General features: G+C 40.5%; 7 protein-coding genes across 13 annotated transcripts; 3 read left to right on the top strand and 4 right to left on the bottom strand.

Moving 5' to 3' along the window:
- Positions 1–5,416: 5,416 nt before the first annotated feature.
- WDR55 (WD repeat domain 55) lies at positions 5,417–18,418 on the bottom strand. 3 transcript variants are annotated; one of them, XM_058177616.1, is made up of 8 exons: positions 18,269–18,418; positions 16,946–17,094; positions 12,071–12,171; positions 10,860–10,947; positions 8,341–8,520; positions 7,692–7,791; positions 6,986–7,155; positions 5,417–6,296 (listed from the first exon to the last, which is right to left on the bottom strand). In XM_058177616.1, exons 1-8 carry the CDS (start codon positions 18,284–18,286, stop codon positions 5,975–5,977), a joined length of 1,128 nt encoding a protein of 375 aa, XP_058033599.1. In that variant the 5' UTR covers positions 18,287–18,418; the 3' UTR covers positions 5,417–5,974. The 3 variants fall into 3 exon arrangements, with proteins under 3 accessions (XP_058033599.1, XP_058033598.1, XP_058033600.1); XM_058177615.1 differs by lacking the exon at positions 18,269–18,418 and adding an exon at positions 17,881–18,213; XM_058177617.1 differs by lacking the exon at positions 18,269–18,418 and adding an exon at positions 17,859–18,211.
- Positions 18,419–25,728: 7,310 nt separating this feature from the next.
- On the bottom strand, positions 25,729–40,826 carry IK (IK cytokine). 2 transcript variants are annotated; one of them, XM_058177109.1, is made up of 20 exons: positions 40,682–40,826; positions 38,259–38,325; positions 37,209–37,301; positions 36,597–36,656; positions 36,129–36,296; positions 35,931–36,045; positions 35,165–35,235; positions 35,028–35,074; positions 34,390–34,553; positions 34,188–34,296; positions 33,740–33,779; positions 33,220–33,427; positions 32,015–32,033; positions 31,646–31,723; positions 30,037–30,118; positions 29,338–29,395; positions 28,469–28,557; positions 27,232–27,340; positions 26,731–26,765; positions 25,729–25,997 (listed from the first exon to the last, which is right to left on the bottom strand). In XM_058177109.1, the coding sequence occupies exons 1-20, from the start codon at positions 40,695–40,697 to the stop codon at positions 25,970–25,972; spliced, it is 1,656 nt and encodes a 551-aa protein (XP_058033092.1). In that variant the 5' UTR covers positions 40,698–40,826; the 3' UTR covers positions 25,729–25,969. The 2 variants fall into 2 exon arrangements, with proteins under 2 accessions (XP_058033092.1, XP_058033093.1); XM_058177110.1 differs by lacking the exon at positions 40,682–40,826 and having other exon boundaries at positions 36,129–36,298; positions 36,598–36,656; positions 38,259–38,305.
- An 8,083-nt stretch (positions 40,827–48,909) lies between these two features.
- Positions 48,910–52,937, top strand: NDUFA2 (NADH:ubiquinone oxidoreductase subunit A2). The gene is made up of 3 exons (XM_058175571.1): positions 48,910–49,099; positions 50,225–50,331; positions 52,746–52,937. The coding sequence occupies exons 1-3, from the start codon at positions 48,993–48,995 to the stop codon at positions 52,835–52,837; spliced, it is 306 nt and encodes a 101-aa protein (XP_058031554.1). The 5' UTR covers positions 48,910–48,992; the 3' UTR covers positions 52,838–52,937.
- A 1,742-nt stretch (positions 52,938–54,679) lies between these two features.
- Positions 54,680–74,258, bottom strand: TMCO6 (transmembrane and coiled-coil domains 6). 3 transcript variants are annotated; one of them, XM_058175570.1, is made up of 12 exons: positions 73,720–74,258; positions 73,263–73,395; positions 71,646–71,755; positions 69,185–69,368; positions 68,908–69,012; positions 68,080–68,165; positions 67,207–67,323; positions 62,111–62,222; positions 61,838–62,018; positions 58,501–58,595; positions 56,651–56,818; positions 54,680–56,546 (listed from the first exon to the last, which is right to left on the bottom strand). In XM_058175570.1, exons 2-12 carry the CDS (start codon positions 73,299–73,301, stop codon positions 56,370–56,372), a joined length of 1,374 nt encoding a protein of 457 aa, XP_058031553.1. In that variant the 5' UTR covers positions 73,302–73,395; positions 73,720–74,258; the 3' UTR covers positions 54,680–56,369. The 3 variants fall into 3 exon arrangements, with proteins under 3 accessions (XP_058031553.1, XP_058031551.1, XP_058031552.1); XM_058175568.1 differs by having other exon boundaries at positions 73,263–73,384; XM_058175569.1 differs by having other exon boundaries at positions 67,207–67,269; positions 73,263–73,384.
- Positions 74,259–74,535: 277 nt separating this feature from the next.
- On the top strand, positions 74,536–90,340 carry CD14 (CD14 molecule). Of its 2 annotated transcripts, XM_058177017.1 has the most exons (4): positions 74,536–74,597; positions 82,932–83,169; positions 84,030–84,355; positions 84,832–90,340. In XM_058177017.1, exon 4 carries the CDS (start codon positions 84,839–84,841, stop codon positions 86,177–86,179), a length of 1,341 nt encoding a protein of 446 aa, XP_058033000.1. In that variant the 5' UTR covers positions 74,536–74,597; positions 82,932–83,169; positions 84,030–84,355; positions 84,832–84,838; the 3' UTR covers positions 86,180–90,340. The 2 variants fall into 2 exon arrangements, with proteins under 2 accessions (XP_058033000.1, XP_058032999.1); XM_058177016.1 differs by lacking the exons at positions 74,536–74,597; positions 82,932–83,169 and adding an exon at positions 83,284–83,406.
- Positions 90,341–97,530: 7,190 nt separating this feature from the next.
- Positions 97,531–103,837, bottom strand: SLC35A4 (solute carrier family 35 member A4). The gene is made up of 3 exons (XM_058177015.1): positions 103,782–103,837; positions 102,030–102,128; positions 97,531–100,928 (listed from the first exon to the last, which is right to left on the bottom strand). The coding sequence occupies exons 1-3, from the start codon at positions 103,830–103,832 to the stop codon at positions 100,731–100,733; spliced, it is 348 nt and encodes a 115-aa protein (XP_058032998.1). The 5' UTR covers positions 103,833–103,837; the 3' UTR covers positions 97,531–100,730.
- A 1,068-nt stretch (positions 103,838–104,905) lies between these two features.
- On the top strand, positions 104,906–193,428 carry APBB3 (amyloid beta precursor protein binding family B member 3). Its single transcript, XM_058178154.1, has 12 exons — positions 104,906–105,030; positions 122,970–123,148; positions 124,709–124,785; positions 126,698–126,758; positions 129,485–129,514; positions 139,760–139,887; positions 140,270–140,384; positions 159,360–159,447; positions 163,283–163,366; positions 187,845–187,960; positions 190,907–191,095; positions 192,022–193,428. Exons 1-12 carry the CDS (start codon positions 104,982–104,984, stop codon positions 192,247–192,249), a joined length of 1,344 nt encoding a protein of 447 aa, XP_058034137.1. The 5' UTR covers positions 104,906–104,981; the 3' UTR covers positions 192,250–193,428.
- The last annotated feature ends 43,910 nt before the right edge of the window (positions 193,429–237,338 follow it).

Here is a 237,338-nt window from a genome sequence, read left to right as displayed (position 1 = left end):
TGGCCACAGTTCGGCCAACTTCAGGGTTGACAGGCTGTCCCCTTCCATTGAAGAAAGTTTCCTGCAAAAGAGAGACAGGTTAGTTGGGTCCCTAACACTCTCTCCCTCCACCAGGAGAGCACTTATGGGGGTACTTATCATGGAATTGTTTAATCTATTTGCTATTTTCACCCAAGAAACTTCAGATAGCAGGTATTCCTTAGTGGTGAAATTCAAAAATTTTCCCTACCAGTTCTTTGGGCATGGCTTGGTGGGCATGGCTTGGTGGGGGTCATGAGACTGGGTGGGCATGGCCAACTTTTTTTACTTTTTAAAACATTTTTAACTAAAAAAAGTTTTTAAAAAAGTTCTGACGATCAGCTGTGACAATCAGCTGTGCCCATGATCATCAGATCCTTTTTTTTTTACTTTTTTAAAGCATTTTTTTACTACTGGCTTGCACCAATAGGAAGTAAAAATGCTTTTTGACACCTCTCTCAATGCACCCTTAATATTTTCCCACAATCCTTTTAGGGATTCCATCTATTCATTTAATGAAATAGATGAGGGGTGTTCTCTGGGTAATTTGGGCATGGGGCTGAATTCCAGTTTTGGTCATCTGGTTCGTGACCACGTGGTTGCTTGCGCTGCTGTTTAGGAGGAAGGGATCATTGTGTGGATTACAGCCCATGTCTATGATGACCTCTACCTCCCCTTGTCATCCCATTTCTGGCTCCACCAATTTTGACTTAACTGTGAAAGGACAGATGGCTTCACTTACCATCAGGTCGTCCTCACCATTGTAGCTGCTGTCACTGCTCATCAGTGGTGGGACCTCAGGGGCCAGAGTTCTCTCTTCCCCTTCTTGGGGGAGAGACCTCAGTGGCTTGCTGGATGAATTTCCATGGGTTTCAGCTGCAATCCTTTTGGCTTTGAGGAAGAGGTTTGCCCTCTTGTTTGCCACATGAGGGCTGGGGCCAGGCACGCAGGTGCTCAGTGGCCTTGATGTCCACACCGGAAGCATTTTTTTAAAAAAAAGTTTTTATTTTTTTACAACAAACATAAAAATCTCATCGATCCAATTACAATGTGTTGGTGGGGTGTTTACATATTTTCTTGTGCAATTTCAAAGTAAACATCTCTTTAATTCATCTGTCTTACATTGTCCAAATCTCTTACTCAATCAATTTTTAATTAAACAATGGTGTTTTATCTAATAACATTATTCATTCCATTCTCCTAAATTAGTTTAATTCAAATTACTTCTCTTAACCTCAACCTTTTTAAACTCTTTTCTAACATATCTTTCCTTCCAACCATTGATAAAATAAATCGCGTATTTTATAATATTGCTTATCTTCTTGTTCTCTAATTTCAAATGTCAATTTGCTCATTTCTGCACATTCCATCATCTTCCTAATAATTTCGTCTTGCAAAGGTAATTTCTCATTTTTCCAATTTTTAGCAAACACAATCCTAGCTGCTGTAATAATATTCACAATCAAATATTTTAAATCTCTACTATAGATTTCAGGTATAATCCCCAACAGAAAAACTTCTGGCTTAGTCTATATGTTTTTGAATCATTTTCTCCAACCATGTGTGTATTTTAGTCCAATATCTTTTCGCTTCAACGCATGTCCACCACATATGGTAATATGAATAGAAATCTGAATGCCATATGCGTAGAAAATGTTTACCCACTACCACTAATGAAAGACATGTTATCTCATTTGTCAAAAGGGAAGATTTTTACTAAATTGGACTTGCAGTAGGCTTACTATAGAGTATGCATTAAGGAAGGGGATGAGTGGAAAACAGCTTTCAACTGTCCCCTGGGGTGTTTCCAGTTTCGAGTGCTACCTTTCGGGTGGCAAGGGGCCCCGGCAGTTTTCATGCAATTGATCAACGAAGTTCTTCATGAGCACCTGTTCAAAGGGGTTCTAGTCTACCTTAATGACATTCTCATGGATGAACACGTGAGGTTAGTGAAAGCAGTTCTCAAAAAACTATTGGCTGCTGAATTATATGCTAAATGAACCGCCCTGAGTCCTTCGGGAGAAGGGCGGTATAAAAATTTAAATAATAAATAAATAAATAAATAAATAAATTGTCCAAATGTGACTTCCATCAGACCAAAATTTACTATTTGGGGTACCACATGTCACCAGACTAGAAATGGATCCAGAAAAGGTCCGGGCAGTACTGGAATGGGCTTCTCTGCGCATGCGCAGACAGTTACAGAGTTTTTTGGGGTTTGCAAATTTCTACCGGCAATTCATTCCATCGTTTGCAAAGATTGCCTTACCGATTACAAATCTTTTGAAAACGAAAGGGGAAGCTAAACCAAAACTGTCCCGGCCTCTTGAATGGTCTATGGAATGTCAAGCAGCTTTTGAAAAGTTGAAGAGACTGTTTGCTGCCGAACCGATTCTTAAACACTGGCCCCTTTGTTCTTTAGGCAGATGCCAGTGATGTTGCTCTCAGGGTGGTCCTGCTCCAGGCAAATGCTGAAGGGAAGTTTCAACCTTGTGCATATACTTCTCGGAAATTGTCGGACACGGAAAGATGGTGGGCTATATGGGAAAAGGAGGCGTTTGCTGTTTGATGGGCCCTCTTAATGTGGAGGCAATTTCTGGAAGGGGCTAAGCACCCTTTTGAGGTGTGGACTGACCACAAAAATTTGGAAGTTCTGAAGACACCTCGGAAACTGTCACCAAAACAAGCCTGATGGGCCCAATACTTTAACCGATTTAATTTTTCCCTACATTACATTCCGGGAGGGAAGAATTTTCTGGCAGATGCTCTTTCGAGATTACCCCAATACAATAGTACTTGCACGGAGGTGATTTGCCCTATTGTTCCTGCGCAGCAGATAGCGGCCCCTGCGGTCACTCGAGGCCAGTTGAAAACAGACATGGGTCTACCCGGTGATTTAACTGAACTGTTAAAAGAAGTGCTGAAAACTGATGCTTGGTTTTTGGCTCATTCAAATGAATGCACCGTCCAAGACGGCCTCTCATGGGTGGAGGCCAAGTTATATGTTCCTGCCAACTTAAGGGGGACAATTTTGAAACATTGCCATGATGCCAAGCTGGCTAGACATTTCGGATTTGTGAAAACACTACATCTGCTAAAGAGACAATTCTGGTGGCCAGCTCTGAAGAAGGACATAGAATCTTACATAGCAAGGTGTCCTGTGTGTGCGGCATCAAAGAAACCACCAGGGAAGGCCCCGGGATTGTTGCAAAGTGTCACCAGACCCGGGGCTCCATGGCGGGAAATATCCATGGATTTCAAAGTACAATTACCCGAGAGTGGGGGGAACACTGTGGTTTGGGTGGTTACTGATTTGTTCTCCAAATAAGTTCATTTTATTCCCTGCCCCAAAATTCCTTCAGCTAAAACATTAGCTAAACTATTTGTCCAACGTGTCTATAAATTACACGGGGCCCCTGAAAGGATAATCTCTGACCAGGGTGTCCAGTTCACCTCCCAATTCTGGAAGGAGTTTCTTAAGTTACTAGGCTCCACCCAAGAATTAAACTCCTCCCATCATCCTCACACTAATAGGGCTTGTGAAAGAACTAATTCGGTTCTGGAACAATATCTTAGATGTTACATAAATTATCAACAAGACAACTGGGCGGACCTATTGCCTTTTACAGAGGTCACTTGTAACAACTCTATTCATAGCAGTAGTGGGTTCACTCCTTTCAAAGTCGCTACTTTGTGCCCATCCCGGAGTTGCCCGGAGAGAAACCATCAAGGATCCAATCCTTGGCTGATTGGATCGATCAAGTACAAAGTACTTGGGAAGTTACCCACAAGGCTTTAGATGAGGCACACAAATCACATAAGAAATATGCGGATATAAGAAATGAGTTCCTGATAAGGAGTACCGAGTAAGGGATAAAGTGTTTTTATCTACCGAGTACTTACAAACCACCCAGAAGTCTAAGAAACTTGGTCCTAAGTATGTGGGACCTTTCCCCATTGTACGAGTAATTAATCCAGTAACCGTACAATTAGAATTGCCAAAGTCCTTGCAGAGGCTCCACCCTGTATTTCATGTGAGCTTATTAAAACCCGAACATATTTCCTCTTTCCACCTAGAACCTTCCTCTCTGCCTGTGTCAATCCTTATTGAGGGAGAGCAACATTTTGAAGTTAAAGAAATCTTGGATTCTAGGAAACAGAGGGATAAAGTGAAGTACCTTGTGGCTTGGAAGCATTTCCCATTAGCACAGGCTGAATGGATGAATAAGCAGGACGTAAGGGCTCCGAAGAAACTAAGATTGTTCTAGGAAAAGTATCCTGATAAACCCTAATTAATCTGTGCTTCCTGTGTCGGCCCTGAAGCAGTGAGAAGAGAAACCTCCCTACAGAAAAGCTACTAAAAGAAAATGGCCACAGTTCGGCCAACTTCAGGGTTGATAATATATCAAACAGAACCAAGGTTTATCCTGTACTGGCTATTTCTGACTTCTTCTGGAATAATGGTTGGCAGCTCTAAGCTCCCTAGCCTCCTATTGAAAAACTCAAAATAGCTGAAGATCATACTTCACATCATTCACAGCGAAATGATGAGGTTTCAGTGGCAGCATTTTCAGCTAAAATAAAATGTGTGAATATGAGCACAAGATCTCTGGATATGAAATGCTCTGAAAGGGTACCCACAAATACAACAAACCAAGGAAAAAAGGACAAGCAAAATTAACCATTCGAATAACTACATAACCAAAGGGTCTCTTACAGTATCTTCACCTATTCTCTACTGGAATTGATTGAGTGCCAATTCATGGGAGGGAACAGTGGACCATCTCCTGCTTTTTGGGGGGGTTGTACTGAAGGATCTTTGGGGCCCCTTCCAACTCTATTATTCTGTTTCGTTATTCTGTTATTCTTTCTATGATCACATTATAACCATTCCATCAAGCAAAGAAAGTCCAGAACGGTATAGAATATCTTGCAATGGGCAGGGGGTTGGACTAGAAGACTTCTAAGGTCCCTTCAACCCTATTATTCTATATTCTATCTCCTCCTTCACCAATACATCCCCTGCATAAATCCTGTAAGAAAGGCTAGCATTTCAACTTTTGTTTTACTTCTTCCTTTTAAACTAAGTCTTATTTTATAGGGCTTAAAGCAATATTGTGTGTATTTAACTGTTTTTTTTTATTTATATCTCACCTGTATTATTTTTATAATACATAACATAAGACAGAGAACACATACAATACTCCCTCCTATTTTCCCCATAACTCCTCTGTGATGTGTGTTGAACTGTGAGTGAGCGACTGGCCAAAGTCTTTGACTTTCATGCTTAAGATGAGACTCTAGACTCCTGATTTCTAGCCTGCCTTAACTACTAGACCAAACAGGCTGTTGACTATAATCCACTTGAGGTAGTTCACAAACAAAATATGAATCTTCATACGTGAAATTATCCTGTTTTTATTCTTTAAATAAAACTCCAGAAAAACAATAATTTAGAAACTCCCCAAGTTCCATTATGAAAATTAATCCATTATTTAAATATCTTTTCTTCTGAATTTAAGATATATCCCTGTTTCACTACCATAGCAATGAAATGGAATCCACTTGTTAGGTGGAGCAATAACCAGATTCCTAAATATTTGAGGTGGCAAAATAAAAGAATCACTCCATGGAGGAAACAGACGTTTGGCCTTTGCAAGGAACTCTTCTGATACATAAAAAAAATTTTCTTAATATTCCGTCTACATATGATGACATTTCATTTCCCTTTCTGTAGCAACCATGTTCTCCCATTTCTCTCAGAGCTAGGAAAATTCTTGCAATCTTAGCTCTCTTCTGTACTATTTGTTCTATTAGGCCACCAAGGCTTTGCCCACAGAGCACAAGTTTAACTATCCTGAAGCTTATTCTTCAGTATGAAAAATTCAGCATAGCTGATTTTTTCCAAAATGTCCTTTCGAGGGAATGAGCCTCTAATTGGATCAATGTGAATCTTTCAGTTGCTGTCAGTCTCAGAAAGTCCACCATTCTCCTCTTTCTCCAAGTCTGCTTCCACCTGTTTCAAGTCTGCAAAGAAATCTTCCCCATTGCCAAATGCTTTGTGACTTAAAGGCTTCAGTTGCTTATTTTTCTTCTTTTTTCTATAATCATCCACAATCATTGAACTAAGTGAAGAGATGTCCCAGAATTTCACTTTTTGGTCATGGCCACAGCTGGCCAGGTATTGGCCCATATGACACTTAGCCAGCTGTTCAATAGGCTCACCCACATGTTGTCCGACACTTCCTATTACTCGATTGGGCAAGATATTTACTGCCCTGAAATAAAGAAAAGCTTAATTACCAAACAGAATGCCAGTTCCTTTGTGGAGAGAGGTATACAGCCATATCCCAAGTTCTTTTTTAGAAAAATTTAATTCCTTATATAAAGTCATAGGTTCCCCCTACCAGTGTTCAACTCAGTTCTCATCTCTGTTTTTTAGCCGAGCTTTGTCGAAAAATGCTCCCATGGTCATGTGGCTGGCATGATTATACACCAAGGAGCATGCAACACTGTTGCATACCTTCCCACCAAAGTGGTACTTACTTATCTACTTGCATTTGCATGCTTTCAAACTGCTGGGTGGCAGGAGCTGGGCCAAGAATGGAAGCTTATCCTATTGCGTGGCACTCAGATCTTGAACCCAAGCCATCAACTTTCCAGCCAACAAGCCCAGCATCTTTAACCACTGAGTCATCACGCCTCTCTTATGTAGCTAGTTTCTATATATATAATTGCCATATATTGGCCCAGGAAACCAGGCAGAATTTTTCAAGGATCATCTTCTTAATCTCTTAATACTGAGTTTTGTCATACCCTATTTGAAATTATAGTTTGCTTTTGGACATCTACTAAGAAAAGCTTATCTATATTTTACCTAGTTTCATTTGTAGCCAGTCTGTGTTTTCATGTACCTCTCCAGTATTAGCATCTCTCACGAGAACTTCTTGTCTCATGACAGTCTCACCTAATGATTCCATCGGTGGAACCTGTGCACACAATGCTCTCAGTTATGGCAACCATGCAGTCTATGGATTCTGCTTTCAGTGCAAAACGGTCACTGGTGGCACCAAAACCATCCCAGTTGAAGAGGTAAATCGTTCCCTCACTGGAGCCACAGGCTACTTTCCTTCCCCTCTGAGCAGGAGAAAAATAATACATAGTTTAGCCAGAAAAAAAGCAGCATATTTTTTGTTGTTATTAAGAACTAGGTCTTGAAAGCTATTTAAAATAGAAAAACCCTATTTATCAAAAGCTTAAAGCATATTACCTTGAATAGAGATATCACACATTAGACTAATGCAGGAAAATATTTTAAATTCTTTTTTTTTTGTCCTTTTAAATCCTGTTGTTTCTTGTTGACTTCCTGCACTAATCATTCTTCTTTAAAAATGATTAAACTACACATTTTTCTTTAAAAATTTTCAGAAGTGGTTTGCCATTGCCTGCTTCCTAGGGCCGAAAGAAACTGACTGGTCCAAGGTCACCCAGCTGGCTTTGTATCCAAGGTAGACTTTGAACTCATGGCCTTCTGGCTTCCAGCCCGATACCTTAACCACTATGCCAAACTGGCTCTCATAAAGGATATCATCCATCTCAGAAATAGTGTAACTCATTGATTCATATCATCAAACAGCCTTTTTTCCAAGGTGCAGCTAGATAATAGAACTTACTTTCATCAGAGATATAGCCATTAAGTCTCCATTCTGAGGTTCTGAGAGAAGTTCAAAGCGCCTTCTCCTAATGTTGAAGACTCCCATTGTTCCATCTCCACTGCAAGAAATAGGATGGTACATAATATTTATTTATAAAGCGAACTTTATTTGGAATATGACAGTTCAGGAACGGAGCATTCTGGAGAATTCTAAAAATGTTCTATTCTCTTGTGTTCTTCTCATGTAAAATCTTCTGTTTTCAAAAGTAAATTCCGTGATCTAGTAGTAGTTAGATGCCTTGAGTATGATGTCCTGAGTGACTTCCAGTTTTTGAGACACTTCAAACTGTTTCAGGAATTTGCTGGTCTGCTCCAGAATGGCATGTTCCAAAAGGGGAATGGAATGTTTTGGAGCTTTCCAGAACATTCCGTTCCTAAATGACTAAAACTTATACATACCTATTTGCTTTCTGACAAATTCTAATAAAAACTTTATTTATAATCACTAGCAGTTCAGAACTGACTATAGATAACACTGTATTGAAATGGTGATAGTTTTTATCTAAAAGCCTTTAATCTTTCCCGTAGGAACAACTGCTGTAAAACATCTGCATTCTACATACAAATGTAACCTATTGATCCACTGAATTAACAGGAGAATGTAGTACCTGGTTGTGAGAAGCAGCTTCTTGTTTCTACCTAAGATCATATCACTGATGTAGTCCTCATGCTGCTTCATTTCCATGATGGATGTGCCCTTGCGCAGGTCCCATATTTTCAACATTCCACTGTCATCTCCTGTGGCAAACAAATGCTCATCTATCACCAATAGGCTGTTCAAAGCTGAGCTGTGGAAATTTCAGAGTAGAAAAGCCAACATTATAACTTATTTAGAGCTGTTCCCATTTTTGAACCTTTATTCATATAACTCTTCTACTCAAAGGGCATAGGTATCATTAACTAATTCTAAAGAGTAAAACGAGGGGGGAGGGGGCTTAAATGGGCAGTAAGAAAATCTGACTCTATTATCTTTTCTCTACACAATGAAAGGTCTATGTCCAAGAGAACAATATTAAAAAGAGGTATTTCCTCTTTTTAATATTGTTCTCTTGACATAGACCTTTCCTAAAGATGTCAAAACCTTCAGCCACTATAATTATTAACAAGAATCCCATATTAATATTAAAGAGAATAGGTACCTGTTTGAGTGAGTGTAATTCCTCACTCTCAATAAGTTTATGCTTCAAACTGCTAGCCTGAATTACTAGAAGTTGAATTCCTACTGAGGAAAAATACATTCATGTGGGATAAGGCTGAATCTTTCCTTTCCTCACTTTCCCATAATTTAGAACATTTTGAAGGCTGATGTTTCTTATTGTAAGAAATAATAACAGACTTCTTTGAGCCTAGGAGTTCTAATTGAAGACTCTGATGGACTCATAATAATCTAGTTTCATTGCAGACCTCAAAGAAATTCTTAAATATAGATACCTATCCTACAAATTAAAGCCAGTTTGGTCTAGTGTAGGGGTCTGCAACCTTAAACACTCAAAGAGCCATTTGGACTCATTTCCCACAGAAAACATCGGGAGCCACAAAACCTGGGTGGGCGTGGCCAACTCAACATTACTCACTCCCAGTCACATGACAGCCACCCAGCCACACCTACCCAGGTTTTGTGGCTCCCAGTATTTTCTTTTCTCTGGGAAACAGGTATCTCTCTCTCTCTATCTCTCATCTCTCTTTCTCTTTCTCTTTCTCCCTCTCATCTCTCCCTCTCTTTCTCTCATGTCTCTCCCTCTCAAGTTTTGTGTGTGTGTGTGTGTGTGTGTGTGTGTGTGTGTGTGTGTTCCCTCTTGAACTATTTCTAAAAACAGATGAGGATTGGGATTTTTTTTTGCTGATGTTGTTCTTTCTTCTTCTTTGGGTGCTTTTTTACCATATGATTTAAATCAAGAGTCATTTCAGATAAATGAAGTTCTTTTGTCCACCTTCTATGGCTTCCTGTCGGCTGAACCCACCACAGACTGGCCCTGCCCCTCACCGTCCCCTCCCAATCACTCCTCACCTGAGACTCACTCCATATTCCAGAGTGGGAGAGAAGCACCCCTGTACTTGCCTCTTCTTCCAGCCCTTGTTGGTGATGTGCGCACCTCGGTCGCTGCTCTTGCCTCCTCCATGGCCTGCTTGCTGCTCTTGCAGTGCCTTGCGCAGCAGACTCAAATTTAGCGCGCTTTACAATGGGAGAGATGGCGTCCCTTCCTCCTCCTGGAGCCCATTACGACACAGAGCATCGGCTGCAGCCAGGCTAGGCCAGTGTCTCAAGGCGGAGAGAATGTCGCGCATCTCCACTAGCGACTGAAGTGCGCTCAACACCAAGGGCCGGAAGAAGAGGAGGGGAGGGCGAGGGGCAGGGCCAGCCATTGGTGGGATCACCCAAAAAGGAGCCACAGCAAAGGGCCCAAAGAACCGCATGCGGCTCCAGAGCTGCGGGTTGCCAACACCCGGTCTAGAATAGAATAGAATAGAATTTTTTATTGGCCAAGTGTGATTGGACATACAAGGAATTTGTCTTGGTGCATATGCTCTCAGTGTACATAAAAGAAAAGATACCTTCATCAAGGTAAAACATTTACAACACAAATGATGGTCAATATATCAATATAAATCATAAGGATTACCAGCAACAAAGTTACAGTCATACAGTCATAAGTGGAAGGAGATGGGTGATGGGAACGATGAGAAGATTAATAGTAGTGCAGGTTTAGTAAATAGTTTGACAGTGTTGAGGGAATTATTTGTTTAGTAGAGTGATGGCCTTCAGGAAAAAGTCTAGTCTAGTCTTAGTCTAGTGATTAAGGTACCAGGATGGGTAGCAGGAAACCATGTTCTAGTCCCACATTAGCCATGAAAGACCTTGCGCCAGTCACTTTTTCTCAAACCCAACGTACCTCATACAGTTGTTGTTGTGGGGAAAATAGGAGAACAAAGCTGTGTTGGACATGTTCACTACTTTGAATGTTTTGCAAAAATAATTAAAGCATGATATAAATAAATAAATAAATAATGCATGCTCAAGAATCTTAACACAAGGAAAATAAAGAACTGTAAGTAGAAAATACAGCTCCCCAGTAAATGCTTCATTACCAAGGCTACAGAATAGCTAGTAAATAATTCAGATACCTACTTGTGAGCCTTGGAGAATCGTGTCACAAGACGGCCTTCCTCCACATTCAGGATATGAACAGATTTATCCTTGGATACTGTGAAAAGCCCTGGAATGCAGAGGGGGAAAGCCCATACCATGACATGACCAAATTCCAAAGGGCTTTTTCTAACAGTTTTGTACTTCAGTGCTTCACCCTGAGTGAGAGTTATGGGGTTTGCATGTATGCAATATCCTTTATAAAAAATTTTTTTTAGCTATTCTGAAGGCATTAGCCTTTACCAATCTATAATCCAGAAAGAAAGGCAGTTTGTGTCATTCTAGCTGGCCTTTTCTGGATTCAAAAAGATTCCTATATTATCAGCTACATAACCAAAAAACACCTGGCATGTTCTAACTACTGCAAAGTAGATGATAAGCTATACTTGCTATATTTCTCCTAGTTGGATTTTTCATGACTATGCAAGATATCCAAACAGAATGTAACTATCAGCTTTCCACTGCAAGTGTAGTATCCTACTTGGATCCTCGAAGCAATTTAAAGTGTATTCTATTTCTGAAAAAGAGTGCCCATTACTGCTTGCCCCAATAGGCATATAAACAACACTGTGCGCTTGTTTTCCTACTGTGACAATTTTATATTTATTTTATAAATAAAATTCATTTTATATTTAGATTTATAAAATGTATTTCATATCATATCTTTATAGATATGATAAAACAAAAATATTGGTGTTTATAGAAAGATCAAAGATAGAACTAAATGGGCACTGTTTAGAGCAAGTAAATTGTTTTAAATACTTAGAATAATCTTTCATGATTCAGGGATCAAGCATGCCTATAGAAATTACAGGACACAAAATGTATCTAAATACACATCTGCTGTCCAGGCATTTTACCTTTCTTGGACTGCCTCATTTGTTCCTGCTGCAGAAAACTCCTTTCAGCAAAGAGTTGTGGCATCTGCTTCATGGAGTATATTTATGCCAACTTTTCAAAGACAAGTTGAATTTGTTCAACTCATCTTTGAGAAATACTGTACATGTGCCCTTGACAACTTTCGGGTGCAGTTCCGTCATACGGAAGCATTATTACTTAAAGCTGAAATCAGCATATGGACTATCTTTGTTGAATTTAATTTAAAGCTTGCCATTCTCCTTGTGGGCTTAGCACCATCTGTATTCCAAAGAACATTATAAAAACCATAAAAGCATCAAACAAAGGGCACTCACCTTGTCCATCTTGCGAAAAGGATACTTTACGGCAGGATTTTAAATGATGACCTGAGGACCAAAGTTCTTTGTTTCCACCTTCCAAACAGGAGTATGAGTATCTGTAATTATGATTTTAAAATGGAAAGAGAAGCATCAGGCACCTGTTCAAATAATTCCTGCATCCAATAGTGCCTACCTTTAACCAATACAGATATACCCAACCATCTTCTCTTGCTAATATTCATGCACACATACCTCATTTATACTGCATACATCTCTCTCTCCATAAATATACATAGCTACACACACACACACACACACACACACACACACACACAACCTTCCCTAATCTGCCAATCATATCCTACTCTGCTAAGCATTTGTTTCTCCAGCAGATACAGAACCTCCCTCTTCCTATCAGTCTTCGATCTCTCCACCACCAAAGAGTCTGTTTTATCAACATCACACACTTTTTTCCATTACACAAAAGCACTTTCTCTTTTAAGACAGAGATCCCCAATCCCCAGGCCATAGTCTACTAGTGGCCCATAGCCTGTTTGAAACTGGGCTGCGTGAATGGTGGCCAAGTATGCACATGTGTGTGCAGCTCTACTTGCATGAGTGGTGGGCACTCGTACTCTATTTGTGCAAGCAGTGGGCACCTACAACTGACCCCATCCCATTGGGTTCACAACCCCTAGTGAGCACAGAAAAGAAAGTGCAGGACCTATTTCACAGACAAAAGCCAGAAGCTCCAGGCCCAGACAAGATAACTCCTTCTTGCTTAAAAGTCTGTGCTGACCAGTTGGCCCCCATCTTCACCCATATTTTCAATAAATCACTAGAGATGTGCTATATTCCTTCTTGCTTCAAACGCTCTACCATCATCCCAGTGCCGAAGAAGCCCACCATCACGGAACTGAATGACTACAGACCAGTTGCTTTAACATCTGTAGTCATGAAAACCTTTGAAAGGCTATTGCTTTCCTACTTGAAAACCATCACAGATCCACTGTTAGACCCTTTGCAATTTGCATATCGAGCAAATAGATCAACAGATGATGCTGTTAATATGGCTTTGCATTACATTCTACAACATCCTGAATCTCCAAAGACCTATGTAAGGGTCCTCTTTGTAGACTTCAGTTCAGCATTCAATATCATCATTCCAGACACTCTGCTAACTAAGCTAAACCAGCTAAGGTACCGGAACAGACTTGTAAGTGGATCACAAGCTTCCTAACAAACAGGAAGCAGCAGGTGAATCTAAACAAGATCACATCAGATACCTGTACAATTAGCACAGGGCCCCCCCAAGGCTGTGTGCTCTCCCCACTTCTCTTCTCTCTGTATACCAATGACTGTATCTCCAACGATCCATCTGTTAAACTACTGAAGTTCGCAGATGACACAACAGTGATTGGTCTCATTCGAGACAATGACGAATCCGCATATAGACAAGAGGTCGAACAACTAGCCTTGTGGTGCGACCGAAACAATCTAGAACTGAACTGTCGTGTCCCACTCCTCCGCTGACGGCCGGGTCAGGGAAATCCGAATCAGGTGTGCCTCTGCAGCTCTGCCAAAGTCCTAGCAAAGTCCTCAGGGCAGGCAGGAGACCAGAAAGTGACTTCAGCAAGATATGTTTAGACTTTGCCTGACTCAGAGAATGCCAGAAAGCAGATCCTTTATATAGGCCATGGGGTGTGGCTCCATGACTCAGCACTTATCCAGGCCTGCCCCTCCCTTCCTTCTGTTGCCTCCGCCTATCAAGTCTTCTGACGCGAGGGTCACTCCAATCGGCAGCTGTTGGTAATTGACCTTCCTCAGGCTCACATGCTGTGGAGGAGGGGGAGGGGTCTAGTTGCTCCGTTTGCCTGGGCATGGAGCCAGAGCTGGGGGCTGGAGATACTTGCTCTTCTTCAGCCTGTCTGGACATGGAGCCAGGGCTGGGGCCGGGAGATGCCCCCTCCTCAGCCTGTCTGGGCATGGAGCCAGGGCTGGGGCCGGGAGGCATGCTAGGACATTCTTCAGCGTTCGGAAGCAGATAAGCAGACCCCGGCTGCGGTGAGAGCGGGCAAGACACAACATGAACACACTCAAAACTGTAGAAATGGTGGTAGACTTTAGGAGAAACCCTTCCACACGTCCACCTCTCACAATACTAGGCAACACAGTATCAACAATAGAAACCTTTAAATTTCTAGGTTCTATCATATCGCAAGATCTAAAATGGACGGCTAACATCAAAAACATCATCAAAAAAGGACAACAAAGAATGTTCTTTCTGCGCCAACTCAGTAAATTCAAACTGCCCAAGGAGCTGCTGATTCAGTTCTACAGAGGAATTATTGAATCTGTCATTTGCACCTCTGTAACTGTCTGGTTTGATTCTGCAACCCAACAAGAAAGACACAGACTTCAGAGGATAATTAGAACTGCAGAAAAAATAATTGCTACCATCCTGCCTTCCATTAAGGACCTGTATACTGCACAAATCAAGAAGAGAGCCGTGAAAATATTTACAGATCTCTCTCATCCTGGACATAAACTGTTTCAACTCCTACCCTCAAAACGACGCTATAGAGCACTGCACACCAGAACAACTAGACACAAGAACAGTTTTTTCCTCAAGGCCATCACTCTGCTAAACAAATAATTCCCTCAACACTGTTAAACTATTTACTAAATCTGTACTACTATTAATCTTCTCATCGTTCCCATCACCAATCTCTTTCCACTTATGACTGTTCTGTCCCCCCCACCTCAGTCCGGGAGACACGTGAACTGACTCAATTAGCCAGCAATTTAGTCCACGGCAGCTATCAGCTCTGGCAGCAAACCAGCGATCGTCTGCCAAGGTTTTCTTTATCTTCCCTGATGCCGGCGTCATAGAAGCTCGTTACCAGAGCAACCAGGAAGTCAGGAACAAACAGCAATCCAGGCCAAATGCTCAGTCAAATAGTTCAGCTCAAGTTTTCTCCAGTCAGTTTGCTTTGTCTGTCATGAAGTAGTAGAGCAGCCCCTCCTGCTTTTATACCCTGTGGGGTGTGGTTCCGTGACTCAGCACTCTCTAGGCCTGCCCCACCCCTTCTTTTGTTGTTCCCGCCTCTCTTGTCTACGAAACCTGGGATCTAACCAGGACTGATTGTCCACAGCTGGGTCTGGAAGCGTTGCCTGGGCGGGGGGAGATACAGGAGACAGAGGCCTTGTCACCTCCTCCACCTGGCCTGCCTCTGGCTCCTGGAGCTGAGCCAGAGAGGCCGGCCCTGCAGAGGGGAGCCCTGACGGCCCTTCCCCCTCACTCTCTGAGTCACTTTCTGGCAGGGGGCCAGGCCCGGGGGGTGGGGCTAGAGCCACAACACTGACTGTAACTTTGTTGCTGGTAATCCTTATGATTTATATTGATATATTGACCATCATTTGTGTTGTAAATGTTGTATCTTGATGAAGGTATCTTTTCTTTTATGTACACTGAGAGCATATGCACCAAGACAAATTCCTTGTGTGTCCAATCACACTTGGCCAATAAAAATTTCTATTCTGTTGCTTGTGCAAATGGAGCTGCACACATGCATGACTCACATGGAACCATCCTGTCTCCTTGTCAGACCAAGCTGGAAAAGTTGGAGTCTGTTGCTTTAAGAGACATACAGATGTGCACCTAACTTCTCTTTCTACTCACACAATCCCTATTGTATAATACATAATACCATGTGGATAGTCCTAATACAAATAGATCTCCCTTTTTCAACCAAGTTGTGAAAAGTTCTGATACATCACGTGACACTGCCATGACGACGCAAGTTTGACACCCCTGCTTTAGTCAGTCATACAGATGCCCTTCCTATGCTTCCTTCCTTCTACAGGCAATTGCCTTTGTCAGCTACAGATAAACACATGCCCTCAGACTTTTAATTGTACACAAAGCTTCTCTTCCTCTCTCAATTATGCACAGAACTCCTCTATCAATGACAGACCCTGTTTCTTAAGCAGGGTTCATCATCCTACACAGAGATTCCCACCCACACATACATAGCACTCTTTTACCCTCAGCTATTCTTCTTTAGCAACATACCGTCTCTATCTCATATCTACTCTCCAAAACTCTCCTTAAGGTCTCTCTGGTTCCTCTTTGTATAAGAGGGCATGGCTCTCAGCCACAAAGAGCCACTCTCCTGTAAGGAACAGGTACTTTTTCAACATACAGGTATCTTCTTTCTCTCTTAAATCACTCCGCAGAACACCCTTCCCCCCCCCAAAAGTAGAATGGTCTCCCTTCTCCAAATGACCAGTCTGTCCTCTTTCTTAACTACTTGTATACAATTACAACACCTTGCTTAAACAAAAACATACACAAGCACACACACATCAACAACTACATATTCTCTTTCTCCAACACATCTTATTTGTTTTTTTGGTATGATTTTTACTAGTGACTACAGGATCTTCTAAAGTCAGCCCATCATAACAGTAAATAGGACAGATTCTGTACTAGCTGCGGAATGTCTGGAAGAAGGTTCTCTAGATCTCAAGTGAGGAAATTGTTTTAGCTTTAGAAACATTTCCTGTTATTACCCATCACAGAAATACTCTTAAACAGATACTTCCCCTCAAACATGTTTTTTCTATACAGAGAGATGGATATTCATTCTCTCTTAGACATATACAGATAGCCTCTCTCAATCTGTAACTATACATGCATAAATCCTCTTTTTCTCTTAGTCAACTGCATAAAATCTAACAATGGAAACACATTTCTTGTCTTTCTTAAACACTTACACAGATCCATCTCATTGAACTACTGATGCACCAGGGAGGTTTTACTACAATCTCCATATATCTGACCCAAGAAGGCTCAACCAGTAAATTTCTCTGAGAAATTGAACTCACACATAGACATCACCATCAACATCTCCAATAGCTATGATGTCCCGGGAGGGGTGAAAGTCAATGGTATTTGCTGCTGCCTCAAAGAAAATGTCTTCAGGAGTATCATGAAGTCTAGGCTCCAGTCCAAGTTCTTTCTCATCTGAATGTTCCTGGATGGAGTAGACAATAAGGCATATTAATCAAATCTTCATAGTAACTTTATAGTCCTTTACTAATGTAATTAACATAATCCATATACTATATATACTATATATACTATATATATATATATATATATATATATTAATAGTTTTTTCCCGAAGGCCATCACTCTGCTAAACAAATAATTCCCTCAACACTGTCAAACTATTTACTAAATCTGCACTACTATTAATCTTCTCATAGTTCCCATCACCAATCTCTTTCCACTTATGACTGTATGACTGTAACTTTGTTGCTGGCAATCCTTATGATTTATATTGATATATTGACCATCAATTGTGTTGTAAATGTTGTACCTTGATGAAGGTATCTTTTCTTTTATGTACACTGAGAGCATATGCACCAAGACAAATTCCTTGTGTGTCCAATCACACTTGGCCAATAAAATTCTATTCTATTCTGTTCTATTCTATTTATTTATTCAGTTCATATCCAGCTTTCTTCAGAAGTTAAATTGCTTTCCACTGAGCCCCCCCCTAGATTTTTCTCCCACAAGAGGAATTCTGTCAACCTAAGTCACTACAGTACATACAATCATATCATCCTACATAAATACACACTGAGAGAATAGAGGCAGCTCAATAGGTGAGAACAGTTCAGCTGATTTACCTGTTTCTGTAATTTTTACCAATTTTTTATCAAATGCTCCTACAACTATGCAACGTTTGAGTTCTTTATACAAATAAAGGCTATTCAATAAATTTATACGTACACACATGCATATACGTACACACCAGGGAGGAGGGGACAGGACAGCTGGAACAGGGAAACCTGGAGAGGGAGTCAGTTTCAGTTTGCCTGGCGCAACCTCTTTGGTGCCGGGAGCTCCCCATCTTCACTACCCATAAAACTGTATTTAGATTTGGCTCAGGAGAAAGGGTAATCTACGTCCCATAAAACGCGGCGAAATACTGAAATAATTAATGACTTTCAATAACTCTTAAGGTAGTCCCGTGATAGCCTCTAGCACTACATTCCTACCGCCCCAAAGCTCCCGCACAGACTACTCCTCGATCGCCTAAGCCTAGATTCCCAGACCGCTGCTTCATGACACAGGAAGCCGCGCAGGCCTCTTTCCCCGGCACAGGGAAGTCCACGTGACGACAAGGGTGGTATACTCACAGCGACAGGCTCAGCCATTTTCACTACAGCAGTCAGCTTGGGTGCACAAGCGTGTTGGGAACTGCGGACGCCTGCGCAGCAAAAGGCGGGGCGGAGCGAGCACTTTTCCTCCAGAAGCCGAGGAAATTGAAGAGGAAGTAACGTGCTTATTTTTATTTATTTATTTATTTGTCACAATAGTATATGTAAGCATAAGCATGAAATAACTATACGATATATAAGCATATATATAAAAGCATAAGTATAAAAAAAGAAAAACTATACGAATTGGATACAATCAAAGGGAATTTTAGGACAGGAACGGTAGGCACGTTTGTGCTCTTATGCACGCCCCTTACGCCCCCCATTCTTAGGAATGGGATGAGGTCAATAGTAGATAGTTTTTGTTAAAGTTTTGGGGATTTTGGGAAGAGACCACAGAGTCAGGTAGTGAATTCCAGGCATTAACAACTCTATTACTGAAGTTTAACACACAAAATCATTTATTGCAATATCCTTCCTATTTGATTTCCTGGAGGATGACATACACGTTCTCAGCCAGAGTGGGGTGGGGAGAGATCAAATGATGGACTATCCTGACAATTGCCAGAGATGAGGTCTTAATAACAATTCAGGAATTTACTCTGTGACTAGGACACCAGCATGTTTGTCTTACAGCTTCAAAGGCACAATACATATATCAGTGTGGCATGTTTGTTCTATGTCAGTGCCACAGGAAACATATATTTACATCATGCAGGTATATCTCTTCCCTTACAGTCCTAATTCTAGTATTTCAGTATATATGCTCCCTTCACTATAAAAGACTACTTCAGCTTCAATAGCAATATTACAAGAGCAAAAAATAGATTCAAGCTAAATGTCAATCGCTTCAAACTTGATTGCAGAAAATATGACTTCTGTAACAGAGTTGTTAATGCTTGGAACTCATTACCTGACTCCATAGTCTCTACTCAAAATCCCAAAATCTTCAACCAAAAGCTGTCTACTATTGACCTCACCCCATTCCTGAGAGGACTATAAGGGGCGTGCATAAGAGCACAAATGTGCCTACCGTTCCTGTCCTATTGTTCCCTTCATTATATCCAATTAATATAGTTGATGCATAATTTTAATTATATATACCTATACCTATACCTATACCTATACCTATACCTATACCTATACCTATACCTATACCTATACCTATACCTATACCTATATATATATATATATATATATATATATATATATATATATATATATATAGGTCTTTGGTTGTTCGGGTTTTCTCCCATGTAAAATTGGAAATGTCTTGGCAACGTTTCGACGAAGTCTTATTCGTCATCTTGAGGCTTCAGCTTTGTGCTTCTGGGAGCAATGTGTGATCGCAGCTGTTTCTTCCTTTTAACTGCTAGTGGGGGTTTGAACTGATTGGGTGGGAGCTTGGCTGTGCTCTGATTGGCTGGAGGTTTTTTTGTGCTCTGGTTGGCTGGGGGTGTGTCCTGTTTGGGTGGGGGCTTGGTTGTGCTCAATTTAGTCTGTGTTGCAGGGGGATTTGAGCTGGTGAGCTGCATAGCTGTTGTTTGGCTTTGTGGTGGTGCTACATCTTCATAGTGGGTGTCAGTCTGCTGCATGTATGGATTGGAGGGGTTTGAAATGGCTAATGTTGCAGCTGCGGTCTGGCTTCTGGTCCTTGGTCGTGCTTCTTGATCAGTGTGGGTTTGGGTCTGGTTTCTGGGTGGATGTGGGGTGGTGACATCCTGTGGACCTCGTGAGTGTGGGTCTGGTGTCATTCCTCGTGTTAGGGACTCGTTTGTCAATAAGGGCGGGTTTCCAAATGGCTGGTAGGCGGGAGGTATCATCTCGTTTGTTCATGCTGTGTGGGCGTTTTTCTATCTCAATGGCTTCTCTGATTATTCTGTTGTTAAAGTGTTCAGTTTTGGCGATAGTTCTGGTCTTTTTAAAGTCAATATCATGTCCTGTGACTTTAAAGTGTTGGACCAGGGAAGAAGTTGGTTCCTCTTTTTTGACTGAGTTCTTGTGTTCTTCAATGCGTGCACTTATTCTTCTGTTGGTTTGTCCGATGTATGTGGTGGGGCAGGCGGTGCATGGGATTTCATATACTCCTTGATTTTCTAACTCAATTTTGTCTTTGGGGTTTCTTAGGATGGTGGATATTGGGAAACCAACACTAGGATTTGGACAGTTGTTGGAACAGTTGCATAGCTATAGGTCTTTTTTATAGATTAACCTATTGAGAAAGAGGCTTTCTACAGGGTAGACAATGTGGTGATGCTTCTTTGCTTATGCTGAAGAATTCATCTTCATATATATATAGAAGCACGAAGCTGAAGCCTGAAGATGACGAATGAGACTTCGTCGAAACGTCGCCAAGACACGTCGCCAAGACACTTCCAATTTTACACGGGAGAAAACCCGAACAACCAAAGACCTATATATATATATATATATATATATATATATATATATATATATATATATATATATATATATATATAATTATTTCCATTTTCCAACATCATATTTATATACAATCTGTTATCCATCATTAATCATTAATTTTTATTTATTGGTGATTCGGGCCTGCCCGACTGCCACTTCCTTTCTTCACAACTTCCCTTTACCCTCTACTACTTTCCCCTTCCTTCATCTCCTTCACTTTACTACTTCCTCTCCTCCTTCTCCACTCCTCCCTTCTTCTACCCTTTCTAAGCTTCTTATTCCCCTCCTCCTTCTCAACACTTTCTTACCTACTTTCTTCCCTCCTTCTACTCCTCTCTCCCTTTCTTTCTGAAATGGCAGTCGGGTAGCCCCAATATCATTTCAAATTTTAATTTCAAATCTTCAATCATTGCTGTACATTAATAACCAATCCATGTATCATTTAACCATAATCATCATATTCACATCTTAAACATTCCTCCCCTCTCCTATTCTATTTTCCATCATCTCCAAACCAGTTAACTTAGCATCTAACAACAAAGGATTCCCACTCTTTAAAACATTAATATAGAAATGTCTTGCTTTCATAACTGTACTAAGAAAATACTTTCTACCTCTAAAATTCACTGACAAACCCATTGGAACTTCCCATCTAAAATATATCTGATGTTTCTTAAACTCATCCACTAAAAAAGCAAATTCTCTTCTCTTTCTTAACATTTTAGGAGGAATTTCCTTCATTATTTTTATATCTTGTCCCAATATTTGAAATTTATTTTTATAAAAGGCTTGCAAGATTTCATACCTAACCTTTTTAGTTGTAAAATAAATAACCGCATCCCTCGGTAATCTATTTTGTCTTGCCCACCAAGAATTAACACAATAAATTCTTTCAATATTAGTCTCAAAGTCTTCTGGCTCCACACCCTTTATCTGAGCAAAAGCTTGCGTAAAAATCTCTTTTAAATTTTCCTTCCCACTTTCCTGCAACCCCCTCACCCTTATGGCATATTCCATTAATCTATATTGTAATATTACTCTTTCTTCATCTGCCCTATCTACCTTTGCCTGTATACCTTCCATCTTATTATCTAAGTTCCAATTGTTTTGATTCTTTTGAATTTCGTCTATTTTCCTTTGCAACTCTAAATTAGCTTTATTAAGTTCTTCCAAACTATCCTCCATCTGAATACAAGACCTTAATATTTGCGAAATTGCATCCTTTACCATTTTCATTTCCCTCTTCTGCTCTTCCACTACTTCCTTAAAATCCAACATCTCTTTCTCTCTTTCATCAAATTTTTGATCTATTTCTGAAAAACGAGTCGCCAGAAACTCCTGTAAAAAATTTCTTAATTCCTCTTTGATGTCTTCTTTTAATTTTCGTATCTGAACTGAAGAAATTTCAAAGTTTTTAGTGGCTTTTGGTACTATTTGCTTAAAAGCCATTTTTTAAAATATATACTTACCCAGTAACAGAGGACAAAAAGGGGTTAAAAAGGAAAGATTCAAAAAACTTTTCTTCTAAATCACTATAATCCCAAAGAAGAAAAAATATAAATCATAAAATTCTCATTTCTTCCATTTAGTTAGTATCTTCTTGTATATCTCCTAGTTCCAGACTAACTGTTAATAAGCATTTCCTTAACTTTCGTTTCCAATACACAAATCGCCATTTGCTTGCATTCCACAAAACACCATTTGCTTTCTTCTCTCCTATCTTCGCAACAAATGTATCCTCTATTAAGGGCTTGCAGGCTTCTTGCAAACAAATGCTAGAACTCCAGTTTCTGCTCTGTCCACGATACAATCCATCACAAATCCATTTCTGCCGCGGAGATTGGATGCTACGTTTTTTTCTGCCAAAAGGCAGTTGCCCTCCGAGTTCGGAGCTTCTTTCAGGCTTTAGAAGGAGCACTCCCCTCAAGCCTCCAGAAACTTTTCTGGGGATTCTCTGGGTGGCTCAACTTCAGCCCGAATGCTCATCTCTCCCTCTTTGCCCGAGGGGGAGATTTTCAAGCTGCCGGACAGCTGATTGACGCTGTCCTGGCAGCTCTACAGACTATGGGGTTAGTGGTCTAAAAAAGACCGCCATCAACGAAGTGGAGCCAAACCGGAAGCCAAGAATTCATCGTCTTTAAGAAGCTCCACTTGCTTGCCTGATCTTTTACTGCATAAGTAATATAGTAATGGCTGCTGTCCAAACAAGGAAACAAATGGTTCTATTAATGAGAAATTTAAAAAAATATTGCTTAGACTAATTCTCAGAACACAACTGATTAATAGATTGGAATCTGTACAAATTTTCCATCTATATCCCAAATAGCAATAGCACTTACTTATATACTGTTTCACAGTACTTTACAGCCCTCTCCAAGTGGTTTACAGAGTCAACATATTGCCCCCAAAAATCTTGTTTTACTGACCTCGGAAGGATGGAAGGCTGAGTCAACCTTGAGCCTGGTGAGATTTAAACTGCCAAATTGCAGGCAACTGGCAGGCAGCAGAAGTAGTTCTAACTTCAGAAGTAGTTCAGAATGCGTTCTAACCACTGCACCACCTGGTTCTTTTTAGATAATAGATGGTACATAGATGCTGTTAATATGTTTAAATCTTTCTGTGTTTTCATTCCCTTTATTTGGTACCATATAATAAAATTTCTGCTCTGAAAATATAAAGCTGGTTAAATTCCTATTTAGCAATGAACAAATTTTTAGATGGCTCATGAGGTAGTATGGATATACGGAGTTCATAATTCTATTCCTCCTGTAAATATTTAGCCAACCATTGCTTCTTTTTATGTGAGGCACAATGATAATTAGATTTTGAATAAATGCTTCAGTACTGTCCCATTATAGATGATGTAACCGAGTCAGAACACTCTATAGGTAGTCTTTGACTTACAACAGTTCATTAATGACTGTTCAAAGTTACAATGGCACTGAAAAAAGTGACTTATGACCATTTTTCACAATTATGACCATTGCAGCATTCCCACGGTCCATGTGATTTGTATTTGCATGCTTGACAGACTCACATTTATGACAGTTACAGTGTGCCGGGGTCATGTGATCACCTTTCTCAACCTTCTGACAAGCAGTGTGGAAACCAGATTCACTTAACCACCGTGTTACTAATTTAACAACTGATTCACTTAATATGGCAAGAAAAGTCATAAAATGGGGCAAAACGCATTTATCATTAAGCAACATAGATTTTGGGCTCAATTGTGGTCATAAGTTGAGGACTATCTGCATTTCATTTAATAATCTAATCTAGTCAATATACATTCAAAAATGACTTAATATTTCCAAATGTTCAACCAATAAAATCCACTAAATTGTAATAGCCTTTGTAACAGCTTCAACTTTAGACATCAAGGAATAAAAAGATTGCCAAATTCTGTTTTAATTCATATATATTATGAACATATTATGAATTTAAAAGATATACCGGTAAATTGGGTGATAGTGCTATGAACTACAAAAAAATCCAAAATTTTATTTAACTACCTGTATACTTATTATATAGTTCACGTAAAGATCATGTATTTGTTTTGAAGAATCTGTGGTTAGACTATAAGAATTCATGGATGCTGATTGGCAATTACCTGTCTGTAAATATTAAAAAGCAACCTTTTCATCATATAATAAATTCTGCAATTAGCCTAGAAAACATTATCAGAATTTGCATTAACCCCAACCTGGTTTCTCTAAAAGTCATTTGTCTTTAGAGAGATGACAGTAAGGAACTGCATATCTATTTTCATAGATAGTTTTTATTTAATTGATACTTTTTGTTAGACTGGGTACATCACTACTTATTTTTTAAAAAAACATGTGAAAAAATTTTTTTCTTCACACTTTGGACATTGTGTAAATGAAGAAGAAAATAGGCAATCCAGAGAGCTAGGTTCTTACAAAAATTTTTTAGAGTGGTTCTTATGAATGACTGGGCTTCAATATTAGGGAGACAAAAACTGAACTGTTTCACATAAAGGTAATTATCTCACACATTTATCATTCAATGACTGCAATTTATTAAATATATAGAGAATAGCAACACTGACAAAAAATTAATCTTTAACTATTAGACTCCAACAACAAATAGGAAAACTTGCAGAGACATTTTCAGAAAGCTTAAGAATGGAAAGCTATAAAACTAATCTTTAAAAATTATTAGTGGGGATTAAATACCTGATATTTTCAGAGCTAATGCTGTAAATCCTTCAGTGGAAAGTATTATTGCCTCTTCATTCGTGATCATTAAGCAAATATTTGCATTGTTTACTCCTATTTATATTGCATTAATATTTCTATTATTAGCTTTAAAGACTTAATTTTGGCAATTTTAGTTCTTCATTTAATTAAAATATTTGAATCTTATTATTTCTTTACTATTGCTGCTAACTCTGGGAATCCAAATATATAGTTTAAAAAGTTTAAAAAATATGAAGTATGACATTGCAATCCAGACTAAAAATCACCTTACTAATAAAATCTCTAGCAGGGATGTCAAACTGGCGGCCCACGGCTGGATGCATCACATGCAGGCCAGGTCCATTCCGGCTCTGCAAAAAAATCGCGATATGTCACGTGACATAATTGAGTTTGACACCTGTGCTCTAGAGGAAAGCTGTCTCCAGGCTTGGAACAGAGCCAGGTCTTAAGGGCATTCTGAAACCCAAGGGGTTTCTATTGGTGTCTGGGAGGATGCTGTTCCAGAGGGCAGTGGCAGAGAAGGCATACTTCCTTGGTCCCACAAGATGACAATGTTTGAGGGAGTGCAAGACAGGCAGAAACTTTCAGAAATAGTAAGTAACAATGGAAACAAAGGATTTTTCCTAATAGGCAGAATATGCTATGTAAATTCATATCAAGCTGTATTTCTTCTACAAAGCAACACTATTAACAAACATTCATATTGCATTCTGTATAAAGAACCCCACTCCCAAATTGTACCTGCCCCATACTGCCATGCATTCAAGGAGCACAATAAGAATTCTGTAACATAAACATTATTAACAATTTTTTTATTGCAATACAAATCCAAAGTGCAAGCCCCTGGGGAACATGTGCTGTAGACAAGGAAAAAAGCATCTAAAAAGTTTCACTGCAATCAGGTGCTGCTCTTCGTATTCACATGTAAGCAGGAAGCAAGGTGGGCTTGTTCCAGTGACTATTCCATCAGAATCAAATCTCCACTAGAGCTGAGCTTTCAGAATACAACTGAAGGAATCAAAGCCTCCTGGCAGCTTCAGTATTTTGGTCTCTTCACCTCAACCCTGAAATTACAGACATTTATATGAAATGCTGTAAGATGGGTCACTTTAGCAGAAACCACACACACACAAAATACAGTACTAAAAACAAAGCATATCTAAGAACAAAAAATGCAGAAGGTAAAGTAATTAATATTTTTCAGACCACCCATGTACAGTATGTCAACAAAGTGAGTACACCCCCTCACATTTTGTAAATATTTAAGTATATTTTTTCATGTGACAACACTTTATTTATTTATTTATTTACATTTATATCCCGCCCTTCTCCGAAGACTCGGGGCGGCTTACATTGTGTAAGGCAATAGTCTCATCCTATTTGTATATTTATATACAAAGTCAACTTATTGCCCCCAACAATTTGGGTCCTCATTTTACCTACCTTATAAAGGATGGAAGGCTGAGTCAACCTTGGGCCTGGTGGGACTCGAGCCTGCAGTAATTGCAAGCAGCTGTGTTTAATAACAGGCTATCTTACAGCCTGAGCCACCCACGGCCCTGAAGGCTGAGTGACTCCCTCTTCCATGTGAAATGAAATGACACATGAAAAAATATACTTAAATATTTACAAAATGTGAGGGGGTGTACTCTCTTCTGTGACATATTTTATCTCCTGCCACAAATGAGTAGTTGGACTTTGCTGAATACATACAAGATAACATATATGACATAAGGATGGTTCCATGAGTACTTTTCACATCGCATTAACTTTTCAAGTGAAAGCAATTATACTAACCCATCAGCCTCCATTTTCTTTCTTTTTTCAATGATCTGCAAAGAGAATACAATCACTGTACTGTGGATATGACATTAAAGCATTTATTTATTTATTTATTTATTTTTGGAATGCCTAACTTTCAAGCAAAAGATCATGTGAATAGTAAGAAAATCAAATAGAGCAGCTGCTTTCTGGTAGAATGAATACTGATTCTACTGTACACATGAACAAGTTTAGCTTGCTCCCACAATATAAAGACAACTTTTAGGCATCAGAATTTTGATCATAAACAAGCTATTAGGTGTCACATTCTGATTGAAAGCTCTGACTGAAAACTGTATTCATTGCGCGGACCTAAAAATATATCCTATTTCTATGCATGAAACTGAATGAAAGAGCAGAACACAATCCTTTCCAAATCTTATAATTTGCAAATGTGTGTGTAAAACCTTAAAGAAAAGTACAATCTATGGTGGACAAAACAAATGTTTCTAAATAAATATTGCTTAAGATGCTTACTGCACTAATCTTTTTCCACTGCCGATCTAGTTCAGCTTTGTCATTGGTCTCTTTGAAACGACGTGTCTTACGGCCTTCAGACATCTTGATTCCATACTGGAACGCTGCTCTAAAATAAGAGGAACAAGTCAAGTACAGATGGGGAATTTGTGATTCAGCCTAGTTTGATGCAAAAAACTAAGATCTACTTTCTCAGCTCTGTTACATGAGGCATCTTGTGAGGCATTCTACAAAATGTAGTACAAATTTAATTGTAATAATTTTAATTTAATTACCTTAATATGGGTACCCATTTCAGAAAACTCTGGGTGGGTTATAAAATCCATAAAAATAGTAAAATTGTTAAAAACCACATAACAGGAAGCCCAGACTGAAACAACTAGAACAACAAACAGTGCAATACAAATAATATGACGGGGGTACAACTAATATATCACACCATGTTAACCCTCGGCCTGGGGACAGACAGGTCTTAAGGGTTTTCTGGAATCCTATTACTTATAAGTAATATATCCTATAATACTGCCTATTTTCTTACTCTATTGCAATGCTCTCTACATGGGGCTGCCCTTGAAGTGCACCCGGAGGCTGCAGCTAGTCCAGAATGCAGCTGCGTGGGTAATAGTGGGAGCCACTCGTTGCTCCCATGTAACACCACTCCTGCGCAGTCTGCACTGGCTTCCTGTGGTCTTTCGGGTGTGCTTTAAGATCTTGGTTACCACCTTTAAAACGCTCCATGGCTTAGGGCCCGGGTACTTATGGGACCGCCTGCTGTTACCTTATGCCTCCCACCGACCCGTACGCTCACACAGAGAGGGTCTTCTCAGGGTGCCGTCCGCCAAACAATGTCGGCTGGCGGCCCCCAGGGGTAGGGCCTTCTCTGTTGGAGCCCCTACGCTTTGGAACGAACTTCCCCCTGGTTTACGCCAAGTGCCTGATCTTCGGACTTTTCGCCGTGAGCTGAAAACGTATTTATTTATTCAAGCGGGACTGGCTTAAAAGTTTTATTAAATTTTAATTGGGGTTATTTTTGAATTTTAGGGTTTTAAATTTTTTAAATTTCGGCCATCTTTGTAATATGCTTGGTTTTAAGTTTCTGTTTTAATGTGTATATCGTGGGTTTTTATTATCTGGCTGTACACCGCCCTGAGTCCTTTGGGAGAAGGGCGGTATAAAAATCTAATAAAATAAAATAAATAAATAAATAAATACTCTTAAAAACAACTTGCAAACTCACTTGGGTAAAGCCTCTTTGTTATTCATGTACTCGCTATATTCTTCTTGTGTGTCAAAGTCCCAGCGACCCAGAGGTCCTTTTTTGTTTCCCTTAGGGAAGGAGAAACAGACAAATGTAGTAGAATTATGTAGTGAAAAGAATTGTACCACTTAAGGCTGAAAGTAAACTGTTTTTGAATGCTCCATATTTTAGAATACTCAATCACTAATTTTGCTGCAGAAAAGTAAACAAAAATGTTAGCTTCCAAGAATAAAGTATCTAGACTATAGACTTTTTGCAATGGATATGCATACACACATATACAGACAAAAGCATTAAAATATTTTATCTCACATGGTAAAATCCATTGTGGCACCTTATTCAACTGCAAGTGAAGCTAGAAAGTTAAAGTTGTCAGGTTCCCATGAAAAAATTCAATATAAATATATACTAGACAAACTCTGATCCATTGGGTCAGCTTTTCAAATCTATTTCCTTATCAGATTCCTCAATGCTTTAAGCAATGGCAGAGCTTCTAATGTTCTGCCTTCACTACAAAAAAATCTTAAATATTCAGAGAGATATTCAGAGATGTATCTGCCTTGAAAATAGCCCACGTTGAACTGTATAGCACAACAGACCACAGGAAGTGGTTTATGACATTTTGTATTATGTCATAAAATGTTTTATAAAATTTGCCAAATTTCAATTGCATGAGAGTAATGGATTCTGAATTTTGACAGCAATAATTAAGTTAGTCCATTTGAGGTACCTTGGTTCAAAAATTGTCCTATGATGCACCATTTTGCCCAGTTAAAGGTTCCAAATGACTCATTATGGAAATATTATACCATAGAAAAATACTTATTTTAAAATTATCGATGGTATACCTGATCCATTTTACTATAATCTACTTCTTCATCACTATCCACAGCCATGGCATCCATTCTAGGAAAAACACAAAATTGGCATTAACTATATTTACAATTCTAGTCAAAGTTATATTTTGAGATATAGCAGTAACAAATAAGTAGATAACAAATAAGTAGATTCTATATACCATAGAATCTAAGTAGAATTCTCTACTTAGTTTATAGATTCTATATACATGGTAAAATATAATACTGAAAAATTGGTCTTCAGTCAGCATCTATAGAAGTAGACTATTTCAAAAAAGTTATATTCTCCTAGCCCACTACTGTGCTCATTTATAACACAGTGTGTGTATGCGCGCATGAAAGAAAACTTTAATTGCAGGGCTGTTTTGAATATCTACAAACTATTTAACTTCATTATCTAGATTTTACTAATGCTTCAGTATAAGGCGAAATATTTTCCAAGCATGTGCATATGATAATGAATTAGCCCTATCAATCTCTGGCCCTGACATTTTAAATAAATAAATGCTTTTTATTTTGTCAAAATTATTTGCCAAGGAAATGTGCATGGCCCTTGAGCCAAAAAGATTCCTGGTCTGAATGTTTTTAATTTGAAATTTATGTTCCACTATTCCAAAATTTCGAGAACTTGCTGATGGTACTTCTGTTCCTATATCAGTCCTCTGAATATTGAATACATAATATTCTTACGTTGCAGGGTAGCATTCAGCATAGCTGTTTAGCATTCCAAAGAAATCACCCAGTTGCTTTTTATCTTCAGGTTTTTTTAATGTATTAAAGGATAAGGAACAAAAGTCTTGAAAAGGACAAGATTGTCTCTATCTAATAAGCAGCACCATGAATGCATATGGGGAGAACAAGCAGAATATTAAAAAGCTCTTAAGCTGTTCAGTCAACATTTTCTTTCACACAGGCTTTACTACCAAGCACATCAGTTTCACTGGAGCCAAGTAGCTCTTCCAGTCACTACACTGGAAACAATAGGTAACCCTCAACATACAGCTATAATGGAGCCCAGAATTTCTATCTTAAATTGTAACAGTTGTAAGTCATGGTACCCATATGACTGGCCCAATTTTATAACTTTTTTGCAGCAATTATTAAGTGAATACTGTGGTTTTTAAGCGAATCACTATGTACCTATGGGTGTTTTCTACTGGAAACTGGACAAAAAGGCCAGAAAACTTACAACCATTCATATAATGATCATTCAAAATTATGACAGTGCCAAATGGACTTGCAATTGTGCCCAAAGTTATGGCCGCTGCAGCACCCCTGCAGTCATGTGATCAAAATTTGGATGCTTGGCAACCCAACTGCATTTACAACCATATGGGCACTGCAACTCTGCCCCTCTAATCTCCCCAATCCCCGTGGTACAATCCTACATAAAGGCCAGGGGCTTCAGCAGTTTTAGCCAGCTGTCCCCACTCTTAGACCTCAATTTCAATCCCAATGCTGCCTCTACCGTAGAGAATTGCTATCTCGAGCCCCATACTGCAGCCAGCCACACCAGCACCAATCGAGCCTATATGTGGGAAATGAAAAGAAAGAAAGAAAGAAAATTCAGGGAAACGTCTGAAGTATTACGAGAATGGCTCCTCTCTTTTCTATGCTGGCATTTTGGCAATCAGCAGCAGGGAAAAAACAACTGAAACGGAGTAGCATGCAGAATGGCTGGCCGCAGTGTGGCGCTTGAGACAGTATTTCTCAACAGCAGTGGCAGCATGAGGGCTGAACTTGAAATTTGGGAGCGGCAGCATCTGGCCAAAGTTGCTGAAGACCCCAGACCTCTACTCCAGAACCAACCCTGGTGGCATTCAATGTCATTGAATGCCGCATTGGAAGGTTGGCCTGGGCTGGCTGAGGCTTCCTGAAGTGGTTGTGTACTGTACTGCAGCACCTAGCCAAACTCACATATGGCCTACCCTGGGCTCCTAGAACCTCCCCCACTCCTGAGGCAACCTTGCATTCCTTACCTGAGACTCCTCCATTTAACAACTTGCAAGATTGCTTAATGACTGCAACCTAGAGTGCCAGGATTGCAGTCATTGAGCAAAGCAGTCATGTAAGGTCTCTCTGAACACTATTTCAATGGACCACCAAGATTCTGGTTTCAAATGTCATCTTAAGTCTTGGACTACATGTATGGTGTTCTTTTGGAGCTTTCCCAAGATACAAAAGCAAAGTATTTTTTAAATAAAGGTTGGAATTTATATAGAAGACATCTGTTTTATCAAAAACCCTATAGCAGCTGCTAAATCTAGAATCCCATCCCTACACAGATGTAAAGGATATGGTTCTGTCCCTTCCCAGCCAGTAGCACCAGCAAACTTTTCATTGATTGATTTAATCAACTCTTTGGCTGAGCCAGGTCCTGAAAAAAAGGAGAAAGAAGAAAGAAATTATTGATCAGTCTGACAGAAATAGTAGTTCCAGCTGACTCTTATTGAAAACTAAGAGGAGATAAGAAAACATAAAAAAGGATTCCAGTCATACTGTATTAGATTTTCTAAATATTCAGTGGAGATAAATCTCTAGTGCTATTGAATGACTAGGATAAAACTTGTTTCTTATTAAATGTGCAATTGCAGAGATACTTTGTTTAGCAATCATATTTTTCCTGCTTGCATTCAGTTTTTAAATCAAGGTTAATGTAAGAACTTACCTTTGTCTATATCATTAGGCTAAATGAAAAAAAGAAAACAAACATTACTTTCAAAATAAACAATCAAGATGAAGGCTAGTTACTTAACATAAGACAAGCTACCGTATTTTTCGAAGTATAAGACACTCCGGACTATAAGACGCACCTACCATTTTTGGTGAGGAAAACAAGAAAAAGAAATCTGCCTCTGCCTCCCAGCAATTTTGCCTCGTTGCAGTAAACAGCAGCCTGCTTTACTTTCATTTTTGTTTTCAACATAGCTTGATTAGCACAAGAAAAAAAAATCTGCTCCCAGCAATTTACCTCCTTGTAGCAAGCAGCAGAGGCCCACGCAGCAATAGGCAATGGCAGCCTGAAACAGCTGAGAGTTGGGAGGCCGATCCAATGGACAATCAACTTGTGCTAATTAGGCTGTGCTGAAGCTGAAATGGGCTGTTTCTTCTTGCTGCAAGGAGGTAAATTGCTAGGAGGCAGAGGCCATAGGGTGAGGGCCAGTGGATGGGCAGGGCTACATTCAGAGTGTAAGATGCACCCAAATTTTCACCCCTTTAGTGGGGAAAAAGGTGTGCCTTATACTCTGAAAAATATGGTATGTTCTATGAATTCAAAAGTGCAGAATTTTGTGCCCACGTGCCAGATCTGATAAGAATCCAAAAGTTCCTATACCTCTGCAACTAGCATCTGACAATTACTTGAAAATAGAGTAAAATACTACAAGACCATTATTTCTACAATTTTACTGACAATTTTGTACAAATAATATTCAATTTAATTCACTGTTTCTGTTTAATTATTGTAACCTCATTAAGGTTACAAAAGATTTCAAAATTGTTTTATAATGGTAATACATAGCCCTGACCAAAGAGCCACAAAAAATATAATATCTGTGATGGAATGTCACCTGCAGGAGCAGTGGGGGAGAGTTTTGGCAATAGAGCATTTTCTGAGATAGAGGCCTAGACACTATCTCCCACTCCCACACTGAGAGTGGGGAGAAAGAAGCTCAGGGTAACCACACCCTAGAATCTCTTAGGATACATCTAGTAAGTTAGAATGTTACAGTTTTAGTTTGGCAAGATCCTGTCCATTAGGTGTAAGCAAGTAAAGAATTAAGCTTAATTGAATTTTGGGCCTGACAAAGTCTCAATTTTATGCGATAGATAGATGATAGACAGACAGACAGACAGATATAGATGTGTGCTTACCTCATCATCAGCTTTAGGTTTCTCAAAGTAGCTGTGCCTCTTCTTCTCCTCTTCACGTTCCCTTTCTCTCTCCCGTTCCCTATCTCGCTCATGTTCCCTATCTCTCTCTCTCTCCCGTTCTCGGTCCCGTTCCCTGTATCTTTCTCGTTCCTTTTCTCGTGGCACTTTTGCTGCCGACGGTACATAATCACCAATATCTTCAAAAATACTTTTCATCAGACAAGCACATATTAAAAAGGCAAAAGATAAATCAAATAAACATAAGTCTCAGAAAATGGCATAAGAATCACTGATCATAAATTATTCCTTTCTATTAAACATTTTTGCTTCCAAGGTGGTGATATCTTCTTTTTTAAACAATTCAGCTCCTGCACCTGAAGGGGAAGCCAAATTAGTTCACTTGTCTGTTCCTTCCAAACTGAGGACCATGCAAGAATACAGCATCTTCCTGAAAATAGTTCCAAATACAACGAGAAGCATCCAACCCCGAAGGATAAGCACTTGAGGTACTTATACTTACTTCATGTCTGCCTCTGGGGGTTTCTTCTCATCCAGTTTCCCTACAAATAGAGAACAATCAGACTACACTTACTTCTGTACCTATGGTACGTATTTCTTTTAGGTGATAAAAATACGTTTTTCCAAATGTCTTGTAGCATTTCATCAATGGTGCATTTTTATATGATATGATACCCAACTTATATGATATGATTACCCAACTGATATGATAACCTTTTCATTCTTCCATCATGCAAGTGTCTATTCCTCAGATTCAAAAAGAAATAATCCCCATCTTAAACAAATTTTCCACCCTAATGTGAAACATCAACCTATAGGGCAATGTAGAATCTAAGTTTTGTACTCCGTTTTCATTCTGGCATTAATCAAATGTTAATAGAACGTTAATTTTTAATGTTTATCATGTAAAACGAGATATGCAAGTCTGAATTCTAAAAACATATGCTTACCTTTATCCTTTTTCTTGAGCTTTTTATTACGAGTGCCTTGCCTCAGATAGGAAAGAATCTGAGTCAGTTTACTAATTACAATATCATTTGTAGTCAATGTGGTCTGGGCCTAGAAGGATAAATCACAGGAATCATTACTCTGATAGCTCATATACGACAAATAATGCTCATAAAGCATTACCACAGCAATTATGTCAATTACCTCCATGGTTGGACAATCAGCCTTACTTCTAATCAAAGTTGTGGGAATATCTGTGTCAGCATACTCATCATCAAGATCCACCACATAAGCCATTCGCCCTGGCAGGAAAAGCTCATTCCGCTCATATGCCTTGTTCCTAAATAGCATCCGATAGATGTTACGGCCTAGCAAAAAAGAGGATTCATGAATTATTCACACAATACATTAAGCTAAACAATACACAGTATGTTTTTATGATATTGTCAGAACTAAAACCAAGACATTGCAGCCATTGCTCCAATAAGCCATTCTTCAAAGCACATAAACCCAAGCCTAGAAAAATATATATATTTTCACCCTCAGGTTATTTAAGAACTCATAGAAACAGAATAAACTTGCTCACAGTACATGTTTATAACATCTTATTCTAGGTAAAAAAAATATATAACTGTTGGACTAAGATCAAAATGATCCAAGTTCATTCTAAAACACAGTTCATTGGGTGACTCTGCATGAGTCACTCTCTCAGCCAGACCTACATCACAGGGTTGTTGTTGGACAGGAAAAAAATGGAAGGAAGGCATTATATATGTTACCACAAGCATCTGGAGAAAAAATAGAATGTAAATATAATAAATAAAATGTTTGAACAACCTTACCCAAGCGAGTCTTGAATTCAATTTTATTTTCTGGATCTTCATCCTTCCTAGAAAGCAATGAAATACACGTGAGTAGCTGGACTACTATTTTTTCAGCCTAAAATCTCATAGGTTAGAACTCTTTTATCCCTACTTACTTAGTTTCTTTTTGGGGCTTTTCCATTAGTTCTTCCTCCTCTTTTTCTTTGCTGGCAATCTCTGCCCGTACCTAAATAGAAATACATTTTCTTTAAAATTGTATGATTTTATGAATATAGATTCCCAATAGATTAAATAGGAACAGGCTGCTGGCTCCCAACAGGTCTTCACCACTGTCTGCAGATCTGAATCCACCATTTTCCACTACCACCCAGCTGGTCAGCCACCATTGTTTTTCCACTGTTATGAGCAGCAGGGGAAAAAAACTTTATAACTTACCAGGAAGTTTAAAATATCTCCCTGCATAATAGCCTTGTTCAAAAGTACTATTTACTTACTGTTATTAGCAACCAAGAAAAAGCATTCTACCATGCTCTCAAGATTGCTGAGGCAGGGAAGGTTAAGGAGAGAGGGAGAAGTAAGTAGTGGCAAATGGAAAAAAAGGTTATTTAGATGTTTAATGCAGGTATTTTATACATGAAAGGTATGTATTCTATGCAAAATATTTAATTGACATAATATACTTTAGTAGCAACCACTGAAAAAAAGCCCCGAACAAATTCTCAGATTCTTCTTGATTTCAACCAATTTCTGCAATTATATAATTGGGAAAAAGAAGCATTACAATCCAAGATAGGAAAAATCACAACCCCCCCCAACCCATTAGATATATGGAATATTTTTAGGTAGAGCAGTAAGCACAAATAAGGGCAAGAACCTCCTTAAGATGTGAATGGTTATGCACTGTTGCATTTTCTGGCTCACCTTTTGTAACAAAGCAAAATCAAGACCCTTCACCAAGTGAGTGTGTTCCATGTCACCACCCAAGAATTTGGACTCCTGAATCAATTGCCGCCTCTTTTCTGCTGCTGATTTATCCCTAGTACAATAAAAATAAATGGTTTAAGGTAAGCACTATATTGTACTCCCAGCCAGAATGGCAGCAACTGTGACTGTACTCACGCCTCTGCAGTGGGTCCTACTGCCCTGTAATTGGCAGTTGTACTGATTAGTTCTGTTTCTTCATAATCTTTGTTGACACCATCACGTCTTTCCTTTGCACGGTCTCTGTATTTCTCAGCCAATTCCCTCTCTCGCTCAATCTCTTGCTGGCGTAGTTTTGCATAATAGCTGACATTTTAAAAAAGAAGAAAAGGCCAAAATAAATTAAACAAACAAAACATGGTATTCTAAGAATACATTTTTAATACCAGTAATACTAATTGCCACTTTCCTTTGTTAACCTAAACCTACATTAGTCATTCAGAGAAATAACATATATACAGTATTATTATTTGATTCATGCTTATATTAAGAGAAGCAAAAAAGAGAAGCAAAACTATTAGCTCCAATTATCCAGCAATATGATTCTTCCTCCAGTTCAAAAATGCATCAGCTCTTTTGGAAACTTCAGGAATCAGTCTCTATTACCTTTTTTTCTTTCTCCTGCGAGCAGCTGGATCTTCATCTTCATTGTACTCTCTGGGCATTCTAAAAAGAACAAAAATAGAAATGTTCATAATACTCTATGAGTAAACTGCAATTTATTATTTATTTATTTACATTTATATCCCGCCCTTCTCCGAAGACTTGGGGCGGCTTACAGTGTGTAAGGCAATAAAATGTAAATTCTAATTTCAAAATAATATTAGCAATAATGAAGGTTTACTCTTTATTCACATCAGAGGAAACCATAAATACCTTCAGGAAAAATGCTTTCAAAATAATATCATCATGTAGCCCGTTTATAGAAAGTAATAAATCTTACTTTTCAGGATACCTACATGAATAAAATGTACATGACATTCTCTGAAAAACATTACTATTTATTTTTTTTGCAAATTCTATTTATTTAAGTAGCCTAGCCTTGATTTTAGCATTTATTGTGTGTGCATTTCAATTATTTTGATATATAAGTTATGCATGTATTTATTTTATAAATAACATGAAATTAAATTAGACTAGTATAAGAAAGTTATGAATCAGCTAAAATGTATTTAGTAAATACATTTTTGATAAAAAGGACAAAAATTGCATGCTTACTCATGATGGCGAGATTTTGAAGGTGGTGCAGATGTTGGTGCTGCCCGCGGAGTCATAAGAAGCTTACGAAAATCTTCATTTGTCAGTTTAGATCTATCACAAAAATAATTACTTATAAAAGTGCATAAAAACAGAATAAGTAACTACTTACTATAATTATTCATTAAATTTGTATGCCACCTGACTCCAAATTACTCTGAAAAGGTTAGAGAAATTAAAGCATGTGAAATACTGCAAAAATGGTACAACTCATAGTACATAATTTATTAAGAAAGAAAAACTAAATGCCCCTATACAATATTCACTTACTATACCTATACACTGTATATAGATTTGCCATAATCCCTGCTAGTGAGAAAATTACTTTGTGATTTCTCTTGATTTGCCCACTGATTATACCATGAAAATTGGTCAGAAAAACTAGAAAGATATAGAAAAAATCAAAATGTTACAGTTCCAAAGCATAATACATTATTGCACCCTTATTGTTTGCTTGATCAGGTGGTATTTTATTTCATTATCGAAAGTACACTGAATAAAATGCATCCATCTATCTATCTATCTATCTATCTATCTATCTATCTATCTATCTATCTATCTATCAATCAATCATTTATTTATTTATTACATTTGTTTGCCATCGTGCTGCAAGGCAATTCTAGGCAGTTTACAACATTAAACACTATTTTTGGCCCTTTGTAATCTCATTAGCTAATATGCCCAAGTTTTTGCTGGCCAATGTATTCCAATCAGCACTGACAAAGATCCTTTCCCTTACCTCCCGCTGCACCATTGTTTAATAACAAGGCTTGCTTTTCCTCCAAGTATAAATTGGAGATAGAAGCAGGGATTAATAAAGTGGTACTGCTAAGATTTTGCATTCCACAGAAGTGTGAGAACAATTGGCAATCTTCAAAGTTCTATGTATAGGATATGGAAACCCTACTGTTGGAGGAAATGTGCTCGGTTCCTTTAGCAATGTATATGAAAAAAAAATGGACTGTAATACTGAAAGCTGTACCTTAAAATACAATTAAAAGCTCTACTCACTGATGAAAAGAATGAGACTCATCCACATCATGGCCATCTGGGGCTAAAGGGTTAGAGAATGGCTCACCTAGAAACAGAATTATAAGTAAACATAACATATCTGAAAGATAAGTATGCATTTCAGTCAAATAATCTACTGTAACATTTTTCATACAGAAAATATCTGCAAAGAAATAATACTAAGAAATACCTTATATGCAACTGATTTTCAGCCAGTTCCAAAGGGTAACAGTGTGGAAAAATTGAGATTCAAGAAAGTACTTGCCCAGAACAGTATTAGCTTTCTTGCAGTTTACAGACCATTGTGTGAAACCCAGCAGGAAGGTACAATGATAACAGAAACTATTTTTTTCCTTATCTTAATTTTTCCAAATTTAAACCTTCACAAATATAAAGTTCTCTTCTCAATTAAATTTTTTGTCACAGCACCTTGGTCTTTTTATTTTCTACATAATAATATATTAGCTGTAGGAATATTAACATTTGTGTCTTAACATTTCTACCGGAATTTTTTCAAATTTCTCCCTAAGAAATTGCAACCAAAGATATACCATTATTTTCTATGCAAGTAAAATCAAGGGAATAGCACAAAGTAATACGATTGTTTGCAATACCTATAGTTATTTGGAATTACTTCAGGATTCCTTGAAGACAGAAGAAACAATGAGAAATTCCCTAAAAGTCATGTGTGTAAATCCCACAGAAGCATTATAATACGTAAGTGCTTACGAATATGACCATGTTTAGAAAAATCAAGAGGTAAAGTAAAATACAAAAGGGTGAAAAAAAATTCCCAGTATACACAAAACTTTGGTTTTCACCAGGCCATAAAAATGTAAAACAATAAGAATTAGAAACTGATGATAGTGATCATATTCAACTATGAAATTGTAATTGAACAGGTAAATACTTCATTAAGTAACCCTTGCTTTTCCTTTTTTTCCTCAGGTTTCCCCACTGAAAATTCACCTTCTTTATATCCAGTGTAGTACCATACAGAGCAAAGTACAGAATATATAATTTAGGAAAAAGTGTGACATATTTTGCAAGAATTTAGCAAACAAATCACAAGCCATCAATTTCTGGTAGAAATTTTAAGGCACAAATGTTAATATTCCAACAGATAATACATTATTATGTAGAAAATAAAAAGACCAAGGTGTTGTGATGAAAAAGACAACTGAGAAGACTTTTGAGACTATATTTGTGAAGGAAAAATTAAGATAAGGAAAAAAACCTGCTTGTTATCGCTGTACCTTCCTGCTGGGTTTCACACAATGGTCTTTTGCCCATCTGATTCTATAAAGCTCCCCACCACCACCAAAGCTGTAATTAGAATCAAAAAGCCCCCTGCTGTATGGCCGTCCATTCTTTTCAGAGAGAGGGTCCCCCGTTCATTACAATAGGAGATATTTTTTTATTGGCCAAGTGTGATTGGATACACAAGGAATTTTTTTTTTTTGTTTTTTGTTTACATTTATACCCCGCCCTTCTCCGAAGACTCAGGGCGGCTTACAATGTATAGGGCAATAGTCTCATTCTATTTTGTATATATTTACAAAGTCAACTTATTGCCCCCCCAACAATCTGGGTCCTCATTTTACCTACCTTATAAAGGATGGAAGGCTGAGTCAACCTTGGGCCGGGCTCGAACCTGCAGTAATTGCAGTCTTTGTGTTCTTAATAACAGGCCTTACCAGGCAGAGCTAAACCGACCAATTTATCTTGGTGCATATGCTCTCAGTGTACATAAAAGAAAAGATACCTTCATCAAGGTACAATACTTACAACACTTAATGATAGTCATAGGGTACAAATAAGCAATCAGGAATCAATCAATATCAGTATAAATCGTAAGGATACAAGCAACAAAGTTACAGTCCTAAGTGGAAGGAGATGAGTGATGGGAACTATGAGAAGATTAATTGTAGTGCAGATTTAGTAAATAGTCTGACAGTGTTGATGGAATTATTTGTTTAGCAGAGTGATGGCCTTTGGGAAAAAACTGTTCTTGTGTCTAGTTGTTCTGATGTGCAGTGCTCTATAGCGTCGTTTTGAGGGTAGGAGTTGAAACAGTTTATGTCCTGGATGCGAGGGATCTGCAAATATTTTCACGGCCCTCTTTTTGACTCGTGCAGTCTACAGGTCCTCCATGGAAGGCAGGTTGGTAGCAATTAGGGATTGCTTTGTTGTACCCATCACATGGGAGACAAGACTCCCTCCCAGCCCCCTTTGTATGGATTCAGGCCATCGGCCACTCAATAATAAAACAAAGAAGGGACGGCAAGCTGCCTCAGATCCCTCAGAATATATGCGCTGGCCCTTTATTTGAAAAGGAAGGACAGCAACAAAAAGTCCGAGGGCAGCTCGCCGACTCCCTCTCACCCCCACCCACCCCACGCAGGCTTTAAGGTGACACTCACTGTCTCGTTCCGGCATTGTCGCTTCTCTTGAGATATAAACGGCTCCGGCTGAGGTGACGAACAAGCTTCACGGCGTTCTCTCACTTACCCACAAGGCACCGCGCAGGGAAGGCACCTTAACCCGCAGTGCACTGCGCGGAAACTCCCCGGGAGCTTAGAGATATGTTATAGTTCACCCATAGTCTCGTCGAGATAGGCTATTTCCGGGTTCCGTGTCCGAATCGAGTTTAACCTTTCTTTCAATGATCTCTCGTTAAAAATAACAGGCAAATCTAAGACTTCAGTATACCTATTCAACAGATTGCAGCAAAAAACCCATTTTCATTCAATATTTATCAAGTCTTAATTTTAACACTGAAAAATATAATCATTTTTTGCAAGTTGAGGGAACTCTAAATGAACTCTATTTTGTAGTTTGATTTCAACGGCTTTTCGGGTTCTTTGCCTAAATGTTTAAAAACTTAAATGCATCACTTTTTAAAACAATTTATAGTTTATAGAGGACTCTGAGATATAGACTGCAAAGATACAATCTAATCGATCTTTCGGATTTTGGATGATCTGGGCCTATCAAACCCTATTTGGTTGCTTACAAAAACGTTGATCTCGCTTTGCAGCCGCATTTCTTCCTACATAAATCGGCCGTTCCATCGCTGCTCTTCTAATTTTTCGCTGATTTCTACGCGTAGTAAAAACCGCTAGATCCCAGTACCGTAGAAAGTGCAGAGAAGAGCAACAAAGATGTTAAGGGGTCTGGAGGCTAAACCCAACGAGGAACGATTAAGGTATAGGGAAGGGAAGCAATAGAGGCACATGAGAGCTGTCTTCAAGTATTTGAGGAGCTGTCACAAAAAAGAGGGGGTCAACTTATTCTCCAAAGCACCAAAGCAATCCAGAGCAGAACGAAGCAATATTAAAAAAATACTTTAAAAAAAACCTTTCAATTAATATAGCTGAACCCCTAAGCATAATCTTCAATAAAGCCTTCAAAACTAGTTCCCTTCCAAAACTCTGGTCTCTAGCCACAGTCATCCCTATCTTCAAAAAAGGAGATCCAAGCCTTGTTGAAATTACAGACCTATCTCTCTATGTTGTGTCTCATGCAAAGTAATGGAATCTGTTATGTATTAACAGTTGTGCCTTTAAATATTTGAGCGGGAAATCAGCACGTTGCTGATTGGACGAAGCCTCCAGCAGAACTGTATAAAAGGAGAGGTTTTTCCCCCAGCCTGTCGCTGGGTTCACCCTATATTAAAGAGCTGTTGTCACTACCCTGGTCTCCAGCCTCGTTACTTCCCGGACTTAACATTGGCGACGAAGGTGGGATCTCGAGGCTAAGGGGAACCAGAACCGAGCTGAAGCACGCTAGTGTTTCCGAACCCAGCAAACTCAGGGCAGAAACGCGGAAATGGCAAACACGCCACCCGCACCGTACAACCCGGGCAAGGAGAAATGGGGAACATATATGACCCGTTTCGAAAGCTTTCTAGAAGCCAACGAACTACAGGGGATCCCTGATAACCGCAAACGGGCTTACTTCCTAAGCCATTGCGGGCCGGAGGTAATCGAGATTGCGGAAGCCCTGGCAGAGCCAACGCCGATACAATCGGTATCGTGGCCGACTCTGCAGACCTTGCTGAAGAACCATTTCGCACCGACGCCGTCCAAATACGTGCAGCGGTTTGAATTCGGAGAACGTAGACAGATGGAGGGCGAGTCCATCGGTGACTACATGGCCGCTTTAAGAAGAGCGCCCAAGGACTGCGGATACCGAGACTTAGACGAAGTGCTACTCGAGCAACTCATCCGAGGGGTCAAGGACATCCGCCTACGGCGACGACTGCTAGCCAGGAGCAACCTGACACTAGCCACCGCTCTGGACGAGGCCAGAGCACACGAAATGTCTACTAAAGCAGCAGAGACCCTGCAAAAGCCTCTTCAATCCAAGGCGAGCGCAAAGCCAACGCCAGTACACCAGGAGGAGATTCAGTCCGAATCCGAAGGTGAGGGCGAGGATGAGGAAGGGGTCTGCCGGACCGAGAAACGCGACACTGAGGACCGTGACGAGTGCGGAAGCTGCGGAGGGCAGCATCAGCGCCAACGCTGCAGGTTTAAAGACGCGACATGCCGGCGGTGTGGGAAGAAAGGACACTTAGCTCAAGTTTGCAGAGCGGCCCAACCTTCCCGCCGAAAATTCAAATCGGCCAATCAAAACGCGGAACCGGAAAGGCGGCCCGCGATTGGTTCAAACAAGAAAGGCGCGAAGTCTAACCAAACGACTGTCATTATAGGCCGCGCCTCAACCAAAGTGGAAAAGAAGATTTTCACAAAGCCCAAGATCGAGGGAGTACGGTGCAGGCTTGAAGTAGACACGGGATCAGCGATCACCATCATGTCCTGGGACACTCTGGCGAAGTCGCTGCCGTCCGTCGCGAAGCGCCATCTGCAAGCACAGCGGCTACGAGTGCACGACTACCAGGGGAATCGCATCCCTGTTCGAGGGACCACCTCCGTCCGAGTCGAGTACGGCCCTCACAAAAAGACCCTGCCCATCACGATCGTCGAAGGAACTCTGCCCAGTCTGTTGGGACTAGACTGGTTTCGTGCCCTGGGCATGGGAGTGACTGGCATCTACAGAAGTGACTGCAATTTGAAAGACATTCTCTTTAACGAGTTCGAAGATGTCTTCAAGGACTGCCTGGGCAAGTATAAGGGGACCCCTATTTCCTTCAACTTAGACCCCCAGGTAGCCCCCATTAGGCTTAAGGCGAGGAGAGTCCCTTTTGCCCTTAAACCAAAAATCGATAAGGAGCTGGACAAGCTCATAAACCAGGGGATTTTGGTGCCAGTCGATCACGCAAAGTGGGAGACGCCAATCGTCACCCCCATCAAATCGGACGGGTCAATTAGAATTTGCGCTGACTACAAGGCGACGCTTAACAAAGCCTTACAGAAAAGCGTACCGGTTCCCGTGGTGCAACACTTATTGCACTCTTTGGGGCAAGGGCAAGTCTTTGCAAAGTTAGACTTGGCCCAAGCCTACCAACAACTGCCAGTAGACGCCCGCACAGCCAAGCCCAAACGATTGTGACGCACAGGGGGCATTCAAGTGCACCCGATTGCAATTTGGGGTTAGTGTGGCACCAGGGCTGTTCCAAAACCTGATGGAACGACTACTGCAAGGGCTCCCAGGGTAGTTCCTACTTGATGATGTCCTAATTTCAGGGAAAACATGGAGGAATTGGGGAGCGGTTAAGAAAGGTCTTGAGCATTTTCCGGACAGCGGATTAAAAGTCAAGACAAATAAATGTCAGATAGGGGTCGAATCGGTCGATTTCTTGGGCTACGGATAGACAAGAAAGGAATTCACCCTACTGAGAGCAAAGTTAAGGCAATTAGGAAGGCTCCAGCGCCCAAAAACAAAGCAGAGCTGCAGGCATTCCTGGGATTGGTTAATTTTACGGTCTTTTAAAGAACAAAGCAACTGCTATGGAACCGCTGCATAGGCTCTTAGGAAAAATACTGTTTGGTCTTGGGGAAAGTCAGAAAATAGGGCTTTTGAAGCAGTAAAGAACCTGCTCTCAAGTGATAGCCTGCTCATCCAATATCACGACTCACTACCCCTAGTGCTGGTTTGCGATCGTCCCCTTATGGGGTGGGGCTGTACTCAGCCATAGACTTCAAACGGCACAGAAGCCCCTATAGCGTTCTACTCTAGAACGATGTCCTCCCAGAGAGGAACTACAGCCAATTAGACAAAGAAGCATTAGCCATTGTATCAGGGGTCAAAAATTCCATGAGTATGTCTTTGGGCGGAATTTTGAAATCGTGACTGACCACAGACCGTTACTGGGATTACTGGCTGGCGATCGCCAACGCCTGTGGCACTTTCGCCACGCTTGACCCGATGGACTATATTTTAGCCGCTTACTCATACAAGCTGCAGCATCGACCGGGAAAAGAAGTGGGGCATGCAGACGCATTGAGCCGATGCCCACTGCCAGGGGCGATCAAGACCCCACTCCGGGACACCCATCCTCCTTATTGACTCGTTGGACTCTGGCCCAGTCACATCAAAGGAAGTGGCTCGGCATCATACCGACATTGTGTTAAGGACTGTACCGGTTGGGTACAGAGAGGGTGGCCGCTGCGCCGGGCGAACGGTTCAAAGAATTTGTTAAGAAACGTGATGAGCTCTCGGCTCAAGGGGTGCCTGTTATGGGGTGATCGTGTAATAATTCCTGTTAAGTTAAGGGGCAAGGTATTGGACCTCCTCCACGAGGGTCACCCAGGCATCGTAAGGATGAAGGGTTAGCTAGAAGCTATGTATGGTGGCCACTCATGGACGCAGAGATTGCTGAGAGGGTAGGGAAATGCCAAGCTTGCCAAGAGTCCAGACCGCTACCCCAACAGCCCCAGTCAGAGAATGGGAAAAGCCCCAAGGGCCTTGGTCAAGAATCCACATTGACTTTGCTGGCCCTTTCACGGCCAAACGTTCCTAGTGGTGGTGGACGATTTTCCAAATGGTTAGAGATCATACTTATGAAGTCCACCACAGCCGAAGCAGTAATCGCAACCCTGCGCCACCTATTCGCAACTCACGGGTTGCCGGACACTCTGGTGTCCGACAATGGGCCCCACCACGGCAGCCCAGTTTGAAGAGTACCTGGCAGAGGAAGGCATCCGACATGCCCTCTCTGCACCTTTCCACCCTGCGCCGAATGGCCTTGCAGAGCGTTCCGTCCGGAGCGCTAAGGAGGCATTGTCCAGGCTCAAGCCAGGTGACTGGCAAACAAAATAGACTTTTCCTAGCCGTCCAGCACAGAACCCCAAGCACAGCCACTGGAAAAGTCCAGCCGAATTGCTAATGGGACGAAAACTCCGTGCCCACTTGATCGCTTGAACCCCATTACACACCCGAGGGTTACAAGGGGGAGCTAGAAAAAACAAGGGAAATGAGCATAGGCGACCGGGTGTGGGCCCGAAACTATGGGGACGGCCCGAGTTGGGTCGCCGGACAAGTAACAAAAATAACAGGGCCAAAATCGTACGTGGTAGAGCTACCAGACAACCGAGTGTGGCGGCGCCACATAGATCAGTTAAGGAAACGAATAACTGACCAAACCAAACCAACAGAGACAGGTAATGACCAATACCACTTTGAATCCACAGCTGACAATGACCCGGGGGAGGCGCAAGACTTAGCTGAGGTCCCAGAGTTCCAGCGACGCCATCAGGTCCCCGAGGGAAACAGCAAGGAAAATTCCAAAATTAATCCAAGGCCGGATAGCCAAGAAAAAGAGTCGGCCAATAATCCAGAGCCCGATGGCCTAGAGAAAGAGCTGGGAGGAGAAAACAGCCCCTCCGACCAGCTCAAAACACCACCCAGAACTGAACCGCGCAGGTCAGAAAGAACTAGGAGACGCCCAGGTTATTTGCGTGACTACGTCGAAAAATAGCATGTAAATAAATATGTAAATAAGACCAAGTGTTTTCTGGGAGGGGAGGAGTGTTATGTATTAACAGTTGTGCCTTTAAATATTTGAGCGGGAAATCAGCACGTTGCTGATTGGACGAAGCCTCCAGCAGAACTGTATAAAAGGAGAGGTTTTTCCCCCAGCCTGTCGCTGGGTTCACCCTATATTAAAGAGCTGTTGTCACTACCCTGGTCTCCAGCCTCGTTACTTCCCGGACTTAACAGAATCCATCATAAACCAATCCATTACACTCCATCTCGAAACAAACAACCTTCTCTCTAATAAACAATTTGGTTTCAGAAAAAAATTGTCTTGTAACCTACAACTCCTCCACTGCAAAAACATATGGACTACCAACCTTGATCAAGGAAAAACAATAGATACAATCTACATAGACTTCTGCAAAGCTTTTGATTCAGTAGTACATGATAAACTAATCCTCAAACTAAAATCCTAAGGCATTTCGGGACCTCTTCACAATTGGATAAGTGCCTTCCTGTCAAATAGACAACAAGTGGTCAAAATTGGCCAACACTATATCAAATCCTGTTCCTGTCAAAAGTGGCATTCCCCAAGGTAGTGTACTTGGACCAACACTCTTCATACTATACATAAATGATCTCTGTGACCTCATCTCAAGTTATTGTGTTCTCTTTGCTGATGATGTTAAACTATTTAATACCACTAATAATACTTCTATCCTTCAAGAAGATCTCGACTTAATTTCCGATTGGTCTAAAACTTGGCAACTCCAAATCTCAACCAGCAAATGCTCAGTCTTACATATTGGAAAAAAGAACCCTAACATAGAATAGAATAGAATAGAATTTTATTGGCCAAGTGTGATTGGACACACAAGGAATTTGTCTTGGTGCATATGCTCTCAGTGTACATAAAAGAAAAGATATGTTCATAAAGGTACAACATTTACAACACAATTGATGATCAATATATCAATATAAATCATAAGGATTGCCAGCAACAAGTTATAGTCATACAGTCATAAGTGGAAAGAGATTGGTGATGGGAACTATGAAACGATTAATAGTAGTGCAGATTCAGTAAATAGTCTGACAGTGTTGAGGGAATTATTTGTTTAGCAGAGTGATGGCCTTCGGGAAAAAACTGTTCTTGTGTCTAGTTGTTCTGGTGTGCAGTGCTCTATAGCGTCGTTTTGAGGGTAGGAGTTGAAACAGTTTATGTCCAGGATGCGAGGGATCTGCAAATATTTTCACGGCTCTCTTCTTGATTCGTGCAGTATACAGGTCCTCAATGGAAGGCAAGTTGGTAGCAATTATTTTTGCTACCAAACATCAAGTACAAATTTAATGGACATTACCTAACTGACGACCCCCACCCTGTCAAAGATCTTGGAGTTCTCATATCAAATGACCTTAATGCCAAAGCCCACTGCAACTACATAGCAAAAAAGGCCCTAAGAGTTGTAACCCTAATTTTACGCAGCTTCTTTTCTAAAAACTCTACACTACTAACTAGAGCATACAAAACATTTGCCAGACCTATTCTTGAATACAGCTCATCCGTCTGGAACCCATACCACATCTCTGACATAAATATAATAGAACGAGTCCAGAAATATTTCACTAGAAGAGTTCTTCACTCCTCCGAAAACAACAAAATACCTTATACCAACAGACTTGAAATCCTGGGATTAGAAAATTTACAACTCCGTCGACTTTGACATGACCTGTGTTTAACACACAAAATCATCTATTGCAATATCCTTCCTATAAAAGACTACTTCAGCTTCAATCACAATATTACAAGAGCAAAAAATAGATTCAAGCTAAACGCTTCAAACTTGATTGCAGAAAATATGACTTCTGTAACAGAGTTGTTAATGCTTGGAACTCATTACCTGACTCCATAGTCTCTACTCAAAATCCCAAAATCTTCAACCAAAAACTGTCTACTATTGACCTCACCCCATTCCTAAGAGGACTATAAGGGGCGTGCATAAGAGCACAATAGTGCCTACCGTTCCTGCCTTATTGTTCCCTTCATTATACCAAATTAATATAGTTGATGCATATTTTTTACTCATATATATATATATATTTTCTTCAAGACATGTTGTTTTATCTATGACAATTGTTTGTGTATACTGTTGTGACAAAAGAAATAAAAAAAAATCAGTGGAAGCTAGTAAGAGAGAGATCCAAACTGGAACTAAAGGAGAAATTTCCTGACAGTGAGACCAATTAATCAGTGTAATGGCTTGCCTCCTAGGGTTGTGGGTGCGCCAGTCTTCAACAAAAGATTGGACAGCATTTGTTCGATTTGAAATAAGGTTTCCTGCCTTGGGCAGGGATTTCGACTAGAACAGGGGTCTCCAAACTTGTCAACTTTAAGACTTGTGGACTTCAACTCCCATAATTCCTCATTCTGGAGTTGAAGTCCACAAGTCTTAAAAGTTGACAAGGTTGGAGACCCCTGGACTAGTCCAACCCCTTGCTCAAGCAGGAGACCCTACACCATTTCAGATAGGCGGTTGTCCAATCTTTTCTTCCAAACCTCCAGGGATGAAGACCTCGAAGGTCCCTTCCAGTCCTATGATTCTAGTTTTCAGTTTTCAGTCCAGAACTTGGGCAGCCATATACAGCATTAATTTAAGAAAAAAAATTGAGTTTCGTATCTCTTCAAACTGTTATAGATTTATAAGCAGCGGCAGCAGAGAACTATGAGTTCATTACCCATAACATCTCGCGCGCTTCTTATCCTGGTCGCGTCATTAAGTGTCGGTCTTCTGCTAAACGCCGGATTGGCTACAGCAGCGCCCACTGTCCGCGGGACCTTTGGGGCTGGCGGTCACCATGGCGGCCGCCGCAATCGTCCGAGCTGTTGGGGGCAGCCTTGCCCAGAATCTCAAGGAAATTCGGATCCACCTTTGCCAGCACTCGGCGGCTAGTCAGGGAGTCCGGTAGGTGAGAGACGAGCAGGGATTTTATCCGACTCCATTGTGGAGAGGCATGGAAGCTGTCCCGCTTATCCCTTCGCTGCTTGGCTTTGCGCATCACCGGTATGGTGAACACCGGTAGTATCGACCAGCTTGGCGTTGGGTGCATTGTGGGCATTTAGTACTTTTCAGTCTGTTTGGCTGCACGAAGTAGCCGTCTCAGTAAATGACTGGAAGCATTGGAGATAATGGTATACAAGGTATCAAGGAAACAAAAGTTCCTTTGAGAAGTGGGTCCTGGCGTGGCTGCTTCCTTAGGAGTTGCTCAGTGGATAGACTGGCAGGGAGAAAATCGCGAGGTGCCACCTGGACTGCTATTAAGCCTTGTAGGAGGTAGCCCGGGGTGGGGGTTAATCCTAATCCTTATTTTCATTTCAAGGCAGACGGGATTTTTTAAAAATCTTGATTTCCTTACAGACAATAAAAGCAAGCAGAGGACCTTTAAAAAATGGATTTAAGGATGAATCATAAGAACAGCCAGCCTTTTTTTTACTGGGAGGGGAGTGTTTCCTAAACATATTTCTAAGTCTGAAGAGTGATCTAATATTCCTCCACCCCTTACAGAAAAGTCATTGTTTTTTTCAGTTATTCTAATATCCGTTTGCATGATACAGTGAATTAAAATATATGAGCTGGATTCACACTGTACTAGACAAAAATGTGATTTGGCTTCTGTATGAATGTGTGTAGTATTCAGGTACTGACTTTGGATCAGTTGCTGTGCTCTCTCTCAGTACAGCCTACCTCAAGAGTTCTGTTGTGTTCCTGTACAGAAGGTAGGCTATAAATCAAATAAATATATGTAAATTTTGAAATACTACTTTGAAGTAAAGTGGAGGATATTCTGTGATTAATATGTATTTGTTAAATTTATTTACTAAGCATCTCACTATTGAGAGACTCTGGCAGCTTACAATATCATAAAAACAGCAATATAAAACATCAAAGTATTAAAATATTGAACATTAAAAGTGAATCAAAACTGAGTCAGATAGGAATCAATACACATCTTTTTGGAGTTTTGGTAATTGAATGGAATAAAATCCTTGAACTGATTGTATTCTATTCTACTTGTTGAATTCTTTGCAGAGATTTCATTGAACAGCACTATGTCACATTGAAGAAGGCAAACCCAAACTTCCCCATCTTGATCAGAGAGTGCTCCAATGTTCATCCTATGCTTTGGGCTAGATACGGTGAGTTAAGAAGGGCTTTTCTGTAAAATATTCTTTTGCAAGAACAATAGAAACAATTTGTTCAATTGTTTGTTCACTAGGGTTTGTTATTTATCTCTAAAACATTTTACTTGAAATATATTGTTGTTAAAAAGAAAAATCAGAAGGTTTTCTGCAGATATGCAGTTGTTTGTAAACCAAGACCATTTTCACATATAGTTGATATCAACAGAATATATGCACGTTGGCTTAATCTATTAAAAGAAATATACAGTATTAGAAACAGAAGGTAGAGATTCAATAAAGACTTTTGTGTTAATTCTATTACATAATACTGTTGACAAACTTAAGTTGAATTCTACATTCTTGCAACAGGGAAAGAAGTTAGCAGGTGCCAATATTGTGCAGAATAACTGGCAGAAAGGATTCTATGTTAGAATCACAGACAAAAATAGATGCTACTGTTAGTTTCTTTTTACTTATCTTCTAATAAACCATTATTTTAAAATTGAACAATTGATGAAGCAAAATGACTAGGGATATATGTGAATTTCAGCTGTGGCTGTGTTCATATAACATGCTTAACAAGCCAGCTAAAAATCCTAGAGGTTGCACTCATGCCACATGTACTGTGGCATCTTGAGTTTTGGTGGCATAGCAGGACATGCCAGTTTTTGTTGGTTGATATTCTGGGTATTGTATGCACCAAGAAGATAGGCAATAGAGCATGGGTGTCAAACTATTTCACTGAGGGCCGCATCAGAGTTTGACCTCAGGGGGCCCAGCTCAATGTCACTCGTGTCGGGGGCACTTGTGGCGGCCTGAGCATTCTGCCAGCAAAAACGGGCTCCAGAGCTGTTTTCAGCTACAATGGCTTCCTATAACCATCTGCCAACAAAAATGGAGTTTAGGAGGGCTGTCTGCAGCACTCGCAAGTTTCATTTTTGGCTGTGAAAAAGCTACATATGGCACTGTTTCAAACCTACAGCAGCTGCAGCACTCTGATCACAAGGATGCTGCAACACCCCCCACCTCTTTCCCCCCGTCCCATTTTGCTGGGACCTCATAGTATTTACGCCGCTACTCCCGATGCCTCCTGGAAGATGCAGCTGTCAACTTCAGTACTCTGACAATTACTTGTGGAAATGGTGACTCCTTTGGAATTTTTCTGCCCCATCAGCTGGTTATCAGGAGATAGTAAACCTCTCCTTAATGTCTTAGGCTGTATCAACAGAGGAATGGTATCAAGATAATGCAAAGTGATAGTACCACTTGAAATTGCATTAAGACACACTTGGGATATTCTGGTCACCCCAAGGGTGAAATGCTCCTGGTTTGGACCGGATCAGCCAAGTAAGGTAAAAAAAAAAAGGTCTGACGATCCCAGCTTAGCTGCCTGATCATCAGGTTTTTGTTTTTTTTTTACTTTTAAAAGCATTTTTTGGCCAAATAGGTTGTAAAAAAATACTTTTAAAAGTAAAAAAAAATAAAAAGATCGCACACCACAGCTGATCATGCACAACCCTACACACACTGTTCTACTTACCACATGCCTCCTTTTGGCATGCACTGTGCCACATGCACCTCCCATTTGGTGCGTGGTGCGCACTGTGCATGTGTGTGCATGCGCAGCCAGCGAACCGGTAATAAACCGGTTCAGATTTCACCAATGGGTCACCCCAATACAAAAAAGATGTTGAGACTAGAAAGAGTGAGAACAATGACAAGGATTAGTGATCTGGGACTAAACTGTATGATGAATGGTTGTGGGAACTAGATATATTTAGTCTGGTGAAGAGGATTAGTGATGACATGATAGCAGTCTTCCAATACTTAAGGAACTGTCACAGATAAGTGGGGCTGATCTATTCTCCAAAGCACCTGAGGGCAGGACAAGTGAAGGATGGAAGATTATTAAAGAGAGTTCCAACCTAGAATTAAGGAGAAATGAGAACAATCAATCAGTTGAATGGCTTGCCTCCAAAGGTTGTAGGTGCTCCATCAATGGAGGTTTTCAGCAAGTGATTGGACAACTATTTCTCAGGAATGGTATAGAGTCCCTTCCAATTCTGTTGTTCTGATTCTATCCTTGTGACCGTAATAGGCAGACTCCATTATGGTTGTAGTTCAAGGACTATATGTATTACAGAAAGTGCTCCTGGCACATCACAAAGAAAATATATCTTCATCAATGTATCCTTTGGCGCAGCCTTTTTTTTAAAACCAGTGGCAGCTGAAAACATTTTAGAAAAACAGTATTGTACATATAAATTTTATCCCCATAGGCTTTTCTCTTAATTGGATTAGCAAATCTTTAGGTAAGCAATTCACTTGTAAAAGACTTATAGATTAAAAACACAACTGTGTTTTGAAACCTTAGAATTGTCTTTGAATGAAGTCTATGTTTTTTTAAAATCAAATTTGCTTTTTTACAGCCTTTGGTCTAGAAAAGAACGTGTCACTGAATAACCTAAATGTGGACCAAGTTGCCAAAGCCTTGGAGAATGCTGTTAATAGCAAAATATGAAGATAATCCTGTATTCTTATTTGATTTTAAAATAATATATAGTTTTGTTTGTAATTTTCATGTAATTAATTGTGATCTACAAATAAAGTCATATACAATGTGTCTTGTTTTGATCAACATACGTACCAGGCAATCTAAGCAATATAATGAAAACATGCAGAGCAAGGCTTCTAGAATTCTTTCCCATTCATTCATTCATTCATTTATTTATTTATTTAAATTTTTATACCGCCCTTCTCCCGAAGGACTCAGGGCAGTATACAGCCAAAGTTAAAACAATTAAATATACAAAATTAAAATATCAATTTAAAATACATATTCAATAATGGCCAAATTAAAACCATCAATTGACCCAACCTAAAATACCCCATATAAAATTACAAAAAATTAAAATTTGGAAATTTAAAAATCAAGCCAGTCCTGCTTGGATAAATAAATAAGTTTTTAATTCCCAGCGAAAGGTCCGAAGGTCAGATAATTGGCACAAACCGGGGGGAAGTTCGTTCCAGAGGGTAGGTGCTCCAACAGAGAAGGCCCTTCCCCTGGGGGCCGCCAGCCGGCATTGCTTGGCGGACGGCACCCTGAGAAGACCTCTGTGAGAGCGTACGGGTCGGTGGGAGGCATAAGGTAACAGCAGGCGGTCCCGTAAGTACCCGGGCCCTAAGCCATGGAGCGCTTTAAAGGTGGTAACCAGAACCTTGAAGCGCACCCGAAAGACCACAGATAGCCAGTGCAGACTGTGCAGGAGTGGTGTTACCTGGGAGCAACGTGGAGCTCCCTCAATCACCCGCGCAGCTGCATTCTGGACTAACTGGAGTCTCCGAGTGCACTTCAGGGGTAGCCCCATGTAGAGAGCATTGCAATAATCCAGACGAGAAGTGACGAGAGCATGAGTGACCGTGCATAAGGCATCCCGGTCCAGAAAGGGGCGCAACTGGCGAACCTGGTAAAAGGCTCTCCTGGAGACGGCCGCCAGATGATCTTCAAACGACAGCCGTCCATCCAGGAGAACGCCCAAGTTGCGTACCCTCTCTGTTGGGGCCAGTGACTCGCCCCCAACAGACAGCCGCGGTTGCAGCTGACTGTACCGGGGTGCCGGCATCCACAGCCACTCCGTCTTGGATGGATTGAGTCTGAGTCTGTTTCTCCCCATCCAGACCCGTACGGCCTCCAGGCAACGGGACAACACTTCGACAGCTTCGTTGGGGTGGCCCGGGGTGGAAAAGTACAGCTGAGTGTCATCAGCGTACAGCTGATAACTCAAGCCGAAGCCACTGATGACCTCGCACAACGGCTTCATATAGATGTTGAACAGGAGAGGCGAGACAATCGACCCGAGGCACCCCACAAGTAAGGCGCCTCGCGGTCGATCTCTGCCCTCCTGTCAACACCATCTGCGACCGGTCAGAGAGATAGGAGGAGAACCACCGATAAACAGTGCCTCCCACTCCCAAACTCCCCAACCGGCGCAGCAGGATACCATGGTCGATGGTATCAAAAGCCGATGAAAGATCTAACAGGACCAGGGCAGAGGAGCAACCCCTATCCCTGGCCCTCCAGAGGTCATCCACCAACGCGATCAAAGCTGTCTCCGTGCTATACCTGGACCAGAAGCCGGACTGGAACGGGTCTAGATAGACAGCTTCATCCAGGTACTGGGGAAGCTGCCATGCCACCACACTCTCTACAACCTTCACCACAAAGCGAAGGTTGGAGACTGGACGGTAATTACCCAAAATAGCTGGGTCCAGGGAAGGCTTCTTAAGGAGGGATCTCACCACCGCCTCTTTCAAGGCGGCGGGAAAGACCCCCTCCAACAAAGAAGCATTTATAATTCCCCGGAGCCAGCCTCTGTCACCTCCTGAGTGGCCAGCACCAGCCAAGAGGGACACGGGTCCAGTAAACATGTAGTGGCATGTAACCTCCCCAGCAGCCTGTCCATGTCCTCGGGAGCCACAGAATCAAACTCATCCAAACAACATCAACAAGACGTGTCTCAGTCATCTCATCCGGATCATCACAATCTTGGTCCAAACTATCCCGAAGCTGAGCGATTTTATCGTATAGATAACCACTAAACTCCTCAGCACGTCCCTGCAAGAGGTTATCCCGTCCCCCCTGGTGTAGAAGGGAACAGGTCACCCGAAACAGGGCGGCCAGGCGGTTATCTGCCGACGCAATGAGGGTGGAAACGTAGGAACGTTTCGCAACCCTCAGTGCCACTAGGTAGGCTTTCGAAAAAGACCTAACTAGTGTCCGATCAGCTTCAGAACAGCTGGACCTCCAGGTACTCTCTAGGCGTCTTCTCCGGTGTTTCATCTCTCTCAGCTCCTCAGAGAACCAAGGAGCCAATTGAGATCTACGCCGGGTCAGAGGCCGCAAAGGCACGACACGGTCCAAAGCCCCAGCCGCAGCCTGTTCCCAGGCCGCGACTAGTTCTTCAGTCATGCCGTGGGCAAGATCCTCAGGAAACGGCCCAAGCTCCGTCAGGAACCTCTCTGGGTCCATCAGGCGCCTGGGACGGAACCAACGCATTGGTTCCGTCTCCCTGCGGTGGTGAGGGGCGGTCTGAAAGTCTAGGCGGAGGGGAAAATGATCTGTCCATGACACCGGTATCGTCACTAAATCCCCTAATACCAGATCATTAAACCACTGTAACAGCAGTGTCCATAAGAATTTGTGTTCATTCTTCTGATTTTACATTTCCCTTCATGTGTGTGCGTATGCACGTGCACGCGCACTAGGAAGCACATGGTGAATAACTTTCACTCCAGTTTGGATCACATCATGGAAAGAAGGGGAGTTTAGTTCAGCAGCTTTTGAATTTATTTATTAAATTGCTGTCCAATTGACTCTCCCAAAATGATGTATTGGTGGATTTTTTTTTCCCTGGGAAGTTTTTTTCCACATTCACCAGATATATCCAGTCTATTTTAAACTTGGTCCATTTTTGCTGTCTTCTATCACTCAACCAAATAAATATTAGAAGCACATATATAATAACCGATTTAAAGAAAAATATATATTACATTTGCAAATTAGAATGCATGACTTTGGCAAAATATTAATGACATATTTAAAACTACATTCATTATGCTTAAAGTTTAAATCCAAATGGAAATCTTGTTCTTACAAATAACTACAAATGAGTATCTTGCTTATTTAAAACATTTCTATTAATTGTGCTAATTGTTACAGAATTCCTGGAATGCCTTAATACATATACTTTTTTAACAATGCTTTATCATTTTTCAGCTGAAGGGAAAAGAAATGAAAGATGCACGTGAGCACAAACAGAAAGGAAAGGTGCTGGTGGATATGTGTGTGAGAGAGAAAGAGAACACAAGCATAGGGATGCATTCTGTAAGTTAACCCATTTGAGGTAAATTGATTCTAAATATGTTCTATGATCAACATTTTGCTTAACTGAAGGTTACAAACAAACATAAGACTTGAGAGATTTAGTAGTACACTGGTATTCAAAAGGTATTCTTTAAAATTTGTTGGCAACAAATTAATATATGTCATTGCTTCAAGTTTGTAAGGAAGTAGAATCAAGATTTTCAATTTCAAGAGGATTATTTTGAGGGACAGCAGTTATCTGGCTAGCAGTTTGAATTAGCACTTTGATTTGTTCTTGCAAATGTAGGTTATTTTGATGCTGCTGTAAGGCATGTAGTCCAGAATGATTTACAAAGTCAATGGCAGCCTGGCAGAGTGAAAGAATATACACATTAGTATTGAAACTGCTAGTACATCTTGGACTTTTAGAATATATAATAATGCTGGGATACACAATGCATTAAAGTCTACCTTTGGCCAGTAAAGGAAGATCAGATGCAATAGTTCTAGAACTTCGCCTACTACTTGGACATCAGAAACAATAAGGATATTTACAAGAGAAGGAAGCACAGCTTTTTGATGCAGCATTTCACAGTAGGCAGCACCCTTGGCAGCTATATTGCATAACACTGTTAGAACCTAAAGGGGAAGATGGAACAAGAAACTAAGATGAGTAACTTCAGTTACCAATATCAATTTATACTGATATTAAAAACTTTCCTCAAATATTGTAACATTGTTTACAAAGATTTCTTGCCTTTCCACTAAGATTAAGGACACAGTATCAATGTATCTGGATCATCACACATGAAAAACTGTTTAAAGTTAAGATGGTGGTTACGACCAGTCCTTGGGAGTTCTGACTATCCCAGCACTGCCGTAGTCATGTGATTGCAACTTGTGCATTGGCAACTGATTTGCACTTAGAGTGGGTTGCAGTATCTTGCAATCACTTGATTGCCATTTTCAACCATTTGGAAAAAAGTTTGCAAGTTTCTGGGGTAAGTCCCACACACTTGCACCCTTCCCCAGCCCTTCTGCACTTGCACCATACTGGCCTGTGTACATCCTCCCTAATCTATTGCATACTCATGCACAACCCTGACCTGTATTATGCCTCCTGTGCACCCACCCCAACCTGTGCCTCTTGCATACAATCTTGTGCCCTACATGATTCATGCATCTCATGCACCCTCTCCTCCTCCCTGATCCATAGTTTTTGTGCAGGCACAGCATCACACACTCCCTGATCCATAATGCACCTCTCATGCCATTCTTGCACCTTCCCCAACCCACACTACTTGCGCTTCCCCTTGCGCCCTCCTGACCCATGTTAAACCTCTCACACACTCTTGCCAACCTTCCCCAATACCCATACTCCTTTTGCACTGTCCCTGTATATTGTGTAAAGATCAGCTGTCTGAAGTAGCTATTTTGCTTTGATTAATGGCATGCCTTATGCACGGTCACTCATGCTCTCGTCACTTCCCGCCTGGATTATTGCAATGCTCTCTACATGGGGCTACCCCTGAAGTGCACTCGGAGACTCCAGTTAGTCCAGAATGCAGCTGCGCGGGTGATTGAGGGAGCTCCTCGTTGCTCCCGGGTAACACCACTCCTGCGCAGTTTGCACTGGCTACCTGTGGTCTTTCGGGTGCGCTTCAAGGTTTTGGTTACCACTTTTAAAGCGCTCCATGGCTTAGGGCCCGGGTACTTATGGGACCGCCTGCTGTTACCTTATGCCTCCCATCGACCCGTACGCTCTCACAGAGAGGGTCTCCTCAGGGTGCCGTCCGCCAAGCAATGCCGGCTGGCGGCCCCCAGGGGGAGGGCCTTCTCTGTTGGAGCACCTACGCTCTGGAACGACCTTCCCCCCAGTTTGGGCCAAATATCTGACCTTCGGACCTTTCGCCGGGAATTAAAAACTCACTTATTTATTCAGGCGGGATTGGACTGATTTTTTAAATTCTAAATTTTAAAGTTTTAATCCTTTGTAATTTTATATGGGGTATTTTAGGTTAGGTCAATCTGACGGTTTTAATTCGGCCATTATGGAATAGGTATTTTAAATTGATATTTTAACTTTGTATATTTGCTGTTTTTATTTTTGGCTGTACACCGCCCTGAGTCCTTCGGGAGAAGGGCGGTATAAAAATTTAAATAAATAAATAAATAAATAAATAAATGACAGGGCAAGGAATTTCAGGTATGTCTTTAGCTTAATCTTGCCAAAAATGTCACTGAAACATATTTGCATTGAATTGAATACGCAGTTCCAGTTTTTTCACAGTGACAATATTTTAGAAAATATTTTTACCTACCAGCAAGCTGATCACCTGATAAGAACGTAACAGCTTCAACAGATCAGAAAAGACTTCAAGGCTTAGCAGAACAGAACAAGATGTGGTGCTGTGGACTGAAAAAGTACAGAAAAATCAGCCATTCATTTACCAGTACTCCTTGACCTAGGCCGGGGGTCCTCCAACTATGGCCTGTGGGCTGGAAACGGCTTGCCGAAGCCATTAATCTGGCCTGCGCGGGACCACCAGGCTGCCCCGCCCACATTGCCCTGCCTACTCACCAGCCCCCACCCACCTTCTGGAGGTCGGGGAGGCCAAAAACAGGATGCGTGGAGGCCTCAGGAGGCCAAAACCATTTTTGGGCGGCAAAATGCTACTGGAGACTGGGGAGGCCAAAAATGGGACACGCAGAGACCTCAGGAGGCCAAAAACGGGCCTGTTTTTTAGCAAGGTACTGGAGGCCGGGGAGGCCAAAAATGGTACATGCAGAGGCCTCCGGAGGCCAAAAAGAGGCCCATCTTTGGCCTTCCCGGCCTCCAGAGAGAGAGAGAGAGGGAGAGATAGAGACAGACACACACACAAGTCACAAACACACCCCAAGGCAGCTTCACTAATCTGCTTTCCACCCCCAGGAGCATAACAAATTAAAGTTTAATGTGTGTGTATTATTTGGACTGCTAAATTGGCCACGCCCATCCAGTCACATGACCAGCTAGCCACGCCCATCCAGTCACATGACCAGCTAGCCATGTCCACCCAGCCGGTCTGGCTCCCCAACAGTCTGAGGGACCATGAATTGGCCGGTTGTTTAAAAAGTTTGAGGAACCCTGACCTAGGCCATTTGTTTAATGATAGTTTAAAGTTATAATCATGCTAAAAAGTGACTTATGACCTGTCCTTGAAATTATGACCATTACCCCACCCACCCCCAGTCACATGATCAGAATTCAGATTCTTGGCAACCAACTCCCATTTAGAACAGTCGCAGCATCCTGCAGTCATGTGATTGGAATTTGTGGCCTTCCTAGCCATCTTCCAATAAGCAAAGACAATGGGGAAGCCAGCAGGAAAGATGGAAAATCATGGTCATGTGGTGTCTTGCTTAATAACCATACTGATTCAATTAATGACATGGCAAAAAAAGTCATAAAAGTGGATGCCGTCCCATGATGCCTCATTTAACAAGCGCACCATTTAACAATACATTTTCCAGTCCCAATTTTGGTAAATTGAGGACTACTTGTCTGGAAGTTGAGTCATGTCAACTGACTTCATTTTTTTGTTGGTTTGAAACATTTCATTGCTTATGCAAGTAACTTCTTCAGTCAGAGCAAGTTATTCCAACTCCTAAAATTCTTAGGCATCATTACTTGAACTTGTGAATTGCTCTTAATCTTCCTGGGGACTGATAAGAGAACAGCACAAAATATGGGGGCCAGATTGTGTCTGAGGTCTCCATTTCTATTGAGGGAAGGCTTTTTGACTTTGGCATAACTGGACACCTTTATTCCTCTCTCAAACCATTAATCTTCTCTGTCCAAAATGTGAACCTTATTGTCCTCAAAAGAGTTCCTTTTTATTTTTAAATGAAGGAATGCTACCGATTCTGGTCCTGTGGTGCTGTTTCTCCTGTGCTGGGCCATATATGTAGAGCTCTGAACATTCCCCACTGCACTGAACTGCATACACTACATTGCTCTTATTTTTTGGTGTCCAATCTTTGAAGTGGACAAGCCTCTGTGTCAGTGTGTTGGTAAAACACAGGTATGTGGTTTTTCAAATATCGGTTTTAGCTTCTCCAATATACCAGCCATGTAAGGAAGGACCAGTTCTTCCACAGACTCTGACTGTCAGCTTACCTGTGGTTTTGTTGGATCCAGATGCTGATTTAATAAACACCCAATTTCAATACCCACAAGCTTTAGAGAGCTGCCCTCAGATGCCAGAATTCTTCCTTTAGGCATTCCTGGAGGTGAAATGTTTTCTGCCTGTGATGTAATGTCCAGATGACTCTTAGTTTATGTTGAGGTGAGTAGTGGGAGTCAAACAGCAGTTACTGGGCTCTGTGTGGTGGTTTCCTGTAGCTCTCCATTTCTATAGTGCCATAGGGCTGCGGTGTGGCTCAGGCTGTAAGAAGCCTGTTATTAAACACAGCTGCCTGCAATTACTGCAGGTTCAAGTCCCACCAGGCCCAAGGTTGACTCAGCCACCATCCTTTATAAGGTAGGTAAAATGAGGACCCAGATTGTTGGGGGGGCAATAAGTTGACTTTGTATATAAATATACAAATAGGATGAGACTATTGCCTTACACAATGTAAGCCGCCCTGAGTCTTCGGAGAAGGGCGGGATATAAATGTAAAAAAAAAAGAAAAAAGAAATGGACTTCAGACACAATCTGTTCCGTATTTTTTATGCTGCTCTTTCATTAGTCCCAGCAAGATTAAGACTACAGATTCTCCAGGGAGGCCCCACTTAATGACCCCCTACGTATTTTAAGAGTTGGTACTGTCAGGTCCACCATCGTGTCCTGCCATTCTGTTGAAAGTGGGGAGGGGAAGGGGGCTTGTTGGCATTTTTCGCATGCTGTTGCTTTTGCTGTAACTGCTTGGGAATTAGGGAGGCGATCTCCAAAGATGGAGCAGACTCCCTCCCAGCCTGTTACAGCCTGATATGTGCCCTGAGGGTGAACTGTTATCTGCCTAGTACCTCAGAGTTCCCATAACAACCTTGCGGCCTCACATTGGCTGCTGGTGAACTGGTCACGGGGGTTGGATTTGGGGAAAGGAAAGAATTGCTGTGTAGTTTGCACAGGACTTTTTAGATTCCACCTTGCTTTCCTGCAATCACTTTCTCTCAAGTAAAAGTTCTTTTGATTCAACTTAATGGATTCAAGAGATTTACGTTCCTGAGGACCAGCTGGGGCATGTCCTCTGCCTCATCAGATTCCCGCTAACCAACTTGCTCAGACTGAAGAAGCTACTCGGATAAGCAATAAAATGTTTCAAACCAACAAGAAAATAAGTTCAGTTGCCATGCCTCAACTTCAAGACAGTTGTACCTGGATGACTGAGAATCTTCATCGATATATTGAAGATTACCTGTATTTGCTTGCCATTTCTCAAAAGCAGATTTTGCTCTGAACAAAAATGCTCTATCATTCTACAATATGCACTGTTTTTATTAATCTGTAATGTTCTAAAATTAGGCAGTTAATATTCTAACTAATTCTTTTAACTGAGTTCTTAGTATTATCAAAGCTTTTACTCTTTGGAAGAGTCTAAATGACAACAAAAGAAAGACTACCAATCCTGTTGTTCTCTCAACCAGAATATCCGAGACGTGTTCAAGGGACCTACCAGTGAGGTTGTTCAAGAGCCACAAACATTCGCTTACAACAAAGGAGTGTTTGGGCAGGAAATACTGCATAAAGACAAACAAGGCCTTCAGAAGGCACTCTTCCTTTATTAGCAGTTCATCATTATTTGCTTTATCTTCCGCAAGAAGATTGCCAACACACCGTACAACAGGGCATATCAACTGAAGGTAAAATAAAATGAGATATATTCAGAAAAAAGTTTCAGAGTCTTAGTCTGGTAAATCCAATATATAGTATTTGCCTTTCACTTTACCAATTCTAGACCCTCAACAGAAGTTGTTGCTATCAGGCAGGACAATTCCAGCAATAGTTGCACTAGGGATGGCACCGTCCTTTGGGAAATCAGCAATGAATTATTCACTTGGCTACAAATCGAAGGAAACAAAAAGATAAGTATTTTATTCCAGCAATGTGGATACAGCCCAACGTTTCTCCTTTCCATTACTGTAATCCTCCCCATGTTCATTTTTCAGGAGCACCAGATTTTGAATCTTCACAATCTGAGTGGAACCCATGGAATCTAAGTGGAACCCATGGAATCTAAGAAACACAGTGTTAGATAAAGACAAATCCTGATTTAGCTACAGTAGAAGCTTCTTAGCAACTTTGATCTATTATCTAGAACCTTACCTCTTTGGGTTTACATTACCTTATAGGAAAACAAATTAGAATATACCTTCTATTTATTCCAGATCTGTAAACTAATGGATTTGTTTCATAATACTCTAAACAGAAATTTAGGTATGTGGAAATATTAATTCTGGTATTCATAATATGCATTGACCTCAATACACAAACATCTATCATTCCCTTCTAAATGACAAATTCTGCAGTGAGTGGAAGATGAAACGATTCCAAACCAACCTCACTGACAACTTTGTCATCCAAAAGGTAGAGGAGGAAACTAGAAGTAAAGCTATACTGGACCTAATTCTTACTAATAGAGAAGAAGTGATAGAGGGAGTTGAAGTTGCCGGAACCTTGGATGAAAGTGACAACATCATACAGGAACTCAATATAGTGCAAACACAAGCAATAGAAAATAATCCAACCAGCATCTTAAACTTTAAAAGAGCTGATTTTAACAAATTCAGAGAGAGCCTAGGAAAGATTCCATAGATGAAAACCCTAAAGGGCAAAACAACTCAAGAAGCGTGGGAAACTCTGAAAAACGTGATCATAAAAGCCCAGTCCAGCACAATACCACTGAAAAAGAAAAACAAGAAATTCAAGAAGAAACCAGAATGACTGCACAAAGATCTCTCTGACAAACTGAAAGACAAAAAAGGACAAATACGAAAAATGGAAAGAAGGACACATAAATAAGGCTGATTATCAGCAGATAGCCAGAACATGCAAAGATAAAATCAGGAAAGCAAAGGCTCAGAATGAACAAAGACTTGCAACAAAAGTCAAAGATGATTTTAAAAAAGTTTCTTTCAACATATTAATAACAAGAAAAAAAGTCAAGGAAACAGTAGATCCACTAAAGAGAGAAGATGGCAAGGAAATAACAGGGAGTAGAGAGAAAGGAGAGCTGCTTAACTCATTCTTTGCATCAGTCTTCGCGCAAAAAGAAATTATAGCCAAACGTACCAAAAAAACCACTGTAAAAGACAAACTAGAAATAAAAATTAAAATAAGCAAGAAAATAGTTAGAGAACACCTATCTAACCTTGACAAACATAAATCATTGGGATCTGACAGATTAGATCCCAGAGTTCTGAAGGAGCTGGCAGATGTTATCTCAGAACCATTGTATCATATCTTTCAAAAAATCTGGAGCACTGTGGAAGTACCCGAGGATTGGAAAAGGGCTGGTATGATTCCCATCTTCAAGAAATGAAAAAAACAGATCCAGGAAACTACAGACCAATTAGCCTAACCTCAATATCTGGAAAAGATCCTGGAAAAGATAATCAAAAAACAGATCTACGAACAACTAGAAGCAAATAAAGTTATAACTAGTGACCAGCACAGGTGTGTCTGCGCCCCCCAAGCTGGGCCCCCTGCCAGAAAGTGACTCGGAAAGTGAGGGGGAAGGGCCATCAGGAGTTACCTCTGGAACACCGGCTCCTCTGACTCAGCTCCAGGAGCCAGAGGCAGGCCAGGTGGAGGAGATAACTAGGCCTCCGTCCCCTGACTCTCCCCCCCAGGCCACGTCTCCAGACCCGACTGATGGCAATCAGGCCTGGCTGGATCCCAGGTTTCGGAGATACAAGAGGCGGCTACAACAAAGGAAGGGATGGGGCAGGCCTAGAGATTGCTGAGTCACGGAGCCACACCCCACAGAGTATAAAAGCAGCCCCAGCTGCTCTTCTGCTCCGTGACGAGCAAAAATTGAGCTGAACTCTTTGACTCGTGGAGAATTGAGCTGAACATTCAGCCTGGATTGCTGACTTCCTGGTTGCCCGCAACCCCAAGATAAGGGAGACTTTGGCAGGCTCGCAGATTCCCTGCCAGGACTGATAGCAGCCGTGAACTCAATTAGCCAGCTCGCGTGGCTGAGGCCGGGAGGGGACAGAACAACAGGTTTGTTAAAAACAGATCATGCCAAACCAATCTTATTTCATTCTTTGATAAAGTAACTAAATTAGTAGACCAGCAAAATGCTGTGGACATAGTATGCTTAGATTTCAGTAAGGCATTTGACAAAGTAGACCACAACCTACTTCTTGATAAGCTAGAAAAATGTGGAATAGACAACATCGCCACCAGATGGATTTGTACCTGGCTGACAAACTGTACTCAATGAGTAGTTTTTAATGGTATTACATCCACATGGAGAGAAATAAGCAGTGGAGTACCAGAAGACTCCGTCTTAGGCCCAGTACTCTTCAATAGTTTCTTTTCTTTTTTTAAATAATTTTTATTTCCATTTTCCAACATCATATTTATGTACAAACTATTATCCATCATTAATCATTAATTTTTATTTATTACTGATTCAGGCCTGCCCGATTGCCACTTCCTTTCTTCACAACCTCCCTCTCTACCCTCTACTACTTTCACATCCTTCATCTCCTTCACTTTACTACTTCCTCTCCTCCTTCTCCACTCCTCCCTTCTTCCACCCTATCTAACCTTCTTATTCCCCTCCTCCTTCTCTACTCTTTCCTACCTACTTTCTTCCCTCCTTCTATCCTCTCTCCTTTTCTTTCTGAAATGGCAGTCGAGCATCCCCAATATCATTTTAAATTTTAATTTCATATCTTCAAAAATTACTGTACATTAATAATCAATGCATGTATCATTTCCCCTTCCCCCTCCTCCCCTTCCCCCAGACTTCCCAGAGCAAATACCGGGTATTACGACCAACAATCAAAAGCTAAAGTATACAAAATATACATAACCTCCCACCTTTAAAAATTTTAAACTTTAGATCCCCTCACAATAAAAATAAAGAGATAGGAAAGAGTAATAAAAAGAAAAAAAGAAAAGAAGCAATACCAACTTCACATATTATTTCTTCTTACAGTCCATTTTTAAAATTAATCCATCTTCTCAAATTCAATTTTTTTTTCCACTTGTATATTCCTTCAAATTTCATAAGTCCATTTCTCAAATTACAGTCCATCTTCTCGAACTCAAATTTTCATCACTTATATATTTCTTCAATTGCCATAACATTTAATGTCCATTCTCCTTACAGTCATTTTCATAAATGACTGAGATGAGGGAATAGAAGGGGAACCTATCGAATTTGCAGATGAAATTAAACTGGCAGGAATAGCCAACACCCCAGAAGACAAGCTCAGGATCCAAAAAGATCTTGACAAACTTAAACAATGGGCCCTATCCAACAAAATGAATTTTAATGTGGAGAAAAGCAAAGTTTTACATTTAGGCAGGAAAAATCAAATTTATATGTACAGATTAAGCAAGACCTGGCTAAAAAACAATAACTGTGAGAGGGACCTTGGAGTCCTAGTGAATGATCACTTCAATATGAACCAGCAGTATGCAGCAGCAGCTAAAAAAGCTAATACAATCCTGGTTTGTATACACAGTGACATCGAATCAAGATCACATGAAGTATTAGTACTGCTTTATAAAACCCTAGTAAGACCACATCTGGAATACTGCAACCAATTTTGGTCACCAAAGTACAAAAAAGATGTTGAGACTTTGGAAAAAATTCAGAGAAAAGCAACTAAGATGATTAAAGGCCTGGAGACTAAAACATATGAAGAATGGCTGCAGGATCTGGGTTTGGATAGTCTAAAGAAAAGAAGAATTAGGGGTGACATGATAGCAGTATTCCAATATTTGAGGGGCTGCTACAATGAAGAGGGGGGGTCAAATTATTCTCCAAAGTACGAGAGGGCAGGACAAGAGACAATGTTTGGAACCTAATCAAAGAGAGAAGCAACCTGGAATTAAGGTGAAACTTACTAACAGTGTGGACAATTAAACAGTGGAACAACTTGTCATCAGAAATTATGGGCAGTCACTAGACTAGACAGTCACTTATGTGAAATAGTATAGGTTCTCCTGATTAAGCAGGGGGCTGGACTAGAAGACCTCCAAGATCCATCCCAGCTCTATTCTAATCTTATTCCAGAATGCAGGACATAGAATATGGTCTAAAGTTAGAGTAAGACAGATGAACTGGCTATAATAGGATGAATCCTGCTCATATTTCAGCATATCCACAGGGATTCCATCAAACAGGCATGCCCTCATCACCTACCAAATGGACTATCTATTCAAAGTGGTTAGTGGGTAGAAGATACCTTCATGTCAGCGGAGAAGTCTTTGCAGTTTTCTTGGCAACATTTTTGGAAAAGTGTTTGCCATTGCCTCCTTCCTAGGGCTGGCAAGTTTGATTGGCCCACCCAGCTGGGTTTGTGACTACGGCAGGATTAGAACCGATTGAAAATTCCTCTTTTTTTCCTGATTTTCTGACATAATTATATCACCTTAAAAATCCAGTGATATGATGCCAAAGGATTAACCGTCTATATTATTTTTATGTAAATTAATGTGTACAATTACCCAATGTAGTTTCAGAACTATAAATAGAATCCTATCAAAGGGATTGTTTTGTTGTTTTCTATTTACTGACATACCCTGTCCCCTTCTAAAAAAGCAACAGAAGAGTAGCAATCTAGGACATGAACTAACCTAATTTCCTATTTAAAATAACAATTTTTTTTTTCTTTAGGGAAAGCCTTTAACTAAATTTTGTCTAAAAAGTAGTCCTGCTACCAACTGTCTTTTGCTCAACATTTTCCCCATCCTTGGTTGTTAAGGAGATTAATTAATTCTTTAATGGCCACTCTTCCCACAATGACACCATGTTTTTTTTCACTATTATTTGAGACATTGTGCATAAAATATATTTACCTGCAAATAATGTAGTGAAGACCCCATGCACATTCCACTGCAGTTCCTATTCCATCTTCCAGCCTGGAACAAACCAAGTGAAGCATGCATTGAGGCAGGGTGGTTTCTAAGAGCAACCTGCAGACAAAATAAAAATCTTATGTAATTACTAAGCAGAGAACTAAGCAATCAGATAAGCACTATCATCACAGAAGCTTATATCCTGTGGAAGAAAACACTGTACTATTGAGGCCTTGATAAATGCAGCAATAATTTATATACAATTTTACAAGGCTACTACATGTAGATTCTCCACATTAAAATGTATGTAGGTACTGGTTAAGAAATAAGGCTAGAAACAGGGAGACTCTAGTCCTGCCTTAGACACAAAGACAGTTTGGTAACCTTAGACCAGGCACTGTTTCTCAGTTGAAGGAAGGAGGCAATGGCAAACAGCTTCTGAAAAATTTGCCAAGAAAACTGCAGGGACTTATCTAAGCAATCTCCAAGAACCAAGCATGATTAAGAATAAATTTTAAAAATGTACTTTTTACCTTAATACCAGGGAATATATAAATGAAAAGGTGAAAACAGATTTCTTTTTTATAGGGAGGTTGTGCGAGTGACCAGCAAGAGACAGCTTACATATGAGAAGCACCCTACTAGAGGCTAAGCCTAGTGAAAAGCACCCCACATCATTTGCCCCACATCACCCAGGACACTGTTGCTGCAGGAACAGTTTCCAAGATATATACTTCCTTGAGCAGCCCTCATGCCCCAGCTTGACACTGCCAATGTCCAATCAGGGCAGGAGGAACTAAAAATGGTATTTGGATCCAAATGGGCATCACATAATCACATAAGCATGTAATTCCTAATTGGAATTTCACTTACGGTATGATTTCAGTTGCAGCTTCCTTGGATTGCAAGAGTTGTGACAGAACATAGCCAACACCTTCTTGTATCGTCACATGAGGAGACTGAAATCAAGCAATCCAACTTATCATCCAATAGTTTAGGGTCAAAGAGGCAGTTGGTGAAGGAAGCAGAGAATAGCAATGCATGTACAAGAAAACAGATTGTTCTAAATATCCGACAAATTGTATGGAAATACCCCACAAATATTCTCTTGTTTGGTAAATTGGGCCAAGGCAGTGAAGAAAAAGCTGTAATGCTGACAATTCAGTTGCCTATATTCAGTAGCATTTCTAACAGTTTCGTGCAAAAAATAATATATTGGACCTGTGGACAAGGTTACTATGCAAGAATTATCTCAGAAAATATACTCTTTTAGAAATACTCAGAAGTTTTTCAATAAGTTAAACAACTCTTAGTAATACAGTAACAAGCTATATTTTAAAAAAAGGAAGATATCTTCTTTGAAAATTATTTAAATGTCTTGAGCAACTGAAAGAAATAGCACATGCTACAGAAAAAGGAGACTTCACTTTTTTTAGTCATGGAGAATGAAAAATGAGTGCATTGTAGTAGCTGAGGCATTCAATCAAGACTAGGAATACCCATTTAGTCTTGGACTTCATTGGAAGGCCTTGGGCCAGTCATTATTTCTCAGTGTAACTTAAATCACACAATTTTTGTAGTAAAGATTAAAGAAGGAAAATTTCACATTTGCATCAGGAATAATATGTAATAAATAAAAGTAATTCATGAACCAAAACTGATATTCAAAATGGCTGGACAAGAATTATATTTGATACTCACCTGGATACAGGATGCCAACACTGGGATGATGCCCTGAGGTAGAAGGTGTTTCTTCACAGTTTTCATCTCAACTACTAAATTCCCTAATGTGTATAAACACAGCTCCTGAAATACATTAGGAAAGAGTATGTTCCTCCCCTATGTTCACTCTAATCTAACTGCAACTTTAAACAAGAGTAAGAGTAAACAAGAGTAAGATTAGTAAATATTTGGAAAATTAAATTTCACTTCTGGCTTAACAGAAGTAAGAGCTATAAAGCACAAGAATCCATCTTACCATGAGAGCTACACTGTGTCCAGAGAGGTAAGTCAGGAGATAAGAGGTTGCTGGCAAGCATGCTTCGACCACAGCAGGATCAGTAGATAGTGAAAGTTCGTGTAAACAGCAAGCTGCATCCATCTGCAGATTGGCTAGTTTGCTGGTAAATAGGCCAATCAGCACAGACATATTTCCCTCTAACCTATCAATTAAAACATATATATTCTCCTGCTACATTGCATCATTGTTGGATATGTCTAAGCAAAGGAAAGCAATGCCCAGTTGAAAGTATCCTATGGTAGTAGAACAGTTACAGGTAACCTAACTCTTGTCACCCTTTATACTAGTCCAGACAAGAAGCACAAACTATGACTATTAATAATAGCTATATTATAAGGATACAATAACAAATATGAAATAATAACAAGTCTGAAAGTATTTCTCATCTCCTTTACTTTCACTTTCCAGAAAACTAGCAAGGATCTAGTACCTTCTGACTTTCAAGATTATTCCTACATACCATTACAATCCAAGAAGCCAGGATAAGCAAAATGAATTGCATTTATGGAACCAGAACAACAACAAAAAAATCTGATTGCATTTATTCTCCTCCCCAGAACTGGAATAGTTTGTGTACATTTTTGAACACAGATCATAAAAGTTTAAAGTTTTGGTTTGTGTTTCCTTTTACAAATTTGAGTTATTTGTTGCAGGCTTGAAGTATATCACCCAGGTGGAACAAAGGGGAAAAACAGTACTGCTAGGGCTGCAAAGTGCCTCCCCATTCATAACATTTATTTCTAAAGCTGCTGATTTTTTTTCCTATGAAAGAAAAGGCAAAGGAACAAAATTATCTACATTCAAAACACTGAACAGTAGTAGGTGTAGTAGTTCAACTTCTTTACCCTTGTATAAATCAGAATTGAATTCCTAATTTTGACCTGCTAAAACAAAATTAATATCTAACCTCTTAGTGAGGACTGAAAGTTAATTATAATTAACCAAGAAAATGGTGCTCCTCTACATATTAAACGTGAATGTTTTGTAATTAAGTGTTTATATACAAACTTTAAAATTTTCTCTTTCTCTGCCAAGCAAAATAGTGTTTCCACATTGCAAGTTATTAGGAAAGGGGAAAATTTATTTTCAAATATTATAAGATTGTACACACTCATCCATGTATGTACAAAATATCCTGGTGAAATTAAAAAAAATCCTCCAGTGTGGCAACAGAAAGTTACAAAAAATATTAAAAAGGAAAATTTTTAAATGCTACTATATTGTTTGCCCAGTAAATGTTATTTTGGCAATCATCTATAGAATCAAAATGAAAAAGTAATGAATCTTTTGAAAAGAAAAACAAAATCAATCAAGTATTATGTCTTGCAGGAATGGCAGAGACAGACGTAAATATTTAGGAAGAACGAACCAAAGCAAAGTCTTTCTTGCCAAGTGACCAAGAAAAGCAGACTCCGGTTGGTATATCTTTTTCTTTTTAGGAAGATTTTTACCAATATTGCTTTTTATTCCAGACTGTTATACAGATCAAATGCAAACACTAGATTTAGAGAGAAAATTAAAATTAATCTCAAGTTCCAACAAATTCCTTTAAACTCTATTTGCTGACTCAATGACGAAATTATAATACACCAACACTCTGGAACGAACTCCCCCCTGGCTTACGTCAAGTGCCTGATCTTCGGACCTTTCGTCGTGAGCTTAAAACATATTTATTCATTCAAGCAGGACTGGCATAAATACTTGTTTTTAAATTGGGGTTTTAATAATATTTTAAATTTTTAAATGTTTTAATTATCGGCCACATAGTAATAGTTCATTTTAAATTCTTTTAATTGTATATATTCTGTGTTTTATTTTGGCTGTACACCGCCCTGAGTCCTTCGGGAGAAGGGCGGTATAGAAATTTAATAAAATAAATAAATAAATAAATAAAATAAAATAAATAAATAAAAATTTAATGCAGACTTGAAGTCTTGAAGACTAACAAATTTACTAACAAATGAAGACTTGAAGACTAAATGCATAAAAAAGGCTGTAGTATTTTCAATGATATGCTCTGCTTTAAAAGACACACATTAAAGATGCCTTCTAGATTCAACAGGAAAATTTCCTGAAAGCTCTAAAACTATTAAACTAGTAATTCTCTTAAATCTAGACACTGAAACAAATAAGCTAAATGCTCCTGAATCTAGACATTGAAATAATGAGCCATATCTTACCAAATAACCAAATCAGCCACTTCCCAATCATTATATGCAAGCTATTCACTAACATATATGATAGGTCAAGATCAAAGCCTTTGGGGCACCATATTAAAACAATCCAGCTGGGGAAAAAGGCAGTGGGAAAGGCCTCTTACCCAGATAAATGTGACAGCATAAAGTCTAGTTGATTCTACTGAACCAAAGAAGCAATTTATACTAGTATCGTTCTATAATGGACATGTACACCAGCTAACCTGATAAATTTCTGCTGGATTTCTCTATATTGTAGGCCTTGTCGAAGAAGTTGCATAGAGGTTGTTCTGTCTTCTGTTCCTCTCTGGATTTTTTTTAAAAGCTGTGAAACCTGCCAGTGAGCAATACCGAATCAACACAAAACTTTACAAAGAAACCAAATCTGAGATGGAAGCTTGTTTTTATTCCACTTGATATGGAACACAAAAATAAACCACATTTGCAACAGGAGAGAGACTTTTTTTGTCAAGAAAACAAATGGATCATAAAACAAATCAATCCAGAATTTTCACTTACGGAATAAATGGCCACTTAAATGATAATAGGGGGTTGTGAAAATCAAGATTGCTATAGCTAAAGCATGAATGGCTGTCTAAAATGGATCAACTCATTAACAACTGCAGCTGGCATACCAGAAATATTGATAAAACCTTTGCTCACTATCATTTGTAAACCTAAAGACACCCTCTGTTCAGAAGTGAATACAGGTAGCCCTCAACTTACAATTCATTTAGTGATTGTTCAAAGTTACAACTGCACGGAAAAAAGTCACTTATGACTGTTTTTCATAGTTATGACCATTGCAGCATCCCTACGGTCATGTAATCAAAATTCAGATGCTTGGCAACTGACTTGTATTTATGACAATTGCAGTATCCCAGGGTCATGTGATCCCTTTTGCAACCTTTTGAGCAGCAAAATCAATGGACAAGCCAGATTCACTTAACAACTGTGTTACTAATTTAACAACTGCAGTGATTCACTTAACAACTGTGGCAAAAAAGGTTATAAAATGGGCCAAAACTCACTTAACAAACACAATAATGCCGGGAATCAGGGGTGAAATGTAAATTTTTTTACTACTGGTTCTGTGGGTGTAGTTTGGTGGGGGTAATGTGACTGGGTGGACATGGCCAACTCTTTTTTTTTTTTTTACTTTTAAAAGCATTTTTTCTACCACCTCTTCGGCCGAAGAGCTTGTAGAAAAAATGCTTTGAAAGGGTTCTGACAATCCCAGCTGAGCCACACGATCATCAGAGGCATTTTTACTTTTAAAAGCATTTTTTCAGCCAAAAAAAAATGCTTTTAAAAGTAAAAAAAAAAATCTTGATGATCACACGTCTCAGCTGGGCATGCGGAGGGGGGGGGAGGGCAGGGATTTTTGCTACCGGTTCTCCGAACCACCCGCTGCCATTGCTACCGGATCAGGCGATCCGGTCAAACCGGGAGCATTTCACCCCTGCTGGGAATGGTGAAAAGAAAGAGAGAAGCAAGGTGAGACGACTTGATTGTAGCAATGATGTGTGCACTATTGACAGAACTAAAGGACCAGGTTGAGGACACATCACTCTGGAGAAGGTCTATCTATGTAGTCATTAATTTTATTTTTATTTTATTTTAGAAAATTTCGGCTTACACAGATATTGACACTGACTCATGATAGTATCTGACAGCATGTAATCAATCACTCCTTAAGAATGCTGAAGGGAGGGCATTAAAGCAATCTCTGGAGAATGGCCATCAGTAGTTTAGGTAAATTTCCAGAAAGTTCATAATCCAAAGACTGGGGTTGAATATACTGCAGTGAATTCCAATTCATTTAGTGACGTATAACTTACCTCTTCCTCTGATAAAAGAGCTGCTGTCTGACCATCCATTTCAACTTCTCCATCTGATGACTTGTCTTCACATAAACGCCGCTTACTGAACAACTGTTTTAGCCTCCGAGCACTTCTCAGAGCTGTAATAAAACTGTAAAATTATCAAAGCCCTTATATAAAATAAAGAGTGAAAAGAATAGCTTAATGCTATTATATAATATTACACAGCGGTTCAATTATATAAAAATGCATTTGACAAGGGGAAAGCATAATGAAAGCTAAAAGAAGTTTATATAAATGAATCAAAAAATGAATATCTTTTTGAGACATTTAGTAAGTTTGACTTTTTTAATATATTGTCTAAGTTAAAAGTTTGGATGGAATCATGCTAAAATGATAACGTATATTAAGTAGGATAAAAAGTAATGAATTGCTTCAGTTCAAAACTTAATAAGGAAATTAGAAACACAGTTACCTGCTTCTTTCTCTCTCCGCCAAGTTCTCAGGTGCTCAACATTGCATCCATGCCAGCGGTAACAACTTCTCTTCCAGCTTTTCGGACCAGCCGTTCCTGGTACCGGAGCAGCCATCACGAAAACCCGAGAACGGACGAATAGAAACGATAGCTAAAATCAGATACAGCACTATGGCACGAGATGGAGCTCTCTCTTTAAAGTCCAGTTTAGTCAGCTCCGGTTCTGATTTGGGCTCTGTGTTTATATATTCGTTTTCTATACTAGGACTCCTAACGTCGCATTCACACGAGTAAGAGGCGCTCTATCAAGGCCAGTCCACCTTTCCTCAGCGCTTTCGAAGAGAGCCAAAAGGAAAATGGGGCATGACGGAGCAGTTGTCTCCAGTAATCTTTTCCTTCCGGAAAAGGGCTACTACTGTACGCCGTTCCTAGGACAGAACCAGGACGAGCACCCTCCCTTCTCCGGCTCACGTCGGCTCTCCGTAGCCTTTTTTGTGAGGACACAGGCCTCACACAGCGGTGGAACGTCTGCGCAGCAGAAAGGGGTGGAGCCGTATTGTTCGGCTTGGTTGATATAGCCACGCCCGGAGAAAGGAACTGAAGGTGGAGAAAGTGCAGATCGGAGGGTTAGAATGTGCCGAGCGACTGTTTTTCAGGAGAGGGGGGGGGGGCGGACGGGCGGGACTAACGTGATATTTTTGTGAAAGTACAGAACTAGAATGAAAGGTGGGACACCCAGGCTTTAATTTGACAATTTAATCTGACAATGTAATTTGACAAAGTGACTAAATTAGCGAATAGGGGAACGCTGAGGACATAGTTCACTGTACTCGGACTTCAGTAAGGCATTTGACAAAAAAGACCACAGTCTACTTCTGGTAAGATAGAACAGATGGAACTCCTTCTACATGGAGGGAGGCATGCAGTGGGGTACCACAAGGTTCTTTCTTGGATCCAGCATTCTTTAACATCTTCAGAAGTATATCACAAGAAGAGTACTCCACTCCTCTGCTTGCAACAAAATGCCTTATGCCACCAGACTTGAAATTCTGGGTTTAGAATAGTTCGGTATGACGTAAGCATAGCTGATAAACTTATCTGCTATAGTGTCCTACCTGTCAATGACTACTTCAGCTTCAACCACAACAACACACGAGCACACAATAGATACAAACTTAAAGTGAACTGCTCCAAACTCAATTGCAGAAAAGATGACTTCAGCAAGAGTGGTCAATGCCTGGAATGCACTACCTGACACTGTGGTTTCATCCCAAAACCCCCAAAATTTTAACCTACTGTTGACCTCACCCCATTCCTAAGAGGTCTGTAAGGAGCACCAGTGTGCCTACCGTCCCTGTCCTAATGTTTTCTCTATTTGTATCTAATTTTTGTATCCAATGCATGTTTATACTTGTTGTGTTTGGGCAATGACGAGGCAGGAGACGATACAAGTGACAACAGCTCTTTGGTTTATTGTGATCCCAGCGAAAACCAACAGGCAAAACCCTTCTTTAAATAGTATTTTGGCTGAGGCATCAGCCAATCAGCAACGTGCATGTTCCTGCCCAAATTTCCCTCCTAAAATTCAAATACATTACACTCCTCCCCTCCCAGAATGCATTGTACCACTATTTACATAGAATTTGCATGTTATTTTTCCACATAGTCACGCAGGTAGACGGCGTCTCCTAACCCTTTCGGACCTGCGCAATTCATTCTCTGGGAGTGAGTTGAGCTGGTCGGAGGGACTGTTTGTTCCTCCCAGCTCCACCTCCGGGCCATCCGGCCCTGAATTATTGGCAGAGTTCCTGCTGTTCTCTGGAGGATCCGGTTGGCGTCGCTGGACTTCTTCATCCTCAGCTAAGTCTTCCGATCGCCTCGGGGTTGAGCTAGCTGTTGGTTCAAATATTGGGTAGTCAGGGTCTGGCTGTTTGGTTTCTGGGTTACTGTGTACTCTTTTTCGTAACTGATCTATGTGGCGTCTCCACACTTGGCCATCCCCCATGTCCACTACATAGGATTTTGGACCTGTTACTCCTATAATTGTTCCCTTTAGCCACGCTGGGCCTTCACTATAGTTATGTGCCCATACTGGGTCACCTGTTGTCATTGCTCTGGTTTTTTCCTTTGTACCTTGGTACCCATCAGGGGAGTATGTTGGGTGGAAAGGTGCCGAGAGGACATGTTGGATGCCCTCTTCAGCTAAGTACCCCTCAAACTGGGTGGCCATGAATTGTGGGCCGTTGTCGGACACTAGAGTGTCGGGCAACCCGTGTGTTACAAATAGATGCCTCAATACTGTGATTACGGCTTCCACTGTTGTTGTTTTCATGAGCAAAATTTCTAACCACTTCGAGTAGGCATCTACCACAATTAAAAAGGTCTGCCCATGGAACGGCCCGGCAAAATCTATATCCTATATATTGAATCCTGGACCAAGGGCCCTGGGGTTTTTCCCAATCTCTTATGGGAGCTGTTGGGGGTAGTGGCTTTGACTCCTGGCATGCTTGGCATTTCCCCACCCGGTCGCTAATGTCTTTATCCATTAGTGGCCACCACACGTAACTTCTCACTAGGCTTTTCATTCTTACGATTCCCGGGTGGCCCACATGCAACAATTCCAACACATGCCCTCGTAATTTCTCCGGAATAACCACTCTATCCCCCCCATAATAGACAACCCCCTTGTACCGACAGTTCCGAACGTTTCTTTGCAAAGTCTTTGAACCGATCCCCCGGTGCAGTGGGCCATCCCCGCTGCACCCAACCGATCACAGTTCGTATGATAACGTCTTTGTAAGATGCCCTGGTCACTTCCTTAGATGTGACTGGGCCAGAGTCCAAAGAGTCAATTAGTAAGACGGGCGTCCCTGGAGTCGGGTCTTCTACAGTCTCTTGTAAGGGGCATCTACTTAGAGCGTCCGCATGCCCCAACTCCTTTCCCGGGCGGTAGAACAGTTTGTACGAGTATGCTGCCAGGAAAATAGTCCAACGGGTCAGCCTGGGTGATAGTACAACCGGTGTCGGACGGTCTCCCGCCAAGAGTCCCAACAATGGTCTGTGGTCTGTGACTATTTCGAATTGTCGCCCAAATAGGTACTCGTGGAATTTTTTAACCCCAGAAACTATTGCCAGGGCCTCCCTGTCTAGTTGGCTGTAGTTCCTTTCCGCTGCGGACATTGTGCGGGAAAAATATGCTTTGGGGGCTTCTGAGCCGTTCGGTAACCTATGGCTGAGAACAGCCCCTACCCCATAGGGCGAGGCATCACAAACTAGCACTAGTGGCAGTATCCCATTGTACTGGATTAGGAGGCTATCGCTGGACAAGAGATTCTTAACGCTCTCAAATGCCCTAGCCTCAACCCTGCCCCAAGTCCAGACAGTTTTTTTCGCTAGCAGTTTATGTAGCGGTTTGGCTACTGTAGCCTTATTTTTTAGAAATACCGCATAGAAGTTTACAAGCCCCAAAAATGCTTGTAATTCTGTCTTGTTTTTTGGAGCAGGAGCCTTTTTAATGGCTTGCACTTTGCTCTCAGTTGGGTGGATTCCTTCTCTGTCTATCCAGTATCCCAGGAATTCTACAGATTCAACTCCTATCTGGCATTTGTTGAGTTTAACCCTAAGTCCCGCAGACCTGAAAATGCTCAAAACCTTCCGTAGTTTGACCCCTAACTCTTCTAAGGTTTTGGCTGACAACAGTACATCGTTGAAATATGGGACTACCCCTGGTAGACCCTGTAGGAGTCGTTCCATCAGGTATTGAAATAACCCGGGGGCTACGCTAACTCCAAACTGAAGTTGAGTGCATTTAAAAGCGCCTCGATGTGTGACAATCGTCTGCGCTTCGGCTGTGTCGTTGTCTACTGGTAATTGTTGGTAGGCTTGAGCCAGATCGAGTTTGGCGAAAGCCTGTCCTTGGCCTAACGAGTGCAACAAATGTTGCACTACTGGAACGGGGTATGCACTCTTTTGCAAGGCTTTGTTAAGCGTTGCCTTATAGTCAGCGCAAATCCGGACTGATCCGTCCGGTTTGACTGGGGTCACTATTGGTGTCTCCCATTTTGCATGGTCGACGGGGACTAGTATTCCTTGGCTTACTAGTCTGTCTAGTTCCCTGTCAATCTTTGGCTTTAGGGCAAACGGGACCCTCCTAGCTTTTAACCTAATAGGGGCTACCTGGGGTTCCAAATTGAAAGAGATGGGGGTTCCCCTGTACTTGCCCAGGCAGTCTTGGAAGACGTCCTCGAATTCATTCAGCAATTCATCCTTCAGGTTGACTCCGTTTCTGTAAACCCCGGTTACTTCCATGCCCAAGGCTCTGAACCAGTCCAGACCTACCAAACTGGGTAGGCTTCCATCTATGATGGTGATCAGCAGAGTTTTCTTGAAATGTCCATATTTCACTCTGACGGACGTGACTCCTCGACAGGGATTCGGTTTCCCTGGTAGTCTTGCACTCTCAGCTTTTGGGTTTGCAGCTGGCGTTTCGTGACGTTGGGCAGGTCCCTCACGATGGTGTCCCAAGACATAATCGTAATTGATGAGCCGGTATCCACCTCCATCTTACACGGCACTCCTTCGATGTAAGTCTTGGTGAATATCTTCTTTTCCAGCCGTGTCGATGCGTGGCCCACTCTTACAGTGGTCTGATTCAATTTCGTGCCTTTTTTGAACGGACCAATCCCTGGCCGTCTCACTGATCCGGCGCCCTGCTGATTGTCCGGTTTGAATTTTTGGCGGGAAGGTTGAGGGGCTCGGCAGGCCTGAGCTATGTGTCCTTTCTTTTCACACCGCCGACAAATTGCATCTTTGAACCTGCAATTCTGTCGTTGGTGTTGGCCTCCGCAGCTCACGCACTTGTCCCGGTCGCTTCTCTCCAGCTTCCCGGTATGCAAGACCTCTTCCTCTTCTTCACCCTCCGATTCGGCCCGGATTTCCTCGCTGTGGACTGGCATTGTTGTCACCGCGACATTTGGTGTGTTCGGCTTTTGTAAGGTTTCCACCGCTTTGGTGGACATCTCGTGTGCCCTGGCCTCATCCAGAGCTATCGTCAGGGTTAGGTTGCTTTTCGACAGCAACCGCCTCTGTAGTCGGATGTCCCTGACCCCACAAATGAGTTGTTCTAACAAAGAGTCCTCCAAATCTCTGTACTCACAGTGGTTTGCGGCTTTCCTTAGCGCAGCCATGTACACGCTTATCGATTCGCCCTCTCGCTGAACCCTTTGCCTCAACTCGAACCGTTGTACAAACTTTGATGGCACTGGCACGTAGTGTGCTCGTAGTGTCGTCTGTAATGTTTGCCATGGCACCGACTGTACCGGCGTTGGTTCCGACAGCGATTCGGCGGTATCGAAAACTTCTGGTCCGCAGTGGCTCAGGAAGTAAGCGCGTTTTTGATTATCCGAGACTCCTTGCAGTTCATTTGCTTCGAGAAAGCACTCGAAACGAGCCATGTATGACCCCCATTTCTCCTTGGCTGGGTCAAATGGCGCTGGCGGCGTATAGCTTGGCATCGCTATGTTTCCGCCCTTAATACTGGCTGGGTTTTAAAGTCCGTTACTCCTTCAGCTCTTTTCCTAATCTCGCTGCCTCAATATCCCATCCTCGTCGCCAATGTTGTGTTTGGGCAATGATGAGGCAGGAGACGATACAAGTGACAACAGCTCTTTGGTTTATTGTGATCCCAGCGAAAACCAACAGGCAAAACCCTTCTTTAAATAGTATTTTGGCTGAGGCATCAGCCAATCAGCAACGTGCATGTTCCCGCCCAAATTTCCCTCCTAAAGTTCAAATACATTACAATACTTATTACCTAATATGTTATTGACAAATAAAAAAATAAAAAATGATCTAGAGGAGGGGATGGAAGGAGAACTCATTAAATTTGCATATAACACCAAGCTGGGAGAAATAGCTAACACTAGAACAGAGATCCCTAATACCTGGGCCGTGGTACTGGTCTGTGGCCTCTTAGGAACTAGGCCACACAAGTGACAGGTGAGTGAGCAAATTTTCATCTGTGCATACACGGGTTATATGCTGCACTATTCATCCTTTCCCCATCTGTAGAAGATAATTTTTCTTCTGAAACCGGTCTTGGTGCTAGAAAGGTTGGGGACTGCTGCTTTGGAAGATAGACTCAAGATTCAGAACTATCTTAACAGACTTGAACACAAGACCCTATCTAACAAAATACAGTTCAATGGTAAGAAGAGTAAGATCCTACATATAGGCAAGAAAAGCCAAATGCATATATATAAAATAAATGCTACCAGGCTCAATAACAATAACTGTAAGAGCGATCTCACAGCATCCAAAAAAGCTAAGGTAGTCCTCAGTTGTATAAACAGATAGTTTCAAGTTCATGTGAAATTCTAATACTACTTTATAGTGCACTTTATAGGTGAAACTACAGTTGGAATACTGCATCCAATTCTGGTCACCACAATACAAAGATGTTGAGGCATTAGAAAGAGTGCAGAGAAGAATAACATAGATTAAGGGATTGAAAGCGAAATCATAGGATGAATGATTGACGAGACTGTCTAGGACTAGAAAAGGACTAGGAGTAATAGGATAGCAGTCTTTCAATACTTTATGGGCTCTCACAGAGAAAAGGGAGTTGGCCTCTTCTTCAAAAAACCTAAGGGCAGGACAGGAAGTAATGCGTAGAAGATCATTAAAGAGATATCCAACCTAGAACTAAGGAGAAATTTCCTGTCATCCACATGGAGGGAAGTATGCAGTGGAGTACCCCAAGGCTCTATTTTAGGCCCAGTACTCTTCAACATCTTCATCAATGACTTGGACAAGGGGATAGATGGGGAACTCATCAAATTTGCAGATGACACCAAGCTGGCAGGAATAGCCAACACTCCAGAAGATAGGCTCAAGATACAGAAGGATCTTGACAGACTTGAACATTGGGCGCTATTTAACAAATGAAATTCAACAGTGAAAAAAGTAAGGTTCTACATTTAGGCAAAAAACCCAAAATGCACAGGTATCATATATGTGGTACCTTGCTCAGTAGTAGTAACTGTGAGAAGGATCTTGGAGTCGTAGTGGACAACTATTTAGATATGAGCCAGCAGTGTGCAGCAGCTGCCAAAAAAGCCAACGCAGTTCTGGGCTGCATAAACAGAGGGATAGAATCAAGATCAGATGAAGTGTTAATACCACTTTATAATGCCTTGGTAAGGCCACACTTGGAATATTGATTCAATTTTGATCGCCACAATGTAAAAAAGATGTTGAGACTCTAGAAAGAGTGCAGAGAAGAGCAACAAAGATGATTAGGGGACTGGAGGCTAACACATATGAAGAACTGTTACAGGAACTGGATATGTCTGATTTAATGAAAAGAAGGATTAGGGAAGACATGATAGCAGTGTTCCAATATCTCAGGGGTTGCCACAAAGAAGAGGGAATCAAACTATTATCCAAAGCACCTGAGGGTAGAACAAGAAGCAATGGGTTGAAACTAATCAAAGAAAGAAGCAACTTAGAACTAAGGAGAAATTTCCTGAAAGTTAGAACAATTAATAAGTGGAACAACTTGCCTGCAGAAGTTGTAAATGCTCCAACACTGCAAATTTTAAAGAAAATGTTGGATAACCATTTGTCTGAAATGGTGTAGGGTTTCCTGCCTGGGCAGTGGGTTGGACTAGAAGACCTCCAAGGTCTCTTCCAACTCTGTTATTATGAAATTATGAAATACAGATTAAGTGAAACCTGTAACTGTGAGAGGGACCTTGGAGTCCTAGTGGACGATTATTTAAATATGAGCCAGTAATGTGCAGCAGCAACCCAAAAAGCTAATACAATCCTTGGTTGTATAAACAGAGGCATAGAATCAAAATCACATGAAGTATGGGCAGGGGGTTGGACTAGAAGGCCTCCAAGGTCCCTTCCAACTCTGTTGTTATGTTATGTTATTATCACTTTATAAAGCCTTAATAAGGCCACACCTGGAGTACTGCATCCAGTTTTAGTCACTACATTACAAAAAAGATGTTCTTTGGTTAAAGTGAATAGAAGTTCAACTAAGGCCTGGAGACTAAAACATATGAAGAACAGTTACAGGATTTGAGTTTGGCTAGTCTGGAGACAAGAAGGACTAGGGATGACATGCTAGCAGTATTCCAGTATTTGAGAGGTTGTCACAAAGAGGAGGAGGTCAACTTTTTTACCAAAACACCTGTAGACAGGACAAGAAACAATGGATGGAAACTAACCAAGGAGAAAAGCAACCTGGAATTAAGGAGAAACTTCCTAACAGTGAGAACCAGTGGAACAGCTTGCCATCAGAAGCTGTTGGTGCTTCATCACTGGAGGTTTTTAAGAAGTGACTGGACAGTCACTTGTCTGAAGTGGTATAGGGTCTCCTGCTTGAGCAGGGGGTTGGACTAGAAAACCTCCAAGGTCCCTTCCAGCTCTATTCTGATTGATTGATACTGCTAACCTGAAATTGGCCACAAAAATGCTGGACATCTTTATAAGAACATTCAAAGGAAAGTCCTGTGGAGAGAATAGCAAGTCCATTTCTGTTCCTGTTCCTGATTAATCTCAGAGTTTGTCACATAAGGTAGAACCAGAGGAATTCTAGCTGATCCATTATCTATCTTACTATTGTATTAAAAGACTCTCAGGCAATAATTTTCAAGGGAGGAATAAAGTTAAGTTAATACTTCCACTGAGATCCTTATGGTTAAGTGAGACATTCTAGCCACTACCAATTGATTAGAAATTTTTTTTAATTCAGTGCATAAGTAAGAAAACAGCAATGGAAATGGCACATGGAATAGCACGTTCATAGATTGAGCAACAATAAAGAGGATTTGACTTGCACTTCATCACAGGCTAGTTGGGTTATTTTCTTCTAGGACACAATGTTTTTCATGAGATCATGCAGTCCATTTATAGATCTGCCAAGCCCTAATTGAAGTAACCAAGGGCAAGAGGTGCTGGCAATTGGCCAGCAAATACATTTAATGAATGATTTTGAGGAATAAAAATGGGATTCTAGCAATGTGCTTCCTTCCTTGGGCAACTGGGTTCTGCTACTGGATTGTTATACTTGCTTAGGGAAAAGTTAGCCACCACTGCTTTCAAAAAATCCATCAATCAACAACTCCACTGAAGTCCCCAAGTCTGTTTTTTTTCTTGACCTTCTACTTCTCTGGATTTAATTTCAGTTTTTTCTTCCTCAGATAGCCCATCAAGAAACTGATTGGAATAAGAAGATGGGGAGAAGATTTTTCACTCCAAAAGCTCTGAATCTTCTCATTCAGCAGTTCCATTTCAGTACCATATTAAATCGCACAGAGGATGCCAGGATCTTGTGGGACATTATTTTCTGGACATGTCCCAACTGGAAGAGCTACTGCAAAATGATGACATTCAAGGCTTAGGCCGTAGAGCCTTCAGAGGGCCCTAACAAATACCATGGTATTGAAAGCCATCAGGAGGTCCAAAAGATCTAGCAGGGTCATACACCATCTATTTTCCAGGAGCATAGGTCATCCATCAGGGAATCCAATGTAGAGGACATAGGGAATGGCCCTGAAAGAGAGGAGAAAGTTGTTACCAACTCTTCAGTCTCATAAGCAGGATCTGAGCCTGGGCCAAGAAAATAACTTGGAAAAACACCTCAGATTAGCCCCTCTCTCCTTTACCAAAAATAAAGTAAGAAAGGGGAGAGTTGTTACTATTCTATAGCTGTTACAATAAAAGTAGTTTATGGAACACACTACCTGACTCTGTGGTCTCTTCTCAAAATCCCCAAAGCTTTAACCAAAAACTGTCTACTATTGACTTCACCCCATTCCTAAGAGGTCCGTAAGGGGCGTGCATAAGAGCACAAACGTGCCTACCGTTCCTGTCCTATTGTTTTCTTTCATTATATCCAATTAATATAGTTATTACATGCTTATGCTTATATATATATATATATGCTTATATATTATATAGTTACTTTCATGCTTATGCTTATATATACTATTATGACAAAATAAATAAATAAATAAATAAATAAATAAATAGTTCTGACCTATATGACATTGGTTTCTTCCACCTTGTGGAAGTGAGACCCAAGTAGTCTCAGTATTATGGTATATCCCAGTGAAATCCCAATTAAAATGGATTTAAATAAAATGACAGCTAAGCTGTGGAAATTCTGTCTTCTGTCCATGTCTATGATTGACAGGAGGGCTCCTGTAAAAAATCTGAGATAGTGTGATTTGAATGCAGAAATCCCAATTATATATTGCTTCTAATTGCTAACTTTCTTTTTCTTTCTTACACAATAGTGCTGCTTACACCATATCCTGCAGTAGGAGTTTCTCAAACAGCTAGTGAAGGAACATCAAGTACTTATAAACACGTTCATAATTTCTGAAGCGCAATTCAAACAAAAGAAGTTATGTTGAGGTGGGCTGTTAAGAAAAATCTACAGTTGGTAAAGTAAAAGCAATTCCATCTTTATTATACTTGGAAAAAAGGAAACAGCGTTGTTAGTAATGAAGAGCGTTGCATATAAAAAGGATTAATTTTGTTTCTCCAACAAACTGGACATCCTGGTAGCAAGAGAACTTATAGATTGTGCAGAAACAGATTTTAAAATCCATATCACACGGTAAGTAGTTTGTTTTATTGTTGCAGTTTATTTTTTTCTCTTACCAGTTTTTCTCCTATCAGAACTGCATGCTTGTACATATTCTCTAAACTATTGTAATCTCTTTTTTTCTAAGGCTACATAATATGAAACCATACCCCAGCAACAGTTATGTTTCCAATGTTGTGAAATGTTGTGAAGCATTTATGTTAATCACATTTGCTAAGAAAGTTTATTTTATCTCTTGAGAGAAACCCCAGGGAAAGTTAAATATCCTATCCTGGGTGTTTCTAGAGATATGTTTTAAATTTTATATTACTTCTTTCACCATTGTCAGGAAAATAATTCAGGAAAGACAAAATATAAAACTTGAAATGTTTATTAATACATGTTGTTCCCATGTTTACGGACCTTTTTTTTCTATCCACGCAGATAAGGATGGAAAGATAATCATCCATTGATTAGAAAATCATGCAGAGGCTTTTCTCTCTTTATAGGTTTTATATGATGTGCCAATTTCAGCCCTTCATGTTCCTGCTTCTTATGCAACTGAAGCTTCTCAAAGCAGAAGGCAGATGTATTTTTGTAGAGGTCCAGCAGCGCTGCATTTGTTCACTTTTAAATCAGTCGGAATTAAAAAATATTGCTGTATGCCTTCTAGCTGCTGAGTATGAACTCAAAGGAGGAAATCTGGAACAATTTGCAGGCTTTTCTGGAATGAAGCCAAGTTCAAATATAATTGACATCCTGCAAGCTCTACAGGTAAGAAAGCTCATCTTTACTGACCTCTTTGTACCGGAAATTCTGTTACCAAGTGCCCTGGAATTTATTTCCCATACACGTCTTGTTTCAGAACTTGAATTTGTTAATTGCACTTTCCTTAGACCTGTACACTGGCAATATACAAGGTCTTTGAATCTAAAAGTTACCTCTCTGCGTTTCCACAAAGTGATTGCTGCCCCTCTGGATGAAAGATTTGATATATACAACCTGAAGAGGTGGCTGGAGACCCTGGAAAATCTGACACTGACAGAGTCACAAGTTGCATCTATTCCTTGTAAGATTGGCAGACTATTCAGAGCATTACAATTTTTGGATATTTCAGGAAATAATTTTCAGGATCAAAGTATAAACTCAACATTCTGCAAAGGTGTTTTTCCACAGCTCCAAGTATTAAAACTAAATCACAATAATTTGACTTCTTATGAGACTTTGTGCAAGACTCTTAGTAATTTTGATACGCTTACTCACTTGGATTTGAGTCAGAATTACTTCCTGCCTGGAGTCCTCCCTTTCCGCTGTATGTGGCCACAATCACTTCAGATTTTTAATTTGTCTGACACAGGATTAGAACGTATGGATCGATTACTGCCTCCCAACATTAAAGTATTAGATCTGAGTGCTAATAACATCTTTACTCTAGATTTCTCACATTCTGCTTTGAAAGAGCTCTACTTGTCCAATAATAGGCTACAGACATTCCCATCAGTCCATCAGCTTCCTAATCTGGAGATCCTGAATTTAGATGGAAACTGCATGTCAAGGTTACAGAGCAAGAATTTATTGTATCTGAAACATTTACAGAGCTTAAAGGCTGGCCACAACCCGTATAACTGTTCTTGTACTTACTATATCAAGGAAATCCAAGACTTAGCAGTCAAAGAATCATTGCTGCTTGATTGGCCTCAGAATTATGTATGTGAGTCCCCTCCTATTTATCAGGGCTATCTAGTAAAAGATGTGCCTCTATCACTATTATATTGCAACAAGACTCTGATCAGTCAAGGCTCAGTAGTCAATCTATTAATGTGTCTTTCTCTTGTTCTTCATTTGCTTCTAGCATAGCTACGAGAATACTAATTGCAGTGCTTGTACTCAGAACACAGTTTAATCTCATGTAAGTTAAAGAGCTAGATTTGTTCAGTATTTTTCAGAAATTATAACAATAGAGAATGAAAAAAGCATGGGTTTTTTTGAAAATATTACATGTTGACATTTGTTTGTCATCAAGACTCCCCAGCTGGCAGAACAATCACTACTAATCATTCTCCTCAAAGTCATGAAGGATGTTTGAATGGATGGTTGGAACTCACAACTCTTTTGTCAAAGAATGAAAGAGTATTTTACACTTCAATATGTATAAAGAACATGTGAAATATAAAAGTGAAATATAAAAGTTTGTGTATGGGGAAAAACACACAAAGAATAAAGTGGGATGGAATTCTCACACTGAACCTCCCCATGCTTCTGGTGAGTTGCTGCCTGTCAGTCCGGTAATTTTTAACACAGGAAAATATTCAAAGGATTGGAGGGCATATTATTAAGAACATTTTTACTTTTTTATGTTAATAGCGATTTTTAAAAACACATTTTGCAAATAGAATCGAAGCATATTCTATGAAGAAATTTAGGAAAGTTGGTGTATACAAGCTGAAAAGATGCATCTTATGTACAATATTATTTTATAGTTGACATATAAGCAGTTGGTAATGTGGAAGTAACTTGATTAATATATTTAAAAAATCAAATAAAAAGGCCCCATATTCCAATTAATACCCTGAAGTTACTAATGCAGATGTTTCATGAGACACTGTTCAGTAGAAATGTGACATAAAGAATCTGTTATCTAGAGAATAGTTGAAATTTGTACAGTCAAATCAATCTTCTGGTTCTTTCCCATGTATGTTATATAGCTTTTGATAATCTATTTAATCAATTGTATCATACTTGGAAATATTTGTCTCTGAACCACCTCCTGAAGAGTTATTGTGATTTGTGATTATTTCTAAAACATAGGTGTCCTTGACCTAAAACAATATGTCCACCTGAATTAGGAAAGGTGGTTTCTCATAGGTCATGTAAATAATAGGTTGATGGGAAAGATACTTGCCTATGGGCACATCCAATTGCAAAGTGAAGCATTACTTCTGACAATATATTCATTGTGAATATGAGCAGCAGATAGTCTGCTTTCACTTCACCCATTCTTCATACCTTAGCCTCTCCTTTTGAAATATGCATTTATCTGGTAATCTTTTGTTGCATACATTTGGAGAAGAATCGGTAATGGTAATAGTAAACTAATAGTAAATTTGGAAGTGTTCTTCTGATAATTTTAAGATGGTCTTTGGAAGGAGTTATGGGAGAGGGAGATTATTTTTCCAAAACACTGAAATTATATTTTGCAGCTTAATATGATGATTTAACTTTATGAAGGATAAAATAAGGTTGAAAAAGTAAAGGTGAAAGATCAGGAAAAGTATGGACTTATTAGAACTCACATAAGAGAGGAACCATAATCTAACAAACTGTTCACTTATAATAATAATAATAATAATGTTTTAATTTGTATACCGCCCTTCTCCCGAAGGACTCAGGGCGGTGAACAGGCCAATAAAATACAAACAGAAACATACACCATAATTAAAACAACCCTTAAAAAACTGATTCGATATGCCAGAGAATTTAAAATACCATTACACCCCATAAAAATGACAGGAATTTAAAACCCACAATTAAAATATTTAAAATTTAAAATCAGGCCAGTCCAGCCATATGAAATAAATAAGTTTTAAGTTCGCGGCGAAAGGTCGTAAGGTCAGGTAGTTGTCGAAGCCCGGGGGGAAGCTCGTTCCACAGGGTAGGAGAAGCTATGAGAAGCTAATTTTTTCCAAGTATAGGAAGAAATTCAATAGAGAAGATTTAACCAGTCTCAAATATAAAATATATATTTCTGTAATATCTCCCTCTTTAGTAGCCATTTTTTTAAAAAGTATTACATTTTATTATAAGATAAAAATGCAAAACAAAATAAAAATGCAAAACAAAATAAAAATTAGAAAACTAAGAAAGATAGAGAAGGATGCAGAGAGAAAGAAAAAAAAAGATAGTGATTTCCAATTTTTTTCAGGGCAATAAAGTACAAAAAAGACATTGCAACCTCAACCTTTACAACATTTCAGGCCATTTCTATGGCAACAAAATCATTCTAATCATCAAAACCTAAAATCAAAGTTTCATTTTTTTTCAGTTTCAAGCAAAAAGTCCATAGTTTCCAAATAGAAACAAAGCTAGATAAATTGTTCTCTTTAATTAAAACAGTAAGTTTTATTATCTCTGCCAACTCTATTGTTGTGCCTCATCCTCCCTCCCCTCCTCCGCCGGGCCCCTCCCGTCTTCATCCGGGCCTGCTATCAGAGTCCGAGTCTGATAATGAAGATGAACGGCCTGCATGCCTCCAGCCCCGGGCCCTGGCCTCATGCCCGGACAGGATGTCAGGAATGAACAAACAAACCTCACTCATACGGCGTGTGTTCCTTTGGCTCAGCCATCAGAGGAAGTCAGCCACGGATTGGAATTGCTCGGGCCTACTCCTTCTGACCCCTCCCTTTCTCAAACAGCAGAAGACAATTCAAAGTGGGAGGATCCTCGCTTCCGGAGATCTGAGAGGCGACGCCAGCAGAAGGAAGGGAGGGGCAGGCCTGGATAAATGCTAAGTCATGGAGCCACACCCCACAGCCTATATAAAGGACCTGCTTTTGGCATTCCAACATTGAGTCAAGCAAAGTCTCATCTAGTTTGCTGAAGTCACAACTTGGACTCCTGCTTGCCCTGAGAAACCTGGAAGGAATTTGGCAAAGCTGCAGAGGCTTCATTGCCACGCTTGATACGGACTTCCTAGACCCGGTCGTCGGAGGGGGAGGGGGACATGACATCTATCATGTTTATCATTCTTTCTTCTTTTGTGGGAATTAGTGTTTCTTTCTATCTTTGCACATATAAAATTCTGGCCATTGTCAACATATATAATAACAAAGTTCCAAATTTTCTTTCAAGCTCTTTGTCCATTTCTTTGTAAAAAAAATGTATGGTTTAAATTTTGTATTTATTTTAAGAATTCTCTGAATTAAGATAAAAATCTGGTTCCCCCTTTTTTTTTGCTTTATCACAAGTCCACCAGAGTATTAAAAAGTACCCTCTTTGTAATTACATTTCCAATATACATTCATTCATTGTTTGTCTCTGGGATTGTGAAAGTTTTTATAATAGTTGTTTTTGTAGATATTCTGCTACCTTTTCCAAATGCATGTCCTCTTTTTATATAAGTTGGAATAAAAATTGTTACTACTGTAAGTGCTGTTTGAGAACAAGCTTCAGTGAAGCTTGTACTGTACAGGGGCGTGTTTCAAAACCCATCGCTACCAGTTAGCTATGGGTGTGTGCCTGCTTGCACGTGCGCACAACACTTCTGCGCATACACAGAAGCATCTGGGCGGGTGGGCAGAGCCTCCCACTCAGTGGTGGGTTGCTACCAGTTCTGACCGGTTCTTAAGAACCGTTGGCAAAAATCTGGCCAAGTTCACAGAACTGATGGCGATACCCATCTGGCCACGTCTCCGAACCGGTTTCCTTGGCCGAAGAGGTTGTAAAAACAAAAGGTTTTAAACGGCTCCTCTGGCGATCCCAGCTGTATTGCTGATCACCAGAACCTTTAAAAAATATGTTTTCTACAAGCTCTTCAGCCGAAGAGCTTGTAGAAAAAATCTTTTTAAGAGGTTGCGATCATCTGGGCTGCGATGAGGCAACTTCAGCTGGGATCGTCAGAGGAGCCTTTTAAAATCTTTTTTTCCTCTGGTGATCCCAGTTGAGTTTCCTGATCATCACAGGCTTTTAAAACCATTTTTTACAGCCTCTTACAACAGTCCCCACCCATGCCCACCCAATCCCCACTCCTCACTTACCTAATTACTGCTCCTTTTGGGCTCGCAAAACCATGGCTTCTGCAATCAGTTGCATCAGCTAGCAACTGAATCTGCCTGCCTGCAATCCATCTCCTCGGTGAGCAACTCAATCTGCCTGCCTCAATTGGGTAAGTAAACTATTAAAAAATAGTTAATTGGGGTTTTTTTAAGGAGTTGGGTTTTTAGACAGCAATTAAAAGTTAAGAAAGTTTTAAATTTAGCTCCTTTATCTAAAACAGGGGTCTCCAACCTTAGTAACTTTAAGGCTTGTGGACTTAAACTCCCAGAGTTTCCTCAGTCAGTTTTCCTGGCTGAGGAACTCTGGGAGTTGAAGTCCACAAACCTTAAAGTCACTAAGGTTGGAGACCTCTGATCTAAAAAATATAAATAAAATAAAATAATAAAATAAAATATTTGTGCAGCTTTCTGAGATTTGGTGTGTTTCTGTAGTGTTTCACTCTAACTACACAAACACACGAAATCTCACAAAGGTGTATGTGGCATTTTATGTGTGTGTATGTGTGTGTGAGTCAATTGTATTGTATTGTGTTGTGTGTATGTAAAGTGTGAAAGGGCTTCTGGTGGCTCAACAGATTAATGCAGTCTGTTATTAACAGCAGCTGCTTGCAAATACTGCAGGTTCTAGTCCCACCAGGCCCAAGGTTGACTCAGCCTTCCATCCTTTATAAGGTAGGTAAAATGAGGACTCAGATTGTTGTGGGCAATAAGTTGACTTTGTATATAAATATACAAATAGGATGAAGACTATTGCTAACATAGTGTAAGCCGCCCTGAGTCTTCGGAGAAGGGCAGGATATAAATGCAAATTTTTTTTAAAAAGTTGATTTTTGAGCTTTTTGTGGCTGTGTGAAATTCCTGCTTGTTGCAGGGGCCATTTTGGGTGAGGTGCAGTTGCTTTTACATTGTGTGTGAATCAGTTGTGTTGTGTTGTGTAAAGTGTGAAAGTTGGTTTTTGGTACCTCTTGTTTTGTATACTTTGTTTATTATTTTTATTATTTATTGTTATTGGCCACACCCACCCAGTCACTTGACCGCCAAGCCACACTCAATGTCACATGACCATCAAGCCATGCCCACAGAACCGGTAGTAAAAAATTTTAGAACCCACCCCTGCTCCCACCACTGCCGCTACTGGTTCGCCCAAGCTGGGGTGAACCCGTAGCAACCCACCACTGGTACTGTCGCTGTACCTGAAAACAGCTTCTTCTAAGTAGCCTTTGAAAGGTAGTTTGGTGAAAGATTAACAGTTTACTGTTTTATTTATTTATTTTATTTATTTATTTGTCACAACAGTATATGTAAGCATAAGCACGAAATAACTATACGATGTATAAGCATATATATAAGCATAAGTATAAAAAAACTATACAAATTGGATCCAATCAAAGGGGGAGAGGAACGGTAGGCACGTTGGTGCTCTTATGCACACCCCTTACAGACCTCTTAGGAATAGGGTGAGGTCAATAGTAGATAGTTTTTGGTTAAAGCTTTGGGGATTTTGGTAAGAGACCACAGAGTCAGGTAATGCATTCCAGGCATTAACAACTCTGTTATTGAAATCATATTTTCTACAATCAAGATTGGAGCGGTTCACATTAAGCTTAAATCTATTGTGTGCTCGTGTAATGTTGCGATTGAAGCTGAAGTAGTCTTCAACAGGAAGGACATTGTAACAGTTTATTCTATGAGTTAAACTCAGGTCATATCGAACGCGGCGGAGTTCTAAATTTTCTAAACCCAGGATTTCAAGTCTGGTGGCATAAGGTATTTTGGTGTACTCAAGAGGAGTGGAGAACTCTTCTTGTAAAATATTATACAATATACTATAGTATTTTATACTATATACTAGACAGATGGAAGAAGAGATGGCTTAAAATAAGTTTTATGGATGTTCCAAAAGGAATGGTTTGAAATTATTTTATTGCATACACTTCGTATGAAGAACTACTCTAGCTAACACTGAATATTTTAATTGTAAGTGAAAAAAATATATTAAGCCATCGTAGTTAATGAATCAGTCTAAAAAACCAGGAGACTGTGAGTTCTAATCACAGCTTAGGTATAAAAGCTAGCTGAGTGACTTTGAGCCATTCATTGTCTCAGTCCAATTCACCTCATAGGGTTGCTGTTTTAAGTAAAATTAGAAGACAAGGGAATATTAGGTAATGCTTGCTGCCTAGAGTTATTCATAAAAATAATAAAAATGGTTTTTTAAAAAAAATCTTTTAAAAGAACTTGAAATGCATCCTATCCTTTTGGTTGTTTTCTGTTTTCTGTTAAATATAATATCCTACTGAGGAACACTTAAGAAACTTAGTAAATTATTAGCTTTTAAATAAAGGAATTAAGCAATATACTATATTTGCTCAACCCCACATAGGAAAATGTACTGCATACTGGTTCTGGATCTACTACTCAACAATGTTTTTTATATCATATGTATTGCTGTAATTCTTTGTCATATATAGATTCTTTTTAAGAATGAGAAACATTCGCAACTAAGAAAGACCAGGTCACATTACACTTTTTTCCAAAAACAACAAGATTATAGCTCTGACTTGAGTAGCTTGCCAATAGACTATAAAGGTAAAAGTAAAGGTTCCCCTCGCACATACGTGCTAATTGTTGCCGACTCTAGGGGACTCTAGGGGGCGGTGCTCATCTCCGTTTTAAAGCTGAAGAGCCAGCGCTGTCCGAAGACGTCTCCATGGTCATGTGGCCGGCATGACTCAACGCCAAAGGTGCACGGAACGCTGTTACCTTCCCACCAAAGGTGGTCCCTATTTTTTCTACTTGCATTTTTACGTGCTTTCGAAACTGCTAGGTTGGCAGAAGCTGGGACAAGTACCTCAATAGACTATAGCAGTATAAAATCTTTTATTAGATATTTTTAAATCTCTTCTTTTACTAGGGATATATGATAAACCTTTTAAATATTTCCTTTTATCATCAACTTTTAATTGTGCTGAGAACAACAATCCTTTCCAATTTTAGAAAGGTCATGACGTGCATTTCAACTTGTTTGATAAAATCTTAGTATTCATGCAATGCCCATATGATGAAACTTGAACGTTCTTCTATTATTCAAACACCTTATATTGAATTTATATGGGGTTATCAAAAATTGGAAAGTTATATAATAGTTTAAACATTATAATTCAACAATAACTATATTTTTGAGTATTGATAATATTCCAAATTCAGGGATATTGTAGATTCTTTATGTTGTCTGTAGCAGGCTTTGAGTGAGTACAAGTTTCCATATGTTTTGACCTACAGTAAACTTGCTCATTCAGCTCTTAAACCACAAATGGCATGTTGTCTCCTTTTTAAACATTTGTGATGGCAGATATCAACAGAGTTTCTATCACCTTTCCCTTCTAATTTGATCTTACAGATCTGGAGAATGATAAACCAAAGACGTTATTCCCCCCCCCCCTCTTTTGTTACAGGAAAGCTTGTATTGTGCACAAATATTTACTTTTCAAAAAACATGAGGATATATACATTTATTTCTAGAGTTTATTTCTAGTTGCTTTTTTATTCTTGTATTTTTTCTGCCTTATCTCTACTGTGCCTTATTTCTATAAAAGATAGATATGTTTCTATATCTTGTTCAACATTATTATTAGATTTTTGTCCTGTCTTCTTTTTTTGGCTAACTTTGGGTAACAAATATGCCTAATTCTCCTGCTGCCTATTTTTCTCCACAACAAACCTTCCAGTCTTCCAGGACTGACTCACTGTGAGGTGGGTTGGGCTGGGCTGAGAGAAGTGGTGACTGGCCTAAAGTCACTCATCCAGTTTGTCACCCCTTAAGCCATTTTTGGAGCATCTTCACAGCTGCCACAGCGAGGCCAGGTGGAGCTGTTGGAACATAAGTGGGGAGATATAGATAGTTGGGGGATGTGTAGCCAAAATAACCTGATTGGACCATGTGATGGACATGTGACCTGGGGGGCAAGAACTTTGGGTTTTGATTTGGGTGGGGAAAACCCTGGGTCCTTTAGAGTCGGGTTTTCACCAGCTGTGCCAATATGATTGCCAAATAAAATTATGCTTTGAGGAAACTCTAGGCCTCAGAGTTTTGATTGCTTTGGGGTTATTACTCGAAACCCTGACAATTTTCATGTCTCAGAAAACCTTAGAAAGTGCCTGATTTCTAGGTTACCATCTTAATCACTACACCAAACTGGCTCTCATGTTTATACTATATTTCCATCCTCTTCTTTTCCCTTCACATATGGGTTAATGATTAGGGCTTCACCTTCACTTCTCCCAAGTGTAAAAAGCAGAGAAAATGAAGTCCTTTTCTGATCAGCCTGTCTTTTCTCATCTTTTCACGTTCCAAATTTGGGCTGCCTAGGGGACTGCCTTGTTGGCATTTTCCAGGATCTGGGCCTCAGTTGCCTCTAGTTTGCTATTGATCTGCTGGGCTCTGCTGCTCTATTTAAGTTTAACTGTGCTTCTGAAGTCACTTTCACTGGGATTTCCTGCTACTGTACAATGTACTGCCATTCTTTTTCAACATGGCTCACTTGATAACTGAATGCCACAGGATATAATGGAAGGGGTGCTAAGTGCAGACATTTTCTTTATAGGTAGGGAATTGGAGGCCCACTGCAGTAAGAGTTTGGAGTCCAACTTAAGCCCCAGGTCCAGCCAGATGGATTACTGTACGACATCCAAACTGTACTCAAAACAGAATGCCAGAACTGAAACCAATGCAGAGAATAAAAAGGTAATGGTTCCCCTCACACATGTGCTAGTCGTTGCCGACTCTAGGGAGCGGTGCTCATCTCCGTTTCAAAGCCGAAGAGCCAACGCTGTCCGAAGACATCTCCGTGGTCATGTGGCCGGCATGATTCAACACCAAAGGCGCACGGAACGCTGTTACCTTCCCACCAAAGGTGGTCCCTATTTTTTTTACTTGCATTTTTACATGCTTTCGAAACTGCTAGGTTGGCAGAAGCTGGGACAAATAAAAGGAGCTCACCCTGTTACACGGCAGCACTAGGGATTCGAACCACCAAGGGGCCAACAGTTCTAATTTGCAGAATGAAAGTACTGCAAAGAACTTTCACAATTTAGATTACTAAAACTCTAGTTTTCATTACTTTTAACTGGGCAAAATGGTGCAACATAGGATTGCCCATATTGCCCATAGTCATTGTTCTGAGATGGGAAGCTATTATAGGATGATTTTTGAACCAAGGTTCCTCAAATGGTTTAACTTAAAAGGTGCATCCAAAAGCTGGGCTCCAGGACTCGAGTTGGAGAAGTTGTGAATATTCAATATTACTGGCTGCTGCTATTGATCTTCATTTCCAAAGTTCTGTGACAGTTCCCAGCCAGCTTTGCAATTCCTTGCACCCTCCTCCACCCAGCAGCAGCCACTTGCCTGTTTGCTGGGAAGGGAAGAAGAAACAGGGAGGAAGGAACCTCCACACACCCTTCCTGGCCAGTGGTGGGTTTCAGATTTTTTACTACTGGTTCTGTGGGTGTGGCTTGGTGGGCATGGCATGACTTGTTGGGTGTGGCAGGGGAAGGACACTGTAAAATCTCCATCCCCACCCCACCCCACTCCAGGGGAAGGATACTGCAAAATCGCCATTTCTGTTGTGACCCAGGCCCAAGTAGGTAATAGGAAACTCAGTTTAAAAACAAACTTTATTAGAACAGCTGAGAATTAACTCATTCTCAACGTAGTCCAAACTAAATCAAAGCAAATTCTTCCCAACACAATTCCTCAGTTTTATCACCAACCTTGGTCTAATTACGCAAACTGCCAAAGGCCTTTCTTGGCAAAAGTTCAGAAGACACCGATAAAAAACAAATGCAGCAAGACAAAGCTATCAACTTTGTTTTCCGGCAAAGAGCCCAAACGCCGTTGGTGGTGTTTTAAGCCTTACGGGAGGGGCCAATCACTTCTTGACCCTATTCCCGAGTCATCCTCTTTGCTTTAGCTGCTTTTGCCTTCTGGCAGCTCTTCTCATGCGTGCATTAGGAACAGGCTCCTCCTGTTCCTCTGCCTCACTACTGTCAGCCTCTGGAGGCTCTGGATTCCGCACATCACTCCCCGATGGCCCTGGCCCCACCTCTGCTTCCAATGCAGAGCCCTTATCTGGGCCTTCCCTAGCCTCCAGGACTGGCCCATGTTCTTCCTCAGCTTCATCGCTGACTCCATTGCCAGCTCCGCAGGCTGCTGGCGGACCACAACAATTTCCTCCAGATCAGCTGGGACTTAGGAAGCAGAGAATAGATGTGGGTGGGGCCAGTCAGAATTTTTATTACCGGTTCTCCAAACTACTCAAAGTTTCCACTACTGGTTCTCCAGAACTGGTCAGAACCTGCTGAAACCCACCTCTGTTCCTGGCCCATGCCATTCCCCATGCACTCTACCAACCTGTGCCATCTTCCTGCATGCCTTCACTGACCCATACACCTCTTGAGCACCTACACACAGCCTTCCTGACCTGCACTGCCTATTTCCACCTGCATTCGTATCTATCTTCCCTGACCCATGCTGCAATTCTTGGGCATCCACACACTCTTCCTAACCCATGTCACCACCCATTCATTAATTTATATAGCTTTTCATCTCAGAACAATGACTATGGGCAATATACGAAGATTAGACAATGAAAAAAATAATCCATGCACCTGGACAATAATATCTTCCTCTTAAAAAGCATACCAACAAGGTTAGTCTAACCTACTGGCCTGAACCCCTGGGGTAACAGCCAGGTCTGCAGAGGCTTATAAAAGGCAAATAGCATGATCTGTTGGCTACATGGAGTAATATTAATGGGTAGTTACAGAAATGAAAACGTTATTGGCTTGCAGTGAACAAAAGATGCTTTCCCAGGGTGGAGCGATGGAAGCAGGTGTGGCCTCTTTGCTTTTATGCCGTTGCATGCCCTTTGCTTACTTCAGTCTGCCACTCTCCTTAAAGGACCTCCACTGTGTATTATGTCAAGGGGGAAAAGCATTTCAAGCAACATAGCATTTAACTGGTAAAAGGGATAATTATAACATAGTGGGATTATTATGCTTCATCATTCCAAATTTTTAGATAACATGTGAAGCTAAGCAAATAGTACTGGGTGATAAAAGAACCCCACTGTTATTAATCATTCATTGATAAACTTCACATCATTATTATTTTTAAAAAAGCTTAAAAGTTTCCCTTATAACAAATGAACAAAAATACAATTCAAACAGTAAACATTTTCATATTACAGTTTAGATATTGTTTGGGGACATTAAACTTTGACACTGAACCAAACCACGTTCAATCCTATCAAGTTTTTAAAAATTCCTAGAAGTGACAATTCCACACATATGAAAATACTGTTGTAAAAAAATATCCTTTTTGATAAGTTTATCAGAAATCAAGAATGCTCTAGATAAATCAAGTACTTACCAAAGAAAGAAACATAATACTTTATTTTGGAAATCTACACAAGGCATCTGGTGAGTATAAATGGAAATACTGTATAGCCTTATTTCTAATTATTGTTTGCAATTATTAATTTGGCTACAGGATAATAAAAATGCTAATGATATCAGAATTACATAATATACTCAAAATAATAAAAAACAACTTAAAGAAGTTCAAAACTACTTGGCCAAAAAAAAAAAGAATATAAAATATGACTACATTCTACGAGGCAACAATAAGGAATTTAATTTAAATAAAAACATTTCTGAACATCATTTGGAAAAGCAAGCACTTAAACCTGTGGTCTTAAACTTGCTAACTATTTAGCAAATCCAGGAAAGAAAAATTAGGCAAACCTTATGGAACAGAAAATAACTGTGTTTGGTTGTTGCTTGTGTTGTATCTATTCTTGGAAAGTATCTGGGAGCAATACATTCTTTATAAAAGTAAAAAATACAGAATAACAAAACCAGTTTGCAAAAGGCACTTAATCACCTTAATGTTTATAAGACATTTGTGTTAGTAAATCTTTAGAAAAGTACATCATTCAAATACTCTGGTCAGAGTGTGATTAACTGGCATTTGGGTGAGCCTACAGTCTTCCAACACAACTCTGAGTATGATAAAAAAGTTGCAGGGATAGAGATGGGCATCTTGGAGACAATATTCTAGTGCTACTTATAAAATAACATAAATCTTTCCCTTCTGAAGATTCAGAAATCTGGCCATTAGGTAGCCAGAAATTGCTTTCTAAGGTCCTACTTTCTTACTATCATAAGAGATTCTTAAAAATCATGACCACCCATTAAAACAAAACAATCTCTTAATGTCTTCTGGAATGAAGATCTAGCAGACAAAAGTAAAGTTTCAGGCACTTTTACCCCATATGGAAAAAAAAATAGGCTTCGATACAAGAATGTGCTTTTATCATCAGGGATTAAGGAGATTAAAGATTGAAACAGAATTTAAACAGAACTAAGGTAAAACTGTTATTTTCGAGAGGGATTATACTTTATGATAAACCATTCCATTCATAATCATTTTTATACATTGAATATAAATATCAATAATTTTTATTTATAGCCAAAAGCCATGCATGCGTGTATTTATATAAACCTTCCAACTCACACATACACACTAGAAAGTGAAGGTACATAACCCTCAGGGCCACACTATATATTTTTTTTAATTTGCATTTATATCCCGCCCTTCTCCGAAGACTCAGGGCGGCTTACACTATGTCAAGCAATAGTCTTCATCCATTTGTATATTATATATAAAGTCAACTTATTGCCCCCAACAATCTGGGTCCTCATTTTACCTACCTTATAAAGGATGGAAGGCTGTCAACCTTGGGCCTGGTGGGACTTGAGCCTGCAGTAATTGCAAGCAGCTGCTGTTAATAATAGACTGCATTAGTCTGTTGAGCCACCAGAGGCCCCTATGTCCATTTCCCTAGGACATTATAGTTTACAAGAGAATCTGCAGTGTGTAATTCAGTGCTTGTTGAGGTATAAGAGCTTTGTGAAGGTGTGGATCAATATCAACAGGCAAGTGTCAAAGTATACAGGAAAGAGGGCATATATTCCTATGCCATTTTGGACCACCACGAATCATGTACCCTGTATCTGGCAGAGGGTCTTGTACAAAACATAACTGAATTACATAAAATCTGATACTTTATTGTGGCCTTTTCCTCCCATATGCTTTGAACTATCTTTGATTTAACTATGATTCATTATCTTGCACAAAATTTGCTGCCATCCAGGGTTCATCCATATTTTGCAATTTAAGATACAGTAACTCTATGTATCTACAGCTATATTTCAGAGAGAAACCAGTGCAAGAAGTCATCACATCTTTGTTGTCATCTATTGACTATGTGTGTTACAACCCAGTTACGACAGCCCTTTTATGTGCATACACACAAGCATGTGCATGCATACACACACATTATTTCGTGGACAGATTTAGTATATAATAAAATATACTCAAATGAGACACCTTCTAGGAATCCAGTTGCTTAGCTTTTTGACAGATGAATTACCACATTTAGCAAAACAAAAAAGGAAAAGTCTGTTTTAGTATATAGTGTAATAGTGGAAAATTGATTAAAGCAGCTTATCAGAAGACTTTGGGGCACTCATTCTCATGTAGCACATAGAATTGTTAGGGGGGGAATGGGGGGGCACTGTCTACTGCCTTAAGCTCTTAAGTAAATGGTAGTTTAACAAGTAAATAAATACATGAAGAAAGAAAGTGATTCTGGAGATTCATTAAGATCTTGTGTCTTCAGCAGTTTCACTAGAGATAACTGAAATATCCAAAAGCATGGGACCTAGAAAGATTAACTGAAGTTAAGAAAGGTTAAACTGAGTGGTATGTAGCCATCTGTCAAAGGAAGGTCATACAGAGGGCACCGAGAGCTTCCAGCTGCATATAAAGCTCCTAAGTACCAAACCGGCAGATTGCCTATGTTGAGCCAGTCTTTGATGCAGGAAGAATTATTTCTTTAAAGCAATTAAAAGTAAAATAGCAGTAGCAAAGACTTTAGCCATTAAAATAAAATAAAAAAAGTAGTATAAAGCAACTATAATAAGTCAGGATCAGCAATACCCACTTAATACAATACCAAAAATATAACAAGAAGTCAGTTAATATTTAGCGATAATTTTCAGGATGTATAGAGAAAAGGGAAGAAGCACCTTTTGTTTTTTAAAGAGGAAATCTACACTATATTTGTGGCAAGCAGATGCTTGCACAAATAAGGACTCAAATCAGCAGGAAAGAAATCAAATGCATATGTCAGTATAATATATATACATGATTAGGAGAAAGTTGGTATCTCACACCGTGTTTCCTGGCATGGGCACATTTATAGCAGGCATGCCGTATCAGTTGCTTTTTGCTCCCTTAGAGAGAGACTGCTTTGCTATCCAAACCCAGGCTCGCATCTAATCTAAATCCCAGGACAGTTGAATCAAGCAGCATCAGTTTCATTCTAAAACTGGGAACCTTAAAAAGCAGACCTGCTGAAATGTTATTTGTTCATTATAAAACACTTTTCCAGTTAATAAGAACATCTAAAGTGGAGCTAAATGTTTTGACCTATGTAGAACTGAAAGAGATGAGAAGCTGAAAGGTTATTTTTCCCCCTGGAGTATACTGTTGCATTAATATTGTTGCATTTCTAGTTTGATCTTTTCCTGGATGAATTGAAATAGTCTTTGACTGTCTTTTCAACATCAGGAATTGCATAGGTCTGAGCAGCAAATACTCCAGTACAACTCCCCACCAAAAAGCCTATGATTGCAGAAGATCTTAGTTTGGCTACAACAAATCCAGCAAGAAATCCTTTGACAAATGGAGAGGCCAACCAAGAACCATCCTGTTGAAAAAAGAAAAAGATAAGATTTTTCAGCTGAACTAAAATTATATATATTTAATTCAAAGCAAATATAATGTTACTAACTAAACATATACTGATTTCAGTTGCAGACAAGTACTAATTGAGGCATTAAACAACGAACACACTGTTCCCTAATGATAGGACTGTTTAAATTGCATGCAGTGGACTTAACTATTGACTTTTAGGAGACAGATATAGTTAAAAGATTTCCATATATAAGAATTTATAAACTTGGATTCATTTTCTTATTATTGAAACAAGACAATTTATCTGCTGTATAATTGGCCTTTAGACATACCCTTTGGATCACAAATATTTCCAGAACCTGAATTATTGATTATTAGTAGAAACTGGTATTCTCCTGTTTCTTCATTTGGTATTGTGCATATGGTATTGTGGAGAAATTGCAGAAACCTTTTATATGGCTTCACTAAGAGTTAGAACTTTCTAGTCCTAACCTATTTGCCTTGAATTTGAAAACAATTGGACAATTGATCTTATCTCATGATGTCCTTTTATTTCTTTCTATATTTCAAAACCTTAATTAAATTTTAATAAGCAAATACTTAATTGGGATATTTCTAACAGAGATCAAGAAGAATTTTCTATTTATATTTGAATCAAACATAATCCACTGCATTTATAATCTATTAATGGATAAATCATAATATATGTTCTTTATATAGCCCTAAAACCATGAAAACTATCTGGGTGACCTTGGACCAGTCAGCCCAGCTCACCTCATAGGGATGTTGTTGTGGGGAAAATAGGAGGAGGAAGTTATATTGGATACATTAAACAAATAAATATTGTGGTGCATTAACAGATAATCTATACAGTAAACTCTCAATTTACAGGAAATGAAGGGCTGTACAGTACAGCTGAATCTCCATCTTTATTTTGGGGGTGAATAGATGGGTGGTGTTAGTATGTTTACTATGGTTTACAAATTATGATGTTTGTTTTTGATGGAATATTAACAGGATGTTAATCAGCAAATACTTTGTTGACATTTATAATTAAGCATCCTGTACCAAATAAAAGGCATTTACTGGGAAAACAAAGCAACTCCATTCTTACCTGCCCCACTCCAGCCTGTACTTCATTTTCAACTTTTCGTTTCAAACTTTCCAACTGATCCTTCAAAAAAGCAAGATCTTTCAATTTTGGCAGAGAATCCTACATATTGGAAACAAAAAAGAATATTCCAGATTGCAAGCACAATCTATTTCAGTATCTCTGTTCCAGAAAGCAAAGAACCGAGGACCAAAGCAGTCCAGCAATTCCAAGAATTTTGCTAAAGTCTAAATCTGTGTGAATCTATCACTATTACTACATCAGGAAGATACTGGGTCTTTTTGTAAATGTGTCTGACTTTTCTCTAAGAGCAAAAACAATACTGTACATTCATGTAACACAATTTAACTGTATGCTTTTCAGAGGAAATAGGAATTCATTCGTGGACTATTTTTCAAATATTAGTTACTACCAGCAGCAGACCACTTTTGTTTACCAAGGTTTGCATCACGTATTCGACCAAGTCTTAGGGGTAAGACCTATATTCAGACATATAGCTTAACACAGGCACTCCCATTAACCACTTTCCCTTATGTCTCAATTCTCAACTAACATCCTACCTATTCATAGTTCAAAGACAGAGGTTTGAAGTACTTAGAGAAATGGAAATATGCTGCTTCCATCAAAGTATGCCTAGAACTATGGGGGAGAGCCAATCATCTTACTATTCTATTCTACAAGATTGATCCCTTCATCAAAATGATGAATACTAATCACATTGTAAACTCTATCCCTTTTGTACAGGAGTACAGACATAGGTACATACAACAGAAATAGAGCTTGTATTGGCATGATGCAATACTGCTTTTGAAATTTATCACCCCTTGAATCCCATGCACATCTGCTGGGAGAGCGGGAGAGAATCTGTATTAGGCTACATAGACAACTACTGATTCTGTACTTTATGGAACTATGACACAAAATATGGATTCTCGGGACAAATCCTAATGAATTCCTTAGATTTATTGTGGAAGTTCCACAAAATCCATTCTCAAATCCATATGCAAAATCAAAGCTAAAGGAGTAACAGATTCCAACCTTTTTAAAACATGCTTTTTGTTGTATTCTTCTGTATCTTGTTTCTATCTGTTTATTGTGTTCACTATATTGTGAGCTGCCCAGAGATTTTTTTTCGGCAGTGAAGGACCACTAAATTTAAGGAATGAATAAAATTTTAGGTGGTGCAAAAATAAAGTTTGGGCATGATTCTCACGAATCATATGAATTAATTGTAGAGAATGGCTGCCTTCTGGAGCTTACCATTAAACTACAAATCAGCTCTATCTGTGTGGCCCTTGGGGGATACCTTTCGTTAACTAAGGTGAAACATTATGAAAATGTTACGAGTATCCATGCTTAAGCCAAAAACAAAAAAAGCCAGTTCGGTGACTATGATTATGAAGATCGACGAATTTCAAGTCCACGAGTTTCTAAACGGGGCAGCAAAAATCGTAGTGTCTCTGGCTTTAGGCGGCCAAAAACATGAAAGTTGGAGTTCGATAGATAGATTTGGGAAAGTGTCTAAATAATGCGAATCTCCAAAGTTGATTTCTTGGGATTCGATTTTTCACGGACTACCCGATTCGGGTCCAAAGCCAGCTTGCAAAAACAAGACGTCTAACAAAATACGACAAGTTGTAGGTTGGCCAATGCAGCTGCTCATCTCCGCCGATGCCACTTTGGGGGACGAGGGAAGAAAGATCGAGCGCGAGTGAAAACCCGGAGCCAACAAGACGCTTCCACGCGCTTGCCTACCTTATCATCCGCCATTTTTAGCCGGAAATTGCTCGGCTTCTTTCTGCACATGCGCAGAAGAGAGTGCCGCTCTTGTGGTTTTGGCATCTGAAGACTTAGTTTGGGGTTTTTTTTTATGAAAATCACGATTTTTATATAGTTGTCAATGTCCATACAAACGCAAAAGCCGACAAACGATGCTGCGTTGAAATCACACTATCTTAATTGATAGGGCATGTTGGAATTCAGTGTAATAAAGCGGTTTAAAGATGAATCCAGTACGCATGGGGCTGAAATAGGTACTTTCGTAATTGAAATAAACATGTGTCCTAAGTAAACAAGAATACGATTGAAGGTTTGTAACTCTTTTAGCATTATTCGTTTACCGACTCTTTAATAATCCCAAAATCATTCGGAATAAGCCAGACTATCAATTTTCAAGTTAATCAAGCTAATCGATTTCACTAAGTCATAGAAAACTTAAAGACTGACTGACGCTATAAGATGCAAATCTTCCACGGTTGTTCTTGCATTTAAATCCCCATCTTCCTCTCGAGAACTCAGGAAAGTGGAGGACCCCACCCCCCCTCATGACGACTCCTTATATTCTGTCTTACTCTCTCCCCAAAGCATCATCAACATTCTTCTATTAACGTATTTTTTCACTTCCGCTTTTTCATTCGGGTGCTCAAGGCGGCGCACCTAGCGCTTCCCTGTTATTTTTTCCCACCACAACCCCGCGATTGAGGTGGGGCCAAGAGAGAGCGAATTCCCCAGATATATCCAGTGAGCGTCGGTGGACTGGAATTACTCTGAATTCAACACCTTCACTGTTTCACCAGACCGTAAACATCAAATGACAACAGGAAGATCAGCGTTTGGTTCAGCAGATCGGCCTTTTACTTTCTTTTCCCACCTCAGATTGTTGCAATCCGCAGGGAGAGGGCGCATTGATGTCGGAAGACATCAATGCGCCCTCTCGCCTATAGGTGGTGCTGCTAGCTTGGGCTTCCTTCACGGAACAGAAGTCCCACTGAATTCGGCCTGCCTCGAGCATCATTACCCTCAGCCCCCTCCGCCCCTCCTTCTCTCCTTGGCTCGGCTTGGCTCGGCTCCGCCCACCGAGACCAAACTCAGCGTCACCCTCTGCTGCACCATCGCTGCTACCTTCCTCCCCGCCGGGTTGCACAACATCTTGCCTCCGGAGCGAGCGAAGTAGCTATGCTGGGCAAGGACTACATGCTGGCCATCATCCTAGTCAACTGCGATGGTGAGAGTAGCAGCCGCAGGACGGGCGCGGCGGAACAGAAGGGAGGCGAGAGCACCTATTTGGGAGGAGGGACGCGGCGGCCTCAGGTGGGATAGGGTGGGAGCAACTTCGAACTCTCCAGCCACGCGGCCGGCCAAGACCTAAGAAAGCAGTGGCTTTGGGTGCGTTTCGATTGACTTCCCTACTAGGACATGGGTGTGCGCGTCTGGGTTTTGGAAAGTACGTCAGGACTGCCTTTCCTCATTGGAGAGTAGGCAGGGGGTCTGATGGGACCATTCCTATCTGGCTACCCTCATGCACTCGTCCTGGGCCGGGGCGTCAGCCTCTGGGCTCATGTCGGCGTCCAGATGGGAATGGCATGGCATGAAAAGGACGGGGCTTATAGCCTTCCGCTTTTAGCAGATGATGTCGTTGCCTCAATGTGCCAATGTACCTTGCCATTATTATTATTATTATTATTATTATTATTATTATTATTATTATTATTATTATTATTATTATTATCATCATCATCATCATTATCATCATCATCATCATCATTATCATCATTATTAAACGCAAGTGCCTGCTGGTCGGGGAGAAAGATGCTTAGGTCTTGTCCCACATCAACACTCATTGGTTTCCATGGTGAAAGAAAGCGGGGACAACGGGGGAGGCGAGATGGCAGCTTTGCAAAATCCATTTCCTGTAATGTTCAGTTTTAACGGGCTCGTCTTTTTCTGGGCCAACCTTTTTGACGACCTATTTTTAGACAGCTTTCCATGGTGCTGAAAAAAGAGGGTAGGAAAGTAGGTTCAGTTCATCCATTTCCTCTGGTTCCTCAGCAGTGTAACCTTTTACCCTTAATGTTTTTCCCCATTTGAAATTTTTTTTGCATATTCAGAATAGAAATAAATATGAAAATGCTGCATCTTCAGTAAAGGTCTTAAAATCCTGACTAACTATGAAAACCTCATCGATATCAATACATCAAATATGCTCTTACTGTTGCATTAGAATTTAGATATATTTAATATCTCAGTCTTTTTATCTGAAAAACAACTTTCCTGGGTTGATTTTTCATATTGTGGTTTGTCCCAGATTGTTATGAGTTAAACAGTATCAATAGCTGATAACTTTATGACTTCATAAAAGTGAAGCTTTTGCCCCATATGTGAATGAAGATGTAGTGTGTGTATGCGTGTGGTGTATAACATTACAACGTTTTTAAATTATAGGTAGGGTCCTATATATGCTAGCTATTTCTGGCTTAAGCTTCACTTTTCAGAGAGTCCCTCGTTGTCACAGTTGTTCTGGATAATGTTTCCTTTTTCTGGAAAGCCAGAATTCAAAATGTTTTACACAAGAGCAGTTAGTCATATAAAGCCCTTCTAGCCATTGGGTTACCAAGAGCTAGACTGACAATCTAGCAGCAGGTATTTGACACAGTTTTCTAGGTAGAACAGGGTAAATCAGGTGATCAATACTGGCAGAATATACACAGGAAACTGTTCATGCAGTAAATTAGTTATTCAATACTGAATAACTAGGAAGGAACTGAATGACTACAGACCAGTTGCTTTAACATCTGTAGTCATGAAAACCTTTGAAAGGCTAGTGCTTTCCTACCTGAAAACCATCACGGATCCGCTGTTAGACCCCTTGCAATTTGCATACCGAGCAAATAGATCAACAGATGATGCTGTTAATATGGCTCTGCACTACATCCTACAACATCTTGAGTCTCCAAAGACCTATGCAAGGGTCCTTTTTGTAGACTTTAGTTCAGCATTCAATACCATCATTCCAGACATTCTCCTAACTAAGCTAAACCAGCTACAGGTACCGGAACAGACTTGTAAGTGGATCACAAGCTTCCTAACAAACAGGAAGCAGCAGGTGAAGCTAAGCAAGATCACATCAAATACCTGTACAATTAGCACAGGGGCCCCCGAAGGCTGTGTGCTCTCCCCACTTCTCTCTGTATACCAATGACTGCATCTCCAATGATCCATCTGTTAAGCTACTGAAGTTCGCAGATGACACAACAGTGATTGGTCTCATTCGAGACAATGACGAATCCGCATATAGACGAGAGGTCAAACGACTAGCCTTGTGGTGCAACCAAAACAATCTGGAACTGAACACACTCAAAACCGTAGAAATGGTGGTAGACTTTAGGAAAAACCTTCCATACTTCCACCTCTCACAATACTTGACAACACAGTATCAACAGTAGAAACCTTCAAATTTCTGGGTTCTATCATATCGCAAGATCTCAAATGGACAGCTAACATCAAAACATCATTAAAAAGGACAACAAAGAATGTTCTTTCTGCGCCAACTCAGTAAGCTCAAACTGCCCAAGGAGCTGCTGATCCAATTCTACAGAGGAATTATTGAGTCTGTCATTTGCACCTCTATAACTGTCTGGTTCGGTTCTGCAACCCAACAAGAAAAACACAGACTTCAGAGGATAATTAGAACTGCAGAAAAATAATTGCTACCAACCTGCCTTCCATTGAGGACCTGTATACTGCACGAATCAAGAAGAGGGCCGTGAAAATATTTGCAGATCCCTCGCATCCTGGACATAAACTGTTTCAACTCCTACCCTCAAAACGACGCTATAGAGCACTGCACACCAGAACAACTAGACACAAGAACAGTTTTTTCCCGAAGGCCATCACTCTGCTAAACAAATAATTCCCTCAACACTGTCAGACTATTTACTGAATCTGCACTACTATTAATCGTTTCATAGTTCCCATCGCCAATCTCTTTCCACTTATGACTGTATGACTATAACTTGTTGCTGGCAATCCTTATGATTTACATTGATATATTGATCATCAATTGTGTTGTAAATGTTGTACCTTGATGAACGTATCTTTTCTTTTATGTACACTGAGAGCATCTGCACCAAGACAAATTCCTTGTGTGTCCAATCACACTTGGCCAATAAAAAATTCTATTCTATTCTATTCTAATACTAACTGCCCAATACACTATGTAGAGCTTTTTCCATAGTCCACTTTAATATCTTGCCCTCTGCAGTACTGGGGGAAGGTATAATTATGCCCCTTTGACAAAATGAGCCTGCCCGTGTTCCCCAGAGGAACATGAGACTCTAGTCCATATGTTTCCTTAGTGGGCTTTCTTCAGCAATTTGCAACCTAGAGTCATAATTCCACTTGCTAATAAAAGTTCCACCTGATCAGAGAATAATCTTGTTTGCTTTTTATAGTTGGACCAGAACCTAAGAATTCAGGAAAGAAACAGAATTTATTTACCATCCGTTGCTTTATGCAACAATTTAGTCCTCTAATTTTAGGATTTCATAAATATCAATATTTTAGTTCCTATCTTGTTTTATGCTTTATATCTTCTGTTATTGCTCATATTTCATGGATCATGATAAGGTTCACACACTTAGTAGCATGCTTAGTATATGTAGCATGTAAGTATTTTATTCATAAAATAACATTATAATTTAATTAACTAGCTTTACATATTTATATTTAAAGTATTTTACTGTTTGTATTTATAGTGTTTCATTCTCTGAACCACTTTATATAATTTAACTTCTAGAAAACATTTGTATTGTACTCTGAGCCTTGCAATTTCTTACATTTGTATAAAATGCTGGCCAGTAACTGTAATAATGATACTCTTATTTGGCTAATCTTGATAAATTATAGAGGGCTGGACCTGGTGGTTGGATGGGAGACTATTAGGAAATTTCAGAACTCTGGGCTACACTGGGAAGTTGAAAAAGGCATCCTGAAAAAAGACTTTGTTAAAAGCACTCCCCTATGAATGAAAATCACTTTGATATGTTCATGCAGGCAACTGAGCTTAGCTTGGAGAAGACTGTACTTCTAAGTTATTGACAACATGAAATTTTGTCCCCTCCCTTATTTTGCATGTAAAAATATAAAATTGTTACAGGACTGAAGTCAACTCAGAGACTTCCAGTTGGCTATTGATTATTCTTTATTAAAATAGGTATTTTTTGAATACTAAGAATATAAAACATAAAATAACAGGGTTGAAAGGACCTTGGAGGTCTTCTAGTCCAACCTCTTCCTCAAGCAGGAGACTCTATGCCATTCCAGACAAATGGTTGTCCAATTTCTCCTTGAAAATCTCCGGTGATGGAGCACCCACAACTTCTGGGAGCAAATTTCTGTTCTCATTGTCAGAAAATTTCTCCTTAGTTCTAGGTTGGTTCTCTCTTTAACGATCTTCCAGTTTATGTCCTGCCCTCATGTGCTTTGGAGCATAATTCAATAGTTCAATCCCCTCTTGACAGCCCTTCAAGTACTCGAAGACAGCTACCGGTATTATATCATCTCTATTCCTTCTCTTTGATAAGCTAGACGATCTTATTAGCAAATCCATCTGGACTTCTTATTAGCAAATCCATCTTATTAGCAAGTGAACGTATGTAAATTTTCCTAACCAACGTATGTTCACTTGCTAATAAGATGGATGAAATAGTCCTTTTAAACAGATACAATTCTGATTTTTACAATTCAGCAGCCCTATGCTTCTCTGAAACCTGGCTAAATGAATCAATTGATGATAGCAGCCTGCATATCCCAGGGTTTCAGATTCAACAACCAGACAGAATTACAGAAACATCTGGTAAAAAGAAGGTAGGAGGCTTATGCTTATATATCAACAATAGCTGGTCTCAGGATATAACTATAATATATAAATTCTGTGACGAAAACCTAGAGACATTAATTATCAATTGCAAACCATACTGTTCGCCTCATGAATTTTCCTCATTTCTTCTAATTGCTGTTTATGTCCCACCACAAGCCTGTGTAAACAAGGCATTACAAACACTAGCTGACCAAATTATGGAGGCTGAAGCCAAATACCCCAATTCACTGGCCATTATTTTGGGAAATCTAAACAAGGTAAACTTAAATTCTCTGCTTGTGTAAACTTAAGATTTCTAACCCAGATTTTCTCCCATGTTTCCAACATTATTGGTTCCTGAATATTCTGTGCCCATTTTATCATACAGTCCTTTACCAAATCCTTTTCCGAATCTATTTCAAGCAACACATTATACAATCTCTTTATATGCTCCTGGGTCTAATTTCTAATTTGCTTTATTAAATTTTCCTCCCTTTGCATTATATCAATTTTTTGATCTTCTTTCCATCTAGCACTTAGTTGCCCATATTGAAACCAAGTATAATTCCTCCCTTCTTCATTTAATACCTGTAATGATTTTAATTGCAATCTACCTCCTTCAGCATACAAAAGTTCTTTATAAGTAATCATTTCCTGTTTCTGTTCTATATTTATATTCTCTATTGCATGTCTGGGGCTCGCCCATATAGGAATCTTATAGTCTAGTTTATAAGAATATTTTTTCCAGACCCGCAAAAGAGCACTTCTCAACACATGATTCTTAAAAGCCCTATCCACTTTTTTTTCATAAAATAAATACGCATGCCATCCATATAACAAGTCATAACCTTCTATATTCAAAATTCTTTCCTCCGTTAAATTAAACCAGTCACTTATTAATGAGAGGGCTACTGCTTCATAATATAGTTTAAAGTTAGGCATTTTTAGGCCACCTCTTTCCCGTGAGTCCTGAATTATTTTCATTTTAACCCTCGCCTTTTTACCTTGCCATATAAATTTATTAATCCCAATCTGCCAATCCTCCAAATTTTTATCTTTCTTAATTATTGGTATCATCTGGAACAGAAACAAAAATCTAGGTAACACATTTATTTTGATAGCCGCAATCCTCCCCAATAGCGATAGCTGCAATTTTTTCCAGACACTCATATCATTCTGAACTTTTTGCCATAGCAAGTCATAATTATTCTTATAAAGTTTCTTGTTCGATGAGCTAATATAAACCCGTAAGTATTTAACCTTTTTTACCACCTCAAATCCTGTTATTTCCTCTAGTTAAACAAGGTAAACTTAAGGAAAGAGCTACCAAAATATTTTCAGCATGTCAATTGTCTCACTAGAGGCAAGAATACTTTAGACCATTACTACACAACACTAAAAAATGCTTATCGGTCTTTACCACCAGCAGCTGTAGGACACTGATCATTGGATGATTCACCTTGTACCTGCTTACAGGCATAGACTTAAAACCACAAAACCAACAATTAAATCAATGAAGACCTTGACTGAGGAGGCAAAGTTAAAGCTACAGGCTTGCTTTGACTGCACTGACTGGAATATTTTTTGAAGATACCTCTGCAGACTTGGATGAACTCACAGATACTGTAACATCATATGTCAGCTTCTGTGAAGACCTATGTGTACCCACCAGGAACTTGCAAATATACAGTAACAACAAACTTTGGTTCACAGCTAAACTTAAGCAGCTACGTCATTCCAAAGAGGAAGCCTACATAAAAGGTGATAAAATGCTGTACAATCAGGCCAGAAATGTATTAACAAGGGACATCAGAGCAGCAAAAAGAAGCTACTCTGAAAAGCTAAAGAATCAGTTCTCAACAAATGAACCAGCAAACATGTGGAAAACTCTTAAAAATATCACTGGCTCCGGCAAACCTCCTTCCCAGGCTGAAGGAAATCAACAACTGGCAGATGACCTGAACGTGTTTTACTGCAGGATTGAAAGGAAACTACAACCACCTATCTCCACAACCCCCATCTCAGACACACTAATAACAGCCAAGCCTCTTACAACTGACCCCATCCCATTGGGTTCACAACCCCTAGTGAGCACAGAAAAGGAAAATTTCACAGACAAAATCCAGGAAAAGCTCCAGGCCCAGACAAGATAACTCCTTCTTGCTTAAAAGTCTGTGCTGACCAATTGGCCCCCATCTTCACCCATATCTTCAATAAATCACTAGAGATGTGCTATGTTCCTTCTTGGTTCAAATGCACTACTATCATCCCAGTGCCGAAGAAGCCCACCATCAAGGAACTGAATGACTTTAGACCAGTTTCTCTAATATCTGTAGTCATGAAAACCTTTGAAAGGTTAGTGCTGTCCCACTTGAAAACCATCATGGATCCGCTGTTAGACCCCTTGCAATTTGCATACCGAGCAAATAGATCAACAGATGATTTTGTTAATATGGCTCTGCACTACATCCTACAACATCTTGAATCTCCAAAAACCTACACAAGGGTCCTCTTTGAAGACTCCAGTTCAGCATTCAATACCATCATTCCAGACACTCTTCTAACTAAGCTAAACCAGTTACAGGTACCTGAACACACTTGTAAGTTGATCATAAGCTTCCTAACAAACAGGAAGCAGCAGATGAACCTAAGCAGAATCACATCAGATACCTGTACTAATTGTACAGGCTCCCCCCAAGGCTGTGTGCTCTCCCCACTTCTCTTCTCTCTGTATACCAATGACTGCATCTCTAACGATCCATCTGTTAAACTACTGAAGTTTGCAGATGACACAACAGTGATCAGTCCCATTCAAGACAATGATGAATCCGCATATAGACAGAAAGTTGAACAACTAGCCTCATGGTGTGATCAGAACAACCTGGAATTGAACATACTTAAAACCATAGAAATGGTGGTAGACTTTAGGAGAACCCTTCCATACTTCCATCTCTCACAATACTAGACAACACAGTATTAACAGTAGAGACCTTCAAATTTCTAGGTTCTACCATATCGCAAGATCTAAAATGGTTAGCTAACATCAAAAATGTCATCAAAAAACCACAACAAAGAATGTTCTTTCTGTGCCAACTCAGAAAGCTCAAACTGCCCAAGGAGCTGCTGATACAGTTCTACAGAGGAATTATTGAGTCTGCACCTCTATAACTGTCTGGTTTGGTTCTGCAACCCAACAAGACAGACACAAACTTCAGAGGATAATTAGAACTGGCTTTAGCATAGTCAATGAAGCAGAAGTAGATGTTTTTCTGGAACTCCCTAGCTTTCTCCATGATCCAGCGTATGTTGGCAATTTGATCTCTTGTTCCTCTGCCCCTCCGAAATCCTGCCTGTACTTCTGGTAGTTCTCAATCCACATACTGCTGGAGCCTAACTTGTAGGATTTTAAGCATAACCTTACTAGCACGTGAAATGAGTGCAATGGTGCGATAGTTTGAACATTCTTTGGCATTGCCTTTCTTTGGAATTGGAATGTAAACTGACCTTTTCCACTCCTGTGGTCACTGCTGAGTTTTCCAAATTTGCTGACAAATTGAGTGTAGCACTTTTACTGCACTATCTTTTAAGATTTTGAATAGCTCAGCTGGAATACTGTCACCTCCACTAGCTTTCTTGTGGCTCAGATTTCCTAAGGCCCATTTGACTTCACATTCTAGGATGTCTGACTCAAGGTCGGTGACCACCCCATCATGGTTATCAGGGATGTTAAGCTCGTTCTTGTATAGTTCTTCTGTGTAATTTTGCTATCTCTTCTTAATCTTTTCTGCCTCTGTTAGGTCCCTGCCATTTTGGTCCTTTATCATGCCCATCTTTGCATGAAACGTTCCCTTCATATCTCCAATTTTCTTGAAGAGATCTTTGGTCATCCCTATTCTATTGTTTTCTTCTATTTCTTTGCACTGTTCATTTAAGAATGTATTCTTATCTCTTCTAGCTATTCTCTGGAATTCTGCATTCAGCTGGGTGTATCTTTCTCCTCCCTTGCCTTTCACTTCCCTTCTTTCCTCAGCTATTTGCAAAGCTTCCTCAGACAGCCATTTTGCTTTGTTGCATTTCTTTTTCTTTGGGATGGTTTTAGTTGCTACCTCTTGTACAATGTCGTGAACCTCTATCCATAATTCTTCAGGCACTCTGTCTAGCAGATCTAATTCCTTAAATCTATTTGTCACCTCTACTGTATATTCATCAGGGATATGATTTAGTTCATACCTGAGTGGCCTGGGGCTTTCCCCTACTTTCTTCAGTTTAAGCCTAAATTTTGCAAGGAGAAGCTCGTGATCTGAGCCACAGTCAGCTCCTGGTCTTGTTTTTACTGATTCTATAGAGCTTCTCCATCTTTGGCTGCAGAACACATAGTCAATCTGATTTCTGTGTTGACCGTCTGGTGATGTCCATGTGTAGAGTTACCTCTTGGGTTGTTGGAAGAGAGTGTTTGCTATGACCATCGTATTATCTTGACAAAATTCGATCAGCCTGTGCCCTGCTTCATTTTGTACTCCAAGGCCAAACTTGCCTATTATTCCAGTTATCTTTTGGTTTCCTACTTTAGCATTCCAATCCCCCATGATGATAAGGACATCATTTTTTGGTCTTAATTCTATAAGGTGCTGTAGGGCTTCATAGAACCGGTCAATTTCAATCTCTTCAGCACCAGTAGTTGAGGCATAGACTTGGACTTCTGTGATATTGAATGGTTTGCCTTGGATTTGAACTGAGTTCATTCTGTCATTTTGGAGATTGTATCCCAGTATTGCTTTCCTATCTTCTATTGACTATGAAGGCTACTCCATTTCTTCTGAGGGGATTCTTGCCTGCAGTAGTATACCTGATGGTCATCTGAATTAAATTCACCTATTCCTGTCCATTTTAGTTCGCTGATTCCTAAGATGTCGATGTTCAGTTTTGTCATCTCTTGTTTGACTATGTCCAGCTTACCTTGATTCGTGGATCTTACATTCCAGGTTCCTATGGAGAAAAAATCTTTACAGCATCGGACTTTCCTTTCACCACCAGATATATTCACAGCTGAGAGTCCTTTTGGCTTTAGCCCCGTCACTTCATTCTTTCTGGCACTACTAGTACTAGCCCTTTGCTCTTCCCCAGTAGCATATTGGACACCTTCCAACCTAAGGGGCTCATCTTCCGGCGTCATATCTTTTTTCCTTTTTGTACTGTTCATGGGGTTTTCGTGGCAAAGTTAGTGGAGTGGGTTGCCATTTCCTTCTCCAGTGGATCACATTTTGTCAGAACTCTCTGCTATGACCTGTCCATCTTAGGTGTCCCTGTATGGCATAGCTCATAGCTTCATTGAGGTATGCAAGCCCCTTTGCCACGACAAGGCAGTAATCCATGAAGGGGTTAGTACAGGTAGTCCTCAATTTACCACCACAATCAAGCCCAAAATTTTTGTTGCTAAGCCATGGTGGCACAGTGGTTAGAGTGCATTACTGCAGATTACTTCTGCTGACTGCCCGCTGCCTGCAATTTGGCAAATCGAATCTCACCAGGCTCAAGGTGGACTCAGACTTCCATCCATCCAAGATCGGTAAAATGAGGACCCAAATTGTTGGGGGCAATATGCTGACTCCGTAAACTGCTTAGAGAGGACTATAAAAGCACTGTGAAGTGATATATAAGTTTAAGTGCTATTGCTAAACGAGACATTTGTTAAGTGATTTTCCCCCATTTTACAACCTTTCTGGCTACATCTATCAAGTGAATCACTGCCGTTGTTAAGTTAGTAACACAGTTGTTAAGTGAATCTGGCTTCCCCATTGACTTTGGTTGTCAGAGGGTTGCAAAGGACACAGCAAACATCATAAATATGGGTCAATTGCCAAGCATCACATGACTAAGGATTTCAAGGGACGCGGTGACTCAGTGACTAAGACGCTGAGCTTGTCAATTGAAAGGTCGGCAGTTCAAATTCCTAGTGCTGCATAACAGGGTGAGCTCCCGTTACTTGTCCCAGCTTCTGCCAACCTAGCAGTTTGAAAGCACGTAAAGAATGCAAGTAGAAAAATAGGGATCACCTTTGGTGGGAAGGTAACAGCATTCCATGCGCCTTTGGTGTTTAGTCATGCCAGCCACATGACCACGGAGATGTCTTTGGACAGCACTGGCTCTTCGGCTTTGAAACAGAGATGAGCACCGTCCCCTAGAGTCGGGAACAACTAGCATATATGTGTGAGGAGAACCTTTACCTTTATGGATATACTGCAACTGTCATAACTATGAAAAACAGTCCTAAATCACATTTTTCAGTGCTGTTGAACATTGAACAGACGCTCTACAAACTGTTGTAAGTTGAAGACTACCCATAATTGCTTTGCTGGTTTCTAGGTACTTGAGGATCTCCTCCTTGATTATCTTTCCCAGGACTTTTCCAGGTATTGATATCAGGCTGATTGGTCTGTAATTTCCTTAATCATTTTCCCTTTTTTGAAGATGGAATTAACATCAGCTTTTTTCCAGTTCTCTGGTAGTCTCCATGATGTTTGAAAGATAGGGGTCAGTGGTTCCGATATCATATCTGCCAGCTCCTTCAGAACCATGTGATATAATTCATCTGATCCTGATGATTTGAATTCATCTTGATTTGATAGGTTTGCTCTTACCATTTTCTTGCATATTTTGACTTGCATTCATATTCTGTCTTCTACTGTACTTAAATTAATTATTTCATTTAAGTACAAATAAATGTATTTAAAATTACAATCTATGCATGTGTTTATGCAGGTATATCTTAATGAAGTTTTGTTGTGTGAAATAAACTTTGTATCAAGAAATAAGGCTGAGGTGTAGTAGCACATAGTTTTATAATAATTTTTTTCCTAGGCACTCAATGCCTTTATTTCTTTTCTTTTTGTTGTACAAAATTTTCTATTTGCAGCTAAATAAGATGTAAAAGCCAGAATGAGTCATTTTCCCTTTTCCCCATTTTAGGCACCTCCCTTTTTCCCCCCTGTATTTAAATAATTAAAATAAGAAATCCAAAGCCAAATTTAAAAAAGAAACCCAAGCCAAATCCAAAATTGGTAGGGAATTCCTGGAGGATATGGTTTATCTCTAATTGTCTGTTGATGACATTTTTATTGAATGCCATCAATAGACATGTAGAGATAAACTATATTTCCATAACCCATTAAACTCCCAATTACAAGAACAACTGATTCTCTATAAACACAAACTCAATTTAGTTGAGCAGGAAGAACTGGTCAGAAATCTGAAAGCAACCAAATAAATACACTTTGAACAAGCAAATAAACCAGGAAGATGGCTCTCTTATAAACTCAAAAAAGAGAGAGAGAAAAGAACCATCTACCAATTACAAGATGAAAATGGAGAAAACCAATATACAATAGAAAAGAAAAAAGAGATTGCACATAAATATTTTGAAGATCTCTATAAGAAAGAAAAAATAGATGAAGATCAGATTAGGAACTATCTAAGGGAAAAAAGAACTCGAGAAATAAAAGATGAATTGAAAGAAATGCTGACTAAGGATATAACTACAATGGAACTAAATCAAGCAATTAGATCCCAGAAAAGTAATAAAACACCAGGCCCTGATGTTTTTCCAGCAGAATTCTATAAGACAATAGAAGAACAAATAGGACCAATAATGGTTGATTTATTTAATGAGGTATTAACATCAGCTAATACCGGATACATGGAGGGAAACACTAATTTCGCTAGTCCCGAAGGAGGATACGGATCCTAGGCTGATACAAAATTATAGACCAATCTCTCTGTTAAATGTAGATTATAAAATATTTGTTATATTATCGCCAACAGACTAAAGAAAATTTTGAATGATTATATACACTCAGACCAAAATGGATTCCTCCCAGATAGACAAATTAGAAACAATTTAAGAATAATAAATTCTGGTGGCTCAGACTGCTAAGACAGTCTGTTATTAACAGCAGCTGCTTGCAATTACTGCAGGTTCAAGTCCCACCAGGCCCAAGGTTGTGACTCAGCCTTCCATCCTTTATAAGGTAGGTAAAATGAGGACCCAGATTGTTGGGGGCAATAAGTTGACTTTGTATATAATATACAAATGGATGAAGACTATTGCTTGACATAGTGTAAGCCGCTCCAGCCTCGTGTCACCTCCTGTGTAGCCAGTACTAACCAGCCGGGCAGTTATCTGCCGACGCAATGAGGGAGGAAACGTAGGAACGTTTCGCATCCCTCAGTGCCACTAGGTAGGTCCTGCTATAGGACCTAACTAGTGTCCGGTCAGCCTCAGAACAGCTGGATCTCCAGACACTCTCTAGGCGTCTTCTCCGGCGTTTCATCTCTCTCAGCTCCTCGGAGAACCAAGGAGCTGGTTGAGACCGACGCCGGGTCAGAGGCTGCAAAGGCACGACATGGTCCAAAGCTCCAGCCGCGGCCTGTTCCCAGGCCGCGACCAGCTCTTCAGTCGTGCCGTGGGCCAGATTCTCGGGAAGCGGCCCAAGCTCCGTCAGGAACCTCTCAGGGTCCATCAGGCGCCTGGGACGGAACCAACGCATTGGTTCCATCTCCCTGCGGCGGTGGGTAGCGGTCTGAAAGTCCAGACGAAGGAGATAATGATCTGACCATGACAAAGGGTCGATAACTAAATCTTTTAAAATCAAATCATTCAACCACTGGCCAGAGATAAAAACCAAGTCTAGGGTGCCTCCCCCAATGTGAGTAGCGCCATCAATTAATTGAGTCAGGTCCATGGCCGTCATGGAAGCCATGAACACCCGAGCGGTCGAGGATGCCGTGCCAGTTGATGGCAAGTTGAAATCCCCCATGACCAACAGTCTAGGGGTTTCAACTGCCAACCCAGCTAGCAACTCCAACAGCTCGGGCAGGGCTGTTGTCACGCAGCAAGGAGCCAGGTACGTGATCAACAAGCCCACCTGAGTCCTATGACCCCACTTCACATAGAGGGTTTCACACCCAGCTATCTGAGGCACAGTGGTCTCCCTCAGTTCCAGACTCTCCCTAATAATAACTGCCACCCCGCCACCCCTACCTTGGGCCCTCGACTGATGGAATGCTCGGAAACCTGGTGGGCACATCTCTATTAGGGGAACCCCCCCTTCCGTGCCCAACCAGGTTTCCGTAATGCCCATAACGTCCGTGGTCCCTTCCTGAATTAGATCAAAAATCAGGGGAGCTTTATTAACCACGGATCTTGCATTACATAACATCAGCTGAAGGCCCAAGTCCCGGGTATTCTGGCCACTTGGGGAACGGGAGAATTCTGGGGGGCCGGAGCACGCGATCGCTCTTAAATAGCGAGGGCGTGCCCCCAAAACCTGATATGGCCCCCCCTTCCGCCATATCTGCCTCTCCCACATACCGTATTGATCGCAAAACCCTGACGAACTGGAATGAGACCCTCCCCCACCACTTTCGGACCTATTAAATTACCGCCGCGAACACTTGCTGGACTCGTCACCCCCCCTGATGGGTTTTCCCCCCTCCCCACCCTCCCCCCATCCCCCGCAACCCAGACCCGTCAGTTCCCACCCTCCCCTTAAAATTCCCATTAAAACTCCCCTTAAAAAGCCGATTAAAACAATTAGTTAAAAATCCCCTGAGTCTCCTATTTTTGGCATGCCACCTCTTGGGGTTCCAAAACCCATCCTCAAGATGGACCCTCGATAATGTGGGGGGCCAAACCCGTAAGAGAGGGGAATCTCGCAGGGCAAGAAGGTCAGCCGCTGTAAATGTCCGCATGATAAGAGTCCGGCAAGCAGACCCATCCTGGACCTGTCAAGATGATAACTGACACACCAGTAGTTCCGGGTGAAAGATAGATGAGAAATAGTTCTTAGGCGGTGGATGGACAAAACCGCCATGATTCAGTCAGTACTCCAACCCCTCGTATCCGATCCCGAGGGGTGGTCTGTGGATGAAGGGGGGGGAGAAAGGATGGAGTCCTACAGTAGTCTAGCTAGGGTTGTCCAGTACCATCCTCAATTCCCCCAACTGGGGACCAAAGATCTCAAAAGGGTCCCCCTGCAGCCAGCCCATGGGCGTCCTCCTGGATGGTAAAAGGTGCCACATGGCCCGTGGTCGTCCTTCAAGTTGACAAAGAAGGCGTCCACCGGGCCTGTTGACGACCACTAGGCCGAACCGCCAGGCCATCAAACCGCCAGGCCAAACATGCACCCAATGGGCCAAGCCGCTCCACCGACGAGCCATCTCTCTCCCAAAGTCCGGGGGGGGCGAGGTCTTGAAAAAGCCCCCACAGACGGCCCATAGACGTCCTCTAGTTGATAGAGAGGGCGTCCGCTAGGCCCGTGGACAACCTTCAATGTGGCAAAGAAGGCGACCATCGGACCTCTTTGTGGCCACTAAGCCAGGCCGCCAGCAGGAGTAGGCCACTCACCCGCCGGGCTTGCTGGGTCATGCCACCAGCCCCAACCACTGAGCCAGTTCACCAGACCCAGCCACCCACAGACAGGCTAGGCCATCGCCAGACCGGTCCAGCCAAGCCGCCGCCACTGCCGCCACCGCCGCCGACAGCACCACCGCTGGGGGGAGAGAGCTCCGAGGTTCCTCCCAAAGCAACGCCAAGCCAGGCCGCCGCTGCCGCCGAAAAGCTCAGCCGCCACCGCCGCTGGAAGAGGCCAGGCTGCCCGCACCGCCGACAACACCGCCACCGAGGGGAGAAGACTCTGAGGCCCCTCCTGAAGCAGTGCCAAGCCAGGCCGCTGGCGCTGCTGGCGGAAAAAACCGGCCACCACCGCCGCTGCTGGAAAAGGCCGGGCTGCTGCCGCCGTCGGCCACACCACTGCCGGAGGGAGAGCGCTCCGGGACTCCTCCTGAGGCAACCCGGAGCCGCCCAGCCTCAATCCACCCATCCTCTGATCGCCCGAACTGTCCTCTACCCGGGTGGGGGGTCCAAGCTGTCAAAAAGACCCCCCTCAGCCCGGTCAGGTCCAAAATAGGCCCGCACCGCAGTTCCTGTTCAGCAGCGCGGCGCCATCTTGGACATGCGCAAATCACATGACAAAATCCAGAAATAAAGGATTGAAAATCAGAAGTGAAGAATATAAACTTCAAGCATTTGCAGATGATTTGGCTTTTATCATTGAAGAACCACTAGGGAGAGGACAAGCACTAATTAAGGAATTAGAAAGATATGGAACTGTAGCAGGACTGAAAATTAATAGACAGAAAATAAAACTTCTACCGAAAAATTTAACAGAACCATGAATAATAGAACTGGAAAGATCACTTGGATTTCAAACAACAAGAAAAATCAAATGCTTAGGGATATGGTTGACAGCGCGTTGCAAAGCAATAAAGAGAATAATTACAACAAATTATTACAAGAAACAAAAAAAGATTTAGAATTTGTGGCTAAAGATGCAGCTGTCACTATCAGGAAGAATAGCAGCCTTTGCTGATGAATAACATGGTTTTTGAAAATCCAGTTTTACAATGTTAATTGGGCCACCTCCAAACAAATTCTCACCTAAAAAATTGTTGTGACCCAAGTTCCTGGACCCGGACTCCTGGACTCGGATGATTCAGAAAGTGAGGGAGAAGACCTGGCCAGCCCTGCTTCTCGTGAGCCCTTTCCCTCCCTGGCACCCACTCAAAGGGAGGAGGAGGGGCCGGCAAAGCCTGATTCCCTGGAGCCTCCTTCTGATTTGGCAACGCCCCAAGAACAGTTTTGGAGTGATGCAAGATTACGAAGACGTGACCGGCGTGCGCAGCAGCGGAAGAGTTGGGACAAAGCCAAGTCATAATTGTCATGCAGTGACATCTGCAGAGACTATAAATAGGAGGCGGGACTTCCTGGTTTTTTGTCTTGGACAAAGTAATGAATTTGCGCGGGCAATCTGTATCAACGGAGGGAAGAATATATTTGTGAGTAATTCTGGCCTTATCTGTAATTTCCTTGTTATCTCCAGAAACTTGGCAGGCCCGTGGGTAGACGTAGCCAGGACATTTATATATATGTAAATAAATCAGAAAAGAGGCCTCTGACTGACTCTTTGCTGGGAGTATTGGGGGAAGGGAAACAGAACACAAATTCTCATTGAACACAGACATCCAATCACCCAACATTTTTGAATTCATCATTGGGATTCATTTGGGAGTCAGTCACTAAATTATTAATTAAGTTTTGTTGATCACCCTAGAACAAGGCTGTCAAACTCCTGGCCTGTGGGCCGGATGCGTCAGGTGCTGGCCATGCTCACATCCATTTTAGTGATGGGGGGAAAAGTCCCGATATGTCATGTAACGACGACAACGTGATAGCGTGAGTTTGACATTCCTGCCGTAGAAGTTCGATCTCTCTGTGCTCGCATAACTGATTCATTGAAAGACTGTGCTTAAACTCTGGCTTTTCCAGAACTTCTTCTAATCTTTCTTATCTTCTCAACTTTCCTACTACCTTCTCCTATTGATATCTATGATTATCACTTACTGTTGTATCTTATGATTAATTATTGCAACTATGATTAATGATAGATGACCTATCACTTTGTTGTTTGTATGAACATTGAGAGCTTATGCACCAGAGACAAATTCCTTGTGGGTCCAATCACACTTGGCCAATAAAGAATTCTATTTATCTACTCTATCTATCTTTTCCAGAACAGCATATTGTACATACAGGTCCATTTTCATCCAGTCTATTCTGGGGCTGATGCAAATAAAACAGTTGCTATATGGAGGCTGCTTTATTTTATTCTAAGAACAATCATCTCCATCCCCAAAACTGACCTTGAACGTTCTCTTCTGGAATCCTGCAAGTGAGTGGAGTTGTCCACATGTAGTCATATCAATAATTGCATATACGATAATTTAAAATGCAATCACAGATGGGAAATCTGATTGTCACCTGCTGTGCTTCCTTGGCAGTGTGAACTGTACTTGCAGGCATGTCAGAGCATTTTAAAAGATTAATCATGGATGTCTTGATATAAAAACAGCTGTATGTTTTGGATGATCTTTTGGTAGGTCTGGGATGATTGGAGATAAGGATAAATAACATGTCTGGTTTGGGTATTGTATCATTTAAAGTGGCTTCCAACTGCTTTTCAGTTTCTGTGATATAATCATGAGTAGTAATTTTTAGCTTTAGCTTGTTAGGGGAAGAAACTATAGACATTTATTCAGCTGAAATGATAAACTAACCGCAGAATTAATTTCCACAGCTCTAAAATAAAAAAAAGATAAACTGAATAACATTTTGATTTACTTTTCTTTTTAATATTATTCTAATGGTTCTAAATTAAACTTCTATTTTTAGAATCAGCATCTTTTCTTTTTAGATAACCTGTGGAATGACCAAAACATGGAAGGAGAGCTTGACCTTCCTTCGGGATGGAGGAAAATCCATGACTCTTCCGGTACCTATTACTGGCATGTGCCCACAGGAACCACTCAGTGGCAATACCCTTCTCGTACTTCTGGTCTTGGTCATGCTGAGGAAGCTACATTTCCAGAAACGGTACTCTTTGACATACTATCAGTCCTATTACTATTTACTAGTTCTATTATTATCAGTCCTATTACTATAAACTGGTTATGGCATAAGACACACATGTCACAAAAAATGTGCCATCTCATTTTTGATGACATGCCTGGGGCTGCATGAGAAGGTGGTGTACAGAGGTGGTGACCTCTGGAGCCTCCAAAAAGTGTGCAAGAATGGGGAGTGCTTTCCTCCTTTTTGGAGGCTGCAGGGCAATCACCATCACTATTATAAACCATATCATCAATACACTCTGGGTTCACAGCAGCATGTGATTTACTTGAGTTGGGACTAGTTATATATATATTGGAGCTTTGTTGTTTTACATGTTCATAGTAGTGATAATGCTTTAGATGCAAAAATGGAAATATATATTAATTCCCACAATGGAAGATTGGTTAGAGAAACTGATGGAACTAGTGGAGATGACCAAATTACAGTAACTGTTTTAATCAAAGAAAAGAATACATTTATCTTTGTTTCTATCTGGAAACTGCTTCTAGATTTTGTACTTGAAATAGAAAAAATGAAACATTGACTCTGGAATTTACTGATTAGACACGTTTTTTTGTTATAGAAATGGCTAGTATATACTAAGTGTGCAAAGTAAAAGTTGAGGCTGTAACATTATTATGTTCATTCTACTCCACTGTTGGAAGTTATTGCTTTTTTTGTTTTTTCCCCCCCTTCATCCTACACTTCTCTCCCTTTTCCCCTTTTCCCACTATTTTCATTTTCATTTGTATTTTACACTGATAAATTTAATAAAATTATATATAAATTATATATCAAACATAAAGATTATATATAAAATACACCTGAAGCAATAAAAGAGGAAGTAAAGAAGAAAAAAAAAGAAGAAAAAGAAGACTATATAAAATATGAAGGAAAACCATTGCTTATTCCTTTGGTCTTTGATTTTCTGGAAAGGATAGACTAAGTCAGTGATGGCAAACCTTTTCAGCACCGAGTGCCCAAACCAGAACTTGTGTCCATGTGCATGCGCCAGAGTGCCGGAAACCCGAAGACCAGCTGGCCAGAGCACCAAAACCAGCCTGAAAATAGCCCAAAAAACATCCTGAAAATGGCCTGTTTTGGGGCCATTTTTCAGGCCATTTTCTGACACTCTGGTGCCCGCAAAGACCAGCACAGTGGAAACCAGAAGAACTGCTCGCAACGGCATGCGTGGCCACAGAGAGGGCTCTGTGTGCCACCTCTGGCACGTTCGCCATCACGGGACTAAGTCATGACTTAGAATAATTCCCACATAACATTCTGCTCAGATGATTCCTGAAATAGTATCCTCATATTTTTCCTGATGAACAAATTATCAGGAGAACCAGTATAATATAGGAATCCCGATCTTGAACTGGGCAACTGTAGGGCAGCCATTCTCTCTCAGTCCAACCTACTTCACAGGATAACTGAGAAGAAAATTGGGGGAGAACCGTCTTGAATAATGGGACCTTAATCTCACAAATGGGACCTTAATCTCACAAATAAACAAGCTTGAATTTACTTTCTGTTCTTTTGCAGGACCTTCAATCTGCTGTGGTTAGATGTGTGCCAACAGAGACACTTATCCCAAGTCCAGTGACTTCATTCTCCAAGAGGTAGGCTTATTAATGCAAGCCCCTTAATGTGAGGTGCTAGGTACAGGTAGTCCTTGACTTACAACCACAATTGAGCCCCACATTTCCATTGCTAAGCAAGACAGTCATTAAGTGAGTTTTGCCCCATTTTACGCCCTTTTTTGCCACAGTTGTTAAGTAAATCACTGCAGCTGTTAAGTTAATAATATGCTTGTTAAATGAATCTGGCTTCCCCACTGACTTTGCTTGTCAGAAGGTTGCAAGAATGATCACATGACCCCAGAACATTTCAACTGTCATAAATACATTCAGTTACTGAAGCAACTGAATTTCGCTCACATGACTGTGGGGATGCTGCAATAGTATATGTGAAAAACAGTCATAAGTCACTTTTTTCAATTCCACTTTAACTTCAAACAGTTCAAACTAAAAGAATGGTTGTAAGTCTAGAACTACATCTCAGTGAAAGAGATGGTGTGCCTGCACATAATAATTTTTTTCTATGATGTTTTCACAAGTAACATTTGTATAATTTGTATAAGATGCCTAAGGAAGTATATGGTTCCTTTTCTTTGTTCAGTTTTTACCCTGAATAAAAATGATGTTCTTCTGCTCTTACAGGTAATCCTCGACTCACCCACAGTTGGTTAGCAGCTGTTCAAAGTTACGATAGACCTACCAAAACCTGATTTTGAAGTTACAACTGTTGGTTGACAATTCATCTGCCCTTATGACCAACTTCAGGAATGCTGCAGAAATTCCCCCACCTATGTTCCCCTCATTCCCCACCCCCCAACCACGGGTCCCCACAGGCCTTGGGCCTGCTTCCCACCTTGCTGGATCCCCCACCCTATGATCAGTCATAGTCACTTACCTTTTATTGCAGATTTCCTTCTGGAAGCAGCTGCTGCACAGTGGAAGCCTGGAGGCTCTATCCTAGAAGTGGCGCCAATTTGGGATTGGCTGCAATGAATTGTGGCCACTCCAAAATGGCATCCACTTCTGGGATGGCGTCATGCAGCCCAGGGAGGCTGAGGGGCAGAGCAGCCACAAACCCACAATGTAGGAAGGCCACATAGTGCAGTGGCTGCTTCCAGAAGGAGATCTACAATAAAAGGTAAGTGCCTAATCGTGTCTTGGGGTGGGAAGGAGGGTTTGGGGCTCAGTGGGATGGGAAAGCAGTCCCAAGGCTTGTGGGGACCTTGAGGGGTGAGAAGTGGTGCAAAGAGTGGGGGAGGCCTTGTGAGGACCAGGGCAGATCACGTGTGAGCTGGGGAGGTGCTGTAGTGAGGGCCCAGGTTTGTGCTAGATCTCCGAGGATCTCCTCCACTTTTGAGGCACCACATGCTCTGCTTAACGACCCATATGGTCACTTAACAGAGATTAGGAATGAGAATCATCATATGGCAATCATATGGGTGCCTCACTTAATGACATCACTATGTGGCTGTAATGGGCAGGCTCCATTTTGGTCGTAAGTAGAGGATTACCTGTGTTCATGTAGAACTGCTGTTCTAGATCAAAGAGAAAACATTTCAGTTACAAGATCTGTCTGTTCCCTGCAATAAATATTCAGCCACATCCGGTACCATTTCGAATCAAATAGAATGGTATGCTAAATACAGGTAGTCCTCGACATACAATAGTTGATTTAGTGACCATTTTAAGTTATGACGGCACTGAAAAAAGTGATGTGACCACTTATGACTGTTGCAGCATGGCCACATGATCAAAATTCATGATCAAAATTCAGATGCTTGGCAACTGATTCATATTTATGACAATTGCAGTGTCCTGGGGTCACCTTTTGAGACATTCTGACAAGTAAAGTCAACAGTAATTTGCCTCTCATTTGTTCTGAGAATAAACAGAAATTTATCTCATTTATCTGAGAATTCCTGTATTGCCACTTTGGTTGTTTCCCCTGTTGCAGGACATCACTGGCCTGGCACAAGGAGGATCTTCATCAGGGCAATCCAGAACCTGGCTCCAAGGTACAGGCTGGGGTAGTGGGTCATTCAGCTCAGCTGCTTGTCTGAGGAAAAACCTTTCTTTAGGATAAGTAGAATGAGTTTTGTATTGTCCTTTTAAAATGTCATGGATTTGCCCTTCTTTGAACTTGCCAAGGACAACCTAATCTTTATAAATGTCTATGGAGATTCTCAGTCATCCAGGTCATGGTTATCCCAAAGATGCTTTTTTCAAGAGACAACTGGACTTTCTGGTTTTTCTTTGAAGACTTTTCACTTCTCCTTCAAGAAGCTTCTTCAGCTGTGATTGGATGGTGGGAAATGGAAGGATTTATACTCTTTGCAGACAGCTGGATATTTGCATTCTTTTAGTGGATTGTTAAGATCACTGGAGGTTTATCTGTGTCATCAGGATCACCTGAGTGGTGCAAATTGGTGTGGAGCCTTCTTGGAACTGTTGAAAGGATTGTGTTGTAGATTGGAGATAGATGTCATATCCCTCCCCTCTGTTGAGAGAGGGCTGTTCAATTTTGACATAGATGGTCTCTTTAACCCCTCTTTCAAAGTGATCCTCTCTGTCCAAAATATGGACTTTGTTGTCTTCAAAAGAGTGCCCTGGGTCTTTTAAATGCAGATGGACTGCTGAATCTAGTCCTGATGGGTTTGTTCTCCTACGTTGTGCCATCCATTTATGAAGTGGCTGTTTCGTTTCCCCAGTGTACAGTTCTACACATGGCTCACTGCATTGAACTGCATATACCATGTTGTTCAATTTGTGTCTGGGTGTCCATCTTGGGGTGGACAAGCTTCTGCCTTAGTGTATTCTTGGCTTTGAAGTGTGCACATATGTTATGTTAGCCGAAGATCCTCCTGAGCTTTTCCGATATGCCTGCAATGTATGGAATGACAATGTTGTTTCATTTATTGTTCTCGTCATTGTCTGTTACAGAAGAGCTCCTGTAGAGTCTTTTTTGAGATTTGATGAAGGCCCACTTGGGATAGCCACATGTTCTGAGGGCTTCCTTGATGTGTTACATTCTGTTTCTTTCCCATCTTTGCTGGTAGGCAGACCTTCAGCTTGGTGATGTAAGGTTCTGATAACTCCCAATTTGTGCTCCAGTGAATGGTGGGATTCAAAATTTAAATATTGATCTGTGTGAGTGGGTTTTCTATAAACTTCAGTGTTAAGGCTTCTGTCTTCCTTGATGTGTCACCACTCAGGTGATTCTGATGACACAGTTAAACCTTAACAACCCGCTAAAAGAATGCAAATGTCCCGCTGTCTGCAAAGAATATAAATCCTTCCATTTCCCACCATCCAGCCACAGCTGGAGAAGCTTCTTGGGTAAGAAGCAAAACATCTTCAAAGAAAAACCAGACAGTCCAGTTGTCTCTTGAAAAAAAGCACCTGGGACTAAATTTTATAAGCACAAAGAACTCTCATTTTAGACAAGCAAGATTATATGGCATAACCATGGCATTGGGCCGGGTTATTTACGGGACCGCCTACTGCGACCGAATACCTCCCACCGTCCTGTGCGCTCTCACAGAGAGGGTCTCCTCAGGGTGCCGTCAGCGAGGCAATGTCGTCTGGCGACGCCCAGGGGAAGGGCCTTCTCTGTGGGGGCTCCCACCCTCTGGAACGATCTACCCCCCGGACTTCGTCAGCTTTCGGACCTTCGGACCTTCCGCCGCGGGCTTAAAACATACTTATTTAATTGTGCAGGACTGAGCTAGATTTTAAATTTTGGGTTTTAAATTGGCATAACCATGGCAATTTTATTTCTATTTTTAATTGGACGGGCTTTAGAATAAGTTTTTTAAATGTTTTATATTGTATTTATATTGTATTTATCTGTTTTTAGTGCCTGTAAACCGCCCTGAGTCCCTTGGGAGATAGGGCGGTATATAAATATGATTAAATAAATAAATAAATAAATAAATAAATATCACCCTTTTGTATTGCTCTGCTAATGGAATCTCAATTCTACACTTTCTGGTGCATCCTTAATATCCCTTACAGCATACTCAGGTCAGTACCGTACATGACCAATCATATGTAGGTCAGTGGGATATGTTTCTAGATAAGCTTAGAACTGCAATCTTCTTAACAAGTTTTGACAACTTTTTGTTCACATAAAAGACCATGTAAAGGAGAGAGAGCAGTGGTGGGATTCAGCCAGTTCGCACCACTTCGGGAGAACCGGTTGTTAACTTTCTGAGTAGTTTGGTAAACTGGTTGTTGGAAGAAGTCATTAGGGCAGAGAACCGGTTGTTAAATTACTTGAATCCCACCACTGAGAGAGAGTATAAAATAAACACTGTAATACAAGCTAACAAATTACTAAAAGATGAAAAAATGCTCAAAAGATGTGGCAGAAATCAACAGACTTTACTTTAAACTACGGGTGTCAAACTTGTTGCGTCACATTGCCTTCACGTGACGTTATGTGATGTTTTCCCCATTCACAGAGCTGGGGTAGGCATGACTTGCATGTGACATATCCGGCCCATGGGCCGCCAGTTTGACACCCCTGATATAAAGTATAGAAAAAGGTAAAGTACATAAAGAAGTTAGAAGAGGTATTTATTTTGTTTCACACATTAAAGAAATGCCTTTTCTAAAATGAAGATAGTTACAGTAAAGGTTGTCCTTGTTTAGCGACTGTTTAATGTAGCAATATTTTGCATTTATGATGATGATGAAATAGTAACTTTATGACCAAACTTCACATTTATGACCTTTGCAGGCCTGTAAAGCAAAGCAAAGCAAAGCTGAAGTAAGATCATAAGCACAGTTGCAGTGTCACTTAGTGACTACTTTACTAACATTAACAGACTGCTGAGATGCTCTATCTATCTATCTATCTATCATATTTCCTCCCCTCCCCCATCTATCACATTTCTGAACTGCCTATCTCATAACATAACATAACATAACATAACATCAGAGTTGGAAGGGACCTTGGAGGCCTTCTAGTCCAACCCCCTGCCCAGGCAGGAAACCCTACACCATCTCAGTCAGATGGTTATCCAACATTTTCTTAAAAATTTCCAGTGTTGGAGCATTCACAACTTCTGAAGGCAAGTCGTTCCACTTATTAATTGTTCTAACTGTCAGGAAATTTCTCCTTAGTTCTAAGTTGCTTCTTTCTTTGATCAGTTTCCACCCATTGCTCCTTGTTCTACCCTCAGGTGCTTTGGAGAACAGCCCGACTCCCTCTTCTTTGTGGCAGCCCCTGAGATATTGGAACACAGCTATCATGTCTCCCCTAGTCCTTCTTTTTGTTAAACTAGACATGCCCAGTTCCTGCAACCGTTCTTCATATGTTTTATCCTCCAGTCCCCTAATCATCTTTGTTGCTCTTCTCTGCACTCTTTCTAGAGTCTCAACATCTTTTTTACATCGTGGAGACCAAAACTGGATGCAATATTCCAAGTGTGGCCTTACCAAGGCATTATAAAGTGGTACTAGCACTTCACGTGATCTTGATTCTATCCCTCTGTTTATGCAGCCCAGGACCTTAAATCTCCCTTAATCTCCCTTAAATCTCCCTTAAATCTCCCTTAAAGAGGAACTCTGGGCAATGTACAGTAGAATAGAAAAACAATATATAGCAATAGCAGACTTATATACTGCTTCACAGTGCTTTTCAGCCCTCTCTAAGCGATTTACAGAGTCAGCATATTGCCCCAACAATCTCGGTGCTCATTTTATTGACTTTGGAAGGCTGGAAGGCTGAGAGCTGGTCAGGATTGAATTCCTGACTGAGGACATAGTTAGCCTGCAATATTGCATTCTAACGTTGTGCCTTCATGGGTCCTGAAATTTTTTTGTATAAAAATTAAAATGTTAGAATTAAAATTTCAAAATTAAATTTTAGAGGGAGGCAAGAATAATTAAACCTTGTTAAAAATCAATTTAAAAAGCAATGGAAGGGCTCTCAGAGACCAACCAGCCCCACTGCTTCATGATCCTTTGGGCTCCTCATATAATAGGATACTGAATGAATAACAGAAAACATTAAGGCTTTTCCATTATTTCATTATTACTTAAATAGAGAGAAAAATTGTTTGCTGTTATAAAGACCGGAAATTGGATGGAGTTAGCAATGGATACATTGGGGGTCTCCAATTTTACACACAGTGGGCTGGAAATTGGATTGGGGGAGCAATTTTTTTCTATATATAGCTCAGGGGTCCAGTAACACATAAAATTTGTTAAATAGCTGAAAGAGGGTTGGAGAATCATTAGCTATGTTTGATGCCTATTGATGTTCTCTCTCTCCCTCTCCCTCTCCCTCTCCCTCTCTCTCTCTCTCTCCCTCCCTCCCTCCCTCTCTCCCTCTCTCTCTCTCTGTTCCCAGTGTTTCGTTGTGCGCTCCTTAGGCTGGGTTGAGATTCCTGAGGAGGACTTGGCACCAGGCAAAAGCAGTATTGCAGTAAATAATTGCATCCAACAACTTTCCCAAAGCAATTGTGACAATTTTGGCCCTGCTGATAGATGGGGTGAGGTGAGTGCCTAAGGTATATAACCCCAGGGGAAAAGATCTGCTCCTAAGGTATCACCTGTTTTCTCTTGCCAAATTCCACTGTTTCCCATTTGGAATGTAGCCATTAATTTCTTGGACCCAACTATTCTGGGGTTTTCTTTTGTCCCTTGGCCTGGGTGAAGGTTGGCACCAGAGAGTGTTTCCACACTTGTTTTCAAACATGTTTCTTCTCTTCCATTGTAGGCTGACATTTGACTCTAGGGCATGTTGATTTTCCAAATTGAGCTTTATTTTCAGTTCTAGCAATACAAAAAGTGCAGCCTTGAGAACAGAAAATCAAACTAGCAAGTTAAACAAAATAGCTTATACCAAGAAGAATCACAGTGGAGTATAGCCAGGAAATAAAAACCTATTTGCTGTTTTATTATTTAATCAGCTGAGCAATAAAGTGTGGACTGGCACAGCCACTTCTTCAAAAGTATATATGGCAGCAGAGGACAATTTTATGAACGACTGGGCAGTGGGGGAATTTGACATGGCCAAGCCCGCCTCCCCTGAGACTGTCAATGCAGCCTGCTTCTTAACAGAAAGTTCACCCCAGCAGAAAGCCTAGAGTGCATGTATATGGCAGGCAGAGAAACAGTTGCATGTTTGTAGAGTTGGATATAGGGAAAGTTGGAGATGAAGAAAATATTGGAAGCCATTGGAGTGGCTCAGTTGAAAGAAAAAATAAGCAAGAGTTTCCCACTGATCAAAGCCAATTAAAGTGTCTGCAACAGAAGCAAGCAACTGCAGCTATCTGAAGCAGACTCAGAAAGGACATCAAGTGATAAAGCCCAGGTCCCAAATGAATCTCAAGGCAGGAGGCAAGTAAACAAATGGTCAGGTCATGCATTGCTCCAAACCCTTGAAAATCCTGAACTAAACCCCAAAGTCCTGGTAAACAGGCTACTTGCAGGGAAATGTGGAAGAAGGCCAAAAAAGGGACCAAACTCAGCAGACCACTAGTTCCCAAGATGCCCTAACCCAACTTTCCATAGAATGAACTAAGACTGTGGAGGAACAGGAATTTAGGGGGGAAAGCACCATAATAAAAGTCCCTGCTCAGAAATTAGCTCCTTCTGCTTTTATGTGTCTATCTGAAAAAGTTATGCAAAAAGGAATTTGCAGCACATGTACAGCTTAAAATGAGATCCAGTTCCATATACCTATATACTATTAAATCCTTCTGTTTCATTCCAAACTCCTCCCCTTGCCCCCAGACCTTCCCAACTGGTCTAGGCCAATCCCAACAGGGAAGTGACTGGTTTTGAAGGCAAAGCAACACTGCAATGACAACTGCTGGAATAGGACAAAACACTTGAATCAGCTTGAATAAAAAATGAATGCATTTGTTCCCTCCCCCCTTCCATTCAGCTTATCCAATTTTCAGAAATTGCCTGGACAAGTCCCTGCAGTTTTGTCGGCAAGCTTTTCAGAAGTGATTTGCCATTGCCTGCTTCCTAGGACTGAACCAAGTGACTAACCCAAGACGACACAGCCCACTTTGTGCCCAAGGCAGGATTTGCAGTCTCCCTGTTTCTAGCCTGGTTACCTTAACCACTACACTAAATTTTCTCTCATTTGTGCCTTCTTCAAAACAAAACAAAAACAAAATAGTGAAAACACAGGTGCTCTATTTTGTCCAAGAGTAAATTACAGTATTGCATTTATATTAGAACTGTTTGGTGATATAATTCTAAATCTAAAGACTCTGTAAATAAATTTAGATAAATTTATGCTGAGAGCTGAGATGTATAAACAGTGTGTTGTCTGGGTATAGTTAGTTTGAGCAATAATCATCGTAATAACAATAGCATTCATACATAGTAATAATCATATAGTATCTCATCATAACATTGATAATAAATATATAATGACAATAGTGCTTACTTATCCATTTGATAAACTATTTTTACAAAATAGGTCATTCTCTTATATTTTTTCAAATTAACTTCTGTTTCTGCTTGTTAACCATTGATAGAATGAATCCCATATTAAGAAATATTCAGTGTCTTCCTTGTCTTTAATTTTAAGTGTTAAACTATCCATTTCTGCACATTCTGGTATTTTTTTTTTATTACATTCTCTTCTGTAGGGATCTCTATGCTCTTCCAGTGTTGTGCAAATAAAATTCTAGCCGCTGTTAACAAATTTAGTATTAAGTACATATTCCCTTTATTATATTTTTCTGGTATGATACCCAACAGAAGTATTTCCAGTTTTAAGTCTATGTGAAGGCATGCCACCCCAGTTGCAAGTCATGTCCTCCAAAATTAATAGTTATCTATGTCTCAGATTTAGAATAGAATAGAATAGAATAGAATTTTTATTGGCCAAGTGTGATTGGACACACAAGGAATTTGTCTTGGTGCATATGCTCTCAGTGTACATAAAAGAAAAGATAGGTTCATCAAGGTACAACATTTACAACACAATTGATGGTCAATATATCAATATAAATCATAAGGATTGCCAGCAACAAGTTATAGTCATACAGTCATAAATGGAAAGAGATTGGTGATGGGAGGCTCCAGTGACGTCACCCTCCTGCTGGGTGCTCTAACAGAGCACTCCGTGTTAGAAGATTGTAAAAGTCAGTGAAACAGAAAATAAATCACTGTTCACTGAGCTTAGCATAATCTCTGGGTGAAAGAGGTTATCAGAGTTGTGGAAGAGTGGCAGGTCTGACAGGGGGTTTGCTCTCAAGAGCGAATTTTCCTGGATTTATGACCCCACCGAATTCCACTCCCTCCAACTTCAGCACGCTCCTGTTTTTATCAGGAAAAAGGAGAGGAATGTCGCTTCTGCTCTAGAGGACTTATTAAATTGATTGATATTCCAAGCAGACGGGAATTTCACAAGCGTTCGATCTTTGATGCAGAATCAGCACGGCAAGTACCGACTCCCTTTTTGAAACTTGAAACCTTTCTTTGTCTTTGATTAATTGACTTTTAAAATGGCGTCTAAAAGTGAAAGTAAAAATTTTTTAGTACGATGAAGCAGCGTTACTTGTGGATTGTTACAAACGGAGTTTTTTTATACTGAAAGGAGGGAAGGAGAGTTATTAAGTTTGAATTCCTGATTCTTTTGAAGACAGAATGGCAGCTAAACCTTTAAAGCCTTCTGGAAGAAGGGGATCTGAACCAAGTCTTGAGGAAATATTGAAAGAACAATTAAAACTTTCTGAAGATAGGCAAAAAGAGATGATGGAGAATTTTAATGCAAAAATAAGAGAAGATATTCTTATGGCAGTTCAAGGACTGAGTAAAAAAATTGAAGGATTGGAAGTGGAAATGCAACAGATCTCTCAGTCAAATAAGCATTTAGAAGACGAAATGAAAGGTGTTCAGAAAAAAGTGGATCAAAATGAAGATCAGGTTGTGATATTACAATATAAACTTATGGAAGGAGCTCTTAGAATTCGTGGTATGCAAGAAGAGCGTGGAGAAGACTTAAGAAAAATTATATCAGAAGCATTGGCTGAATTTATTGAAGTGGACCCCAAGAGGTAGCTTACCAAATTGATAAAATATATAGAGTTAATTCTTGGATTGCAAGACAGAGAAAGCTTCCTCGGGACATTGTGGTTTATTTTGTGAAAAGGACTATGAGAAATCAAATTCTGCAAGTTTCATATCAGACAACTTTAAAAATTGGAGAACAGGAGTTGAAGGTGTTGAAAGAGATTCCTTCAAAGATGTTAAGAGACAGGAAGGAATTTGCTTTTTTTACACAAGAACTTAAAAAACATCAGATTCAATTCAGATGGGAGGTGCCAGTTGGACTGACACTATTCTATCAAGGAAGGAGATATAGAATTGACACTGTTTTAAAGGCAAAGGATTTTCTTTCTACAGTTTTGAAAGTCGAAATAGAAGTGATAGAAAAACTTCAAGAGACTCAAGAAGGCGTGGTGATCCAAGAGCCTTTATTGCTGCCAGTATTAGAGGAACCACAAGAGCAAAGGGTGACAAGAGGAGCCCTTAAGCGTAAAGAAGAGCAACAGTCTCAAAGTAAAAGTCAGGATCCCATTATGGAAGCTGTGGGAGGAGCTAGACGGAAGATACCGGAGGAGGAGCTTCCGTTGTCTGCTTCAAAGCTTCAGGAGGCCAGTAATGGCAAATAGAATCTTGTCATGGAATGTTAATGGCTTGAATTCAGCTCAGAAAAGAAGGAAAATATTTCACTACTTGAAACAATTAAAATGATGTGATTTGTTTGCAAGAGACACATATAAAATTATCAGACCAAAAATATTTAATTAATTCAAAATTGGGTAACCATTTTGTTGCATCAGCTTTGGAAAAGAAGCATGGAATTGTTGTATATATCAGGAAGGATATACCAGCTAAGCTAATTGAGGCAGATATTCAAGGAAGATTTATTGCTATTGAACTGGTGATAGATGCAAAAAAGACTTTGTTGATAGGTATTTATGCACCTAATCAGCAACAAGAAAAGTTTTACAAAATGTTACATGAGAGGTTGACCCTCTGGGATTATAGTTCGTTTATTTTATTAGGAGACTGGAATGGAGTAATTGATACAAGAAGGATAAGAGAACCTCCTCCAAGAAGATACCTATACATGCAAAATTACCAAAATCCTTTTTGAAATGATGGAAGACTTTGAGTTTAGAGATATATGGAGGTTACGGAATCCAGATGAGAGAGATTTTACTTTTTTCTGATAGGCATCAATCTTTTTCACGCATTGATTTTATTTTAATTTCTAATGACTTGCTTTCTAGGGTGAAGAAAACGAAGATATTTCCGAGGTGTTTAACTGACCATAGCCCAGTATGGATGGAATTATTACAAGGGAAAAAAGGTGGTAGAACATGGAGGTTGAATGAAAATCTGTTTAGATATGAGGATAATGTAACTTATTGTAAGAAACAGTTAAAAGAATTTTTTGATTTTAATATGTACAAAGGGACACCTATAGGAACTGTGTGGGAAGCGAGCAAAGCGTTTATTAGAGGGATATTGATTTACTTGGACAACAGGCAAAGGAATAATAAACAAAGGCAGCGTAGATATTTGGAAGAAGAAATTCAAAGGAAGCAACAGTTATTAATTCAAAACCCACAAGATCATAAACTTAAAGAGGCTATAAAAATATTACAGAGTCAATTTAATATGTTAATGGCAGACCAGGTGGCAACGAATATACAATATGCTAAACATAATACCTTTTGTAATGCAAATAAACCTGGGAGATGGTTGGCATATAATTTAAGGAAGAAACAGAAAGCACGTGTCATACAAAAAATAGAATATAAAGGTAAAGAGATATACCAACAGGATAAAATTAAAAGGCATTCCCAGAATTTTATACTGCACTTTATGCAAAAGACAAAATATTGGATAGGGACATTTATGATTACTTGAAAGATTATAAGGTTAATATTCTAACATTAGAACAGAGGGAGGAGCTGAATCGGCCGATAGCTACTAGAGAAATAGTGGAGGCAATTATACAATTAAAATGGGAAAACCCTGGTACAGATGGTCTTACAGCAACTTATTATAAAAACACAGGATGAAATATTAGGCCCACTTAAAGAATTATTTAATCAGATACAATTAGGGTGGGAATACCCCGTCATGGAAAACATCTTTTATTTCACTGATACCGAAGAGGAGCAAGACTGCTCTAAACCTGGTAACTACAGGCCGATTTCACTTTTAAATAATGATTATAAGATTTTTGTAAAAATAATAGCAAATAGATTAATGTTAGTTTTACAACAAAGAATTCATACTGATCAATCTGGTTTTATAAAAGGGAGGCAGATGAGGAATAATGTTAGACAGATTATTAATATATTGGAATATTTGGAAAAGAAGAATACTTCAGCGGCACTTATTTTTTTGGATGCAGAGAAAGCCTTTGATCGATTGCATTGGGATTTTTTATTTAAATTAATAGAGAAAATGCAATTTGGAGACTGTTTTATTAGAATAATTAAAGCGATTTATGGAGAGCAAACAGCACAGATTATAGTAAATGGTAGTTTGACAGAAGTTATTAAGATTGCGAAAGGAACAAGACAGGGATGTCCCTTATCACCATTATTGTTTGTTTTGACTCTGGAACCATTATTAGATAAAATACGAGAATTAATGAAAATAGAGGAATTAAGATTAGACAATATGAGTACAAAGTTAGAGCTTTTGCAGATGATGTAGTGGTTACGTTAACGAATCCTATAAATTCAAGTAGATTTTGTTGGAAGTAATTGATAAATATGGAAAGGTATCAGGATTTAAAATAAATCAGAATAAAACAAAAGTGATAATTAAAAATATGTCTATACAACAGAAACAAAAACTAGAGGAAATGACAGGATTTGAGGTAGTAAAAAAGGTTAAATATTTAGGGGTCTATATTAGCTCATCGAACAAGAAACTTTATAAGAATAATTATGACTTGCTATGGCAAAAAGTTCAGAATGATATGAGTGGCTGGAAGAAATTGCAGTTATCCCTATTGGGAAGGATTGCGGCTATTAAAATGAATGTGTTACCTAGATTTTGTTTCTGTTCCAGATGATACCTATAATTAAAAAGGATAAAAATTTGGAAGATTGGCAGAGTGGGATTAATAAATTTATATGGCAGGGTAAAAAGGCGAGGTTAAAATGAAAATAATACAGGACTCACGGGAAAGAGGTGGTTTAAGAATGCCTAACTTTAAACTATATTATGAAGCAGTAACCCTTTCAGTAATAAGTGACTGGTTTAACTTAACAGAGGAAAGAATTTTGAATATAGAAGGTTATGACTTGTTATATGGATGGCATGCGTACTTATTTTATGGAAAAAAGTGGATAGGGCTTTTAAGAATCATGTGTTGAGAAGTGCTCTTTATGGTCTGGAAAAATATTCCTATAAATTAGATTACAAGATTCCTATATGGGCGAGCCCTAGACATGCAATAGAGAATATAAATATAGAACAGAAACAGGAAATGATTACATATAAAGAACTTTTGTATGCTGAAGGAGGTAGATTGCAATTAAAATCATTACAAGTATTAAATGAAGAAGGAGGAATTATACTTGGTTTCAATATGGGCAAATAAGTGCTAGATGGAAAGAAGATCAAAAATTGGTATAATGCAAAGGAGGAAAATTTAATAAAGCAAATTAGAAATCAGACCCAGGAGCATATAAAGAGATTGTATAATGTGTTGCTTGAAATAGATTCGGAAAAGGATTTGGTAAAGGATTGTATGATAAAATGGGCACAGAATATTCAGGAACCAATAATGTTGGAAACATGGGAGAAAATCTGGGTTAGAAATGTTAAGTTTACACAAGCACAGAATTTAAGGAAAATTTTTATAAGATGTTTTATAGATGGCATTTAGATCCCAAAAAATTATCATGTATGTATCCTAATATCCAAGCGAAATGTTGGAGGTGTGATTGTGATGATGCTACATATTTTCATATTTGGTGGACTTGCAAGAAAATTAAGGTCTTTTGGATAAGAATTTGGTGGATTATTCAAAATGTACTGAAGAAGAAGATAAAGTTCCTGCCACAATTTTTCCTTTTGGGAATTATAACGGATTGTACAGGGATTGAGACTAAATTGATTCTGAACTTAATAACAGCAGCAAGACTGTTGATTGGACAATACTGGAAGAAAGAAGAGATACCTACAATAGAAGAATGGATATTGAAAGTTATTAATTTGGCTGAGATGGCTAAAATCTCAGCGTTTTTAAAAGACAATACGCAGGAAAGATATTTAATTGAATGGAAAAAATGGATTGATTATCTACAAAACAGATATCAGATTAAGAAATATCAGATTGCCTTTGAATAATTAGAAAGTTATTTTATGTAATGGGAAGGGGGTTGGGAGACGAAAAGCTTTGGATGTGGTTATTTGGATTGGAAGGGAAAATTTTATTCTATGTTTGGTTTATGTATAACTTTACCTTGTGATTGACCCGGGAAGCCGGGGGGTGGGGGAGGGAGGGGGGTGGGTTTTGGTTTTTTTTTGGGAGGGAGGGGGAAAAAAGGGGGAAAAATGTTTTTGTTTTTTTAAAACTCTTTCAATAAAAAAAAAAAAAAGAGATTGGTGATGGGAACTATTTATCCATTCTTTCAGCCATGCAAGTGAAGATGCCTGGTAATATAACTACCAATCTGGCAACCCAAATTCTAAAAACAATATTCTGTTTTTAGAATATTGTAGCAATTTCAATCTTATTCTTGCTTTTTCCCCTTGCCAATTGAATTTTGACATTAATCTATTCAGTTCCTCAAAATATTTTTGTCCAACTTTATTGGAATTGTTTGGAACAAGTATAGTAATCTCAGCAAAATGTTCATTTTAATGGTAGCTATTCTTCCTATCAGTGATTCCCAGTCACAATCTGTCCCCATTATTAACAGCTTTTGCTAAACATGCCTTAGACAGAGGGATTTTCATTCCTGCACCATTCACACTTCTCGGCCTTCCTTAACAGGGTCAAAACATGGTGATGATTCTCAAGGAGGACACAATGAATTTGGTGGATCCTTTGGACCACAGTCTCATCCACTGCCAGCCCATCATCAATATTCGTGTTTGGGGGGTGGGCTGCAACAAAGGCAGGTGAGTATTAATGGGTGGTTTGGAGAAAGGAGACCTTCTTACTGAAACCAAACTCCAAGGGCAACTTTTCAGTCTACATGTTGTATCTAGTGAGTTATTAAGCTATAGATGCTGTTGGGTGCAAAAATGTAGGATTACCCACCACCACCCTGACTTTCCCATGGGATCTCCTGCTACTTCTTTCTACCCGTATCACGTGGGATCACCATTTATTCCCAAGCTATTAAAAGGGTAGCTACTTCAGATACTTTTCATTAATCGTTCTTTTTCCCCCCTACATGCTATGCTTGATCAAGGGACAGGTAAGTTTCCCTCTTCCTCCTGAAGCAAAGCTAGTGCTTGGAGCCCTGCTCTTGCTCATTGGGCTCTCCTCTCCTTGCAGGGATTTTGCTTTCGTGGCCAGTGACAAGGACACGTGTGTGCTGAAGTGCCATGTCTTCCACTGCAATGTGCCTGGCAAGGCTATTGCCAAAGCTCTGCATGAAATGTGCTCCAAGGTATCCCTCCTGACTTGTAGCACAGTTCTTTACATTTATACGTAATCACACACACACAAACACAAATACATCATGTGCATGTGCACCCAGACACACATATGCTACAAATGGAAAGGTTGTGGTTCTGAAATGTACTTTTAGTGCAGCGTCAAGAGTTTTCAGTACTGTAACTAAGTAACAGACATCACTGATGTTTCATTCTGCAGGAATGGGAGACAAAATGAGCATTAAAATAATCTTAGTCTCTTTATATATTTTCCAAATCAATGGAAAATTATTTAAAGGGACCAAAGACTTTGCCAGTCTATCTCTGCATGATAATTCTCTGAAAATTGAAAGATGAAGTTGGGAGGGCAGAAACAAAAAAATACTGGAAAGATTTCCCTAAAGATCCCTCTGATGTGTTGTGGCTTGGACCACCTCCTCAGATTATATGAGTCGGATTATAGCATATACAGTCCACTCATGCTTCCTAGTGCATAAACACAGAAACAATGGGGAGTGGGGGGGGGGAAGCAGAAACACACACATACCAGTATGACACATTACTTCATTACATAGAAGAAGCTAGAGACCTCCCTGTGGCCATGGCTGGAAAAGAGGCCAGAAACAATTCCAGAATACTTGCTTCGCATCTTTTCCCTTCCTTCCTACTTTCCCCAAATTTTACCTGCTACTGTGTCTATTACAAGCTTTCTGTTGCTATACCTGGCAGCAGTGGGAGAGTTTATTCTTATTTATTTATTTATTTGTTTTATTTATTTGTCAAGCATGTATGAGAAAATAAGTATAACTGTAAACATAACATAAACTTATAAGTATAAACAGGTATAAGTATAAACATAAGAAATGAGTACAAATAAATGGGAACAGTAGAACAGGGATGGTAGGCATGCTGGTGCACTTATGCAAGCCCCCTTACAGAACTCTTAGGAATGGGGTGAGGTCCACAGTAAACTGTTTAAGGTTAAATTTATGGGGGTTTGAGGATGTAACCACAGAGTCAGGTAGTGCATTCCAGGCATTGACCATTCTGTTGCTGAAGTCGTATTTTCTGCAATCGAATTTGGAACGGTTTACAATGAGTTTGTATCTATTGTTTGCCCGTGTATTATTGTGGTTGAAGCTGAAGTATTCATTGACAGGTAGGACACTGTAGCAGACAATTTTGTGTACTAAGCTTAATCAGACTGCAGGTGGCATAATTCTAGGTTGTCCAGGCCTAAAATTTCAAGCTTGGTGGCATAAGGTATTCTATTGCAAGAAGAGGAGTGGAGTACTCTTCTCGTGAAATACCTCAGGACTCGTTCAATTGTATTAATGTCCGATATACAATGTGGATTCCAGGCAGACAAGCTGTATTCAAGTATTGGTCTGGCAAAGGTTTTGTATGCCCTGGTTTGCGGTACAATGTTATCGGAGAAGAAGCTTCGCAAAATTATGTTAACAACTCTTAATGTCTTTTTGGCAATGCTATTATAGTGAATTCTAGGGCTTAGATGTTTTGAAATTACTTCTAGGTCCTTGACAGAGTGAGGGTCGTCTATGAGATCGTATCCGCCCAGCTTGTATTTGGTGTTCTGGTTTTTCTTGCCAATGTGTAAAACAGAGCATTTGTTGGTTGAGATTTGAAGTTACCAATTGTTCAACCATTCTGACACATAGTTTAGGTCACTTTGTAGGGCAGCAATATTGTCGGTGGTATTAAATAGTTTTACGTCATCAGCGAAGAGGATGCAGTTGCTTATAATATGATTGCAAAGGTCATTTATGTATATTAGAAAGAGAGTGGGTCCTAGAACGCTGCCTTGGGGGACACCGCTGTTAACTGGTGTAGGGTTTGATAGGGCACTCTTTATTTTGAACTTGTTGCCTGTTTGACAGGAATGCAGCTATCCATTTGTGCAGTGATCCGGAAATGCCGGAGGAGCGTAGTTTTAACAGTAGTTTGTCGTGTGCCACTGAATGAAAGGCTTTGCTGAAGTCTATGTAAATTGTGTCGATTGCTTTACCCTGGTTGAGTCTTGTAGTCTAAATACAAAACAGTGTAGGAGTTGTAAATTACAGGTCAATTTTTTTCTGAAACCAAACTGCTTGTTAGAGAGTAGGTTGTTTGACTTTAAGTGTGGGGTAATGGATTGGTTTCTGATTGATTCCATGACTTCGCAGGTGACACAACATAATGAGATTGTTCTATAATTTTCAACTAGGCTGGGGTCTCCCTTTTTGAAGATAGGAATGATCGTGGCTAATGACCATAGGTTGGACAAGGAGCTGGTTCTGAAAGATATCTCATAGATTGTGGTTTGGCTATGGCAGTGGAAAGCTTTTTCAAGAAGTAGGCACATAATCCACAAGGGCCAATAGATAGAGATGGTTTTAGGTTGCATAATGCCTTTTCAATGTTATCTTCTGTAAAATCAATATGTAGCAGATTGTTGCAATTAGTTGTGATATGGCTAGGAAATGTAGGGCATGAGCCATTGCTGTTGACAAAGACTGAACTGAAGAACGTGTTGAAGAGATTGGCCTTAATGGCTTCATCATTAACAGTTTTCCCACTAGGCCCTTTTAGGGGTGGCATGGTTTTCAAGTCTTTAAGTTTGTTATTTACAAAATTATAGAAGGTGCGGGGTGGATTTTGTGTGTAACAGCTTTTCCTCTTGTTTGCAGTAGTAATTGGGGCATTCTGTCTTTATCTGATGGTTTTATAGCGGCTTTTAAAGTTAGCTACGTAGCCAGTTTTGTTTTTTTGCCAAAGAGATTTTTGGGGGGATTGGAGCTTCCTTATTGTTATGGGTAATTTGTTTTTTTCTGGCTTTGAGGGTTACTATCAGAGGTGGGTTTCAGCAGGTTCTGACCAGTTCTGAAGAACCGGTAGCAGAAATTTTGAGTAGTTCAGAGAACTGGTAGTAAAAATTCTGACTGGCTCCACCCCCATCTATTCTCTGCCTCCCAAGTTCAAGCTAATCAGGAGGAAATGGGGATTTTTCAGTAATCTTTCCCTGGATTGGGGAGGGAATGGAGTTTTTATAGTATTCTTCCCCTGCCATGCACACCAAGCCATACCCACAGAACTGATAGTAAAAAAATTTGAAACCCACCACTGGTTACTATTGATACATATAGTTTAATGGCTCTTTTGACTTTTGTTTTGATAAAACAAAAAAGTTTTATAATGGTCTTCAGCAGTATTACAGCCAGTGAACAGAATGTGCCAATCAAGAGATGAGAGGTCAACAACTATGAGATCATATTTTCTTTTTTAAAGTTATAATTTGGAATCCCGTCATTATGATCTTCTCTGCAAGGATGTATGGTTAGTACTGCTTTTTGCTAGTGAATTTATTGTGTAGATTAATTTGCGTTTGCTGGTTTCACTCTTGCAAATGATTCTGCAGAAGCATGGGGCCACCAAGCAGTCACTGTTCTTGAACTCAGGGCCATCGCAGGAAACATTGATGATTTCATCAGGAGAGATGGTCGATGTTTGAAAGTTGCTGATGATATTGTGGACCTTTGTGATATCATCTGATTCATTGGTGTCCTCTATACAGTTGAATACAAACAATAAAGTTTATATTCAACTGTACTTTTACTGTTTATTGTACAAATTTTTACAGCCTGCAACATTTTATTGTAGTTCTGAATGGTTGCAAACTTTGTGGGCTCCTTGGTGACTTCTGAGCTTAGTTGTTTGCTACAAAGTTTTCATTGCCCAACTACCATGTCTCTCCTAAAAATAAGACCTGGTCTTATTTTCTTTTGGGCTCCAAAATAAGCACTAGGACTTATTTTGGGAGGATGTTTTTTCCCCATGTACTTTAAGAGTACATGGGAGACCCACTTCTTCTGCTTGCTTGTGGTGGGGCAAGAGGCTACGTGGTGTCCTAGTGCCACTGCTGCAAGGCAGGGAAGGTGGAGCTGCCGCACGTGCCTTGCACTGGCTTACCTTCGGGCCCCTGCAGCCAGGCCATCCATGTCCCAACACCTGCCTTGCTTTGCAGCTCCAGCAGCCCTGTCCAGCAGTGTGGCCACCAGCCCACTTCTTCTGCTTTCTCACATGGCTGCAACAGAGCAGGAGGCTGAGTGATGTGCTGGTGCAGCAACCGCAAGGTGAGGCAAGGAGGGTGGAGCTGCCCCACATGTCCTGCACCAGCTTACTTCAGGGTCCACGCAGCCAGGCCATCCACGCCCTGACACCTGCCTTGCCTTTGGCCATGGCACCAATGCATCGCTTGGCCTCCTACTCCATTGCAGCCATGTGAGCAAGCAGAAGAAGTGGGCCAGCAGTCACACACAAGGTCCTGCTGGATGGGGCTGGTGGAGCTGTTGCCGCGAGGCAAGGAAGGTGTTGGGGTGTGGATGGCCTGGCCGTGGGGGCCTTGAGGTAAGCTGATGAGGGGTGCATGGGGCAGCTCCCCCCCACCTCACCTTGTGGCCGTGGCATCACAAGCAACCAGACGGAATGAGCAGATGGCCGGCTGCGCAGGGGCTTAAGTAGGGCTTGTTTTTGCGGTAGGGCTTATATTGAGTGCACACACACAAAACATGGAACGTCTTATTTTCAGGATAGGTCTTATTTTGGGGGAAATATGGTAGATAACATCACATTGATGTTACTTTGTTGGGTAATGAAACATCTGCCAGCTAATAACCAAGTTTAGAGAGCTCCAAGAATTCCACATTCCAAGTCTGAGCTGCAGATATTCATTTCTACAATTTATATTTGCAGACAAGAAACTGGATGAAACAGTAATGGAAATACTTCAAATCTCACACAGGAAATTGCATGAAAGAGCTACTATTGTTCTATCTGAGAATACAATAGCAGAGGAGAAGGACAAAAATACACAGGATATGCTTAGAGGTAGTGAAACTATACCAAAGGATTAGTGAAGAAAGAAAAAGCAACTTTTATAGTAGCTATATTTCTTGGAGGCTTATCTGAAATGTACAGTGCATTCATATTTGGATAAGAGACAAATCTGAAGGCATAGGTACTATTTCATTTTTTAAAATGAATGCTTGGAGATTAATTAGCATAGAAGGAATTAACATAATGATATAATATATAGATGAATACTGGTATGTGCTTGGACCTGGATAGCTTTAGATGTCATCTATAGTCATTAAAATGTGAAGGTCCAGGAGTGGGCTTCTTGAGAAAGGCTTTGAACCCTGTGGAATGACATCCGGCTATTCCTTTTTGTGGAGTTGTAATAAGAATAAAACCAGTTGCATGGGTGCTCCTGGTGGTCAGGGCAGCATTAAAAAAGGCAATTATATTCAGAATAAAAAACAGCAGATCACTACAAATAGCAAAGCATGAAAGAAAGAAAATTGTTTATTTGTTTTATTTCACCCAAGTTGCTCTGTTTTTGATATTCATACCAAAAACAGAGCAACTTGGGAGAAATAAACAAATACATAGAATCAGAACAAGTAAAAAGAAAAGAGGAAACACGAGGGTGGAATTTTTTAAACACCACAGGAAAAGTTAATGAATTAGTTTTGAAACATTCAAGCAGTGCGAGTTGTAGACTTGGTGGGGCCTAAGCCAATGTTTCTCAACCGTGGCAATTTTAAACTGTGTGAACTTCAATTACTAGAATTCAGTGCTGAATGACTCCATGTATACCCAGAGCTCAGTGCTGACTGAGGAATTCTGGGAGTTGAAGTGCACCAAGTTAAAGTTGCCAAGGTTGAGAAATATTGCCCTAAGCCCGTGATGGTGAACCTATGGCACAGGTGCCACAGGTGGCACACGGAGCCATATCGGTGGGCATGCGAGCATTGCCCTAGCTCAGCTCCGGCATGCATGCACGCACTGGCCAGCTGATTTTTGGGCCTTCCAGGCTCACCAGAAGTCGGGAAACGGGACGTTTCCAGCCTCTGGAGAGCCTCTGGGGGCGAGGCTATATTCGCCCTCCCCAGGCTCCTAGAAAAGCTCTGGAGTCTAGGGAGAACAAAAAACAGGCCTTCTGGTCCCACCGGAAGTCAGCATATGGGCCGTTTCTGGCTTCTGGGGGGCCTCCAGAGGGGTAGGAAAGGCCATTTTTGCCCTCCCCAGTCTCTAAGAAAGCCTCTGGAGCCTGGGGAGGGCGAAAAACAGGCCTACCCAGCCCACCGTGCCATCACATGCCAAAAGCGGGGGGAGTGCAGGGGAGTCAAGCGTGCATGAACTGGGGGGTGGGCGCATTGAATTATGGATGTTGGCACGTGTGTGCACGACCACCCCCACGCTCCCCACGCTTTTGGCCCACGATGGCAAAAAGGTTAGCCATTACTACCCTAAGCTATATAAAGCTTGGAGGCACCTTGTTAAGAAGTTTCATTAGGATGCCTCACTAAGCTGCTTACCAAAACAGGATGTTGGGTCACTAGAAAAAACAATGAAAACATATATAGGAAGTATTGTTTTAAATACTTTTTTTTTCAAATGAATGCATGTACTGATTAAATATTTATCATTTGGATGGCTTGATCTCTCTCATAGATTATAATATAGTACTCATTATTCTGGGAATAATACTAAATAATACTAAAGCCTACAAACTTGAAATTTGCCAGGTACCTTTCTCTTGGCTTCTAGGTGGTCACTAAGAAAGGATTTTTTGAAATGACCATCAGAGCATTAGTATTTCCTATATTATTATAACACACTCTGATGCTAATTAGTTAGATGATCTACTCCCTCTCGCAACTTGAAAATAACCCTGGAGAGAATGGGATAGCATAGGACAGGCTTCTGTGGGGCAAACCTAACGGAAAGAAGGGGCTAGAAAGCCTGAGGGAGAGAAGGGGATAGGATAGGAGATATTTCTGTGGGGCAAGGCTGAGGGAGAGAAGTGGAGATGAGAGGCTTCTGTGGGGTCAGCCTGAGAGAGAGAAGGGGAGAGGAACGGATCTATGGGGCCAGCCTAAGGGAGAGAAGGGGAGAGGGGAGGATCTATGGGGCCAGTGTGAGGGAGAGAAGGGGAGAGGAGAGGGTCTATGGGGCCAGCCTGAGATAGAGAAGGGGGTAAGATAAGAGAGGCTTCTGTGGAGCCAGCCTGAGGGAGAGGAGAGGCTTTTGTGGGGCCAACCTGAGGGAGAGAAGGGGGTAGGATAAGAGAGGCTTCTGTGGAGCCAGCCTGAGGGAGAAAAGGGGAGAGGAGAGGATCTATGGGAAAAGCCTGAGGGAGAGAAGGGGATAGAGAGGAGAGCCTTCTGTAGGGCAAGTCTGAGGGAGAGAAGGGAGAGGAGAGGCTTCTGTGGGGCTAGCCTGAGGGAGAGAAGGGGAGAGGAGAGGCTGATCGTAACTACTCATTAATTATCAAACTCTGTCGATTTAACAAGCCCAATCACATAGTTTCGTAGCTAGTATATATAAAATACTGACAAAATAAGTAATCATGATCAGTTTTATTAATATAAGTAATAATTAATTCATTTGCAAAATTAGAAAACTGATAACAGGAAGCGCACGGCCTCAGCTCTGCGCTCGGGGAAGCGAGGGGGAGTGGTGTGACAGTAGCTTCCCTGCTCAGCCCTGACAAGTGATGCATGGAGCCCGCACCAGCGTCCCGAGATAAGCAGAGAAGATCACCGCTTGTAAGCAGACAAGCAGAGGTAGCAAGCATACACTGCACTGTGGGAAAAATAAGATGCCCTTTTGTCCCACAGAGCCTGCCGCCACTTGAGGGGGGGGATGAGGAGAACGGTGAGACTCAGGGAGTAGGTCAGGTGGAGCTGGCTGACTGGGGAGGGATGCTCAGAAGCTGCCCCCACCGCTACCAGAAGTTTGGGTGCCTCGGCTGAAGCACAGATCCCTCTCTCCCTCTCCCTCTCTCTCTCTCTCTCTCACACACACACAGAAAAACAGAAATTGGAGAGCTCTCTTGCTCTCTCTCTCTAAGCACCCCATGTGCACAAAGACAGCTCATTTGAGGAAAGGGTTGGGCGTGCTTGGCTGTAGGAGGAGCTGTGGCAAATGGGGTTGTTTTGTTTGCCGCCGCCGGAGCTTTCCCCACCCACCACCACCCAGATGCTCTCGCTGCTCCCAAGCATTTCTTTACGTACCTGATTTCCAGCTCCATCACATTTCTCGCCATCATATGCAGGAAAAAAAAGTTTGTGGGACTAAGAAAAGAAATTCACTCAATCAATTCCAAGTGAGATCTTTTTCTTTCATGAGAAGTTGGAATTGATTGATTGAACTTTTTTTTTAGCCCTACACAAACTTTCATTTCCCTGCACACGATGGCGAGAAATGCAAAGGAGCTGGAAATCAGGTAGGCAAAGAAATCCTTGAGGAATTTATTTTCCTAGACAGCACAACCCTGCAGCTTCCTGGCCAGGGCAGGGGAGAGCATTTTCCCAGCCAGCACGGGCATGCAGCTTCCTGGCCAGGGCAGGGGAGAGTGGGAGGTCTACAACTCGAGGCTGAGGTCTACAACTCGAGGCACAGGTCTACAACTCGAGGCTGAGGCAATCAGAAGGGGGTAGGCCTTGTTGCCTGGATGGGAGGCAGGCGCAGGCCTATGAGGCCATGACGATCAGATGGAGTAGGCCATGGCCAGCGGCTGGGCAGGTGCAAGTTGACCACCCTTCCCAGCCCTGCTTCCCTGAGGGGGCACCTGGCTTACCTGTTCTGCTTCTGGAGCAGACGGGAGCAGGCTAAGTCAGACAAGTGAGAAGCCACTGCGCCATAGGCTGCCTCAAAGGCAGGCAAGTAGGCTGGGCTGCATGGCCACGTGGTCGAGGCAAGGGAGCCAAAGCGCAGCTGCAGCTATGCCACAGTGTGACTTTACGGCATCTGCCAAGATGTGCGAGGCCAATAAGTAGTGGGGAGGTGGGGAGGGGAGGGGCCAGCCAAAATTTTTACACACGAACCGGCCCGAACCAGCTGAATCCCACCACTGGTTCCAGAGTACAGGACAATGGATAATGGATTTGAACAACAGGAAGGCAGATTCCAACTGAATGTCAAGAACTGTTCACTGTAAAAAGGTGTTATAGCAGAACCAATATTCAAGAAAAGTGGTAGAGTCGTCAACACTGGATGCATCTGAGTAGAGTTAAGAAGCCTTGATTTGGCTTCGTCAACTGGGTAGGGGGCTGGACTTGATGGTCTAAAGGGCCCCTCTATATTTTTATGATTTTTTCATTTTGCACCAAACAGTACCAATTTGAACAAATTTCTTTTCAGGTGGGGAGGGGGAGTAGAACTCCTTAGCATCAGAGCATGCTAATCATAATATAGGAAATACTAATGCTCTGATGGTCATTTCAAAAAATCCTTTCTTAGTGATCACCTAGAAGCCAAGAGAAACATACATGGCAAATTTCAAGTTTGTTAGCTTTACGGTTCTAGAGATTTCATGATTACGGCCTGAGTGGTTCTCGCTTTTATATATATAGATTACCAGAGTCTAGGGAATTCGAGGGTTCTGCACAGCATCTTAGCTGTTTCTAGTACGGACAGCTCTTGTGTCATTCCTGGAAACTGTTGGAGCTAGTCTCCTAACTTAGAAGTCAGAGTCCCAAGAGCTAATACTACTATTAGGGCCACTTTTACCTTTACTTTATTTCCAGTTCCTCCTTCATTCTCTGGTAGTTCTTCAACTTCTATTCCTTCTTTCTGGAGTTGCTGTCACCTGGCACTGTTACATCTATCACTACTGCTGTCTTCCAGTCTTTGTTTACTACCATGATGTCCTGTTGATTAGCCAGTACCTGCCTATCTGCCTGGATCTGGAAATCCGAAAGTTCTTAGTCCTTTTATTTTCCACAATCTTCTGTGGGGTTGCCTATCTAGACTTCAAAAAGTCTAGCCCCATGATGGCGAATCTATGGCATGTATCAGTGGGCAAGCAGTGTGCTGATTTTCGGGCATTCTGGGCTCACTAGAGGTAGGAAAACAGGCTGTTTCCTGCCTCCAAAGGGCCGGGGGGGGGGGGGTTGGGGAAAGCCCGTTTTTCTCTCTCATCTGGCTCCAGAGCCTCTCTATGAGTCTGGGGAAAGCGAAAATGGCCTCTCCCCCCACCCCCTCCGGAGGCCAGAAACTGCCCATTTGCCAACAGGGAGTGACATTTTTTTGCTGTTCCCAGCCTCCAGAGTCTCTCTAGGAGTCTCTGGAGACAGCAAAAAAGCCACTTCCTGTCCAACTGGAAGTTGGCAAACAGGCAGTTTCTGGCCTCCAGAGGGCCTCAGGGAGGGTGGGAAAAGCTGTTTTCGCCCTCCCCAGACTCATAGTGAGGCTCTGGAGCCAGGTGAGAGAGAAAAATGGGCCATCACATGCCAGGAGCAGGGGGGAGGGGGGAGATCACACGTGCATCCCCGGAGGCATGGCGCATAGAATTATGAGTGTGGGCACATGCACACTTGACACCCCCTCTGTCCCCCCCGCCTACTGGCATGCAATGGCAAAAAGGTTAGCCATCACTGGTCTAGCCCATATTCTGTACAATAAATTTTATTTTATATGTATTGAGAGATATATGTGGTTGCTTAAATATTTTTGATAGTTGAAAAAAACTATCCTGAATAAAAAGTTTATTACCACAATTCAAAAATCTATTTAATAATAGGAATAATGGTTCTTTTACAATAGTGGTATGCATCTGTACCATTTACAAATATTACAGAACTATAATTTCCAATAACTTCAGTCACTTTGGCCAATAGTAAGAAACACTAGAAATTATACTATAGCAAATTTAGCATGCCACGTATCTCTATCTTAGTATATTATTATGAGTTTATGTGTACATATAATAAATGCATATATTTTTAATTCTAATTGAATTCGAGCTGATTGAGTTCTTACAGGCTTCACAATTATGTATCAGGTTTTTTGTGAAATAAAATGATCAAATCATTATCCAGTTTTTAATGAAAATCAGTCTGAAAAAGAATCTGAATTATTGCTGACCATCTCTTTATTCTAGAAGAGATTAAGGAAGGGCCTCTGGTGGCTCAACAGGCTAATGCAGCCTGTTATTAACAGCAACTGCCTGCAATATTGCAGGTTCAAGTCCCACCAGGCCCAAGGTTGACTCAGCCTTCCATCCTTTATAAGGTAGGTAAAATGAGGACCCAGATTGTTGTGGGGCAATAAGTTGACTTTGTATATAGTATACAAATGGATGAAGACTATTTTTTTTTTTTATTATTCAAAAAGTTTTACAAAATTTTTCCCCCCCTTTCCCCCCCTCCTCCCCCCTCCCTTCGCAACCCCCCTCCCCCGACTTCCCGGAACAAGCACAAGGTATAGTTAAAAGTAAAACAAACATATGCTAAAAATTTTCGTCCCAACTTAATTATACCCCTCAATCATCAATTCCTAACTTCCCCAAAGCAATCAAACATAATACATCATAATCATTCAAAAACAGTCTGATAACTCTTAGTCTGATATCTACGTTGAATATAGTCAATCCATTTTTTCCATTCCTTTAAGTATCTTTCTTGCGTATTGTCTTTCAAAAAGGCTGATATCTTCGCCATCTCAGCCAAATTGGCAACTTTCAATATCCATTCTTGTATTGTTGGTACTTCTTTTTTCTTCCAATATTGTCCTATTAGTAATCTTGCTGCAGTTATTAGATTTAAAATAAATTTAGTCTCAATTACTGTACAATCCGTAATAATTCCCAACAAGAAAAATTGCGGCAGGAACTTTATCTTCTTTTTCAGAACATTTTGTAAAATCCACCAAATTTTTATCCAAAAGGCCTTTATGTCCTTACAAGTCCACCAAATGTGAAAATATGTAGCGTCATCACAATTACATCTCCAACATTTTGCTTGCATTTCTGGATACATACACGATAATTTTTTAGGATCTAGATGCCATCTATAAAACATTTTATAAAAATTTTCCCTCAGATTCTGTGCCTGCGTGAATTTAACATTTCTAACCCAAAATTTTTCCCACGTTTCCAATAATATTGGCTCCTGAAAATTTTGTGCCCACTTTATCATACAGTCCTTTACCAAGTCCCTTTCAGAATCTATTTCAAGTAACACATTATACAATCTCTTTATGTGCTCCTGAGACTGATTTCTAATTTGCTTTACCAAATTTCCCTCGTTCTGCTCTATACCAATTTTCTGATCTCCCTTCCATCTAGCACGTAATTGCTCATATTGAAACCAAGTATAATTTTTCCCTTCCTCTCTTAATACTTGCAGAGATTTTAACTGCAAATTACCTCTTTCAGTATACAAAAGATCTTTATATGTAATCATTTCCTGCTTCTGTTCTATGTTTATATTTTCTACTGTATGTCTAGGACATGCCCATATAGGAACCTTATAATTTAGTTTATAAGAGTATTTTTTCCAAACACGCAGAAGGGCATTTCTTAGCACATGATTTTTAAAGGCCTTATCCACTTTTTTGTCATAAATTAAATATGCATGCCATCCATATAACAAATCATAACCTTCTATATTCAAAATTCTGTCCTCTGTTAAATTAAACCAATCACTTATTGCAGAGAGAGCAGCTGCTTCATAATATAATTTAAAATTAGGCATTTTAAACCTCCCTTTCCGAGAATCTTGAATTATTTTCATTTTAACCCTAGCTTTTTTACCTTCCCATATAAATTTGTTAATTCCCTTCTGCCATTCCTCAAGATTCTTATCTTTCTTAATTATTGGTATCATCTGAAAGAGGAATAAAAATCTAGGTAAAACATTCATTTTAATAGCAGCAATTCTCCCCAGCAAAGATAATTGCAATTTTTTCCAAACAATCAACTCCTTCTGAACTTTTTGCCATAAAACCTCATAGTTATTCTTATACAATTTCACATTTGATGGCGTAATATAAACCCCTAAGTACTTAACCTTCTTTACAATTTCAAATCCTGTTACTTCCTCTAGTTTTTCTTTCTGTTGTCTGGCCATATTTTTTATTATCACTTTTGTCTTTTTCTGATTTACCTTAAACCCTGAGACATTCCCATATTGATCAATTATTTCCAACAAAGATTTACTAGAATTTATAGGGTTTGTTAAAGTAATCACCAAATCATCTGCAAAAGCTCTTAACTTATATTCATACTGTCTAACTCTAATTCCCTCTATCTCCTTGACTTCTCGTATTTTATCCAATAATGGTTCTAGAGTTAAAATAAACAATAATGGTGATAAAGGACATCCCTGTCTTGTTCCTTTCGCAATCTTAAAAGGTTCTGTTAAGCTACCATTGATTATAATCTGTGCTGTTTGCTCTCCATAAATTGCCCTAATTATTCTTAAAAACCATCTCCAAATTGCATCTTTTCTATTAATTTAAATAAAAATCCCAATGCAATCGATCAAAAGCTTTCTCTGCATCGAGAAAATAAATGCTGCTGGAATAAAATTTTTCTTTTCTAAGTACTCCAGTAAATTAACAATCTGCCTAACATTATTCCTCATCTGTCTCCCTTTTATAAATCCAGATTGATCATTATGAATTCTTCGCTGCAGAATCAACATTAATCTATTAGCTATTATTTTAACAAAATCTTATAATCATTATTTAAAAGTGAGATTGGCCTATAATTCCCAGGTTTAGAACAATCCTGTTCCTCTTTGGTATCAATGAAATAAAAGAGGTTCTCCATGAGAATTCCCCTCCTAGTTGTATCTGATTAAATAATTCCTTAAGTGGACCTAACATCTCATCCTGTAAATTCCTATAATAACTAACTGTAAGCCCATCCGTACCAGGAGTTTTCCCATTTTAATTGTTTAATTACCAAAATAATTTCTTCCGAGGTTATAGGCCGATTCAATTCATCCGTTTGTTCTAAAGTTAAATTTTTAACCTTATATTCCTTCAAATATTTATCAATATCCCTATTCAATATATTATCTTTAAGATATAAATTTGTATAATATTCTAAAAAAGCTTTTTTAATTTTATCCTGTTGATATCTCTCTTTACCTTTGTATTCTATTTTTTCTATAGTACGTTGGATTTGTCTTTTCCTTAAAGTGTATGCTAACCACCTACCAGGTCTATTTGCGTTACAAAAGTATTATGTTTGGCATATTGTATATTTGTTGCCACCTGATCAGCCATTATCATATTAAATTGATTCTGTAGTAACTTTATTGCATCTTTAAGTTTTTGATCATGTGGGTTATGTATTAATAATTGTTGTTTCTTATAAATTTCCTCTTCTAAATACCTACGCTGTCTTTGTTGCTTATTTCTCTGTCTATTATTAAGATATATTAATACACCTCTCATAAAAGCTTTACTGCAGTCCCAAACCATTTCTATCGATGTTTCATTATTCAAATTATAATCAAAAAATTCTTTCATCTGCTTTTTACATTGATTTACATTATCCTGATATCTAAACAAATTTTCATTTAATCTCCAAGTTCTTCTACCCTCTTTTCCATATTGCAATTCCATCCAAACAGGACTATGATCAGACAAACATCTTGGAAATATCTTAGTTTTCTTCACCCTAAAAAGCAAATCATTAGAAATTAAAATAAAATCAATACGTGAGAAGGATTGATGCCTATCAGAGAAAAAAGTATAGTCTCTTTCCTCCAAATTCCGCAGTCTCCATACATCTCTTAACTCAAAATCTTCTATCATATCAAAAAAGGATTTAGGCAGCTTTGCATGTGCAGGTATCTTCTTGGAAGAAATTCTCTTGTCCTTTCGTGTATCTATTACTCCATTCCAATCTCCCAATATAATACACGATTTATAATCCCATAGAGTCAACTTATCATATAACATTCTATAAAATTTTTCTTGTTGCTGGTTGGGTGCATATATACCAAGCAAGAGAGTCCTTTTTGTTTCTATTGTAAGTTCAATAGCAATATATCTTCCATAAATATCTGCCTCTATTAACTTGGCTGGTATATCTTTTCTCAAATAAACCACTATGCCATGTTTTTTCTCCAAAGCTGAAGCAACAAAATGTTTACCTAACTTTGAGTTTATTAGGTACTTTTGATCTGATAATTTAATATGCGTTTCTTGTAAGCAAATAACATCATTTTAAATTGTTTCAAATAATGAAATATTTTTCTTCTCTTCTGAGCTGAGTTCAAACCATTGACATTCCAAGTCAAGATTTTATTTGCCATTACTGGGCTGCTGAAGCCTTTGGGCAATCAACTGAAGATCGTCCTCCGTATCTTGGCCGTGCTCCTCCACCGCTTCTGTAGCAGAGTCCTGAACTTTACTTTGAGTTTGTTGCTCCTTTTCTTTACGCTTAAGGGCTCCCCTCGTCAGTCTTTGTTCTTGTGGTTGTTCCTCTGATGGTAACATCACTGGAATCACCTCAGCTTCCACACCCATTTGAGTCTCTTGAATTCTTTTTCTATTATTTCTATTTCAAATTTCAGCACTGTAGAAAGAAAATCTTTGGCCTTAAGCACTGTGTCAATACGATATCTTCTTCCCTGATAATACACTGTCAAGCCAACTGGAACCTCCCATCTAAATTGAATCTGGTATTTCTTAAGTTCTTGTGTAAAAAATGTAAAGTCTTTTCTATCCCTTAACATCTTGCGAGGATCTCTTCAAAACCTTCAACTCCTGTTCCCCTATTTTCAAGTTTTTCTGAAAAGCAACTTGCAAAATTTGATTCCTCACTGTTCTTTTCAAAAAATAAACCACGATGTCTCTAGGAAGTTTCTTTTGCCTAGCAATCCAAGAATTAACTCTATAAATTTTGTCAATTTGATAAGCAACCTCTTGTGGATCAAGTTCAATAAATTCAGCCAGAGCTTCTGATAAAAAATTTTTTAAATCTTCCCCTTTTTCCTCATTCAAACCCCTAATTCTCAGAGCTCCTTCCATCATTCTATACTGCATCACCACCACTTGATCTTCATTTTTATCCAATTTGATTTGCATTCCCCCCATTCTATTTTCTATTTGTTGATTTGACTGAACAATTTCTTGCACCTCCTCCTCCACCACCTCCAATCTTTTTGCCAAACCTTGAAAAGCCATCAGGATATCTTCTCTTATTTTTTATTATTCTCTTTATTTCTTCTCTTATTTTCTCATTATTATCCATAATCTCCTTAAACCTTTCTTCAGACACTTTCCTTGCTCTTTAATCAGATCTTCTAAAGCTAGTTCAGAACCCTTCTGCCCCCAGTCTTAGGTGGTTTAGTAGCCATTTCAGTTTTAAAATTCACAAAATATAAGTCTAGAAACTTCTCTTTTCCCTTTAAGTATAGGAGAGCTCAGTTCACTTCATTAAAATCCACACATAACTTTTCTTATCTTCTTATTCGTCATTTTCACTCCCGTTCAGGCGCCATCTTTAAGAGTCAATTAAAACAAAGGAGAAAAAAAAAATTTCTCTTTTTTAAAAGGTAGAAGTCCGGAAATCAGAAATACTTGCAATCCAATAATCGTCCGCTTGCACTCATTCCGTCTGCTTAAAGAGATCCATAAAGATAAGACAATTAGCAGAGATGGACACCTTCTTCTTTTCCTGCTTTTGCAGACACGCACTGAAGTCGGAGATGGCAGGAATATTTATGGGACCCGTCGACCCTTCGAGGCTCTGCTTAATTAAAACAAAGCCTCTGGGGAGGTCTACCAACATTTCCTGCGCTCTTATCTTCCCCCTTTCATCCAGGGAAAAAGATTAAAGCCGGCTTTTCCTGGCTTTTACGATGTTCAGTGTGGAGCCCCTTTAATTAGGGCTCAGCGAAGAGGTGGAGCCACCCGGAAGTCCATGGATGAAGACTATTGCCTGACATAGTGTAAGCCGCCCTGAGTCTTCGGAGAAGGGCGGGATATAAATGCCAAAATAATAATAATAATAAAGGACCAAGTTGCACTGATAGCAGAATCATCTATAGTTCATTTGTTCCCTCGAAATCCTGGAAGCTGTATTTCTAACACTGCATTTGCCCTTTTTTGCAGTCATATTACATTGCTAAACTGGTTGTTTTAGGAATAAGTGATGCAATTCAGGACAGGCTGCTTTAAATCTTTGGTTATTATTGTGCTGTAGTTAAAAGCTATTAGGAAGGAGTGTTTTGGCCTTGGGAGTATAGCACTTATCTACTATTCTTTAACGCAGCAGCTTCTTTCATCTGTCTTGGTAATTAAAGTCGCCTTTTTTTTGCTGATGATTCTTATTTCTAGTATTTTCTATTCTCTGTATAAACTGTTCCATCTTATTTTCCATCTTAAGATCCTGCCCACCATGTATCTATGACTGTCTCATTTCTTCATGTTTGTCGCAATCACTGTGTAATTTAACAGAACTAAATGCCTTATTTCCTAAACTTGTAATTAGATGTGGTATTAAACTGAAAACAACACTTGTACGTTTTCTTGTTTCTGACTTTTTAAATTATAGTTTATGTGGTTGGTCACTTCTCCTAAAAGGTGGGGGGCTAGTAACATCTCAAACCTAGAGGACCATCAGTTGGTGTTAGAGGGTTACTTTTTATTATTGTAATATTTTATTCTTTATTGGAAGGAAAGTGTTCAAGTTGTGAGATTCCTACCTATTTCACAAACTGATGTAAAGGGGAAGAATGCTTGATAAAGGCATCCGCCAAGAGAGGAGGTAATAATAGCAGAAAATAAAGGCAAGAAGGCACGGCAGGGAATGTCAAACACAGAGGATTACTGGGAAAGGCAGGTTGGCGTCCCACTTTTCACCTTGGTTTCAGCCCTAAGTTAGGTTATCATGACATGACATTAATGAATGAATCTACTGGGTACAAACTGTAGAATGAAGAAAAAGAGTTAGCATGGAGCCCTTATACATAGCACCTACTAGTGACTCATGCTGTCCCAGGTAGAAAGCAAAATTGATTATTTTACCATATGGAACAATCTCAGCTATCTAGAGCTCCCTAGAAGTCAATCAGTATGTTGAGAAGACATCTCCATAGCAAGTTGACAAAAGTTGGAAGCAGCATGCAAGAAGGCATCCTGCTTCCAATTATGACATTGAGGGGAAGCATTGATGATACACCTTGATGCATTGCTATTATTTTGCTGTTATTCCCCTAAAGGATGAATGTCAATTTTAAATAATTGAGTTTTTGCTGTGTGTGAATATTCTTGTTATATGATAGGCAATATCACTCCAATCTTCTTGGACTTGGATTCTGATTAAGCTAGTTTAGTTGAGGTGTCTGGGGCATGCTCTCATGTTAGTTTGATGATGGCTTGGGTCTGTGACTCCTGATGTGGCAGCTAGGGAGTTCAAACTGAATTCAGCCACCTATTAGACCTAGTTCCCTCCTGCATTGTTAGAGTGGCCCAAGAAGTAGGCCATGGGTCCATTCGATGGTATCAGCTTCTTTGAGGGAATGGAGTGATTTCTTTGGTCTTGAAGGAAGTGCTGGTTTGCTTCCTGATCAAGAAGCCATCCTTGTACCCAACAATTTTGGGTAACTATTGATCTATTTACAGCCTCAGCCTTCTTTTGGGGGAGGGATAGAGTGTTGAGAAGGTGGTTGGACAGCAAATGATCTTAAAAGAATCTATTATCCAGACCTCTTTTAGTTGGGTTTCAGGCAAGGAGTCATTATGGAGATGGATTTTGTCATATAATTGAAGCTTTTTAAAACATACATAATATTTACTATACATTGTGAACATGCCTGGTAGTCATCGAAATGTAGATATTGTGCAGCTTGGTCTCATTTTGTGAACATTAATCAATAGAGGTCCCACTTGGTTGATGATTTGAAAAAAATCTTTTGAACCATGCTCTTCACAGGCTTCATCAGAACCAGACTTCTAGTGGTTGATAGTCAATCAGCAAAGTGCCAATTAACCTTGTGAACCTGTTAGTAAGCTCAACTAATAAGAGGATCAGATTGCATTTATTGAAGGGGGGGGCTTGTTATTTGAGTACTTATTTCTGCCTATATAGTTGGAGCCCTTGCACTTTGCTCCTCAGTTTTACTATAATAACATACTAACATAGGCTTAAGCTGTAATGGTCTTTTTCTATCTTATAGGTTATGGCTGAGCAAGCAGTGGCAAGTAGCAGCCTCTCTCGATCCATCACCCTTGAATCTATTTCTCCAAATGATATATCTCTGCAAGGTAACAACATTCTAGACCAAGTTTCTTTAATTACATGCATTTTATTTTTCCTCACAATTACAGAAATGTAGTGATTATTCCTTAGGCTCTTATATTAAGAACCACTACTCTTTATTACCTTACCCCAGAAAGAACCTCTACATTGGGATGAAAGATTGAATAACAAAGCAGCATTTTCACTATATAGATATGATTTGTTGAATTTCACCTTGGCATTTGTTGCTTGGTGTCTTTATTTTTGAATGGATTTTGTCTGATCTTCACAGACTCTTATGTGTGGTAAATCATTGCACTGAACAGGATCCGAGGTCTCTCATACCTTTCCTGATGCATCATGAACTACAGTACATTACCATATTGTCCAGTTTGAAAATACACAACTGCTATAATTGTAGAATACAATTAGCTGCTATAATTGTAGAAAAATGCAGGAAATGGGTGGGAAATCAGAGTGATGGTCAGTGAAGAACACATCTGCTGGCCACCTTTGCCACCAAAACACAGCTGAAAGAATTACTGCCAGACTGAAGTCTCTGGCAATCTGAAGAGGAGTTTCATTGGTATTCTTTGTTTTCAAACAGTGAAGGAACTGATGTGCTCTTGACTGCCCCCTTATTATAATCTGCAATGCAGCATTTGATACCTCCTATAAAAACTTCCATTCTTAGTGCTTCATTCAAAGAATGAAGAAAGGAATGGAGGCTTGACGGTAAGCAATAACTCTTTATTAATGACTCACTGACCAAAGGAACAAACGAACGGCAAGTAAAGGGGCAATATTACCAAGCAAGCGCACTTTCTCTCACAGCTGCTATTTCTATAGCAGCAGTCAACTATTGGCCAATGACGGCCGCTCATTTCTCCCGCCGGCTAAGGGGAAACGTCCCAGCTAATAGGCAACGATTCTCTGTTGCCAAGAAGAGGCGTGGTTGCATACGCTGCACTCCTCCCCCCTTGGATGGCACATGCATAATCCTGCAAATATGTGGGGCGCCTACGCAATCGTTCTGATCGATGCAGTTCAGGACTTCCACCAGATTGAGCAGAAGGAGGTAGCTCTAGAACCGCAGGAACAACCGGGACCAATGAGGGCGATACCTCAGGAGGGCTGGAGGGCGGCACCTCTGGAGGGCGGCACCTCTGGAGGCTGGCCGACGGAAGAGTTGAACTATTCGGTAAGTTAGCCATCAGGAAATTTGGTTGTAGTGGAACGTCGAAATTGCCGACCGGCTGAAGAGTAGGAACCGAAGGTAATCCATCAGGAGTCCTGCCCAGCAAATCTCAGGGTATTGCAGGGGCAGTGAATTTACATCCCCGAATCTGATCCACATGACGCCACCAAATCCGTCCATCCTTGAGCTCCAGCCTGTAAGAATGGGGCCCCGTTACTTGAACAATTCAGCTGGCAACCACAAGAGATCACCCCCATGGTTCTGGACAAAAAACCATTCCCCCTCAGTAAAGGTCCTGATACGGCTGGTCGAGTCCAATGGGGTATCAGAGACATAATTGGAATACAATCTGTCTAGGGCCATTCGCAGGTGCTGGCCCATAAGAAGCTCGGCTGGGCTGCGATTGGTCATCGGGCATGGGGTAGTATGTTGCGCCAGGAGGTATTTCGTTAGTTTCTCCTGCCATGTTCCCGACCCAAACCGGGTCAGGGCATCCTTAACAGACCGGGCAGCTTGTTCAGCCCGGCCATTACTGGCTGGATGGTAGGGCACAACCTGGGTATGCCTGATGCCCAAATTAGCCATGAACATCTGGAAAACGGCCGAGGTGAACTGTGGCCCGTTATCTGAAACTACCACATCAGGCAAACCGTGGGTGGCAAACAGTTTGCTCAGCGCCTTTTTGATAACCTCAGAAGTGGTTGATGCCATGAGAACTACCTCCACCCAGTTAGAGTATGCATCAACCACTATCAGGAAGTTGTGCCCATGGACCGGGCCAGCCAGGTCAATATGAACCTGGGACCAACGACTCCCGGGGACCTCCCACTTTGTAGGCGTGGCCGCAGGTGGCATTGCCCGGGACAGTTGGCAACTCTGGCAATTCTCTACCCATTTTGAGATGGTCTGATCCACTCTAGGCCACCAAACGTAACTGCGGCCTAAAGCTTTCATCCTGGCAATGCCCGGATGTCCTTCATGTAGGTATTGTAATACAGAGGTGCGTAAGGGATGAGGGACCACTACCCAACTGCCCCACAGTAAGCAGCCCCTCAAGATGGACAGCTCATGCTGTCTAGTCTTGTAGGGTTGAAACTCCCCTGGCAGGCAGTCCCGTGGCCAACCCCGTCGTATCCAATCCAGAACCTGTGCAAGAGTAGGGTCACGCTTGGAATGATATAAATAAATAAATAAATAGATAGATATGCAATATCAGCTGCAGTCATCAAGGCAGGAAGCTCATCCACCAAAAAAACGGATGAGGCAGGGGCCGGGTCCTCGACACCCAAAGGGAGCGGACAATGGCTAAGCCCATCTGCATTGGAAAGCTCTTTCCCTGGGCTTTCAACTGATAATTGTACGCTGCCAAGAAAATAGACCACTTAGATAGGCGAGGGGACATGATCTGAGGGGTCTGTTTGTCACTGGCTAACAACCCCAAGAGAGGCTTATGATCAGTGATCAATTGGAAAAAACGGCCATAAATGTAGTCATGAAACCGTTTAATGGCAGCTACAATGGCCAGAGCCTCCTTGTCTAGTTGACTATAATTCCACTCTGCCGACGACAGAGTCCGAGAAAAATAGGCAATTGGAGCCTCAGATCCATTTGGTAGTAGGTGGCTCAGAACAGCCCCTATACCATATGAAGAGGCATCATAAGCTAAAGTAAGGGGGACACTGTCGCTATATTGGACCAACACGGCATCCGAGGTGAGGAGAGCCTTGACAGCAGCGAAAGCAGAGACCTGGGCCTTGCCCCACGACCAAGAGTCCTACCATCAAGTAACCTATGAAAAGGCTCCGCCACAGAAGCCTTATGGGACAGGAACACGCTATAAAAGTTAAGGAGCCCCAAGAACGACTGCAAGTCCGCTTTGCAGGTAGGAGTAGGGGCATTTTTTATCGCCTCCACTTTCAACGGGGTTGGTTGCAACCCATCAGCATCAATTAGGAACCCCAGGAACTCAACCCTAGGCACCCCGAATTTACACTTAGACTTTTTAAGCTTAAGGCCCGTCTGTTGGAAACGGGTAAGAACCTGTCGCAGGCAGCTAATGAGGGCAGCCTGGCTGGTGGCAGAGACCAACACATCATCAAAATATGGAACGACTCCAGGTATGCCCTGCAAGAGCCGCTCCATAAGGCTATGAAACAACCTGGGGGCCACACTGATCCCAAACTGCAGGCGGTGGCATTTAAAAGCGTCCCTGTGAGTGACAATGGTTTGGGCAGCCACCGTGGCATCATCCACAGGAAGCTGCTGATATGCTTGTGCCATATCTAACTTAGCAAAGATAGACTCCTGGCCCAAAGAGTGGAGAAGGTGTTGGACTACAGGAACTGGATAAGGGTGTGCCTGCAAAGCACGGTTCAATGTGCATTTGAAATCACCGCAGATGGATACTGAACCATCCGGCTTAATGGGAGTGATGACAGGAGTCTCCCATTTAGAGTGGTCAGTGGGCTCCTTAACTTTTATAGCGTGTTGATGGCACTCTTAAGGACCAATGAATGAACTCAGTGAGACTTACTCTAGGATCATGAAGAAATACTTGATTACTCATTAAATGACATGTTTCAGTATCTCTTTATTTCCAATGCCTTAAGATTTATTTTCTGAACAACAGATTGGAACAAATCTGTTCTCTTTTGTTCCTGCAGCTAATATATTGGATGTTGTGAGAGAGTCTGTTCAGAAATACAAAGCTTTCTATATCGGCAGCTTACCAGTATCTAAATCTATGGGTACGTATTTCTTAATGATTTCTGCAACATGTTTATAGCTGCTTCATAAATATTGCGAGGTGTAAACTTTACTGAGTACATCATTTCAGCAATGATGAAGAAAGCAAAAATTGCTCTAACTTTTCCCATGCAATCCTGCATAGTTAAAAATAGATTTCTCTCCTCCTCCCACTGGACACATCACATTGTCCACTTATGGATTGTCCTTTTGTTTTGAGAACAGTTTATGTCTTGGCTGACACCTACAGAAGTGTCCTTGGTGGGTGTTTGGCTATCCCGTCTGAAGTCTGGAGCCTGTGCATTCCATCTTCCCCTTCCCTCCCCCCAGTTCTTTGGCAAATTGAGAAGCAATAATATTCATAGGAAGCATAAGCAAATTCAGTCTTGACATGCTGGCCCCCTGGAAAGAAGGGATACTTACCAAATATCAAACACATGTTACCATCATGGGTTCATACCATGTCAGAGTTTGTTGCAAAATACAAATCCAGAAGCACACACAGATAAACTGATGCAGCAAGATTCATTAACTTCTTTATATACACAATAATACATGAAGTAAGTTTATCATACCAACAGCAGATTCATAGTTTAATTTCAACTCAGATCAGCAGACAAGTTCACACAGACTGGTTTCAGTTTCTCTTCTCTGCACAGAATCAGAAGCTGCAGACTAAGACACGACCTGGCTCCTGCCTCAGTTCCCAGTTGGCTGACTTAGTTGCTATGCCTATTCATTGGCTGACCTTGTTACCATGTCTTCCCAGTCATGAATATTCTAATGTATCATTCCTCTTTACATCTTCCCCTGGTTTCTGAAGCTATTTCAAATGAAACCTGTTCATTAGCCAGTCTGCCTTAACATGTTGGCTTTAATTCATTCTGCTTCTATCCTTGGATATCCTTTCCATTGCACTAGATATTGCAATTTCCACTTGTAATAAGTAGAGTCTAGGATACTTTTTATCTCATAATGTTTTTCTCACCCCAGGGTTTCTTTCCTCACTGATCTTAGCTTAGACCCTTGTGCTGGTTTTAGCAAGCTACAATGGAATACCAGATGCACTTTTCCTATTATCTTGGGTAACCATAGCGCTACTGTGACTGGATTGATTATTTTCACAATAGGAAATGGACCAATATACATGGGGCCCAACATCCTACAAGGTTGCCTTAACTTTAGGTATTTTGTGGATAAGTACACTCTTTCCCCCACCTTGAACTCCTTTTGGGGAACTCTCCTTTTGTCTGCTTGTTGCCCTTTTCTTGCTTTCACTAAGGCTTTCTTTACATCTTCGCATGCTCTATTTAGGGAGTAACTCCTTGAGAGTTACTAGGAGGGAGGCTCCTTGGGATACTCTGGCATAGGCATGAACTCAATCCCCATGGTTACCTTAAATGGGGTGAAGCCTGTGCTGCTATGCATTTAATTATTGTATGCTACCTATGCAAATGGCAAGAGCTCAGTCCACTTGAACTATTGATAGTTAATATAACAATGTAGGCATTGATCTAGTTCATTCTGAGGCTCCATTTGTACTCGTATGGAACCCAGAGCTAAGATCCTGGGAAGACCCTATCAGCTTTACGAATTCACACCAGAACTCTGCCATAAACTCTACCCGGTCCAAAGTGATGTGTTTGGGCATTCCATGCAGTGAGTAGATGTGTTGTGCAAACGTCTGGGCCAATCTTTGGGTGGAGCTTGGGGCATGCCACAAAGTGGGCCTGCTTGAAGAACAGATCCATGATGGTCCAAATCACAGTGTTTATGATTGACCTTTTCCAATCCTGTGGCCACTGTTGAGTTTTCCAAATTTGCTGGCATATTGAGTGTAGCACTTTTACTGCATTGTCTTTTAAGATTTTGAATAGCTCAGCTGGAATACTGTCACCTCCACTAGCTTTGTTGTTGTTCAGACTTCCTAAGGCCCATTTGATTTCGCATTCCAGGATGTCTGGCTTGAGGTCAGTGGCCACCCCATCATTGTTATCAGGGACATTAAGCTCCTTGTATAGTTCTTCTTTGTATTTTTTCTACCTCTTCTTAATCTCTTCTGCCTCTGTTAGGTCCCTGCCATTTTGGTCCTTTATCATGCCTATCTTTGCATGAAACGTTCCCTTCATATCCCCGATTTTCATGAAGAGGTCTCTGGTCCTCCCTATTCTATTGTTTTCTTCTATTTCTTTTCACTGTTCATTTAAGAAGGCATTCTTATCTCTTCTAGCTATTCTATGAAATTCTGCATTTAATTGGGTGTATCTTTCTCTTTCTCCCTTGCCTTTCACTTCCCTTCCTTCCTCAGCTATTTGCAAAGCTTCCTCAGACAGCCATTTTGCTTTCTTGCATTTCTTTTTCTTAGGGATGGTTTTAGTTCCTACCTCTTGTACAATGTTGCGAACCTCCATCCATAATTCTTCAGGTACTCTGTCTATCAGATCTAATTCCTTAAATCTATTTGTCACCTCTACTGTATATTCATCAGGGATATGATTTAGTTCATACCTGAATGGCCTCGGGCTTTCCCCTACTTTCTTCAGTTTAAGCCTAAATTTTGCAACAAGAAGCTCATGATCTGAGCTATAGTCAGTTCCTGGTCTTGTGTTTACTGACTGTATAGAGCTTCTCCATCTTTGGCTGCAGAGCACATAGTCAGTCTGATTTCTGTGTGGACCGTCTGGTGATGTCCATGTGTAGAGTCATCTCTTGGGTTGTTGGAAAAGAGTGTTTGCTATGACCATAGTATTCTCTTGACAAAATTATACCAGCCTGTGCCCTGCTTCATTTTGTACTCCAAGCCCAAACTTGCCTGTTATTCTGGTTATCTTTTGGTTTCCTACTTTAGCATTCCAATTCCCCACGATGATAAGGACATCATTTTTTGGTGTTAATTCTATAAGGTTTTGTAGGTCTTCATAAAACCGGTCAACTTCATCCTCTTCAGCACCAGTGGTTGAGTCATAGACTTGAATGATTGATATTGAATGGTTTGCCTTGGATTTGAACTGAGATCATTCTGTTATTTTGGGGATTGTATCCCAGTACCGCTTTTCCTATTTTTCTATTGACTAGAATAGAATAGAATAGAATAGAATAGAATAGAATAGAATAGAATAGAATAGAATAGAATAGAATAGAATAGAATAGAATTTTTATTGGCCAAGTGTGATTGGACACACAAGGAATTTGTCTTGGTGCATATGCTCTCAGTGTACATAAAAGAAAAGATATGTTCATCAAGGTACAACATTTACAACACAATTGATGGTCAATATATCAATATAAATCATAAGGATTGCCAGCAACAAGTTATAGTCATACAGTCATAAATGGAAAGAGATTGGTGATGGGAACTATGAGAAGATTAATAGTAGTGCAGATTCAGTAAATAGTTTGACAGTGTTGAGGGAATTATTTATTTAGCAGAGTGATGGTCTTCGGGGAAAAAATGTTCTTGTGTCTAGTTGTTCTGGTGTGCAGTGCTCTATAGCATCGTTTTGAGGGTAGGAGTTGAAACAGTTTTTGTCCAGGATGCGAGAGGTCTGTAAATATTTTCACGGCCCTCTTCTTGATTCGTGCAGTATACAGGTCCTCAATAGAAGGCAGGTTGGTAGCAATTTTTTTTTAATTTTATTTATTTATTTATTTTAGACTATGAAGGCTACTGCATTTCTTCTGAGGGATTCTTGCCCATAGTAGTATACCTGATGTTCATCTGAATTAAATTCACCCATTCCTGTCCATTTTAGTTCGCTGATTAGAAGACGTCGATGTTCAGTCTTGGAATAGAATAGAATAGAATAGAACAGAACAGAACAGAACAGAACAGAATAGAATAGAATAGAAGAGTTAGAAGGGACCTTGAAGGTCTTCTAGTCCAACCTCCTGCTTAGGCATGAAACACTACACCACTTCAGACAAATGGTTGTCCAAAATCATCTTTAAAACCTCCAGTATTGGAGCATTCATAACCTCTGGAGGCAAGTTGTTCCACTGATTAATTGTTCTAACTCTCAGGAAATTTCTCCTTAGTTCTAAGTTGCTTCTCTCCGTGATTAGTTTCTAACCATTGCTTCTTGTTCTACCCTCAGGTGCTTTGGAGAACAGCCCGACTCCCTCTTCTTTGTGGCAACCCCTGAGATATTGGAACACTGCTATCATGTCTCCCTTAGTCCTTCTTTTTATTAAACTAGACATACCCAGTTCTTCATATATTTTAGCCTCCAGTCCCCTAATCATCTTTGTTGGTCTTCTCGGCCCTCTTTCTAGTCTCCACATCTTTTTTACATCATGGCGACCAAAACTGGATGCAGCATTCCAAGTGTGGTCTTACTAAGGCATTATAAAGTGGTATTAACTCTTCATTTGATCTTGATTCTATCCCTCTGTTTATGCAGCCTAGGACTGTGTTGGCTTTTTTGGCAGCTGCTGCACACTGCTGGCTTATATTTAAATGGTTGTCCACTAGGACTCCAAGATCTCTCTCACAGTTACTACTATTGAGTACATATTGTTTTTTGTGCCTAAATGTAGAACCTGACTTTTTTCACTATTGAATTTTATTTTGTTAGATAGCACCCAATGTTCAAGTCCGTCAAGATCCTTCTGTATCGTAAACCTATCTTCTAGAGTGTTGGCTATTCCTGCCAGCTTGGAGTCATCTGCAAATTTGATGAGTTCCCCATCTATCTCCTCGTCCAAGTCATTGATGAAGATGTTGAAGAGTACTGGGCCTAAAACAGAGCCTTGGGGTACTCCACTGCATACTTTCCTCCATGTAGATGCAGTTCCATTGAGGACTACACGTTGAGTGCGGTTGGTCAGCCAGTTACGAATCCATCTGGTGGTGATGCTATCTAACCCACATTTTTCTACTTTATCTAGTAGTTGGTTATGGTCTACTTTATCAAATTCCTTACTGAAGTCCAAGTAAATTATATATCAACAGTATTTTTCTGGCCCACTAATTTTATCACTTTCTCAAAGAATGCAATAAGATTAGTCTGGCATGATCTGTTTTTGACAAATGCATGTTGGCTTTTGGTTATTACTTTGTTTCCTTTTAGGTGTTCGGTGATTCATTGCTTGAATCATCTTGCTTGATTATCTTTTCCTATATTTTAAAATATATATATTTTAACAAAAAAGAACAACAATTACATAACATACATTGACATAACATACATTAACATAGAAGCTATGTTTCTTCTTTACATCAGCTTTGTTTCCTTATTCCTCTCATGTTTACATCCTTGTTCCCTCTTTCATTTCGTTTAATTAAACTTTTTTTTGTCCCATTCTCTCTTATTTCTTTTTATCTTCTATCCTATCTATCCTTCTGACTATTCATTTTCTTTCATATACATGCATATATAAGGTTTTCGCCTTTTTCCATCATCTAATATTTCTAGCCTCTAGTCACTTCCCTAATTTTGCTTGATTATCTTTTCCAGAATCTTCCCTGGTATTGAGGTCAGGCTGATAGATCTGTAGTTTCCTGGATCTATTTTTTTTCCTTTTTTGAAGATGGGAACTACATCAGCTCTTTTCCAGTCCTCTGGCAGTTCCCCGGTGTTTTTTATCTTTATCTTTATCTTTATCTTGTTCTTTATTTTTATATCTTTGAAAGATATAGTTCAGTGGTTCTGAGATCTCATCTGCCAGTTCCTTCAGAACCTTGGGGTATAATCCATCTGGTCCTGGTGATTTGAACTCGTCTAGGGTAGGGTTCTAGGGTTCACTTACCATTTTCTTCCCTATTTTAACTTATGTTCCTAATCTGTTTTTTGTAGTATTGTTTTTGATAGATTGGACTGTTTTTTCCCTTTGTGTAAAGACAGATGCAAAAAATGAGTTAAGTAGATCTGCTTTCTCCCTGTTGCTTGTCACCTTCTTGCCACTTTCTCCCAACAATGGATCAATTGTTTCCTTGACTTTTTTCTTGTTTTTAACATGTTGGAAGAAGCTTTTTTTGGTTATTTTTTACTTTTTTTTTAATTTGCATTTATATCCCGCCCTTCTCCGAAGACTCAGGGCGGCTTACACTATGTTAGCAATAGTCTTCATCCATTTGTATATTATATACAAAGTCAACTTATTGCCCCCAACAATCTGGGTCCTCATTTTACCTACCTTATAAAGGATGGAAGGCTGAGTCAACCTTGGGCCTGGTGGGACTTGAACCTGCAGTAATTGCAAGCAGCTGTGTTAATAACAGACTGTCTTAGCAGTCTGAGCCACCAGAGGCTTTTGTTGGAAGCCTTTGTTCATTGTGAGCCTTAACTTTCCTCACTTCATCTTTACAGGCTCGGGCTATTTGCTGATATTCTGCCTTTAGTTATTTGCCCCTCTTTCCACTTTTTATACTTGTCCTTTTTGTCTTTCAATTTGTCAGAGAGTTCTTTGTTCAGCCATGCTGGTTTCTTTTGAGAGCTGTTTTTTTTTTAATTGAAAAAGTTTTAAAAAACAAAAACATTTTTCCCCCTTTTCCCCCCCTCCCCCCCTCAAAACCCCCTTCACCCCTCCCTTCACCCTGCCCCCCCCCCGGCTTCCCGGGTCAATCACAAGGTATTGTTATACATAAACCAAACATAGAGTAAGTTTTTCCCTTCTAATCCAATTAGCCTCATCCGAGTCTTTTCATTTCCTAACCTCCCCCATTACATTCTAAAATAATACATCCTAATTATTCAAAGGCAATCTGATATCTCTTAATCTGATATCTATTTTGTAAATAATCAATCCATTTTTTCCATTCAATTAAATATCTTTCCTGCGTATTGTCTTTCAAAAAGGCTGAGATTTTTGCCATCTCAGCCAAGTTAGTAACTTTCAATATCCATTCTTCTATTGTAGGTAATTCTTTTTTCTTCCAATATTGTCCAATCAGCAGCCTTGCTGCTGTTATTAAGTTCAAGATCAATTTAGTCTCAGTCACTGTACAATCCGTTATAATTCCCAAAAGGAAAAATTGCGGCAGGAACTTTATCTTCTTCTTCAAGACATTTTGAATAATCCACCAAATTCTTATCCAAAAGGCCTTAATTTTCTTGCAAGTCCACCAAATATGAAAATATGTAGCATCATCACACTTACATCTCCAACATTTCGGTTGGATATCAGGATACATACATGATCATTTTTGGGGATCTAAATGACATCTATAAAACATCTTATAAAAATTTTCCCTTAGATTCTGTGCTTGTGTAAACTTAACATTTCTAACCCAGATTTTCTCCCATGTTGCCAACATTATTGGTTCCTGAATATTCTGTGCCCATTTTATCATTCAGTCCTTTACCAAATCTTTTCCCGAATCTATTTTAAGCAACACATTGTACAATCTCTTTATATGCTCGTGGGTCTGATTTCTAATTTGCTTTATTAAATTTTCCTCCCTTTGCATTATACCAGTTTTTTGATCTTCTTTCCATCTAGCGCTTAGTTGCCCATATTGAAACCAAGTATATTTCCTCCCTTCTTCATTTAATACCTGTAAAGATTTTAATTGCAAGTTACCTCTTTCAGCATACAAAAGTTCTTTATAAGTAATCATTTCCTGTTTCTGTTCTATATTTATATTCTCTATTGCATGTCTGGGGCTTGCCCATATAGGAATCTTATAGTCTAGTTTGTAGGAATATTTGTAGGAATATTTTTTCCAAAAGAGCACTTCTCAACACATGATTCTTAAAAAATAAAAAATAAAAATAATCTAAAAAGCCCTATCCACTTTTTTTTCATAAAATAAATACGCATGCCATCCATATAATAAGTCATAACCTTCTATATCCAAAATTCTTTCCTCCATTAAATTAAACCAGTCACTTATTACTGAAAGGGCTACTGCTTTATAATATAGTTTAAAATTAGGCATTTTTAGGCCTCCTCTTTCCCATGAGTCCTGAATTATTTTCATTTTAACCCTCGCCTTTTTACCTTGCCATATAAATTTATTAATCCCAATCTGCCATTCCTCCAAATTTTTATCTTTCTTGATTATTGGTATCATCTGGAACAGAAACAAAAATCTAGGTAACACATTCATTTTAATAGCTGCTATCCTCCCCAATAACAATAGCTGCAGTTTTTTCCAAGCATTCATGTCTTTCTGAACTTTTTGCCATAGCAACTCATAATTATTCTTATAGTTTCCTGTTCGATGAACTAATATAAACCCCTAAGTATTTAATCTTTTTTCCACCTCAAATCCTGTTATTTCCTCTAATTTTTGTTTCTTTTGTTTAGACATATTTTTAATTATCACTTTTGTTTTATTCTGATTTATTTTAAATTCTGATACCTTTCCATATTTATCAATTGTTTCCGACAGAGATATACTTGAATTTATAGGATTTGTTAAAGTAACCACTAAGTCGTCTGCAAAAGCTCTAACTTTATACTCATATTGTCTAATTTTAATTCCCTCTATCTTCTTTAACTCTCGTATTTTATCCAATAATGGTTCCAGAGTTAAAACAAACAGTAGTGGTGATAAAGGACATCCCTGTCTCGTTCCTTTCGCAATCTTAATAACTTCTGTCAAACTACCATTTATTATAATCTGAGCTGTTTGCTCTCCATAAATCGCTTTAATTATTCTAACAAAGCAGTCTCCAAATTGCATTTTCTCTATTAATTTAAATAAAAAATCCCAGTGCAATCGATCAAAGGCCTTCTCTGCATCCAAAAAAATAAGTGCTGCTAAAGTATTCTTCTTTTCCAAATATTCCAATATATTAATAATCTGTCTAACATTATTCCTCATCTGCCTCCCTTTTATAAATCCAGATTGATCAGTATGAATTCTTTGTTGTAAAACTAACATTAATCTATTCGCTATTATTTTAACAAAAATCTTATAGTCCGTTTGTAACAATCCACAAATAGCACTACTTTGTTAGACTGAGAACTTCACACTTTCGCTTTCAGATGCCATTTTAAAGAGTCAATTAAGCAGAGACAAAGAAGGGTTTCCAATTTCAAAAGGGGAAAAGTCAGGATACTTGCGTGCTGTTTCTACTTCAAAGATCGAATGCTTGTGTTTTTCCCCGTCTGCTTAAGAAGTCAGTCCATTTGACAAGTCCTTTTGAGCAGAAGTGGTCCCTACTCCCTTTTCCTGACAAAGCAGGAGCGTGTTTGAAGTCGGAGGACAGCGGGGCTCGGTGGGACCTCAAACCCAGGAATTTCGTTCCACAGAGCAAAGCCCCTGGGGAGATCTACCACTCCCCCGCAGCTCTGCAAAACCCTTTTCACCCAGGGGTATGCTGAGGCCTGCAAACAGCTGATTTCTGCTGTTTTGCTGGCTTTTACGATCTTCTAACGTGGAGCGCCCTGTTCGAGCGCCCAATAGGAGCGGTGACGTCACTGGAAGCCCGAGAGCTGTTTTTCTCCTTCATTGGTATTGTGCTAGACTGGGCTTTTATAATCTCACTTTTAAAATTTCCCAAGTTTTCCCCTTGAGGATTCTCAGAATAGAATAGAATAAATAGAATAGAATAGAATAGAATAGAATAGGATAGAATAGGATAGAATAGAATAGAATAGAATAGAATTTACTGGCCAAGTGTGATTGGACACAGAAGGAATTTGTCTTGGTGCATATGCTCTCAGTGTACATAAAAGAAAAAATAGGTTCATCAAGAATCATAAGGTACAACACTTAATGATAGTCATAGGGTACAATATCAATATAAAGCAATATAAAGCAACAAAGTTACAGTCATACAGTCATAAGTGGAAGGAGATGGGTGGTGGGAACAATGAGAAGATTAATAGTAGTGCAGACTTAGTAAATAGTTTGACAGTGTTGAGGGAATTATTTGTATGGCAGAGTGATGGCGTTTGGAAAAAAACTGTTCTTGTGTCTAGTTGTTCTGGTGTGCAGTGCTCTATAGTGTTGTTTTGAGGGTAGGAGTTGAAACAGTTTATGTCCAGGATGTGAGGGATCTGTAAATATTTTTACAGCCCTCTTTTTTGATTCGTGCAGTATACAGGTCCTCAATGGAAGGCAGGTTGGTAGCAATTGTTTTTTCTGCAGTTCTAATTATCCTTTGAAGTCTGTGTCTGTCTTGTTGGGTTGCAGAATCAAACCAGACAGTTATAGAGGTGCAGATGACAGACTCAATAATTCCTCTATAGAACTGTATTAGCAGCTCCTTGGGCAGTTTGAGCTTTCTGAGTTGGCGCAGAAAGAAATTCTTCGTTGTGCTTTTTTGATGACGTATTTGATGTTGGCTGTCTATTTTAGATCTTGCGATATGGTAGAACCTAGAAATTTGAAGGTCTCTACTGTCGATACTGTGTTGTCTAGTATTGTGAGAGATAGAAGTATGGAAGGGTTTCTCCTAAAGTCTACCACCATTTCTATGGTTTTGAGTGTGTTCAATTCCAGATTGTTCCGGTCGCACCACGAGGTTAGTTGTTCAACCTCCTGTCTGTATGCAGATTCATCATTTTCTCGAATGAGACCGATCACTATTGTGTCATCTGCGAACTTCAGTAGTTTAACAGATGGATCGTTAGAGATGCAGTCATTAGTATACAGAGAGAAGAGAAGTGGGGAGAGCACACAGCCTTGGGAGGGGGCTCTGTACAATTAGTACAGGTATCTGATGTGATTCTGCTTAGGTTCACCTGCTGCTTCCTGTTTGTTAGGAAGCTTATGATCCATTTACAAGTCTGTTCTGGTACCTGTAGCTGGTTTAGCTTAGTTAGAAGAATGTCTGGTATTGAATGCTGAACTAAAGTCTACAAAAAGGACCCTTGCATAGGTCTTTGGAGACTCAAGATGTTGTAGGATGTAGTGCAGAGCCATATTAACAGCATCATCTGTTGATCTATTTGCTCGGTATGCAAATTGCAAGGGGTCTAACAGCGGATCCGTGATGGTTTTCAAGTAGGAAAGCACTAGCCTTTCAAAGGTTTTCATGACTACAGATGTTAAAGCAACTGGTCTGTAGTCATTCAGTTCCTTGATGGTGGGCTTCTTCGGCACTGGGATGATGGTAGAGCATTTGAAGCAAGAAGGAACATAGCACATCTCTAGTGATTTATTGAAGATTCAGGTGAAGATGGGGGCCAATTGGTCAGCACAGATTTTTAAGCGAGAAGGAGTTATCTTGTCTGGGCTTGGAGTTTTTCTTGGCTTTTGTCTGTGAAATACGTCTTGCACTTCCTTTTCTGTGATCACTAGGGGTTGTGAACCCAATGCGATGGGGTCAGTTTTAAGAGACTTGGCTGCTGTTGGCATGTCTGAGATGGGGGTTGTGGAGATAGGTGGCCGTAGTTTCCTTTCAATCCTGCAGTAAAACACGTTCAGGTCATCTGCCAGTTGTTGATTTCTTTCAGCCTGGGAAGGAGGTTTGCCATAGCCGGTGATATTTTTAGGAATTTTCCACATGTTTGCTGGTTCATTTGTTGAGAACTGATTCTTTAGCTTTTCAGAGTAGCTTTTTTTGCTGCCCTGATGTCCCTTGTTAGTACATTTCTGGCCTGATTGTACAGCATTTTATCACCTTTTCTGTAGGCTTCCTCTTTGGAATGACATAGCTGCTTAAGTTTAGCTGTGAACCAAGGTTTGTTGTTACTGTATATTTGCAAGTTCCTGGTATGTACACTTAGATCTTCACAGAAGCTGACATATGATGTTACAGTATCTGTGAGTTCATCCAGGTCTGCAGAGGTATCTTTAAAAATATTCCAGTCAGTGCAGTCAAAGCAAGCTTGTAGCTTTTATTTATTTATTTATTTATTATTCGAATTTATATACCGCCCTATCTCCCAAAGGACTCAGGGCGGTTTACAGGCATATAAAACATCAATATCAATATACAAATTAAAATAATCCTTAAAAAACTTATTCTAGCGCCCGAATTATTAAAAATAGAAATATAAATATCAAATATAAATATTAAAATCAATTTAAAACCCCTCTAAATTTAAAAATCTAAGCCAGTCCTGCACAGATGAATAAATGTGTCTTGAGCTCGCGACGGAAGGTTCGAAGGTCAGGAAGTTGACGGAGTCCTGGGGAGTTCGTTCCAGAGGTGGGAGCCCCCACAGAGAAGGCCCTTCCCCTGGGCGTCGCCAACCGACACTGCCTAGCTGACGGCACCCTGAGGAGTCCCTCTCTGTGAGAGCGCACGGGTCGGTGAGAGGTATCTGGTCGCAGTAGGCGGTCCCGTAGATAACCCGGCCCTATGCCATGGAGCGCTTTAAAGGTGGTCACCAAAACCTTGAAGCGCACCCGGAAGGCCACAGGTAGCCAGTGCAGCCTGCGCAGGATGGGTGTTATGCGGGAGCCACGAGGGGCTCCCTCTATCACCCGCGCAGCCGCATTCTGAACTAACTGCAGCCTCCGGATGCCCTTCAAGGGAAGCCCCATGTAGAGAGCGTTGCAGTAATCCAGGCGAGACGTCACAAGGGCGTGAGTGACCGTGCAAAGGGCCTCCCGGTCCAGAAAGGGGCGCAACTGGCGCACCAGGCGAACCTGGTAGAACGCTCTCCTGGAGACGGCCGTCAAATGATCTTCTAGAGACAGCCGTTCATCCAGGAGGACGCCTAAGTTGCGCACCCTCTCCATCGGGGCCAATGACTCGCCACCGATGGTCAGCCACGGATTTAGCTGACTGTACCGGGATGCCGGCATCCACAGCCACTCTGTCTTGGAGGGATTGAGCTTGAGCCTGTTTCTCCCCATCCAGACCCGTGCGGCCTCCAGGCACCGGGACAGCACTTCGATAACCGTTGGGGTGGTCCGGTGTGGAAAATACAGCTGGGTGTCATCCGCGTACAGCTGGTACCTCACACGAACCCACTGATGATCTCACCCAGCGGCTTCATGTAGATGTTGAACAGAAGGCGAGAGGATCGATCCTGCGGCACCCCACAAGTGAGGGGCCTCGGGGCCGACCTCTGCCCCCTGTCAACACCGACTGCGACCGGTCGGAGAGATAGGAGGAGAACCACCGATAAACGGTGCCTCCCACTCCCAATCCTCCAACCGCGCAGCAGGATACCATGGTCGATGGTATCGAAAGCCGCTGAGAGGTCTAATAGGACCAGGGCAGAGGAACAACCCCTATCCCTGGCCCTCCAGAGATCATCCACCAACGCGACCAAAGCCGTCTCCGTGCTGTAACCGGGCGGAAACCGGACTGGAACGGGTCTAGATAGACAGTTTCATCCAGGTGTAAGGAAACTGATATGCCACCATACTCTCAACAACCTTCGCGCGGCGGGTTGGAGACCGGACGATAATTACCTAAAACAGCGGGTCCAGGAAGGCTTCTTGAGGAGGGCCTCACCACCGCCTCTTTCAAGGCGGCCGGAAAGACACCTCCACCAAAGAAGCGCTCGTAATCGCCTGGAGCCAGCCTCGGGTCACCTCCTGCGTGGCCAGCACCAACCAGGAGGGGCACGGGTCCAGTAAACATGTGGTGGCATTCAGCCTCCCAACAACCTGTCCATGTCCTCGGAGCAACAGGGTCAAACTCATCCCATAAAATGTCACCAAGACCACCCTCAGCCGTCTCACCCGTATCACCGCAATCTTGGTCCAAACCATCCCGAGCTGAACGATTTTATCGTATAGATAACCGTTAAACTCCTCAGCACGTCCCTGCACGGGTCATCCCGCTCCCCTGGTGTAGGAGGAGCGGGTCACCTGAAACAGGGCGGCTGGGCGGTTATCTGCCGATGCAATGAGGAGGAGGCGTAGCTACGCCTCGCTTCCTCAATGCCACTAGGTAAGTCCTAGTATAGGACTTCACTAGTGTCGATCAGCTTCTGAACGGCTAGACCTCCAGGAACTCTCTAGGCGTCTTCTCCGGCGCTTCATCCTCTCAGCTCCTCGGAGAACCAAGGAGCCGGTTGGGACCTGCGCCGGGTCAGAGGCCGCAAAGGCACGACACGGTCTAAGGCCCCCGCCGCGGCCCGTTCCCAGGCCGCAACAAGTTCCTCAACCGAGCCGTGAGCCAGACCCTCAGGAAATGGCCCAAGCTCCGTCCGGAACCCATCCGGGTCCATCAGGCGCCTGGGACGGAACCAATGTATCGGCTCCGTCTCCCTGCGGTGGTGAATGGCGGTCAGAAAGTCCAGGCGAAGAAGAGAGTGATCTGACCATGACAAAGGTTCAATGACTATTTCCTTTAAGTCCAGATCTCTCAACCACTGACCAGAGACAAAAATCAGGTCCAGAGTGCCACCCCCAATGTGAGTAGGGCCATCAACTACTTGGGTCAGGTCCAAGGCCGTCATGGAAGCCATGAACTCCCGAGCTGCCGTCGATGACGAGCCGGAAGATGGCAAGTTAAAGTCCCCCATGACTAAAAGTCTGGGGGTCTCAACTGCCACCCCAGCCAGCACCTCCACCTTTAACTTTGCCTCCTCCGTCCAGGTCTTCATTGATTTAATTGTTGGTTTTGTGGTTTTAAGTCTTTGCCTGTAAGCAGGTACAAGGTGAATCATGCAATGATCAGAGTGTCCTACAGCTGCATGTGGTAAAGACCGATAAGCATCTTTTAGTGTTGTGTAGCAATGGTCTAAAGTATTCTTGCCTCTAGTGGGACAATTGACATGCTGAAAGTATTTTGGTAGCTCTTTCCTTAAGTTTGCCTTGTTTAGATCTCCCAAAATAATGGCCAGTGAATCAGGGTATTTGGCTTCAGCCTCCATAATTTGGTCAGCTAGAGTTCGTAATGCCTTGTTTACACAGGCTTGTGTTGGGGCATAAATAGCAATTAGAAGAAATGAGGAAAATTCATGAGGCGAATAGTATGGTTTACAGTTGATAATTAATATCTCTAAGTTTTTGTCACAGAATTTATATATTATAGTTATATTCTGAGACCAGCTGTTGTTGATATATAAGCATAAACCTCCTCCCTTCTTTTTACCAGTTGTTTCTGCAATTCTGTCTGATCGTTGAATCTGAAACCCTGGGATATGCAGGCTGCTATCATCAATTGATTCATTTAATTAGGTTTCAGAGAAGTGTAGGGCTGCTAAGTTGTAAAAATCAGAATTGTATCTGTTTAAAAGAAGTATTTCATCCATCTTATTAGCAAATGAACGTACATTGGCTAGGACAATTGAAGTCAAAGGAGTTTTATTTCTCCTATTCCTTAACCTGTTTAAAATTTCTGCCCTTTTACCTATCCTTCTCCATTTTCTTCATTTATTTATTTTTTTGGTAATCCATGGCTCCGGGGGAAATTGCTTCTTCCTGTGTTAGAATCTCTCCATGTTTGTAAAGATGGGGGTGGGGGCTGGGTCACAGAATGATGCTCCTTAAAGAAACATTGCTTAATTTTTAGCAGCTGGTCTCATGAGTATGAAATCCGTAGTGAGTTGCAGAGAATAATAAAAAATAAAAAAACTATTAACATTTCATCGAGGCAGCCTTCGGCGGTGCCATCTTGGATCAGATTCCATCTCATCCATGGAATCCTTCCCAAGCTCTTTCTAAGTTTATTAGCTCTCTTAAAATCTCTTAAAAACTAGAGAAGACTCTAGTTTGACTGCTGCTTCATGGAAACCTGGGCCTCAAGCTGCTTGGAAGATATAATGGAACCACTTCTTCCTGGATGCTCTTGTACTGGGGCATCTGGGAGAACACATCCGCCAGGAAATGCTCCCCCCACCCAAAATGTACTTCAGTATGAAGTCGAAACAGAAAAAGTATTTTTTTTGTTATTATTTTTATTTTACATTTTTCTTCATTTTACATCACAATTTCAATTTTGCAACACTGTTGCAAACAACTGGTTGTATCAGCACCTTTTTAACTATACATGATGTTATACATCCTAATTGCGATCATTTTTCTCTTATTCATACAGTATAGCCCGTGGAAAAAAAATAGAAATGTGAAATTATATAACATGCTTATATCTATTGTTTCCATGATTCTAACATTATTTTCTATACATTTATTACTCTATATATTTTGATTTACAATTTTGTGCAGTCTGGTACCAGTATTGCTTACAATGGGTATATAGCTTTATAATTGTATTTATTTCTAGCTTGTTGATCATCTTTCATCAATAAATTTCTAATCTTTGCATCTATTATCTAATCAATTGAACCATAGGTCCCATATTAAGTAATACTCTGTTTCTCCTTTGTCTTTAATTTCCATCATTAACCTGTCCTTTTCAGTGCATTCCAATATTTTTTTTATTACCATTTCCTCTGTAGGTATGCTTCCATTTTTCCAATTTTGTGTATACATAATTCTAGCCACTTTTATTACACATAACATTAAATATCAAATTTAATGGTATACCTAATAAAAATAGTTCTGGTTTTAGGTCTATTTGTTGTGTTACCATCTCCTCTAACCTCTCTTTTATCTTGGCCAATATTTTTTTGCCGATGGACAGGTCCACCACATGTGATAATAAGATCCTTGTGCCTGTTTGCATTTCCAACACACTGGTGACATGTTTGGAAACATTTTTGCCAATCTTGCTGGTGGTAGATGCCATCTAAAGAACATTTTGTACAGCTTTTCTTTATATGATGCTGATATTGTTAATCTATAATTTCTTTCCCACAGTTTTTGCCAATTATCTAGTTCTATATTTACCCAAAGTTTTTTGCCCATGTTATCATAGTTTCCTTTATTTATTTATTTATTTTATTTTATTTTGTCACACAGTATATATAAGCATAAGCATGTAATAACTATACAATATATAAGGATATATATAAGTATGAGTATGTAATAACTATATTAATTGGATATAACGAAAGGAAACAATAGGACAGGAATGGTAGGCACGCTTGTGCTCTTATGCACGCCCCTTACAGACCTCTTAGGAATGGAGTGAGGTCAATAGTAGACAGTTTTTAGTTGAAGCTTTGGGAATTTTGGGAAGAGACCACAGAGTCAGGTAGTTTATTCCAAGCATTAACAACTGAAGTCATATTACTGAAGTCATGTTTTCTGCAGTCAAGATTGGAGCGGTTAACATTAAGCTTAAATCTATTGTGTGCTCGTGTATTGTTGCAATTGAAGCTGAAGTAGTCTTCGACAGGAAGGACATTGTAATAGATGATTTTATGAGTCAAACTCAGATCATGTCAAAGGCGGCGTAGTTCTAAATTTTCTAAGCCCAGGATTTCAAGTCTGGTGGCATAAGGTATTTTGTTTTTATTCAGAAGAGTGGAGAACTCTTCTTGTAAAATATTTCTGGACACGTTCAATTGTATTGATGTCAGAAATGTGGTATGGGTTCCAGACAGTCGAGCTGTATTCAAGAATTGGTCTAGCAAATGTTTTATATGCTCTGTAGCATATAGTACACTAGTACTAGTAGTACTACTAGTAGTACTAGTAGTAAACACTAGTAGTATAGTGTTTTTGAAGAAGAAGCTACGCAAGATTAGGTTTACAACTCTTAAAGCCTTTTTTGCGATGTAGTTGCAATGGGCTTTGGCACTTAGATCATTTGATATGAAAACTCCAAGGTCTTTAACAGGATGGGGGTCATCTGTAAGGTAATGTCCATCAAGCTTGTACTTAGTGTTTAGGTTCTTTTTTCCAATATGTAAGACTGAGCATTTGCTGGTTGAGATTTGGAAGTTTTAGACCATTCAGATACATTCTTTTTGAAGGGTAGTTGTATTGTTGGTGGTGTTAAATAGTTTGACGTCATCTGCAAAAAGAACACAATCACTTGTAATATGGTCACAGAGATCATTAATGTATAATATGAAGAGTGTTGGTCCAAGAACACTGCCTTGGGGAATGCCACTTTTAACAGGAACAAGATTTGATAGAACATTGCCAATTTTGACCACTTGTTGTCTGTTTGACAGGAAAGCTGGTATCCAATTGTGGAGGGGTCCTGAAATGCCGTAGGATTTTAGTTTTAGGAGAAGTTTATCATGAAATACTGAGTCAAAAGCTTTACAGAAGTCTATGTAGATCACATCTATTGCTTTGCCCTGATCAAGATTTGTAATCCATATGTTTTTGCAGTGAAGAAGTTGTAAGTTACATGATAATTTTTTTTCTGAAACCAAATTGTTTATTAGAGAGTAGGTTGTTTGTTTCTAGGTGGAGGGTAATGGATTGGTTGATGATAGATTCCATTACTTTGCAGTAATGGAATCTATCTTTGCTTTACTAATTCTTCTTCCATTTTAAAGCTCAACAGCTAGTTATAAAACTTCTTTATCACTTGTTCATCTCTCCCTTGCAGTATCTTATCCAATTCTTGCAGTTCACTGTAAAATCCATATTTATCTGTATCCTTCTTATATCTCATCTGTATTTGCATATAAGGCCACCAATCCAAGTCAATTCCCTGATTTTTTAGTTACTGTTTCATTTTTAATTTCCCTTGCTCATTTAATATATCTTTATATCTTACTATTTTATCCAGATCTAACACATTAGGCTATATTAGTGCTCCCATTTTGGGTAGCCAGACCAGTATTTTCATATAGTGATTCTGTTTAATTTTTCCCCATACTAACAACAGAGCATTTCTAACCTGGTGTTTTTGGAAGTAGCTGTGAGTTTTTCCCATCCCATATAAATGCATGCCATCCCAATTTTAAGTCATGTCCCTCTATCGCCAACATCCTTTTATTTAGGTTTTTCCACTCTTTTAGCCATGTAAGCACTGAAGCTTGATAGTACAACTCCCAGTCTGGTAACCCAAATCCTCTCTTATTTCTAGTATTCTGTAGAATTTTTTGTAGAATAATTTGATTCTTGGTTTTTTTCCTTGCAAAATAGATTTTGTTATCGATCTATTTAGATCTTCAAAAAAGTTTTTCCCTAACTTTATTGAAATTACTTGAAATAATAATAAAATTTTTGGTATTCATTTTAATTGTGGCTATTTTCCCGATCAGCAAGAGTTGTAAATTTTTCCATTTGTCCAAATCCGTCTTTATTTGCTGCATTAATTTAGTATAGTAATCTTCTTTGATAGATATACATCTTGCTGTTAGCCAGATTCCCAAATATTTAACTTTTTTAGTTACCTGCATGCCCATCTTTTCCATCAATTCATTTTTCTGTTTATTTGTAAAGTTCTTTGTCAATATCTTGGTTTTTTCTTGGTTTATTTTAAGTCCCGCTATCGCACCAAACTCTTCTATTTTTTTTACTAATTTGGGTTCTGTTTCTAGTTGTTCCTCCAGAATAAATACCAAATCATTGGCAAATTCTTGTACTTTGTATTGTTCTTTTTTTTATCTTCAGACCTTTTATTTCCTGGTCTTGTTTAGGCTGTCTAAGTAGGACTTCTAGAGTTAATATGAATAGTAGAGGTGATAGAGGACATCCTTGTCTTTGTTAAATTTTCCTGTTGTTTCTCCATTTATTATCACAATTGCTGTTTGGTTAGAATATATTGTTTGAACAATCTTCACAAAGTTTTCTCCAAAATTCATATTTTTCAATTGTAATATCATAAACTGCCAATTCATGTTGTCAAAGGCTTTTTGTGTGTCCAAAAAGATTAATGCTAGTTGCTTTTCGGGGAAATGGTAAAAGTATTGGGCCCACTGTACTCGCTTCAGGGAGAACTTATTGGGGGTTCCCAGGGACTCCAGGTTTTTGAGATTGGTTGAAACTTCAAAGGGGACCTTACTGCCCTCTAAGAACTGCCTCCACTGTTAGCAGGGCCCATCGAACCACAAAAGCCTTTTTCCCCATACTGCCCAATGTCTTTCAGTCTCATTTAATTTGCGAGATATGTAGGCATAGGGTTGCAACTTTCCCTCCGCATTCTTTTGGAGGAGAACTGCCCCCACTGCCACATTGCTAGCATCCGCATGTATCATGAACAGCTCCTCTAGATTTGGATTCTTTAAGAGCGGCTTTAGTGCAAAGAGGCATTTGAGCTTCTCGAACGCCACCTGTTCATTGTCCAATATAGTGGCTGGCTGGGCTTAGGCTTTACTCTGCCCTCCACCCCCGCAACCCCCATTTTGAGCAATTCCATGATTGGCAAAGTGATCTGGACGAACGAGGGAATGAATTGGCTATAGAAGTTAAAAGTCTAAAAAGTCTGCAGCTGTTTTTGAGTTCAGGGGGCCTGCCACTCCAAAATGGTTTTTCTCTTCCCTGTGTCCATCTCTGTTCCTTCAAATGATATCCAATACCCTAAATGGTCCAGACTGGTTTTGTGAAATTCACACTTCGACAGTTTGGCATACAGCTTAGCATTCAGGAGTTTCCTAAGCACTTGGGGCACCAGTCTCTTGGTGTAGATGAGGATGTCATACAGGTACACCAGAACCCCTTTGTACAAGTTCTCATTCAATATCTCATTTATTAGTTACATGAGCACAATAGGTGCTCCTCTAGTCCAAAAGGCATCACTTTGAATTGGTAGCACCGCAAGGGGCAATTAAATGTAGTCTTCCACTCATCCCCCTTTTTAATCCTCACTTGATACTGTGTTTCCCTGAAAATAAGACTTCCCCTGATAATAAGCCCAAGCGGGCTTTAGAGAGCATGCGCTAAAATAACCCCCCCCCCAAAATAAGCCCTCCCTGAAAATATTTAAACACATGCGCAGCCGGTCCCTGACATTTCTTCTGGTTAGGATTAGGGAGACAGAGCTGGAAATCAGGTAAGATGGCAAGAGGAGTCCTGTCTTGCTCCACGTGCCCCAAAATAATAAGGCCTCCCTGAAAATAAGACCCAGCACTTATTTTGGGGTTCAAAAAAATATAAGACAAGGTCTTATTTTCGGGGAAACATGGTAGTATGTCCCCCTTAGGTCCAGTTTGTTGAACACCTTATCTTTGGACAGATACCCCAGCCTGTCCTTCATGGGGGGGAGGGGGTACATGTTCTCCACACAGACCCCATTGATCCTGAGGAAATCCATGCACAACTTCAACGACCCATCCTTTTTCTCTTTAAACAGCATGGGAGCTGCCACTTGGGACTTCACCAGCTGGATGAATCCCCTGGCTAGGTTCTTGTCTATGAAGTCTCTTAGCTCCCCCATCTCCTTGGGAGTTATTGTGTACATCTTAAGCTTAGACAACTTCGCCCCTGGTAAGATCTTAATTGCACAGTATGTGGGGCAATGTGGGGGGGGGCAGAACATCAGATTCCTTCTTGCTTTGTAAGGTCCTGATACTCCTTGGGGATTGCAGGCTCCCTCGGCTTTGATGTAGTGGCCACTCTCACGTGCTTAGGCCTGTCCCTTTCTTCTGATCACAGCTGGGGCTCACTATGCTTCCTTTCTGTAAGTTCTGGGGTCCCTGGGCCCATCACTAAGCGGTTCCTGTCTCTCCCCCAGCATACTGTCAGGCTCCACTTCTTCAGCCATGCCAACTCCAATATCATGGCTTCTGCCATTTTTTGCCTCCCCCATGAACCGGATAGTCGTTTTGTTCCCCATTCTCAGACTCACTGATTTGGTTAGGTAGGAGGCGGGCAGCACCCTATGATCAAGCCATCTACCTACTCAAATTTCATGGGTTGGCATAGCTTTCTCACTCTCAATCCTAGTCTCACTGTCTGCAGGCTGATTAAACTCTGTATCCTGAGTCTGTCAGGGGTGTTATGACTCCCTTTACCCTGAGTGGGGCATTATGATCTCCACCTGGGCAGTAAAAAGGATGATGGTTCCACTTATAATCAGGTCGTTCTCCCCCTCACTGTTGCTCTCTTAGAGGGTCAACTGGGCCTTGCCAGTGGTCAGAGTTCCCTCCCCCTCACTGGTTGGGGGAGAGACCTCTATGACTTGTGCCACCCGCTTCTTTTCTCTCTCTTCCTTCAATGTCTTCTTGGTCTTTGCTGGGCTTGGAAACTTTGGGGTCATCCTGGGCTTGGGCACTGGGTAGATTGCATCCCTGTGGCCCTCCTTCCCACATCAGAAGCCCTATCTGGGCTCATGCTTTGCAACCTCTCTCGGGGTGGAGGAGGTAGCTGCTGGGGTTTTCTGACCTAACAAACATCTCTCTTGGCTTTTTCTTGGCCAGCTCTCGGCTCCTCCATGCCTCTTATACTCTATCAGATCCAACTCCATGTTCGTTGCCAGCTGGTACTACATGTGGGATTCTGCAAGTATGGTACAGCTCCCGGTTCAGGCTATTATGAAAGTAGAAGACCAGCAACCACTCTGGCCACCGCCTCAGCTTCCTGCCAAGGCTCCAAAACTCATGGATGTACTCCGTCACTGGCCTGTTCTCCTGTTTGATAGTGCAGATCTTGAACTCATCTTGGCGGATCTTCATGCTGTCCCCGAATTGGGCCCAGAGCTCATCTAGGAAGGCGTCGAAGTTCTCCAGATTGGGAGGTCCCTCGTCATGCAGCTGTATTACCCACTCTACTGCATCTCCCGCCAGGCTGGTCACAATGGCGTTCATGCAGGCAACATCATTCGGCTAGACAGGTCCATACAGGTCCATGTGGCTCCACACCTGGTTCAGGAAAAAGGCCAACTTCTCTGGTCTCCTGTTGAACATGGCACTTATCAGCAGGGGTTCCAAGTGCCCCAGGGCAAACCAGTATCCTGGCAGCCACTCCACTGCATGTGGGAACAACTGGGGTTCGAAATCCATAGCTACCGGGGCACATGAGGTTGACTGACTCCCCAGTGTGGAGCAGTGGTCACCCCTCAGGGACTGGCAGTGCCCTCGCACTCTGCTGCAGGATGGTAACCCATCTGGGGCCGGCAGCACTCAGGGATGCTGCTCCTCTAGCCAATGGCTGAGGCTAGGGCTGTGGAGACGAAGAGACCACTGGAGCTTGGCTGACTCTTGCTGTGGTGGCTGGAGGTATCTGTCATGCTAGCACCATGTCTCGCACCTCCATCCCCACAAATTTCTCTCCCAGTTGCTCCACTGATGGGTGTGGTATGCAGCTAGGTTTTTCTAATCCACTAGCTCTTCCAATTCTGCAGCTCTCTTGGCCTTCCACTTTGATCTTTAGGTGAGGGCCACCCAGGAGGGATCAAGAGAAGTGTAGCTTCCGCCGCCTTCCCCACCATGCCTCGCCATGGCTCTACAGTGCTGGGGTAGAAGGATCCAGCTTCTGCACATTCATCCTGCATTGCCAGCTGCTCTGCCTTCTCCACTCACACTTTAGAGCAGGTCACGATCCCTTGGGAGCCAAAGTCTGCCTGTGCTGTTGCCAGGACTTCTTTTGTCGCACCTGCCCTGGTCTTTATCGCTGTCTCCACATTTTGCTCCGCACCAGACATCATTCCCAGACTCCCCACAGTGCTCTTGAAGATGGCTGAGTAGGCTGTACAGAACCAGAGTTAGGAGAGCTGGTTTACTGTCAACAGTCCGAATAATGCCCCCAACAAACATAGACACTTTCAGGAACTTTGAAATCCCAAAAGCAAACTTTATTGAATACATCATTTCAGCACCGAAGAAAGCAAAACCAGCTCTAACTTTTCCCGTGCAATCCTGCAGAGTTAAAGAATAGATTTCTCCCCTCCTCCCACTGGACAGGTCACATTGTCCACTTATGAATTGTCCTTTTGTTTTGAGAACAGTTTATGTCTTGGCCGACACCTGCAGAAGTGTCCTTGGTGGGTGCTTGGCTCTTCCGTCTGAAGTCTGCAGCCTCTGCATTCCATCTTCCTCTTCCCTCCCCCTAATTCTTTGGCAAGTTGAGTAGTGATTATTCACAGGAAGCATAAGCAAATTCAATCTGGACAGGTTATTTTTATGCTTTACAGGAATCTTGCCAGATATATGGAAAAAAGAATAATTATGTTGATGAAATTCCTGTGCAATAATGCTTTCTTCTCCATGTTGGATACACTGACCACATCAATAACACTATCAGCTCTGACTTGCAGATGTCTGCAGCTATTTACTGACCCAGTAAATGGCAGCAAACTGAAATACTAACTCTAATTTTTGCAACTGAGATCTTGGAACTTTGAATGAAAATCCATTTGTTTTGCTTGTATTGTAGTTTGCTCTTGAGTTAAAGCCATGTTAGGGTTGACAGGAAGTGACAGGAATCAAGTTGGGGCATAGATTTGATTAGAAAATGATTAAGGAATGAAGAGTTAAATACTGCTTTTCTTTTATGTTCTACTTCACCTTAAAAATTAAATATAAAAATCTATAATAAATCCCTTTAATAGCTGTTTATCAAGAAATCAACAAATTCATCTTGTTGTCTTGCTATTGTGCCTGTTATAAGTTTCTATAATGTGTAGTGGTTAAAGCTGTAGGGTGAGATTAAAGGAAATGGTAGAAATTTCAATGTTTAAAGTTACTACATTTCTTTCGGATGCATGGATATTTCTCTCAAACTAGCTGTTCTCTTGAAATATCTCAAAACAGATGGTTTCTTTAGTTACCTTTCCCCATCTTTGGCCTTGGAAGGAATCTTAAGCAGCCAAGTTGCCTTGCCTGGAGTTCTGGAATTCAGACCCTGGATCCTGAAATTACCTATTCTGCAGCTAATGGTGAAAAATGGCTTGGCTTATTCATTTCTTTCCTGCCTTGGCACTTTAGGGATTGATGTGCTAAATAATGCCATTGAAACTCTGATGGGCAGCCGTAACCGTGAGCAGTGGATTCAAGCTGTGGTTAGTGTTTCAGACTCAGTGATGCAAGCAGATCAGACTGAAGTAAGACTCTTTGTGATATTGTACACAGTGGAATCTTTCTCTTTCTCACCAAATGTCCTTGCTATCTGTCTCCTATATGTGTTATGGCCTGCTTCATTGGCATATCCCAGAAACCAAGTAATCAGCCAAGAAGATACTTGACTGAAAAACTGATAATTGGAATTTTTCTCAGTACCATTGATTGAATGCTATTACTTAGAGTAGGGATTGGTAGCCTTTTTCTACAGAGCCAGAGGCTATGCTGCTACTACCATCATTTTTGGATGAGTGGGTGAGCATTCTCTCTCCCTCTGTTGTGGGTTGGGTAAGTATATTTCTTTTTGGGATCAAGAGCTGAATGATTATGGCTGGTGGGCATATTTGGCCCATTGGCCATAAATTGCTGACCCCAATCAGATCTTGGTTGCAAAATCCAGTTAACGATCACAGGTAGTCCTCTACTCATAACTGATCACTTAGTAACCATTCAAAGTTATGATGCCCCCACCTCAGTCACATTTTGGGCACTTGGCTACAGGGCCCAGCTATTTGCAGTGTCCTACAGTCACTTAACCATGATTTTTGAGCCATGGTGGCTCAGTGGTTAGAATATAGTATAACAGGCTGACTCTGCCCATTGCCAGGTGTTTGATCCTGATGGGCTCAAGATTGACTCAACCTCCCATCTTTCATGGTTGGTAAAATGAGGACCCAGATTGTTGGGGGCAGTTTACATTTGGAAACTACTTAGAGAGTCCTATAAAGCAGGACTTTATGGAGGGGAATATAAGTGCTAAGTGCTATTGCTATTTCTGTCATTTTTTGCTGAAAACTGGCACTTACATATATTAGCAGCTTTATAGTAAAGTTATAGTTAGGTTTATTGAAATCTTACTAAATTTAATGGAATTACTGTATTCTCAGGTCAGAAAGCTTAAGGTTCCACAGTAGTTCTTTAATCTGTGCTAGCCATTTGCTGTCAGAATTAAATGATGCTTCCAAAGACAAATATTTCAGTGATCCATTGATTCCAGTGGGAGTCAATTATAGTCAATTATAGTCAACTATTCCATAGAGGTCAGTTGGATTTTAATATGTTTATCTTTGTATGTTACAAATTCAACTGATTTTCATTAGAATATTAAGCACTTCCATTAATCTCTCTCATTGAGAACTTTATTATCTTTAACTTTTGTTGGAGTTTGTCTATAATTCAACCTAATTTATTAAATATAAATTGAAAAACCAATAATAAATGTTAAAGGGTCATTCTTGACCTTTATTAACCTGCTCAAGAATATTAGTTTTCAGAGATGGTTGATAAATCCAGATAGAGTTACATCCTATTTGTTCCACTGGTATCAATGAGCACCAAGTATTGCTTTCTTCAGAATGGAATTTACGGTACATTTACCAAACACTCAGTCCTATTATGTTATTCTTCCAATAATGTTTACTTTTAATATATTACATTAAACTATAAACTAGAGTAGGGGTGTCAAACTTGATTTCATTGAGGGCCGCCTCAGGATTGTGCTTGACCTTGGGGGGCCGGGGTGGGCATGGCCAGCTCGATATCACTCATGGGGCACTTGTGGTGGCCAAGTGCTAAGGCAGGACTTCCCTCAGACCCTTCCTCACTCTCATAATCTTCCTTCCTTCCTTCCTTCCTTCCTTCCTTCCTTCCTTCCTTCCTTCCTTCCTTCCTTCCTTCCTTCCTTCCTTCCTTCTCCTTTCTTCTTCCTTCCCTTCTTTCCTTATTTTTCCTTCCTTGCTCTCTTCCCATTTTCTCTTCTTTTTTTCTCTTTCCCTTTCTCCTTACCTGTCCCTTCTTGCATACTCAAATGCAAAAGCGGAAATATTTTGCATTTGCATTTTTATTTTGTTTTTAGTTTGTTTTGCTAGCCCTCCGCCAGTGAAAACGGACCACGGGGTGTGTGCGTCCCCCAGGTTCCATTTTTGCTGGCAGAGGGCTGCAGGAGGCCACTGTGGCTAAAACTGAGGCTTGGGAGGGCTGCATGTGGCCCTTCCAAGCTCCGTTTTTGCTGGCAGAGCTACCACAGGCTGGTCCTTTGCTGTTTCCATGGCGGCCCCATGGGCCAGATCTAAGCACCCCATGGGCTGGATCCGGCCCGTGGGCCTTGAGTTTGACACCCCTGAACTAGAGGGTTCAAGCCAGTGGTGAAATGTAAAATTTGTTACTACTGGTTCTGTGGGCGTGGCTTGGTGATGGTGGGGGTAATGTGACTGGGTGGGTGTGGCCAACTTTTATTTTTTACTTTTAGAAGCATTTTTTCTACAACCTCTTTGGCCAAAGAGGTTGTAGAAAAAATGCTTTTAAAAGGTTCTGACGATCCCAGCTGAGTTGCTTGATCGTCATACCCTTTTAAAAGCATTTTTACAACGTCTTCGACAGAAGAGGTTGTAGAAAAAATGCTTTTAAAAGGTTCTGACAATCCCAGCTGAGCCACGTGATCATCCAAGGTTTTTTTTTTTAACTTTTAAAAGCAGTTTTTCGGCCGAAGAAAAAATGCTTTTAAAAGTAAAAAAAAACCACCCTCTGATGATCATGCAGCTCAGCTGGGCATGGGCGGGGAGGGCGGGCAGGGATTTTTGCTACCGGTTCTCCGAACCACCCGGTGCCATCGCTACCAGATCAGACGATCCGGTCCAAACCGGGAGCATTTCACCCCTGGTTCAAGCCCTGCCTGCTGGATGTATACACCATAATGTGATTTGTTTGAATTTGCCAGGGCATCACATTCACTGCATCATATTGATGAGGCTGATCTCATAATTTTGTGTGTGTTAGGAATAGGGATTTTAAAAAAGAAAGAAATAAAGTATAAATTTGATTCCTGTGTGAAGAACACCTAAAGCTTGCAACTAGTACCTGGAGGACAATTGGAATAAAATGCAATGAGTACTCTTAGTGTAATCTGATTGGATTGTTCTGTATTCTTTAAGGCTGAAGAGGAGGAAGATCCCTGCATTTGGGAATGTCAAGTACGCTACGTGACTTTTATTGGGATTGGGAGAGATGCCCACACATTTGGACTTATTGCTGACATGGGGAAACAACGTTTCCAATGCACAGCCTTTTGGTGTGAACCAGATGCTGGAACCATTTCAGAAGCAGTACAGGCTGCATGTATGGTAAATGTTGTGAAAACAAAACAAACCAGAGCAGATTTCAGGAAAAGTATTAGTCTTCTAAAAAAGCTTCCTCTTAAGCTTGCATACATTTTATCTTCCTACCATTCTTAGTTCCACTCCCCACCACACCCAAGACATTGTTTTCTGGCTCAGTATTCACCATTCTTGAAATACTTGAAGATAAAAAGATCAAGAGTCTTTTGTCAAAAGAAGAAATTATTATTGCATATCACCATCTAGAATAAAACACCTGAAATATTTTATTCTGTCTGAGTGAGGACTTCTAAACTATTCTGCTAGAACCATTTCCTACAGCCTAACTCTAGGAAAAAGAGAAAGAAAATCAGACCTTAATTAAACATTATGGAACATCCAAAGAATCAGTGAAATCAATCTTTTTGTTGAGATAATGGTATAATATTGCTATGCATCATATTTGATAGTAGATCTAGCTAGAAAATCAGAATATCACCAAATAATTGAACTTAGTTTTAATCACTATATAGGTGAATTATACAATACCTGGCCAATTCCAGCTGCAGAATTTGAAAATTAAGCCATAATATTTTACATATTCAGGTTTCTCCAAATAACTTACTGGATTGTATGTTCTTACAACATCTTAGCTGAACTTGAAAAAGCTAAGCAAGGTTGAACCTAGTCAAACTAGAATGGGAGACAACAAGGTATCTTAGGTTTGTAGTCTAGCTTGAGAAGGGAGGAAGGAAGACATTACAGATTAAGGCAATGGTAAACTATTGCCATATTTTATCTTTTAGTCAACAGAAAATTTAATGAATCTTTGCCATTTATATGAAAGGGAAAAGATTTTTAGGACAAAAAACACACATTAATTTTGCTTTTTGTATATCGTGACTGGTTATATAATCTCTAAATTCACTGCAATTTATGTGTTTCTTTGATAGGTGCAGTATCAAAAATGCTTAGTGGCATCACGAATGAGAACAAAAAGTAGTTCACACTCCATTATGAAGCTGAAAAGGACAATGTCGCTTGATTCACCCGTTTGTTCCTTTCCCATCACAGGACCCTCCTTGCAGAAAACCAGCAGTGGGGCCACAACATGCAAGAGGGGAATGTTCTCTTTCTTTGAAACCTTCTGTCAAAAACATTCCATGCTACACACTTCCTAAATTGTCTGGTGGTCCCAGATGACCCTTAATGGCACTGTCCTCTGATGTCCAGGCTATGAATGTAACTAGCATAATTCTGTTTGTGAAACTCCTTCACTGAAGCGAAAAACCAATACAGCCAAACAAGACTGGATCCTAAAGAAGGATCCTGACAGATTCTGGACATGCTATGCATATTTCTTGCAGTTTTTTGCTACATAGAAACTCTGCGGGAGAGCCAAGCTTGTGGGGGAGGGGGAGGGGGCAGGGGAGAAGCAATGCTGCACAAAAACCTTTGAAGATGCTGCTTGCTACTAAGAGCAAGCAACATCATAATCACTGCGTAAACTTAAAGTCTTGCTCCAATTGCCCAGGGATTGATAAGTCTGAGCAAAGCAGCCAATTCATCTTCATTCAGTAACAACACATGATTTTTTTAATAGTTGAAGCTATTGAGATTAACATGCTTCTTTTTCTAGCTGTAGTTTGAACTCTTGGAATGTGACAATGGAAAACAGGCTCAAAAGAAGAAAAAAACCTGATGACTCTCTAGGTACATGCTTGGATTAATATAAACTCATGATCTGAAGTTGTTCCTGGAAAAATAATAAAGAATTGACACAATATTCTCCAAGCTAATGCTACCCAAATGTGTTTGGACCACAAATCTCAATATTTTCATGCAATAATTAATATGCTAATTAGTATACTTTATCAATCCATGCATAGTTCTCGCTGTACTAGTTTTGTATATTTCCCCTTCTGAATATTTTTTTAAATTTGATAAAATCTGCATTCATCTTTTAACATTTGAACATCATCAATAAGTAGTGTTGCCAGTCATGCACATACTAGGAAACAACTCTTCTGAAACATGTACCTGACCATAATAAGCAGATCAAATGATGCACATAATCCCAGTGCTTTCTAACAAAACGTTTGTAAGAAACTAAGCATGCATAATTCTTGCATACCTGACTGTTATTTATAACATGGCCATTCTACCAGTCTGACACTTCAATTGGGAGCATCATTTAGACTCAGATCACCATTTGATGAGCCAATATTGATGATTCTTACAAGAGAGAAATAAGACGATTTCTTTTTCAAAAGATGTAATATTGAATGCACTAGCATTGTGAAAATGAGTACTAGATCACATCTATGGGATCTATACAATGGATAGATGACACTGGTAGGAAGAAGGATGGATCTCCAAATGCATTACATTTTATGTTTCCATTTCATTCTTGATATAATTCCTTTTCTTTTGTTTAATAAGTAATCCTGGATGAAGATAGACTCAAGTCTACCTCAGTGATACTTTTTATCTATCTACATTGTGCAAATAAAGTACTAATATATATTAAAACTATATTTGCTTTATGTTTGGTCTCTGTCTCCTGACAATTCTACTGGTGCTCAAATGAGTGGTTGAATATATATAGTGCAAATGAGCCAGGTTTTGCTGACTTAGATCCAACAGTTTTAGACAAAGCTATTAGCTTTGTTTTTTATTGCCAACCTAGCAGTTCGAAAGCACATAAAAAATGCAAGTAGGGACCACCTTTGGTGGGAAGGTAACAGCATTCTGTGCACCTTTGGCGTTTAGTCATGCCGTTCACATGACCATGGAGACGTCTTTGGACAGTGCTGGCTCTTCAGCTTTGAAATGGAAATGAGCATCGCCCCTTAGAGTCGGGAATGACTAGTACATACTTGCGAGGGGAATCTTTACCTTTATCTTATTAGAATAGAATAGAGCTGGAAGGGACTTTGGCGGTCTTCTAGTCCAGCTCTCTGCTCTAGCAGGAAACCCTATACAATTTCAGATAAGTGGGAGACCCTATACCATTTCAGACAAGTGGCTGTCCAGTCTCTTCTTAAAAACCTCCAGTGATGAAGCACCCATGACTTCTGAAGGCAAGCTGTGCCACTGATTAATTATCTTCACTGTTAGGAAGTTTCTCCTTAATTCCAGGTTGCTTCTCTCTTTGATTAGTTTCCAACCATTGTTTCTTGTCTGGCCCTCTGGTGCTGTGGAAAATAATTTGACCCCTCTTCTTTGTGATAGTCCTTCAAATATTGGAATACTGCTATCATGTCACCCCTAATTCTTCTTTTCTCTAGACTAGCCAAACTCAAATCCTGCAACCATTCTTCATATGTTTTAATCTCCATGCCTTTGATCATCTTAGTTGCTCTTCTCTGAACTTTTTCCAAAGTCTCAACATCTTTTTTGTGGTGCGGTGACCAAAATTGGTTGCAGTATTCCAGGTGTGGTATTACTAGGGCTTTATAAAGCAATATTAATACTTCACGTGATTTTGATTCTATGCCTCAGCTGTACATAAAGATACAAGATTGTGTTTAATATTAGTCTTTAATAATGATTTCATGATTTTATTCAGGACAAATATTATGCCAACAGATGTATAATTACTGTAGTTCCCCTCTCAGAGGCATTTGTCACAATTCACATATAACTCGAAGCATCATAGATCATCATCTGTGGGTAAGATTATCAGCCCTGCTTTCAAGCAAAACCAAGCATTTAATAGTGATACCATACCATACTAATTAAACAGGTGGCAAGAAAGTAGCGGCAGCCAGGACTGGGAAAGAGCTGGTATAGTTCTCATCTTCCAAAAAGGGAAAACACGATCCAGGAAACTACAGACCAATCAGTCTGGAAGATCCTGGAAAGGATAATCAAGCAACAGATCTGTAAACACCCAGAAGCAAGCAAAGTTATAACCAGAAATCAACATGGGTTTGTCAAAAACAGATCATGCCAAACAAGCTTGTGCAGGTGGGCGTGCTGGTTATGTACCTGGCTCCTTGCTACGTGGCAGCAGCCCTGCCTGAGCTGTTGGAGATGATAGCCAGGACGGCGGTTGAGACCCCAGACTTATGGTTATGGGGGATTTCAACTTGCCGTCGGTAGGCAAATCATCGACGACAGCTCGGGAGTTGATGGCTTCCATGGCGGCCTTGGACCTGACCCAGGTAGTTAATGGTCCCACCCACACTGGGGGTAACACTCTGGACCTGATTTTTGTCTCGGGACAGTGGCTTAATGATCTGGAGTTAGGGGAGTTAATTTTTAAACCCCTGTCATGGTCAGATCATTTACTCCTTCAGCTAGACTTTCGAACCGCTGCACCAGACTGCAGGGAGACAGAGCTGATTCGATGGTTCCGTCCCAGGTGCCTGATGGACCCAGAGAGGTTTCTGACGGAGCTTGGGCCGTTTCCTGGGGAATTAGCCCACGGCTCGGCTGAAGAACTGGTGGCCGCCTGGGAGGAGGCGGCGGCGGCCGGGGCTTTGGACCGCGTCGTGCCTTTGCGGCCTTTGACCCGGCGCCGAACTCGACCAACTCCTTGGTACAATGAGGAGCTGAGAGAGATGAAGCACCGGAAAAGGCGCCTAGAGAGTGTTTGGAGGCCCAGCCGCACTGAATCCGACCGAACACTAGTGAGGTCACATATTCAGACCTACCTAGTGGCGATAAGAATGGCGAAACATAACTATTTCTCTGCCCTTATCGCATCGGCAGATAATCGTCCAGCCACCCTGTTTAGGGTGACCCGCTCCCTGCTTATGCAGGAGACTCGGGAGGACCCCTTGCAGGGGTGTGCTGAGGATTTTGTACAGTATCTGTCCGATAAAATCACTCGGATCCGGGATGGACTGTACACTGATTGGATAGATTCAGGCGGGATGGTGAGGACGGGTCTTGTGGATATTACCTGGGCTGAGTTTGATCCTGTGACTCCCGATGACATGGACAGGTTGTTGGGTAGGCTGAATCCCACCACATGTTTTTTGGACCCGTGTCCCTCCTGGTTGGTACTGGCCACACGGGAGGTTACACGAGGCTGGATCCTGGGAGTTACCAACGCTTCTTTGTTGGGGGGTACCTTCCCCACCACCTTGAAAGAGGCGGTGGTGAGGCCCCTCCTCAAGAAGCCTTCCCTGGACCCAGCTGTATTGGCGAACTATCATCCAGTCTCCAACCTTCGCTTTTTGGCGAAGGTTGTTGAGAGTGTGGTAGCATATCAGCTTCCCCAATACCTGGAGGAAACTGCCTATCTAGACCCGTTCCAGTCCGGCTTCAGACCTGGATACAGCATTGAGACGACTTTGGTCGCGTTGGTGGATGACCTCTGGAGGGCTTGGGACAGAGGATGTTCCTCTGTCCTGGTTCTTTTAGATCTCTCGGCGGCTTTTGATACCATCAACCATGGTATCCTGCTGCGGCGGTTGGAGGGATTGGGGGTGGGGGGCACCGTTTATCGGTGGTTCTCCTCCTATCTCTCTGACCATTCGCAGACGGTGTTAGCAGGGGGGCAGAGATCGACCTCAAGGTGCCTCACTTGTGGGGTGCCTCAGGGGTCGGTTCTCTCGCCTCTCCTGTTCAACATCTACATGAAGCCGCTGGGTGAGGTTATCCGTGGTTTTGGAGTGGAATACCATCTGTACGCTGATGATACTGAGCTGTACATTTCCACCCCGAACCACCCCAACGAAGCCGTCGAGGTGATGGTCCGGTGTCTTGAAGCCGTGCGGGTCTGGATGGGGAGGAACAGGCTCCAGCTCAACCCCTCCAAGACAGTGTGGCTGTGGGTTCCGGCGTCCCGGTACAGTCAGCTTACGCCTTTGCTGACTGTTGGGGGTGAAGTATTGGCCCCCACGGAGAGGGTGCGCAACTTGGGCATTCTCCTGGACGATCGGCTGTCTTTAGAAGAACATTTGATGGCCGTCGCCAGGGGAGCATTTTATCAGGTTCGCCTGATTCGCCAGTTGCGCCCCTTCCTTGACCGGGACTCCCTACGCACAGTCACTCATGCCCTCGTTACTTCCCGACTGGACTATTGCAATGCTCTCTGCATGGGGCTCCCCTTGAAGAGCACCAGAAGGCTCCAGCTGGTCCAGAATGCGGCTGCGCAGGTGATAGAGGGAGCACCGTGTTGCTCCCATATAACACCTATCCTGCGTGGCCTGCACTGGCTGCCGGTAGCCTTCCGGGTGCACTTCAAAGTGTTAATGACCACACTAACGCACCATGGGTTAGGACTGGGATATTTACAAGACCGCCTTCTGCCACCGACAGCCTCCCAATGACTTGTGCGCTCCCACAGAGTGGGCCTTCTCAGGGTGCCGTCGACCAAACAATGCCCCTCGGAGATGCCAGGCCCCAAAGGTCCCAGCTTTGCGAGTGAAGTATAGGGGAGATTCCAAACAACTGGGGTTCTTTCTTGTGCAAGCCTGGAACTACTTGCAGGAGTATGGAGCTGAACTGGGGACAGAGGTAGTCTGAGTAAGATGCGTGACCATGGCTCTCAAGGGTGCAGCCACCAAATGGATGGTCTCCCTCCAAAATGACAACACCCTGAGCTGTGGAACTATGACCAATTCATGGCAGCCCTTTGCCAATTGTTTGAAGACCCACTGGCAGAGCGTAAGGTTTGGACCAGGGGTGAAATGTAAAATTTATTACTACCAGTTCTGTGGGCATGGTTTGGGGGGCAATGTGACTGGGTGGGTTGAAGAGGTTGTAAAAAAATGCTTTTAAAAGCCTGTGATGATCAGGCAACTCAGCTGGGATCACCAGAGGGAAAAAAGCTTTTAAAGGGTTCTGACGATCCCAGCTGTTGCCTGATCGCCAGAACCTTTTAAAAGCATTTTTTTACAACTTCTTTGGCCAAAGAGCTTGTAGAAAACATGCTTTTAAAGGGTTCTGACAATCCGAGCTGAGCCGCGTGATCATCAGAGGCTACTCAGCTAGCTCAGCCACAGTTGTGTCAGACGTCGTGAGAAGAAACAAGCCAACTTGGTTTTCTTTTCCACCTGTGACTTTGTTTATTGGGTCTGCTACAAACCGGGTCTCAGTAATAGTTGAGGTCTCTCTGTACAAAGTCGGTGCTGGGAGCCTCTGCCTCTCAGCCCCTTTTTAAACATCCCGCACTGCTCATGCCCCGCCCCATGACTGAGCTGCTCAGCTGATTGGATACCCAGCCGCTCTCTCCCTCCTCGTCTGACAGCCTCAGCTGCCATGTCATCTGCCACATCCCAGAACTAAGGCAGCTCTTTGTGACACCCAAGCCTCATCTCCCACTATCCCAACCGCCAGTGTGATGATCCCGTCCCCATGCTTCCCAGATCCCTGAACCACTCGAATGAGTCCTCAATAATTCGTCTTTTTGGATCTTTGATTAGAGGCTGCTCCCATGATCCAGATCCCCGTAGCGTCATGTGTTGAGCCAGAGCTGGGCTCAACAGGCTTGGTTTTTTTTACTTTTATAAGCATTTTTTCGGCCGAAGAAAAAATGCTTTTAAAAGTTAAAAAAAAACCCTGTGATAATTGTGCAGCTTAATTGGGGCGGGGGCGGGGGCAGGGATTTTTGCTACCTGTTCTCCGAACCACCTACCACCATCGCTACTGGATCAGGCAATCCAGTCTGAACCGGGAGCATTTCACCTCTGGTTTGGACCCAGATGAAGATGATCACCCCGGGTTGGCAGTAGGTAGCCATGTACACTCAGAAGTTCCGAGAATTGGCATACCAGCTAGCCACCTGGCCTGAAGACATCCTGATCAATTGCTTCAAAGATGGCCTCAATGACATCTACCACACCTGCATCTCATGGGGGGGGCATGTACCCTACAACATTGGTATGTGCTGGCAGATGAAGTACAGATCGACCTAACCCAAGACTGACACCGTGGTGGCAGCAGGTAGCACAAATCCTCACCCAAGGCATAGGGAAACCCCAAAGTCAGTGAAGGGTCAATCTGGACCTAGATTGCAATCTATGGTGTGATTCAAGTGTGGGAAGGAGGGGCACCAAGCTGTGAAGTGCCAATCCACCAAGCCCAACCTCAAAGTGATGGTGACCCCAAGGAGGAAAGCAGAGAAATCAGCTCCAAAACCCTATGAGACAGCACTGAAAGAGATGGAGGTTGTTGAGTTTGCCTCTCCTGATTATGAGGAGCTGTGAGATCTGACAGGACTGGGTGAGAGTGAAACTGATTCCGATGATGACCCCCTGGTAAGTTGATAGGTAATCCTGTAACCATTCCCATGGAACTAGTGGTGCCTTCATCAGGGACCCAGGGTAGGATGTTGGCTCTACTGGACTCAGGTTGTACCAGGTGTGTGGCAAGCTCTGAGATGGTGGAAAAATTGGGACTGAGACTCAAACAACTGTAGATGCCAATAACTTTTTGCCAACTGGATGGGACAATGGCTGGCTGGGGTATGGCTCATTTTATAACTGAGTCAATGGAAATGAGAATGAGAAAGCACAGATTCTGAATTTTATAGTTGTGCTGGGAATGGACAGCCCCCTCCTGCTTGGACTGTCTTGGCTCCAGACATGGTACCCTTATGTGCACTGGAGGACAGGGCTCTTAAAAATCCAGCATAAAGCAGTCAAAAAAGGATAAGAGAATCCAATGCCCAGAGGCAGGAAAACCAAAGAACCAAGGGAGCTAGGGGAAATTACAAAGGAGCACCCAAAAAGCAAGCCCAGGATCTACAAGGAATGCTGGGGTCTATGGGATGTAGTGAGAAGGGCTCTGATGCACTTCGACCTTATTGACCCACTGACTGTAGTATTGAAAGCCTTCCTGGGGCTAAATTCCCAAAACCTAAAATTTACTCAATGACTCTGCAAGAGCTAGAAGAGCTGCGCCCTTTCATAAATAAAAATTTAAAACAGGATTTTTTTCAACCAGCTAGATTGTAGGTGGCAGCCTCGGTATTGTTCCATGAGGAAAAAGATGGAACTCTTTGTACATTAACTATAGGGAGCTAAATGCAGTGGGCATAGAAAATGTCTACCCTGGTGAAGGACATGCTTGTATATCTGGACAAAGGCAAAATCTTCACTAAATTAGATCTGTGGGAGGCTTATTACTGGATTCAGATCAGGGAAGGCAACAAATGGAAAACTGCATTTCAGAGGCATGACCAGTATTGCTATGGAACGACATGAATCCCAGTGCTCAAGGAAGAATGCCAAAATTCCAATCATTTTGGGGGTCCTTAATGGACCATAGCTGTCCTGTAGGGACAGCGAAGAAAGAAGGCACCAGCTGGTGCGAACAGGGAAGTTGTGAATTCCCTGGAGCGCCGGTACCCAGCCTTCGACCCAGCGATGAGGAAAGGCAGCCATTAGGAGCTGCCAAAGTCAGGGCGGCCACACAAAAGGATTAAGCAGGAGCAGAGATTTGAACAGAGTATTGTTACTAGGTGAGTGATTGGCCAACTCACAGGTAAGAAGAAAAAATGTTTAAAGCTGAAAAGATTTTCCAGCGTGAAGTTAGCAGCTAATTGGCACGCAGAAACTTAAAGTGAGAGGAAACAAACACCAAAGAGGATTTATAAGATAAAAGCCCTAAAAAAAATAACTTTCCATCTAGATTTAAAATTGGATTTGGAAGAAATTATAAATATTAAAAGGAGAAGAAAAGTGAGGGAAAGCATCTTTTACTAATAAAAGGATTTAATTGAGGAAAACGAAGTAATTGTTTTTGTGGATTAACAAATGACATTTTGTTGCCAGGATTTGTGAATTGGAGAGAAACATCGCTGGAGAGAAAAAAATAACATTGCATTGCTTAGGCTACCATGGGGAAGATTGAAGTAGTGCTTGTTTAAACAGCTGTGGCACAGATTCAAAGGATTGGAACGATCAAAGACTTGAACTAGAATGACTTAAAGAAAACATTTGAACTGGCCTGCATTTGAAAACAGAAAAAAAAAGGGCGGAAGAGACAATATTTTGGACTTGAATTTGAACTATATATACGTTAAAATAAACAAACTTAAAAATCCTTTCTCCTTATATTGAGAATATGGAGAGTTGGGAGGATGAGTATGAGGAATTATGGGAGATGCTTCAAATGATATGAGAATCCTTTAAGGGAATAAAGAAGCAGAGAAGTAGCTTAAAAATTAAAAAAATGAGGAAGAAATTATGAGGAAGAAACAAGAGGAACAAAAATACAATGCTGAAAAAGAAATAAGTGAGGATAAAAATACAGATGATTATATTGGGATTGATAGTGAGAGAATAGAAATGGAGAGGGGGAAGGATATTTTAAAAAAGAAAGGGAATAAAGGAAAGAGAAAAAGACTGAGGGGGAAAATTAAAAGAGTAAAAAAATAGATGATTACACTGGGATTGACAGTGACAGAATAAAGAGAAGAGGAGGAAAGGGAGAAAAATTGAGGAGGAAAATCAAAAGAGTAAAAATTAGAGAAAGGAGGTGGAAAAGAAGATACAAGAAAGAGAGAGAAAAGAAGATAAGAGAATGGGAGAAAGGGAGAAAAATATTAAGAGATGGAATTTTGGAGAGATTGAAAGAAAATGGTTAAAAGGAGGAGAAAAATAAATAGTAGAAAAGAAATTAAAATAGTTGTAGAAATTTTAGGAATGATGGAAATTAGAAGAAATATATAAATTATTGTAAAAGGGAAGTAAGAAAGGTTGAAATGAAGTGAATGAAGGAAGTAAAAAAGAAGGAATACACTGTTTAATATAAAATGGAGAAGTAGATGAAATGTGAAAGATATAATGGGATATATGTTTTCTTTTTAAATAATAATAATAATATTTTAATTTGTATACCGCCCTTCTCCCGAAGGACTCAGGGCGGTGAACAGGCAGATAAAATATAAATACACACAATAATTAAAAACATCCCTTAAAAAACTAATTTAAATGCCCAAAATGTTAAAAAAACGTACTCCCCCGTAAAATCACAAAATTTTAAAAACCCATCCAATAAAAATAAAAATCAGGCTAGTCCAGCCATACGAAATAAATAAGTTTTAAGTTCGCGGCGAAAGGTTTTCTTTTTGTGTCTGAGAATGCATGGAATGAGAGAGAATTATAGTGGATGGTAAAGAAATAAATTTTAAATATAGAAAAGAATGAAGAAATTAACTAAGACATAAAATTGAAAAGAAGTTAAAAAAAAGAAGTACATTGTTTAAAAAAGAAAATAGTCCAGCAGAAGAAATGTGAAAGACAGTATGGTTTATAAGTGAAAATGATTGAAATTAAGATGTAAAAGGGAATAAAATTGAAATGTTAGTAAATGATGTATCCTATTGGAATAGAATAATAATTATTGAATTGTGAACAAAAACTTTAAGAAAATAAGAGGTGGAAGGTTGTATTAATTGATTGTAAGATAATGGAATAAGATGAAGACAATATTAATAACTAAAATATATGAGGGGAAGCTTGAGAAATATACTAAATAAATGAGAAAATTGGGGTTGTCTGGACACCAGAAATATTGAAATGATTTTTTTTTTAATTCAAAAAGTTTTACAAAAAATTCCCCCCCACTTTCCCCCAGCCCCCATCCCCTCCTTTCCCAAACCCGCCGCGCCCCTGACTTCCTGGAACAAACACAAGGTATAGTTAAAAATAAAATAAACATATGCTAAAAAAAAAATTCCCCCAAAACTATTATACCAATTTTCCCTCTCTAGCTCTGACTTCCTCCTTACATAACCAAAATCCTCCAAAAAAAAATTTACAATTAACAATAATAAAATATATAAATCAGTAGAACAAATTAATCCTAAAGTATTTAAAACCAGCTAATGCGTAAAAGTCCAATCCAATTCAGAGAATATCTCCCTTATAGCTTCTATAACCATATAATTTCCCCCCAAATCTTTCTTACATAAGATCTTTCAAGAATATTCTATTTACAATTCAGTAGAACACATTATATAATTTGAATACAAGAAATTACAGTATCTCAACTTTATATTCAAAATCCAAAATAAATCCAAATATTTAGTCTTTTATGATAGATGTGGAACATATAATCAACCCATTTCTTCCAGATCTTTCTCACATAAAGTCTTTCAGGGACGCTAATATTTTTATCTGTTAATATTTCAAAAAAAGCTTCTTTCAAGGATAATACTTTTATCTCTTGCCATTTTGTTTGATGCATTAGTCTCTGTCTTTCCTTCATTACTCCTTTTAAAAAGTCAATCACAATATTTCCTAATAGTTCCTTATATCCAACAATCCACAAGTTACTACCATATATTCCATCAGTCCGGAAAGAGAACTGTTTAAAATGGCATTTGAGAGGAAGTGAAAGTAAAGGGAAGTAAAGTAAAGTAAAAAGGAGCAAGCTGCATAATTAAGAAGCTGAGAAACACTATTTGTGGATTGTAACGAATTGAGCTCTCCTATACTTAAAGGAAAAAAGGTGTTTATTTGCTGAGAAAGTGAAAGTGAATGGAGATTTTATATTATTGTGTTGGACTGTGGACTGTTGAATTATATTAGTTTGTTTAAGTATTTCATAAGGGGATTCTCCATAAGAACTTCGCCATGAAGTTTCTTTCAGAAGAATGGATTTGTGACTTTATACAGGATTATACAGAAAGAATGTATTTAATTATTCAAAAATACGAATTGATAAAAAATGGGGATGTTTTGGATGAGAGCTTGGAGGAAATTAACCAGTGTACTCAGTACTTGGATGGAATGGAGGTGCAAACAAAAATGGATAAAAATGAAGATATGATCGTGAATAAACAAGATGATCTAACAAGGCTGTTTTTAAAAAGTTTAGATGAAATGCCTGAATCTGTGTTACAAGAGGCTGTCTCCCAAATTGGAAAAATTCACAGGGTTAATGCTTTCCAAATATTGAAATGAAAATAAATACAGCAATGGAGAGAGATAAGAAGGAGAGAGATGTAAAGGGAGAAGGAGGGAGAGAGAAAGAAGAAAGGGAAGAGGAGAGGAGGAAAGGGAGGGGAAATATGAGTAGGAGAGAAGGTCAGACAGGGAGCACGTAGGGAAGAGGGGGAGAAAGGAAGGGGAAGTAGAGAAGGAGTAATAGAGGAGAGAAGAAAGTAGGTAGGATAAAAGAAGGGAGGAAGAGGAGTGAGAAGAAGGATTGCTGTAAAAAGGAAAAGATGAAATGGAAGAAAGACAACCCCGAACATATTTGAATATATTAGGTTAAAAATTGAAACAGTTAAAAAAGAATAAAAGAGAATGAATATTAATAAAAATGGAGAAAGTAGAACTTGAGGGCGAAAGAAGGTGACTTAATGAAATGAGCAAGGGAAATATTAGAAAATGAATAAAAATTATGAAAAAAGAATATTCTGGCAAAAATTGTAACTAAGTAAAATGCATTTGAATATGTTAAAATGTATAAGATACGATATGGCCAATACTCCGTTCATAAACTATGTATGCGTGTAGGGGAGGAAATTTAAAAATCAATAAAAACTTGTTTAAAAATAAATGGAAAACTGCATTCAATTGCCCTCTGGGATGTTTCCAGTTCTGAGTGCTCCCCTTTGGTTTGCAAAGCTGTGTTCATGCAACTGATCAATGAGCTGTTGCATGACTGCTTGTATAACACGATGTTGGTGTATTTCAACGATATTTTAATATATACTGAAACTATTGAAGAGTATGTGAAATTGCTGTGGGTGGTCCTAAAAAGACTCTGAGCAGTTGAATTGTAGGCCAAGCTTTCTAAATGTGAATTTCACCAAGACTGATTACCTGGGTTACCATATAGCTCATGAAGGAGTAGAAATGGACTCAGAAAAGATGTGGGCAGTGTTAGAGTGGGCTCCTCCCCGCACTAGGAAGCAATTGCAAAGTTTTCTAGGATTTGCCAATTTCTACAGGCAATTCATCCCTTCATTCACAAAAATCACGTTACCAATCAACAACCTTTTAAAAACTGAGGGTGAGGGCAAACTGAAGCCTAGTCAGCCATTTAAGTGGACTATGAAGTGCCAAGCGAAGTTCAAAAAGCTGAAATGGATGTTTGTGTCACAGCCTGTGCTAATGCACCCTTGTCAGGCCTGCGTCCATTCAAAACTCAAAGAAGAAAACCCCCAACTCCATTGAATTAGAGAAGAGGTACTTTTACTAAGTTTGAAATGATAGCAGTGAAAGCAAGGCAAGATTTGATTCAAAACACACAAAAATTACATATTGAAAGTCACCCCAAATCCCTTCCCCCAGGTTCCAGCACTGAGAGTCCAATCAATGTCCAGTATGATGTTGTGGGAAAGCTCCTCTTCAGGTATTTCTCACATCTGGAAGGACAGTTGGCCTTGACAGAGTATAAACAACTCCATTCAGCAGCACCATAATTCATGAGTGCAAACCTCCCTTCCAGTTCTCATGGGACTACCATAAACCAGCTTTCTTCCCCATCTCAAATGCCCATGCCCCCCTCCTTGTTAGCAAGCACACTGCAGAGACCCATGCTGGAAATCCAGCTGTGATTTGGCCCTCCTGCAGCAGAGGTGTTAGCCCTATAAAAGAAGAAAAAGCATAATACAAACTAATATAAATAGTACAAAAGGATATAAGATAATTAATGAACATTAAAGTTTATCAGGATATTTCTGATAAAACACCTGAAGGCGTTTGGGAGCCCAAATGTTTTAAGCATCCACCCATTCAGATTATGAAGCAGGGAAATGTTTCCAAACTACCAAATATTGTAGTTTCCCTGTCCATTTTCTAGAATCAAGGATTTCTTTGACTTCAAAGTGTTGCTCTCCTTCTATAAAGAGAGATACTGGAGGGGCAGGCTGGGCAGGCCAAAGGGGAGACACTTTCTCAAGCTTGAATAGGCTAACATGAAATACAGGGTGGATCTTTCTAAAGTTTTTTGGTAAGTCCAATTTTACAGTAACTGGGGTAATTATTAAGACTATTGGGAAAGGAGCTACATACTTAGGTCTCAATTTCTTCAATTTTTGGGTAGTTTTTAAATGGACAAATACATTTTATCCTTGGAATTCTTTCAATTTAGCCCTCTTTTTATCAGCCTGCTTCTTATGGGCCTGATGTGCCTCATCCAGTGCCTTATGTGTGACTCTCCAAGTGTGTTGCAATTGTTCAATCCATTCCACTAAGGAAGGGATCAGAGACTTGTCTTGAGGCAGTTCTGGTATGGGGATGAAATCCTGACCAGAAACAACTTTGAATGGGGTGAAGCCAGTATTACTATGTACTGAGTTATTATAAACGACCTCTGCAAAAGGTAGCAGGTTGGCCCAATTGTCCTGTTGGTAATTTACATAGCATCTAAGGTACTGTTCCAGAACCAAGTTGATTCATTCACAAGTCCCATTAGTTTGAGGGTGGTGGGTGGAGCTTAATCCCTGGGCAGAGGCCTAACAGTTTAAGGAATTCCTGCCAAAATTGGGAGTGAATTACACTTCCCTGTCTGAGATAATGTGATTAGGAACTCCCTGTAATTTATTCACATGTTGAATAAATTGTTTAGCAAGCCCTTTAGCTGAAGGTTTCTTAGGGCATGGGACAAAATGCACCTGCTTGGAAAATAAATCTATAACCACCCAAATGATTGTTTCCCCCCCCCCTCCGTGTTCTCAGGCAATTGTACTATAAAATCCATAGATATTTCTTTCCACAGGGCCCTAGGATTGGCAAAACTCTGGAGGAGATCAGCAGGCTTTTCCAGAGGCCATTTAGCAGCAGCTAAATGGCCTCTGGACAGCTGGCAGCATAAGTCTCAATGTCCTTTTCCAAAGGCCACCAAAACTGCCGCTTAATCAGGCATAAAGTGTTCACAAACCAAAATGGCCAGAAATTTTCAAATCATGGACCTGCTGTGAGACAGTCCCCCTCAAACTGGTGGGTATGTATAATTTGGCACCAATGCATGCTAGACCATCTTGCATGGTGCACTCCTTTGTGGGGAATAAAAACCACTCATTGCTCTTTAGTGCCCCCTTCAGTTCTTCATATTTCACTGGGAGGCTCAGGCTCCAATTTTTTCTGAGCCCTGAAAAAAGCGGCCAGCTACTTAGAAGGGATGACTAGTCAAATCACTTTAGACCTAACACTGTTGCATTGAGGCAATCTGGACAAAGCATCAGCCATAAAGTTCTTTCCCCCAGAATATAGCATAGCACAAAATTAAACAGGTTAAAATATTGGGCCCAACTAACTTGCTTACATGACAATTTCTGTGGGGTTTTCATGGACTCCAGTTTTTTGGGATCAGTCCACACCTCAAAAACTGCTTTATAACTTCTAGGAAATGCCTCCAAGTTAATAGTGCCAATCGCACAGCAAACGCTTTTTTCTTCCAAATTGCTCACCTCCTCGTGGTCTCAGTTACTTTCCTGGAGGTGTAAGCACAGATGTTGTGTAAATCAGATGAGGAAGTGGTGTGTGAGTCAGGGCCAACATCAAGGCAATCTGAGATTTCCCAGGATAAGAGGGAATGGAACTGTCAGAGATAGAGACAGAGGTGGAGCCTGGGCTGTCCATCAGCCCTCATATGGAGAGTCAACAGCCCCCAGGTCTGGAGGTGGCTGATGAGGAAGAGGAGGAACAGCTGGGTCCAGTGCCTGATGTGTGAATGCGCAGAAGGCAGAGAAAAGGAGAGTAGCAGGATTATATGGGCTGGTCCTTGGGACAGAAGAGCCACTGCTGCTAATGAAGCCCCACCCTAGTTCTGGGAATAAAAGGCAGGGGGAGGAGATAAATAGATGTGGCAGACAACTATTTATTTCCCTGCCAGTCAGTCACTAGATAGCCTGCCCTTCTGAATTCTGTCTGGAAATTATCAGAATTCTTGGAATCTGCAGCATCTTGTGTGTGTGTGTTTGTGTGTGTGTGTGTGTGTCTGCTGCTGGAAGAAAGCAAGCACACTTTCCAGGACTTCCTTTGCAAGTGTGTGAGGAGAGAGAGAGAGAGGGAGGAAGACAGACAGACAGACAGAGACAGAGACAGAGACAGAGACAGAGACAGAGAGATTCCTGATGTGTTGGGGCCATTTCAGGGGGAAAGGGAATGAGTGTCACTTTCCACAGGATTTAGAGACTTCATTAGCCTGCTCCTGGCATTCCTAATAAAGGGAACATTTCGTTAAATACAAAGGACTTGTTGTGTTTGGGAGCTGGGTCAGAACAGCAGGGTTGTAATTTTAAGAGATGGCAGCAAAACAATTAAAGTCAACTGCTACAAAAACTCCAGGAACATTAACACCGGGAGTCTCTCCAGCACATACAGCAGATACAAAATCACTAAATTTGGAAGCACTTCAGGATAACCTGAAAGAATTTATGAAAGAATCTCTTAACGATGCTATGAATTGGCAAACTTCCCAGATAGAGGATAAGTTTAAATTAATTACAGAAGAAATGTCAGAGATGAAAAAACATATGTTAGAAATTCAGACTGGAAATAAAGAAGTTAAAGAAGGTTTGGTGTCAGCAGTACAGGGTCTGGCATCAAATGTGATTTTATTGGAGCAGGAAGTAGAAGAAATAAAGCTAATTTAAAATTGGAAAATGAGATTGAGGCAGTTCAAAGTAAAATGGATAAAGTTGATGATGAAATTGTTTTGGTACAATATAGAGCAATGGAACTTGCTTTACGAATCCGTGGACTAAAAGAATGTAAAAATGAGAATTTGAAGCAAATTTTTTCGGAGGCCTTTGCAGAGATTTTGGCAGTTCGGCCAGTAGATGTGGCATTTTATATTGATAAAATTTATCGTGTGAATTCCTGGATAGCAAGACAAAGAAATCTTCCCAGAGACATTGTTATTTATTTTACTACTAGAACAGTGAGAAATGAGATTTTACAAGCTTTTTTTAAAGGAGACAAGATTCAAGCAGCCGACCAAGATATTTTAATACTAAAGGAAATTCCCCCCAAAATGTTGAGAGGTAGGAAGGAGTTTGCTTTTTTGGTGAACGAACTTAAAAAACGTCAGATTGAGTATAGATGGGACATCCCAATTGGTATAATAGTTTACTATGAAGGGAAAGCACATCGTCTTAATACAGTCAGTAAAGCACAAGAGTTTTATGCTTATGTGCTTAAGGCTGGAAGTCCACCATCTCCGGATGGTAGGAGAAAGGAAGGTGAAATTAAAGAAAAAGAAGTGATAGTAATGGAAGAAGACCGTTTACAAGCATTGGATGTGTCTAAGATGGGATCAGAGATTCCAAAAGAGCCAAGGATGACAAGAGCAGCTGTCAAACGCAAGGAACAAGAAGAAAAGGCTCAACAGGCTCAATCTGCTATTACCAAGACGGAAACAGTGGGAGGAGCAAGGCCCAAAGAAAGATATGATTTGCGGCTGGTGCTTCAAAAGTTTCCGATTGCTGATAATGGCAATTAGACTTTTATCTTGGAATGTCAATGGATTAAACTCACCACAAAAGAGAAGAAAGATATTTCATTATTTGAAACAATTTAAAAATGACATTGTATGTTTACAAGAAACACATATTAGAACATTAGACCAGAAATATTTGATAAATTTGAAATTGGGAATACATTTTGTTGCATCTGCTACAGAAAAGAAGAATGGACTAGTTGTTTATATAAAGAGTAATTTATCTGCAACATTAATTGAAGCGGATAATCAAGGAAGATATATTGCTATTGAACTTTTATTGGAAGGGAGAAAAATACTTTTAATAGGAGTTTATGCACCAAATCAACAACAAGAAAAATTTTATAAGTTTTTACATAAAAGAATAACATCTTGGGATTATAAAACTTATATATTAATGGGTGATTGGAATGGAGTGATGGATACCCAGAAAGATAAAAGAAGTCTTAAAAATATTTCCAATCGTGTAAAACTGCCAAAGGCATTCTTTGATTTGATGGAAGATTTAGAATTGAGAGATGTATGGCGAGAACGCAATGAAAAGAGAGATTTTACATTTTTTCTGACAGACATCAATCTTTTCTAGGATTGATTTCATTTTAATTACTAATGATTTGTTTTTCAGAGTGAAGAAGACAAAATTTGTTCTAGAACCTTGTCTGATCATAGCCGGTATGGATTGAGTTAGATCGGAAAAAGAGGCCAGGAGGTCGTGGAGGATGAATGAGAACTTGTTTAAATATGAACAAAATGTAAATGAATGTAAAACTCTAATGAAGGAATTTTTTTCTTTGAACATGGATAAAGGGACACCTATAGAGATAGTTTGGGACACCAGTAAAGCTTATATGAGGGGAATTTTATTAGAGATGAATAATAAATATAGAAATAGACTGCACAAAAGGCGAAAAGAACTAGAAGAGGAAATTAAAAGGAAGGAGCAGTTATTGGTAGGCAATCCAGGAGATAGTAAAACAAAAGAGTCAATAAATATATTAAGAGGTCAATTTAATATGTTAATGGCAGATCAGGTGGCAACTAATTTACAATATGTAAGACATAATTTGTTTAATAATTCTAATAAACCTGGAAGGTGGTTAGCATATTTATTAAGAAAGAAACAGAAACGACGATAATTGATAAAATAGAATATAGAGGTAAGGAAGTATATCAGCAAAATTTGATTAAAAAAGCTTTTTTAGAATATTATACTAAGTTATATTCTAGAGATGTGATTAGTGATAAAGATATAGATAGATATTTACAGGACCACGGTATTTTAGAAATTACAGTAGATCAAAGGGAAGAGTTGAATCAATTAATTTCTTCAGAGGAAATAGTGTTTGCAATTAAGCAGCTTAAAGCGAATAAAGCACCAGGTACAGATGGCTTGACAACTACTTATTATAAAAATTTACAAAATGAGATGATTGTACCACTTAAGGAGTTATTTAACAGAATACAAAGGAGGAGAAGCTCCTCCTTCATGGAGGACAGCTTTTATTTCATTAATACCTAAAGAAGATCGAGATGGTGTTAAACCAGAGAATTATAGGCCAATATCGCTTTTAAATACTGATTATAAGATATTTGCTAAGATACTAGCGAATAGATTGATGCCACTGATGAATCAATTAATTCATAATGACCAATCAGGATTTATTAAGGGGAGACAGATGAGATATAATATGAGACAAATTGTAAATTTACTTGAATATTTGGAAGGAAACAGCCAGGTTTCAGCAGCATTCCTCTTTTTGGATGCCGAAAAAGCTTTTGATAGATTGGATTGGCAGTATTGTTTAAAGTAATAGAAAAATGCAATTTGGGGATTATTTTATTCAAGCAATTAAGGCTATATATCAAAAGCAAACAGCTCAAATAATAGTAAATGGTGGATTAACAGAATCTTTCAAGATTGAGAAAGGGACTAGACAAGGATGTCCCTTGTCACCATTATTATTCATTCTAACTTTGGAAATATTATTGAGTAAGATACGTGGTTTAGATCGAATAAAAGGAATTAGAATTAAAAATCAAGATTATAAATTAAGAGCGTTTGCAGATGATTTGGTTGTTTCTTTATCTCAACCAATACATTCAGCTGTATATTTGATGGAGACAATTGATCAGTATAGTAAGGTATCTGGGTTTAAAGTGAATCAACAGAAGACAAAATGATAATTAAAAATATGAATACACATCAGAGGAAGAATTAGAAAGAATAACTGGATATGAAGTAGTTAAAAAGGTTAAATACTTAGGAGTATACATTACAGCATCGAATGTAAAATTATATAAAAACAATTATGAGGTATTGTGGGGAAAAGTAATTAAAGAAATGGAGAAATGGAAGAAGTTACAATTATCATTGTTGGGAAGAGTGGCAGCTATAAAAATGAATGTTTTGCCTAGATTTTTATTTTTGTTTCAAATGATTCCAATTTTGAAGAAAGATGCAAATTTACAAGAATTGCAAAAGGATTAATAAATTTGTATGGAAGGGTAAAAACCGAGGATAAAGTTAAAAATAATGCAAGACGTTAGGAAAGAGGGGTTTAAAATGCCTAATTTGAAATTGTACTATGATGCAGTTGTTTTAACTTTAATTTCTGATTGGATTAATTTAACAGAGGAAAGGATTTTGAATATAGAAGGTTATGGTTTGTTATATGGATGGCACGCATATGTAATATATGACAAGAAAATTGATAAGACATTTAAGAATAATATGGTCAGAAGTGCGTTGTTGAGGATTTGGAAAAAATATCAATATAAGTTAGATGGAAAGATACCAATATGGACCATCCCCAGACATATGATAGAGAATATAAATATATTACAAAAAATGGAAGTTATCACTTACAAAGAGCTTTTGACTATGGAACAAGGGGAATTACAGTTGAAATCTAGGGAGAAATTGAGGATGAAGGAAGAAATTATACATGGTTCCAGTATGGACAATTGCAATCTAGATGGAAAATAGATCAGAAAATTGGTATAAGGCAAAGTGATGATAATCTGGTAAAACAAATAAAAGATCAAGGTCAACAGCATATAAAGAGATTATATAATGTATTGGTTGAAATTGATTCAGAAATGGAGTTGGTTAAAGATTGTATGGTAAAATGGGCACAAAATTTTCAACAACCTATAATGTTAGAAACATGGGAAAAATTTGGGTGAGGAATGTTAAATTCACGCAAGCACAAAATTTAAGAGAAAATTTTTATAAAATGTTTTATAGATGGCATTTAGATCCTAAAAAACTGTCATGTATGTATCCAAATGTGAAAGCAAAATGTTGGAGATGTGATTGTGAGGATGCTACCTATTATCATATATGGTGGACTTGCAAAAAAGTTAAAGCCTTTTGGATTAAAATATGGTGGATTATGCAGAACATTTTGAAAAAGAAGATCAAGTTTGTTCCACAGTTCTTTTATTAGGAATAATCACAGATTGCACTGTTATAGAGACAAAACTGATTCTGAATTTATTAACTGCTGCAAGATTATTGATTGCACAATATTGGAAGAAAGAAGACTTACCTACAATTGGAGAATGGATTAGTAAAGTATCAAATTTAGCAGAAATGGCAAAATTTCTGCCTACTTGAAAGACTGTACACAAGAAAAATATATATTGGAATGGAGGAAGTGGATTGATTATATTCAAAATAAGTATCAGATTAAAATATCAATTAGTTTTTGAGTGAAGTTAGGAATTATTATGTATTAGTTTAAGAAAGAAGGAATTGATAGTGTGATGGTGTGAAATGGAATATGTTTTATGTTATATTTTAGATTATGTTTGTTAGTTACAATACCCTGTATTCTGTTCTGGGAAGTCTCGGGGAAGGAGGCGGGAAGGGAAGACTATAAATTGATTGGTTGCCATTGTACAGGAATAATGGTAGAATTAAACAAGTTGGAATGGTGTAATGTCGGGACTGCTCGGCAAACACTCCCGAAGGAAAGGGTAAGGAAAGAGGAGTAAAGAAGGAAGAAAGTAGGTAGGTAGGTGGGTAGGGAGGAAAGAAGGAGGAGAAGAAAGGATAGGAGGAGGAGAAGAAGGAGAAGATAGAGGGTTAGAAAGGATGGTAGTGAGAAGTGGGAAAGAGGAGGGGAAGTAGGAAAGCGAGGAGAAGGTGGTGGGGGAAGTTTAAGAAGGATGAGAAGGGAAGAAAGGATTAAAGGGGGGAGTGGCAGTCGAGCAGCCCTGACTGAGTATAATTTGAGTATAGGACTGATTGTTGGATAAGTGATTGTATTGTACACTGGTCAAATTGTGGGAATTATTATGGAAAAATAAAAAAATTTTGCAAAAAAAAAAAAAAAAAAAGAACAGCAGGGTTGTAAGACCCCCTTGGCATTTGCCTGCAACAGCATGGGTTGCATAGTCATATCACTAGCATCAGCCTGGATCACAAATGGGGCATCAGTGTTGGGGTGTTTAAGTACAGGTTCAGCCACAAAAAGCCATTTGAAATTTTCAAAGGCTGCTTGGCATTCCATCATCCACTCAAGGGGTTGGCTGGGCTTAGGCTTGGTTTCTCCCTTAGTTTTCAACAGGTTGATGATGGGTAACACAATCTTAGCAAAAGAAGGGATGAATTATCTATAAAAATTAGCAAAACCCAGGAAATTCTGTAACTCCTCGCTGGATTTGGGCATCGGTCAGCGTCTTTAGCTGCCTTCCATCGGCAGCGGCAGCAGCATTGGCATTTCTTTGAGGTGGATGTCATCTGGTCGAGCTTCCCTTCCCCACAGAGACCATCTTTGGCCGAGGAGAACTGGCCGGTTGGGGTAAGGTTGAGCTCTGGCGCTGGCTTTGCTTGCTCGATCTGGGACAGTGGCGGGGTTGCCCCCCCCGTGAGGGGTAGTTGTCTATCGGCTGCTTCAGAGGTGCCTGTTGACGGTGACGGCGAGGCCTTTATGGCGGCGGCGGCGACGGTGACGACAGCGATGGTGGCGATGCTGATACCACCCCCTTCCCCAGGGATCCTTGGGATCACTGGGAGTTCCCCTGGAGTTTTTGTGACTGCCGCTACCACTGAGGTGGAGACATCAGCGGCGATGACGGTGGCGCCTTTTATGGTGGCGGCGTCGGTAGCTGTGGTCGTTGTCCTTTTGGGTGGTGGCGTTGGTCACCACTTCTCCATGGGATCAACCCGGGGTTTGACTGATTGACCGAACCGGGTAAAGACGATGGTGATGTTGTGGAAGGGGGCCTGGATAGCGGTTGACGTTGTTTTGCGACGATGACGGCAACAGGGCCTATCATCCTGCGTCAATACTTTCATCTAATGACATCGCTTTGCCTGGAAGAGTTTTGAACCCCATCTACTGTCCAGAACGTTGGCTGTGATCATCTGACTGGCCAGATCAAGATTTTTACCATCTGCCATCCTCTATAAACTTCCAAAACTTCCAAAACGTGATCACAGCTTCTTGACCTGCGAGTTTCCCCCCTCTCGCAGACATGGCCCTCCACTCTATCGAGGGCCCACCTTGATGACGGATTTTGGAATCCCGAGAGGTGGCACGCTTCAAAGAGGAGGCTTAGGGGCTTTTTAACTTCATGTTTTAGTAAATTTTTAAATAATTTTTTTTTTGGTTTACATTTATACCCCGCCCTTCTCCGAAGACTCAGGGCGGCTTACAGTGTATAAGGCAATAGTCTCATTCTATTTGTATATTTTTACAAAGTCAACTTATTGCCCCCCCAACAATCTGGGTCCTCATTTTACCTACCTTATAAAGGATGGAAGGCTGAGTCAACCTTGGGCCGGGCCCGAACCTGCAGTAATTGCAGGCTCTGTGTTCTTAATAACAGGCTTTACCAGCCTGAGCGAAACCGGCCCATATTTAGGGGGAGGGATGGGATGGCGAAGATAGGTTTAGGGGGAGGCCTATTGGCGCCATTGCTAGATCCTGTGCCAGCTCGCGGCATAAACATCATCGATTCGGAGGTGGAAGAGGAGGCTAGAGCTCAAGGTTACGAGGGCGGTTTTATTTGCACGGTAGGTGGGAGGGGCAGGTATGGTGGACGCGGGGGCCCATATCAGGTTTGGGGAGTGCGCACTCGCTATTTACGAGCGATTGCACACTCCGGTCCCCCGGCAGTTTCCCATTTCCCGAGTGGCCTAAATCCCCAGAGGCTGGACCTTCGTCTGATGTTATGCAATGCCAGGTCCATTGTAAATAAAGCCCCCCTCATCTCCGATCTTATACAGGAGGGGGGCGTGGACCTGATTGGCATTTCGGAGACCTGGTTGGGCACGGAAGGGGGAGTTCCCCTGGTAGAAATGTGCCCACCGGGTTTCCATGCATTCCATCAGGTGAGGGCCCAGGGTAGGGGCGGGGGGGTGGCAGTTGTTATCAACGAGAGTCTAGAACCGAGGGAGACCACTGTGCCACAGATAGCCGGATGCGAGTCCCTCCTTATGAAGTGGGGCCGGGGGATGCAGGTGGGTTTACTGATCATGTACTTGCTGCGTGCTTACCTCCTTGCTGCGTGACAGAAGCCCTGCCCGAGCTGCTGGATGTGATCGCTGGATGTGATCGCCGGGACGGTGGTGGAGACCCCCAGACTTATGGTCATGGGGGACTTCAATCTACCGTCGGCGGGGGTGGCATCCACGTCAGCTCGGGAGTTCATGGCCTCCATGACAGCTTTGGACCTGACCCAGTTAGTTGACGGTCCCACTCACATCGGGGGAAACACTCTGGACTTGATTTTTGTCTCTGGCCAGTGGTTGAATGATCTGGAGTTAGGGGAGTTAGTTATCAGACCCTTGTCATGGTCAGATCATTCGCTCCTTCAGCGGGACTTTCAAACCGCCGACCCCTGCTGCAGGGAGACGGAACCGACTCATTGGTTCCGTCCCAGGCACCTGATGGACCCTGAGAGGTTCCAGACGGAGCTTGGGCCATTCCCTGAGGATTTGGCCCACGACTCGGTTAGGGATCTAGCTGCCGCCTGGGATCGGGCGGCGGCTGGTGCTCTAGACCGAGTTGTGCCTTTGCGGCCTCTGACCCGGTGCCGATCTCGTTTAGCCCCTTAGTACTCTGAGGGGTTGAGGGAGATGAAGCGCTGGAGACGTTGCCTAGAGAGTATCTGGAGGTCCAGCCGCTCCGAATCTGACTGGACACTAGTTAGGTACTATATTTGGACCTATCTAGTGGCAATGCGGGTGGCAAAATGGGAATATTTTTCCACTCTCATTGCATCAGCAGATAACCGCCCAGCCGCCCTGTTTAGGGTGACCCGCTTGCTCCTTCAACAGGGAGCGGTGGAGGATCCCTTACAGGGTTGAGCTGAGGAGTTTGGGCAGTATCTGTTTGATAAAATCACTCAGATTTGAGAAGGGTTGGACACTGATTGGGTAGATCCGGGCGGGATGGGAGAGGCAGGTCTTGGGGTTACTATCTGAGACGAGTTTGATTCTGTGGCTCCTGAGGATGTGGACAGGATACTGGGGGGACTGAATGCGACCACATGTTTATTGGACCCGTGTCCCTCCTGGTTGGTACTGACTACCCGGGAGGTGACACAAGGCTGGCTCCAGGGAATTGTGAACGCTTCTTTGATGGAGGGTGTTTTCCCTACCGCCTTGAAAGAGGCGGTGGTGCGGCCCCTCCTCAAGAAGCCCTCCCTAGATCCAGCTATTTTAGGAAATTACCGTCCTGTCTCCAACCTTCGTTTTGTGGCGAAGGTTGTTGAGAGTGTGGTTGCACGTCAGTTGCCCCAGTACCTGGATGAAACCATCTATCTTGATCCGTTCCAGTCCGGTTTCCGGCCTGGATACAGCACGGAAACAGCCTTGGTCGCGTTGGTTGATGATCTCTGGAGGGCTCGGGACAGAGGTTGTTCCTCTGTCCTGGTCCTATTAGATCTCTCAGCGGCTTTTGATACCACTGACCATGGTATCCTGCTGCGCCGGCTCGGGGGACTTGGAGTGGGAGGCACCATTCATCGGTGGTTCTCCTCCTACCTCTCCGACCGGTCGCAGACGGTGTTGACAGGAGGGCAGAGATCGGCCCCGAGGCGCCTCTTATGTGGGGTGCCGCAAGGGTCGGTTCTCTCGCCTCTTCTGTTCAACATCTACATGAAGCCACTGGGTGAGATCATCCATGGTTTTGGGGTGAGATGTCATTTATACGCTGATGACACTCAGCTGTATATTTCCACCCCTAACCACCCCAATGAGGCTGTTGAAGTGATGTCCCAGTGCCTGGAAGCCGTACGGATCTGGATGGGGAGAAACAGACTCAGACTCAATCCCACCAAGACGGAGTGGCTGTGGATGCCGGCAGCCCGATACAGTCAGCTAGTTCCATCGCTGACCGTTGGGGGCGAGTCATTGGCTCCCATGGAAAGGGCGCGCAATCTGGGCGTCCTCCTGGATGCACGGCTGTCTTTAGAAGAACATATGACGGCCGTTGCCAGGGGGGCTTTCTATCAGGTTCGCCTGATACGCCAGTTGCGCCCCTTTCTGGATCGGGCTTCCTTATGCACAGTCACCCATGCCCTTGTTACATCCCACCTGGACTACTCCAATGCTCTCTACATGGGGCTCCCCTTGAAGGGGACCCGGAGGCTTCAACTGGTCCAGAATGCGGCTGTGCGGGTGATAGAGGGAGCACCTTGTGGCTCCCGTGTGACACCTCTCCTGAGCAGTCTGCACTGGCTCCCAGTGATCTTCCGGGTCCAATTCAAGGTGCTTGTTATCACCTTCAAAGTGCTCCATGGCTTAGGACCCGGGTATTTACGGGACCGCCTACTGCCGCCAGTAGCCTCACACTGACCAGTGCGCTCTCACAGAGAGGGCCTCCTCCGGATACCGTCAGCCAAACAATGTCGGCTGGCGACCTCCAGGGGGAGGGCCTTCTCTGTGGGGGCTCCCGCCCTCTGGAATGAGCTGCCTCCGGGGCTTCGTCAACTCCCCGACCTCCGGACTTTTTGCCGCGAGTTGAAGATGCTGTTGTTTAGACGTGCAGGACTAGCTTGAACATAGTTTTAATTTTAGGGTTTTAATTAGGGTTTTAAACAGGGTTTTAAACTGTATTTAAATTTTTAGGCCGTTATTGAATCAGTTTTTTATATAGTTTTTAAATTTGTATTGTATGTACCATTTTTATTGGCTGTGAACCGCCCTGAGTCCTTCGGGAGAAGGGTGGTATACAAATATAATAAATAAATAAATAAATAAATAAATAAATAAATAAATAAATAATTGCTTTTTATGCAGGTGTTGTGACTCAGGCCCCAGTAGGTAGTAGGAAACTCAGTCAGTGTAAAAACAAACTTTATTCGAACAGCTGAAAATTATTTCATTCTCAGCATAGTTCAACTAAATTAAAGCAAATTCCTCCCAACACAAATTCCTCAGTCCTATCACCAATCTTGGTCCAATTAGGCAAACTGCCAAAGGCCTTTCTTGGCAAAAGTTCAGAAGACACAGATGCAAAATAAATGCAAGAAGATGAAGCTATCAAAGTTGTTTTCCAGCAAAGCCCAAACGCTGTTGCTTTTAAGTTACTTTTAAGCCTTATGGGAGAGGCCAATCATCTCTTGGCCATACTCCCGAGTCATCCTCTTTGCTTGAGCTGCTCTTGCCTTCTGGCAGCTCTTCTCATGTGTGCATTAGGAACAGGCTCCTCCTGTTCCTCTGACTCACTACTGTCAAACTCTGGAGGCTCTGGAGTTCGTACTTCACTCCCTGATGGCCCTGGCCCCACCTCAGCCTCTGATGCAGAGCCCTCATCCAGGCCTTCCCCAGCCTCCAGGACTGGCTCACGCTCTTCCTCAGCCTCATCACTTTCCGTTGCCAGCTCTGCAGGCTGCTGGTGGACCACAACAGCAGGGGAATGCCCATTCCAAGATTGCCCACACCTTTTCAGGGTCCATCTCTATCCCCTTGTGTGATATGCAATAGCCCAACTAGTCAATCTTGTCCTGATGAAACTCACACTTGGACAATTTAGCATACAGTTCAGTAGCTCTGAATTTTTTCAGAACTGCATGCACTAGCTTCATGTGCTTCTCCATAGTCTCAGTGTATATAAGAGTGTCATCTAAGTAAACTAGGACCCCTTTGTACAAAAGTTCTTGCAGCACCTCATCGATCAATTGCATGAAAACAGCAGGTGCCTCTTGTAATCCCCAAAGAGCAATTAAAGGCAGTTTTCCTTTTGTCTCCCTCCTTAATGTGAACTCTATAGTAAGCTTCCCTCAAGTCCAGCTTAGTAAAGATTTTTCCTTTGGCTAAATGTGCCATCATGTCCTTCATTAGCAGCAGAGGGTAAACATTCTACACACAAAGAGCATTTAACCTTTTATAATCAACACAGAGACCAAGAGACCGATCATTTTTTTCGCAAAACAATACTAGAGTGGCTACCCACAGTCTAGCTGGTTGGATGAATCCCTGCTTTAAGTTCTTGTCAATAAAGGCCCGCAGTCATCTAACTCTTGTGGAGCCATCAAATAGATTTTTGGCTTGTGTACCAATGCTGGAGTTCTCGAGGGGCCCCTCGGGAGATGCAGCTGTGATAGACTTCGCTAAGTCCATCCTTGTAACATTCCATCAGGACTTCCTCAGGCCAGGTGGCCATATGGCAGGCCAGCTCACAGAACTCCTGTGTGTATTCTGCCACTGACCTCTGCCCCTGTGTAATGGTCTTCATTCTGGTCCTAGTCTTGTGTTTGGCTTGGGGGTCCTCGAACTGTCAGCAAAGTGCCACCATAAATTGGTCATAGTTCCTTAGTTGGGGGACATTGTCACTGTGCAGAGTAACCATCCACTCTGTGGCAGCTCCTTCCAAGGTCATGGTGACACATCTCACTCTGGCTGCCTCAAATCCCAATTCATCTGCATACTTCTGCATGTGATTCCAGATTTGGGATAGGAAAAATCCCAGAGCTTTGGGATGTCCTCTGTATTTTACTCCCAGCAGAGGAACCTTAGGAATTCGGCGCCTCCGGGAATTGGCCTGAACCATCGCAGTAGCTGCTGGCTGAGCAGCTGCAGCTGGAGCTGCCCCCTGTGGAGCAATGGAGGCCACCATAGAAGCAGCAACTCACCCTGCTGCCTGGACAGTCTCTCTATGCAGTGGCTGGGCAAGCTTCTGGGCAAGGGTTTCCCGAGCTCTCCAACTCTTTTTTTTAAATCAAGTTTTATTGATTTTTTTTCTCTCTCTCTCACACACACACATTTTGTGAACAGAGTATTGGCCGTATCACATCTTATACAACTTTATCATATCCAATTTCATTTTACATAGTTACAATTTTTGCCAAAATAGACTTCTGTAAAGCCTTTGATCCAGTGATACATGACAAACTACTTCTAAAATTAAAATCCTATGGCATCTCCGGACCCTTTGTTGTGTTCCTGTCAAACAAACAACAAGTGGTCAAAATATGGAGCACTGTATCAAATCCTGCACCTCTTAATAATGGTGTCCCCCAAAGCAGCATTCTAGGACCAAAACTCTTCATACTAAACATAAATGACCTTTGTGATCATATTATAAGCAACTGCGTTCTCTTTATTGATGATGTAAAAATATTTAACACTGCCGACAATGCTGCTACCCTTCAAAAAGACCTTGATCTTGACTTTGTATCTGAATGGTCTAAAACTTGGCAACTCCAAATCTCAACCAGCAAATGCTCTGACAAAAGGAATCAGAACACAAAATACAAGCTGAGTAGATATGACCTTGTAGTTGACCCTCACTCTGTCAAGACCTTGGAGTACTCATATCTAATGATCTAAGTGCCAAAGTCCACTGTAACAACATTGCCAAAAAGGCATTAAGAGTTGTAAACCTAATCTTGTATAGTTTCTTCTCCAGTAATATCACACTACTAAACAGAGCATACAAAACATTTGCTAGACCAATTCTTGAATAAAGCTCAACTGTCTGGAACCCCCACTGCATATCGGACATTTATACAATTGAACATGTCCAGAAATATTTCACAAGAAGTGTCATCCACTCCTCTGCCTGCAACAAAATACCTTATGCCACCAGATTTGAAATTCTGGGCTTAGAAAACTTAGAACTACACTGCCTTCAGTATGACCTTAAGTGTAGCTCATAAAATTATCTACTACAATGTCCTACCTGTCAATGACTACTTCAGCTTCAACCACAACAATACATGAGCACACAATAGATACAAGCTTAAGGTAAACCGCACCAAACTGGATTTCAGAAAATATGACTTCAGCAACAGAGTGGTCAATGCCTGGAATGCACTACCTGACTCTGTGGTTTCATCCCCAAACCCCCAAAATTTTAACCTAAGACTGGCTACTGTTGACCTCACCCCATTCCTAAGAGATCTGCAAGGGATGTGCATAAGTGCCCTAGCATGCCTACCATCCCTGTTCTAATGTTTCCTCTATTTTTACCTATTTTATGTATCCAATCCATGTTTATACTTAATACCTAATACCTTCTTGACAAAATAAATAAATAAAAATAAATGAATATAAATAAATAAATAAATAAAATTCTTTTTACATACTTTTTTAATCTTAATACTTCTATACTTATTATATAAACAGCGTCACCATCCGCCCTCAAATCCTAGTTTCTTAACATTATTTCAATTAGTTATTATCTTATCTTATCCATTGTTAATCATATATATTCTCTTTTAACTTTCATATTGATTCACTTTTTTTTTATTCAAAAAGTTTTACAAAAATTTTTTCCCCTTTCCCCCCCCTCCTCTCCCCTCCCTTCACAACCCCCCTCCCCCCCCCCGACTTCCCGGAACGAACACAAGGTATAGTTAAAAATAAAACAAACATATGCTAAAAAATTTTCGTCCCAACTTAATTATACCCTACAATCATCAATTCCTAACTTCCCCAAAACAATCAAAATAATACATCATAATCATTCAAAACAGTCTGATAACTCTTAGTCTGATATCTATTGAATATAGTCAATCCATTTTTCCATTCCTTTAAGTATCTTTCTTGCGTATTGTCTTTCAAAAGGCTGATATCTTCGCCATCTCAGCCAAATTGGCAACTTTCAATATCCATTCTTCTATTGTAGGTACTTCTTTTTCTTCCATATTGTCCTATTAGTAATCTTGCTGCAGTTATTAGATTTAAAATCAATTTAGTCTCAATTACTGTACAATCCGTAATAATTCCCAACAAAAAAATTGCGGCAGGAACTTTATCTTCTTTTCAAAACATTTTGTAAAATCCACCAAATTTTTATCCAAAAGGCCTTTATGTCCTTACAAGTCCACCAAATGTGAAAATATGTAGCGTCATCACAATTACATCTCCAACATTTTGCTTGCATATCTGGATACATACACGATAATTTTTTAGGATCTAGATGCCATCTATAAAACATTTTATAAAAATTTTCCTCAGATTCTGTGCCTCGTGAATTTAACATTTCTAACCCAATTTTTTTCCCAAGTTTCCAATAATATTGGCTCCTGAAAATTTTGTGCCCACTTTATCATACAGTCCTTTACCAAGTCCCTTTCAGAATCTATTTCAAGTAACACATTATACAATCTCTTTATATGCTCCTGAGACTGATTTCTAATTTGCTTTACCAAATTTCCCTCATTCTGCTCTATACCAATTTTCTGATCTTCCTTCCATCTAGCACGTAGTTGCTCATATTGAAACCAAGTGTAATTTTTCCCTTCCTCTTTTAAAACATGCAGAGATTTTAATTGCAAATTACCTCTTTCAGTATACAAAAGATCTTTATATGTAATCATTTCCTGATTCTGTTCTATATTTATATTCTCTATTGTATGTCTAGGACTTGCCCATATAGGAACCTTATAATTTAGTTTATAAGAGTATTTCTTATACTCCAAACACGCAGAAGAGCAGTTCTTAGCACATGATTTTTAAAGGCCTTATACACTTTTTTGTCATAAATTAAATATGCATGCCATCCATATAGCAAGTCATAACCTTCTATATTCAAAATTCTTTCCTCCGTTAAATTAAACCAATCACTTATTGCAGAGAGAGCAGCTGCTTCATAGTATAATTTAAAATTGGGCATTTTTAAACCTCCCCTTTCCCGAGAACCTTGACTTATTTTCATTTTAACCCTAGCTTTTTTACCTTCCCATATAAATTTGTTAATTCCCTTCTGCCATTCCTCAAGATTCTTATCTTTCTTAATTATTGGTATCATCTGAAAGAGGAATAAAAATCTAGGTAAAACATTCATTTTAATAGCAGCAATTCTCCCCAGCAAGGATAATTGCAATTTTTTCCAAACAATCAACTCCTTCTGAACTTTTGCCATAAAACCTCATAGTTATTCTTATACAATTTCACATTTGATGATGTAATATAAACCCTAAATATTTAACCTTCTTTACAATTTCAAATCCTGTTATTTCCTCTAGTTTTTCTTTCTGTTGTCTGGCCATATTTTTATTATCACTTTTGTCTTTTCTGATTTACCTTAAACCCTGAAACCTTCCATATTGATCAATTATTTCCAACAAAGATTTACTAGAATTTATAGGGTTTGTTAAAGTAATCACCAAATCATCTGCAAAAGCTCTTAGCTTATATTCATGTTGTCTAACTCTAATTCCTCTATCTCCTTTACTTCTCGATTTTTATCCAATAATGGTTCTAGAGTTAAAATAAACAATAATGGTGATAAAGGACATCCCTGTCTTGTTCCTTTCGCAATCTTAAAAGGTTCTGTTAAGCTACCATTGATTATAATCTGTGCTGTTTGCTCTCCATAAATTGCCCTAATTATTCTTAAAACCATCTCCAAATTGCATCTTTTCTATTAATTTAAATAAAAAATCCCAATGCAATCGATCAAAAGCTTTCTCTGCATCGATGAAAATAAATGCTGCTGGAATAAAATTTTTCTTTTCTAAATACTCCAGTAAATTAACAATCTGCCTAACATTATTCCTCATCTGTCTCCCTTTTATAAATCCAGATTGATCATTATGAATTCTTCGCTGCAAAATCAACATTAATCTATTAGCTATTATTTTAACAAAAATCTTATAATCATTATTTAAAAGTGAGATTGGCCTATAGTTCCCAGGTTTAGAACAATCCTGTTCCTCTTTGGTATCAATGAAATAAAAGAGGTTCTCCATGAGGGGAATTCTCCTAATTGTATCTGATTAAATAATTCCTTAAGTGGACCTAACATCTCATCCTGTAAATTCCTATAATAACTAACTGTGAGCCCATCCGCATTCAGGAGTTTTCCCATTTTAATTGTTTAATTACCAAAATAATTTCTTCAGAGGTTATAGGCCGATTCAGTTCATCCGTTTGTTCTAAAGTTAAATTTTTAACCTTATATTCCTTCAAATAATTATCAATATCCCTGTTCAATATATTATCTTTAAGATATAAATTTGTATAATATTCTAAAAAAGCGTTTTTAATTTTATCCTGTTGGTATCTCTCTTTACCTTTATATTCTATTTTTTCTATAGTACGTTGTTTTTGTCTTTTCCTTAAGGTGTATGCTAACCACCTACCAGGTCTATTTGCATTACAAAAAGTATTATGTTTGGCATATTGTATATTTGTTGCCACCTGATTAGCTATTATCATATTAAATTGATTCTGTAATAACTTTATTGCATCTTTAAGTTTTTGATCATGTGGGTTATGTATTAATAATTGTTGTTTCTTATAAATTTCCTCTTCTAGATACCTACGCTGTCTTTGTTGCTTATTTCTCTGTCTATTATTAATATATATCTTAATACACCTCTCATAAAAGCTTTACTAGCGTCCCAAACCATTTCTATCAATGTTTCGTTATTCAAATTATAATCAAAAAATTCTTTCATCTGCTTTTTACATTGATTTACATTATCCTGATATCTAAACAAATTTTCATTTAATCTCCAAGTTCTTCTACCTTCTTTTCCATATTGCAATTCCATCCAAACAGGACTATGATCAGACAAACATCTTGGAAATATCTTAGTTTTCTTCACCCTAAAAAGCAAATCATTAGAAATTAAAATAAAATCAATACGTGAGAAGGATTGATGCCTATCAGAGAAAAAAGTATAGTCTCTTTCCTCCAAATTCCGCAGTCTCCATACATCTCTCAACTCAAAATCTTCTATCATGTCAAAAAAGGATTTAGGCAGCTTTGCATGTGCAGGTATCTTCTTAGAAAAAATTCTCTTGTCCTTTCATGTATCTATTACTCCATTCCAATCTCCCAATATAATACACGATTTATAATCCCATAGAATCAATTTATCATACAACATTCTATAAAATTTTTCTTGTTGCTGATTAGTATATATACCAAACAAAAGGGTCCTTTTTGTTTCTATTGTAAGTTCAATAGCAATATATCTTCCGTGAATATCTGCCTCTATTAACTTGGCTGGTATATCTTTTCTCAAATAAACCACTATGCCATGTTTTTTCTCCAAAGCTGAAGCAACAAAATGTTTACCTAACTTTGAGTTTATTAAGTACTTTTGATCTGATAGTTTAATATGTGTTTCTTGTAAGCAAATCACATCATTTTTAAATTGTTTCAAATAATGAAATATTTTTCTTCTCTTCTGAGCTGAATTCAAACCATTGACATTCCAGGTCAAGATTTTATTTGCCATTACTGGCCTGCTGAAGCTTTTGAGCGATCATCTGAAGATCGTCCTCCCGTATCTTCGGCCATGCTCCTCCCACCGCTTCTGTAGCAGAATTCTGAACTTTACTTTGAGTTTGTTGCTCCTTTTCTTTATGCTTAAGGGCTCCCCTCGTCAGTCTTTGTTCTTGTGGTTGTTCCTCAGATGGTAACATCACTGGAATCACCTCAGCTTCCACACCCATTTGAGTATCTTGAATTCTTTTTTCTATTATTTCTACTTCAAGTTTCAGCACGGTAGAAAGAAAATCTTTGGCCTTAAGCACTGTATCAATACGATATCTCCTTCCTTGATGATACACTGTCAAACCAACTGGAACCTCCCATCTAAATTGAATCTGGTATTTCTTAAGTTCTTGTGTAAAAAATGTAAAGTCCTTTCTATCCCTTAACATCTTGGGAGGAATCTCTCTCAAAACCTTCAGCTCCTGTTCTCCTATTTTCAAGTTTTTCTGAAAAGCAACTTGCAAAATTTGATTCCTCACTGTTCTTTTCAAAAAATAAACCACAATGTCTCTAGGAAGTTTCTTCTGCCTAGCAATCCAGGAATTAACTCTATAAATTTTATCAATTTGATAAGCAACCTCTTGTGGATCAAGTTCAATAAGTTCAGCCAGAGCTTCTGATAAATTTTTTTTTAAATCTTCCCCTTTCTCCTCATTCAAGCCCCTAATTCTCAGAGCTCCTTCCATCATTCTATACTGCATCACCACCACTTGATCTTCATTTTTGTCCAATTTGATTTGCATTCCCCCATTCTATTTTCTATTTTCTATTTGCTGATTTGACTGAGCAATTTCTTGCACCTCCTCCTCCATCACCTCCAGTCTTTTTGCCAAACCTTGAAAAGCCATCAAAATATCTTCTCTTATTTTTTTATTATTCTCTTTTATTTCTTCTCTTATTTTCTCATTATTATCCATAATCTCCTTAAACCTTTCTTCAAACACTTTCCCTTGCTCTTTAATCAAATCTTCTAAAGCTGGTTCAGAACCCCTTCTACCCCCAGTCTTAGGTGGTTTAGTAGCCATTTCAGTTTTTAAGAGTCACAAAATATAAGTCTAGAAACTTCTCTTTTCCCCTTTAAGTATAGGAGAGCTCACTTAACTTCATTAGAATCCACACATAACATTTCTTATCGAGCAGAGGTGGGCGTTTTCCTCTTGTCCTGCTTAATTAACAGGATCGAGCCGAGTCTGGAGTGAGGCTGGGTTATGCAGGCAGCCCTCCGAGACTCTGCATAAGAAAGCAGAGCCCCTGGGGCAATCTTCTGCTATCCAGCCGCTCTGGCTAATCTCTTTCACCCAGAGAAAAGCTTTGAAGCTGGCTAACAGCCATTCTCCCGCTGTTTCACCAGCTTTTACAGAATCTCAGTTCGGGACGCCATTCCAGGCGTCCTCTCGGGGAAAACGAAACCACCGGAAGCTTTGAATAACTTAAAGCGGTTTGAATAACTTAAAGCAGACGGGACAAATACAAGTGATCGATTACTGGGGAAGCAAGAAGAGAGCTGACTTCTACTCCTTTTTAAAAGGGGAAAACTTTTTCTCACTTGAACTTAGTGAAGGAAGAAATGGTGTCTGAGAGGAAGTGGATTGGAGGCTGCTTGTGAGAGAAAGCGAAGTTCGTCTTTGTGGATTTTAGCTGAATAGAAGCTTTCCAGAGGAGGCAAGGTGAAAGTTTTTATTTTACAACTTTAATTGGAGACTTTTTCAGACTTTGAGATTTTATAATTCTAATTAGAGACTTTACTTAAATTAAAATGGCTTCTAAGCCACCAAAAGTTCCCATGACGAGAAGGGGATCTGAAACTAATTTAGAAGATATATTAAAGGAACAGAATAGAGTTTCTGAAGAGCGATTTAAAGAAATTATGAATAATATTCATGGTGTGAAGGATCAACTTAAGGAAGAAATTAAAGAGACTAATAAAAAAATTAGAGAAGATTTATTGATGGTTTTTCAAGGTTTGGCAAAAAATTTGGAAGTAATGGAGGATAAAGTGGAAGTAATTAGTCAAGCAAATCAGTATTTGGATAATAAAGTTGGAGAGCTTCAAAATAAAGTGGATAAAAATGAGGATCATGTGGTGGTATTGCAATATAGAGCGTTGGAGAAGGCTTTGAGAATTAGGGTCTTCAAGACCGAAGGAAGAAGATCTTAAAAAGTTATATCAGAAGCCTTAGCTGAAATGTTAGGTATGGACCCTCGAGAAGTTGATTTTCAAATTGATAAGGCATATAGGGTTAATTCTTGGGTAGCGAGGCAGAAAAGCTCCCAAGAGATATTGTAATTTATTTTTTAACTTCTACAATAAGAAATCAGATTTTGCAAGCTACATACCAAAAGAAATTGCAAATAGCAGAACAGGAGGTGTTGGTTTTGAAAGAGATCCCTGCTAAAATGTTAAAGGATAGAAGGGATTTTAGGTTTTTTACACAAGAGCTTAAGAAGCATCAGATTCAATATAGATGGGAGGTTCCAATTGGTTTAACAGTATTTTTTCAAGGCAGGAGATATCGAATTGATACTGAATTGAAAGCAAAAGATTTTCTTTTTAATGTATTGAAAGTGGATGTAGAAACAGTGGATAAAAGTCTTCAAGAGAAACAGAGTGGGGAAGCTGAAACTGCACCTGTGATATCAGTACCTCAAGAACAATCTCAAGAACAAAGAGTGACAAGGGGAGCTATTAGGCGTAAGGAGATGGAGGAACGACTTCAAAGACAGGAATGGGATTCTACTACTGAAGCTGTGGAGGAGCCAAGTCAAGAGTGAGGATCTTCAGCTAATTGCTCAGAAGCTTCAAGAGGCCAGAGATGGCAAATAAATTTTTGACATGGAATGTTAATGGTTTAAATTCAGCACAGAAAAGAAGAAAAATATTCCATTATTTGAAACAATTTAAAAATGATGTGATATGTTTGCAAGAGACACATATAAAATTATCAGATCAGAAATATTTGATTAATTCGAAATTAGGTAAACATTTTGTTTCTTCTGCTCCGAATAAGAAAAATGGTATAGTTATATATTTGAAGAAAAATATATCAAGTAAATTAATTGAAACAGACATTCAAGGAAGATATATTGCTATTGAATTGATTTTAGAAGGAAAAAAGATACTTGTGATTGGCATATATGCACCTAATCAACAACAAGAAAATTTTTATAAACTGTTACATGAAAAATTGACTTTTTGGGACTATAAAACATTTATTATATTAGGGGATTGGAATGGTGTAATGGACACTAGAAGAGATAAAAGAACTCTTTCTAAGAAAATTCCTATGCATGCAAAATTGCCTAAATCTTTTTTTGATTTGATGGAAGATTTTGAGTTGAAAGATATATGGAGAAGGCAGAATTTTGATGATAGAGATTATACTTATTTTTCGGACAGGCATCAATCTTTTTCACGTATTGATTTTATATTAATTACCAATGACTTGCTTTCTAGGGTTAGGAAAACAAAGATATTTCCAAGGTGTTTAACTGATCATAGATGGATGGAGTTGCAATATGAAGGTGGAAGAAGATCATGGAGAATAAATGAAAATTTGTTTAGATATGAGGATAATGTAAATCAATGTAAAAAACAAATGAAAGAATTTTTTGATTATAATTTGGGAAAGGGAACTTCGATAGAAATGGTGTGGGACGCGAGCAAGGCCTTTATGAGAGGAAATTTGATATATATTAATAGTAGACAGAGGAGAAAACTACAAAAACAGCGTAGGGATTTAGAAGAGGAAATTCAGAGGAAACAACAATTATTGGTATATAATCCACATGATTTAAAAACTACTGAAGCGATAAAGATATTACAGAGTCAATTTAATATGTTAATGGCAGATCAGGTGGCAACCAATATACAATATGCTAAACATAATACTTTTTGTAATAAGTTGATTTTGAACTTAATAACAGCAGCACGACTGTTGATTGGACAATATTGGAAGAAAAAAGAATTACCCACAATAGAAGAATGGATATTGAAAGTTTCCAATTTGGCTGAGATGGCTAAAATCTCAGCCTTCTTGAAAGACAGTACTCAAGAAAAATATTTAAATGAATGGAAGAACTGGATTGATTATATTCAAAATAGATATCAGATTAAGAAATTTCGGATTGCTTTTGAATGAAGGATGTTATTTTTGATTTTAATGGAAGAAGTCAGGTTATGTGAGAGAGAAAGATTATAATTGTGTTAGATTTTAAAAAATTTAATGTATGACTGTTTTGTTTAAGGAACTATACCTTGTGTTTGCTCCGGGAAGTCCGGGGGGGGAGGGGGGTTTAGGAGGGAGGGGGGGAGGGGAAAAATTTAATTGTTGTAAAACTTTTTTAATAAAAAAAACAAAACATTTCTTATCTTCTTAGTTACACAGGCTGTTTAAAATTCCATTCTTTACTTTCACTCCCTTTCAGGCGCCATCTTAAAGAGTCAGTTGAAACAAAGAAAAAAAAGTTTCTCTTTTTAAAAGGGTAGAAGTCAGGAAATCAAAAATACTTGCAATCCAATAGTTGTTCACTCGTGCTCATTCCATCTGCTTATAGAAATCCATAAAGATAAGACAATTAGCAGAGATGGACACTTTCTTCTTTTCCTGCTTTTGCAGGAGCGTACTGAAGTCGGAGCTTATGGCAGGATGATTTATGGGATTCGACCCTCAGGGCTCTGTTTAATAAAAAACAAAGCCCCTGGGGAGATCTACCACCACACCCCCGCAGCTCTTATCTTTTCCCTTTCATCCAGGGAAAGAGATTAAAGCCGGCTTTTCCTGGCTTTTACGATGTTCAGTACGGAGCCCCTTAATTAGGAACTCAGCGAAGAAGGTGGCGCCACCGGAAGTTCTTATTGATTCATTCTTCATCCTAATAAATTTGAACATGCTCGGGGTTGCCTTTCTACCATTTTATCTCCCGTGTTTTACAACAATTCTTCTTCTCTTTCTCCTCTCTTTCCCTTCCTCCTTCTATTCTTTTCTACTTTCTTCTTTCCTCCTCTCCTACTCCTTCTCTACTTCCCATTCCTTTCCCCCTCCTCCTTCCTTCCTCCCTTTCTAACTTTCTCGCCTACTCTTATTTCCCCTCCCTTTCTTCCTCTCCTTTTCCCTTTCTTCTATTGGTCTCTCTCTTCTCCTCCTTTCCTCTACTCCTCCTTCCATTCTCTTTCCATTGTTGTATTCATTTTCAATTCAATATTTTCCACAATGGTATCCGGGCAACCCCGATATTTTCTCCATTTATTAATTATTAATAAACATTTTTTAATTATTAACAATGTATTTCAACTTATTCCATTTTTACATTGAAACCTTTTAACTTAATTAACCTTCCACCTCTTATTTTCCTTAGTTCCTAATTTCTTATTCCAACATCAATTATTAGTGAAATTAGTGCTTTCTTTCCACCAGCAGATGTCTCTCTTCAATCCATAATCCCCAAGCAACAAAATTTCACTTTTAAATCCACATAGAAAGTACTTTCTCTTCAATTTCTTTTTCTTTTATTGTTAAAAAATGCTTTCTCTCAGTTTTCTTTTTCCTGTATTATTTCTAATTTCTCCAAATTCAATTTTAACTCCAGGTAGAAAGTTTTCTTTTTTGGGCTTTAGTCTTTTAACTTCCTCTTTGTTCTTTTGCCTCCAATTAAAATTTCCAAGTGCCAATTAGATGCTTATTTCATGCTGGGACCTCTTTTAAGCTTTTTTTTAAAAAAATCTTTTTACCTTTAAGTTGGCCAAATCGCTCTTCTGGTAACAATACTCCATTCAAAAATTGCTCCTGCACAAATCTTAGTCTGGCTGACCCAGCTTAGAGTGGTTGCTTTAATGGCCGCCATCCCCACCACTAGATCAAAGAGCATCCTCCGACCCTTTGAGGAACTTGCCTGTTCCTCTTGGTTTTCCAAGGCATCCCTCTTCCTTCACTGTCCCTCCAAGACAGTTCTGGTCCAAAGACCCCCCACAGTGGTTTGTTTGGCTGGATTTTTGTGAAGCTCATTGGAGCTTCGCTATTTTCCAGCCAGTCTTGCCACAACACTTCCGGTTCCTCCCCGAGCTCTCCAACTCTTGATCACCTCATGCAGCAGTTGCAAAGCATGGCTCAGCATGAGGTCCTCTTTGTCAGAGTCAGGCAGGGCGAAGTTGCCATGCTACTCCTTGGTGAAGATCACCCCCAGTGGATGCTCCTCAAGGTCTTCCAGCCATCCTACTCCTAGTGACCATTTGGCTCAGACTGGCTCCTCATCAAGTTGCAGCTCCTCCAGCCACTCTGCCTCATCTTGATTCCAGTGCGGCTGAGGAGAGATCAAGAACTGAGGTGGCACAGTTCAGAGTTCAGTACTGCAGGCTACTTCAAATGTCACCAGCTCAAGGTTGACTCAGCCTTCCATTCAGGGGTGAAATCCAGAAGGTTCTGACAGGTTCTGGAGAACCAGTAGTGGAAATTTTGAGCAGTTTGGAGACCTGGTAGCAGAAATTTTGAGTAGTTCAGAGAACCAGCAAATACCACCTCTGGCTGGCCTAAGAGTGGGGTGGGAATGGAGATTTTGCAATATCCTTCCCCCAAGAGAGGGAAAGGAATGGGGATTTTGCAGTATCCTTCCCCTGCCACACCCACCAAGCCATGCCCACAGAACTGGTAGTAAAAACATTTGGATTTCACCACTGCTTCCATCCTTCTGAGGTGGGTAAAATAAGGACCCAGATTGTGGCAATATGCTGACTCTGTAAAACCACTTAGAGAGGGCTGTAAAAGCACTATGAAACGGTATATAAGTCTAAGTGTTATTGCTGCTATTGCTAATCCCATCATCCTCAAACTAATGAGGCATGTGAGAGAACTAATTAACCCTAACCCTAACCCAACAAGACAATTGGGCTGATCTTTTACCATTTGCAGAGGTGGCATACAATAATTCAGTGCATAGTAGCACAGGGTTTAACTCATTTAAAATAGCCTTTGGTCAGGATTTTGTAGATATGCCAGAACTGCCTCAAGAGAAACCTCAAGTACCCTCCTTGGTGGAGTGGATAGCACAACTCCAATACACTTAGCCAGTAGCCTATAAAGTGCTGGAAGATGTACATTGAGCCCATAAGAAACAAGATGACAAAAATGGTGTGAAAGCAAAAGATTTTAAAATGGTGATAGAATTTACCTTTCCACAAAATATCTACAGTCCATCCAACAGTCTAAGAAACTAAGTCCTAAATATGTTGGACCATTCCTCATCATTAAAATATTTAATCTAGTATAATACAATTGGAATTGCCTAAGAATCTTAAACGTATTCACCCCATGTTTCATTGCAGTTTATTGAAACCTGAAACTGTTTCTCCTCTTTGCCCTGCACCTTATGCCCCCCCATCCCCCACCCCCGAGGTGTCCATCTTAATTGAAGGAGAGCAGCATTTTGAATTAAGGAGATTCTAGATCTAGGAGTTCTAAGGGGAAAGACTAATACCTAGTTGCATGGAAACATTTCTCTCCCTTACAATCTGGATAGATTCTAAACATGTCCAGGCACCTAAACTCCTTCAAACCTTTCACAGAAAATACCCTGACAAACCCTCAATGGATTAGCAGTTTTACTTGATTTATATTGCTTTACCTTTGTGTATGTTATTTTCTTGTTTTAGGGCTAATGCCTCTGTTATGGGCGGCGGCGGGGGTGGGGGGAATGTCAGCCTGGTCAGCTTCACTTTCCTTCAAGCTTGTTGCCAGCTGCCATGGAAGCAGTGGGGTGGGGTGGGGAAGCAATAAGTGTTTGGGAGGGGAAATGTGCCGAAGGTGAAATTGGAATTTCTGAGAAGCAACAGGAAGGCCTGGACTCAGAGGCCAACTTGGGTCGTTTAACATCTTCAAGGCCAACCATCCTGGGATCGGCATGCATGAAGAAGGAGTGATGCACCTGGACCAGAGATGCTCCCCAAACATCTTCTTGGTTGATGTTTGAACTCTGGTTGCGTGGCTATTGGGGGGTTAGTTTCAATTTGTCTCTTTGCACAGACCTTGCCTGACTTTTGTTGTAATCAGTTATTTCCTAGTGTTATATTGAAAGAAAGCTTCCTCCGTGGATTCAAATTTCCTGGCTGGGAGGATGTCACCAATGTTACACACAAATTAGGTTCCAAGCGAGTTGCGTAAAAGCAAAGTTTCTTTATTTTGCAGGAGATGAAGCATGAACCAGCATTCTTGGGTGAGCTGACAACGATATCCAGTAAGTGTACATTTTTATACTTTTTTCCCTTTTGAAGTTCTTTGTTCCTCATGGGCTTTTGTGTGTTTTCCCTTTTGTGTGTGTGCTTGCTGATGGTTTTAATTCTGCCTTGCGTTTTGTTATTCTAGTTTCCTTAATGTGGGGTGGGGTCTGGCTTTAGCATCTTTGGCATCTTTAGCATCTTTGGCCGTATGTTCCTGTTTTTACCTCTGGACTATATTATTATTCTTGCCCTGAGCTAATCAGTTTGTCAGGCTATTGGTTAAGTCTTCCTGCTTTGCCTAGAGCTGATCAGTCTGTTTGGGATATTGATTAAATCTCCATACTGAGCTAATTGTTTCTTTGTTTGTTATATTTGTCTTTTGGTTGTTTTAATTGCTTTCCTCCCTGCACGTCCTGGCTCTTTGTATTATTTTGTATTCTATAGTTCATTTTTAAAAGCCCTGATGTTCCTGTAGTTATTTTGGAAGGTCGTTTTTTCAAATGTATATAGTGTTTTATTTCTCTGGCCTGATTTTAATTATGAGTCAGTGTCTGTTTTCTCATTATGGAGTTTCTGATTGTTCTTCTAGCACAGCACTGTCTTGGTGAAGTTCTCTTCCCACACTAGTAAAAGTACATTTTCTCTGAATCCATGGAGTCAAGGGTCATCTTTCCTAGGGATTGATCGTAGGCAGCCCTGACACAACCTAGAACTAAGGAGACATTTCCTGACAGTGAGAACAATAAACCAATCGAATGGCTTGCCGTCAGAAGTTGTGGGTGCTCCATCACTGGAGGCCTTTAAAAAGAGACTTTGTCTGAAATAGTATAGGGTTTCCTGCTTGAGCAGGGGGTTGAGCTAGAAGACCTCTAAGGTCCCTTCCAATTCTATTCTGTTCTGTTCTGTTCTGCTGTGCTTTACTGTGCTTTAGAATAGAATAGAATAGAATAGAATAGAATAGAATAGAATAGAATAGAATAGAATTTTTTATTGGCCAAATGTGATTGGACACACAAAGAATTTGTCTTGGTGCATATGCTCTCAGTGTACATAAAAGAAAAGATACGTTCCTCAAGGTACAACATTTACAACATAATTGATGGTCAATATATCAATATAAATCATAAGGATTGCCAGCAACAAAGTTACAGTCATACAGTCATAAGTGGAAAGAGATTGGTGATGGGAATGATGAGAAGATTAATAGTAGTGCAGATTTAGTAAATAGTTTGACAGAGTTGAGGGAATTATTTGTTTAGCAGAGTGATGGCCTTCGGGAAAAAACTGTTCTTGTGTCTAGTTGTTCTGATGTGCAGTGCTCTATAGCATCATTTTGAGGGTAGGAGTTGAAACAGTTTATGTCCTGGATGTGAAGGATCTGTAAATATTTTCACGGTCCTCTTCTTGATTCGTGCAGTATACAGGTCCTCAATGGAAGGCAGGTTGGTAGCAATTATTTTTTCTGCAGTTCTAATTATCCTCTGAAGTCTGTGTCTTTCTTGTTGGGTTGCAGAACTGAACCAGACAGTTATAGAGGTTGTGACTGTCACCATTGGGTAAGGAGGGTATGAGGCATGTGGGGCGCGTCGCTTGGCCTCCTGCTTGTTTTGCAGCTTCAATCGGCTGCAAAAGCGGCCACACTTGCTGGAGGAGGCGGCCTAAGAGACACATGCAAATCAGCTGTTTTGTGGATGGCCTGCTGCAACCCTTAGGGAAGCTGGCACGAGGGGCCACTTGTCTCATACCGGTACATCGGGGAAAATAAGACTTCCCCGAAAATAAGGCCTAGCGCTTATTTTGGAGGTCAAAAGCAAACACAGTACTTCCTCACGGCATGGCATTCCCACCTTGTAAGGCTCCTCCCTCTGGGCCAGTTTACTGTTAGGGAATCAGAGGGTCCCCTTCATCCAGTCTACCCACAGATTCCATTTCTTTAGCCAGGTTAGTCCCAAAACTAGAGGCCACTCCATCCCCAGCATCACCGATGAAAGCAATGGTTTTGGAGTGGTTTGCTATTGTCAGCTCCATCAGTTCAGTAGTGCATGTAGTGGGGCACCTTCTGCAATGGACCCATTGACTTGGCAGAAAGAGACTGGAGTTTTTAACAGCCTTAGTTGGATCCCCAGTCTTCCGACTAAAGTAGGGCTTATTACGTTCCTTAAGCACCCTGAGTCCAACAATGCTTTAAATCTTACTTTTCTCCCCATTGGTGAGGTTAATAGTTCTATGGGGATTATAAGGGGTTTGACAGTCCCACTTACCAATGGGTCTTCATAGTCACTCCCTGAATGGTCAGGTTCTTCTGCCGGAGGGGTCGGAGTTCCTGGCACTGGAGGTGACTCTGGCGGGAACTCCACGACCATGCAGGTCATCAAAGCAGTGTCCCTGGAGTGCTGTGGTGGTTTCGTGGACATTCCCGCAGCTTGCTTCTCTCCCTTTCAAGCAGAGAACTTTGCACAACAGTTCACAGTCAACTGCACAGTGGCCTTCTTTCCCGCAGTTGAAGCAGGTGCGAGTGCAGTGGGACAGAGCAAGGTTTGGCCGTCTCCCTTCTCCATTCTGGTGGGGACCTCTTCCAGGTGTGACTCACATGGTACTGGTTCTGGGCTTGGTCGATTTCAGCTTCATCAGCCAAAACATACCTGTCATGCAGGCAGACTAAGGCTCCGCAGGCTCCGCAAGTGTTGTACAGGTTGTCATTGAGCCCATCCTTGAACCAGCTCACCAGTATTTCCTCTGGCCAATCCAAGTGGCAAGCCAGGTCTTGGAATTCCTCAATGTATTCGGCCAATGGTCGGTGCCCTTGCCTGATGTCCTGATGCAGTCTGTGGCCTTTCAGTCAGCTAGGGGTCCTCAAATCTCTGTCTCAGTGCCATCATAAAGTGGTTGAAGTTTCAAAGCTCTGGGGTGTCTGCATTGTGAGGGTCACCATCCAGCACACAGCTGCCCTTCTAGGGCCAGGGTTATGACCATGACTTTGGCTCCTTCTGTAGGGAGGTCCCTCCCA

This window comes from Ahaetulla prasina, chromosome 3, assembly GCF_028640845.1.
Source record: "Ahaetulla prasina isolate Xishuangbanna chromosome 3, ASM2864084v1, whole genome shotgun sequence".
Taxonomy (NCBI): domain Eukaryota; kingdom Metazoa; phylum Chordata; class Lepidosauria; order Squamata; family Colubridae; genus Ahaetulla; species Ahaetulla prasina.
This window is presented reverse-complemented; position numbering and strand designations above follow the sequence as displayed.

What these genes read in the sequence shown, in the direction of transcription:
- SLC35A4 (XM_058177015.1), bottom strand. Translation starts at nt 103,832, where the DNA reads ATGTGCAGAAAGAAGCCGAGCAATTTCCGGCTAAAAATGGCGGATGAT. An exon ending in TAAAAATGGCGGATGATAAG is followed by an intron (nt 102,129 to 103,781) that starts GTAGGCAAGCGC and finishes TCCAATATGTAG; the next exon opens with GATTCTCTGCCAAAATTGAA. An exon ending in TACAGGCTGGAGTGGGGCAG is followed by an intron (nt 100,929 to 102,029) that starts GTAAGAATGGAG and finishes TTTTTTCAACAG; the next exon opens with GATGGTTCTTGGTTGGCCTC.
- IK (XM_058177109.1), bottom strand. An exon ending in TCAAAATCTCGCCATCATGA is followed by an intron (nt 36,657 to 37,208) that starts GTAAGCATGCAA and finishes TGTTCTTTTTAG; the next exon opens with AATGCCCAGAGAGTACAATG. An exon ending in TGGCTGGGAAGGGACAGAAC is followed by an intron (nt 30,119 to 31,645) that starts CATATCCTTTAC and finishes TATCCTTTAATA; the next exon opens with CATTAAAAAAACCTGAAGAT.
- WDR55 (XM_058177615.1), bottom strand. Translation starts at nt 17,979, where the DNA reads ATGGGGAGCTCCCGGCACCAAAGAGGTTGCGCCAGGCAAACTGAAACT. An exon ending in GTTGATGGTGATGTCTATGT is followed by an intron (nt 12,172 to 16,945) that starts GTGAGTTCAATT and finishes TCATAATTACAG; the next exon opens with ATACTCATACTCCTGTTTGG. An exon ending in TCCACCGATGGAATCATTAG is followed by an intron (nt 6,297 to 6,985) that starts GTGAGACTGTCA and finishes TCTTTATTTCAG; the next exon opens with GGCAGTAAATATCTTGCCCA.
- APBB3 (XM_058178154.1), top strand. Translation starts at nt 104,982, where the DNA reads ATGCTGGGCAAGGACTACATGCTGGCCATCATCCTAGTCAACTGCGAT. An exon ending in AAGCTACATTTCCAGAAACG is followed by an intron (nt 123,149 to 124,708) that starts GTACTCTTTGAC and finishes GTTCTTTTGCAG; the next exon opens with GACCTTCAATCTGCTGTGGT. An exon ending in ACCAGTATCTAAATCTATGG is followed by an intron (nt 163,367 to 187,844) that starts GTACGTATTTCT and finishes TTGGCACTTTAG; the next exon opens with GGATTGATGTGCTAAATAAT.
- TMCO6 (XM_058175568.1), bottom strand. Translation starts at nt 73,834, where the DNA reads ATGGCTGCTCCGGTACCAGGAACGGCTGGTCCGAAAAGCTGGAAGAGA. An exon ending in GCTGCAACTGAAATCATACC is followed by an intron (nt 67,324 to 68,079) that starts GTAAGTGAAATT and finishes TTTTGTCTGCAG; the next exon opens with GTTGCTCTTAGAAACCACCC. An exon ending in CTGTTGAGGGTCTAGAATTG is followed by an intron (nt 62,019 to 62,110) that starts GTAAAGTGAAAG and finishes TTTTACCTTCAG; the next exon opens with TTGATATGCCCTGTTGTACG.
- NDUFA2 (XM_058175571.1), top strand. Translation starts at nt 48,993, where the DNA reads ATGGCGGCCGCCGCAATCGTCCGAGCTGTTGGGGGCAGCCTTGCCCAG. An exon ending in GCGGCTAGTCAGGGAGTCCG is followed by an intron (nt 49,100 to 50,224) that starts GTAGGTGAGAGA and finishes AATTCTTTGCAG; the next exon opens with AGATTTCATTGAACAGCACT. An exon ending in TATGCTTTGGGCTAGATACG is followed by an intron (nt 50,332 to 52,745) that starts GTGAGTTAAGAA and finishes GCTTTTTTACAG; the next exon opens with CCTTTGGTCTAGAAAAGAAC.
- CD14 (XM_058177017.1), top strand. Translation starts at nt 84,839, where the DNA reads ATGATGTGCCAATTTCAGCCCTTCATGTTCCTGCTTCTTATGCAACTG.